Source organism: Pantherophis guttatus, chromosome 8, assembly GCF_059756535.1.
Source record: "Pantherophis guttatus breed Tessera chromosome 8, ASM5975653v1, whole genome shotgun sequence".
Lineage (NCBI taxonomy): Eukaryota > Metazoa > Chordata > Lepidosauria > Squamata > Colubridae > Pantherophis > Pantherophis guttatus.
In genome coordinates, this window is record NC_142070.1 from 20994770 (window position 1) to 21283127 (window position 288358).

The 288358-nt window shown below is 37.6% G+C and overlaps 1 protein-coding gene and 1 long non-coding RNA gene across 3 annotated transcripts; one reads left to right on the forward strand and one right to left on the reverse strand.

The window, feature by feature from the left end:
• Positions 1-13397: 13397 nt before the first annotated feature.
• PPP3CA (protein phosphatase 3 catalytic subunit alpha) lies at positions 13398-233089 on the reverse strand. 2 transcript variants are annotated; one of them, XM_060686940.2, is made up of 14 exons: positions 232059-232887; positions 143353-143553; positions 102983-103107; positions 86111-86222; positions 78095-78240; positions 73619-73758; positions 61896-61973; positions 56462-56556; positions 53010-53135; positions 47467-47541; positions 25711-25795; positions 23089-23186; positions 19825-19854; positions 13398-15182 (listed from the first exon to the last, which is right to left on the reverse strand). In XM_060686940.2, exons 1-14 carry the CDS (start codon positions 232114-232116, stop codon positions 14986-14988), a joined length of 1566 nt encoding a protein of 521 aa, XP_060542923.1. In that variant the 5' UTR covers positions 232117-232887; the 3' UTR covers positions 13398-14985. The 2 variants fall into 2 exon arrangements, with proteins under 2 accessions (XP_060542923.1, XP_060542925.1); XM_060686942.2 differs by lacking the exon at positions 19825-19854 and having other exon boundaries at positions 232059-233089.
• LOC148112562 (uncharacterized) lies at positions 191096-201646 on the forward strand. Its single transcript, XR_015729277.1, has 2 exons — positions 191096-198188; positions 200946-201646. It is a non-coding gene; the product is annotated as an uncharacterized LOC148112562 (long non-coding RNA).
• Positions 233090-288358: the final 55269 nt, after the last annotated feature.

Consider the following 288358-nt stretch of genomic DNA (forward strand, 5'->3'; position numbering starts at 1 on the left):
TATTAAGTCTACTAAGTCTCCTAAATCCCCCCTCCTACTTTCCCACACACGAGGTGGTGGCAGCATTGAAGCTTCCGGCCTAATATGGTTTCCAAGGCTGACACACAGTTGTTAAATTAGTAACATGGATGTTACGTGAATCTGGCTTCCTCATTGACTTTGCTGGTCAGAAAGTCACAGAAGGAGGTCCCATCACAATTGTGTCAGTTGCCAAGTTGAATTTTGATCATGTGATGCTGTATTGGGATGCTGTAACATTTAGAGAGGACTGTAAAGCAATGTAAAGCAGTATATAAGTCTAAGTACTATTGCTATTGCTATTTGTAAGTGTGAAAAATGGTCATAAGACACTTTTTTCAGTGCTGCTGTAACTTTGAATGGTCATTAAGAAAACTGTTGTAAATTGAGGACTACCTGTAAATGGATTAACTCCGATTTTAATGGCTTCTGGAAGTAGGTTAAAGCACAGCTATTCTGAAGGACCTTTTTAATTAGTTGAGGGAATGCTGCATGGATGTTTATACTGTTTTGGTTTACTTGCTTTTTTATTAATTTCTTATTTTGTGTTGTTATACCATGGTATATTTTATTATCATGTTTGAAAATTATTCCTTTATATAGCCTGTTTCCCCGAAAATAAGACATCACCTGATAATAAGCCCAATCAGACTTTTGAGCGCATGTGCTAAAATAAGCCTCCCCCCGAAAATAAGCCCTCCCCAAAAATATTTAAACGCAGAGCAAGAAATCAGGTAAGATGGCAAGAGGAGGCCACCCATCTTGTTCCACACGCCCCAAAATAATAAAACCTCCCCAAAAATAAGGCCAAGCACTTATTTCAGGGTTCAAAAAAATATAAGACAGGGTCTTATTTTCGGGGAAACACGGTATTACCAAGAGGTATATTGTACGTTTGTGCAAGTTTAGACATCAAATCAAACAAACAAATTCTCTTTGTTTGTTTGATTTGTTTGTTTTTTCTAAAAAAACCTCTTAGTCCCTTCAACATAAAGGATCGGTGATATATATGGTGTTAAGAGCATGTCTGTCATCCATACCATTGTTTGTATTTTTTCTACAACTGCTGCAAAAATATTGAAAATTGAAGCAATAGCACTTAGACTTATATACCACTTTACAGAGCTTTACATCCCTCTATAAGTGGTTTACAGAGTCAACATATTGCCCCCAACAATTTAGGTCCTCATTTTACCCACCTCAGAAGGGTGGAAGGCTGAGTCAATCTTGAGCCTCGTGAGATTTGTACTGCCAAATTGCAGTCAGCAGGCAGCAGAAGTAGCCTGCAGTATTGCACTCTAACCACTGTGCCATTGTGGCTCATCCTGGCTAGTTCTTCAGAAATAGAAATAGGAATAGGGCAAAATGATAAATGGCCTCTGAGCTTGTTCCAAATTTCTATCTCTATATTAGCTGTATTGATATCCCTAATATTTGATTCATGCTAGAAGCAAGATCTGCATTATTAGATATCCTGATTTGTCCTTTTTTAGACAAGCTACTTCTTATCAGTTGTAAATCCTTATCGAAATGGCCAAAGTAGTAAGTTATGTGAGACATATCATAGATCCACGGGCACTTTGTGGACTCTTTGTTGATCAGCTTAACCCAGCACATTTATTCATTGTTCACAGCCACTGCTACATTTTCAGAACATGGAAAGGGATTGAAAACTATATCCTGTACCAGCTTTTTCAATATCAAAGAAAAATTTCAAATGGTGTGATTGTCAATATTCTCTGCATTTGAGTAAGAGGATGGCTCAGGAAAGAAGCTTGGGGGCAAGGAAGTCCAATATTTAACCTCTTCAAGAAGTGATCATAGTGTCTGGAATGTGGAGTTCCTCCCAAGGGAAAAAAACCACGTGAATCCAACACTTGAAGAACACTTCCATCCTTTAGTCCGGTGTTTCTAAACCTCAGTCATTTTAAAATAGATAGACTTCAACTCCCAGAATGCCTCTGGCAGCATACTGGCTGAGGAATTCTGAGAGTTGAAATCCATATAAGTGGCTGAGGTTGAGGAACATTGCCTTAGACCATTTAGATTACTGCCTAAATGGCCAACATTTAGGCCTGCCTACATGGTCTAAAGCAAGGGTGTCAAACTTGATCATGTCACTCGCGACAGTTTTTGCTTTGCAGAGCCAGGATGGGCATGGCCTGCATGTGACACATCTGGCCCATAGGCACCCCTGCTTTAGACCAGGTAGGCTGTAATCTAAATGAGCAAGTGGTCTGGAAGCTACTTTTGTTATTCACAGAATCATGTTAATATTTACTGATCATTTATAAGTCAAGGTATAAATATTATTCAGTTTTCAGTAAATCCTATCCATATCCTGCCTTTGAGATAATGTCGAATGAAAATTCTTGACTTTAGATTATATTATTTTACCCTGATGTTTTGATTATATAACTTCACTCTGCAATCAGCAAATATTTGGGATAAGCTAGAATGCTAATTGCTAAGAAAGTATCTTTCCTGCTTTGTCCTTCTTGGCATTTATAAAAAACCTAACCCTAATCCAATAATAAGGCAGTATATAAAAAACAGTAAAAGCAGCTAATGTCATTTATTTTTAAGCAAGCAAGCAAGCAAACCCACAGAAATCTATGGATTGGTATAGAATATCATCCACATTAAAAAAAGAAATCTATGATTTTATCAAAGAGAAAAAGCTAGTCTCTCACCCCCAACAATAGCTTGTGCCACAGTTAGCATTCAAATACCCATTAAAAAAAAAACCTCACTTTTCCAAGACCAATAAAATAGGAGCTGATTGAACTTCATGTTCCACAGTGTTGAGAGCATCATCAACTCTCTCTCTCTCTCTCTCTCTCTCTCTCTCTCTCTCTCTCTCTCTCTTTGTCTACATGCTTTACTAAAATAATTTTTTTAATTTCAAATATAGAAATAAGTAATATATCTGTCTTCAAAAGCTCACACTTCTGCCCTGTATGCCCTTTTAACACTTGGCCACTCTAACCTGATGCTCTGCAGTCAGCTGCTTTTCCCTCAGATATGGTGCTGCTGTTTTGACAACAAAACCATATTGATTTTGGCATATTATATAGAGATTCTTGCCACAAACAGAGTCAGAAATGTTTGTTGATGACCTACTCTCATATTTACACCTGCATTTCTTACACTGTCTCTTCTTTTCCTTCTTCCCTGAAGATATTTGGCAGCATTTCAAAACACTGCTACCACATCCTCAAGGCAAATTTTCCTTCTCTCTTGTCCTGCCTCTTTATACTCGGATTTATGAAATGTAAAATGTTATGGATGGTTTATGGGGATACCAAACACATGTGCATTCTATTTTTCGGCTCTTTCATTGTCATTGCTTCATCACAAGGTATTGATGTGAGTAGACACAAAGTTTCAAGAAAATCTTGAATTTCTGCCTCAGAGTGAAATTGCCTCTACCTCCAGTAAAGAGCATGGAGGAGCTTCCATTGTCTACACCAGGGGTCAGCAACCCGCGGCTCTGGAGCCGCATGTGGCTCTTTCATCCCTCTGCTGTGGCTCCCTGTTGCTGGTTGGCTCCACAATTGATAGGGCTTTCTGTTAGGACAGGTAGAGGAAAAAGGACGCTGTTCTAGGAGGAGACTCTATGGTGGTGGAACCGGACTTCTGGTTGGCTTCAGAATTAAATGGGGGCTTCTGGTTAGAACGTTTGTGGCTCTTTGAATGTTTAAGGTTGCTGACCCCTGGTCTACACTCTATTATAAAAAAGTCAACTTTTTCAAAAACCTGTGTATCTGCAGTCCCGTGGTAAATAATAATAATAATAATCCAAGTCCTTATCTATTCCATAAAAAAGAATTTCAAAGAAACACACAAACTTTATGTAATGTGGGGTTTGCTTCTTACTGTGCCTTCTACTTTGAAAACACTCCTTGATCCCAAACTGGGTTTAAATTACCTGCAGGGCTCCAGGGGTGTAGAAATTACAACACATGGATTCAGTGGTGGGATGCTGCTGGTTTAACAACTGGTCTGTGATCACATGCTTTGCGCGTGCATGCAGTTTTACAAATACTAACCTTCTGGATTACCACTTGGAAGTAACATAGCTGGGTGCGGCAATCGGCTCTGCCGTGCCAATCAGCTGAGAAGATAAAGGTAAGTAAAGCGGAGGAGCAGGTTGGCAGGCCGACCTGATCATCGGAGCAAACCAGTTCGTTCCCAGCTGATTGTCGGAGCTACCGGTTTGCCCGAACTGGTCCGAACAGGTAGAATCCCACCCCTGCATGGATACTAAACCAATCTCGTCTGAGTTTACTGCATATGCTCAAAACTAGATCCTGACTCTAATGAGTCTGGCAGCTGTGTAGGTGTTAGTTTACTTTTCATTTTATTTAATGTCCAGAATAAACATATTTATTTATATTCCTGGCAAACACTAAGCAACTCTGGAAGAGAACTACATGAATCAGTGAAATCTTTCCCTTTTAAGTTTTTCTATTCATCGTTTTAGGCACCCCCATCATGCCTCTGGTTGATTTTCTTTTTCTCCTACTAGGCTTCTTAAAAATTCTAGCCTTTTCTTCGAGGAAGGAGTGGATTTCTTTGTTCATTTGGGTTGTCATTTTCTGCACTTTTTCCAGCTCTCTTGCATCCTTTTTTCAAGTGTGGTGACCAGAGGTTTAGACAAATTTTTCAGATGTGGATGCACCATAGTTTCATTTAGAGACATGCTTTACTGTCATTTTTATTTTCAGATCCTTCCCTAATGATTCTGCAAGCGGAATTTATCTTTTTCACAGTATGTTCTATAACATTGTTGGATCACTACTATTATTAAAATTTGTCACTGCAGGTTAATTACAGACAGTTCAGGTCCCTTCAATATCAATGTGAATTAGGATCTTTCCTCCACCCACTTCCCATACCCCTCAATGTGCATCACTTTATGCTTACTTGAATTGCATCCCTAATTTACTGGGCCATTCACCCATCTTAAATAAATCCTGGAATGAGCATGTATGGTTTTGTTGGAAGAAATATCCATCCTGTCCCGTGGACACCTTTCCTCTACATTATCTTGCAGGATCCCATTCTTTTAAGAGCTGACTCTTCCCCTCCTGGCACCCTACCCCAGCACTGCGATACCTAGTTTGGAGAAAAGGAAGGGGAAAAAGGAAGAGAAAAGAACATAATGTATCCAATCTCTATGTGGCTATTTGAAGCTCTCCATAACAATTCTGTGGGAAAAGTTTTTGTCCTATGATCTCAGACTGAACCAAGATTTAATATTTATAATGGGAGTAGAGTTTCTAATGGAGTCACTGGGAACTAAATCCCCCCATTTTCCATTTATTTATTTGTTTGTTTGTTTTATACGTCTTCCTATACCAGGGTCAGCAACCCGTGGCTCTGGAGCCACATGTGGCTCTTTCATCCCTCTGCTGCAGTTCCGTGTCACTGGTCAGCTCCACCACTGATAGGGATTTCTGTTAGGACAGGTAGAGGAAAAAGGACGCTGTGCTAGGAGGAGACTCTATGGTGGAGGAACCGGACTTCCGGTTGGCAGAGGAAAAAGGATGTTGTGCTAGGAGACTCTATGGTGGGGGAATCGGACTTCCGGTTGACAGAGGAAAAAGGATGCTGCGCTAGGAGACTCTATGGTGGGGGATTCGGACATCTGGTTGGCTCCAGAATTGAATGGGGGGCTTCTGGTTAGGATCTTTGTGGCTCTTTTAGTGTTTAAAGTTGCCGACCCCTGTCCTATACTTATCAATGTGATGTTCATATCTGGAATATAATTTGGAAAAACTTATTTTTTTTCACACTTGTTTTTTTAATAAAGCAAATGGACTTAAAGTCCAGAAATGCTATGAGGAAATGCAGTAACTTTCATGGAAACCATGTAGTATTAATGGTTTCTCCCCATCCCCAGAACCATTATACTCTATCATTTTAGAACTGAATGTGACAATTGCCCTTTGAAGGAATACATTTGTGCCAAATTTCAGTTAGGGTACATGATTTTTCTGCCCTTTCTTGGAACTAATTTCGGCAGGATACAGATGATCAAATGCATTCGAAATCAAAAGGAGAAAAGTATTGTCTTCCAGAATTTGCATCACAGGGTGGAAAAACGGGAGAATATCAAGTGCTAAAGCACTAGGTAAATGGTAGGTATTATTTTGACCTTTTTAACATCTGTGCTGAGAACAGTTCAATATCTAAAGGTTCACTTCTCTTCTAAACAGTTAATTTCAAAATGCAATTTTGGACAGGAACTGATACTTTTAGAAAGCTCTGGTGTCACTATGGCAACTGACTTTGCTTAAACATAACTGTGAATGGAAAGCATAGTCTCAATTAAATGAAGAAAAGAAAAATCTGAGGTAGCATCGCTATTCACAGATCACTGAACTTTGATATCTGTGTATGTATCAAGCTATCAAGCTATTTCTCATGGTTACCCATAAAATATTTTGCTCTGTGAGTCTGACATTTTTCCTCTAATCCATTAAAGCTAAAACACAGTCTATAAGGAATGTTGGGAGAAAACAAAAAAATTATGTGTGCCCTGGCTCTGACAAAAAAAAAAGCCTTAAATTAATGATCAATTTAACTTTCTTTTTTTTCCCAGTCAGGAATAGGCTTTCATTTTTTATTCTTTTTAGCCTCCAATGGATGTTGGATGTTTTACATTAAGGTAACATTTTGGAAGTTTGAGAGAAAGGAAGAACAAAATGGATGCTTTAAGATAATTTTACACATCTTAAATTTACCATAGTTTGTAAAATGAGAAGTGAGAGATTGCGTGACTAAAAAACCCCCAGAGTTTTCGTATGCAAATTTCAGTGACGTTTTTCTAAACATACGAAGGTTACTTGCTCCAGTTTTAGGCTGTTATTTTGTGTATTTTCTACAGTTTAACTTTTACATTTCTACTTCCTTCTAAAACAGGATTGTCAACAATTGTCAAACTCAATTTCACTGAGGGCCGCATGAGGGCTGTGGTTGACTCGGGGAGGGGGGGCAGGCAAGCGTGGCTGACTGGGTGGACTTGGCCAGCTTGATGCCATTCACTGAGCATGGCCAACTGGGTGGGCGTTGGCAGCTTGCCGCCATTCCCTAAACTGCTTGCATGTTTCCTCTTTGCATTGGGTAGACTGGGCCGAAGCCACGCTGGCCTGATGTTTCCTCTTCACATTGGGTAGACCAGGTGAAACAACGTGGGCCGGCCACTTACATTTTCCAGGCCGACCCCTCGGGCCAGATCCAACCACATTTTCCAGGCCAGCCTTGTGTTTGACACCCTGTTCTAAAACCTAAATCAATAGTACGTAATTTGTGAATAAGGACACCCTGTTCTCCAGGCAGAACAGAATTCTACATTTGCTCATGGATCATCTATAAAAGAGTGACTTTTATGTAGAAGGAACCAGCACATCTCAGGCAAAATTAAGAACACTCATAAAATTCATGAAGAATGCAACCACTTCTAAAACAGTCCAGTTTTGTTTTTCGAAACATCTTCATGCTGATTATTGTCCTAAAGAGTTAAAATAGACCCACAGAAGCAAATTATAATTTTATTTTTTACCTTTCTCAAATGTTGGATCTGCAGCACAAGAAATAAATTATATATTTATATGACAATAACCGACAATTTTATTTAAAGTTGTTTTTAAGTATTTCATTTGGGAAAATTTTAAGATATTATATTGGGGATGGAGACAAAAATCAAATTAAAATTGTTTTCTCCGAATTCTATGAAATCTAGGAGATTCTCTGGACTGGTTCAGATAAGCTAGTTGTCCCCACCTCTGATGGAGATAATAGTTAAAAATAGTTTATATTTGCACTGCTGAATTTGAAGCTATAGCAAATGTTTATTTTGTTGTGATTATATATTTAAAACCAGGAGTAACAGCTTGAGATATTTGTGCAGTTGGTCTGGCTCTGCTTTTTCAAACGAATCAGCTTTCTGCTCAAAATACCCCTCTGTGACCCAACACACTTCCCTATTCTGCTAATAGTTCCACCAAAATGAGAGATGGGGGAGGAGAGGAAGGCAGCCTTCACGCAATATACTAAGCCCAAAAGCTTCATTAATGAGTGCGTTTGCTGCCATTTTACCCTGATTTCATGGTACTTAAGGTTTACTTAACTCAGACACCTTACATTTATTAAGTGGTGGAAAACAGTATGCAACAAGATCAGATTCCCATTAACTAAGCTCTTTAACTCAGTGTATAGGAACTCAGTCATTGTGAACTTTGATCCAAGAAGTATCCATAAAGGCCTCTAAGATGGATTTCAGTAAGGACAATCCAAATCTTGATATATCTTTAATGACATCACCAACATTTGGTGGCTAAATGAGCTGGGTTCTAGAACTTGGCAAGCCTCCTGTATTAGTGGCTGATCAACAAATTCAAATAACTGTTTTTTAAGTCAATCATGATAATTATTTCTAGTTTCAACACACATCTAGATCCTTCCCCTAAGTCAACATGATAGGATTTTTTCCAGATTGCGGTAACATGGATATAAATAGATCAGCAAATAATGTTACCCATTCTGTGACCTCTTTATCGGAAGCACCTCCATTCCCATAATGCAATTGTGTTGTCAGGCTAGACTTTGGGACACAGGCTCAAAAGAGATTCAGCTATTAAACACAAAGTGGTTCATGGAGTGTGCTTTAGTTGGCTTTGGATAAGTAGAAGATACGGACCAGGCTCCTTTATCTGAATCAATGCTGAAGTATCATGCTAGTTTTAGAGGAGAAAATATTGAGAAGGACAGAAGGGAACCTAAATTCATTGAGCAAGAACAAAATATAAAGCTCATAAGTTGTCCTAGGTGGCCATATTCACATGGTATGCCAACCTGTAGTTAGTTAAACTGAAATTTACTGGGTTTGCTCCACATATCAAAGCAAATTAATTGCAGTGATTGGGCTTATACAATTTTCAGAGCCACAAACTAGCTAAGTTTAACCAAGAACATTGTGCCAACATAGTGTGTAAGTGTGTAACAAAACTATCTTTTAGCTCTCAACATTTCTGCCAGCTGCTTTAAAAAGCCCTCACTTACCACTAACTGCTGCAGAACAACTAAACCTGGAATCTTGAAATATAAAATCTTTTAAATATTATTATTTTAAAAATATAAAACCGCAGTGAAGATCCAAAAACATATATGAAAATTAAATAGCTGAGTGTATGGTATGGTGCATTGGTGATGCTGTGCCTTGAATTTTCTCAAGTGGTTTACAGATTGTGGTTTTCTGCGATCAGGGAAGGATGCCTACCGTTGTTCTCTTTCCATATGCTACAGATCTCTAGGGTGCCTCTTCTGCAGAATTCAAAGTGTGAAATATCAAGCAATGGCACACTCAGTACCTTATGGTGACAGATGCTTCTGTGCAGTAATCTGTCTGCATAATTTCATTATTCCCAAAAATACAGGAGGAGGAAGTGGGACATATTTGGGACAGAGTGACTGTAACGTGTGTGACCTTAGCATCTCACATTCAGTCATGATATTTTTCAGTGATAAGTTATTATTGAGAACTGGAAACAATAAAACAGAAATGAACTTGGTAAGTAGTACTTATTCCATCTTTACCAAGGATGAAGATTGGTAATACCTCAGAAGACAGACTCAGGAATTGAAAGGATCTTGATAGACTTATAAGGTTGGGAAAACTAGATCAAGATACTAGAGAGGCAAAAGCTGGAGTGGTGTTAATGAGAAGGATCTTGGCATTCTGGTAGACTGCAAATTAAGCATGGGCCAACAGTGTACTGCAGTTGCGAAAAAAACCAGTGCAATCTTGGATTGTATTAACAGACTTATAGTGTCAAGATCATGGGAAGTGATTGTTCTGCTTTATGCTGCACTAGTTAGACCACACATAGAATTGTGTCCAGTTTTGGTCATAACAATATAAAAAAGGCAGAAGAATTGGAGTGTGCAGAGAAGAAGAGTAAGGAAGATGGTAGTGGACTTGGAAGCTAGATCTTAATACAGAATGATTACAGAATGATTAAAAGAACTGGTATACTTAGCCTAAAGAAGAAAAGGCTAAATGGAGACATGGCACTTTTCAATACCTGAAGGGCCATTATAGGTAAGTGGGTGTGGATTGTTTTCTATAACATCTGAGGATAGGACAAGAATCAATAGGTAAACGTTTTACACAAAGAGATCTCTAACTCAAGATTAGAAGAGATTTCCTAGCTATGGGGACTTTTAACCAATTAAGCTAAAAGATGTGAATTATTCAGCCTGTGAGGTTACTGAAGGTTTTCAAGCAAACATTACACAGCTATTTGTCTAGGATGTTAGAGGTTGTGTGTACAGGCTTGGAACAGACTCGTCTAAAAAGAATCAGAGAGCCAATTTGGTTTAGCAGTAAAGGTACAAAGCTACAAATGAGGTGATTATAATCTCTAGTCCTGCACTAAGCAGTTAGTTGGGTGATTTTGGCCTGTCATATCCTAGAAAAAGGCAATAGCAAACCACTTCTGAAAACCTGCATAGACTTGTCCACAGCAGACGTGAAGGCATGTAGCCATTTAGTCAAAACAGGAACTAAGGAATAAATTTGATTCTGATTAGGTCTGAATTAATTTGTCCTAAATTTGAGAAGTTTGAAGGGATTAAAATACAGTTATCTACTCTCAAGAAAGGAAATATGCAAACTTCTTTTTTGTAATACAATTCAGTGGTTTCAGGACAGTGCACAGGTAGTTCCTGACTTATGACTGGTTGTTTATCAACTGTTTGACATTATGATGGGCCATATCCTGTTGTCATAAAATGTTGCCCCCCCCCATTACATGACTGCATTTCCAAGTACTTAGTAAATGGCTTGCCTTTACAATCAGTTGCAGTGTTTCATGGAAGTTAGTCCCTTCCAACTCTGTTAATCTGTTAAAAAATGCATCATACATATTGTGATTTGCAAACTTTTGCTGGTTTCCAGCATTTTATTACCAATTTGTTGGCAAAAAATACCAATTTGGAAGAATGGTTTGCACGCTGTGACATTTGCTCAATGACCATGCTAATTCACTAAATGATTGGCACAAAGTATGTCATAATATTGGGTCCGGTTATGTGACTTAAAACTGTAACAATTTATGACTGAAAATCCAGTGCCAATTGCAGTTGTAAATTGAGGATTACCTCATGTAATGTGTCAACTTAGACAATTGTGTCTTCTTATATGTACTCCAGGAGAACCTATCTCATTAAAGGTAAAGGTTCCCCTCGCACATATGTGCTAGTCGTTCCTGACTCTAGGAGGCAGTGTTCATCTCCGTTTCAAAGCTGAAGAGCCAGCGCTGTCCGAAGACGTATCCATGGTCATGTGGCCAGCATGACTAAATGCCAAAGGCACACGGAACGCTGTTACCTTCCCACCAAAGGTGGCCCCTATTTTTCTACTTGCATTTTTTACGTGCTTTCGAACTGCTAGGTTGGCAGAAGCTGGGACAAGTAACAGGAGCTCACCCCGTTACATGGCTCTAGGCAGTTCGAACCGCTGAACTGCTGACCTTTCTGATTGACAAGCTCAGTGTTTTAGCCACTGAGCCACCGCGTCCCTCATTATTATCTCATTATTTTTATTTATATTAAATTATCTCATTATTTTGTTTATATTAAAATAACGATTTGAGGGAAATTGGTCAACCCATTTTATGAAATCATCAGAGGTTTCATTCCTTTCAGGATTAGCAGGACTTGTGCTAGTTTTAGTGGGGTTAGAGTTAGGGTTAGATATAAAAAATGCTAGATGTAAAAAATTACAAATGCAAAAAAGGATTATGCTTTGTCTACTTTCATATAGTAATAATGAAAAGTATGATATTATTGGTTGCAGATGGCCTCTAATATGAAATTAAAAGTTGTACATAAGTATATCAAGACCAGAGCTGGAATCTTTGTGCATGAAAATTTTATATACAGTATTTATAAACTTGGTGACGTTCCAGTTCCATTTAAATAGAAAACAAAAAAGGTTTTATGTTCTTAGTGCCTAAAATGTAAGAAAATGAAAAACATGTTTAAATGCTAATATAACAAATATGTACTAAGCTGTAACAAATTAATCTATTAAGGCAATCAAGCAAAGGGCATCCATGTAGTTACTGAACACATTCATTGTGTAAATGGTTGCCAGTGTGGCATTAGGTTATGGGACTGGACTAGATTGCAGGTCTGCCTTAAACCTTGGATTTAGTGATTAATTTTGAGTCATTCACTTTTTTACAGCCCAATTGACGTCCCATGAAATCCACACTGAGCTTCTGGAGGAAATGAAGAGTATATGTGTCACAAATACAACAAAATAGGATGTGTCAGGAATGGGATAAGGACGAAGAAAATAATAATGGGTTCAACAAATGTCAACAAACAGAGCCTTGGTAGTACAGTGGTTTAATGCACCCTGTTATTAACACAGCTGCCTGCAATTTCTGCAGGTTCGATTCTTACCAGGCTCAAGGTTGACTCAGCCTTCCATCCTTTCTAAGGTAGGTTAAATGAGGACCCAGTTTGTGGGGGAAATAAGCTGACTTTGTATAAATATACAAAAGTATGAAGGCTATTACTTAACGCATTGTAAGCCGCCCTGAGTCTCCGGAGAAGGGCGGCATATAAATCAAATTAAAAAAAAAATGTCAGTATCCATGCATTATGGGATCCAAATATTTGAATTTCACTTCTTAGGATGGGCAAGATAGTTCACTGTCTGGCATTAGAACTTGGAAAGAAGAAAGCCAGTCTGGAAAGGCCAGTCTATTTTAAGAGGGAATGAAGGAACTTCTACAAGACATATTTTTCCTGTTACAAAGATGCACCTCACGTTTGTGAATTAATGAAAGGCATGCTGATAATTCTGAAAAGAATTTTGTTTGAAATGCCTGTTTTTCCACGGGTATGGTGGATTTTTTTTAGGTTTCTTGTCCTATTTATTTATTTCATTATACTGCTTTATTTATAAACATTAACAACGATGTCACTTGAATATGGATTATCAGGCAGATTATAAATTCAATAAACAAACAAACAGCAAATGTGGAAAGTAGAAGATCCCACATTCTGTTCCCTGAAATTTTAAAAGGCGTCTCTGTGAATCCAGATATGCAATTTCCTATTGTTAATAGACTATCCTTCTTCAACCAGGTCACTCTTGGTGTGCTGGACCTCCTATATGAAGACTTGTTAGTCAGTTTAAAAGACAACAAAGACAGTCCTTTGGGCAAAAGAGAGCTTGTGGACTAAGACAGGTAACACATAAACCAAGTAATAAAAGAGGTTTGCTCCCCTCACAAAGAAGCCCGAACGGAGTGTTAAATATGTACTATTACATATTGGAGATTTAACAAGAGATCTTCTAGGTTCATGCACATTTTTATTGAGTAGTAATATAAAATGCTTTTTTTTTCATTGTTACAAGTGCATGCTTTGATTGCCAACATTTCATAAGTCAAATTACAAAGGCAAGGCTGTAGGCTGTAGTGAATTACTTGGGCACTTATACAATTGATAAAAAATATCAGTGGACTGTTTTGTTGGTTTTTTCCTCCTCCTTTAAGACTGAACCAGTTGTAACCCGTAACTGATATATAAAGGGAAAAAAAGTGAAAAAAATCACACATTTTGTGGCACATGACAGAACGTAACAAAATGACTAACTCATCATGACGTTAACAGTTCTCATGCATTTAGTTTCACATGTAACTACAAACTTAGTTTAAATTTCACAAGGTTTGCTAAACATGCTAACCATCTATATGTGCACTGACAAGCTTATATTAAAAACTTTTAAGAATACTCTCCCCCTTAGATTTTTTCAAAGCTTTTTTGATTACAAAATTTCAAAGGCATTAGCATTTTCTTTTTAGAGAATATAAAGTACGCCAGTATACATACATTTCCAGTATAAGTCAGACCACTAAGCGCATTACAGTCCCATACAGGCCTATACAGCCAATTTTTTTTTCTTAAAAAACATGCATAGGCAGATTTTTTACAGAATATAGATGCTTTCACTGCACTTAATATGGTGTCTTGTTCACTATACTTAAAAATGCACCACTCATAAATATTTAAATTCAGCAAGCCACAACCAAGACTTGATTTACCAAAAGGAAAGAAAAAAAAAAGAAGAAGAAAATAATCCTAAATATAAACTGAAACTAGTAAAAGAAAAAAAAGGATATTGTTATTCCAGTTTTTTTTCCTTAAAAACATAAATGAAAAAGATTTCTCACTGCCAAATTAATTAAGGTAAATGTTATAATTAAAGAAGGGTATTCAAGCACACTAAAGAAACCTGAGGTAAGCATAATGTGTACAAAATTAAATTGTCTTTTTTTTTTTGGCATTTTTAACAAATTTGCAACATTCTCTTTTTCTTTTATATATTTTTTTTAAAGATTGCCTAATTTTTTTTTGTCTTGTTTTAGATAGCCGTCGTCTGACAAGAGTAGCAAAACATTATCAATAAATAGTCTCCTTATTTAGTTTGTACATCACTCTGTTAAAAATGGTTTGGATGTTGTCCATGTATAGTGCTGCAACTGTAAACGTACAATAGTTAGTAAGAAATCAGACAAAGTTGTCATGTCCAGTAACATAATAATAAAAGGCCTTTCAGTTAACATATCTAGAGGTTTCCAATGCAATAGGAAAACATGTTCATTCCCCTAACTTTGCAATATAGACCAACATTAGCTTTCGTTTATTTCTCTACAAGCATTTTAAAGGCATGTCCAAGGAGGTGTTCTACCTCCACCCCCACCCCACCAAAATAAAGTTTACTATCTCTTCTTAGATGATATTGTAAACTGAATCCAACATCTGGCCCCAGAGCAGGTAAGCTACTGTCAGAGGCAAGAAAATCCAACTGCTGTTGAGCAGCAGTCCCACGGTGCCCTGCTCAAAAACAAAAAAAATATCCCTGTAAGTCAGAATGGGTCACTGGATATTGCTGCTGTTACTGCCATTGCTGTCGGTGCCGTTCGTCTCTGAAGAGATTCCCTTGTTGATGGAATTCAGGTTGGCATCAGAAGGCATGGCATCCCTGCGCGGGGGCATCCTCTCATTGATCCGGTCCAAGCCTTTGGCTTCTTCGAAGCTTGTGATCTTATGCTGTGGCGAGAATCCTTTGATAGCTGAAGAGAAAAAAAAGGGGGTTGGGAAGAAAAGAACAACAACAAAACAAAACGGGAAAGAAAGTCAGTAGGGACGAAGGGTTGGGCTTTTCTGTCAGCTTACTGATCAATGAGTGAGAAATTCCTTCAAAGTGAAGAAAACAAAATGGCAACGCAATTAAAGCTTCTGGATGTAATTGGAAACAGGTAAAAGGTGAACAGCCAATGTCTCTTGAATGATTAATATGCTCCCAACAAAATCCAGTTCTGGCATTTTGTTCTGCAGTTTAGGCTAAATGAACAACTTTCAGGACAAGTAGAGTTCAGAGAGAGAGGGGGGGGGGGAAACCTAAAATTGATTTTCTTAAGATCTGGAAGCCAATTCTCACTAGAGTTTTCTTTAGGGTGGCGGTGGCAGGAATTGATGATCACAATTATTTCCTGTAGGAAATTTCATTTCTTTCCATAATGGTAGCTGGAATTATAGCAAGAGATCTGTTTGGTTCTAACATTGAGGAGATTAACTCAGTCTGATACCAACAATAAACTGTGAGTATGAATGGAGACACCAATTTGAAACGAGGATTTTAAGAATATTTTGAATGAAGCGATTGTTGTTTTTTTAAAAAAGTGGATTGCCCTTAATAGATTCTTGAAAGGTCCTCATGGTTTCATTTGTGATAGAATTTATGCTGATTTCATAGATTATTTTTATTTCTTTATAATAAAAGGATGAAATTTAGCAATTTTGCTATTCTTAGCAACTTTCAAAGGCTTTAAAACAAATATTAAGATCTCAAAGATGTTGAGACTCTAGAAAGAGTGCAGAGAAGAGCAACAAAGATGATTAGCGGACTGGAGGCTAAAACATATAAAAAACAGTTGCTGGAACTGATATGTCTAGTCTTATGAAAAGAAGGACTAGGGGTGACATGATAGCAGTGTTCCGATATCTCAGGAGTTGCCACAAAGAAGAGGGAGTCAAGCTATTCTCCAAAGCACCTGAGGGTGGAACAAGAAGCAATGGGTGGAACTAATCAAGGAGAGAAGCAACTTAGAACTAAGGAGAAATTTCCTGACAGAACAATTAATCAGTGGAACAAATTGCCTCCCGAAGTTGCAAATGCTCCAACACTGGAAGTTTTTAAGAAGAGATTAGATAATCATTTGTCTGAAGTGGTTTGTCTTCAAGGTCCTTCTAACTCTGTTATTCTATTCTATTCTATTCTATTCTATTCTATTCTATTCTATTCTATTCTATTCTATTCTATTCTATTCTATTCTATTCTATTCTATTCGAGTGGCTTTCCAAGGACTCTTCCAATCATTTTATAGTCTCACTCCTAAATGAGCAAGCTTGCTATGCTGCTCCCTACGGAAAATCCAGAGGGAAAATATAACAAATAGTTATATTTTCAATCACTATTAAGATAAAGGATCCAAACTACAAATAGCATCAATTCTTTTGCTCTTCTTGCAGGAATTATTCATACCTGCTATATTAGAGCTAAGATTTAAAAAATCTTAAGGCTTTTTAAAATTGGGGTTTATTAAAGATCCTGATTAATCTAGAAGAAAGCCTTTCATTCCCATCAATATTATTACGGAAGCCACATTTACCTGTTGTTCAAACATAATTTCTTTTTTTAAAAAAAATGAAAAGAAAGGGGTTGCTGAGTTGGTGGCATGCTATGCAACGGTTGAATTTTTTTATTGTGGTACACTGACTGCCCCATTGTTAAGGAACCTGCGTTGTATCCCTAAGATTCATCCCTGAGGGAAAACGTTTTACTGTATTGTATGGAAAACTTTCAGTGTCTTCAACGTAGCAGAACTGATTGTATGCTATTCAAAAACAATAAATTTCTGTCAATCCCAGACAATTAGAGTGGTTGTTCAATGTGCCATGGACTCTGAATATAATTGTTTTAGCATATTTGTCATTCTTAGCTTTGAAAGTGTAAGAACAGGAGAGAAGGTAACTGAATTTAAAAAAGTGAATGAATCTTCCATTTAGCACTGGCATTGAGTTCCACATTGCTCTCACTAGATACTGCTTACTTTCTGTTCTCTTCAAGGGCTCTATGCAAGCCACTTTTCTTAATATTTTCAAAATGAAAATGGGTTGAATTTTGGGCAACAATCCGTTAATACTGCTTAACTTTTCAATTGCTACTATTCTCCATGCTGTTTTTTATTTCAATAAAATTAAAATCATTTCAAAAATGTTTGGTTATGTTTATTTCTGTTCAGATTTTTTTAACATGCACAGAGTCCAGCTAGTCCAAACAAAAACACAGGGGAAAATTACTGGATGGATGTGAGCAAAAGAAAGAGTGTAAAGAAATCCATTTTTTGTTGATCTGTTGACTAATTAAATCTATTTTCTATCAGAGGGAAAGCAATTTCTTTTCTGAATTTTGGTTTGATTTTCAATTTTGTTGTCCCTGGTATTATTAAACTTGGGTAAAATTTTGTAGAACTGCTCTCATGCTGATGTTTTGCCCACCATGGCCATGGAAATGAGAACTGTAGAAAGATCTGGAAAATTGACACCTCTCTCCCACATTATGTGGCAATTGTTTTTTATTCATTGTCAGATGATATCCAGAACATTTTATGCCATCTGAAATGGCATTCAGTTTGTGAAAATCCCAACAAATTGCTGATGGATTAGATTTAAAGAACCAAGGGTGAAAAAGAAGTTATTAATTGTTTACTTCTACAAAATCTTGTCCAAGAGGCTTTAATAATTAAGTTGTTATACCTTTACTTGAACAAGAATTTGCAAGCAAAAATATATAGATAGAATTTGATTCTAGTTCTTTTAGGGAAGACTTCAGTTATGAAGTATAAACTGAACATATTTTTCGCATATGGAATATTTCACTACAGTACTGGATATCAATCCAATACATTTGAAGGTTGTATACTGGCTTCTTTTAGACAACACAGTCTTTTGTGGAAACTGTCAAAGGGCTAAAAATATCATGTTTTTCCTGGCATTCTCTTTTCCCACATATAACTCAAGTTTAAAATCTCACCCATTGCCCATCAAATTTCAGAAATGCTTCAGAGCTATGGGAAGGGTGAACAACGATTATTGAGAATATTTCCTTTAAATTTTCACCACACTGCTGCTACTTATGACCCATTCAGTTATGAACCAGGTGTATGAAGAATGGCAGTGAGGTAGAAGTGGTCTATTTCTGTGGAGCATGTATTGCTATTGGAAGTGTCCTGTGGCCTGGAGAGGCCACGGTGAAGCTCTACTGATAATCACATTCTCTATTTGATTTCCCAAAGGAGAAAACCATTATAAAATAGTGATGAAGTAAAACTTCCATTACACTACTAGCTAATAATAAATAGAAGTTTAATCTGAAGAAGATATATTTTCAGAATGGGAAGCATACTGTAAATTAATCTTTATGTCAAGAAGACATATTTATACATCATAGTGCTGAAGAATGTGTTCTGTTGCTGGTCAGACAATGATTATTAGCAGTTTACATTGAGAGTAATGCTAGAAACACAACACAGTCACACAAATCACAGGAAAAAAAAAAACAGCCAAACTGTCAACAAGAATGCACACTGCAGAGTAGAATTTGCCAACAGGAATAGAGAATTCCAATGTAAATAGCAGCTTACTCACTGCTATTTAGAAAGCAGTTGTATTTTCTCTTACTTATTTCTATGATTCTTTTTCCACCTCTGTAACAAAAACTTTCTTAAAAGCAAAAATAGATAGGAGAAGCCAAAATGGTACTATTACGTCTTGCCAGAAAGCTAATACTTTTTTTTTTCCTTAAGAAAAACTCACATTTTTATGTGGGCAAGAACAAAATACAACTGAATATGTTTGTTTTGTTTTGTTTTAAAGGGGAATTTTAGAGAGTCTTCTCATCTTGCAAAACAATTTGAAATATTAATTTTCTCTTGCACAGAACATATTTCATCATAAAAAATTGAAGATCTCTTAACTGCATTACTAACAGAATTTCATGGGTGTTGAAATGAAAGGTACGCTTAAGAGAGGCGGCTTAATGTTTTGCATTCAAACTGCTCTGACAATAATTCATTTGTGCCAGAAATCCTGTAAAATAATGCTGATGTTAAGGGTGGAATTACAGGAACTTCCCAAGGCTTGGGGAAAAAAAATGCTGTCTTACCATCCTCTCATTGTTTTCATGATTTTTTTTTTCCCTTTCCCCAAAGGGTATTTTAAAATGCGTTGAATTACAGAGAAGACCCATTAACTTTGCTATGGACTTCAATACAGGGGAAATTCCTTTCAATTTTACTTATGTACTCTCCGTTTTCGGAGCTAGCTAAAGAGAACACGAGGTACAGATTGGTCCCCTCAAAGAAACTGCTTGTTTGCCAAATAACTTTTAATTGGATTGCAAGTTTTCTTATCCTTTTGTGAGCATCTGAGGCTTCATGGACACATATCAGAACATTTTTGCAACTTTAAGAAACAACACCAACAACAAAAGAAACACTTTCCCCTTTAAAGCAAGTAAACTTAGGTTAATACTGAGCCACAATTGTTAGCTCAACACCCACACACTCTATACAAGCTACAGCAAAAAAAGAATACACCCAGCAGAGCCCTTATCTGTTGTAACCACAACAGAAAGGGATCTGGCCAATTTACCTTCATCAGCCTCAATAGCCTCAACAGTAGCTGAAGAGAAGAAAGGGGTAGCAAAATGAATGAGAAAAATGAGCAGAGGATTTAACTCTCAGAACAAGTCAGTGAATAGCAAAGGAGCTAGTACACTTAAAGGTTACTGTAAGTGCTGGATTTTGACACAGAAGACAACACAAAAGGCCACATACAGAAACAAACACAGGTATTGTAACTTGCAGGCAATAGATTTCTTGTTTATTTTTTGCAGGGGGTGAAGAAGCATGTGCTCTGGTATTTGAAAAATGACCACAGTGGTTAAATAGAATATAAATGGGAAGTCCCAATGATTCAGTCAATTTAGGACAAGAACAATTGCCGTATTGAATAGGGCAAGTTAAACAGAGGAGCGCCATATAGAGAAAACAAAACTTTAAGCAGGCAGAAGAAACCACCACCATTGCTGAAACAGCATTTCCTCTCAATTCCACTTCTTGGTAACCTTGAAAATGCCTTGGATTTCATCTCCCATTATTCTCAGTAAATCGGGAATTGTTGGAGTTGAATTCCAATGCATTCAAAGGGCATAAGGTTGTGGAAGGTTGGTTCTTAATAGCAGTTTTTTTTAAAAGGAATATGCTATTTGTGAACTTTGGTGAGCATCTTTCCCCCCATTTTCTGTTCATTCTCTATATACTTACACCAGTGTCCAACATTTTTGTTTAACATATTTCTTATTATTTTTGAACACACTGATTGGCTGAATGGCTGAAATTCTAACAAATGTTAGAATTCTTTGTTCTATATGTATCTATATGTAAATTTTTGAATGGAACTAAAATACTGGAAAACAGGCCGTTTCATAGTTGTTGGTAGTATAACACAGATTTAAAATTTGCCTTTTAAAACTGGGTTTAAGAATATACAAGTGGAAATTAAAAATACTCTTGTTAGCTTGAATTTCCTTGGACAGCCAGTTGGGTCTAACATACCATCAAGCCTGAGTCTGACCAAATCAGAATATTGTACTTTTGCAAATGAAATGTTTAAAATAGACATCTGTGATATCTCATTAAATGCCATGTTGCATCAAGGGTATGTTCCCCCATAGAATCTACAGCCTTTTGTTGTGGCAGGAGAATCAAATAATAAAAATAAATATGCATAATCAACATGAAAGAAAGAAAATAAAGAACAAAGATGAGCAACAAGATCTAAATTGCATGGAAATGTTGAAAATAATGACTACTAAGAATGAGCACATTTCACAGAATATATTGCCCATATTTTCTGTTAATTGCTCTTAACAGAAATTATGTGAATTTCAGTATATTTGATGGATGGTGCAAGATATTAACTAATGGGTGGGTATAGTAATGTTCTACTAGATTTAATACTGCAGTATTTGCCAGTGCATACTTTAATGAGACTTTTGAATGATGTGACAGAAGGAAATTTTACTTCTTTAACTAGGATTGCAGCATTTTTGGAAGAGCAAATTATCTGAAAGTCAAATATCCTCCAGGCACTACAAATTGCATCAGTGTATCAAAAGTATTCTGTCATACTGCAGCATTTACAAAGCAGAACATTACAATATGTGTAACACACAAGCTACCAAAAAGAGAGTTTACCACAGAATACCTGAATCTTCTAGATAAGAGAAAAAGAGACAAAAAGGGGAAAAGTACAGGGAAGAAACTCCAAGAAGAAATGGGAAAGTTAGAGGCTGAGACTGAGTTATTGGAAAGGCGAATGTCCATGTCTCATGGTTACTAAAAGTTGCATCATAATTACAGTAGGACACTCATGGGTGCATGAAATATATGTTAAAAACAAATAGCAAAATAACAAGTTATATACATTAATGAATTTGATTGTGGCTCCTTACTTCAAGAAGTTTATCCTACTAGCTATTCTCTATAACATAATTCATATAAAATATGTTTTGATACAGTCATGGGTAAAAATGCTTTCCTGCTGCATTTAGATCAAAATCATGGTCAATTAATGAATGCTTTCTCAAGTTCATTTCTGACTTCCCCATGTATGAATTTGTGATTTATTAATCACTAGATTTGCCATTAGATTTGTACCTATGAAGGAAACCTGAATTCCAATTCAAATGTGCAGATTTCCTTGAACAAAAAGGCATACTTTTGGGTGTGTGTGTGTGTGTGTGTAAGGAGAGGCAAGGCAGCATTGGAGCGGTTGCTGCATTTTGCTTTGGAAGGAGAAAAGGATGACATTTTCCTGAAAAATACTCAGATCTGTATTGCTGTATCAAACTTTCTTCCCCCAAACTATCAGTATTCCTGAAACTTTGTTCCCCAGTCTGCTCCTTTTGTTTATGAAACCACAATGGGTTCCACCATCATGTTAAACATGGGGCTAAAAGAAACCCGACCCTATTGGGATGCAGTTAAATGGAACTAGACAATGTGCTCACTACACCAGTCATATAGACTTTAGCATTGCTGCAGGAAAAGAAATATAGCAACAGCAGCAAGCGTAAGTAGAGTACTAGTGTTCTATGGTTGGCCTTGCTTGCATGCCCATTTTAACTTTCTCACAATACAGTGCTTATCATATATGCACTGCAAACACTGTCTAGCTGGGAAAGTAACAATGACAGCCAGACAAGCCAATAGGGACAGAAATTCCTATCAGCATCCCACCAGGTATCAGGTGTGTCAGGGACCCCAAGTGTGTGCTTGCTTCCCGGAAGGAAGGTTTTTCAGAATTATGCAAGTTATTAACAATACTACACTGACGTATTCATGTACAAGGGGAATATCTCTGCATTTATAAATTGGGCACTCAGACCCATTTTGTATTCTGCCTCTTAAATTGCTGCGGAGTTACATTCTTGCTGCTCAAACCATTATGGAGTAGACTAGGGAAAGGAGCTTGAACATTTGATCTTTATATTTGATCCCCAGTCATTTAGCTATACTATATTAGGCAGATGAATTTTAGGAAGCTAGCAGAGATATGAATTAGACATTCTTTCCCCCAAGATTGTTGAGCTCCTTCTACAAGAGATTCCTTCCTGGAGATTATCTATTTTTCTTCTAAATAATATCAAGTGGGATAAAATTGGTTTGAAAATTAGACTTGTTCTGTGTGTCTGTGTGCATGTGTGTGTGAAAAACCCAATTTTGTGAACTACATTCCAGATCTGTGGTCTTTCCCTCAATTTTTTTTTCTCTTCAAAAAACTATATTGTTATAATGGAAAGAGGATGAAAAATTTATGTCTATCACAGTATACATGTGCAAAAGCACTTACCGCTTTGTAGAGTTTGTTTCCCTCCAGAGAGCACCCCGCTGGGCAGCATTCCTGTTGGAGTCAACCCTTTCAGTGTCAGCACGCTCTCACTCTCTTCCCTAACAGGAACAGAATGAGATGTCAGCTGTGGCTAGCAACAGACACAATCAGAGGAAACAGGTTGTACAGCTGGGCACCCTTCTAACACTTGAAGAACACTTCTGTTCTTACACCTTTTTTTTTAATTGTGGCAAGCTGCTTTGGACGCCAGTCTTTTGAGTAAAAAAAGCAGGACCACATAGAGTAAGCAGAACAAAATCCCCACTAATACAGGCCCAGGAGTTATGACATATTGTATATCCCTGTACTGTCTAAGTGATTATAAATCTCAAGTCCATCTTGGTGAGTAGACAATTTCATCTAGATATGAAGAGAGTTTGGATAGTAAGACGTTTTTAAAAGAAAGAAGGTAAGGACACATGATTATTAACCACATAATGAACATACTGGTGAATGTTCATATCACACTTTTTTTCCCCATTCAATTGTGACCGATTTTCGGAGACTGCTTGGACAAGTCTCTTCTTGGCAAGGATTTTCAGAAGTGACTTACCATTGCTATGGCGGAGAAAAAGTGACTGGCCCCAAGATCACTCGGGTAGCTTCATGCCTAAAGTGGGACTAGAATTCATGGTCTCCCACAGTGGTGAAATCCAATTTTTGTTACTACCGGTTCTGTGGGCATGGCTTGGTGGGCGTGGCTTGGTGGGTGTGGCAGGGGAAGGATACTGCAAAATCTCCATTCCCACCCCACTCTGGGGCCAGCCAGAGGTGGTATTTGCTGGTTGTCCGAACTCCTCAAAATTTCTGCTACCGGTTCTCCAGAACCTGTCAAAACCTGCTGGATTTCATCCCTGGTCTCCCAGTTCATAGCCTAATGTCTTAACCACTACACCACACTGGCTCTATATAAATAATATACCACCATATTGTCTGCTGAAAGTTCAGGAATAATCTTTTGGGGTCAACATTCTGAGGACTGCTGAAACAAAGCAAAGATAGTGTCGGAGCCAAAAGGATAAAGGGGGAAACCACTCTTTTCTTGTATTTCCAACTCTCTTTTTTCTCTCTTCAAAATAGCTTCCAGGAAAAAGATTTCTAATGCTTACCAACTACCAGTGAGCTATACTGCACTGTTTAGAGCTTTTCTAATTTAAGGTAAAACTATAGGAAATTAGAGCAAGACCATACACAGCCATAGAAGTACAGACCCTCAACATACATGGGATGTTCACTCAGCTCTATTCACCACAACACTGGCAATATTTCAACAAGGCTATTGTACTCAATTCTGCAGTACAGCTTTTGGCCTCCCAAATCCCAGGAGGAAGGAGTGATCTGCGTCAGAATGGCCTCTAAACAAAAAGATGTTTGTGCACTTATGTGGGTGAGTATTTGCTTTTGTTTTTGGCTTCAGGCAGCAAAATGTCTTTGAGTAACTTCCGTGGTTCAATCTTCTGGATTGTTCTGAAGCTTGCAAAATACAAAAAATCTGAGATGGCAAACTATAGTTAGTCCTTAATTTACAAACACAATTGAGCCCAAAATTTATGTTGCTAAGTGAGACAGTTGCTGAATTTTGCCCCATTTTATTACACTTCTTGCTATAGTTGTTAAGTGAATCATGGTGGTTGTTAAATTAGGAACATGGTTGTTAAGTGAATCTGGCTTCCCCATTGATTTTGCTTGTCAGAAGGTCTCAAAAGGTGATCACATGACCCCAGGACACTGCAATCATCATAAATATGAGCCAATTGTATGAATTTTGATCACATGATTATGGTGAAAAACATTGTGAAAAATTAAATAAATATTCTAAAAAAACCAGTGTGAAAAACAGTCATAAGTCACTTTTTCATTTTGAAATGCCGTTATAATTTCAAACGGTCACTAGATGAATGGTGGCAAATCAAAGACTACCTGTATGTCTATTCAGAGATTGTATGACCTATCTGCATTGTAAAGGAACATACAACTGGCAGAAGGCAATTTCCTTTTTTAATGAAGTTGATCGGGTGAACCCTGAGGGAATGCATGAAAATGTCTTTTTCTGCTTTAGAGCCACAGTGGAGCAGTGGTTAGAACGCAGGTTGACTCTGCCCACTGCCAGGAGTTCAAACCTGACCGGCTCAAGGTTGACTCAGTCTTTCATCCTTCTGAGGTCGGTAAAATGAGGACCCAGATTGTTGGGGGCAATATGCTGATTCTGTAAACAGTTTAAAGAATGCTGCAAATCAAGGGTACACAACTCCTTGTCCGCAGCCAACTACCAGGCCATGGTCTATTTGGAATTGGGCCACATGAGTGGCTGGCCAGAGTGCACATGTGGCAGGCTGCTGGACACTTGCTTGCATGCATGATGGTCCACATGCATGCACGTGCCAGCCCGCCAGCCGTGCGGCCCCGTTCCCATCTCTCCTCCCTCCCCACCAGCCGGGTTGCCAAGCCACAAAGGTTGGGATTGGTGCTATAAAGCACTATAAAACTGTGTAATAAGTCTATTACTATTATTATTTTGCTAAGGAATGTTTCTCTGAAGGAACGAACAATAATTTCTGATGCTAAAATACACAGAAGCCATACCTCAGTACAGAGAACACTCGAGCCATTTTCCCTATCGCCCGGATCTTGTTCCGTATAACCTCTTTTCGAGCTGCAGCTGTGGCTCCTATAAGAAGAAAAGAAATAAAGAAATAAAAATTATTTTAAAATTATTTTAGAATAATACCTGAACTTCAAGAACCCATAATAGATACATTTCATCTTCCTCTTTCCCCATAATCCTATAATTTTATTTTAATATAGTTCATGTGTGCATAAATTACCTCAGCTATATGCTTTCTCTGTTTATTATAACCTGGATTTAGGCTTCGAATTATTTTTATTCTTTTACAAGACACAAATAATTGACTGCAATGGTTCTATGATATAAGCTCTCATTTTTAAATTTTAATTTAAAACTGTGCAAGTTAGAACACTTTAGAATAGAGTTATTATCTTTCCACTTGGGTTATATGCAGTTAAATTATATATTAAATAATACTTTAATATGTACAGTTCTATTGGTTCCCAGAATGCTTTCTCCTGCTTTTTGAAATATTTACCCTTTCCCTTTATCTGTATTTTAATAAAAATGTATGCTAAATTGCCACCAAGAAAGTATTATAGTCTACAATTTATACTGCAAACATTTGTGTCTGTATATATTTGAAGAACTGACATTAAGAGTTAATTTTAATAGAAGATAAATATTGGTAACCTACAAATTATTTTATATGAGACCTACTGCTTCTGTATGACACCTCTTTATATCTATTTCTAAGGTATCTTGTCAGGTGGCTTCTCAGGGAATGCTTGCATATCAATCATAAATATTTTGAAAAATATGTTCTCTACATCTAACTGGGAAGAAGCATAGAACCAGCTGCTTTGCACATTATATGAATGACATAATGTATAAGATATTTAGCTTACATTTTTAAAAAGAGATTGGATGAAATAATATAAGGCTTCCTGCCTGAGCAGGGAGGACATAATCATTTGATCAGGAACTGGTACATATATTACATTAGAATAATAGAAATACAAAGTTAGAAGGTCTTGGAGGTTCCAGTTCCTAATCAAATGATCAAATGATTCTGTCCTCCCTGAATTTTTATCAAAAATGCTCAGAAAAATAATGTTTATTTTTGTCGTGGGCCTTGGACCATACATGAAAATGAATCTATCTAAACGTTTGTACATAGAATTTGAACATAGTTCTCAATCAGCTGAAAATATATACATAACGAATTATTACAGAGCACTGGTTCAAGATCAGATTTTAATGACTGAAATAAAAGCATGAAAATGTTTGCCTTGGATATCTTTATGGCAAATGATCCATGTGAACAATAAGAAATTACACTGATAATGTTCAGTCAACTAACTACGAAACTACCTGTGCCTGATTAATTTTAAACAAGATTGCATTTAGAGATGATAAAAAAAAAGTATATGTAGCATAAAATAGTCTGTAATCTTTAAAATACATGTTTGAAACAAGGCTTATTATTGAAAGAAAATATCTTTTTTGTTTATGCTTGACATTTATACAAGTAACAAGATAACATAAAACAACACAAGAATGGATAGATTACTGATTTGTGGCATGCTCTGCAGTTATGTCGAGTAACCAATGACATTTATGGGGATGACAGGGTTCACAGTTAAGGAGCACTGCAATATCACAAAAGGAGCTTCCACATTTTTACATTATTGCAGTATTGCATTTACAGCTGAAAGGCATAATTCCACCCAGAGTTACTTTGAGGAAAGGTTGGCAGCAGTGGTGGGTTGCTCGCCCGGTTCGGTCCGATTCTTGCGAATCGGTAGTAAAAGCAGCAGGAGGCTCTGCCCACCTGCCTGGACGTCATCATGAATGATGTGCGCATGTGCAGAAGCGTGTGTGTGTGCGAAGCGCGTGTGCGCGCTCCAGTTGTGAACTGGTAGTAAAGGTAAGTAGAACTCACCCCTGGTAGGCAGCCTATAAATTTGATATATAAAATTACATAAATTTTCATAAGATGAGGAAATAGCCTGATTTGAGCACTGTTCTGAAGGTACCTGCTGCAACATCTTTGGGGATACACACACACACACACACACACACACACACACACACACACACAAACAGTGCTCAAATCAGGCTCTTTCCTAATTTTATGTGGTTGTTTAGGCAACTATGCTGATTTGGATATTATCACATCCTTATCTTTTTTGTATCATGCCAAGGGGGGGCGGGGTCATTATAAAAGGAGAAGAAATGGCAGCATTGCTTCAAGTACAAAACTCTTTTCTAGCCAACATAGAAATATGGTTCTTAAAAGTAGAAAAGTGATCTGTGAAAAAGTTCCTGGAATAATGGAAATGATAAAAAAAAAAAAAAACCAGAACATTACTGTCCAAATATAACGATATAGCTACATAAACTTAAGGATTTATGTCAGAAGTTAAAGAAGGAAGGAACTAGACTCAGACAAGGAAATTTTATTTGAAACTAGAATTGTACTTGAAGAACTGGAGAAGTAAGGAATAAAAGAATTCCCAGACTGATATTAAAAATTTTGTGAACTACAATATGAATGATATTGCATTTAGAACAAGGTGAGTTTTTCCCACTCCTTTCTTGAGTTCCCTTGGAAAGATTTATATGCTTCTCAATAAAAGAAATAGTATAAAGGCTTTATAAGCAAAATGAATATAGATATAATAATGTACTTTCTAAAAGTGTAATTGTATAAATCACAGATAAAGCAAAGCAATTTGTTATTTTTTATAGCCAATTTTAGTTTTTAAAGCCACAGTTAGAAATATTAAAATTCACAGAAATTTTTATTCAAGAAAAATATAAAAAATTATAAATTTGTATGACAATGTCAAAAGTGTAAGAAGACATGTTCACAAAGAATTCACAAGAGGCATAGAGAAAATAAGGGGATCCAATTAATTGTATACAAGAAGAAAATATTTATCTTTTTAAATGACAATATGACAAAAGAAATTATAATAAATAAAAAATATTAGATTAATTTTAGATAATAAATAATGCTGCAATTCACACACATTAAAATAATGAATAAAATAGTAACTTTTTCAGTGAATATTATACAGCGAGATAATATGGTAGGGATGTAATAGAAATAAATCATTAGTTTCTTTTTAAAAAAATGTTATGCACTACAATGTGTAGTATTTAAATGGACATGCATGTAATTCATGGAGTCAACCAACAGCCATCTTGAAATATTTCCGGCTCAAAAATTGTATACAAATTGCATACATTTGAGCAGGAGAGAGGGGAGGGGAGGGAGGGAGGGGAGAAGAGAGAGGGAGGAGAGGGAGGGGGAGGGCAGGAGGACGGGAGAGAGAAAGGGAATATAGTTGAAAAAGATAAGTAAAACATGCATATAGAATATTAAGGAAAGATGCTAAAACATGCAAAGTGCATACATCAAAGGAAATTATCCACCACAAATACCTGTGGGTTTATTTATTTTGTCCAGAAAATGTAAGACTAGCTTCTGAATTCAAGCTGATTTGACCAGGATTTAAATTGATCTGCATATCCTTAAAATATAGTATTTTTTTATTTTTAATGTTATCCTTTAGAAGGTAAAAATTCTTAGGGCAAATTTCTACAATGAACTAGCGATAGACAGGAATTACAAGTGCTTATTGTGGTAATAAACTGCTGAACAATTGTATATGTAAATAGTTAACAAAGTCCCAGCTTCACTGGAGAAAATTATCTCTGTTTTCAAATGCTTTATTAAGTGATATCATACAAAACAAAAGTACCTTAGATGGGAAGAAGTGAAACAATTATCACATAAGAAATAATTCCATATATGTTTAGTCATCCTGAATCAAGACTTAAAAATATGGTTCAAAATTCTTGATACACCTCTAAAATATACATTGTAAAAACTGTATGTTTTCTCTTAATCTCTTATAGTGAAGCACTTACCTTCTGCTCTTTAGAAATTTGATATGGACAGTAAATTTACCAAATAAATTAAAATATATATACAATGAGACAGATCTAGACATGAAAATTGAGATCAGAATTTGAAAATGTTTATAGAAGGCCTATTTAGGACTGTCATAATTAAACACACTTTTAGTAATTTCTTTAGCAGAAGAAATAAGAATAAATGAAGACTCAGAGAGAAAGGAATCTATATGAAGGTCATGTATTATATATGAATAAACCAGTGAAAATGTTTGGAAATTTTGTTAGATAATTTTGAGTAGTATCTAGACTTAAGTTAGGAAAAAGTTGGATTTAAGTTAATTCAAGTAACTGATGTCTATGGAGATTCTCAGTCATCCAGGTCATGGTTGTCCCAAAGGTGCTTTTTCACGAGGCAACTGGACTTATTTGAAGACGTTTCGCTTCTCATCTAAGAAGCTTCTTCAGCTCTGACTGGATTGTGGGGAATGAAAGGATTTATATACTCCATGCAGACAGCTGGACAGCTTCTTGGATGAGAAGCGAAACGTCTTCAAAGAAAAACCAGAAAGTCTAGTTGCCTCTTGAAAAGGATCAAGTAACTGGATGTTGCTTTATTAATATGGATTTTTTTCAGGAAAAAGAATGGCTTTGTATTCTTTGGTCTGACAAAAAAAAAATCAGCTTTAATTTTTTCCCTAGCTACATTTTATTATTTTGAATATTTTTATGTACTCATGACCACTAATTGAAAAAAAATATATCTTATACAGTGGGGGGGAAATGGAATTGCAGCCAAAGTTGTTAGTCATTAAATTCAATATGAATAGATAGAATCCCTGTAAAAAAATTATGGTTCGCTTTTGATGCATTTAAAATACTCTTTCACAAATGTAACTAGGCTATTATCAAATGCTATATTATTGAACAAGTATGTAATGCATGTGATAATATACACGAAACCTCCTTCTGCCACCAACAGCCTCCCACCGGCCAATACGCTCCCACAGAGAGGGGATCCTCAGGGTGCCGTCGGCCAAACAATTCGAATGGCGACACCCAGGGGGAGAGCCTTCTCTGTGGGGACACCAGCCCTCTGGAATGAGCTCCCACTAGAGGTTCGTATGATCCCTGACCTGCGTACCTTTCGCCGCGCCCTGAAGACTCTTTTATTCCAAAAGCCGGGCTGGCCTAATAGGAATTTTAAATTGGGTGTCTGTTAGCTTTTAATTTTGTGGGCCAAATTTATATATTTGTTTTTAAATTGTTTTTAAATTTTGTAAGTGTATATGTGTTTTAACATGGCTGTACACTGCCCTGAATCCTTTGGGAGAAGGGCGGTATAGAAGTGTAATAAAATCTAAATCTAAATTCAATAATAGAGTAGGACAGATTTATCTTTCTTTATATTTTTGCATAAAAAAATATCTCAGAATAAAGTATACTTTATATATAATATATAAATATATATATAAAGTATATATAATGTGTTTTGGGTTAGGATAAATAGTATTAGAACTAAGAATACAAATAATAAAAATAAATTGAGATTTCTAAGAAATCACAACCAAGTATTATTCCAGTTCTTTATAAATAAAACATTTGTTTGCTAAATAGCTCAGAAAACTTGGGTTATTTGCAACTATTTTCAAAATTCAAATTGATATTTTTTAGCTACCTTTACAAATGAATTGGTGAAATGAAGATGTTTACCAATTTATATTAAACAAAGGAATGATTAACAGAAATGAGATTTAATATTTAAAAGGCTGGTCTAAAACAATAAATGTAAACCAAAGTTTTAAAGACATAAATATATTTGGAAGAAGCTAAAACTGATTTTCAGGGTAGGATTGGAAAAACAAATTATAAATACAGTAAAATAATGTATGCAATTTTTTTAGTCAAAGAAAAGGACAATAGGCAAATTTTACACAGGAAAGTTGAAAGAAACTAGAAGATGCAGTTAAAAGAAAATTACAGATATCTCTGAAATATATATTATAGGAAAGAAAGACTAAAAAAGGATTATATAAAGGGAAAGAAGGAGGCCTGCTAGAATCTAATTTAGATCGAACATTTTAAATTGAAGATAACATTCACTTTTACATTATGATGACTGATAAAAGTAGGCAGCTTTTCTTGTGCAATATTTCATTTCAATAATTTCATTCTGCAATAAAATCTACAATGATTCCTTGCTGTGTTTTTTTAAACTCTACTTTCAGTAACCCCTAAGAATCACTTTAGTTTCTTAGCAATTTCTCAACAATAACAAAATCTCACTATATCGTTGTCCTACCACCACCTCTCTATGCAGTTTGGGACAAGAATTGATAAATGCTTTAAAAATTTGTTCTAGGCTCAGATAACACTGTAAATTGGATCTCATATCTCAGTGCTTCTTATACTGTGAGCAGACTAGAAGATAAACTTAAGATGGAGAAACATGGATTGGACTATTTATTTGGGATGGCGTGCAAATAGTAACTTTTCTATGTGCAGAAGTCTGAATTTGTGGGGAAAATGGTCATTCTTTACATGAATGGGACACATACATCACTAATGTCAGGATATCCTTAATTCAGGCCACTATGGTCTCAGCATCATCTTTCCTAATCTGCCCAGCCCCCTTTTTATAAATCCCATAAGAAAGAGAGAAATTAATGCCTACAAACTAATTTCCTGAGAAATTTATTTATAAAATTTATTGGCCGCCCATCTTACCATAAGGTAACTCTGGGTGGCTTACAATCATAAAAATATATCTATACTTGAACAATTAAAGTAAATAAATAAATAATTAAAATTAACATTAAAACCTGAGAGGGTGAGGGCGGAGTTGGGGTGGAGGTGGGATCTGTTGTTATTTGATAAACTACCTCCACTGTGCTGTTTTCCCACTGGCAGAGCCATATCTTTAGGCTGTTATGAAAGGATAGGCGGGTTGGGGCCAACCTCACATTGGGGGTTAGATGTTTCAGATGGAAGGAGCATGCCTCATGCTGCGGTTCCTCTCAGGCCAATTATTCTGGCTGGTGGTGTCCAAGAGGACGGCCTTCTCTGTTAGCACGAGTGGCACAGGCCAATATCAGTGGGGTGAGACGATCCCTCAAGTAACCTAGACTCATGCCATGAAGGGCTTTAAAGGTGGACAAAAGTCTTCTCCATTGGTAAATTCCCGAGACTCTTGACTATCCAGCTGGGTTTCACAGCCTACGTAGGAATTACAGGAAAGTAGAATATTTAATGTGTATATCTAGTCTTTTTATTAGGGACTGTTTGCAGAGATGGGAGGTTTGGGAGACTTAATGCAATGGGGAATTTTCAGCCAGTTGTTCTTTTCCTAGCTTTCTCTTCTCTAGAACAAAGGGAGCATGTAAATCTGTTGACCACATTGCCAAGGGAACTGTACTTTAAACACTTCTGAGTAACAGCAGTCTACTGGAAGCTCTTCTTCATCACAGAGGAGACTCATGGACAGCCTAAGAACTGGATGAAATTAAGCAAATAGTGATAGGAATAGTTGGGTTTTGATTTGATTCTTGTGCCAGAACTACTTCATTCTAGAAAATTTCAAACGTGGCCAATGACAAACAGATGTTAAATTAAAGGTATATTCTGGATCCTGACACCAAAATAGCTCCAGAAGGTCTATGTTGTACTGCTCAGTGAAAAGCTAGATTTCTACGCTAAGGAACTTCTGTAGCTAGTGCTGTGTTGTAGACTAGTGTAAATTTCAAAAAGGCAAAGTTTCCCTCCATCATGGCATTGCTTAAAGTATTGCAAGTGTATAAAATGTATTACAGAGTACAACAAAGCAGTATCCAGTACTTCAAATCTTCAATTGGCTTGTTAAAGCAATTGGCAAATTTGTGTGCGCACTAAAATTTAACACCAAATGATATATAGTGAACTGGTTTGTCAATATATTAATTGCTATTAAACAAGAGCTTATTAACATCATAGCAATTGTAAAGTTTTTAGGCTAAAAGTTCTTCCTCAATTATTCAAAAAATTCAGAAAAATGTGATGCAGTTAAAAACATTTATTCAAGTCGCGGTTCCCCTGGAAACTAATTTGAAATATCCGGGCGCAACCAACTTTTAGATCTCTTTAATTTTTCATAACTTTAACCAAGTTTCCATACCATTCATGGTGAAGCTTGATAATATCATGGCAGATGTAAAGACGTTTTCATTTCCTAATGACATAAGTTACTACGATAAACTCAGTCAGTAATTGTAATTTTGAGCAAATCATGCACAGAGTGTATAGTGGAAGACCACTTAATCAAGGAAGGTGAATCTTGCTCTAACATCCAACTGGTTAGGAAAAGGTGCTATGTGGGGGATTATTTGTATCAAAGCAGTAGATGGTAAAGATTCAGCAGCCCCCATGCGGCATTTTTTTCTTTGAAGTGCATTTTCACACACACGCACACACACAACCCGTTTTTAATTTGAATAAGGCAAATCAGTTTTAAGGATGCAAATATACCACAATCAACTTGACCTTTACAGAATTAGTCAATAGTGATCTACGCCGGCCTACTAGAGAATTGAGCAACCTATTCTTCTCTACTTGATGTGTAACAAAAAAATCCCATCAATTATGGACAATAGGGATGCTGTTTTGTTATTGTTTTATGATGTCTGGAGGGCTACACGATCCCCATACCTATTCTAAATAGTCATTTGATTATTATGAGTTTAGGAAAGCGCATATAATATAGAATACAATTTTGAGAATTTGGCAGGAAGATATGAAATTGAAAGTTTCTGAGAGTTAGCACTAGGAAAAGTTATACAACAGCAAATTAAATTTAAGCCTTTCTTGACTGTTTAATAATACCTTTCTTCTGTGCATAAATAGGATCTTCTTATGAAATTCCAGAGTGGGGGGGAAAAGAAAACAGATCAGTGAAGATAAGAGATTTTTTTTAAAAGAAAGGAGAACGAAGAGTGTAATACAAGACAACATCAATGGGAAAGTAATACTTAAGTAATTCTGAAAAATAGAAAAGAAACAAATTAGACAGGGAACACTGAAAAGGAATAGAAAAAAGAATTATGAGAAGAAAAAACACACTTCAGCACAGCTTTGTTAGTAAACTTTGCAATAAATTAAAATGCAGGAAGATAACCATAAGGCTGGTCCACTACTGGCCATGCTGCTTGGGTCATGCAATGATTCGTTTAGGAGATCAAGTATGACATGTTAACCACAGGAGTTCAAAGATATTGAGAAATATGTTTCTCAAGAGTTTTTTTGCCATGTATATCTCCCAAAGTAATTTATTATATAATGTTGGGCCAGGAGCGGAGAGCATAGATTCATTCATTCACATCTGCATCAAGCCATGGCTTAACACCAATCCCTGATCTTTCTCATAACATGATAGCTGAAGGGGAAGAAACAGCAGAAAGAGTCATGGAAAAAGAAACATGAACCTGTCTAATGCCCCTTAAATGAAAGACAAGAAATAAACACAATAATAAGATTTAAATCAAAATTTATTCATTTGGAATCAAGCAAACCAACTTCAAGGCAACTATTCTCAAATAAATATGTTTGAAGATCAGAGTCCAAAAACAATTTTAAAAATGCCACAGCATCTTAGAGACCTCTTTGTGTATTCCTTCAACTCATTTGATTAATTATTGAAGTAAAGTTTTTTTCCCCCTTTTAATAATGGACTTCATAATACTTTTTCCAGAAGACCTATTCAGCTGTTATATCCATAATGATTTGCATTTTTGTGCTGAACGACAGTGACTCTTCGGTTACTGAATAAAGTGGCCATCAACACTTTCTGACATCTGCATATTCAGCAAGATTCTGAAAATGAGCTGCAACATGTAGAATCCTGATCAAGTAATTCATTACCATCTAAACAAGCATAAATCATATGCATCCTACTCTGGCCAGACATTTCAGGTCATGGCTTTTCTCTATAATTAGGCTCAATGACCTAAGAGAATAAATCTAAACTCTTTGATAACCATTCCTGGATACTGGGTAAAGTCTTAAAGGTAGCAGGAAGGAGATTTAGTTCAAGTATTTTACTCAGTCAAAAAAACTCCTTGAATCTCTTCAATCAGTAATTAACTCTCAGGGTTGTTATGAGGATAAAATAGTAGAGATGAATACCATGTAAGCCTCCTTAAAATCCCTGGAGAAAAAGCAAGATAAATATACAGCATCGTTATGATAGTAGCTTTGAAATATAACTCACCATTGTCTTACATCTAACCTAGTTAGGCTCAGTAACAATAACAGTTGGTATATTCAACTCTGAATTTATACTTCAGAGTGCAATCTCATATCTATGGTTTGTTCCTTTCTACTTCAGATGATGTATTTGAATAAAAAATCCACTCAAATGAATATTAAAAATTGCAGGCTATGGCATTTTGAGATCCAATTCAGGATCTAGCTTTGGCTTCTGTTTATTAAAGCTGTAAGTTATAAAACACTATTTATGTGTTCTATATATATATAATAGATGATTGTCCATAGCCCCTTTTCTCGGTTCCTTCTTTGTCACAGATAAAGTACAATAAGAACAAAATTTGTTTGCAACTTTCAATTTACATTTCCCAATTTACATTTCTTCCTGATTTAACTCCTCTTGACTACATAATCAATGACTAATGACACCATTTTATTGTATAGTGCCATCAGTTATTTTGTTACACAACCTTGTGGTAATTTTCTTTAAATATTAATAAACACGCCAGTTAGTAATTTATTCAACTATTTTTCTCAAATGCAGTTTTCTCCTTTCCTGAAAGTAATGGTAGACATTCAGAGCTATCAATTGATGAAAGCTACATTATGACCATAACAAATGTCATGATATTACATGTGTCTGTTAAAGGGGTGAAGCTTTCATCTTTTGACTTTCACCCTGCAATGTTTCTTCATAAACTCACACATATCCCAAAATAATGTTCTACTTTTGTTTATGGTTACCAGTATCAATAAAAAATAGTGAAGTGGTATTTTTAACACTCAAGATATCAAAACCCTCCAACAGGAATAATCTCTCACTTTCCTTGCTATTATGACAGCGAAATAACTACATTTCTAGCAATGTCATCTGGTGGATATCTGTCACAATTAAAAATGTTACAGTTACATTTCAATGAAATTAATCTAAGGAACAAAAAATTAGGTCAGGTAATTAGCAAAATGTGCTTCAGCATTGCCGAAAGTGCAGAGAACAAATCAAGTTCTTTGCTATCAAGCTGTCTATCATGTAAGTGGGTAATTTTAATTAGTACTTAATTATTTCATTCATTTCCACCAAGTCAATATCCCTATTAATTAGAAAAGCAAGTAAAACTGAAAACACTATATAGCTAGTTTCAGATACCTTAGCAATTATGTGTGCTCTGTATTAATTCATAAACATTATATGCTGAAGAATAAATTAAATGGAATTAGAATCATTGTATGTATTTATGTGTGTGCGCACGCACATACATGTAAATGAAAATTCTAAAATAAATGCTTGCATTTAATAATATCTACAGTATTTACTTCTGGTCCCCAGTATTTAATTATTAACATCTAAATCAAATAAGAGATTTCTTCAAATATATGGCTCTTATTGCATGGTACGGAATAATGTTATTCCACCATTCAACTACATCACTCTTTGACATTACGTATTCTTAGGGCTAAGTCAAAAGCTATTTTCTTCTCATGCCAATTAACAGTTTGTGAAATTATTTCAATCAGTGCTGCATCTCTGCAAGTTTTATCTCTTTTTTATTTTCATGCTTTGTCTCACTTGTCTGTTTATCTGATCAGCTAGCCAAACTGTATGATTTTGCTCATAACATCGTGACCTCCAGTATGATGACATCACAAGTATCTATAAACCCAATAATGTGGGTGGCCAAGGTCAATTAGATAAAATAATAATAACAGCAAATGAGTCTGAAGATGATTAAAGCAGTAACTAGGAAAGCAACAAGATGAAAAACACAAGTTCTTCTTTGGCTTGGTTTCGTCAAAAACATATGAGATGGGGAACTCATCAAATTTGCAGATGACACCAAGCTGGCAGGAATAGCCAACACTCCAGAAGATAGGCTCAAGATACAAAAGGATCTTGACAGACTTGAACATTGGGCGCTATCTAACCAAATGAAATTCAACAGTGAAAAAAGCAAGGTTCTACATTTAGGGAAGAAAAACAAAATGCACGGTACCGTATATGTGGTACCTTGCTCAATAGTAGTAACTGTGAGAGGGATCTTGAAGTCCTAATGGATCACCATTTAGATATGAGCCAGCAGTGTGCAGCAGCTGCCAAAAAAGCCACACAGTTCTGGGCTGCATAAACAGAGGGATAGAATCAAGATCTCGTGAAGGGTTAATACCACTTTATAATGCCTTGGTAAGGCCACACTTGGAATATTGCATTCAGTTTTGGTCGCTACGATGTAAAAAAGATTTTGAGACTCTAGAAAGAGTGCAGAGAAGAGCAACAAAGATGATTAGGGGACTGGAGGCTAAAACATATGGAGAATGGTTGCAGGAACTGGGTATGTTTAATGAAAAGAAGGACTAGGGGAGACATGATAGCAGTGTTCCAATATCTCAGGGGTTGCCACAAAGAAGAGGGATAGTCAAACTATTCTTCAAAGCACCTGAGGGTGGAACAAGAAGCAATGGGTGGAAACTAATCAAGGAGAGAAGCAACTTAGAATTAAGGAGAAATTTCCTGACAGTTGGAACAATTAATAAGTGGAACAGCTTGCCTCCAGAAGTTGTGAATGCTCCAACACTGGAAATTTTTAAGAAGATGTTGGACAACCATTTGTCTGAAGTGGTGTAGGCTTTCCTGCCTAAGCAAGGGGTTGGACTAGAAGACTCCAAGGTCCCTTCCAACTCTGTTATTCTATTCTATTCTATTCTATTCTATTCTATTCTATTCTATTCTATTCTATTCTATTCTATTCTATTCTATTCTATTCTATTCTATTCTATTCTATTCTACTCTACTCTACTCTACTCTACTCTACTCTACTCTACTCTACTCATATTTAGCAAATCTGAACACAGGTAGTTCTTGACTTACAACCACAATTGAGCCAAACATTTCTGTTGTTTGTTTGTTTGGTTATTTATTTATTTAGTCACATTTCTCTGCCGCCCAACTCCCAAGGGACTCTGTTGTTAAGTGAGGTAAGTGAATTTTGTACCATTTATGACCTTTCTTGCCACTGTTATTAAGTCAACCACTGCAGTTGTTAAGTTAGTAACATGGTTGTTAAGTGAATTTCAGTTTCCTCATTGACCTTGATTGTCAGAAGGTTGCAAAAGGGATCACATGATCCTGGGGCACTGCAACTGTCTTAAATATGAGTCAGTTGCTAAGCATTTGATCATGTGACCACAGGGATATTGCAACAGTCATAAGTGGGGGAAACGTTCATAAATCACTTTTTTTCAGTGCTGTTGTAACTTTGAATGGTCACTAAACAAACTGTTGCAAGTTGAGGACTATTTGTACTTACAAGACCAATTCTTTTATCAAAAAACAGAATTAGGAGAAAAACAAATGACTTAATTTTTTGATTATAAATGACCACTTAAATTGAGACATTTGCCTTCCTTTGTAGTGGGATGACAAAAAAAAAGAGGATAAAGAAAAAAAACTAGTATTCAGGGAATTAAACTTTTTATTACAGATTTGGTTGAGAAACAGGATAATCAACATTATCTAACTAGACTGGTTAAAAAAGCAATTCTCAGCATTGTAATGAAATATAATTTACCGAAGTAAGACAAGACTGCCCCTTGGAATTTAGTTTAATTTATTTTGAACACTGTAATAGTTTTAAAATATCTTTTGCACTCAGGACTGCTGTGAGTGTGTTAGCCAAACAGTTGACAGTAGCACATTCCTTTCAATGTGTATTCCCCATTGTGTGCTGCTTCCTCTTTTGTACTTTCTTCCTCTCCAATCTCTCAGTCTGCAGGGAGGATAAGGGGGAGGAAAAATGGGCGAGGCACAGGACAGATTATCTAAAGAGATCACTTTTTAAAGCAATCTCTCCTATGCCTAGCCCATTTTTTTCCTATCCTCTCCCTGCTGAAAGATTGGAGAAGAAGGGATTATGAGAGAATAAGCAGGTACACAATGGGGAATATATATATCAGCTGTTTGCCTGGTGTGTTTGTGGCCAGCAACCTCAAACATGCTACACAAACAGCCAGTGCCAGCGCATCTTATTTTGCTTTTCTGTATTTCATAGGAAATACAGAATTTGCCATATAAACTATACAAAAAAGTCAGTACAAATATGCTATTCTCATTAGACTATCCAATACGGTGACCCCAACTATGGAGTTGCAGCAAAAAATCTGATTACACTGAACAATAAAGATTTTGCTTTCTGAACACTTTGGGAAGTACAGATTAGGTTGCTAATCACGAAAATAACCTGTAATTTAATCTATCACCTACCGTTTTATAGAAATCTGTTTTTGCAATTTCTTCTGCTATGTATATGTTTACTAATTATTCTTCCAATTTGAATAAATAACCATCCTTTCAAAAACTGTTATTTATTACTTTGGAATGTTTAATTTAAAAAACCTCAAGCAATACACTTTAAATCAAGAAAGCAATCTAAAATTGGTTTCTTGAATATTAGAGGAATAATAATTATTTCAAACTGCTGACTACTCTCTCTGAAAATGAGAGGCAGAGAAATAATAGCCATTTTTCATTAGGAAAGTACAATATTCAATAACAACTGAATCATTTTAGAAGACCTATCAAGCAGGAGATCATGAAACATCAAAAAGCTATTTTAGGCTAATATGAGGGACCATGAGTATTAAGCAGAAAGGAAACATAGCTGTGATTGTCATGTCACGGAGATTTATTTTATATTTTATAATACTTCCACATGTAATATTTGAAACCTTGTTATTCCCATGTGGAAATTACACATTGCTATTCAACATTTGCATGAAATGCAGGGGAGGATATTCAATAGTTCTGAGTAGGGTGTCACCAATATGCTGATGATACCCAGTTTATATCACCATCCCAGGTAAAACTGGAAAAGGTGTGGTAGTCCTGATCCAGTGCCTGAGTGGATAAATCTCTCAAAGATGAAATTGTCATACATAGGGGACTGACATGGCTTGATCTCATTCCCCTCCTAAGAACCAATTGCAACTATGGAGACTTTGGGTCCTACTTGAGCAGTCTCTGATCCATAGGTAGTAGGTAGCTCCTGCTCTGGCTGATTTACTACCTAGGGACCAAAAGTTTCTCATGATATAGACCACTAGAATTTAGACTACTGCAACGTACTATATATGTGATTTTCCTTGAACATGTGTTGGTGTAAAATGTAAGTGACTTGTCTACTTACCAACTGTTGCACTAGCCTACTGATAGGTTTGTGGGTCCAAGTGTTGATTTTGAAGCCCTAAATGGCCCAACACCAATATACTAATGGGACTATTTTTCCTGAATTCTCCATCCCTTGTGAAATGAAGTAAGTGAGCTATTAGAAGCCTGGCTTCTCGGAAGCAGCTCTATCTTAGAGATCACTATAGTCCATAAAATAGGGAACTTCCATTTTACTTATCTTTCACATGGTAATTAAAACCATTTTCTTCCATTGGTTCCATAGTGCACATGGTGGACTATGGTGGACAATTATAGTGACATGGCACATGTTTTGGTATCAATATGTTATTTAGTTTTTCCTCAGAATAGGGTGGTATATAAATATAAATGCAAATGTATGGATACAAATAAATACATTACTTGGCTTGCTGTAATTTTCTCTTTGAAGACTTATAGTTGAATAATCTACTGGAACAATATAATGGGAGCAGAGCAATGTAGACTGTTTTACCCATTAACCAGAAGCAACAGGAACTGCTTTTCAGATAGATTTCAGGAGCATGTCATTCACCAACATCCTTAACAAACTAGTATTTAAAAAAAAGCCCAAGACACTGCAACCAGGGGTGAAATCCAGCAGGTTTTACTGGAGAACCAGTAGTGGAAATTTTGAGTAGTTCGGAGAACCGGCAAATACCACCTCTGGCTGGCCCCAGAGTGGGGTTGGAATGGAGATTTTGCAGTATCGTTCCCCTGGAGTGGGGTGGGAATGGAGATTTTGCAGTATCCTTCCCCTGCCACACCCACCAAGCCACACCCACCAAACCACGCCCACAGAACCGGCAGTAAAAAAATTTGGATTTCACCACTGCCTGCAACTCTTTCCTACCCTTTTTTACCCACGACAAATAGCAGAAAACTATTTTTTTTTCTCAAGAGGACCCAAGGAAAGAAGAAAGAAGAAGCTTAATTTCATAACAGTATCTAAATATATCAATGTGAGTTGGTGGCAACCACAGATGGCTGTCAAAGTAAGGTCTCCCCAGGTCTATTTTTGCAATCTCTAGACAATCCAAAGTCTATGTTATTGGAATCTGATGACATGATTTTTTGCATGGGGAAAAGGTTTAAAGTTGGTATATTTATTCATTGCAAAGTCTAACAGATTTATTTATTTTTTCATTAAAAGAAATACATTTCCCACTCTTGCTTCTGATATGTTGCTTATTTCAATTTGCTCCACCCCTTGACCCTACTGTTCATACCATTTATATCATAGAGCAGAGGTCTTCAAACTTTGCAGCTTTAAGACTTGTGGACTTCAACTCCCAGAATTCTGGCTGGAGAATTCTGGGAGTTGAAATCCACAAGTCTTAAAGCTGCCAAGTTTGAAGACGTCTGTCATAGAGTTTGAAAACTGTGTTGGTTAAGGTACAAGTCCACCCCCCAAAAGAAAGCTATTACTCACACCTGAAGTAAGGCAAACCAAACCTTTGAGGATTTCTCTTTGCGATAATATGTAAATTGATAGGAAGAAGAAAATGATTGAATACTGTTTAAACTCTGTAATTCTATCTTCATTAAGGCTTCAATATTACATTTATTTTGAAGCAGAAATATTGTAACTGTATTTGTGGCTTTAACATAAGGTTTCCCATGTAAAGTATGAATTTATATATCCATTCTATTAGTCAAGGGACTGAAAAGCAATTGGAAGTGAAGCTGAGCACAAAATGTCTTAAATTCTGAATAGATACATACAGCCCTGTGTTCTTTTGCTCCTTTAACGTTAAAGGACATTTTATTGTAGCATAAGTTTTAAATGTGAAAAGAACTGACTGTATTAGAACCAGACACATCATAAAACTGATTTGCTGTTTTGGATGATGTAGTGTCTTGAAATTGTTTGACATTTTCTCCCCTTGGAATAAACATATCATGGTACTGTGGTCATGATATTATAATTATCATAATCATAAGTTTATTTGTCAAGCATATATAAGATAATAGGTAAAAGTATAAACATAATTTGAATACATGAAAAGAGTAAGTAAAAAGGAATATTAGGACAGGGACGGTAGGCATGCTGGTGCACTTATGCACGTCCCTTACAGACCTCTTAGGAATGGTTAAAGTTTTGGGGGTTTGGGGAAGAAACTACAGAGTCAGGTAGTGCATTCCAGGCATTGACCACTCTGTTACTGAAGTCATATTTTCTGCAATCGAGTTTGGAGCGGTTTACATTGAGTTTGTATCTATTATTTGCTGGTGTATTGTTGTGGTTGAAGCTGAAGTAGTCATTGATAGGAAGGACATTGTGGCAGATAATTTTATGTACTATGCTTAGATCAGACTGACGTCGGCGTAGTTCTAAATTGTCTAAGCTCAAAATTTGGAGTCTGGTGACATAAGGTATTTTATTGCGGGTAGAGGAATGGAGGACTCTTTTCGTAAAATATCATATATTTCTTGTATATATATATATTGTATGTAAATTACATACAAATACTGTATAACAGTTTAATAGTCACATGATGGCCACATTCATGAATTAACCTGAATCTCATATATGATAATACTGCTATATAGGTCTAGGAAGAAACTTTTCCTCTAAATTAAGCTAAATAAATAATCTATGCAGTCTGTGCCATACATTTTTATTGTACTGTACTGTAGTGAAATATTCCATATGTTTTTTGTTTTTTTTAAATTTGATTTATATGCCGCCCTTCTCCGGAGACTCAGGGCGGCTTACAATGTGCTCAGCAATAGCCTTCATCCTTTTGTATATTGTATACAAAGTCAGCTTATTGCCCCCACAAACCGGGTCCTCAATTTACCTACCTTAGAAAGGATGGAAGGCTGAGTCAACCTTGAGCCTGGCAAGATTCGAACCTGCAGTAATTGCAGGCAGCTGATCTTAATAACAGGGTGCTTTAAACCACTGTACTACCAAGTACATGTACTACCAAGTTCCATTTTCTTCTTCATGTATTGAGATTCGTTGGACTAACCATGTAGTTATAAAAAAATGTATCCTGGCCTGATTCACAGAATGTATTAAGCCATATCGTGGTTTGTTTCATAGAATCATGGAGACTTAAAGTACCATAGACGACATCTAATCCAACCACCTGTTCAGATCCATGAGAGAATCTCTGACACTAAGTTTTTGTTTAGTGAGGTTGTAAATTTAACCCACTGGTTCTGGTCCAGCCCTAACTCTAACTAACTCTACTCCCTCTTTGTATTACAATGGCCAGATAACTGAAGACTAGGATCTATCCTCAGCTAGACTTTCTATAGTCTAAACAAAAATATATTAATTTGTGCTCAGATATTTTAGTTTCCAGAGTCACTGTTGTATTGGTAGCCCTCTTGCAAACTTGTTCCAATCTGAACTCTCCCCTATGAACTGTGGTGGACATGGAGTCTGCATCTTGCTACTGGATTATATTTAAATTGTAGTCAGCAGGGATACCAAGAACTCTTTTACATGTTTTACGGTGAGATCAGGTATTCCTTATCATATGATTGTATTTTTTTTTTTCTTATACAGATGCAATATTTTCCAGATTAAATTCCATCCTATTCATTTCATCTCAATCATCAAGCTGTTATATTCTTGCACATATCTATCTCCTCTAAAATATTTATTACCCTCCCAGTGTTGGCTGATCTACAAACTTTGAAAATGTACCTTTAATCCCTTCATCCAAGTTATTTGTAACAAATGCTGAAAAGCATATGGCCAAAAACAGAGCTCCGCAGTACTCTATTTGATACTAACTCCAAGTTGAAGTCGAGTCATTCATGAACACTCTTTGGCTGCAATCATTTAGCCAATTGTGAAACTATTTTACAGCAATATTGTCTAGCCCATATTTTTAAAAGAATATCATGAAATCCTCTGCTGAAATCCTTAATGAGATCCAGGTACACCACAACTCTGATCTAATAATCTAGTAACCCTATTAAAGAAGGAGACAAGGTTAGCCTGACATTACTCATTTGGCTTCCATGCTGGCTCCTGTTAATTTTAGCCTGACCATCTAACAGCTTATTTGTGCAGACCTGAATAATTTGTCTAAGACTTTATCTAGTATGGACATCAAGCCTGCATACCTGCAGTTTCCTAGATCTACCTTTTCCCTTTTAAACATGGGGATAACATTTCTTCTTCACATTTCTGGGTTCTCACCAGTCCTCCAGGAGTTCTCAAAGAATACCAGTTTTGGAAACCACTGCTAGTCCTTTCAGAACTCTTAGATCTATGAAACCTTGGATTCTTGAATTCATTGAAATAGACTGCATTCCCTCTTACCATCTCCTTTGCTAGCCTAAGTGGCAGTAAGTCCTTTCCCCTCGTCACATAATTATGATCACCTATGGCTTCATCTCCCTTCCTAAAGAAGATATGGAAAATAGGAGTGAAGAAACTAAGCTTTCCCATCATTGCACATTATTCCATCATCACTTTCTTCTCCCTATGGATCATTAGTCTTTTGGCTTTCCTTTTATTTCTAATAAATCCAAATAAAGCTTTTTTGTTGTTTTGGGGATTTGCTGAAAGCTTCAGCTCATTCTGACCTGTAGCTTTTCTGACTCAGTTTCAGGAGACTATTTTCTATTCTTCTCTGTGTTCCATCTTTTTATTTTCATATGTGTCACCTTTTCTCTTCAACATTTTAAGAGAGTTCTTTATGTATCCATGCTAGCCTCTTTAATTTATCCTGTTTCTTCTGGAGATTGTTTTCATTGCATTTTCAGCATCTTTTCTGGATACTTTTCTGTTAAGCATTTGTAGACGCTACATATGACATATCTTCCCTCTGAATTCATGAAACATCACATTCTAATTTCAGTGTGCAGGTCTGACTTTATCAGGTACTCTCCTCCCCTGGATATTACATATTCAAGAATAACTTGACAATTTTTCTTTGAGGTACCAGTCACATTCAGTACTTCAACCAATCCCTCACTATTGACAAGGATAAAGTCCAGTGGATTAAGTTCTTCCACTTTCTGACAACTGATGTCAGCAAGAGAGGACAAGAATTTATAGGCCCTCTGACTCTTGGAAGAATTTGATTTTCAGAAGATAACTGGATGTTTGAAATCTCACATTATCAGTATCACATTAGTCTTTTTGAAAGACTAGTCATCTCATGCAGAAATACCTATCTGCTTTTTCTGTCTACTCAGGTAATCTATAATAAACTCCCACAATAATATATCTTTTATTTCTTTCTCCTTTTATTCTTATCCCAAAGAATATTATTAGGAATAATATTATGGAATTATTATTCCAAAATAATTTCCACACTCTGATTCCAGAACTATGCAAGAATTTCCCTTTATATATAGTGCTTCTGTCTTAGTATGGTACATGAAATAATATCAAATGTGAACCATATTTATTTAATCTATTATATAAACCACCCAACTGAGATGAATGAAACATGGTTTTTAAAAAAGCCATAGCTAATGAAATGTGTGAATCAGGTCACCGTGTATTTGTAGATGATGCTATTCTGTGCCCATAAGAGCATAAATGGAATTTTTTTTTCCAATTTCAAAGGTTCAAAGAGAACTATATTTCTAGCGCAACCTTCTCCAACCTAATACTCTCAAGATAGAATTATTTCTTTAGTTAATATTTCTAATATAAAAGCTTTAGAAAAATATAGTTTTTTTATTACATTTAATTTATCTCAGAGTTTTAGAAGTTCTTCAGATGATGGTAATCTTATATTGAGTATTTGAGAAAAATGAAGCTATACTGATCTACATGAAATAAACTCTCTCCTCTGTGATTCTTAGTTTAAAAGTTGCATTTTACATAAATGCCAAAATTCACACCATGTTTAATCAGAAATTTAGTACGGAATACAGAATTCCCAGTTAGCATAGACGTGAGCCATATTAGCTGGAAACTGGAAATTTTAAGCATCATACTCAAATAGTACTGGAAAGAGCAAAGACAGAGAAGGCTGGCCCACATCATTAGCCTGACCATGTAGATTCTGGAAAACCTAAGGGTTCTGAACATCAGACTCAACTTCTTGAATGATTCACCTTATGTTCTGTCCATGTTCCAAAATATCTGTACTAAGTTTTTAATTTCTCCACAGCATGAGCTTCTGTACTTAGAAATCTTGCAGTGCACAGCATAGTCACAGAAAACGTATTTTAGTATTAAGTGCCATTTTGATTTGAAAAGAAGCAAACGGAACATTTTATGTTCATTCTTTCTTTATACAAACCATGCATAAAAGCAAACACATTATCCAGCAAATATATTATTTGGGGAAGCATGGATGAAATGAAATCTAGACTCTTTCTTCTAAAAGTCACCCTATGACTTTCCTTAAGATTAATAAACATTTTCAAGCACAAACGTTAATCAAGGCAAACCACCTGAATAGAAGACACAAGATACAATGCTTCTTACCATCAAAACCATCTTCCTCTGTTCCAAGTTCATCATCTGAGCAAATGTTCAGCACATTGACCAGCATCTCTGTTACTGTTAAGAAAACCAAGTGGAAAGTGTGAGACAATTAAGGTATGATTAAAGTCACAGCATAAAGTTACCTCAAAAACAACCACACAGAGTTTTAAGCAAAAAATTGTAAGACAAAATAAATAAAGCAAAATTTGTATGAACATCCAGAGAACAAGGTTCAAATCCTTAGGCGATTAAGGAGGGATACAGTTCAATGCTCAACAGAAGGGTTACTGCAAAAATACAACTCCTGTTTTAATAAATCCACTTTCATTCCTTCTTTTTTGATGTCTGGCTTATAAATAGAGGGACGTTCATGTCTCCTTTTGTTTCTCTCCCAAAAATCTTGAGTTGTCAGATTAATTTGAAGCAATTTTTGTCAAGTTGTATTGTTTTCCAGTAAAGTTGTGCTATTCACGCCTCTCTTTTTCCTTCTCTCTCATGCACTAGGCATAAAGCTGAGGTAATTTAGCATTGCAAGTTATACAAAATAAAATATTTTAATGAAGTATCCATAAATATTTAAACAGGGAAAAAAGGCATTTCGGCCTACATGAACATGCTATGAAATTAGCAGACCCGAACTCTAGATGGCCATAAATGCAAGTTAATTGAATCCTTTAAGTGTTGTGTATCGACAATCTTTCACTCTCCAGGAAATTTTACTGGACAGATAGGTAAGCCTAAAAGGTATTTATCAAATTATTCCTATTTGGAATAATTGAAAGAGAAGCAAAAACAATTTCTTTAACACGTAAAAGAGGCGATACTTATTTTTCCATAGCAACAAACTTAATTTGCTACTAAATGTACTTTCGGTAGGGAATTCAGCCAGTTGCATGCTTTTCACAGTGGGTTAGTAGAATGTAACCATATTATTATAACCAGGTATTAGTCACCTTTCCATATCATATTTTTAGCTAGATTAAAGCTATACTAAGCTGCACAACTTAGAAACTGCATGTGCAATAAAGATCGTATTTTAGGACAAAGGTAAGTAAGAAATTGATAATTTTGTAATTAGAAGTTTTAATGTTTTTTAATTAATCTTTTTATTGATTAAAATCGGTTTTGCAATAGTTACAGTAAATTGAAAAGAAACAAACAAGTAAATAAGGGATTTTTTTCGGTGCACGGGTTAAATATTAAAAAAAGCGTAACTGGAAAATACTATGCAAGATAAAGTTTGGTAGATAAAGACCTTATTAATTTATAATTTTAAACCAATGAGTGATATTTTCATATGTGATAGATTTTTGTGTCAAGAATTAGATGTTTTCCAGAATACCAATCAAAACTAGACCTTGATATATCTAGGATTTTACTATTCATTACACAATTCTTTTAATAAGATAAGATTTGATGGAAATTTGATAACCTGTGCACAAGCAGATGTTATTAGGAAGGCCTTCTCTGTGAGGACACCTGTTATTTGGAATGAGCTCTCCCTGGAGATATGGAGGATCCCGGATTTATGCACCTTCCGCTGCGCCCTCAAGACCTTTTTATTCCAACAGGCTGGCCTGGCCTAACTTTCCCTTTTAAATGGCATATGAGAAATTTTAAATTTGTTTTAAATATGGGGATGTTTTTAAATTCATCTCGGGCCAAATTGTTTAATACATTTTTATACTGTTTTAAATTTTATAATGTGTTTTATCTTTTTGGCTGTTCACCACCCTGAGTCCTTCGGGAGTAGGGCGGTATATAAATCTAATAAAATAAAAATAAAATAAAAAATAAATAAAATAAGTACATTTTCAATGCAGTTGTAAATTCAAATAGTCACTAAACAACAATTAGTTGTAAATCAAGGACCACCTATATGTTAATAATATTCCAGTAATTCAAACAAACTAATTGAAATATAACAAAATGATAAAAGAGTGCAAATACAATAGTAGCTAAAATTGTGGAAACCTTTTGGGGAAAGTGTATTTTTGAGGTTTGATGACTAATAACACCACTTTTTGGGGGAGTTTCCAGATAATCATATTCCACTGCTGGAATGGCCTGTGAATAGCCCAGACTTTAACCCAATTGAAAATCTATGGAGCCAACTAAAGAAACTTGTTAGTCAGAAGGGACCCAGCAATAAAACCCAGTTAATAGAAGCAATCATTCAATCTTGGCTTCACATTATAACAGCTGCAGAACTAAAATACTTGGTTCACTCCACAGGAAGACGTTGTAAGGCCGTAATTTATGCTAAAGGTTACCCAGCTAAGTATTAACTGATGTGATAGTTTTTGTATATCTTGTTTTTTCTACGTGTTTCACTTTTTTTCTTTATATTGTAACTGCTATTCCAATAGCAAATTCTTCATAAAAGGTATTGCATTACATTCTTGATTAAATTATCTTTCCATTGATATACAGTATAATTTTATGGTATTATTCCAAAAAAAAAAGTGGTGTTATCAGCTAGTTTTAGAAAATACACTTTTCCCAAAAGCTTTCCACAATTTTGGCCACTACTGTATATTAAAGAAAGGTGATATTTGATATACAGAAATATACACGGGCTTGGAAGCATATAATGGAGCTGTTGTACCACATGCTGTTGTAGTTTGCCTGCAAACCTTCATCTCATTATCACACAATATCTTTACCACAACTTCTGGTATCTGAGAAAAACAGCCTATTCATAGTAGGAATTTAGCATACTCAAACCATGTTTAAATGCAACTATTTATGACCACTATAGATAGGGCACAAAACGATCTTCCTGGGAACTAAGTGATGTTATCAAATCTCTCAGTCAATATCCTTGAGGGCAAAGTGAAGACAAGCATATATAATAAAATTATTTGGGGATGTGAATTATTTTTGCATTTGTATTTTATCCTGCTGCTAAAATCAGGGTAAAATGTTGTAGTAGGAGAAAAGTGAAACATTAAATCTATTCTTTTAGACATCAAGGTAAAAGACAAATCTGCTCAATCTCACTGAAAGCTAACCCAGTAAAAAGTTATATATAATAAGGTTGCAGATCTACAAGGAAGTTGGAAACAGAAAAAAATGGGGAAATGAATTAAATTTGTTTTCTTAAGAGGGTAGATAACCTTCATAGCTCAGGAACTAACTGTTTTCTCATTCCTGGATCTCACCACAAACATATCTCATACAAACACACATGCTTCCAAATAAAACAAAGTGATATAGACCAGATTTTGATCTATAAAAGAAATGGACTATATAACTACAAATGATCCCAGTTTATTGGTTCTATTCAGTCAATTGCTGTTGACTGGAACTCTGCCTTTAGCCCAATTTTACACAGCCTCAAAGGATAAAATACAAATGTCAAATGACCAAAATAAAATGGACACTGCCCCCCTCTCTTTTTCCTTTACATAAGCCCACTTGGGAAAGGAAAAGCATCTCTTGATTTGCTTCCCAGTGTTTGATTTTTCTAGGCTGTAGTTGACTTGGATGGTTAGGCCTTTAATCTTTTCAGTCTTTTTGCCCTCCTGAAGTGAAATTCCCTTACATTTTACTTTTTTACTACAAAGGCCAATTTGCAAAACTTCCATTTATCTATTCTTGTGCCCACATACACCTGCCATATAATTGTTTCTCTATAGAAATCCAAGCTTCTGCTGGAAAATTATCTAGGTAGAGATATAGACTAATACCTTTACCACCCACCTCATCACAAGCATAGAAAAGCAACCTCATCTCACCTTTATCATTTGGCAACATCTGAAAAATTACTATGAAAAATTAAAACAGCAGAGAACATCTACAGTATAAGTGCCTGCCTAATTTCACCTACCTACTTCCTTGTTTCCAAAATATCCCTTTTAACTCACACCATCATAGTTTAATTAAGGCGCTCCTTAGCAAATTTATTGCACCTACTCTTAACATCGCTTCTTTTGTGAAGAAATTTCAGAAGGCCTTTTTTTTTTTTAGTTTAACTAAGAAGCTTACCAATCTTTCTTCACAAAAGAAGCTTTGTTATGTGTAGGTGAATCCTCCAAATGAATTGGAGGATAAAAATTCTCATAATTGGAATTGGATGTCAGCTGGGCAAATCCAGCTGAAATGACAGAGTTTTACTGGACAATAAACATTGACAACTCCTCCTCCTGCTGCTACTAGTAGTACTGTGGAGGTATCTGAGATCAATTTAAGCTTGTTGATCTTATAGATGTAGACAGAGTCTGCTGAAATAGAACTCATATGTATATAGGAATGAAGAATAATTTTAATAGATGTGATAACTATGTAACTATGTAGCAGTGACAGCATAGTTGCAGGTTAAATGCTACCACTGGTGTTTTCAAATACAGAAATAATATCTTTGGACACCACTAGCTGTCTTTTTTAGAGTCAAATTCCAATCAAAATCGTTCAAGAAACCATTACAATAAAAAGCAGCAATTATAATAATCATCTGAACATGCATATACTGTATACCAATAAGGCATAGCAGAAATTTTAAAAAGTCATAAAATATATAGTGTCAAAATATTAAATATTCTCAAAAATATGTTAACATCATGGCAAAAACTTTAAAAAGTGAAGTAATTTCATAAATACTGCCATGAAACAAATTGTTGTACCACTTTAAAAATATCCTGATACATATTACTGACATTTCTCATGATTTGTATCATCCAGCATACTGCATCTTAAAAATATCTTTAACAGAAATTCCCTTTTTTGTTAGATCCCAAGGTATTTCATGGTGCATGCTTGCATCACAGCATTCCCTCCCCAGCTTAAAGGCATTCACAATACTTGTAACATCTTTCCCCAGCCTTCAGGCATTCATGTGGCACCGTAACAATCTGATTTCAACCCACATATTCTCACTTGCACATCTCCCATCTCACTCTGTATTATTCATCTGCCCTCCAGCCTGACTGTGAACTACCTGGACCTGCCAACTTCCATCAAGTTTCCCTACCATGTTTCCCTGAAAATAAGACCGGGTCTTATATTAATTTTTGCTCCAAAAGATGCATTAGGGCTTATATTCTGGTTAGGTCTTATTTTTGGGGAATCACAATACTAAATGCATCCATCTGGCTGACAATCTTAACTAGGGTTTATTTTGGGGGTAGGGCTTATATTACAAGCATCCTGAAAAATCATGCTAGGACTTATTTTCTGGTTGGGTCTTATTTTCGGGAAAACAGGGTATTGACTTTACTTGTGGGAATCAAGCAGGAAATTACCAGTCACGGTTATTCTTGCTGAGTTTTGCTTAACAATGGCAATAGAGACTCCTATTGATAAGCAATGTGGTCACGTTGCACTTTACAAATACACAGCTAAGCAAAGGAAATTCCAATCCTAATTACATTGCTCACCACCATACTGCTCCTGGCTGTTATCATGCATGGTATATTGCCTTCCATCTAGTTTCCCCCTTATTCCTGACACATCTCTGAATATTCTGGGTGGTCAAATGGGCCAACCCCCTTTTCAGTAAAGAGTTCTTCCCTTTTTACTCACTGACCAAACAATTTACATACCTTTTTCTCCCACAAATGGCAAAGACCAAGTGAAAACGTCCATGAAATTTGGAAGCCAGTATGGATGAGGAGAACAATTAAACTGTCTGATATTCATAACGTTGTTTTCGTATTTCAATACTGCAGCTGCAAAAGGAAAAAAAATCATTTTAGCCATTTAATATTTTTAATATGATCAAATTACAGAAAAGTTTAGATGTACTAGTCCTTTGTTCATGCACTGTTGCAGTTAAATATTCTGTTTTACAGAAAATTCCAGGTACTGTAAGGAATGTGATTTCTATTTAATGTTACTTCTTTTGATACAGACTCAAAAGGAAGCTTTCAAGTAACCGAGTTTTGTGCTACCATTTGTATGATATACTGCACCATTACTTAGATTTGGAACTTCTTGTGAACAGTTTTATGTGGATTTATTTTAATCTTTATTCTTAATTATATATGTATTAAGAAAACAATAAGCGTAATAGAATTATGCTTATTATTTTTCTTTTATTAGAGATAGATATAGTACGTCTTTACTGTAGATACATTTTTGTATCTGGCCTTAAGACTGTAATAAATTTTATTTGAATTCTCAGGTATATTAGTTAGTATATTAGGTATATACCAACTATATATTAGGTATATTATCTATTTCTTATTTCAATTTTAAGGCCACCAAACTCCATAGCATCTTTTTCTGAAAAAATGAAAAGAAAACAAAAGGTAAAGGTAATAAAATACAGTTGAAAACCCAAACAACAACAAAAACAATTAAAGTTAAAGACGATGAAGTATTTGTAAACAAATTATTGTAGCTTCAAAGTTCCTGATAATGGTCTTAAATCTCCTCATTTTTTTATTAGTCTCTTACAAGAAATATTTTTTCAGCTCTTTTCTTAACGCTACTCCAAATCATGCATAAATTAGATTTGTTTTAGGTTAGGTGCAAAAGCTTGACAGGCTGTATTGCATCATGTTGTTTTAACTCCCCATTAATTATCTTGCAGTGAAATATTCTGCACTCCATATTTTCTGGAAAAGATACTTGAAATACACTTTGAAATACACTTTGTCTTTCAATTTTATCCATAAGCAATTTTGCAGAGGAGGGGTAGCTTGCTTTTTTTTCTTAAATAAAAAAGGAAGGAAGGAAGGAAGGAAATGTTTATATGCATGTTCCTAGTAAGCTGGTACATGGTGGACGATATGTGTAGCCCAGTTGTTCTCTGAGCAACAACATGTTCATTACCAAACTAGGCATCATCATCAGTTCTTTGACACAACTGTAAAGCTCTCACACATAAAAACCATTCCCTCCACCCCACCCCACCCCACCCCACCCGACCCCACCCCACCCGTTGCCACCACCGCTGCTGCTGCCAATCCATGGGGCTGGAAAGGTTTCCTATGTCTCAAATATATTGGGCTACTTTGAGAAATCATAAACAACCCAGAAGAAGGAATGAAAAATCAGTTTTGAAAACTGCATGGACAAATATTTGTAATCAGCATTCGCTGACTCAAAAATTAGGAAGATATTCTAAAATCTCAGGAAAAGTTCAGTTAATGACAAAGTTCCCACAATTTTAGAAAATAAGCGATTAAATGAATAATTCATCCGAGAATCTAAACACTACTAACGTACAACACATTAAAAATTTATACTGCTGATACTGCAGTCCAATACTAGCGACTTTAAAACAACAATTTAAACTGTGTTTCAAAAAAAAGCTTTCTTTCTTTTAAAAGCCGGGGGCAAAAAGGTATTGCAGTCATTATCCGAAAAAAGCAGAAAAGACGCACATTTAATAACCAATTACTGTGAAAATAACCAGTTATAGAGTTGATAACTGAAAGCATCTATAGAGGAGGAAAATAATTGAATTCAATATGTTCCTACAGTGTTCTTTTCCATTAAATCCATAATATTTAAGTACTGCCAATTTTCAAATATTATGCAAAAGATTATTAGGCTGTCTAATTAAGCTTTAGAGAAAAAAACGTTATCAATCCTTCCCAAATTTAATTCTAATCCAAACTACTAAAATGGATAATTGTATGATCTGATTGTTTCCAGTATTCTAGAGCAGAAGTAAAACTACAATCATAGCAGAAATTTTTCTCAGACCCTAGTATTGTTCACTTGCCCTTTTTAATACCGTACTAGTGATACAGTGGTATTTCAATTCCTTCTTTCTTTCAAATTTTCAGATAGAAAGAGAAGCTCAGGGGTAATAAATTTATATGAGAGGAATGCACATCAGCTGAGGTATTAACATCTTTTTGTACTAAGGTCTTGAGGCAGGCCATGTGCCGATTCCTGAGGCTCAGTCTGGCTTTCTTATCGGGGATGTGTTTGATCCTGTTAATCCTGATGAGGTAGACAGGATTGCAGTTGGTGTCGCGGAATGCAGAAACCGATGGATTCCATGGCCCCTCCTTTGGGGGTTTCCTCAGGGCTCAACAAGCTGACTACTCCTGTTTAAATATAAATCTGCTGACTGAGGTCATGGCATGGATAATACCCAGCTTTAAATCTCCCTTTCCCCCAACATGAACAAGCGATGGAGTGGAAGACATGTTTCTGAGTGCAAATGGGGATTCTGAATGGGGAAGAATAGGTTTTGTTTCAATCAGTGGTGAAATCCAAATATTTTTACCACCGGTTCTGTGGGCATGGCTTGGTGGGCATGGCTTGGTGAGTGTAGCAGGGGGAGGATACTGCAAAATCTCCATTCCCATCCCACTCCGGGAGAAGGATACTGCAAAATCTCCATTCCCTCCCCACTCCAGGGGAAGGATATTGCAAAATCTCCATTCCCACCCCACTCTGGGGCCAGCCAGAGGTGGTATTTGCTGGTTCTCCAAACTACTCAAAATTTCTGCTACCGGTTCTCCAGAACCTGTCAGAACCTGCTGGATTTCACCCCTGATCTCAATCCTAGCAAGACTACATAGGTGGCTCTGGGTTGTAGTGTTTCCTGCTCTAGTGATCTTCCATCTTTGATTCTGGATTGTACTACCCCAAACAAAACCAACGTACAATCTGAAATTATTAATGATTATAAACTGGTAGTTGATGCTCTAGTTCCAGTTACTAAGGTACCCAGATAAATAATTGGTCAAATGAAATATACTGAAGTTCAAGTTGAAATGTAAGGAAGGTTTGGATCATTCTGTTACTGTGTAGACTAAGATGTAGTTCAATCATATCTGGAGTAATTCCACTTCCCTTTTTCTTCCTTTAGCAAATTAATTCATGACCTATTAGTAAAATACATAACTCTATCCATACCTAAATAATGAAAACATCAGATGCAGTTAAGCAGGAAAAAAAACTTTTTCAATATTAATTAATACTTTGTTATTATAAATTATGTCAAACTGTTACTGATAACAAAGAAGGAGAAATAAAAGTAAAAGAGTGAGTTATAATGAAATGCATGCTGTGAGACAAATGCTCTTACCTTTGTTATTGTATACATCTAGATAGTTTGGTGCTGAAAAAATTGTAATTAGTGATGGGAAGCCTGTTGTCTGGCTTTTCCTGTACATACGATACCTACAACAAATTGCACAAGACACTTCATTAGCACCATTAAATAATCATTTAGTAATGTTATTTAGGCTAACCGTAATGTGTGCATGTCTGTTTCATGGATTTTGGTTAAATGTTTTTCGTCTTTCATGTGCATACTTCGTATGATGTTTGGATGGAAGTCAGTATATTATAATTTTAGTAAATCTGGGGATGTTTATATAGAAAGGGTCAAATTGACATACATATGGATAAACTAAAAGTACATTAGTCATTTTAAAAGGCATTTCAAGAAAATTCTGAAAACATGATGGAGAACACAAGATTAAAGCTTCTTTCTTCTCTGGAACTGGTATGATTTTACCCTGGCTATTAAAAAATAAATAGTAATTCAGTCAAGCTAAACGATAAATTATTTATTTAGTTTGTCTCTCAAAAGTTCAGACCAAAGCCAATTAAAATTTATAGATAAAACTGTTTACTGAAAAAAACCCTATATCTAAAAACCAAATAAAAGCAAGCAAATTATCTGCAGTGTAGGAGAATGAAGGTATGACTAACAGTAACAGAGTTGGAAGGGACCTTGGAGATTATCTAGTCCAACTCCCTGCACATGCAGGAGACCTATACTAGGGATTTGAACTGCCGACTTGCCGACCTTTCTGATCAACAAGTTCAGTGTCTTAGCCACTGAGCCACCTAGTCAGGCTCAGATACAGGCTGGATACAGTTTAACTCACTACATCCACCTGGGCACTTTAAACTACTTTCAGGCAGCATTTCAAATCTTGCAAAATAATTTGTGTTACCTTACTGCAGGAGATTATGAACAGACAGTTATCTGTTTTCTCCTTGGTCCACACTAAAATAATAACGTAGTCAGAACATATCAATCATTGCTTTTCAGGGGAAAAGCAATGATTGCATTCAGTCTTGAAGTCTCAGACTGAATACCGCTTTTAATGGGAAGAAGGAAGGCATCCTTAAAAATTGTTCACCCCTCCAAATAAAAAGGAACAATCGGTTGGATTCAAAGATTGTATAAACAGACCTAGGTATACACAACAATCTTCCCATTCCTTCTTTTTTTCTGGAGCACCAAGATTCTTTTGCTACAGGAGAAAACTCCTGGATAGATAAGGCTGTGATATATCTACATCTACAGTAGGAAGGATAAATGCCAGAAATAAAGTGGAATATTTTTCGCAATCAGGTTTAGGCCAATGCAGTCCTAGAATTTTTTAAGCTGGAGTATGAAAATCAATTTTAGATTCTCTTCTTTCTCTGACCATAAGGGAAATATGTAATGTTAAAAGTGAGTTATTTCATGGGCTATATATCTCAGTATAATTAGATTCATGCTATAATCAATCTCTAGACTGTTAGATGCACTTAACAGTGCCTTAGTTTACGTTGTTGATTATCTTGATTTTGTTTTATATTTGAGCTGACATTTTAAAAAGAAGAAAACAAGTTTACAATTACATTTGTTTTTGGAGGCACCGGTCTACCATAAAACTGCCTTTTACCACTGATCAGCTGTAGGGCGGCCCTTTGAAGCCCCGTGGCAAGAGTTTAAACAGTTTTTTTCCTTCTAGTTGATCAGCTGGGACTCAGGAGGCAGCAATAGATTGGAGGTGGGGCCAAATAAAAGGTAAGAATAACACGGGGGGTGGGGGGGCAGAACCAGTTCGGTGACGTCATATCGTCACCGCTACCGGCTCGGCGGAACCGGGCGGAACCCACCACTGATGTATAGGTATCTAAGATTCCTGGTGTGTAGCCTGGTGTCTATACATGTTCTTATGTACAGTACTTGTAACAATTGTTAAGATGCAAGGAGGCAAGGACAGATGCATCTCATATTGTCACAGCAAGTGTGATCATTTTGATATGCTTTTTTGTTTGTTTGTTTGTTTGCTGCAGAAGTTCATGAATGCTACCTCTCGGTTGGGAACAGCATGATTCCCAAAATTATGTACAGGGAAAACAACTGGAGGAGGCTATGTTTCCATGCTTACTCGCAAGCCAACTTTGTTGGCTCGCAATTTTGTTGACAAAATTTCTTGGGCTGATTCAGCAGGGCTACTCTTATCTTCCTACACGTATTTCCTTTTGACTTTTGAAAATATATATTTTAAAAAATAGTCTGAGAGATGGTTTCATGTCTTTCCAAGCAATTTTTTCAATAAAGTTTAATAAAGGAATGAGACTATGGATTTAACATGTTCAAGATCCTTTTAAAGAGATGCCTGCAAGTTTCTTTGGAATTTTCAAAGTCCTCCCTACCATCATGTCTGTTCCCATTTGCACAGAAGGTAGTAAAAGTGAAACTGGGCCATTGGACTGGCTGATAAGTTTAAAATGCCTTAGGTCAGAGTTCCCCAATGTTTTCAGCTAGGTGGACTGGTGTGGGGGAGAGGGGATGGTTGAGGCCAGTGGCACATGCAGCTTAATTTGCGTTGCACATGCAAGTGAGGATGTGTGTGTGCATGCACGGGTGCTCGCTGGCCGTTTCCATGGCTTGGTTGTAAACCCTTCACAATGCAAGTCACAGGTTGGTGATCCCTGCCTTAGGTCTTCCTTGTAATAAATGGTGGATTTCTGAACAAGACAAATCTATATTCTCACCCATAAATAGGTGTCTGCAATTTGGTATCTACAGGCACAATACTTTCTGTAACATCTCTAAATGGCATTACCCACTGACCTCCAAAGTATTTTTCTAGAAAACTAAAAATGATGGACTTCCATATTTTTCAAGCATCCTGTATCCTCACAAAAAACTTGAGCCTTTCTAATATCTTCTGGGTAGATTTTTTTTTTTTTAGCTTTCATGATATTGAATGAAACATATGTTGTCAGAAAGGTTATTGATCTTTGGTATAAAACTAATATTTCACTTTTACTGAATTCAGACTATTCTCAATAGAATTCTCTCTACAAAAGCTTTATTTTGCTATTCATAGGTGTGCCACTTTTATTCCTATCCAAAATAAAGCAATGTATTGTCATAGCTGTTACGGGTATGTCCTTTTTACATATGATAATGCAGTTTTTCATCTTGCAAACCAGAGAACCTTTCTGTAGAATAAATGTATGCTAACAGTCCCAAGAATCTTCCAACAAAAGTTGCAAATGGAAACACAATAAACAAGTAAGTAGTCCAATCCTAGGTTTACCTCAAACTGCTATTTTATTCCAATATAAATCTTTCCTGCATGAAATTCTCCCTTTCTGAAATCAGTAAGGGACCTCTTGTAAGGGACCTCTTATATGGCTGTCTTGAATATTGCTCCTGGTTATCTGCCTATGTACATACAAATATATCTACTAGGACAGACCCATACAAACTTGCAAAAGATTGGCGACTTTGGAACAGCTGCACTAAGACTTCCAGAGGACACGACTACTTTAATGCTTTGGAAACACAAGCACTTCATTCATGCAAATGTACTTTGTGAAACGCTACTTTGCAAAGCTGCACTCAAGTAGGCATTTCATCTTTATCAGTAGCATTGAGGTAAAGCTGGGAGTGAGTCAATTGAATATTTATCTCATAGAAAGCAATTAAGTCTGCTGAGAGAGAAGGAAAAAATACTTGAAAGCGCCTCTGACATAAACACATTGTAACTGAGACTGGGTAAGCCCAATTATACTTTTCAAGATTCTGTATATATTCTAAATTGGCATTAAGCTACCTTACTGAAATCTGTATCATTCTTGCTTCCTTGGTCTTGCCAGCTATGTGGGAGTTGGCAGGTAGGTACAATAAAAAAACAGAATACCCACTTTCTCTGTGTCTCTACTAAGCTAATAGAGCTATATAGCTCAAAAGATCCATCTGGCATTTCATTTTCTCAAACCCATTTATTTTGAAAGGTGTTTTAAAAAACATATATTGTTAAATAAGCATATAGTCCTGGCAGTTTTATGCCGTCTTGTAAGAAAAGCTGGGATACACATTAATTAAGTCACATGCTGTAACTTTGTTTCATCAAAGGAGAAGAAAGGGTTAAATGTGGAAGATCTTATGCAAAGGATGCATTTCTTCAATTTAGCTATTACTTTGTCAAACTGTACTTCCTTTCAGAGATGAAAAAAAGATATTTTTCTTTCAAACTGTTTATCTGTAGGTCTGGGAAATTAACAGCTGTAAAAAGCAATTATATTCTCTGCTGCTCCTTATCTACTGAACAAGGGAAAACTCTAATATTACATTATTATGCTTTTTGTGAGATTTTGAGTATAAGGCTATTTAAAACAGTTTGAACATCAGGACTCCATTTTGGATTCCTTGAAGTTAAGAAAGGGCACCTTTTATAGTATGTTTTGCTCAAAAATACCTAAATATCCACACTGAGAATGTAATTTCAAGACTGATGGACTTGATGGATTACAAAACTTTGAAAAAAGGCCTTTTCCCTGTTTATTAAAAAACAAAACAAAACAACAATGTTGGCATGTTGTTTAAATCAACGGTCCCCAACCTTTGTGAGTGGGTGGCACAGCAGGGATGAAGAAGGGAACTGGGAAACACAAGTGGTGGACTGCTACCACACATGCAGCCCTTGTGTGACTCGAGGACTGGCACGCAGCGTGCAGTTCAACTTGCGCAAGTGGTGGGACAGCACGCATGCTCATTACACTCAGGCAGCCCAGTTCCGAATAGGCCACAGCCCAGTAGAAGGCTGTTGGCCTGGGAGTTGGGGACTCCTGCTATAGATCTCCAAGAAATATCTCCAAAGGCAGAAGCCTACCCTGACATACTGTATTTTTCGGATTATAAAATGCACCAGTGTATAAGATGCACCAAGATTTCGAAGAGGTAAGTAAGAAAAAAAAAGTTTTTGCCCTCCCTGGCTCTCAGGAGCACTCTGCAGGCCTCCCAAACCTTCTGCGCCCCCCATTTTTTGCAAAAACGGGGGTGTTTTTGCCCCCGCCCAGCCCCCAGGAGCACCCTGCAGGCCTCCCAAACCCTCTGCGTGCACCGTTTTTTGCAAAACGGGTGAAAAAACGGGGCTGTGCAGAGGGTTTGGGAGGCTTGCAGAGTGCTCCTGGGGGCTGGGCGGGGGCAAAAATGCTGTTTTTGTGAAAATTGGGTGAAAAACGGGCCTGTTTTTTGCAAAAATGGAATGAACAGGGCGGGGCTTTGGGAGGCCAAAAATGGCTGTGTTCGGTGAATAAGACGCACCAACATTTCTACCCTTTTTTAGGGGGAAAAAGTGCATCTCATACTCTGAAAAATAGGGTATTTATCTTTATCCAATACTTGGAAGACAAAACAAAGCCCAATGGTACCAAAAAGAATATATATATAAACCATATAATTTTTAAAAAAGAGACAGAGAGTTACTACTCACCCAGCATCTTGGGCTTCATGAGCTCGGAGTATAGATAATAAGTTATTGTGCTGTAGGAAGTCACATACAGCAGGGTAACTGTTTAAGATTAAGAAGAAAGGTATTAATTCATTTAAAATTTAAATATTAGATTAAAATACACACACACACACAAATAAATCAGTCACTTCCTTCAAGAATATATAGATATAGTCAAAAGTATTTGTGCACCTCCTTTTTTTTATAGAGTCCAGTTTGCCATGAAAAAAACCTGAGTGACATAAATGCCTCCTACCATTCTTTGTTCCGTAGTCCATAAAGCAGACGCTTTGCTTTTGATGTCTTACTCTTGTAAAGTTCTATTATACAATTTTTGTAGTTTATTTGCCATTTATGTATAACTTTCATCCATTCATTCCATTTTTTTCCCTACCAAACACAGCTACTTCAATTTTTAAATCCACATTTGTCATCAGATCATGGCATCTATCTAACATTCACTGCAAATTATTTGGGCTCTCAGCCAACAGTGCAGTATCACCTACATCAAAATGCTTTCACATTCATGTTTCCAGCCAACAAAGCTCTATCATTGCAGCAAATGCTCTTTAAATATTTATGCATAAAAACATAATATTGTACTACGAAGTGGACACCACGTATATTACCTTACTCCCTTTTCATTGTTAAACTATTCATAAAACATTCTCACAAATGTTTTAGTTCCATCATATGCCTCTTTCAGCAGCTAACTTCGACTCCACATTTGGGTAAAACATTCCATACTCAAGGTGATTTGTTTTATAATATGCTAGCTCTAAATTAAACAACATAAATACACTTTCTTTCTCGTGTTTCTAATTTTCTTTGTGACCTGCCGACAATAAAAATCTTGTCTGCACAGACCTTCCCTTGAACAAAGTCAGCCTGCAATTCCAAGTTCATTCTTATCCTTTTTCTTCACTCTTCAAACCCTTTCAACCCAAATTCTGCTAAGCACCTAACCAGATACGATTAATAAGCTTATCTCCCTGGGATAGTTACAGTACTCATTTTTGTTAACTTATCCTTTGTACAGGGGATCAATAATGTCATTTTTCCAATCACTAGACACAACTGAAGTCTTCACACACGTTTAAACAAATTACACAGTCAGTCCATAAGCAAACCACATTTATATTTAACACTATTACACTATAAACACCTTATGCCTTTGCAACATTTTCATAGCATCCACGATTTGCTTTTCATTGTGGGGGGAGAGACACTATTTACTTGTTTATTGAATTTATGGGCTACGCAGTCTGTCATGACAAAGGATTACAGTACATTACCAAACTGAAAAGTCAGGGGGGGAAACTATTTAGAAAATCAAAATATCATCCAATTTAGCTCAGGGCCTTAAGAGCTCATTTAAATGGAGCCAGGGTAGGAGTAATACGAATCTCAGAATGATATTCTAATAAAATGTACCTTGCAGCATTCCCTGACTTCAGATCATTCTAAATCATTTAAGCACTTTTTAATTCCATTCATTCTGCTCCCTCTTCACCTACTTCCAAAAATACCTCATGGCTTGGCAACATTTTCATAGTATTCATAGTTTGCTTTTCATTGGGGTGGCGGTTTTCCTATCATTATTCCCATCAAAATTGCTTTCTCTGCTTCTTCTTAATGCTAACAAACTTATTACTTTTACTACTTTTGTTTTGCAACTATAATGGATTCTCTTGAAACCCATTATACACTATTTTTTTATTATTCCAATATTTTTTTGTATCAAACATTCTCTCATAACCATTTTTCTGCATCCATTGCCTCTTAAATTTCATCAGTCCACCAAGCATCCTTTTATATAGTTCCAATTATTATAATTCCTCATTCTACACTGTTGGTACTATACAAAATTAATATTTTTTCTTATTCATCTTGTTTCTTTGATCTATTCATATCACTTAGAAGAATAATCTCCCATCCCATCTCCCGCAATAATATACACTTTGCATTAATTCAGACTGTTGCACAAATTCTTTCCAAACTCGGTCCTGGTTCTTCTAATATCTCTAGTCCCTGGAATGTAATATGTAATCGTCCTTAATTTATAGAACCTTAATTTAATTTATTTTCAATCTAGATGACACTATATAATGCATATATCACTCTGCACTTTCATTCAGAATTAAACCTATATCTTACTTCCCTGCATGCATCCATCAATTCTATTTTCAGGCTACTTTCATTCACCTCTGTTACTCTTTCTTTTTTACATTTACAAAGAAAATTCTTTGTTTTTTCATTTCATTTGTTAATCTGTGTTCTTTATCACTCATTGGAATTACATTCCAATTATTAATCTTTCACTTGCCATGGTAATCACTAGATGGATCCACTGATACAGCCTTCTGCCAATCATTGTAGCTTCAGTTAGTCAAGGTTTTAACATAACAGTTTTAGTAAGCTAGACATAGCTAGACCATAGGAAAGTTACATTCCTATGATGAGACCCAGTTCAAATTCTGTGTACAATTGTGAAGTAATTTAGACTGAAATTGTGCCTCCCCCTATTGTGACACAAGTTATATTAATTAGAAGGGAGGGCTTATTGGGGACATTCACATACTGTTTACTTCCAATTTTGGGAGAACGTTAATAAGGGCTTTCATGAGGTTAGTTTAAGAACTTCTGGTTTTTTCACTATCCCACTTCAAAAAAAAAAACAGAAATAAATGGATGAAATATCAACATGATTACTTTTTACTTTTCTTTTAATGTGCAAAAAAATAAATAAATTGGTGAAATCCAAATTTTTTTACTACCGGTTCTCTGGACGTGGCTTGGTGGGCGTGGTGTGGCTTGGTGGGCATGGCAGGATAGGAAGGATACTGCAAAATTTCCATTCCCACCCCACTCCAGGGGAAGGATACTGCAAAATCCCCATTCCCTCCCCACTCCTGGGGGAAAGATATTGCAAAATCTCCTTCCCACCCCACTCTGGGGCCAGCCAGAGGTGGTATTTGCTGGTTCTCCGACCTACTCAAAATTTCCACTATTGGTTCTCCAGAACCTGTCAGAACCTGCTGGATTTCACCCCTGAAAAAGATGGCTAAGAATGGACAGATAAGGATTTAAGGATAAGAATGTTACCAAAGAAGGGTCTGCAATATATCCACAGCATGCAATACTTTCTTATTCTGTTTCACTACAGTGGGATAAATGCTTTTCATGAATCTACCCTTAACACAAGCATTATGCTGAAGTAACTATGGTAACTGTCTCCAGTTATATAACCAAGAAAGCTACAGGTGACATGAAATAGAGAGGAAGAATTTCTTTCTTTCTACTGAAAATGCATGATATTCAGTTTTGTAGCTCTGGGGGCTTATAAGGATAACATAAAAACAATGCTAAATGTGTAACACATACAAATGCAAACAGTAATCTGAAAATGCTAGTGAAATAAACTGTGTCTTAGAGACACTCCGGATTGTAATAAGAAAATGACCAAGAAAGGCCCCAGTAGAGAAAAAGCAGAATTTGCTCATGATGTGAATCATATCCATGAAGGAATTGCAAAAGTTGTCTTGTTAAAGACCAAAGAGAGCATTGTACTATACAAGAATAACAGAATAACAGAGTTGGAAGGGACCTTGGAGATTTTCTAGTCCAACCCCTTGCTCAAACAAGAAACCCTATACCATTTGTGACAAATGGCTGCCAATCTCTTCTTAAAAATTATTTTTGGATATACTTCTACAGATAATTGAAAAAGACTTCATTAATTTACTTCCACTATAAAGAGATGGTCTTTTGAACATTTTCAGATATTCAACATTATAAATCATGAGATATAAGGAGAAATGTTCTTTCTGAAGTCAAACCTTTTGTATGTTTCCTACTTATTATATTTTTTAAGATAAGGTTCTGAAACAATTAAAGCACTGTGACATATCAGGCAACACTTCCCAGAATTAAATCTGCTCATCTGAACTGGTCTTGAAGGGTTCTTATTTCCACAAAAGATATGCTTTTTTTCTGGACTTCTGGAGGAACAAGTGGAGCTGATGACAGCAGCAAAGAGGCAGCAATTGAACTTGCCTTTGAAACCACTCTGGACAAGGAGAGGTCTTGAGATCACCCAAAGTGTTCCTGGCATCTTGCTCCCCATGAGGAGATTGCAAGACAGTGATTTCTGGTGGGTTTAAAGCTCTGGGAGATGATGGAATCATCATATTGTTCAAACTGCAGTCAGTGCCTTTGAAAAGATATTAAGTTCACACACTTCTTTTTCTAATCACTTATGAAAATTGCTTGTTAACTGCTTTTCAGACATACAAATTTGTATCAACAAATTTGACAACCTAGGCAAGTTTCTCTTAATCCTTAGAAAAGAAAAGTGTTAACTACAAGTTTAAGAAATTAAAAAATATTATTTTAATACAAAGAGCAAAAGAATGATTTAAAACTTTGATTTTAGTGAGTTATAAATGGATTTACAGGTCCAGATAGATTGTGAAATTAATTGAGATTATGTCTAAAAGATACTGTAAAAGAGGAACATGTTTTACCTGACAAGATCAAGTTAAACATAGATAAATGTTTATAAATGACTGTGTAGAAGAGAAATTCAAACAAAGACTTCACACCACAGCCAAATGAAACCTTAGCATATTATCTGATTGCTGCTATGCTAAAAGTTGCAATACCACCACTTAGAATAATACAAAAATCTCAAAAATCCCCCCTTTCATATAGCATTTCGCAATAGCATTTAGGCTTATATACTGCCCCATGGTGCTTTATAGCACAATGTTGAAGCATTACTTGCATATTGCCACCAATAAGTTGGGTCCATTTTACCAACCTTGGAAGGATGGAAGACTTCGATCCCTGTCAGGAATGAACTCCAGGCTGTGGGCAGTTTGCCTGCAAATACTACACTTTACCAACTGTGGCACCAGGGTTCGTATTACCAAATCCTCTCATGTTTCGTGCAGAATTATCCATCACACATACTGTATACTGTATATGAAAGTACATGTGCTACATATTATATGTTGTTTGAACATATAATATTCTCTCCTAGACCAAATCAAGGAAAATAGAAATAGTAGCCTTAATGTGATTAAGGAACTTATTTTAATCCTGAACCAATCTTCCAATTTTTGATATAATTAAAAAGTTAAATAGGAACGTGAATATTTATTTGAATGTGTATTTTTTTTTATTTTTAAGAAAAACAAAAGCATTGTTGAAGATGAATGGAGTGCAAGATAGTTTAATGAACTGGAACTGCATTTGCCATCGGCACATTGAGGATTGGCAGGAGCTAGGCTTGAACTGCAGGAACTCCTGTCAAAAATCTTAGAAATATAGTTCTAAGGCAGCACACAATTGTCCCAGCTTGTTATGGAATCACAGAGTCTGAAAGAGGCATTTAGGACATTGGGTCTAGCCTCTGCTCAGAATAGGAATCCAAATTAAAGCATCCCCAACATTTGACTATCTTCCTCCTGTTTGAACAAAACCAAAAATGAGAGGATTGTCATTACTTCTCTTAGAAGCAGTGTAAAAACTGCTTCTACTGACAGGTTGCTTTGAATGTTCAGAAGAGTTCAGAAGCAATTGTCGCCTTATTCTTTAGAAGAGCTCAGCATGTACCTGCAGTTTTGAAGCTTTTTCTATCGAACTCGGTTAAAATCAGATGTCAATTAGAACAAATTTGAGAGCATTCAAACATGGCTTCCCAAGGAAGTTATTTCAGGTAGCGGACTGTGTGCCTAATGCGCTTCCATGTTTTGAAGGAAGGTTTATAACAACTGAAACAAGGAAATATGTGCACATAGATATTGGCTGAAAGCTAACTTTCAGCCCCAAAGCCTTGCACATATTATTCTTTCAGATAAATCCTATTCTTCTTGGAAACTCCAGATAAAAAAAAAGGTAAGTGTAAATTGGGGTTCTCCAATGAGATGCCTTTAAACAAAGAATTATTGACATAGAATTACAAACAGAATACACAAAGATGTCACTTAGAGCTTAATTGCAGATTTAATTTTAAACCAGCATAATATCTGATCCAATTTATAAATAAAAAAAACTTCAGAGGACATACACACATCCTCCACAAACGACTCCAGTCTTTCTTGATTTCAGCCAGCAAACTACTATCAGCATGTCCATTTTTTCAGCAATTTTATTTCCAATTTCTATTGCTTCTAGACCAGTGCTTTTTATAATATAGTATTATGCATGTTCTATACTGTCATGCATATGTATGTGAAAAGTAATATATATACCACTTTGGCACATTCCATTCCCAATTTTGAACCATGTAGTTCCCCCAAATGTTATTTTACTACTTTCTAAATTCTTTGTCAGGGTTCCAAGGATCATCCCCAACGAAATAAAGCTCTGGGGCCTGAGGTTCCTCAAAGTTCAAATTTATTAGAGATGTCATGTTGGCACATCTGGGAAAACCCGAATCTGAGAGTTTCCAGGTTTTCTCCACCCAGCTAACAGTTCACAGCCCTGCCCCACATCCACAAGTTCATCACATTGTCCAATCAACTCTTCACAGTCTACTGAATACAATCTTCCGGCAGTCTCCATCAGACGCAGGCAAAAGTCCTTGAATACGGAATGTTGTTATGACTAACTTTCTTCCGCTCCAACAATAACCCCCTCCCAACTTCCCCAGCTAAAATATGTGGCAGTTAAGAAGCAAAAAAGAAAACTGTCTTCCAAAACTGACATTCTTTACATGTGGATTGGTATACGGTTTTAAAGAGCTACCCATACTTTTGGTATGTTCTACATAGTTGAAAGCTTTTGTATAATCAATGAATCAAAATCAGATATTATTCTGGGACTTGCCTCTTCCATTAATCATCAGATGCTAGCAATGTGATCTTAGGCATCCTGCTTGTTTTGAATCCAGTTTATGTATCAATCAATTATTTTTCTCTATACTGTTGAAATATGGATTGGAAATTCTTCAGCATAATGTTAATAGCATGTGGGATAAATATAGCTATTCAGCAATTTGAACATTATTCAGCATCCTTTTTTTGGGGGGGGGAATATTGGACTTTAACTTGATCTTTTACAGTCCCTTGGCAGTGCTTTTCTTTTTTCTATCCCTGCTTGAAAATTGCACACAGTATTTTAACACCAATGGCTTTACTGTCGTTTAGGCTCATTTAGCTCTAGTTCAAATATCAAAATTTTATATATATCATCAAGTTTGTATTGTTGTTGTTGTTGTTGTTGTTGTTGTTGTTGTTATTATTATTATTATTATTATTATTATTATTATTATTATTATTATTATTATTTGCACAATACCAATAGCACTTAGACTTATATACTGCTTCACAGTGCTTTACAGCCCTCTCTAAGCAGCTTACAGTGTCAGCATATTGCCCCCAACAATCTGGGTCCTCATTTTATTGACTTGGGAAGGCTGAGTCAACCTTGAGCCGGTCAGACCCGAACTGCCAAACTCCGGCAGTCAGCAGAAGTAGCCTGCAATACTGCATTCTAACCACTGCGCCACCACTTTCCATATTGTTGTTTTTGTTGTTCTTATTATTGTTATTTATTAAATTAGAAACCGCTTGACTCCAAATTTAGTCTGGATATCACATACATATTTTCTGTTTCAGTAGATCTTTTGTCTTCTTTGAGTTTTCCTGTACCTGTACAAATGGTTTCTGTAATATTTTTTTTTTTAAATTCTTCTCCTGCCCATTGTATTATCATCATCAGTTATTTTCATTATTTGGAAAAAAACATCTTGCATTTTCTACGTCATCTCTATAACCTTCTGGCAAACTTTCCTCTGTTTTATTTTTTCTGCCTTTCTTCAGCTGCTTCCAGTGTGTCAGTAAATAGATAGTTTGCCTTCTTTTGCTGTTCAGAATATTTTTGTTTGCTTTGTCTTTAATGATGTCATAAATTTCAGGATATAGTTCCTCAGGAAGTCTAGGTAACAAATATAATACTTTAAAGCAATTATTTATTTTCTCAGCATAGCCATATAGATTGCTGCTAATCTTGGTTTGATCATCTATTTTAAGTTGTATATTTTCAAGGAGATAATGCAGACTAGTTTTGTTTCTTCTGACTGAATAGAGCTACTCCGTCTTTGTCTCCAGATTATATAATCAGTGTGACTTTGGGGGAATCAAACTAGTATGTCCATGTGTGGATATATCTTTTTGTTAGGTGACTGACTGATTTGAATGAGCTGTGGTGACACAGTGGTTAGAGTGCAGTACTGCAGGCTACTTCTGCTGACTACCAGCTGCCTGCAATTTGGCAGTTCAAATCTCACCAGGCTCAAGGTTGATTCAGCCTTCCATCCTTCTGAGGTCAGTAAAATGGGGACCCAGATTGTTGGGGGCAATACGCTGACTCTGTAAACCGCTTAGAGAGGATTCTAAAGCACTTTAAAGCAGTATATAAGTCTAAGTGCTATTGCTATTATTCCTCATGCTTATGCATAAGAATCTAGTCAATTAATAGTCAGCACTAAATTGGTGCTAGATAAGAATTAATGGGATTCAAGAGGGGCTGGACCTGGACTGCTTGTGGGAATGTAAGGACTAGGCTGATTTCTCTTTTGCTCCACCCCCAGGCTCTGTCTCTCCTTCTCCTATACTTGTAGATATATTTGCTATAAATACTAGATTTATAATGATCTTTATATAACAACTCTATCAACTCTATCTATGTTTCTTATTTCATATTAACTTTCATTTTATCATTGTGTTTATCTGGAATATGTTGGTTCTGAAGCCATCTCTCCATCTTGCAGGAGATTATACAAGTGAGGCAGAGGTGGGTTTCAGCAGGTTCTGACCAGTTCTGGAGAACCGGTAGTGGAAATTTTGAGTAGTTCGGAGAACCGGTAGTAAAAATTCTGACTGGCCACGCCCCCCATCTATTCTCTGCCTCCTGAGTTGATCGGGAGGAAATGGGGATTTTGTAGTAACTTTCCCCTGGCTTGGCGAGGGAATGGAGATTTTACAGTATTCTTCCCCTGGAGTGGGGTGGAATGGAGATTATACAGTATCCTTCCCCTGCCACACCCACCAAGCCATGCCCACCAAGCCATACCACACCCACCAAGCCATACCCACAGAACCGGTAGTAAAAAAATTTGAAATCCACCACTGAAGTGAGGGTGTGAAATTGGTTGGCCCCATGTAATTTATTTCTCCACTTATGTTCTGCCTACTTATATGTTTTTATCCATTATTGCTCTGATTCCATATGCATTAGGTAATAATTCCATTGTACAGGAGGTAGTAATGATGGGAAAGGAATCCAGTCATTAGGATTATCTTGGGGAGCCCTTCCTAAGCTAACCTATAAGCAGGTTGCCAAAATAATAAACTCTTGTATACTGGATATAGAATAACAAACTAGTTTCACTTCCTAATCTACTAAACATTTCTCTTAACAACTCAGCCCCTATGTGGAAACCAGCAAGCTCCCTGAACCGTACAACAATACCTAAATTTAGAAAGTTTCTCACTCTTCTGCTGTGATGCTCTACTTCTTTTCTTGAAAGAGAAATTCAGAAGACTCTCTTATAATAACCAATTATTTCTTTATGACTTGAATAGAGTGGAATCCCGAAGCCATGTTTCATTATACTGCCTATTCTCCATAGAAATTAAGAACAGGTACACTGTAACTGTGCCTCTTTTAATGGACTTTCCACAATGTACAAATCTTTTTTAATACTCAGCTATTGCTAGCTGATCTGTACAAACTTACATATCGGGCAGTGGCCAAATTCTGTTTTGCTACCTTTTAAAACCGAAAGCCAAATTCTGATCTACTGTATTAGGAAAAATATCTTGCTCCCGGAGAAAAATTCTAACCCCTTCCTTTTTTTCACTTTTCTTTTAGTTGACTTTTAAAAAAATCACAAAGAAAACATTTTCCCTTTTGTTTTTCTTTCTCTATTTTAGTATACGATGGTAAAAAGTGCCATTTTCATTATAAGATCCTTGAAGTTAGTTTGTTATGGAATTTCCTCATTTCTGATTCAATGTTTGAGTGAGATTTTTTTAGCACTTGTCTATCCATTGCATGTTGTGTGACTTGAAGATTTTTTTGCATCTGGTTTTGCAGGTTTCACCCTTCATATCCATAGAGCATTGCTGGAATGACCATAGTGCTGAAGGTGTTTCTTCTTGTCTTGAGGTTCCAATCTTTTCATACACTAAGGACAATTTTTTCCATTGTTTAGGATGCCATTTTAGTTGTCAACTTTGGCATTCCTATATTCTACTATTAGTGAGTCATCTTTTTCAGAGATCTGATTACAAGATGTTACAATCATTATTAGACCTGTGTAATCTATTGTTGCAGCACAGATTCGATCCCTATGGCTTATTTCAGATTCAAATGAGAACTTTCTATCATATCTCCCTCTCTCTTTTCTCTCTCTCTCTCTCTCTCCCCTTCCTTCCCCCTCTGTGTGTATCAAAACAGTGACTTTTGTTAATAATGATGTACATTCCATATTTTTTCTTATGATTTTCTTCTTTCAGCATAAGATCTGATGGTTCTCTGATGTGAATTGACCCACTCCATTTTATTTGACTTTGCTGATAAACCAGAATGTCAACGTTCAAAGACAATAATAATTATATTTTGGTTCATGGTTGCCTTATCAACAGCTACATGCTCTTTCAGCTTTAATCCGATCACTGCATGAGCAGAGATAGTAGCTGTATTTGTCTTCTGTCTTTCTCAATAGTTTACATTCTGAGCTAAAAGACAAATTCTAGTATCACATGGACATTCTCTTGTTTCTTAATGTCCATTTGTCTTTCTATATTCTCTCCAGTGCGATTATGTTTAGTCTAGGGTCTACGGTTTATGACTGGCCTATCATGCAGGATCTTTTGAGTGTGTAACCTTCCCAGCTGGCTTCTGACATAAATAAATAACTTTATTGTCATTGTACGTATATACGCAGTATACCCATACAACAAAATTCACTTAACGCCCAAAGACCAGGTCCAACACACGTAACAATCCCCAAACACATTCCCACCCACCACAATTCTCCACCCCTAAACCACCCAAACATTCACACAACAGACCAAGTGTAGTCAATGGAGGAAGCCAGATTTGCTTAAAAACTGCATGGTTCGCTTAATAACTGTGACAAAAAGATTGTAAAATAGAATGCAATTCACTTAGCAACTGTCTTGCTTAGCAATGGAAATTTTGGGCTCAATTGTGATTGTAAGTCAAGGACTACCTGTAATTGGCATCTGCAAGTCCCTACAACTCTGTTGGTTTTCAGCAGTTTTAGAGTAAAACTGAGGAAGCCTAAATTCAAACTAACCCAGAATGAAAGTTATACCGTAGAGAAATATCAATCTGTCTCCTTTTCTTTGTTCATTTATTCCTCTTGTTGCATTTTAAACATCTTTCCTTTTTCCCATTTTGCTTTGTGCTTTTCCAAGATTCACATTAAATTCTGCTATAATACAATTTGTTGTTTCATAATCCTTTTGGTTAAAATTTTCAAATGTGAGTCAATATCTTAAGATGAAATAAAATCTCATTTGATATGCATCTTCTTCACAGCCCCCTCAAAGTGAATTTTTAGCCAGAATGTTTTTATGGAGAAACCAAGATATACGTACATGCTCAAGGAATAATGATGGCTTACAAAACAGAAACTCATATATTAAAAAAGAAACCATTCTCACCTGTAGAAGTATGAACACCCTCTGACTGTGTTGTGAGTGAAATGTTCCTGAGTCTTCTCATTTCCAAAGTCCTCTAGTGGATCTGACCAGAGGATGTCACACATAGGTCCATATGCAGGTGGTTCTTTGAATCGATCTAACTGAGAAAAAGAGAACATAAAGAGAAAGGCTAAGGGCATGTCTGGATCAGAAGAACCAAACCAACTTTTGACTAGAATTATGTTAGCATTTGTGCTGCTATCTTGAATTTATACATCTCTATCTTAACAACAACTGAGCCTTAAAGCCACAAGAAAGTGGTTGTAATAATATAGCTGTACAATGTTGTAGTGATTCATGATGCTACAAATTTTATAACATTATAGAATAGAATAATAGAGTTGGAAGGTACCTTGAGGTCTTCTAGTCGAACCCCTGCTTAGGCAGGAAACCCTACACCACTTCAGACAAATGGTTATTCAACATCTTCTTAAAAACTTCCAGTGTTGGAGCATTCACAACTTCTGGAGGCAAGTTGTTCCATTGATTAATTGTTCTAACTGTCAAGAAATTTCTCCTTAATTCTAAGTTGTTTTTCTCCTTGATTAGTTTCCACCCATTGCTTCTTGTCCTACCCTTAGGTGCTTTGGAGAATAGCTTTGCTGCCTCTTCTCTGTGGCAGCCCCTGAGATATTGGAACACTGCTATCATGTCTCCCCTAGTCCTTCTTTTCATTACACTAGACATACCCAGTTCCTGCAACCATTCTCCATATGTTTTAACCTCCAGTCCCCTAATCATCTTTGTTGCTCTTCTCTGCACTCTTTCTAGAATCTCAACATATTTTTTACATCGTGGCGACCAAAACTGAATGCAATATTCCAAGTGTGGCCTTACCAAGGCATTATAAAGTGGTATTAACACTTCATTTGATCTCGATTCTATCCCTCTGTTTATGCAGCCTAGAACTGTGTTGGCTTTTTTGGCAGCTGCTGCACACTTCTGGCTCATATTTAAGTCCACTAGGACTCCAAGATCCCTCTGACAGTTACTACTATTGAGCAAGGTACCACATATACTGTACCTGTGCATTTTGTTTTTCTTGCCTAAATGTAGAACCTTAATTTTTTTACCACTGAATTTCATTTTGTTAGATAGTGCTCAATGTTCAAGTCTGTCAAGATCCTTCTGTATCTTAAGCCTATCTTCTGGAGTGTTGGCTATTCCTGCCAGCTTGGTGTCATCTGAAAATTTGATGACCTTGTTCAAGTCATTGATGAAAATGTTGAAGAGTACTGGGCCTAAAACAGAGCCTTGGGATACTCCACTGCATACATCCCTCCATGCAGATGCAGTTTCATTGACGACTACACATTGAGTGTGGTTGGTCAGCCAGTTACAATTCCATCTTATATAGAGAGAGTACCTCACTAAAATGTCATTGTTGATGAAGTTGACACAAATCTTTGGGTGCTTATATACTATAGTTTTTATATACTACAAATATTTTCTACATACAAATATTTTATACTACAAATATTTTCTACATACAAAATTTTGAAATGTTACATACAAAAAGAAATGTCAATGATATTCACACTGGATTAAATATTTAGAGATAATGCTTTCTTGACAAAAGGATAGGGAGGTCCTACTACAAGAACATCATGACAAACAAATGTATTAATTAGAGTGCTCCCTGCAACTGTTGACATATCAGCCTGTCAGTAAGTAGACAGCAGCACCTACACACAACACCATAATCACCTAGCCATATGCTGCTTCATCCCATTACAAATAACATATTTGGAAAAACCCTTGGGGAGCAACATGTCACATACAATGTAAATTTCTCCATGAATTAAAATCCTTTTAATTTCTATTCCCAGGACACTGTAATGAACAGACCAACATAACCAGAATTTCCCAAAACTCAAATGGATTCATGCATCTTAACCACTACTTTTACTTCAGTTTTTATGCTGTTATATTTTTAAACTCCTCTGAGCACTTTATACCAACCAGTAGAATTAAAACCAATAATCCATAAAATAGTAATTATTATAACATACCAGTAGCCTAATTCACCATCATTTGCAGCAGATAATTCGTTATCCAACTGCAAATGCTCTCCTAAAGACCCATCTTTTTCCAGTTCTTCCAAATACAAATAGGGAGGGACGGAGTGAATATCTGGAAAAAACTGCTCCATACCAAGGGGCCAACAATAAGATTTCTCTCTGACATTCCCTTGATGGTGGGACTCTCATTACACCTTTCCTTTCAAATCTCACTAGACAAGACAGCTGCAATCCAGAGAAGGTAGTTTAAGAATATAGGTTTGTGCCACCTCAGATTTTCACTGGGATGATCTTCCCCAACAGCTATACATAGCTTTTTAACAGCAGGGTGAAAAGGGCTAACATTATGCAGAGGATACAACTATTCTCCCCGTGACTGCCACTGGCCATTCAGACAGCAGTGATTCTCTATCCCTGCAGATGGTTGAGAAGACTTCATGGTAGATGAGACTGAAGTCTCCTGAGATATCCAGCAAGACCAGGAGCTCTGATTTCTCTATCCTGCTCCTATCAAAGGTTACATACAAGAGTAACCAATGTACTTTCTATCTCATCCAGGTCATATTTAAGGCTAAATTCTGATTGATACTTAAATCACTTTGACATAAAATGAAACAATTAATTTTATAAATAACTGATATCAATAAAATATTTCTAAACCAGAAACAGTTTTATTCAACCTGAAAAATAAGCTTAATACTAAAAAATAATAAATCAAAGAAGGCAGCCTCCCTACCATTTAAATTTTTTTATGAGTTAAACAATAGGAACAACACTATTGCAAATAATAATAATAATAATAATAATAATAATAATAATAATAATAATGTGCTGCAATTTATTTTAGGCAATTTATGTGATTTTTTTTTAAGGCCAGTTAAGACATAATCCTCAAAAAGGTGCTTCTCATTCTGAATTAATCTCTATCTAGAGCATATTGTGAAATTGTGAACTGTTTCACATAAAGTGACAGAGTGAAAGGTTGTGTTGGATGACAATATAGAATGCTGAAAAATCAACATTAAGCCAGGCCTCTCCATTTCGCAGCCATATTGACTGAGAAATTTGGACACTGCTTTGCAAATTCATCCAGGTGAATGTGGCATTTCTATTTCATAACTTATTTCCACATAGGCTTTCTATTCTTTCATTGATCAGGGGAAAGTATAGAGGAAATCAATTCCATCAACGGAATAACTCCCTAGGTACATATTAATAAAAAGCTCTTTAATTCTATTTAAACCAGAACAACAGTTAAAACACTGATGAGTTGCTATAAATAAAATCAGATCTGCTTGGCTTAAACAACATAATGAAGAAATATTTTGTATAAAGAGGGTATCCCCTTGCTGAATGAAATTATGAAATTATTCTAAGCTTCCTCTCTAATTTAAATCCTTTGCGACTGCTGAGGTTGAGGGTAGCTTTTATCTTTTATGCACTTTGCTTTTGGATCTGGGCTGACAGAGGAGATAAAGTTGACCCATCCAAATCAAGTAATGGGGAAACTTTAAGTTACACATCTTCAATTACATATTTCATCCCCAGCTTTTAGACTACTGGTGTGATGGAACAGCATGACTTTAATACTCCAAATTCCATCGTAAAAATGGAAGAGTTTTCAAAAGAATAAATAATCGCTAAAAGACAAAAAGGCCGTTGTCTGTAACTCCTAAAATGATTTGTAATAAATCTTGAAACCAGTTAAAATGTAGTATGAAGTGTACTCTTATTAAGTATACTTTATTGATTCCTTGCCACAATCTACCATTTAGGCTGTGATAATATAATTACTTAGAGGGGGAAAACTGAACTTTTAATGCAGAATCTAAAATTACATGGCATCCCTTTTAGTAATCTATGTCAACTGGATATGCTAAATTAATAGGTCAGTGATGAGTAACCTTTTTGCAATCAGGTGCCAAAAGCGGGGGAGTATGGGAGGGTCGCATGCAAGCGTGCCCACACCCATAATTTAATGTGCCCCACCCCGTGCCTGCACGCACGACCTCCCCATGCTCCCCCCACTTTTGGCATGTGATGGCACGGTGGGCCCAGTAGGCCTGTTTTTTGCCCTCCCCAGGCTCCAGAGGCTTTCTTGGAGCGTGGGGAGGGCAAAAACAGCCTCCCCCCCGGAGGCCCTCCAGAGGCTGGAAACGGCGCGTTTCCCGACTTCCAGTGGGCCCGGAAGGCCAGAAAATTAGCTGGTCGGCAGACACATGTAAGCTAGAGCTGAGCTAGGACAATGCTCGGGTGCCCACAGATATGACTCCGTGGGCCACCTGTGGCACACGTGCCATAGGTTTGCCATCACGGTAATAGGTTGTTGGAACCCTCTTTAGCAATAAACATTTTTACCCTGATCCAGAATAGGCATCCAAGATGTATACAAGGAGTACTTGCTCTCCAAACTTACTTTTCTGATGTCATCTAATGTATTGATCTCAGGAGACAGGCCACCATGCACACATAGAAACTGTTGGTTCATCAGAGCAGCCAAGGGAAGGCAGTCGAAGGCATCCATGCAGGCATCATACACACGTTCTGAATACTTTATTTTACCTTTTGTAATGATAAAAGGAATAAAAAAATGGAAATAAAGAAATGAAAATAGAAAGTTGGCCAAGAATGCTGGTTGTTGCTATCTACAGATATCAGCTAGTATTAGCATTTAGTATTAGTCAGTCTTATGACAATGACTGTCTATATCAGGGGTCTCCAAACTTGGCAACTCTAAGACTTGTGGACTTCAACTCCCAGAATTCCTCTGTTGCAATATTTTCAGGATCAGACTCAATAAAGATAATAGAAGTTAAAGCTTTAAATATATTTCTTTTTAATTATGATAGGCATTCTATATTCACTGAATATTCGAGGTAGAAGCAACGAGAAAGGTGAGGGTGGCTCCTTATATATACAAGGGGTGGAGCTAGGAATGGGAGTGGTAAGTTATGAATACATTAAAGTCCAAAGAATAAGTTAACCTCTGATGTTCCATATATACATTATTTACACATTGGAGAATAAGGCATTTACATCTGACAAATCCCCCTCTAAATGCCGGTTCGTTACACAACACCAATTACATTCTGATTCAGGACAATATAATACATATAATTTAGAAGTTAAATATTTGTGTTGTTTAGAAGGTAAGGGTTTTGTTAATATGTCAGCTAATTGTTCAGAAGTATCGCAATGTATTGCTTTAATGAATCCGTCTTGAGACAGTTGTCTCACATGCTTAAACTTTATATCAATATGCCTGGACCTTTGTCCAATTGCATCGGATCTGGATATTTCAATGGCCGCTTTATTGTCTTCATGCATAATAAATGGTAAGGTGGGTTTCTTCCAAACATCAGTGATCAGATCATTGAACCATACAAGGTTATTTGCAGCTTTGGACAAACAAACATATTCCGCTTCTGTAGTAGAAGTGGCCACTAGTTCTTGTTTACCAGTATACCAGTAAACTGGACAATCATTCAATAGAAAAACATAACCGGAAGTACTCTTTCTGCATGTTGTATCACCAGCCCAATCTGCATCAGCATAACAAGTAATTTTTGGTTCTCTGTCATTATTGGGTTCCAACATTAAACAAAAATCTAATGTACCCTTCAGATATCTTAGAATTCTTTTGACAGCTTCCCAATGATACAAGGTTGGTTTACTAACATATCTTGACAATAGATTGAGAGGTAATGCAATATCTGGCCTAGTCCAATTAGATATATAAAGGAGTGAACCTATAACTGATCTGTAAAATGTGTTGTCTTTAAACTCAGGGGAAGATTCATCAGTGTTTCTAAGAAAATCAGTTTGCATAGGGGTGTCACAGGTTTTAGCATTATTTAAGTTACATTTGTTTAGGAGTTCGATGATTTTATCTTTCTGTGTAAGTTTGAATCCCCTTTTAGTTTTGTTAATTTGCACACCAAGGTATTTATTCACTTTACCCAGAGATTTCAGTGAGAAGTGTTCATTTAACTTATTTACAAAGATTTCCCTGCTCTCTTTATGCTTTCCAATGTATAAAATATCGTCCACGTAAATTAATACAAATTCAATATGATCATTACTCTTTTTTACAAAGAAACAGTTATCAGCAGTGGTGGCGTTGAAATCCATGGTCTTAAGTACTTTTACCAAGCAATCGTACCATCTTTTGCCGGATTGCTTTAATCCGTACAGACTCTTATTTAATAACCAAATTTCGTTCTTATTAGTGTATTGACTGTGTGGTGCTCTTACATATATTTCCTTATCTAATTTTGCATGTAAGTATGCGGTCTGTATGTCATATTGGAATACGTCCAGATTGAGTGCAGATGCTACTACAAGGGCTGTTTTGACACTCTCTGTTCTCACTGTGGGTGAATATGTATCAGTATAGTCTTCTGGATATTTTTGTGCATAGCCTTGTGCAACTAGTCTAGCCTTGTATAAGGTATTGCCTCCTTCTAAGTTCTTAATTTTATAAATCCACCTGGTACCTATAATGGTTTTATCCTTAGGTGCGATCGCAGGTGTGAATACATTTAATCCTTGTAAACTTTCCATCTCTTTTTCCATAGCTAGTTCCCATTTTTCTCTTTCTTCATGTGGAAGTTTCAATACTTCTTCATATGTATTAGGTGTTATTTGTTCTCCATTCATATGCATTATGTAATCTTTGTATTTATTTGGTATTTGGTTTCTATTGTTTCTAATAGTTCTTTCAGGCTTGCTATGGTTATCATGCAAATATCTAGCTTCCTTTTTTGTTAATGTGTCTGTCTTTATTTTATGCTGACTATTAGTCCAAGTTTTGGTTTTGTTCTTACTTTTGTTAATATTTTGATTTTCTGTTGTTCCTTCCTCACAAGATATCGTATCTTTACATTTATTAGGAAATATTTCATTAAGGTGCAATTTTGACCAATTGGCCTGTTCATGGAACACAGCTGTTCTGGATACTATAAATTTGTTATTACTATCAATAAATCTGTACCCTTTGGTTCCAGTTTCGTATCCCATGAATCTTAATCTCCTGGATACGTTTTCTCCCTTTCTCCTCAATTGTTTAGGTATGTGTACGTCTGCAGTGACTCCAAATATGTGCATGTGTGATAATTTGGGTTTTCTATTGTACATCACCTCATATGGTGTCTTATTCACAATACTTGACCAGGTTCTATTTTGAGTGTAATTCGAATAATGTAATGCCTCTGACCAAAATTGTTTGCCTAAACCAGCATCCTCTAATGTGCACCTAATCATGGTTTGTAGTGTGGAATTTTTCCTCTCTGCAACTCCATTTTGAAATGCAGAAAAAGGATTGGACGTGAAATGTAACATTCCTCTATCCTTTAACCATTGAGAGAATTCTTTAGACATGAACTCACATCCCCTATCTGTCATAATTTGCTTTATTCTGATATTATGTTGTGTTTCTATACGTTTGTAGAATTCCTTAAATTTCTGAAATGTTTCATCCTTGTGCTTTAATGTGTAAACAAAACCATATCGGCTGTAGTCATCCACTATTGTTAAGAAGTAACGTTTTCTATAGGTAATTGAGGGACTTAATGGACCAACTAAGTCCATATGTACCAAATCAAAAATATTGTTAGTTGATCTGTTAGATTTTTTTGGTCTGGGACTGGTTTTTAGTTTGGTGGACTTACATACTGAGCATTCCAAATAATTTTCACAATTTTTTATTTTGACACCTTCTGCGTGTTCAGTCATTTTTTGTACTACAGGAAAGCTTGCATGTCCTAACTTCCTGTGTAAGATGTGAGCACACTCATCATGAATTGGTTTACCTATTTTTGGTTTCTTTTCCTTGTATGTGTTTTTGTGATCATGAGTTATTCTACACTCATCATTGTCACTGTTACTGACATTTTCATCATCTGCTTCAATACAATCTTCCATATTTGAATCAATGTTATGTAAACATCTTTCTTTAGTTATCAGATAGGGTAGACCTCCTTTTATCATTACAGTACCTACATTTGTTTTGTTCTTTTCTATAGTTGCTTTCCCCTTTGAGAAAACTATATTGATATCAGATTCTCTGCTTAATTTTATGGCACTTAGTATGTTGTGAGGTATTTCTGGGATTAATAATACCCCCTCTATTTTCCCTAGACCAGGCAAGGTCACATTTCCTTTGCCTAGTACTTGAACCTTTTCTTGATTAGCTACCTTTATCACAAACTTATCTTCTATAAATGAAGATAATATACTTTTGTTGTTGGTGGTGTGATTTGTTGCACCAGAGTCAATAAGCCAATTGTTATTCTCATCCTGCTGTGTTCTGGTGCTGTCTTGTTTATTTAGCCCATTCAGTGACCCAGATTTCCTCTCTTTTGAATTTTCTCTACCCCCTCTACCTTCTTTGTAATTTGGTGGGCTTCTATATTTGTGTCTATCTGTGGGAGATTGTCTGTAATTATATTTGCTCCTATATTCTGGTCTATGTCTCTCTCTTGAGACTTTGGGGCAGTCTCTTCTACTATGTTCCCTGGATCCACAATTGTAGCATCTAAAGGCCTCATTATGTTTATCTTGAAAGACTACTTTCCTAAAAGGTTTGTGGTCTGTTTGGTTACTGGATCGATTTTTTCTTGAATTGTCTTCTGCTATCAATTTGTTAGATAGACTTTCTATGGATAAATATCCCAAATTAATGGTATCTAAGTGTGACATAAAGCTATCCCATGATGGATCAAGTGAATTGATAATAACACTTTTCATTGTTTGATCTGAAATCACTTCCCCCCTCAATTGTAGCTCAGCTCTTATTTTGTTTAGATTTATCAAATGCTCACTTATAGAAACCCCTGGTTTTACTCTAGAGGAAAAGAAATCCTTAGACATTCTTGTGGTTGTAGCTACGCTATCGCTGTGAAATAGATTAAACATGCATTGAATTATTTCTGATACAGTTAGGTTTGGTTTGATGCTATGATACATTGCAGGAGACACGCTAGATATTATTATGAAAAATGCTCTATGATGTAAACAATCTATTTTTAAAGTCCAAGGTCTTCTTGGAGGGCTAGTTATAAAGAATAGTAAATTTTCTTTCATGAAAATAACCTGAAGCTGTTGATACCACTCTTGTAAATTAATGCCATCAATTCTAAGTTTTGGGAAGTCACTGGGTAAGTTACCTACATTATTCTGTCCATTACTTACAACCTGGGGCAGTCCGTGATCTCTCAAGTGCAGGAAATTACAGAACGGCATTGGGATGCTTGCAATGAGTCTGCGCGGTTCTCTGGCCAGTTCAAGTCCTTCTGGGTCGTCTACGTAGTTTCGCACATGCGCGTTGTTCATTTCTTCTTTGGTGGCGTCGTGGAAGGTTCTCTCCCTTTCAGCTCTCTCGATCCGCTCCTCCTCAGATGAGTCGGTCTCTGGCTCGGTTTTTGGGGTTCTGGTGGTGGTGACGGTTCTTTTCTTCTTTTTGTGTGCGTTGGTATTCGATTTTGTCTGTGGTGTAGGGCGAAATCGGCATGGCTCTCTGGGCTCGGGCGTCGTCGCTTTCGAAGTCAGGATGGGAGCGTGCAGGTCTTGAGTCGCCGGTTTGATTTCTTGCTTCTTCGTAGATGTCTTGGTAATTTTCAGTCTTGGCCCAAAAGCAGCAAAAAGCGTTTTCATTGCTGATTTTACTTGAGATTTTGTTAAATCGTCTTCACTTTCTGATTTTGGATCATCTGAAGAGTTTGAGACTTCTTTCTCACTTTCTTCGTCTGATAGTGTTTTTCGCGCCAGAAATTTTGAACTGAGCGTTTTGATTGGCTCTGCTCCATTCTCTTTTGAAGTTCGTTGAAACCAAGATGGCTGCCATTCAAAATTTCGCGCGGGATCACATCTTTTCTTTTTAACAACTATTTTCTCAGTAGTCATCTCACTTACGATTTTTTGATCTTTGGGTTTTTCTTTAATGACGTTTTTCTCTCTCGCTGCTCCGCTGTTCTTCAGCATCTCCTGGAGGTCCGCGATGAGACTTTCATCATTCTTTTGGCTTTTTAGTATCTTTAATATCTCTGACCTGAGTTCGTTATTTTCTATTTCGATTTCTTTCTGGTCATTATTTTCACTCATTAGTTCTTCTTCTTCAGTGGTGTATTCTTCGGATTCTCTCGAAATCGCGTTGGTGGATTCGTTGATCATCTCTTGATCAGTTTCTATTTCTTTGCTGTAGGCCCTGGTGTTGGGCCTATCTTTCTTGGACATTTTTAATTATTTATTGAGTCAATTAACCATCCTCTGCTACCAGCTTGTTGCAATATTTTCAGGATCAGACTCAATAAAGATAATAGAAGTTAAAGCTTTAAATATATTTCTTTTTAATTATGATAGGCATTCTATATTCACTGAATATTCGAGGTAGAAGCAACGAGAAAGGTGAGGGTGGCTCCTTATATATACAAGGGGTGGAGCTAGGAATGGGAGTGGTAAGTTATGAATACATTAAAGTCCAAAGAATAAGTTAACCTCTGATGTTCCATATATACATTATTTACACATTGGAGAATAAGGCATTTACATCTGACATCCTCAGCCAGCTTTGCTGGGAATTGAAGTCCACAAGTCTTAAAGTTGCCAAGTTTAGAGACCCCTGTTCTAAATAAATAAAATAATTGAAAGCTTTTCTGTACAGGTAGTCCTCAACTTACAACCACGATTGAGGCCAACATTTCTGTTAGTAAGTGAAACAGTAGTTAAGTGAGTTTTGCCCCGTTTTATGACCTTTCTTGCCATAGTTGTTAAGTTAGTAACACCTCTTCAAGCGAATTTTGACTTTGTTTATCAATAGGTTGCAAAAGGTGATCACGTGACCTTGGGACACTGCAATTTTCATAAATATCAGTCAGTTGCCAAGCATCTGAATTTTGATCACATGCCTATGGGCATGCTGCAATGGTGCAAGTGTGAAAAATGGTCATAAGTCATTTTTTTTCAGATGTATCTATGAAAAGTCACTAAATGAAGTGTTGTAATTTGAGGACTATCTGTATATGCAAAAATTTCATCTCAGTGTATATGAATTTAATGTCTTTCTTGATGTCCTTCGGGTATCATATGGAATATGTTTTGTTCATGTGAAACATTTGTAGTTCATTTTGGTGACTTAATTGGGATAAGTTCTTTGACTTGGGTTGAACATGATTTGTAGCTCAATTATAGATTTTATTCATTTTATATTTAGCTATGGTGCATTTTCTGCTTGCCAATTAGTTAACTTTAATAAATTTTCAGCTTTTTAATAAATTTTGTTGAGTTACTTTGAGTGTCACTTTGCAAAAGCACAATAAATTAAATTTAAAATTATGTAGTAATAACAATTAATTTCATACACTATAAATAAGTCTTTAAAATGTGTTAAAAGCTCCCACTAAAGGCTATTAATATTTTTTTAGTCAATGCAAACGTTTCTTTCCAAAAACTAAATTTCTTTCCATATTCCATTAAACATTTTCCACCCTATTTAAGGATAGGTCAGTTTCCAAAATCTCCCCTTCTGCATTTCCTTAATTATCTACACAATCATAGCTATAAATAAGTTAGAACATAAAATTAATCTGAAATGCTAACTTATAAATATGCATAGTAAAGAAACAATAAATTATGACACAGGCAAGTAAATTAATAGACCTTTCATTATCTGCTCATAAACTAAATACCACTGTACACATTTCCATAGGTCATAGCTCGCCTAAACTGACCACACCAGATTTTGATGCAACTATCAAATGAGAAAGCAATGAGAAGCAAATAGGAATAAAGGAAGTAGAAAACAGTAAGGATTAGAGTGGGAAACCAACTCTTTAATGTTCTTTACTTCAATTTTGGAAAGAACTATAATTTATGGCTAAGGTCAAATGCACCCTTTCAACATTTACTAATTTCTCTGACTGCAGTCCCATGATCTTTTATTTGAGATCAATGAAACTGAAATATTACTGCTGTCCCATCTGTAATAATTTTTTTTTTACTGCAGATGTATGCAAGCTTAATTTCAGTTTTAGGCTATTTTATGGATGAATTTTGATAATGGTGGAAATAAGAACAATTTGCTTTCAGAAGCTCCATCCCTGTTTGCACTCCACCACTGTATAACATAAAAGGATACATTTCTGAAACTTTGAGAACATGGAAAACCAGGAATTCATATTGTGCCAGAGGAATATGGAACATTAATTCAGTCAAAGTAAACTCACAGAATCTTGATACCATTTCAAGAAGTATAATCACATTTGAAGATCAAGGAATGAATGTTTTTAGATGGCAACTATCCATGAGCATTTTTGAAAAATCTAAATGCATGTTTTAAAAATGGTATTTAGTTTACTTGTTTTATTCCTGAATGAGATTTTTAACACTCTCTCAAAAAGGAACAGAATCAAAAGAAGACATTCTGAGTCATACTTACATTCTTGTTTAAATGTGAAATACTCTGTTAAATGTCTACATTCATGATTCCCACGCAGTAAAAACAGTGTTTTGGGATAAAGGATTTTCAAGGCCCACAAATAAAGCACACACTGCAAAGGGAAAAAAGGTAGAAAGGTGATCAAGAATGAACATTCAAATTTGCTTTATACAGCATGCATATCAAATATTAAATTAATCATGCCTGGTCACATACAGAGGCTTTTCTAGGCTTTTAGATACTACACACTTGTTATATTTGCTTCAGCGAAGTCCAATACCTCATGAATTTTTAATACATTTACTAGTGATAGACAAGCCATAATTTTTTTCAGAAATGTTGTTTTCATACTAGGAAAAATGATTAAACTTGGTAATGCTATATACATACACAAAGATCAATTCAGTTGGCAGGGATGACATTCATCGAGAAGAAGGGAAGAAATACTCTTCCTCACAAGAGTTGCTTTCTTTGTTTAATGAAACAGACAAACAAACAAACCTTAATATTTTCTACTTTCATGAATAACAGCCAAGTTATCTTTGTCATTAGCTTGCATTGCCTCCTAGGCTGCTGAGAATTTGACCAATGACTCCTTTGATCTAACTGCTTTGATAAGCTTATAGGATTGCCGTACACTAAATAAATAAGAAAATAGTTAATAGGAAAAGTAAGAGTTACTTTGGGAATTTCCTGTTTGTTTCAGCTTATTGATATTAGAGAGGACCTGGATTTTCAGTTTTCTTAAAGATTTACAGCTAGTTCACTTTCAGAGGGATAAACAGAATGGGTTTCTGTGTTTGGGTAGGCTGGGTCATATCTCCTATGGAAATCTTACAATATTAAACGGAGCTTAAACAAATAGCAAAGCTTAATGAAAGACAAGGGCACATTTCAATTAAAAAGAAAAAAAGTGACACTCTTGAAATAATTTTCTTGTAAACAACTCTAAAACAAATATGTTATTATTTATTTAGCTACTTTAGAAGGTGGACAAATGCCTCCCATAAGCTAATAGATGATGCTTGTTAACACTTCTTTCAACAGCTTTGTCAAGTTTAGAGGTATCTCAACAAATAATGAAAATATCCAGAAATGCAATATTTTACACATTTTTACAAATACAAAAATGCGAAAGTTTGGAATTTTGTAAAGCAACTTTCTTAATTTTGAAGAAGGGAGAACATAATTTTAAAGCAGTACTAACTGCTACGCAAAGCTAATAATTGTTATGCAAAATACCTGATGTAAGTTCAGAGGCAAGTTCAGGTTCTAACATACTGATAGGAATGGGACGTTACAACACTAACCCCCAATTGTGGCATATGTAGATATAGAAAAGTAGTCTTAAAACCATTGCTCCAAAAGAATAATGGCTTGGAAAAACTGATACTAAGCCAGAAGACAAAATCACTTTAAAAAATTCACATAAGAATCAAAATTATATTGAAAAGCAAACAAGCTAAATATTATTAGACAGCCATAATTCCATTCAAGTCAAGTTATACAAAACGTGCTTAATTTAGTGCTACAAACTGATAAGTGGTAGAAATTGCTGTATAATCCAAAGAATTTCCTAAGAAGTCTTCTGAAGTATTAATAATCATAAAATAAAAGATGCTACTTACACATGGTTATTTCTGTATCTAATACTTCCTATTTAGCTCTATATATATTTTACTTACATCAGAGATAAGAGGCTGTATGCAAGTTGTGCAACAAGATACTTCTAGAGCAGGGGTGTCAAACTGACGACCTGAAGGCCGGATGCGTCACGCGCAAGCCACGCCCACCCCAGCTCTGCAAAGGGGAAAAACGTCACAATACATCACATGACGGGAATGTGACCCCCCACGAGTTTGATACCTATGTTCTAGAGGGAAAAAAAAACCCAAGACCACATAAATACAAGGTGCTAATGGCTATGGATACTGCTTTGGAGGGGAGAAGAGAAATGGAAAACCTGAAGAAAAGGGGAAATTAAATGCAATGGAGGACTATGGAAGAGGATAGTCTGGCAAATAAGAATCATTTTTCAGACTGAAATGAGTGGTGTATAAATTTAATCAATAAGTAACTTTTTTTTTAAAAAAAGGCATATATAAAAGGAAGACACTATTTAGGTAAAGGTAAAGGTTCCCCTTGCACATATGTGCTAGTCGTTCCTGACTCTAGGAGGCGGTGCTCATCTCCATTTCAAAGCCGAAGAGCCAGCGCTGTCCGAAGACGTCTCCGTGGTCATGTGGCTGGCATGACTAAATGCCAAAGATGCACGGAACGCTGTTACTTTCCCACCAAAGGTGGTCCCTATTTTTCTACTTGCATTTTTTTTTTACGTGCTTTCGAACTGCTAGGTTGGCAGAGACACTATTTAGCATCTCCATTTTCGCAGGTCTATCTATTAGCAAAATAGAATGAGGCATTGATAAACCAACTTCTCCCAATTTAGTTGAATCCTATTGATTTAGTTATTAAATGTAAACACTATCAGATCTTGCAAGTCTTGCTAGTTATAATCCCTGAACTAATCAACTAACATTACCAATAAAATCCAATACATGAAGTCCGGATTCTTACTTTCCATACGTTATTCTGTCACTGAGATATATCCACTATGGGTGTCTATATGAACCCATTACTCTTCCATGTAAACATGCTACTAAGGTAGCACCATATGGTATTAACAACACTGCCATTTTCCAGAATGGATCAGAACCATCAAATGAACACAGAGACCAAGCTGTCTTGTGCCATCCAGTTTGATATTTGATCTATACTTCACTTAGATGGACTATTATCTTCTCACAACCCAAACTTTAATTTAGCAATGGAAAATTGTACCTCAGCCCCATCTGGAAGATCACGGGCTAGCAGAAGGTCTTTGTTTAAAACAGATGCTAAGCTGAAGATCCTTAGGAATCAATCTTTTAAAATATATTTCTTTTATTTTTAACAGCAGAATGCGAAGCTTCATAATGAAACATCTAAAGTCTGTCAACACGCTATCATGACTGTTCTACATAGGTCAGAGCGGTCTTTCATTGTCTGCTTTCAGACAGAATAATATGGGTGGAAGATGTGAATGAAACTCAAATCTGGAAGTTTTCATTATTTGAAGACATATAGATGTACTGTGAGCGCATAACAAAAAAGATTATTCTTTAACGATGGGCAACTGGAATTTACAATCACGGATTGAGGGAATGTATTAGCTTTCCCGTCTAAACCTCTTTTATAAGTTTATATAATAAATAAAAAGGTTTATATATAATAAAAAAACTGATTATATTATTCTATGGATCAAGATTTAATTTGTCTTTTTTATGTTTGTCTTTTTTTTTTATCACTTTTTGTTAATTAGTTTAGTCAAACTAAAGCAAAATAAAAAAAAAAGGAAAAACCCAACTCCAACCTCAAGAATCCCTTCTCTTCCACAAAAGAAAATCCAACAGCCATAACTTTAAACTCAGAGGGAAAATAGCCTGGGGAGGTGTTAAAGGTATTTTAAAATGATGGTCATACACATAAACTGGGTTATGGCACTCCAAGATGAAGGATTATGGTTCTTCTCATTTCTTTTGATCTGCAGACACCAGTTGCTATATGATAAATTACGAGCTTTTTGTCATGGAAATCTGTCCCTTTCGTCCTTCTTATTTACAAGACTGCACACAATGCACTAAACAATCCAACAGATATCAGGAAAGTTATAGGTCATTTTTCAAAAAGGCAGATTTTTTTTTTTTCCTCTGGCTCACAGGAACTTGAGGGACAATACTTTGCTGTTTTCCTAGTGGAAGGCAAGAGGGATAACAGGGTCATTCACCATCTACCCAACAAAATAGCCATGCCCAGGTGAAGACTTAGAATTATTTCCTTGTCAACCTCCCTCTCTCCCTTTAACCCCCTTCATTGCGATAAGTTCCTGTAAAGGTGACATTTCCAGGAGTACCTCTGGCTACATGACAGGAAATTGAACTAATGGAGGAGCCCCTTTCTTCAAGATAGATAGATAGATAGATAGATAGATAGATAGATAGATAGATAGATAGTAGATAGGTGGGTGGATGGATGATATAGATGGATGGTTGATAGATAGATAGAAAGAGAGATAGAGAGATAGGTAGTAGGTAGGTAGGTAGGTAGGTGGATGGATGGATGATATAGATGGATGGATGGATGGTTGATAGATAGATATATAATAGGTAGGTAGGTAGGTAGGTAGGTGGATGGATGGATGATATGGATGGATGGTTGATAGATAGATAGATAGATAGATAGATAGATAGATAGATAGATAGATAGTAGGTAGGTGGGTGGATGGATGATATAGATGGATGGTTGATAGATAGATAGAAAGAGAGATAGAGAGATAGGTGGTAGGTAGGTAGGTGGATGGATGATATCGATGGATGGATGGATGGTTGATAGATAGATAGATAGATAGATAGATAGATAGATAGATAGATATAGATAAATAGATAGAGATAGAGAGATAGGTAGGTAGGTAGGTAAGTAGGTGGATGGATGGATGATATAGATGGATGGATGGATGGTTGAGAGAGAGAGAGAGAGAGAGAGAGAGAGAGAGAGAGAGATAGATAGGTAGGTAGATAGATAGATAGATAGATAGATATAGATAAATAGATAGATAGAGATAGAGAGATAGAGAGATAGAGAGATAGGTAGGTAGGTAGGTAAGTAGGTGGATGGATGGATGATATAGATGGATGGATGGATGGTTGAGAGAGAGAGAGAGAGAGAGAGAGAGAGAGAGAGAGAGAGAGAGAGAGAGAGAGAGATAGGTGGGTGAATGGATGGATAGATGATATAGATGGATGGATGGTTTCCAGGGCACCCCATGGGCCAGTTCTAAGTAGTCCGCGGGCCGGATATGGCCTTGAGTTTGACACCACTGTCCTATTGCATTTCAACTCACTGTCTTTTAGTACCATGGCATTCTGGATTTGTTTTTCAAACCCAATTATATTTCGTGTCCCAGTCAGATTTCATATACTGGATATGATATTAAGATATGGGCTATCCTAAGCCAATCCTATAGTGTGAAAATAGAAACTGCAGGGAAATCCTTTTTTTTTTTAATCTTTTTATGCCGTTTTTTTTCTCTTCTCCTTTTGATAAAAGTTCTTTCCATAAGTCACTCTCCCTGATTCCTAGGCCCATTCACTTCTCATTAAGGCACTGAATCATTTCCTAACATTCTCTAGTGTAAGTTCTCTTTCTTTGTAGTGAATGGCAGCCTAAAATAGTGAAAGACTTTCATCTCGTTGTCTTTCTATTTTGAAAGATTTTTTTTTTTCTATTTCCTTTTGCCGACAACTAATTGAGTGGCCCGAAGCAAGGCTGCATCACTTCTTTGTATTCTAGCTTATATATGTAATAAACTATAAATCATAACATTGATTTACCGCAAATGAATGTCGTGGGGCTTAATTTAAAAATTGTGTCTTCTTTTAGGCTATAGAAAGTGCGTGGTTTTTTCATATAATGATCACATGATTACTAAACGTTTAACAAATATAGAATGTAAAATGTATGTGTAAATTGCAATCTGAAATTCAATGATATTACAGTATAATAAGAATTACCAAGCTTTTGGTATTTCATCTAAGATCACGACTCAAGTCAATGACAGCATTGAGATACTACCCATTCCTTAAGTTTCAACAATACGCTCTTTACTACTACACTGATTCTAGGTGGGAATTATGGGAACTCAAAGCCAGAAGGCTACTCTGAACAATACTAGGTATTATAAAACTGAGAAAATTAAGCTGTTTCTCTCTTTGACAAAGCATAGTCTAATTTTAAAAAATTGAAATAATCTCCTAATAGCATTTTCTAATTGTTCATCAATCCTAAAAGGAGAAGTTCTGTTTTCAATTGAATATTAAACTTCAAAATCCACTGTATCACATTGATTATCACTGTATCATGTATTAAAATATATGATACATGTATTTTAATCAATTTTTAACGTTTTTCACATCCACCAAGCATGATTAAATGCCCTTACAATTTGTTCACATTTCCAACATACATTCTAGATAATTTCTCTAACATTGTGCACCAATGATACATTATTTTATAAAAAATCTCTTTAAAATTGCAACATAATGAAAATTTCAACTCTTTTAAAATTGTATTTTCCCAGATACATCTGCATATTATAATCAAAAATAATTAGCTGACTTGTAACCCATTCTTCCTGTTTCAAGCGTCAACAAAAGTCCATACATTTTAGCAATTATATATTCATCATCAATGCACAACATTACCTCAATTTCTGTCTTACTTTGTTCCGTACCAGAAGTCTTTTTATCCATTTTGAATCTTTCTGATAACTGTAAATGGCAAAACCATTGACAACCATTCTTCTGCTATTAGTTGCTCTCTCTATCGATTAATTTTATATTCCTTTTAAAGATTTTCCAATAATTCTTGGTATGTTAACTATTTGTTTTTGCTTGCCGTATCTCTTCTATGCATTGTAATCCACAGAAATGTTTTCAGGCATACCCTGGTTTTGTATCTATTTTACACTCTCAATATGGCATATCTAATAAAATGATATTTAAAATACATATTAATTTTAACTTTATCATAACATATATCTATGCCATCTGAGCTTCAGGTCATGGTCATCTAACTCTAAAAGACCAAGAATGGGTTTCTCTGCTCAAACATAAAACTGTAAAATACAATTTCAAATCCAGTAAACCCAATCTTCTTTCCTTTGCTTCTTGTAGCACATTATATTTAACTTGAGGGTTTTTCCCCCTTGCTGTATCTTTTGCCATTGTTTGAATTGTACATCACTTATCAAAATAGGTATTGTCGGAAACAGAAACATCATTCTAAGAAAAACATTAATTTTCACCACAGAAGTTCTCCCTGACAGTGACAATTTTAATTTGTCCCATCTTAATGTGTCTTTCTTAATTTTATTCCAGTAACAGTTATTTTGAAATAACATACAATTCACATTTGTCATTTTACTTTTTTCAATCTTAAATTCAGTTTTCTCCATAAGTTTTATTTAATCTTCTAATTTCACATTTTTCTTAGCATCTTCATTTTTTTAAACTTAACACTTGTTAGCAATTTTCCCATTAATGTTTCTACTCCTTCTACCAGTTCTACCAAAACTAATATTGGGTCATCCACAAATTCTTTTTTAAAGCTTAACTCCCACAATTTTCCTATCTTGTCTTATGTCTCTATTCAATAAAGGTAGTCCTCAACTTACAACCATTCATTTAGTGACCGTTTAAAGTTACAACGGCACCGAAAAAAGTTACTTAAGACTGTTTTTCACACTTATGACCATTGCAACATCCTCATGATCAGAGGATCAAAAATCAGACACTTGAAAACTGACTCATATTTATGACGGTTGCAGTGTCCCAGGGTCATGTGATCTCAACTGCGATCTTCTGTCAAGCAACGTCAATGGAAAATCCAGATTCACTTAACAACTATGTTACTAAATTAAGATCTGCAGTGATTCACTTAACAACTGTGGGAGAAAGGTCATAAAACAGGACAAAACTCACTTAACAAATATCCCACTTAGCAACAGAAATTTTGGGCTAAATTATGGTCATAATTCGAGTACTACCTGTACCTCAAGAACTAAAACAAACAAAGGTGGAAACCACAGATATGCTTATTTGGAGCCTTTTTGAATCTCACAAAGTTTTTGTTAGTTCTCCATTAACAATTACAGTATTTGTTTTTCTATGACATATAAGTTAATTTTACCCACTTAATAAAAGTTAAAATGTTCCAAAACTCTAAACAAGAAAATCCAATTCAAATTGTCAAAGGAGAGAAAATCCCTTTAGAGGGAGAAGTAATTAAGAAAATATTGGAATGTGCAGAAATGAATAGATTAACATTGGTAATTAAAGAAAAGAAAGAATTGGACTATTTTAAAGTATGGGGGCAATTATATCAATGGTTAGAGAAGATATATATATAAAAATTTAGATAACTGATGAATTAATATAAACATAAGAAATTTGGGAAGAACGACCTAAATGAAAATATAAAGGTATGATAGAAATATAATATGAAAATGATGGAGGAGGGAGTAGAAGACACAAAATATGTAGTCAGATGGAGCACTGAATGATTAAGGATGTATTGTTTGTTTGTATGTTTGTTTGTTTGTTTAAAAAAAATAAAAAAATTTTTTAAAAAAATTGTCAAAGGACTTCTCTGCATACAGAATTACTGGCTGCGTTGTTCCAAATACAGTACTGTTTTCTCTTATGTAATATTCTAATTGATGGTTTCTTAAGTTAATTACATTTGTATTATCAATACTTAACCTAATATTAAAATGCTGCTGCAAAATTTGATCTCCAACATCTTTTTTCCTGACAAAGTGCACAGGGACATCCCTTGGAACATTTCTTAATTTTGGAAATCATGTATTAATCCTGTAAACCTTATCAGTCTCTGGCTCAATATCATTTTCCTTCCAATACAGAAAATTAGACAGAGATTTAAGAATCTTTTTTTCTGACATGCATGTTTTTATGGAATTGTTCTGAATCTTAAACAAAAATCTTTTTCTCTCACCATTTTGCCCAAACCTTACTACATCTCTCTTTATAAACTATTTTACATAATTTACACTTTGTCACTAATTTGTTTTAGATCTTCACACAATGGTCCTATAGTTTCTTCAACTATTTCTTCCATATCCTTTTTCTATTCCTACAAATCTTTCTTCCATTTACTTTTTGAAAGCACCCAAACTATTGGCAACTGTTGCAGTCATCTTCTTGCCAAGTTCCTCAAACATTTTTGCAGTAAATCTAATGAAATGTCATTATGCATAAATTGTTCTGCTGAACCTCATTCCTTCTAATTTTGCATCTTTTCTTGTGGTTGCCATTATGATAAAGTGAAAGTATGTTTATAACTAGGGTGAAAATTAAAAGCATACTTCTCTTTTTTCAGTTTTGCTTTTCTCGGTCTTTAACACTTTACACTCAATTAGCTCTCTATAGTTAGAGTCACACAGTCTGGCTCATAATACATTTATTTTCTTGCTTTGTAACTATCTATTTTTTTAATAATAAACAATCAGCATTCTCACAAAGCTCTGGTCTTTTGTCTAATTAACTTTACTATTTTCAAAGACACTTTTGCCAGAAAAAAAAAATGTATACTTCTATTTTCTAAAATTACATCTGTTTAAAACTTTCTTGAATCACAAACTTATTAACCTTTTTGCTTCTAAATTTAAATCTTTTAAGGAAGCATTTTCTATCTCTTCTTAATTTTAAAAAGAAGATAACATGCTGACTTTGTTCCTTATTTTGTTGTTCAGAATCTCTCCATTAAGTTGTAAATTGATTACCGGTATGTCCTAAACGAGTTTAAGAAAGTAATGTTTTTGCTAGCCTTATCCAGTGGTGGGTTCTGTGGGTGTGGGTGTGGCTTGGTGGGTGTGGCATGGTTTGGTGGGTTTGGAAGGCGTGGCAGGGGAAGGATACTGTAAAATCTCAATTTCCTCCTGATCAGCTGGGACTTGGGAGGAAGAGAATTGATGGGGGCAGGGCCAGTCAGAATTTTTACTACCGGTTCTCCAGAACTGGTCAGAACCTGCTGAAACCCACCTCTGGCCATATCTGTAAAGCCTACATTGAGAACTTTGGTGTTCTGATATTCCCTTGGTTCCCAAGCTGTTCAAATCATTGTGGTGAATTGAGCAGCTCAATTCTCAACTCAATTCTTGTCATGTCCTCACAAGGAGCAGCCATACAGAGATAGGTGATTGATTCACCTTGATTGATTCTTCTTGCAGAGAGCTTTTTCTCAGAACCTGTCTCCTGGTTACTGATTTCACTATGGCATTGTCCCTGCTCACAGGGACATCTAACCCACCATAGGTCCTCATCCAGAAGCCTTGTAGACAACCCATTCCAAATATGTGTCTTTTGTCAGATCATAAATTCAGGGATTGAATAAATGTAAGGATTTTCTCTCTCTCTCTTTTTATCATATTACATGATATACTATATGTTAACCATATGCATTCAGAACATACAACATACTTATAGGAAAAGGAAACTGCAGTGGCATCCTTATGTGATTAAGCAGCTTGAGAGGATACAGCAGCAATCTTAAGCCAAGCTGGTTGGGAATTTAAATGTTTAAGCATTGCAATCTCATTTTTTCTGCACTGCCTCAAGTTGGTGTTACATTATCACTGGTAACATCTGCCTGTTTTATTTTACTCTCAAAGATCGTATTAACACATGTTTCTTTTGCCATATGTTGAATATTCTTCGACTTGTTTATGACATCGAGAAGCTCATTCATCAACTTTAGGATTGATCACTAAATTAATAATTCATTAAGATGATGATACGTAAAAAGAAAAATTCTCATATTTGAAATGCTTTTCACCCTAAGAGATTCAGTACTAAATAACCACCTAGCCTTTTAAATAATATTTACTAGATTTACTGAATGCACGGTTTTTATATTGTCAGTTTCATGAAGACCTGATTTTAAATGGCAGCAAATACCTGTCAGTTAAATAAGTAAATAATGTAATCTCCTATGGCTCACTCTTTAATTTAATGAGTAGGTACTTGGCCACTTCACAGCATTCTTGTTCTAAACAGTATATAAAGAATTTGAATACTGTTTTTTATTGAAAATTGACCAAAGGCTTTGTGTATGAAATAATGTTGTCCTAAATGTGTATTTCTACTTTAATAGTCAGATCAAGTGTTTAAATATGAAAATTAGAACATCTATAAAATCCATTGAGTATTAGCTCATTAGCTCAATAGCAAATGCCAAATGCCAGGCAGTTGCTAATCCTAAATATGTGGTATTGTTCAGACAATTATCAGATTGCTACTTAAAGCAGACTTTAGATACACTGCACAAACCTCTCTGTACTCCATTCATAGAACAACTATTTTCAGATGATTGCATTCAGAATTATTTTATGTTTCTTTTCATAATTGGAGGATTCACTTGTATCTGAATTCCTGTCCAATTTCAAAACTATTCCAATTCTGCACTATTGAACCAGCAGCAAATGTATCCCTTACGCTAACTATACACATAACTATACACATGCATTAGAACAACTTTGGAAACTGCACAGGTCGCAATTCTGTGTCTTGTCTTCAAATCCCAGAATACTGAGTCACAATACCCAGCATTTTAATTTAGAGTATACGTCAAGGCACAAATTAAGCAGAATGCTGTGCTGTGACATTCCTCTTTGATTTTAGCATATTGCAAAATATTCAGATAATGGAAGGGGAATCTTGATTGCAGCCACAAATGTATTTTGCTTGCAGAAGATATGCTATATTTGCCAATCTCTATATACAAATCATATTTGTTGCTTGACCCTTTAGCAAAATATGTCTCTATATAAAATTCAAAAGACTTCTCCAAGTGACATTTATCTGAAGGTCAGCTCTAACGAACATGCTTGAATTATAACACTTCTAGTATATAGGCGCTATAGTGGAAAAATGCATGAGAACACTATTACTTCCAATTGGCACAGTCAGTTTTGAGCATTTGGATGACTGGAGAAAAGCTAAATCGTGCAAATTTATGGACTTAAAAGATCCTGCAGGTCTGGCTTCCATTCTAGCTGCATTCTCAGCTACAAATCATTTGCCTATTTGAGACTCCTATTTAGACGATTAAAAGGGAAGACTAAGGTATATTTTTAAGGAACGAAGAAAGTACGCTTTTAGATTTCTGCAGAAAAGAAGAATTTGAATAAAAGAAGCCAAGAGTAATCTATTGATAATTCCTGGAATGCTTTTCTTAAACAATCATTACTGCTTTTCATTTTTGCAAAGAAGAGAAATGCAACTGTTTAAAGACCAACCTATATCAATAAAGGAGAACATTTGTAGATCAGAGTTGAAATGATGGATCCTTGGTGGTCTCTGAGCTTCCTTGTTTTCTTGCAGATGTTTCATTACCTTAACTCAGTTAGCACTAATCAGCTAGCATTGATGAGGTTACATAGTTAGGGTAAGGAAACGTTTGGAAATAAAGAAGCAAGCTCAGAGAGCACCAAAGACTCCTCCTCAACCTGTATATTCAAAATCAGGTTAAAAGAGGCTAGAATTCAAAAGAGACTAGAATGGCAGATTGTACCTGCAGTATAATCAAACCTGGAAGAACTGATATAATCCTCAGTACGATAAGTAACACATAAAAACTAGTATGCAGTTTCACGCCATCATTGGTCATCAGAGAGCTATCCCCTCCCTTTCAAGGGGACATTAACATTATTTTTAAATGTTTTAAAATAACAGTATTTTGGGATAGGGTCCAGAAAACAGAAAAAAGACAACATTTGGGGAAGAAATAGTGAACTGAAGACTGCTCTGATAAATATGCATGGTATCCTAGTCCATTTTAAAGGGTTGACACATGGTTATAAGTTAGCTGCCTGATCATGAATCATTAGATGATCTTTTCCAGAGACCATATGTAGATAAAGATTGATAACACTGTTAAATTTAATTCACAATTTCTTTTTTCTTCTTCTGATGTAGAGATATCAGTAACCAAATCAGAGTAGGTACTGCTGGTTATGTCACTGAAGAACCTGCAAACTCCTAATCCAGAGATCTTCAAACTTGGCAGCTTTAAGACTTGTGGACTTCAACTCCCAGAATTGGCTGAATAATTTCTGGGAATTGAAGTCCACAAGTCTTAAAGCTGCCAAGTTTGAAGACCTCTGTCCTAATCTGTCTTCCAGAAATGATGCAGGAACTTTCTTGAGGTCCAACCTAGCAAGATAGATAAGGCACAATGTTTACAGAATCCTCAACTCTACTGATCAAAGTGGTCAAAGGACTATGAAGAAATGCCCATGTCTATGGATATCTGGACAAGGGTATATAGATGCCTGTGTACCTGGGGTGAAATCCAGCAGGTTCTAACAGGTTCTGGAGAACCGGTAGCAGAAATTTTGAGCAGTTCGGAGAACCGGCAAATAGCACCTCTGGCTGGCCCCAGAGTGGGGTGGGAATGGAGATTTTGCAGTATCCTTCTCCCAGGAGGGGTGGGAATGGAGATTTTGCAGTATCCTTCCCCCAGGAGGGGAGGGAATGGAGATTTTGCAATATCCTTCCCCTGCCATGCCCACCAAGCCATGCCCACAGAACCGGTACGGAAAGATTTTGGATTTCACCCCTGCTGTGTACTACTGCTAGAAGCCCTTGAGTAAAGAAGTTAATGCTATACAAGCAGGAAGGACAATATAGATATAATGGACACAATAGGAAGCTGATGAAAAGGAGAGAACTTCTAATATAATTTATGTCATTTCTGGACATAAATTATATTAGAAGAGTCAGGAAGCGCTGACTAGGAATTGTACTGCCATACATGTCAGGGAAGTTAAAATATCAAAGAAACAAGAAATCAGAAGTTTTAATAGTAACTCCTACACCAAAACTGATATTGTGATGCATCTAACACCACTTTTGTGTAAACTGCATTGATTGCCAGTGTGTTTCTAGGTGCAATTCAAAATGAAATAAGATCTAGCAGAATGGGCATTGAGAAACCTGTCAGCCAGAGTTGGCTGGTCAGGAATAGAAAATGGGTTTTTTCCTCAGAGGCCCATGATCAATGAAACATCTTCCCTTTGGAGATTAGAATGGCCCCCCAACCCCTGTTATTTTTCATAAGGTCCTAAAAACCTGGCTATGTTCCCAAACCTGGGGTGCTGAATGTGTTAAAGGCCCCATTTCCTGGCTGTATTGCTAACTGGCCAAATATTTCAGCTACTATGTATATTTATTTAGGATGTTTCTACCCTGTTTTCCCCAAAATAAGACATCTCCTGATAATAAGCCCAATCGGGCTTTTGAGCACATGGCAATAAGGCCAAACTCTTATTTCAGGGTTCAAAAAAATATAACACAGGGTCTTATTTTTGGGGAAACACGGTATTATTTTTATTATTTTAAAATATTTTAGTATTTTTATTGTAATTTTATTGTAATTGTAAGCCTCCCGGGGTCATTGACTGAGATGGGCAGTTAGAGAAATTGAATGAATGAATGAATGAATGAATGAATGAATGAATGAATATGAATACTTCATGCTAGTTGCAGTTGTAACTAGTACCTATAATGTCCTCCATGAAGTTATATTATAGCCCTTTAAAATAATTCAAGTTAATTGTCTATAAAATATTCCATTCTGGAACCATGCATTCTTCATGGTTCATTTGTCTTGAATGAATGATCCTGTGTTCTAGAATGAAGAAAAAGAGAGAAGTCTTTTCATCAATTTTTTTTCTAGTAATGTTGTCTATTTAGTCTAAAACATGTCTATTTTTGTCTCCGATTATTTGAGCATGAAGGATTCCTATAATAATTTATTTTAAAAAAAGGTTGTCATGGGGTTGCTTGTAACAATGTTCATCTGATAATTTAAAGCACTTTAAGAAGATTCAAATAGGTCTTCTATTAGAGATACCCGTTCTCTTGCGGTGTTAGTACTGCAACACAGAAAAGTGTACCTGGCACCCTCATTTTATTCCTCTTAATTTTTATACTAAACTGAAGATTTAATTACTAGGCTAAACTGAAATGTTACCTAACACTCTCCCTTCAAAGGAAGAACTATTTTTTTTAAAAAAAGAAAAAAAAGTAATCATACTTATAAAGTAAATGGTAAATTAAAGAAGAATGAACATAGCCTAGTCCTAACATATTTCTGGGATGGAAAAGGAAAAGGACAAATTTACCATTTAAAAAAATCTAGATATTTTATTGAACTTTGCAGTATGTATGTATACAGACACACACACACATTATATGCACCCACACACATAGTATATATAAAAGTTTGAAATGCTTCATTTTCCTTTGCAATGCATTATTATATTTCTGCCTCCCACTTTGTATAATTTCCAATTCTTGTTCCTAAAAATACAAAGGTTTTCTTCATGCACTGTTGTCTCTATTTGAAACAATTTGCAGGCAGCAGGCAATTCCACCCACCACAAAAAAGACAGATTCAGAGAACTTAAAAGTTGATGGTCCAAGCCTTTAAAACCTGTTTGACTTTACAATAGATGCTGTCTTTTCTTTAATATCTGGAATATTAAAAACATAGAATGGCCTTAAGGAGCCATTTTAACCTACACAAAGTGTAACTTAACATGGCCAGGAAGAATACATATTGCCCTTTTATTCCCCTTAACTGTATTTTATATAGAAGGAATATAATTAAATGCAAAATAACTGTTAGTCATCACAATTATCTGATGTTACTGCAGGGGAAAAAAAAAGGAAGATTGCTTTTAGACTTGGCCAAATTACAAAGAAGTTTAAAATCATTTTAAAACTATCAGCAAGGTGAACATGAATGATTTAAACTCAGAAGGACTTAGTCTGAAGAAACAGGGAGAAATAGTTTTGCAGGGCGATGTGAGAACTTTTTAGAATCCACAATGATGTCTTTAAAAAAAGAAATGCTTTGCAGGGAAGGCAAGGAAAGGAAAGGAAAGGGGAGTGAGTCATTTAGATTACACATAGTCCTCAATTTATAACCAGTGGTGGGATTTAGCCAGTTCGCACCACTTCGGGAGAACCAGTTGTTAACTTTCTGAGCAGTTTGATGAACTGGTTGTTGGAAGAAATCATTAGGGCAGAGGACCGGTTGTTAAATTATTTGAATTCCACCACTTCTTATAACGAGCTGCTTAGTGACAATTCGAAGTTTCGGTGAACCTCCCCAGATCTACTCATGACTTGCTTTTGAAGTTCCAACAACTGCTCCCCTAGTTACCTTGATGGCATTTATGGCAGTTAGCAACCATCACATATTTATGGTCATTTGCAATGTCCATAAATGACCACATGACCACAAATTATGACCTTTTTTGCTGCAAACCAATGTTTACTTCCAGTTTAAAGAAAAAAATCACCCAATGGATAAAATGGGCTCACTTAAGGACCACTCCATTCACATAACAAGTGCCACAAAAAAATTTATAAAATCCTATGTGGTCACTTAACAACAAGTTGTGAGTTGAGGTCTACCTATAAAATTTTGACATTTTTGAATATGCAGTATCATTTGGTTTTAATGACTAATTTTTCAATCGAATAGGCTAACATTACAGATTAGTTCTCAGTACAGCTAAGCAAAATAATTGGGACCAGAATTTCCATTGCTAAGTGATGCAGTCATAAAGTTTGAGGTTATGTAATGTCAGGTGTAATGTCAAATGATTGCACGCTTAGAATTGGCAATCCTGGCACTCTCTGTGGCCACTGTTAAACGAAGATGGCGGGTCGTTACGTAAGTCCAGACAGCTTGCAAAGAAGCCAGCAGGCAGATATGGGACTGCTGCCAGGTGGGGAGAATGTCCTGGTGGTGTGTAAGACACTTGGATGGGCGTAACTGCTGCTATGTGAGTAATTTACCAGAACTACTTGCAACCTTCTTTGAATACTATAGTATAGGACTATAGTGGGCTATAGGCCTATAGTGGACTATCTATCTCAAGGATTATCTGTAATGATTTCAGGACTTAACAAAATAAATTCAACCTGACTGAATTTAATAAATATAAAATATTAACTATTTTTAAAAAGTGTAATACTTAACCTAGAAAAGACCAAATATGCTTACAGTAAATCAACGTGATGCTTTCTACTGATCAATTCTATACACCATGTTTGCCAAAGTGCCAAATATTTTGTGGCAGCATGAAAATATACTTTTAGAATTATAATATACTGAAAGAAAAAGAGAAACCAACATGCATTGCAAATTAATTTCATATCTAAAGAAGGAAACAACACTTACTTCAATACTGAAGTATCCTCTGTCAACATAGTCCCCTAGAAAAAGGTATCGTGTGTTGGCAGGAGAACCTCCCACTTCAAACAGCTTCATCAAGTCAAAGAATTGTCCATGGATATCCCCACAAACTGAAAGAAAATGATGGAAATAATAATTAATAATCTTATACATTATAGAACTGTATTTATTTTCTAGATAATAATGTTCTGACCTAGGCTTCCTGAGTCAGTAAAACGCACGAGTAGTTCCAAAAACCTGTTTTATTCACAGATGAGTTCCAAATAGTTGTAAAGAGTCTTTCGGGATAATCACCCACCTTTATCTCCCTTGACACGCTGCCAAAAACTTAATTGGCAAAGCCACAAGGAGTCCAGAATCAAACAGAACTTCAGACTGCACAGAATTGACAATGTTGCTTCCTGCAAAGGCCTACATGCCTTTGTTCCTCTTTTAAGTCTTATGGGAGAGGCCAATAATCTCCAAGCCCTACTCCCGAGTCGTCCCTTTTGTCTTAACTGTTCTTGCCTTCTGGCAGCTCTGTGCGTGCGTTCCTCTGCCTTGCTGAGGTCTGACTCTGGAGGCTCCGGAGGCAGCACGTACCTCCCAGATGGCCCTTTCTCTGCCTCCAATGCAGAGTCCTCATCTGAGCCTTCTCCAGACTCCAGGACTGGCCCATCTTCCTCCTCAGCCTCCTCACTGTCTGACTCTGCTGCCAGCTCCACAGGCTGCTGGTGGACCACAACAAATAAGTGAAACATAACTTATATCTAAAACGTAGGATCTGGACTATTTTTTTCTAACATATTACATCACTGACTTGCCACCAGGATGGGCAACTATGGCAAAGTTCATAAAGGTGCCATAGTTACCCACTCCTGATCTACATTTCCAGTTTGCTATCCCAAGATTCTTTAGCTGCTATGAAACATGGAATAAGAGAAGAACTATGGAACTGTACATCTACAGCTCTATATGCATAGTTGGCTCAGGCATAACTTAGGTGAAGCATATTGACTGCCTCAAGTTACACATGTTATGAACTGGTAGCAATGTCTTGTAGAGATAGCCATAATGCCATGCAACCCTCAGCTTTCCTGATGTTAGACTATATTGATCCGTAAACTGGCATCCATGGTGTAAGATTCTTCAACACTGGTGATGTGATAGTAAGAGTCAACTGTCAGTTCAGTCAGCCTTTGAACACGACATGGGAAGGAACGCTATCCTGTTCTTTGCCTCAGTAACAAAATGCTGCAGGCAGTCCTATATTAAGAGACCATTGGATATGTTTCAAGGATTACAATTGTATTTAAAATGCAAGTTTATTCAGTCTCTCTAAGAATTTTTGATCAAGGAGATTTTGTAGCATGTCTTCTAGCAACCAAAACAATAGTGGACTAAAAGGAGAAAATAAGGTTAGATGTATGCCATGAGAAATAGTGTATCAACTCTATTAAAAAAGTTGCTTGGTTAAATATTAGGAAGCTTCATTGAACTACTTTGGTCCATCAATCATTTGAAGTCATTTTCCACTTTACAATTATACTAGAAGAAACTGTCAGGAATTAAAACGGCAGTAGTAGAATTTTGAGAAATTAAAGCCAGATATTCTTCAATAGCAGAATTCTATGAACTTCTTTATTTAATTATTAGATGTAGGATTACATTAGCTATAATAATATAACACCATTTATATCTTTAATAATCTTAATTAAGTCTTGAATCTTAATATTGTAGATTCAAATGACCCAACATACCAGCTTCTGTTCGCATGATATAACCAAGTTTGGTTTGAAGCTAAATTAGAAATTATTTGAATTGTATATATATCACCTTTAATAATGAAAGAAAATAAGACTAATAATGCAACAGCTATCAATATGCACATCTGCAATTATACGTAAACAGATTCCTTTGCACTTTCCACTATGTGATATAATTTGAGGCACAGTCTTACCCAAATAAAATTATACTGATATCTCAAGATGTTTGGCCATTTTAAATTTAATATGTTCAATAATTATTGTATATGCAATAATATAAAATAAGCTGGTTTATTAAAACATCTACATTTAGTTTACATTAGCACAAGTCATAAAGCATTCAGGAAAAATACTGAAGATAAACAGTATTTTCCTGTATATAATTCTTTAATTATATCAAAATAGTTTCATGAACTATTTTGTTTTTTAATAACTTTATTAAATTTCAAAAGAAGATAAAATACAAAACAACAACAACAACAACAACAACAAAAGGGCAAAGGAAAAAGTTAAAATATGAAAAAGGGAGGGGTAGAAGGTTAAACAAATATATATATATATATATAAAAGAAAGAATTCCAACTCAGTACAGGTAATCAGGTAATCTTTTAATCTAAGTAAAGCATAACATAAACAAATTTAATAATTACTCAATCATTAATTCAAAAATACTTATCATTATAAAACAAAATTGTAAAATTAATCCCTAATTTAAAAACAAACCTAAGCAAAATCTTATTAATTTGTTTTTTTCTATACATTATATCTACCTCACTAATATAATCCTTTAAAAAATCCTATACAGAATTTAATTCATTTTATTCACCCATCATAAGACAAAATTCTTAATCACCACTGCACATCCATCTTTATATTCTTATATAAATCTCATTAAAACAGTTCACCATAAAATAATAAAACCCAAATATTAGTTCACTATTAAAAAAATTAACTGTAAAATAACCATCCTTAATATGTAAATCTCTACTAAAATCTATTTACTCATCTAAACTCTCTTATCAAATATATACCATTGAGAAATATATTCTCTTATCAAATATATACCCTTAACAAATATTCATAATGAAATACACTCTTGAGCTACATAAGTAAGTGAAAGAATGCAAGAGTATTAGTTTTTTCTTTTAAGAAGGGTAAGTTCGGGGACTTCCGGTTTCCCTGTCTTCGGCGACGGCGGCGCCCTTTGAAGCTCCGCCAGCCCCGCCGCCCGTAGAGCCGCTCCGAGACGAGGAAGCGGCTCGAAAACCTCTAAATCCGTAGGATTGGAGAAGGAGAGATCGCAGGGCACAGGTCGAGCCCCTGTAACCCCCCAGGGAAGCTTCTGGGGAGAGAACAGGCGTGGCTCCCTCCCAACCTGCTGAAACTCCGGGCGACGTGGGACGATTCTGCCTTTGCAGAACAAGCCGGCTGCAGGAAACTTAAAGCGAAAGAACCAGCTTTAAAACTATCTGAATCCTGAATCTTGGAAACGCAAGTATCAGCGCTTTGTTGACTTTTCAACCTGAGAAAATGCGAATGAGTGAAAGTGCTTAGAAAAAACATGGCGTTTAGTCTCAGAGTTAACGAGCCAGCGAGTGTGGATTGGTGAAGTTATTTTGCTTTGTTACAAAGTTTCCAAGTTGCTACAAAGTTGCTTTGCTTGTTATAAGAGAAACAATTGGAAAATTTCTCACTTTCAAAATTAGACTTTGCTTTACTTCAACCTTTATTTGATCAAATCTGGGGGACTTTTTTAGAAGTCTTTGTGCAGGAGGGAAAGGAAAAGGAACTTCCCTCTTTAGAAAAACTAGATCACGTGGCAGGATGGCTTCAAAGAAGCAGGAAGGGAAGGCAACAGGGGGGGATCCCCCACACATAAACATGAAACGCAACTTCCCCCTGCTCAGCAGTTACAGACCCAGAAAAAAGAATTTGATATGGGAGATTTAAAAGAATTTATTTCTAAAACTTTGGATGATAAATTTCAAAAATCTCAACAGGAGATAGATGATAAACTTCAAAAATCACATCAGGGGATAGATGACAAACTTCAAAAATCACACCAGGAATTTATGCAGGAAATTAATGAAGTTAAAGATATGGTGAAACAGAATCAAAACAAGGTGACCAAAAAAATATCAGAAGTGGCATCTGGCCTGGCAGAATTTATTGGGAAAGTTGATTTTAAAGTTGAAGAATTTAAATCAGAAGTTAATGTTAAGATGAAAGACAATGATTATAAAATTGCTGATGTTGACAATAAAATGCAGAGAGTTGAAGACGAGATTGTCATGATACAATTCAGGGCAATGGAGTTTGCTATACGGATTCGAGGAATTCGAGAGGAGGAAAGACAGGATTTGAGACAAGTCTGTTCTGAGGCCCTGGCTAAGATTTTACAAGTTAATCCAGATGTGGTTTTTCACAAAATAGACAAAATTTACAGAGTGAACTCTTGGGTGGCCAGACAAAGACAATTACCTAGAGATGTAGTCATATATTTTACAGATAGAGAAATAAGAAATGATATCCTGCAAAAATCCTTTTACACTTCCGTACAAGTGGGGGGCTCACGAATTGGAATTTATAAAGAATTACCTCCTAAAATGCTGAAAGCTAGAAAAGAATATGGTTTTCTCGTTAAGGAATTGCAAAATTTACAGATACCTTTCCGGTGGGACGCACCAGTTGGCATAATTTTCAGATACAAGGGACAAAGATACCGTTTGAATACCGTGGAGAAGGCACAGCACTTCTACACTACTATTCTCAAGGAAAGAACACCATCCCCACGTACATCTACAGTTTTGGAGATTAAAGAGAGTGAAGAGAAGCAACCTCAACGAGAACTGCAAGAACAGTCTAAGCAGGAATTAGAAGAAGTGCAAGGTGCAGAAGGAGGTTTTCTGGATGAGCCCTTGCTGGAATCTTCTCCAATCTTGGACCCGGCTCGGATGATTGAAGTTAAGGATCAACGTATAACTCGAGCTCAAGCTAAGTTACTTAAACAAAAGCAACAACAACAACAGGAAAGACAAGACAAGGAGGCAGATAAGAGTATTGCACAAGAGATTGGAGCTATGGGAGGAGCGAGATCGAAGCTTTCGGATGATCTTCAATTATTTTGCTCTTTGCTCCAGAAAGAGGCTGATGATGCTTAAGTGTTTATCCTGGAATGTTAATGGGTTGAATTCAGCACAGAAAAGGAAGAAATTATTTACATATTTGAAACAATTTAATAATGATATAATTTGTTTACAAGAAACGCATATCACAACGCAAGATCAAAAATATTTGATAAACTCCAAACTAGGAACACATTTTATATCTTCAACTTTGCAAAAAAAAGAATGGTGTGGTAATTTATGTAAATAAAAAGTTAACAGTTAAAGTTATAGAAACAGATGAAGATGGTAGGTTTGTAGCAATTGAATTGTCTACCGCAAATGGCCAAATTCTTCTGATGGGGATTTATGCTCCCAATCAACAACAGGACTATTTCTATAAGATGTTACATACTAAAATATTGCAATGGGATTACAGATCTATTTTAATTATGGGAGACTGGAATGGAGTAATTGATTCTAAATTAGATAAAAAGAGTTTGGCAAAGTCTAGAATCAGATTACCACAGACCTTTTTTGATATGAAAGAAGATATGGAACTAAAAGATGTTTGGAGAATACATAATTCAAAAGAATTGGACTATACTTTTTTTTCTGACAGACACAGATCCTTCTCTAGGATTGATTTTATTTTGTTGACAGATGATTTACTTGTTAAGACAAAAAGAACAAAGATTTTTCCAAGAACTTTGACTGACCATAGCCCAGTATGGATAGAAATTGAGATGGACAAGGTTGAGAGACGTTCTTGGAGATTAAATGAGAATTTGTTTAGATATGAAAAAAATATAACAGAACTTAAAAAGCATTTGAAAGAATTTTTTGAAATAAATTTGAATAAAGGTACCCCAATTGAAATTGTGTGGGATGCAAGTAAAGCTTATATGAGAGGGGTACTTATCTACATGAACTCTAAACATAAACTGTTCCGACAAAAGAAAAGATCTGAACTGGAAATAGAAATAAAGAATAAAGAACAGTTACTTATCAAAAATCCAACAGATGAAAGAATATGTAGTGCTATAAAACTTCTGAAAGACCAATTTCAAATGCTTATGGCGGAACAAGTTGCAACAAATCTACAATATGCGAAGCATAACACATTTTGTAACGCTAATAAACCGGGCAAATGGCTGGCTTACACATTGAGGAAAAAACAAAGTATACGGACTATTGATAGTATTGATATTGGAGGGAAAGAAATCTTTCAACAAAAATTAATTAAAGAAGCTTTTGTGGACTATTATACTAAATTATATGCTAAAGAGGAGGTGCAGAATGGACTTATAGAAAAATATTTAAACGATAAAAGAGTTACAAAAATTACTGATCAACAAAAGAAATGAAAGAATGAATTATCCTATAACAGAGGAGGAGATAATAGTAGCAATTAAACAGTTAAAAACAGCCAAAGCTCCTGGCACGGATGGCTTGACTGCAGTGTATTATAAAACTTTGCAAGCTGAAATGGTGGAACAACTTAGAGATTTATTTTGCAATATTCAGCAAGTGGGTAAAATACCCCCATCATGGACAACAGCTTACATATCTTTGATACCAAAAGAACAAATCGGTCCTAAAAAACCAGAGAACTATAGACCAATATCTCTTTTGAATACAGATTATAAAATTTTTGCGAAAGTACTAGCCAACAGGTTGATGCCAGTAATTCAGAAGGTGATTCATGATGATCAAGCGGGATTTATCGAGGGCAGATATATGAAGGACAATGTAAGGCAAGTAATAGATTTATTGGAATATCTTGAGAAGAATAAACAGATCCCTGCAGTGCTGGTCTTCTTGGATGCAGAGAAGGCCTTTGACAGAGTGGATTGGAATTTTCTATTAAAGACTTTGAAAAAGATGGACTTTGGGGATCAATTTATACAGGCGATTTCGGCAATTTATCAAGAGCAAAAGGCACAGATCATTATTAATGGAAGTCTGACAACAGAGTTTAAAATTGAAAAAGGAACAAGACAGGGATGTCCGCTGTCCCCACTTTTATTTATTTTAACACTAGAAGTCTTGCTAAATACAATACGGGACTCTAATATCTTGAGAGGTATAAAGATTAGGCAAGAGGATTACAGAATAAAGGCATTTGCAGATGATCTGGTTGTTACCCTATCACAACCAATGGAATCAATAATCTTGATGAAGGACATTATACAAGACTATGGTAAAGTTTCAGGTTTTAGATTGAATCCAAAAAAGACTAAAATGATAGCTAAAAACATGACACAAGATCGTAAACATGAGCTTGAAAGGAGGGCAGGTTTTGAGACTGTACCTAAGGTAAAATATCTAGGAGTTCAGGTTGCAGAATCAAATATGAAATTGTTTCAAAATAACTATGAGGTGTTGTGGCGAGAGGTGCAGAAAGATATGGAGACTTGGAAAAAACTGCAGCTGTCTCTACTTGGAAGAATAGCAGCAGTTAAGATGAACATTTTGCCAAGATTTCTTTTTTTGTTTCAAATGATTCCGGTGCTTAAAAGTGATAAACAATTGAAAGTTTGGCAATCTGGAGTGAATAAGTTTGTCTGGAACGAGAAGAAGCCGAGAGTGAAATTGAAAATTATGCAAGATGTTCCAGAAAGAGGAGGTCTTAAACTTCCAAACCTACAGCTATATTATGATGCAGCAGCTTTAACTTTAACAAGTGATTGGTTTGGAAGGAAAAAGACTGGAATATTGAATGCAGAAAGTTTTGATCTTGAATTTGGATGGCATGCTTATTTTACGACGACAAAGTAGATAAAGTATTTAAAAGCCATATACTTAGAGATTCTTTGATGAGAGTTTGGAAGAAGCACCGACTCAAATGGGATTATAAAATACCGCTATGGTTGGATCTTGGTCATACTTTGTGGTATACAAATATAATGTCACTCGGGGGGTTTTTATATAAAGAGGTTCTTTTTACAGATGCGGGCAGATGGCAGCTGAAGACATTGCAGACACTGTTGGACGAAGGGATTAATTTAACTTGGCTACAATATAATCAATTACAATTGAGATGGAAAGAGGACCAAAAAACTGGTATTATGTTGCATGAGGAAGAATTGGTTAGACATATAAGAGAGAAAGGTCCAATGCATATCAAAAGGCTTTATAATGTTTTGCTAGAAAGAGATTCAGAAACCGAATTAGTTAAAGACTGTATGATTAAGTGGGCACAGAATTTTGAAGAACCAGTGATGCTGGAAACATGGGAAAAAATTTGGGTTCAGAATGTTAAATTTACATAGTCGCAGAATCTGAGGGAAAATTTCTACAAAATGTTTTATAGATGGCATTTAGATCCCAAAAAGTTGTCATGTATGTACCCTAATGTTCAGCCAAAATGTTGGAGATGTGAATGTTTGGATGCTACGTATTATCATGTTTGGTGGACCTGTAGGAAAGTTAAGGCTTTTTGGATAAAAATTTGGTGGGTCATGCAGAATGTTTTGAAGAAAAAAATTCAATTTTCTCCACAACTGTTTTTATTGGGTATAGTTAAGGGTTTTACATTGGGTGAAACAAAATTGATATTGTATATGATAACAGCAGCAAGATTGCTGATAGGTAAATACTGGAAGAATGAAGCTTTGCCCACTATCGAGGAATGGACTTTGAAGATGGCCAGTTTTGCAGAGATGGCGAAGATTTCAGCATATTTAAAAGATTGTTCACAAGAGACTTATGAATGGGAATGGAAAAAGTGGATAGAATATGTTCAGAACAAATATCAAACTAGAAAGTATCAAATAGCTTTTATTTGAAAATAATGTATTGGAAATTTTTTTAATGTAATGAGGTAAAGAGAAAAATTATACAGGGGAGGGAGGGGTTCAAGTTTATATATAAGTGTTATATTAGGGTTCTTTATGAGTATGAGTATATTATAGGGAAGTCTGGGGGGAGGGGAGGGTTAGGGAGGGTTAGGGAGGTTGGGAAGTTTGGGGGGGTAGGGGAGAAAAGGGGTGAAAATGTAATTGTAAAACTTTTGCAATAAAAAAAAAAAAGAAGGGTAAGTTCATTTTCACGGAACACTGAATTCCAGAATGAAACAGTATTACAGAATTTATCACATACTCAAAAAAGTAAAGAAATATGGAAGCTCGATTTGATAATCACACTATGGCACTGTATCAACATCTTGTGTATAATATTGGTGAATATTAAACTTACACTCTTGTGTTTTAAAACTATGAATTTTTAATAAACAAGATTTCTACCTGTGCTTTCTGCTGATGAAACTCGGTTCTTATGCTACATTTTTACATTATTAGTCTTGCGCATGGACATTTCAATCCTCACCATTCCCATATTTTCATAGCTTATTTGTGAACATGGAGAAATCTTTACTTGGACAACTATTCCTGCACCCAAACAAATAATAAATTCTCATCAGACTTATTTACTAAAACCATGTGCTACCCAGGGGTGGTTCTACTTACCTTTACTACCGGTTCGCAACAAGATTGAGTGAGTGTGCGAGCAAAGCGAGCGTGAGCACCTTGTTTCTGCGCATGCGCAGATTGCTTCTGATGACATCAGGGTCAGTGGGCGAAGCCTCCCGCCAGTTTTACTACTGGTTCTATAGAACCGGTCCAAACCTGGGGCAAATCACCACTGGTGCTACCCCCATGATAAAGAAGGTCAATGTATGACTCAGAACAAGAGAAGCCATATTTATATAGCTGAAATTATGGTGTAGCAGAAGTGCTGTTAATACAATAGCATTAAAATTTATCATATCATACATATACCGTGGTCATATTTTATTTGAGTATTTTTTCACAGCATGGTGCCATATTATCTTGACCTATTTTCCAAGAGAAAACTGCAAAAACACCTCCCTCGTCTTTGCCTTAATTGCTGCGATACCCTTGCTTGACAAATAGAAGAACTCAATGTACCAACCCAAGAAAAACTCTATTGCTATAGTCTTTATTCACACACCAGAAAAGGCATGCTCCCTTCAGTAAGAATAGCTTATTTAGGTTCTTTTCTTTCTCTGTCTAGGAAACTAGTTTAAAGCATTCTCAAATATAGATATTTTCATGTCAACTATGTTCACATTCTATGCCCGTGATGGTGAACCTAGGGCACGCATACCAGAAGTGGTATGTAGAGCCATCTCTCTGGACACGCCAGCACCGTCCATTGCTCTTCTGGGTTCTGGTACACAGCTGCTCTTTGCGCCTGTGGCAGAAACTGGAAGAGCAGTTCACTGGTGCACATGTGCGTTCCGGGAAGCTGAGCTTCCAGTTTCTGGTGCACATGGCACTCCCGCGCATGCACGCTGGGGAACTGCTCTTACTGTTTCCAGCACTCCCCTGCGGACGCGCTCCCGTTTTGCCACTCGGTGCCGAAAAGGTTCACCAACACTGTCCTATGCTATAACAGTATTTCTCGACTTACAGTCATTCATCTACCACAGTGTTTCTCAACCTTGGAAGCTTGAAGATGGGTGGACTTCAACTCCCAGAATCCCCGTAGTCCACCCATCTTCAAGCTACCACGATTGAGAAACACTGATCTAGCAAGTATTCAAAGTTACAACAACACTGAAGAAAGTGACTTATGACTGATTCTCACACTTATGTTCTTCACAGCATTCCTACAATAATGTGCTCAAAATTTGGGCACTTGGCAACCAGACTGAATTTATGACAATTGCACTGTCCTGGGGTCTTGTGATCATTGTTTGCAACCTTCCCAGCTGTCTTCTGATAAGCAAAGTTAATGGCGGAAGTCAGGTTTGCTTAACTACTGTGTGATTCACTTAAGAACTGCAATGATTCACTTAACACCATGGCAAAAAGGGTAGTTAAATTGAGCATGGCTCACTTCAGGAGTGAAATGCTCCTGGTTTAGACCAGATCCCCTGATCCGGTAGCGATGGCAGCGGGTGGTTCAGAGAACCGGTAGCAAAAATCCCTGCACCCTCCCCTTTGCCCAGCTGAGCTGTGCAATCATCAGAGGATTTTTATTTTATTTTTAAAAGCATTTTTTCATCAACCTCTTCGGCCGAAAAAATACTTTTAAAAGTAGAAACAAAGCCTCTGCCGCTCAGGCAAGTCAGCTGGGATCGGCAGAGGCTTTTTTAAAAAAAGAAAAGCCTCTGCTGATCAGGTAAGTCAGCTGGGATCGTCAGAGGCTTTAAAAAAAAAAGAAAAGCCTCTGCTGATCATGCAAGTCAGCTGGGATCATCAGAGGCTTTTGAAAGCATTTTTTTACAACCTCTTCAGCCGAAGAGGTTGTCAAAAAAAATGGTTTTAAAAGTTAAAAAAAAAAAAGTTGGCCACGCCCACTCAGTCATATTACACCCGCAAGCCACGCCCACAGAACTGGTAGTAACACATTTTACATTTCACCACTGGCTCATTTAATATCTGTCTTGTTTAGCAACAGAAATTCTGGTCCCAATTGTAATTGTATGTCAAGCATACAATTTAATGTTACCTATAACATTAAAATCCACATCCATATTATTTTCTGTTCCAATATTTATCTTTAATTACTCATTTCTAAATTTTGGTATCCAACATTTTGGATAAATATAATCAATGGATGGAATCGACTCATGTGTTTGTTTCTGTTAATGAAAAGAAGTTAAGCTCAGGGATTTCTTTTACAGAATCCCACAGCTGAAGGTACAAAGGAGTGAGAATTATTTATACAAGCCAGTTATAGCAGATGGAATATGTTACTCAAATCTTTATTTATTGCAACAATTTAAAAAATGTTTAAAATGGTATGCTTTCCAATATTTATAGAAATATTTATAAACATCATGCTTCTTAAGATAGAAGGGAACAAGTATGTACTTCTGGTTTAAGTTTAAGTAATAATGGACATATACCAATAAGTACTCTAACATATTAAGAAATATATCAGCAGAAAAGTAGCTTGTATACATATAAAGCTTTGGAGGAACAATCTAAGTAAGAAAGTACCCCAAAACCTAGTGGAAGATTGTCCTTTGCTCTGAATAATTTTCTAGTGCAGGATTTCTTTTTATTTAAAAAATAATTTTACAGTGTTGCTATGGAATTTTAGAAATACTGTGCCCCTGTTTCAATCCATATTTTCCTAGGGTAGCTTACAACATAAATATCACATGTAAAAATAAACATTTAAATACACCATAATACAAACATAAAAACAGTTGGGATAACATCAGAAGTGGAATTTTCAAGTTGATCTTGGAAGTCAAGCAAAATGTCTGAGATTTTGGTGCCAAGAAATGAAAGTTGAGCTGGCAGCTTTTGGGATCCGAAAAGATGTTTCATAAGGAGCACATTTGCTGCACCTTTCAGTATTTCTTAAAGAAGCCAGTTTCTTTCAGGGCTTGTATACAGAAGTAGCCATGGTAACCATTTCTGCTGTATCCTTAATGCAATATATGAGTTTCTTAGTGCATCTTACTAGGATACCATGTTTGACAGCACTGAAAGATGTTGTAGGTGTTCTAGGAAAATCAGTGGGCTTATATTCTAATATATTCTATATTCTTATGTTCTAGGAAAATCAGTGGGTTTATATTCCCCATGATCCTCTCAGCAAAGACCAATAAGTGACCAACAAGATTTAAACAAAATCTGATTGAAATGGATGAAGAAAAATTGACTGTCTAGATCCGGTCAAACACTTCTTATGAAAGCATCTTGCCATGGGACTTCTATTCTTCAATTCTTCAATGTGATAAATTTTTCAGGAGTGCTTTCACTGTGGCTTCTCTAATTAAACTGGAAGTACTATTTTTTGAAAATAGGAATTAATATCCTCCTGCAATGACTGAACATCTCCTCCCTACACCATGCAATTAATCACAAGACAAGCTAAAATATATTGTCTCTTTCTCTCCCTTTCTGTCCAAGTTTTGGGAAAAACTCCAAATGTACAAAACTTGAATGGCAGGACACACATTAACCTAAGGAAATATTTTTTAAAAAAATCAAAAGAAATTATTCCTTTTCCACACTGGTTAAATATTAGCTGTGAATGGTTCCACAAAGGAATAATGTCGAAAATGTGTTGGACATCCTTAACCAGAGAACATTGCTTGATGACATCTACTGTGACAGCAGAATTTTAACTGTACTTTTGTTTCAACTGAAACTGACATTTTTTCTTTTGGGACTAATGGAAAGGCAACTAGAAAAAAATAATGGAACTATGTATGCACACACACACACACACACACACACACACACACAAACTGCAATGAGGCTAAAAAGTGGAAAGGCTCAATGCTACTCTGGCAGGTCCGCAGGGGAGGGCCTTCTCTGTGGCTGCCCCGGCTCTCTGGAATCAGCTACCTCCTGAGGCCAGGACTGCTCCCACCCTACTGGTCTTCCGGAAAATGGTGAAAACCTGGCTTTTCCGGCAGGCTTGGGGCCATTGATCTCACCACTGTGATCTTGTGAGGTCTGGCCATGAGCGGTGTGTATGGGTTTTTAACGTTTCTTATTGTATATTGTTCATACTGTCTTTGTTGTAAGCTGCCCAGAGTCCTTGGAGAGATACGAATAATAAATAAATAAATGAATGAATACTCTCAGTGGAGGAAGGACTGGTGAAGATGATGGAATTTGCAGAGCTGGCTAAATTAACTTATTCTAAAGAAAAAAAACCAATATCTATATTAATGGTTGATTGGAAACCCTTTTAGACTTTTTGCATGAAACAGGAAAAGATTTGTGGTTCTGATAATTAGAAAAAAACCTAGATAACAGAAAAAAATGAGCTCTTTTTTGTAATCATAAAGTAACAGATAATATTGTAAATGTACTTATATTTTCTGCAGAAAAAATCAGAAACTTTTTTCTATTACTTTTCATTCTTTCTGCACATTTAATCTTTTATTCTTTCTTTTGTTTCTTTCGCTCTTTATTAGTTTGTACTGGTTTTTATGATTTTGTTATAAAACTTTTAATAAAATTTATATATTTTTATATAAAAAGATAACTCTCGGCAGAACCTTCATTTCCACAGCACAGCATAAATATGAGGCTCCAGAGGCAACGAAGTAAAGCATTACTGTTGTCTACACACCATAGGTAGAAAAAAGGAAGATGAGCTTGAATTTAAGACAAACAAAGGAAGAATCCAATGGAAAAACATAATAAACACAGACCCAAATTCTATACAATGTCCACATCCTTCTCTGGTCACCCTAGGATTCTCAACTCCAACTGAAGATCACCCCATCCCAATGGTATGGATTGTTTACTTGTTTACATTTGAACACATATATATTTATGTATATATCTCTATTTATGCATGTTATGTGATACTTGTGTATCTTCCAAAAGCCACACTCTTAAAAAGATCAAGAGAAGAAAACCCAGTATGTAAAGATCCCATCTCTCCCAATTTCCTGAGACCCTAATCTTTAAAATAACTTTCAGTAAAGGTAAAGTTTTCTCTTGCACATATGTGCTAGTTGTTCCCGAATCTAGGGGGCGGTATTCATCTCTGTTTCAAAGCTGAAGAGCCAGTGCTGTCCGAAAATGTCTCTATGGTCATGTGGCCGGCATGACTAAACGCCAAAGGCACACGGAATGCTGTTACCTTCCCACCAAAGGTGGTCACAATTTTTCTACTTGCATTTTTTACGTGCTTTCGAACTGCTAGGCTGGCAGAAGCTGGGACAAGTAACGGGAGTTCACCCCATTATGCGGTACTTGGGATTCAAACAGCTGAACTGCCGACCTTTCGATCGACAAACTCAGCATCTTAGCCACCGAGTGACCACGTCCCTGAACTTTCAGTAGCAATACCTGAATCCACTAGTATCCACTTCCATTTGCTTTCAACTGCGTTTTTTCCCCTAACCAATAAATAGCAGGACTGCCAGTTCGTAAGAAATTATTTGGGGAAAAACTTTATCTTCCAATTGACTTCAGCTAGCAGCTGAGACAATTGTATTTCTTCTACAGAAAAGTTCAATCTCACAAAGCTTATTTGGAGCTATCCATGGTTCTGGTTTCAACAAGCTCTTGAAATGAGAGCTTCTCCATTAACTTTCAGCAGACCTGGCCTACTTAATTTGATTGCATTTTACCTATCTGACTCAATTTCACCAGTCTAGATTATTCTATGCAAACTGGGTTTTCCTGTTTTGATCAATCTCTGTCAGGTATCAGTAGCTTCTTTTTGAGCTGAAAATAATCAACAAACTTCAAGTAAATCTAAAATGTATTCTACAGGTTTTTTTTTTTTTCCTTTTAACAACCCTGTAATATTTTTTTATTGTGGTGGAGAATGTGTTCTACGGTAGTTGCCATAAAATCAAAGTCACTATCCACTTATCGATTCTAATAAATAAAATTATTGTAAAGCTTCATTAAAATAGGATCTAATAATATCTAACAATTGCATATTAAATTTATTTCTATTTTTCTAAAAAAAAAAAGTCAAAGCAATTTTCAGTTATTATATTACAAATGTCCACATTATGCAATTGACTGAAATAAAACCATTAAGTCCACTTTATTACCTAGCCTCTCATTTAATGTAATAAAAGTATTATATGGTACAACATTTTAATGACATTAAATATATTTTGAGGAAAAATATTGTATAGTGGGTAAGTATCTGACTATATTACAGTATATCTATTCATGTTTTGATTCCTCAATGGCTGCAAATGGATAGAATATTATTTATTGACTTTTGAGATGAAAGCTTGCTTTGATCTCTACAGATATTTATTAAAGGTTTTAATCTGAAAATTGAAAAAGATCCCAAGGGCCTTTTAAAAAGAACTCTTTGTTTAGCTTACAGGGAATTCTGTTTTGCGTATTGAGCTGCAGATTCCACTATCCTTGAACCTCTAAAATAACACAAAAACAAGTATACCATACAGTTTACTTGAAGCGTGGCATTCATAAACAGCCAAAGTAAGTTCTTTTAATGAACACTCAGTAATTTACATAAAACTTGCAGATTGTAGATAGCCCAAACCCTTTTCTGTCTTGAATGCCAGCTTAAAGGTCTGTTGTTGGAACTGACAAAATAAATTTTATATAAAAAATCTTTAATAGTCCTATTTTACATGTTTCTGTGATTTATTTTTTTAAAAAGGTAAAAATTCACCAGCTAAGTGGATATAGCTGTTCTATACAGAATCAGACCAGAAACTGAACAGACGGACCAGCTGAATGATTATTAAAAGCCACAGGGAGAACATTAATTTATTTTGAATATGTGCTTCAGCAGCCATCTATTCACGCATATGCATGAAAATTTGGAAATGCTTGCTTGACTTGATTTATATATGATGTAAGATTGAGTGAATTGGTGCAGGATACAACACTGATAAGAGATTTGTATGTAGAGCAGACAACTATTGCCCGGAATGGATTTTGGGATGGAAATAGGATTGGAAGATAAGAAAAGTTATGAAAGAAACTAAAGGGAAAATAGAATGACTGCAGAAAGAGAAAATATAAACACTTGTGTTAAAAATATAAAATAGTTTAATTTCTGAAAGAGTGGGAAATTGATGGATAGAAGGAAAATGTAGAACTTGTTTGAAACAGGGCAAAAATAATTACGTTGCAAAGTGTCATAGAAATGCCTGATATATGATGTAAATGTAGTGAAGGAAATTATACATGAAGGAAAATTGTTCATAAAGAGATGGACTGCTGTAACAAGGAAGCACGAGAAAAAGATATAATCCATACATAAAAATTAACATAATCACAGAAAACACAGTCAAAGAGAGCAAGGCACAGTTAAAACCATGAGACCCAGGAAAAGCCAGAGCTATTCTAAGGAAACACAAAATGTTTATCGGAAGTGGATGAAAAAAGTTAAACAAGGCTTCCAACCAAGATAATTGATTTTTTTTCTTTAAGTGACAACGTGATATGGGGAATGAAGGGAGGGAATGATTGAAGGGAATATTTCTCACATTCATAAATTTTCAGTAATTTGCCAAAGAACAAAATTCTGGCCTGAAACCAGTACATAAAACTGCTCTGCACTTCCAAATGTCACTTATTACTCTGGTTCTTATCAGAATCATGCTAAACAGTTGTCTCACGTGCACTTGACAGTAATCCCATTCCCTGTGTATTTTTGTATCACTCCTGCTATCCTTTTCTTTATATTAAGGAACAGAAGCCAAGCATGCCAAGGATGTTGGTTCACAGTCCCAACATGAGAGAAAGTCTGAAGCTACTCGTCTTGCTTGTGGAGCAAGGAAAGAAACTTCTCCAAGCCAAGCGGTCCTTTGTTTCACCAATGATGGCTAACCTTTTTGCCATTGTGTGCCAGGAAGGGGGGCGGGCGGAAAGGTCGTGTGCACACATGCCCACGCCCATAATTCTATGTGCCCCACCCCACACATGCAACACCCGGTCCCAGCACATGATGGCCTGGTAAGCCCGTTTTTCTCTCTCACCAGGCTCCAGAGCCTTTCTAAGAGTCTGGGAAGGGTGAAAATGGCCTCCCCCCCGGGAGGCTCTCCGGAGGCCAAAAATGGCCCGTTTGCCAACTTCTGGTGGGACTGGAAGGGCCGTTTTCTGCTATCTGCAGGCTCCAGAGCCTTTCTAGGAGTCTGGGAAGGATGAAAACAGCCTCCCCACCCCCCGGAGGTCCCCCAGAGGCCAGAAACAGCCATTTTTTGTTGTCCCCGCTTCCAGAGTATTTCTAGGAGTCTGGGGAGAGTGAAAACAGCCTTCCCAACCCCTCCAGAGGGCTTCCAGACTGGAAGTTGGCAAATGGGCTGTTTTTGGCCTCTGGAGGGCCTCCAGAGGGGTGGGGAAGGCCATTTTCACCCTCCCCAGAGTCCTAGAAAGGCTCTGGAGGCTGGGGACAGCAAAAAATGGGCCTTCCCCACCACCCCCAGAGGGCCTCCAGAGGCAGGAAACAGCCTGTTTCCCTACTTCTGGTGGGCCCAGAAGGCCCGAAAATCAGCTGGCCGGTGAGCATATGCACGTCGGAGCTGAGCTCACATGCCCACTGATATGGCTACACATGCCACTTGTGGCACACATGCCATAGGTTCGCCATCCCGGGCTTAGACATAACTCTTTACTGCCACATCACTTTTTAATGGCAATTTTAATATCTGTCACTGAACACTGGGATGTTTGTATACTGTTTTCTGTTTGTTCACTAGTTGTTGTTCCTATATCCTCCTCCTCTCTTACCTAACTTCTGCTCTCTTAGATGCAGAGGAAGGAAGCAGCTTCTCTGCATCTCCTCCAAGGGCCTGTCATATGAACATTTATTTATGTATTTTAACGTCCATATGACAAACCAGTACGTGATGAACATAGAGGATATTTCAAATGACCCACTATGTTTTTTTTTTTTTAATTTGATTTATTTGCCGCCCTTCTCCGGAGACTCAGGGTGGCTTACAATGCGTTAAGCAATAGCCTTCATTCTTTTGTATGTTTTATACAAAGTCAGCTTATTGCCCCCACAAACTGGGTCCTCATTTCACCTACCTTAGAAAGGATGGAAGGCTGAGTCAACCTTGAGCCTTGGAGAGATTCGAACCAGCAGAAATTGCAGGCAGCTGTGTTAATTACAGGGTGCACTAAACCCCTGTACTATTAAGGCTCTTATGTTCATCTCTTTTTATGTGAATATACTCATATAGTCCTTTCACTGGGCATTTTATCTTTATGGGTATGTATGAAGAATGAAGAATATCTCTAAACATATTCTAGAAATTCTTTCCTCAGATCAACTATAAATACAGCTTAAGACAGCTGTTTTCTACTCAAAGACATAAATGTGGTTTAATAAATTGGAACCTATAGAAGACAAAGGATCTATTTAGAATAGTACAATCCATTTCAGTATCTGCTCTAATCAGTTGTAAACAGGGAACACATCTTCATAATCAGTTTATGACATCTCTAAGTTGTTTTCCAAGTCTTAAAAGTGAACACAATCCACATTTTAGGGAGAGTTAATTGCTTGGTAATGAGGTACTCACTCTTGCTGTTCCTTTATTTAGCAGTACTGGAATTATAAAAAAACTCCACATATAGAACAGATGGACATTACCCAACTGTTGATATTACTATCCGGCAACAAACTTGATAATCATAAATTATGATTTGACCTCCAAAATGTTTACTCTGTGCTCAAAGGGTTGGGTTAATTCACTGATCTAACTTTTCCCAAAACCTTCAAGGCATATTAGTCTAAAAATTTCAGCATTTCGCAGTCAACAATGTTGTTGGCATATGAGATTGCAATTCTAGGTGGCATAATTAAATTTAGCTGGTCAATATTTGGTTCAGTAAAGTCTCTAAACTTAATTGGCAATCTATATGACAGTTACATTGGGGAATCCAAAAAATGGCAATAGACTAATTATCTGCTATATGCAAACTTTTTTTTAAATATAAAAAAGAATCATATTGTGATTTGTTCGCAAGTAGCATAGTATTAATATTACTATGACCACAAAGTATACTATTTTATTTACAAATCAAGTTTATACTGAATACAATTTATAGTATGGGATTTGAAGAATTTGCCTAGAATTTGTGTAACAATAATGAGTAAGACAAAGGACCATAAGAGGTGTGTTCAGAGTTCTCACATTCATGAAAATGTTTTAATAGTGTAGAGATGAGAACAGAGCATGGGTAAAAGACCAAGTATAGGCAAAATGCAGTTAAAAATCAAGGAAATGTATGTCAGATGCTGATTCTGCTGAAAATAACCAAAGAAATTTGGATCAAGAAATGCAAGCATTATATAAAACGTTTGACCCTCCTATATGGTAACATCATCATCAGTGTTCTCTCCTGCAATTCTGACTTAGTTACACTAATAATACAGCAATATATATCAGCTGAACCTCCTGGTCATTGTGTCTTAGAACTGGATCCTAATTCTGATTTAAGAATTTAACGATCTATATTCTGTCCTCGATAATCATTTAAGCCCACAAATTAAAAAGGGTATAAATCATATTACAAATACATCTGTCTAGCTAATCTATCTGAAGATATATCTTTCTCAAATAGTGAACAAACAGAGGATTTGAAGTTTTGTTTGCTGGCTAGCAGCAGTGTTTTGTTCAATTAACTGAACAGTTATTAAACTAAAAGGCTAGCAAGGGACAGTATGTTTCTGTATCTTCCTTCATAATGTAATCTGGTATCCTTTCACTGAGTGAAAGGATGCACAGTGCACATATAGCAAGACCTTCTTGGAAATGCTATATAAGATATAATTTTATATGTTCTCTTCTATGACAGGAGAACCATAAACAGACAGCTGGAGAAAGAAGCCTTTTGATGTTGCTGGTCTATCCAATTTATAGAATTGTTTATAATCTCCATTTCTGTGATGGAATACAGTAGGCAGTATTCCTAGGAAGGGAGTGGGTGTTTTTCAAAGGAATAAGAGACAGCTCAATTCAGATAGTTTGTTTGAGATAAAGAGGGTGAAGACAGGCCTCCCTAATAGTTCGCAGAATATATGGTAGATGCAGAAAGTACAGTGTTTTAGTTTGAAAAGATTCTGCCAGTGGGGGGTGGAACAATGAAGGACTCACACTTGTAAGCATCACCACATGTCTTTCTCAGTTTTGGGACTTGACAATTTCCCCAGTGCATTGCCCTCTAGATCAGTGGTGGGTTGCTCCCGGTTCGGACTGGTTCGGCCGAGCCGGTAGCGGTGATGATGTGAAGTCACCGAAACGGTGCTCTTTGTTTGGGAGCTGGGCCCTCCCGCTCGTCCCCGTGTTATTCCTACCTTTATTTCTTCTTTTTTTAGTCCAGCTGATAGGCGCGGCAGAGTGGATTGCCGTACCTCAGCTGGGCAAAAGCCTAACGCGCTTGTGCAGAGCGGCGATCGTGCACAAAGCACGTGCATGAAAAGAACTGTTGGTAATGACAGTTGGAACCCACCACTGCTCTAGATATATAGATAAAATGACCTGGGCATTAGAGCAGCTAGTCCAACATTTTCAATCTTCTAAAACAGACTCATTTGGTAAGGAATGGAATTATCATGTAAGTACATGATGTAAATTGAGGAGAAACTGTGAGTTATGTCCAAACATTGAAATCAATGGGAGTTAATAGTAACCCATAAGACTATGTATGCATAATCTAAATCTATTTGATGTTGTGTGTGTATGTGTGTGCGTGTGTTTATGAAACAAGGTTGACCGATGACATCAGCAGGTATTACAGGCCCAACTGGCAAAAGAGAGGACATATTGGTTGGAAACATGCAAAAGAGGCCTCATCTTACAGTGGATAGAAAATGGCTAGAATGATATATTATGAAGAGCCTTGGTGGCGCAGCAGACTAAAGTGCTGTTTTTGTTTTGTTTTTTTGTAAATATTTTTTATTATTTTTCAAACATAAACATAAAATATAACTTTCAAGAGCAAAAACTCGATCCGGTCATAGATGGTTACCACGCTTACATTTCTTTGACAGGCTCCATTCACAATTTCCCATTGCATAGCAGACTAAAGCGCTGTTAAGTAACACCAGCTGCCTGCAATTACTGCAAGTTCAAATCTCACCAGGCTCAAGGTTGACTCAGCCTTCCATCCTTTCGAGGTAGGTAAAATGAGGAGCCAGATTGTGGGGGCAATAAGCTTTTTTTGTATATATATAAAAAAGAACACCACTTGGGGGGGCCGAAAGCCCTACTAAGCAGGTATATATAAAAGTATGAATGCATTGTAAGCCGCCCTGAGTCTCTGGAGAAGGGCAGCATATAAATCGAACCAATAAATAAATAAATAAATAAATGGCTAGAATGATATATTAATCTGGACTATCACAACATAGTTTAAGAAAATGTTCTTAAAATATTGATAACTGATCAATGATATTTCAGGCTTTCTCCGGGAATTAAAGAAAGATTATTACATTAAAGACATTATCATATCCAATCTTCTCCACGATAACCCTATGAGGCAGGTTACTACCCAAAATTGTCCAGCGAGGTTCAGTGATTCAGGATGTATTTTAAACTGAATCTCTGTCATGGTCCAATAGTCATAAACATAATGACTAAAATCCTGCATATTAAAATAGAGAAACCCAACTGTATCTTTCTCACACTTTATAGAATCACATAGTTGGAAAGGTCTACTTTAGCTATTGAGTTTAATTCCCTACTCAGCACCAAAATCCAAATTAAAAATCCATCATTCTGTGTTTTAATTATATTTAAATCTAGCAATTGTGAAGATTGTTCCAAAACGATCATGTGTCTTTCCTATATGTCCACGGTTGATTAGGAGGTATGTTTCAGATGAGTGTTTTGCTGAAATAACCAATCACTTTCAGCTTTAATTTCTTTACTGACCATGCGACATCCGCTTTTAGGGCATATTGACACTTGTGTCTTCTACTTGCACTTTGTTCCTAATCCACTATGTGCCATACAACCAAACGCATAATAAAAATATCCCCATGCTTAACAGTTGACAAGATGCTCTTTTTTTCCAAATAGTTCACCTTTTCAATCCAAATGCATCCTATATGGTTTTTATAAAATATATCTGGATTAAATAAATATATTTGCAACTTTACAAAGTTAGAACAGAATAACAGAGTTGGAAGAGGCCTTGGAAATCTTCTAGTCCAACCCCCTGCTCAGGCAGGAAACCCTACACCACTTCAGACAAATGGTTGTCCAATTGCTACTTAAAAACTTCCAGTCTTGTAGCATTCACAACTTCTGGAGGCAAGTCGTTCCACTGATTAACCATTCTAACTGTCAGGAAATTTCTTCTCAGTTCTAGGTTGCTTCTCTCCTTGATTAGCTTCCATCCATTGTTTCTTGTCTTATCTTCAGGTGCTTTGGAGAATAGCTTGACTCCCTTTTCTTTCTGGCAACTCCTGAGATATTGGAGATATCTTACTTATTATTTTGTTTGGTTGTTTCATCGGTGCAAAACCCTCTCTTCAAAAATGTTTCTGGCTTATGCAGATTTATACCTACAATAGCTTTTTGTGATCAGTCTGAAGAAAAGATTTCTTCTGACAAATCTCCCATGCAAATCAGTTGGCTAATCAGTTGGGTAACTGTGGATCTGAGGACAACTGCTCACTTTTTCAGCAGGTCACAGTGAGCTCTGGTTTCTGTTCTGCATATCTAACCAGTATGAGCAGTTCTAGCAAGATTTTTCTTTGTCTTGCCATTACATCAACGACCCTATGTTACTTCCATTTCTTAGCAATGTATCACGCAGTGCAAATTGACAGCTGGTAGCAGTTTAATTTTTTTATAGCTTTCCCTGTAATGTAATGTCTTCATTTTCAAATGCCCAGACAGCTGTTTAGAAGACCCAACTGTTGCTGAAAGAAGACAGAACAACAATCACAGTCTGACAGGTTAAAAAGGGTCAGTTATTTGTGAAACTGTCTTCTCCTGTGGGTCAATTGACTTTTGCGAGCTTATTAACAAATTTACCAGACATTTAAAAAAAAAAAAGGCAACAGTACTAAATCAAATGCATGTCCAAGCTTCTGCATCTTTCATATTCCTTTTTTTTCTTATTATTCCGGATATAACTTCATCAAAAGTTTGCGGTCAGATCTGTGGAAATTTGTTTTTAACTTGGTGTCATTGTGAGGACGTGCCAGTTTCAAGGATTCAATGAAACATACAATTCAATACAACTGAAGCAGGGGTTCCTAGACATTTGCATGTCACTATGTTTTACAAATGAAATTTGGATGTTACCACTGAATGAATACAAGCTATATTCCTATAGTCCAGTGTTCCTCGATTCTGGCAGCTTGAAGATGTGTGGACTTCAACTCCCAGAATTCCCCATCCAGCCATGCTGGCTGGGGAATTCTAGGAGTTGAAGTCTATACATCTTCGAACTGCCAAGGTTGAGAAAAGTTGCTGTAATCTTTCAGCTTCATAGTTCTGTAAATAATTCTGTACCAGCAGAGACAAACAGTGATAATTAGATTTAATAACTAGTTTCTCATTTTTAACTCCCTTCAGCAACATATTGTACTTGGCTAAGTTATTCTTCTGATTAATAACATGCTGTGTGGGGCTTTTCTTGATGTCTGAAGCTTTGCACTTTTTACTTTTATTACAAAGGCTTTTTAGGGCCAAATTCTCCCCAAAAGTATTCCCTATCCCAGATAGAAACTGTGCTACTTAATAAAGAACATATGGAACACTCTTAGAAGAATGAGGCAAAAAATATGAATTATCTCCTGTACATAGTAATTAATATGGTCACTTTTTACACTTAAAAATAATCAATTTATAACCAATCTACTTGTGCATCTATGTAGATTTCTATAACGAGAAGGAAATCAAACATAGATTTTTGCCATCCAAGAAGCCAATCAAACTGAAAAAAGAGATTAAGGAGCAAGGAAATAAAGAGGCAGTGGCAATATTAGTATATTTCATGAAAACATCAAATATCATGCAATTTTTTAAAAAGAAGCCACATATTATGGACACGTGTTTCTCAATGAATGCATGATATTGTCTAATGGCTTTGGTTCAATTTCCCTGCCCAATACAGGCAACATCCTATGCATATTGTAATTAAACCGTAATGAACAAGATTTTCCAGAAATGGTAGGTACAGAGAAGTTGTATGTTTTAATGTGGATCTACTTTTTTTTAAAGGTACTACCCTTTCACCTTCAACTTTATTTGAGTCCCTCAGTATTTTACAAATGGAAAGGCAAGTTATACATTGGTAGCTGTTTAAAGCAATTCACGTTTTTTCCAAAAATGCAGATAGTCCTCAACTTATGACCACAATTGAGCCCAAAATTTCTGTTGCTAAGCAAGGCAGTTGTTAAGTGCATTATGCCCCATTGTATGACCTTTTTTGTCACAGTTGTTAAGTGAATCACTGAAGGTTTTAAGTGAGTCATATTAAACAAATCTGACTTCCCCGACTGACTTTATTTATCAGAAGCTAGATGGGAAGGTTAGGTTAAGTTAGATCACATGACCCTGGAACAATGCAACTGTCATAAGTACATGCCAGTTGCCAAGTGTCTGAATTTTGATCATGTGACCAGGGGTGAAAACCAGCAGGTTCTGACAGGTTCTGGAGAACCGGTAGTAAAAAAAATTGGATTTCACCACTGCGTGTGACCCATGTGGATGCTGCAACTGTTGTAAATGTGAAAATATCATAAATCGCTTTTTTCAATGCTATTGTAACTTCAAACGGCCACTAAATGAATAGTTGTAAGTCGCTGACTAGTTTTACTATTAGTCTGAAACCTGAGGCAAAGGATTTCCATTTTACCATAAAATTACTAAATGAGTAAAGTAAATCTAGTGCAGAACTTTTTGTTTCATCTAGCAGAGGTGGGGAAGGATGCCCCCTTTATGACTTATGGACTCCCAGAATTCCTGAGCCAGCATAGAATTTAAAGCCTACATGTTATAAAAGGGCCATCATTCCCCACCCTGATCTAATTCCTCGAGCATCCCACTATTAGATTTTTTTTTCCTTTAGAAAACTGGAGGAATATCTTTTTTCGCCTTCATTAAAAGCTGCATCACAGTTTGTACAGAGGCCTTCCTTAGCACACTTCTCAGTTTATTTGTCTGCCCTACTGAATGCATGCCTCACTTCTGTTAATTCCCCGAATCACTTAACACAAACACTGGAATGGCGCAGCCTATGTGATACAAGATACCTGCTCACCCACCCTACAAGCCCAAAATAAAGGCACAAATCCAAACAAAGCAGCTTGGCCAGCTGTTCCCCTAGCAGTGTAAATTCCGGCTTGCCATATTAAACAAAATTTGTTGACTGAGCAACACACATTGATCTAGGAAGCTGGAGGATCAGCTCACCTTATGCAATGGAAAAGCTGAATACTGCTCTTCTGACATCACCAAGTATGACCCGGATGTTATCAACAAGAATCCTTCCCAGGTAGACCAGAGAGGAAACACGACCAGAAGATTTATTTCATTCTAAGACTATATTTACTGAAACTAAAGCGTGTGCGCGATGCGAACCAGTGGTAAAACTGATTAGAACCCACCGCTGGTACTTGGGTATTTATTTGTTCATTAGTTTAATACACCACTTTTCTTCTGCAAGCTCAAGACAGTTTACAAAGCACCTCAAAAGCACACCATTTTTATGCATAATTCTATGAGGAACTTATAATAACTTTAAGAGGACTGGCCCCAGAGTCAGCCAATGTGTTTCTAAAATTAAGGATGGACTTGAATCTGGATACTCCCAGTCATTGTTTAGCAGACCTTTTTGCCTTTCATGTTGTTCGGTTCTTACATTATGTGCCAAGGATTGTCTTTTTATTGATTTGGCTATGCATTAGGAGCCTTTCTGGGTAGAAATGTTTTAAATACATTTAATAAGCAAATGGGTTTGCAACAGCTGCACCTTTATGGGAACTTGAGCTATATCAGATTGTGTAAAAAAAAAAAAAGTTTAAGCTAATTATAAAACCCTTCAATTTAAATATCTGACAAGAGTTTTTGAAGCTTCTGAAATCCATAAACAAACAAAACTATGTGATGAAAACACAGGAGAAAAGGCTGTAGCAGAACCAAACACAGAGAAATGTCATTGTACTCTTGTCTCTGGCACTGCCTATACTACACTGACAACAGCCCCTCCCTCCATTTCTCTCAAAGGGGGGGATTAAAAGATTATCCTGCTAAATAATTTCCTACTATATGGGAAAATTACAAAGAAGAACTTAAACAATACTATTTTACACATCTAAAGAAAAAAAAATCCCATTTTCCCTGTTGCTGTTCTTCCTCTATTTTTACGTGTCACTTATTAACTCTACATAATGTTTCGCTAATCTAGGAAAACACTATGAAACCTCAGCTCAAAATTCCAGTAGCCAAATAAATAAGGGGAAGAAATGCAAATATACCAATAGCCCACAATGTCTCTTGTTCCGCAAATTTATATTTCCTACAGAGAATTGTGGCATTAGGAGCTGTGATGACACAGTGGTCAGAATGCAGAATTGCAGGCTAATTCAGTTCACTGCCAGCAGTTCGATCCTCACCGGCTCAAGGTTGACTCAGCCTTCCAGGTTGGTAAAATGAACACCCAGATTGTTGGGGGCAATATGCTGACTCTGTAAACCACTTAGAGAGTGCTTAAAGATTATGAAGCGGTATATAAGTCTAAGTGCTATTGCTATTGGGTGTGGCAACTTTAATACATTACCCCCAAAAAAACAACTATTACGATTTTTTAAAGAGAAAAAAGCCAGAAGGGCAGTACGAAAGGGGAATAAATCTGCATACTATAATATGATTTACAGTATTTACAGTTTAATTTTACACCTCCCAGATGTTTGCAACTATAATTCACATGAAATATAGTCAGCATGGGCAATAATCAGAGAGTACGGAGACAACACACCAACACACCTGGAAGATGCAAAACTTTTTATGCAACCTTTAGACAAATTCTGTAAGAAATTTTGCTATCTGAGGTTTATTTACCCAGTCATGTTTCATTATCTTTACTCCTTGTCCTTGACCCAGTTATCTCCCCCATTCACATATTTGTAACTGAAAATTTCAGAGGACTGGGATGACATTTGCTTGTGGCTCTATGAAAATAAAGCCTAATTGTGAGAACTGTAGCTGGTTTCTATATTGTGTTTCAAGAATAATTAAAATACTTTTTGTTACATAATTAGGTAATACATTGACTATTAATAAAGATATCTTTCCTTTCTTCTGACATAATCATTCTTTCCATAGATGTTTGCCAGCTGATGACTCAAAACAGGTAGCATTTCACCTTGGAGACAATCATAGCTGTTTAGATATTTCCAAGTTTATCCAACTAATTTTCCAGTGTGCTGGAAGTTGGTGGGATAAATAAGCTATTTTCCAGGCTACATGAGGTTGGAGATAGTTAGATGCTCCCTTTATTATCTACTAAACAAATAATTCCCTCAACACTGTCAAACTAGTTACTAAGTCTGCATTACTATTAATTTCTCATCGTTCCTATCATCCATCTCCTCCCACTTATGACTGTAACCTTGTTGCTGGTATCCTTAAGATTTATATTGACTGTTTCCCTATGACTATAATTAAGTGTTGTACTTTATGATTCTTGACGAATGTATCTTTTCTTTTATGTACACTGAGAGCATATGCACCAAGACAAATTCCTTGTGTGTCCAATTACACTTGGCCAATAAAGAATTCTATTCTATCTATTCTATTATCAGCAGTTTACAGTAGCCAATTCTTTCTTATGCATTACTATGGAAAATGGATTGAAATATAACATTCTCCAAACCTTGATATTCTTTTCTTGCAGCCCCAAGTCACTAAAATGGTTGCTGGCATTTGTAATGCCCAGTCACATTTGTTCCAATTGGCCCAATTTAAGTTATTTTTTCCTCTTAAATATTGTTTGTGAAAATAAATCATCTAAATCAATAAGCTCCTTGTTGATCAATTGTAGAAATAGTAAGAGAGAAAAAAGATTAGAAACCTCTTTAGATATTAAATTGATTTTACTTTCTCACCCATTTGGCCCCTAAAACGAACAGAACAAACAAGTGTACAAAAAAAAAAAAAGGCAATGTAATTAGTAACAAAAATTACAATTCTGATGGGTTCTCCTTCATCATGTGTCATCCATAAATTACATCAATTCCTATTTTTTTTTCTTCTCTGTTACAATGGTGTTTATCTAAGGACTGCTATTGACTTTTCTTCCTGTTTCTCATGGAAATGATTTTATATCAGAGCAAACTGTGGAAGATTGAATTTCCTGTTGCAACTCTACATGGTTCTATGATCATAATAAAGATTTTATTTTATTCTTAGCTACAGCTTATATGTGTTAAATGTTCAGTGAAAGCAATGCATGTAAATAGTGAGCTACTCTGTACATTCTGAGGTTTGGAATAAGCATTGTTCATTGGTTCAACATTTCTATTAATAGAAATAATATAACATTATTTATTAATAGAAATAAAATAACAAGGTTCAAATCTGCATATTTGAGTGCTTGTCTAGGATTTATCTTTTTAGCCAATATTTCAAAGGTAAATATATTTGCATTACATTATGTATTATTATTTATCTCTTTTATTCATTAAACATGAAACTCAGTCAACTAAACATTTAAAAATGTGTCACAAATACCATTGCCTGGTGCTAATGGTTGATACGGGTTGCTGCCGGCGTTCTAGGTATCAACCAAGTATCTTCTTGATGTTCCAAGTAGTGCAGTTTGTTGCAGTTCCACTGGTGTTATTGTAGGAAGCTGCAAGTTCTTGATGTGTTTTGTAAAATTCTTGGACATGGTACCAAGTGCCCCGATGACAATGGGTATCACTGTTACATGTTTCATTCATAGCCGTGTAGTTTCAATGGCGAGGTCGCAATATTGCATCATTTTTTCCAGTTCTTTTGCTTCGACTTTGACATCTCCTGGTACCGCGATGTAAATAAATTGTACGTTTCGACAATTGTGATATCTGGCATGTTGTGTTCCAAATGACGATCCGTCTGTATTCAAAAGTCCCACAAGATCTTCCCCTTCTCATTTTCTATAACTTTTTCCACTTTATGTTCCCATGACTTTTTGGATACAGGAAAGTTGTATTTTTTACACAATGACCAGTGGATTAATTTAGCAACTCGGTCGTGTCTAGCTTTGTAATCAGTTTGTGCGATTTTGCTGCATTCACATATTAAATGTGAAACAGTTTCGACTTTGCTCTTGCAAAATCAGCAGTTTGGATTGTCGGTGGATTTTTGTATCTTTTCTTTCATGCATTAGTTTGTAGTGCTTGTTCTTGAGCAATTTCTATTATTATTATTATTGTTATTATTACTACTACTACTACTACTACTACTACTACTACTACTACTACGTGAAATCGCATTTGCCAGTTTGTTACCTGGTTTTGGCCTTCATTTGCATTGAGTTTTTCTCAAGAACCAAAGGTATTGTAATGTAGTGCCTTAGCATATCCAAGCACCAGGGCCCTTTTTAATTGGCAAATGGAAATTTTGTCAATTCATATTAATGTGCATAGTTTTACAAACAAATTCTCTAAGACTGCAGAGTTAAAAGGGAATTGATTAATGCATTTCAGTGTATGAAGTTTTGCAATTTTCTTCCCCTAAAAGCATCTATATAACTGAAGGGAATCACTGGAGGAATCTCAGTAGTGAACCTGTGACATTTGAGCGATTGTTTTTTTCTTGAACATTGAAGCTAGGTATCCTAGTTTCTTCCTCCTCTTCTTCCTCCATCATCATCATCATCATCATCATATATTTACACTTGTCAACAAACATGTTTTCATGAGATGATACCTCCACAATTCAATATTACCTTCCATGTGTATGTTTCCTCTATCACTCTGTTATCACTATGTTTTTGGAAAAATGTACAAAATTACATTTTGTTTTTATCCAAAACAACATTTTTTTCTATTAGCCAGTTTAGTCTTTTGGTTACGGCTCCAGGATAGAAAGCTACGAGACCATGAGTTCCAATCCTCCCCTAGCCATGAAAACCAGCTGTGTGACCTTGGGCCAGTTACTCTCATCTCACCTCACAGAGTAACAGTAACTGTTGGGGAGGGGGGGGGAAAGGAGACAAAGATGCATTAGATACGTTCATCATGTCAAGTTATTTGTAAAAATAATAAAGCTGGGATACAAATAAATAAATGAAAATAAACTATATAATTATTAAACAATACAAACCAGACCCTCTCTAGTATTTAAACAGTCAGAGTAGATAGCAGTGTCTTTAGATATGTTAAAAACAGTGAAGGACCGGCCCACTGTGCTTCTGCCAGCGAAAATGGGCTCCCAAGCTTCGTTTTCACTGGCAGAGGGTTGCAGGATGCCATGGCCACCGAAAACAAAGCTCAGGAGCCTGTTTTCATTGGCAGAGCACTTGGGCCACCACAGGTGTCCCCCGACAGGAGTGATATGGAGCTAGCCACACCTGGCCATGCCCATCCCGGCCCCCCGAGGTCAAACACAATCCTGATGCGGCCCTCACTGAAATAGAGTTTGACACCTCTGACTTAGCTGATTTCAAACAAACAAACAAGCTGCAACAGAGGGCAGACCAGGAAATCTCAGAAGTGTAAACTAATCTGAAATGAAAGCAGGAACAATCCACTTCCAACAAAACAATATCAGCGTGTTCACAAATTTTAAAGGATACAGAAGAATTATTTGTATGATTTACTTCCTTCCTTGCCTTGAACAAAACCCATTTTTAAAAGAGGAGAAAAACAGCTGTTGCCAAATGTGCTAAATTATACATCTAAAAATAGGAACACTATATACGTATTTCTCAGATGTTTAGGAATCATTATTTTGGATTTGTAATGATTACTACAAAAATCAAAGCAGCAATTTTCATAGATGATTAATAGAGATTTTCCTATTATGCTCCTTTAAAGTCATTTTTAATACTCTCCCCAACTTTTGTTCTGTGTGGCTTTCAAACCATGTGAAATGCAAGCCTAAAGTGACATCTCATCATAAAAATGTTGTAGTTCATGTCCTGTTTGCAAATGTCTCAAGGCACTGAATGTGGCATTACATTGCAACTTTAGCATGTTGCTGCTTTATCCTTCCAACAGACTGGAAGAAAAGTGGGACGAAGTAATACACAGTGGAGAAACATGAGGAAGGGAAAGGAGCTTAACTATCAGCAGCTTCTCAAATGATATCTGGTAGTGCCAGGAAAAAATACAACAGTATTTGAACAGGACTACAAAAAGAAAGTGTTGCGATGGCTCAGTGGCTAAAACACTGAGCTTGTCGATCAAAAGGTCGGCAGTTCAGCGGTTCGAATCCCTAGTGCTGCGTAACGAGGTGAGCGCCCGTTACTTGTCCCAGCTTCTGCCAGCTCAAAAGCACATAAAAAATGCAACTAGAAAAATAGGGACCACCTTTGGTGGGAAGGTAACAGAATTCCGTGCGCGTTTAGTCATGCCGGCCACATGACCACAGAGACTTCAGCCAATGACACACGTATTTTTCAAAAAAATAGTGCTTGCTCACTTACAGAATGCACCGTTTTCTATCTGAATGAAGAATGTTTTGTCTATCTTAGAAGGAACCTCTTTTTTCCCCATCTGATTTACTTTTGAAATATGAGAATTGCCTTGAATTAGCACAAGAAGTAAAACATGAAACTAACAAATACGATAAGACAATCCTGTCTAATCTTCTCTTTTGAAGCATGAAGGGATCATCTTAAATTTGGAGTTACCTTGCTGAATATCCCTTATCCAAATTATCTGTAAATCAGTTGGACAGCTTGGAAGCAAAAATGAAGCTTTCTGGTATGCCACTCAGCATCTCCTTTCAGAATAAAAATTGGACCATTTCAAGAAAAACAATTTAAGGCACCATCTGGAATGAATATTCTCCTCTTCTACTAGTATATGAGCATCGTTAAACCATCTAAAACAAAAAGGCTTTTCTAATGTTATGGAAAGATGGAAGAGAATTTCTCAAAGATGACCTTAATAATTGGGTGTTTTCATAGGGGACACAACAGAAGCTATGTTGATTGCAAAATTTACTGTAATTTAAATTCCAGTGCTTTCAATTCTGGTTTTATATGCATTTGTTCTTAAGGCTTGGTCTTGTGCTGCCAGAATTAAGCCCTCCATCTTTTTCTTCAACCAGCCTAGGATCAGCTAACTCTGTTTATGGTATTAAAATTATTGTCACAGGATGTAAGCTGTTCCAAGTAAATCTGCCTTTTTGCAATTGACTGAAGGTGATTTTTTTTTAAATTATTTTTTTAAATTTGATTTATATGCCGCCCTTCTCCGGAGACTCAGGGCGGCTTACAATGCATTAAGCAATAGCCTTCATACTTTTGTATATTTATACAAAGTCAGCTTATTGCCCCCACAAACTGGGTCCTCATTTAACCTACCTTAGAAAGGATGGAAGGCTGAGTCAACCTTGAGCCTGGTAAGAATCGAACCTGCACAGGCAGCTGTGTTAATAACAGGGTGCTTTAAACCACTGTACTACCAAGGCTCCTATATCCTTTATCAATTTTGATGGTGTTCAAATCCTGCTAGTTGTTTGGGGATTATTATTTTCTAGTTGCTAGTTTTAATTTGTTGGTGAAGCCCAGCTCATTGGCTTAATTATTCATTTTTCCTATAAAGTCTCATTTTCATATTTTTCTTCCGGCTCACAGTAGGACTCAAACAGCTGCTAACAAAAAAAAAATAAAAAATCAGAAAGGCAAATTCCAAATTCTCAACCAGAAAGTCATCTGCTTCAATAGAATCCCTGCACAGGCCCAAAAATTACCTGTAAAAATACTAATTTCCTCAAACACTAGTTTAGAATAAAACAATGGAAGCCACTCACTAATCATGATAGAACAAAAAATAAAAGCACATATATACAGAGCCACATAAAGAATAAACCAATTCTTGGTTGAGCTATACATTCTATATATCAAACTGGAAGCTTACATATATTCTGAACACTGTCAAAAAACCTAATCAATATTACTTTCCTGTATCTAGGACTTATGGATACTATTTCATTTTGAGATTTAAGTCAGGAATTATATATCATGTTAGGAAAAAAACCTGAAAACATTAAGAAATAGCGTTTTTTCCTGAAAAATGGATCAGGAAATTTCAAATATTTTTAAAAGCAGTCTTCTTTTGCACTCCCTTTTTAAAAAATCCTACCTATTCAGTGAATTGTATTTTGGATCTTTGCTGAATATAAATTAAAGTACAATTAAAACAAACTGTTGGGTAAGGTACGGCAACATCTAAACAGTTTTCTGGTGAGGAGGTAGTGAAACCTCCCAAAATCAGAACTTGCAGAAAACTGAAGAATCTCAGCTATCTGTTGTGAGGGAGTCAGAGATCAATGCATCTAGAGAATAAGCAGCTGGAGAGGAACAGCTGTTACGATCTAAGCATCCCCTGGATTAAGGAATGATAGCTAGTAAAACTCACGGAATTAAGGCACAATGAATGGTTAATGGGCACAGGTCTGCTTTGGAGGAACGATGAAGCAGAATAGGGGAAGGGTCAAACCCTGAAAATACAGTATAAGTGAATTTACTGCTTTTATCAATATTGTTTGTACCTGTTCTTTATCTACCAGTCCTTTATCATGTGAACTGGTACCAATTCCTTAGACCATCCTATCATTGCCCCACTACCGGAAGAACTCTGTGGATCTCAGTAATAAAGAATTATGCATTTGTAAGCTTTCATTTCATTAGTCTTTTGTATTTGTTGCTACATGCTGGCCACATGATGATGAAAGCATTTTCAGACAATGCTGGCTCCTTCAGCTGGGAAACAGGGATGAGCGCACACACCCCTAGAGTCGGACATGACTGGACAGGGGGAACCTTTACCTTACTTACTTTTTTATCTAGAGACAAAAATGTGTCATTTTCATGAAGAAAGAAAAGGATACTACTGGCCAAATCTATAATAAGCTTCCACTTCCAATATGACAATCGCTATATCATACTGATACTTTGATCTGTTACTCTGGGAGTCAGGTTACTTTGACACTATATATTTATGCCTGTAAAAAAGAAAAAAGTATATATATATATTTAAAAAAATAAAAAGTGTAAAGCTAATTTGGTATTGTGGTTAGACTAGAAACTGGGAGACCCAGAATTCTAGTCGCATCTCAGGCGAAAAAGGGTGACTTTGGGTCAGTGTAGGGCAAGACAGTTTCTACTTCTTCATAGAGATCTTAAATATACTAAGAGCTGAGGGTGAGAGACTGAGCACTGTGGCACCCCAATACTCAAGGGCCCCGGGACTTGGCCTTTCCTTCCTCACAAAAGCTGACTGAAACCAGTAACTCAGGAAGGAGCTGAATCACTGCCAAAGAATGGTTCCAACTTTTGCAGATGGTTGATGCTTTCAAAGGCTACAAAAGATTCAACAAGATCAATAATCTTTCTCTCACACTCTATTTAAACATTGTTGTTAGCCAGTATAGTTTCCATCCCATACGTAAGGCATTTGATAAAGTAGACTATAACCCACTACTAGATAAAGTAGAAAAATGTGGGTTAGACAGCATCATCACCAGATGGATTTGTAACTGCCTGACCAACCACACTCAACGTGTAGTCCTCAATGGAACTGCAACTACATGGAGGGAAGTATGCATGGAGTACCCCAAGGCTCTTTTTTAGGCCCAGTACTCTTCAACATCTTCATCAATGACTTGGATGAGGAGATAGATGGGGAACTCATCAAATTTGCAGATGACACCAAGCTGCCAGGAATAGCCAACACTCCAGAAGATAGGCTTAAGATACAGAAGGATCTTGACAGATTTGAACACTGGGTGCTATTTAACAAAATGAAATTCAATGGTGAAAAAAGTAAGTTTCTACATTTAGGCAAGAAAAACAAAATGCACAGGTACAGTATATGTGGTACCTTGCTCAATAGTAGTAACTGTCAGAGGGATCTTGGAATCCTAGTAGACAACCATTTAAATATGAGCCAGAAGTGTGCATCAGCTGCCAAAAAAGCCAACATAGTTCTAGGCTGCATAAAAAGAGGGATAGAATCAAGATCACGTGAAGTGTTAATACCACTTTATAATGCCTTGGCAAGGCCACACTTGGAATACTACATTCAGTTTTGGTCGCCACAATGTAAAAAAGATGTTGAGACTCTAGAAAGAGTGCAGAGAAGAGCAACAAAGGTGCTGGAGCCTAAAACATATGAACATATGAAGAAAGATTGCAGGAACTGGGTATGTCTAGTTTAATGAAAAGAAGGACTAGGGGAGACATGATAGCAGTGTTCCAATATCTCAGGGGCTGCCACAAAGAAGAGGGAGTCAAGCTATTCTCCAAAGCACCTGAGGGCAGGACAAGAAGCAATGGGTGAAAACTAATTAAGGAGAGAAGCAACTTAGAACTAAGGAGAAATTTCCTGACAGTTAGACCAATTAATCAGTGGAACAACTTGCCTCCAGAAGTTGTGAATGCTCCAACACTGGACATTTTTAAGATGTTGGATAACCATTTGTCTGAAGTGGTGTAGGGTTTCTTGCCTAAGCAGAGGGTTGAACTAGAAGACCTCCAAGGTCCCTTCCAACTCTGTTATTCTGTTCTGTTCCGTTCTGTTCTGTTCAAACCTTATCATTAGTGAATATGTTTTCAGAGTTCAACATCTCAGCAATTTTCTCTTAAAAGGAAAAGTTGGAGACTGATTCCAGGATTATTTATTAAAAAGGGGTGCACAAACATACAGGTAGTCCTTGACTTATGACTGTAATGGAGCCTCCCCATTACGTTGCATAGTGTGAAGCATGTCACAGAATGATCCTCAACACCGCTCTCGCCAATACTATCATTAGACAAACATGGATGTTGTCAAGTGGAACACGAAGTGCCTAGGGGTGCGGGAGGTCTTTGAAGGCCTAGCACAGGGCAGGCCTTGGGAGGCCTATTCTAAGTCTCCCATCCTTGAGACAGCCAGTGCTGTTCCCTGTCCCTTGGGGTTTCCCTAGGCCTCAGTATGCTCCCAAGCTCCCTTCTCAGACAAAAGAGGCCTGTAGGAATCCTGAATGGCAGTGGGGGAGCCTTAGAAGGACACTGGGTATCCAGGTGAGAGGCAGGCTCTCTTTAGCTCCCTTGTGTGACTAAATGGCCAGCTTGGGAGTAGGCCGAGACCTGGGGGTTCCAGCAGGATGGGTCAGATAGGCAGGTGGGGAGTGTTCAGGTCAGGTGAACAATGGGAGGGGCACTGCAACTTCGAAACTGGGTCTTAAGTGTCTTTTGGGGGGGTCAGGGTCTGTCATAATTTTGGTCAATAAATGACTGGTCATAAGTCAAGGACTTTCACTATTTCCCTACCATGATAAAACATTTGCAATGTTTTAGCATCTCTTCATCTCCCTTGCAGCAGAAAGAAAGAAACCAGGTGGGAAAGAGTTCAAGCCTCCACTAAGGACTCGGTTCATTTCCTTATCTACTTTCCTACAGTAACAGACCATCATCAAAGGCTTTCTGAATACAAGCCAGGATGGGATGAACCAGGGGTGGGTTCTACTTACCTTTACTACCAGTTCACAACTGGAGCGCGTTAATCGTCCATTATGACGTCCAGGCAGGTGGGCGGAGCCTCCCGCTGCTTTTACTACCGGTTCGCAAGAACCGGACAGAACCGGGAGCAACCCACCACTGGGATGAACGGAGTCTTATATCTTTGTTGTAAACCATCCAGAGCTTTCCACAGGATGCGGCTATATTAAATTCAATAGATTACATGTAGTCCTTGCTTACTGATGATTTGTTCAGCGACTGTTTGAAATTATAGCAGCATTGGAAAGGGAGAATTACAACTGGCCCTCAAAGTTTTGGCTGTCACAGCACATCCACAGTCATGTGCTTGCAATCTGGGTACTTTGCAACTGGTTTACAATGGTTGCAGAGTCTGGCGGTCATGTAGTTGCCCTTTGCAATCTTCCCTGCTGACCTCCAACAAAGTCAATTGGGAAGCTGGCAGGGAAAGGCACAAGTTGCTCTGGTACATCAATTGTATGTTCCCAGCAGCCACCTCAAGTTCTGCCACATTTACACAACACCTTGCACACCATTCGCACAACTTTCACTGCCTAGCAGCAGCCAGCCCCAACACCTTGCCAGATTCTCGAACATCTTCCCCTATCCCATACAATCACCCCGGGCCCAATTGCACCTCTTGGGCCACTTGCATAATATCCTCCCTTGCTTGGGCACACACACTTGCCTTACTTCCCTGCCCACCTGTTTACCAGCTGCCCTGGCCTCACTTAAGGATCTGTGATCCTCACTTAACAACAACAACGGGGTGTATTGGGTTGCCATTGCTAAGTGATGCAGTCATGTGACATTGTGTTGTACAACCTTATCATGTAGTGATGGAAATCATCAGTAAACAAGGACTACTTGTATGTTGAAAGTTGGACCATAAGAAAGGCTGAGCGCCAAAGAATTGAGGCCTTTGAACTATGGTGCTGGAGAAGACTCCTGCGAGTCCCTTGGACTGCAAGGCGATCAAACTGGTCAGTCCTAGAGGAGATCAACCCTGACTGACTGCTCTTTAGAAGGCCAGATCCTGAAGATGAAACTCAAAATACTTTGGCCACCTAATGAGAAGGAAGGACTCACTGGAGAAGAGCCTAATGCTGGGAAAGATTGAGGGCAAAAGAAGAAGGGGACGACAGAGAATGAGGTGGCTGGATGGAGTCATTGAAGTAGTAGGTGGGAGCTTAAATGGACTCTGGAGGATGGTAGAGGACAGGAAAGCCTGGAGGAACATTGTCCATGGGGTCGTGATGGGTCAGACATGACTTTGCAACTAACAGCAACAACTTGTATGTTATATTACATTTAATTCTGTAGGAAGCTTGCATATGAATTTGCATATGAACATGGTAGAAGCTGTGTATAATATCCAACGGTCTGTAGGGATTATAGCTGCATTCTAGGCTGCCCAGCTGATCTTGCTCACCTCCAGGGATATAATTGTAAACAAAGGGGTTGGTTGAATCCCCTTGGTTCAGCATGTCTAAAGAGACTGGGAGGCTCTTGTTGATGGTTAACTAAGTCTTCCTGGGACAGTCGGGTATTATTAATGTAAGATTCACTCCCCAAGCCTACACCAGTGGCAACATATTGGGATTATTGAAAATGGTAGGGAGGAGGCATATGACAGCCAAGGTTCATGAATTCTAGAGCAATACAAAGCCAGCATTGGGGATACAGTACATAGGAAGCAATGGAGAGAGCCTGCAGACTTTCTACTACAACAATTGGATGGAAGACACCCATTAAGTTTCCCCTTGACTAAAATGGGAAAAGATGAGATGTCAATGTTTCAAATAAATCACTTCATTAAATCCTAATTAATTATAGGTCACCATGCTATTCCTTTTCCCCCAGCATTTCATATCAAAAGAACAGCTTCAATAAGTCTTACATTATTAGATAAATAGAGTAAGCATCGCTTTATCAGGCAAGATTCATTTATGAGCTCATGCTGAAAAAAAAAAAATCCCTGACTTAAAATGTACAGGATCCTAATTAATCAATGCAAATATACTAGCATTCCTTCACCTCTCAATTTACTGTAGAGCAAAGATCTTTCTGCACACAACGAAGACCTTTCTGTTCCACTCAAAATTAGTTAAAAAGCACTAACATAAAATGGAGAATAAATTGCATAGAAGGCTATAATTCTGCATGTAGCAGACTCGTCCGTGGCTGTCCAACACTATGGTGGCACTCAACCTAAATCTGGTTAGGAAAATTTCTGATTTTAGGGACAGCAATTTTAGACCCTACCCTTGGATGGAAAAGAAGCCTTTTGGTTGCAACTCTTCCCATTTCCATACACATATGTAATCCAGTCCGCTTTATTTCTTAATGATCACATAGGTAGACCTTCTTCAGGTTCATCTGTCAATCCAGTAGTCCTTTGAGCTTTTCTATCTCAAATTTCATCAAGCATTTAATAACTTCAACAGTATGTCTTAGGGTTATCATGTGAAGTATCAATACTGCTTTATAAATCCTTAGTAATGGAATACTGCATCAAGTTTTGGTCACTACATTACAAAAAAGATGTTGAGACTTTGGGATTTTTCAAAGAAGAGCAACTAAGATGATTAAAGGCCTGGAGACAAAAACATCTTGAAGAATGGTTGCAGGAACTGGATATGGCTAGTCTAGAGAAAAGAAAGAGTAGGGGGTGACATGATACTGTAGCAGTATTCCAGTATTTGAGAGGCTGCCAACTTATTTTCCAAAGCACCAGAGGGCAGGACAAGAAATCCCCATTCCCTCCCCACTCCTGGGGGAAGGATATTGCAAAATCTCCACTCCCACCCCACTCTGGGGCCCGCCAGAGGTAGAATTTGCCGGTTCTCCCAACTACTCAAAATTTCTGCTATCGGTTCTCCAGAACCTGTCAGAACCTACTGGATTTCATCCCTAGGGCAGAGGTCTCCAACCTTGGCAACTCACAGAGCCTGGGAGTTGAAGTCCACAAGTCTTAAAGATGCCAAGGTTGGAGACCCCTGGTATAGGGTCTCCTGCTTGAGGAGGGGACCTCCAAAGTCCAGTCCAGCTCTATTCTGATTAAAGATTAAAGCAAAAGCCTCTGTTCTCATCTCTGCCCTTTAGACCCTGCCCCCAAAATCAAGAGTAAGGATCCTACCTACCCTTTCTGATCATTTCACAGTGTGACAGGAATGTCTACTATAGCATGACCGACAATCAGAATGCTGAGGTGCAGATCCCAACCCCTCAAAGACTGCTTACCTCTACCATAAGGTATGAAACGTTCTGCTGCAGTTTGTACAATATAACATGTAGTGAAGCAACATTTTGGTAATGGCTTATAATGCCCTAAACCAAACATTTTATAATTATGATAGAGGAGATTTCCTGTTACCCCTTCAATGTTTATTTGTACTTACCAGTAACTGGGGCATCTATATCCAGCAAATTTTTTTCCTGGCGCAGAATCGAAGCACCCTCTGTTATTATTCTCAAAGCAACACTTTCTTCCAGCCTTCCTTCCTTCATAAGGTGTGCCTTTAGGATATCCACTCGGGGTTTTCCATCATTGTCAAACACTTCCTTCGCTGTGAGCCGATGGCTTGGAGGAAATGGGACAGCTGCAAGAACAAAGATAATGGATTCAATGCACCAAGAAAACCCCTTGGTCTCAATAAAAAGCAATGTTTTATCTCCATTACTGATCAGTGCTTTGGCTTCCAAAAAGGCTTTGTACTTACTAGATTGCAATGCAGCAAAGTATTTCCTGATGCTGTTAGCAAGCTTCTTAGAACTATGTTGCTATTTCTAGCAATTATTTGTAGCTAGCTAATTTCCTCATCCTAAAAAAAAATCAAGCATTATAGCTCTTCACTGGGTTTTTTTTTTTTTTTGGATTTTTTAAATGATGAACATTTCATCTGAATATTGTTTATGAAAGAGGAGGAGGAAGAGGAGGAGGAGGAGGAGGAGGAGGAGGAGGAGGAGGAGGAGGAGGAGGAGGAGGAGGAGGAGAAGAGAAAGCAGTAAATACAGTATACATAACCAAGAAAACACTTGTAAAGCTATTCTGAATTCTCCATTACAGGCAGTCCTCACTTAACGACTTGTTCTAGAACCGATTGAAATTGCGACGGTGCCGAACAAATATGTATGCCTGATCCTTGAAGTTATAGGAATTTCAATCCCCCGCAGTCACATGGTCAAAATGCAGATGCTGACAGCCTGTCCTCATCTATCAATGAAGGATGTACTTCAACTTCCCTCACATGGCTATCTTCATCCCGCCTCACCCCATTTCTGCCATTTTAACTGCTTTGCACTCAGGTGTCCCAGCTGCGTCCACTGCCCTGCTCTTCTGCACCCCTGCTGTCTCCAACTGACCTTTGCCATCTTCTTCCTCCCATAGCTGATGAGGCAAGCCTAGTTTGGCCCTTCATGAGGCAGTTGTTGGCCAATGAGGCCTTCGCCACATGCAATTTGGGAAGGCCTCATGTAGCCAGCAGCTCCCTCCCAAAGAGCCAGAGCAGGCTTGCCTGATCAATAGCAGGAGGAAGAAAACACAGAAGGTCAATAGGGGGCAGCAACGGTGCAAGACAGAGGATAGGGCAGTGGAGTGCAGGGTGGAAGGAGTGCAGGCCGAGTACAGGAGAGTAGAGGGGAACCCACACTGAGGGGGACACAGGGCAGAGATGGAGATAGACAAGCGGAGGTGGGGAGTTGAAGTTGAAGCGCAGGAGATTGGCCATGTGATGCGACACCCAGAAAAATACGCCATACTTCATTTAATCCTCAAGGGAAAGATTGAAGGCAAATGAGGTCCAGGCAGAAGAAAAACATCATGGCTTCAAAATCTAAGGGGCTGGTTTGAATACTCTAAAACTCAGCAGGACCTTTTTGTGCAGCTGTTGATACAAATAGGATTGCCAACATGATCGCCAACGTCCGATGACAGATATGCCAGGAGGAGGAGGAGGAGGAGGAGGAGGAGGAGGAGGAGGAGGAGGAGGAGGAGGAGGAGGAGGAGGAGGAGGAGGAAGAAAAAGAAGAAGTAGTAGTAGTATAGTCAGGAGAAGTGTGAGATCCTGGATTAATGACAGTATGGTCAATAATAGATACAGTCATATGGCGTTTCACTGAACAACCTAACTGCTTAGCAGTAGAAATTCTGGTCCCAATTAGAATTTTCAAAGGAAAACTACCAGTGCTGTTCTTTCCATAAGCCAATAAGACTTACAACAGGATGTTTCCCCCTGCAGGTGTTATTGGATACACCCTGTCAATCATACAGAGCTACTTTCAAAACGGCACTGATGCATTACAAGTAGGTAAAAACAAACAATCAATCAATCAGTCAATCAAACAAACAAGAAACCAAAACCCGAACCAAAACTAAAACGCTCTACAACTTTGGGAAAGCAGCCTTTTCTCTTCCTTTGCATTCGGGATCAAGCGAAACAAAACATTCTGTGAAATAAAGCTGCAGCCTTTTGGCTTTTGGGCCGCTTAATCCTAGATAATCACAAATGGAAAACATAACAAAACCACAAGCCATGCTTCATCAGCTGATTAAACTGGGTGACTAAAACAGCAACCAACCTTAAAGCATTTACCTTTCAGCATCATTTTTAGGGAAAACTAAAAAGTGAACAGACTTCTGGAGCTGAAGGAGATCTGAGATCCCACCCATGTCAATATCTCCTTAAAGAAGCTGCAGCTTTTTAGAATAATCACCAATTGTCACAAAAAGAAATTTGAGGTTAAAGAGTCACCAGCAGTATACTCATATCTACTCCAAAAAAGCCTTGTTGCCCTCAACTGAAAAATGCATGTTGTTGGGTGCAGTCTGAAGCTGTCAAAGATTTTTTAAAAATAATCTCTTTGTCTGATATTTTGACAAATTAGTCAATTGGTTACAGCAGGGGTGTCAAACTCACGTCGTCACAGCAACGTCATGTGACATATCGGGACTGTTTCCCCCTTCGCTAAACTGGGTGTCGGCATGGCCAGCACATGATGCATCAGGTCCGCTGGCCGGAAGAAGATGAAAATGTCAGGAGCAAAGAACTTGCTCTGAATTTTCATTTTTTTTATATATAATTAGAACATTTATAATATTTTGAGTTTTGTTACAATAAAATTGAAATGTCACATTCTAAACTCAAAAATAAAAATGACTTTTTTATCTTGTACACATTCCTACTATGGATATATGAACGCGCCCTCTGATATTTCAGATGACGCTTAAAAAGGTTTAAGGTACTGTCACGTAGTAGAGATAAGCTTTACAAACCTCATCTAATACTACATATTTTTTACTTTCTTGCCCCCAGATTAAAGAGGGAGGATCTGGTCAGTTTCAAGGATCAACAGGAAGGTTATCCCAGCTTAACCCCTTTTCCCAAACTGCTAAATTGGAGTGGTATTAGAAACTATCTTGCCAGCTGCAGGGTAATTAATTATATTGATTCAAACAGCTGCTGCTTCTGTGGATACTTCAGATTAGAGAAAAATGAATGAAAATGTCTGAGAAGGACTGAGAATTAGTACATCAATAATTTACACAAACCTATATAATTTATTCATCTCACAGTATACTGCAATTTCTTAATCAAGGAGTACCTGAATTTGTAAATATTAAAGTATATCTTCCCAATCTTGGTCCCATTGAAGGCTGAACACTCATTACCTAAACTATAGATGGAGTGATGGGAATTGTACTCCAAGAAAATCTGGTTCTAAAGGTATGGAAAAGACTTCTGAAGGAGGTATTTCATATGCTGTTTTCCTCTTCATTCACAACAATGAGGAATTTAAACTACAAATACCAAAGAACTTTAAAACATTCTCTCCAGATGATGCTGATCTCATATGATATTATTCTTGGATGTGGACCTGCCCCCAACAGTTCTGTTTTTGGACATATTACATCTCCAATAACATGATTTGCTTCTTGGAGGAAGACTTAACTTCCAAAAATTGCTGGACCATTCCCAGAATGACCAGATCAGAAAGATCTAGAGAAGAAATGGAACATTTCAGGAGTGTTCTGGAACACTGTATCTCATGGAATAGTATGATCTTTATTACTACCTAATGAATGGCTTTTGATTCAGTTTCATCCTTCCCATACATGACATGATCTTAAAAATATTATATGAAACAGCTACTAAAATCACCAGATGGGCTCATGAAAAAAATTGTGCAAGAAAGGTATTTCATAAGTTTATTCATAAAAATATATGCACATTGAAATATCCAAGTAAAAGGGGGAAAGTTTAATAATCAGTCTGGTGTCTTCAGTAGGCTGAGCAGTTGCCCTCACTCATTCTTTCTTATTCAAGGGGGTCTTGTAATTAAACTACTGTATTTTTCAGGGTATAAAACGCTTCTGGATTATAAAACGCACCTACTTTTTTTGGGGAGGAAAACAAAGTTATACGCTAGTGCGTGGATATGGGAAATAATATGAAATTTTATCAGTTCACAACTGGGCCGCACGTGCTCGCTTCACTCACACGCGTGCTCTTCTGCACAGGCACTTTGATGATGTCGGGGTCGGTCGGCGGAGCCTCCCGCTGGTTTTACTACCGGTTCTATAGAACCAGTGCGAACCGGGGGCAACCCACCACTGGTTTAATCTAAGCAATATTTAGGAGTGAAAGGAGGACACAATTCTGGTAGAGAATGGAACTGGGCTGTCAACAATTTAGGAAACTCGAAAGCAAAAAAAGCTTCTTCTTTTTTCCCCCAGGCAAAAGGTCACTCTTGTAAATCTTGGCTTGCTTCATAATTTTCTACTAATAAGTTTTCTAAAAACTATTGACAAAGAAGTACAATTGTTCAATGCAACCGAAATGGTTCATCTTTTGGTTTAGTGCTGACGGTGCCAGCAATATCAATGTTCTCAGCATAGCTTTGGGAATGAAGTTCTTAATTAACCAGTCACTGCAGTGCCAGCAGAGGGGAACCCAGCACCAATCTTGGCTCCTGTGCTATTGTATTCTCCAACTTCCTGACATTTTACCAATTATAGTCTAGCTTCTATTAAGCTCCCACTACAAAGAAGGGCAATCCTTTTCTTTTCATGAATATATATACAAATGATTCAGAAGTATATAGTCAAATCCGATTATTCAACTACATAGTGCAGTGCTAAATACTGCATTTCATTACTGTCTACCAGGATGGATTTGATTTAAATCGAGTTGATTTAAATCACAATTTAAATCATGATTTAAATCACTAGTAAAAAGGCTTGATTTAAATCAACTCGATTTAAATCATAATTTTTAAAGAGCAACTGTCATCTCTGCTACTCCTTTGACCCACTGTTGACTCACCGATAGTCCCAGTGTTGCAGAATATACAGCCTCATGCTACATAATTAAGCTCCATTTCATGCTGAATAAACTAAATTATTTATGTATCTTAAATAGAAAACTATCTTAAGATAGATTTTTACCCCAAAAGTTTTTTATTAAAATAAATTCGATAAAAATCAAAAAAATCTGATTTAAATCAAAAAAAATCCGATTTAAATAAAAAAAACTGATTTTTTTGATTTTTTTAAAAAAATCATTGATTTTTATCCACCCTGCTGTCTACTCTGGCCATTTTAAATATGCCAGCGGGGGTTAAGAGTGTTATCATTCCACAACATCTAGAGGGCACAAATTAGGGAAAGCAGGATTAGTCAAACTATATTGACACAAGACAAAGAAAGCTTTGGTCTCTTTCATCCTCGTTCTCATCATGTCCTTTCCTTCGCCTGCTCAGATTCTATAATATTTTGCAATAATTAAGAAATTAGTATGAGTTGCAAGCATATGCACCCCAGTGGTGGGTTTCAACATTTTTTACTACCGGTTCTGTGGGCGTGGCTTGGTGGGCATGGCATGGCTTGGTGGGCGTGGCTTGGTGGCCATGGCAGGGGAAGCATACTGTAAAATCTCCATTCCCACCCCACTCCAGGGGAAGAATACTGCAAAATCTCCATTCCCTTCCCACTCCAGGGGAAGGTTACTGCAAAATCCCCGTTTCCTCCCGATCAGTTGGGACTCCGGAGGCAGAGAATAGATGGGAGCGGGGCCAGTCAGAGGTATTTACCGGTTCTCCAAACTACTCAAAATTTCCGCTACCGGTTCTCAAGAACTGGTCAGAACCTGCTGAAACCCACCTCTGATGCACCCCCACCCACCTTCCCAAACATAATGTTGGAAGAAATGGCAACACCCCAGGGGTGAAATTCAGTTACCTTCCCTACCAGTTCGCAAATGTGCATGCGCCGTCATCTGCGCCTGCGCAAAGGCTTCCGCGCATGCACAGAGGCTTAAAATGGTCACAAAAAAGCAAAGTCATGACGTCCGTGCAGATGGGCGGAGCCTCCCGCAGCCGCCACTACCGGTTTGCCTGACCTGGATAGAACCAGCTGAATTTCACCCCTGCAACACCCCCATAAACTATTTAACACCAGTTTAGGGCACTTCAAAGACAATTTTGATATAGCCTGACCACAATTAAAAATCATTCTAAAAAACCAAGCACAAATAAGTCACGTAACTGGAGCTGGGCTAAAAAAACATCAGTATCAAAGTCTGAAATCCATATTGCTCATGAGAACTTTGTCCTTTTAATCCTTTTCTTGATTTGATTTACAAAATAGGAAAACTGCAACTGCTTTTCCTATTATTTTACCTATATTCTTTTTTTTGTTTGTTTGTTTGAAGTCAACTATAAGTCAACTATAAATTGTGTTGGTTTTGTTTAAGTAAAGGAATAATTATATTTAATTCTCATTCAATTGTAGAACTGGAGAGAAGAACTGAATTTTTTTTACAATTCTTCAAGCTGAAGAATTCTAAAAAGCAATCTTTTGAGTTCAGTATGTTTGAGTCCTTAAAAAAAACTAAAAATGTTTCATGAACTGAATATATAATAGAAATGACTAAATATTCAGACTTTGGCTATGTAATACACATTTTGCAGCTGCAATTAATTAGCTCAAAGTAAAGAAGAAAGTAAACCAAGGTTGACCATCTTACCCATTTGCATGATGGTAATACTATTTTGTACATATGCACAGGATATTTAACTGCTTTTTAATTCGTTTTAATGGTGGAAGGGTGTGTTTGTTGTGTTTTAACTATATACAATGGCCAGAGTCACATGCAAGTGAAATGGGTGGCCAAAAATTTCCATAGAGGAATAGAAATCTATTTAAACAGAAATGATTACAACGGGTCTCTATTAAGGATGCAATTCATACCATCACCAAGAGAGGGCACTAAGGATTCTTATTAAATGCAGAGCCATAGCCCACTCTTTTGGCCATAGCTTCTCTTCTAAGTGAAAACTCTTAAAATGTACAATTTCTTGACCTTTTCTTAATTACAGCAATCTTTTCTTAATTACAGAGGGAAAAAGCATCTCAAAGATATTACTTGTTGCTACTGTTTTCATAGGCTAGATTCCAGTTTATAAAATGCATGTAGTCTCCATCATTAACAGGCATTCACTCTCTTACATGCGCAAATCAAGAGGAAAAATCAGATGCAAATGACAATGAAATGAAAATGTTTAATCCTCAATAAAAGAAAAATAAGTAAGGAGACCCTTTGGAGTTGATAAGTCAGCTGAATTCTGTTATTTGTTCATTTACCTGTTTAGCCATTTATGTTATTCAGAAGAAATGTGATGCAAACTAAAAGAGTTTTTATTAAAGCACTGTCATAATTCATTACTAGAATCCTGGGTTACCTCTGAGCTAAACAGAAGGGGATCTAGGAGGCAAGGAAAGAAAAACAATTTTTTTAAAGAGGAATTTAAAAAACCAAGGCTATTTACGGTTATCAATTAAATGGTTCTATTATCTCAAATGACATATCTAAATTTACATTCAAAAGTGCTCTAATTTGTCTAAACACCATGTCCCAATTTTTTTGGGCACTATCACAATCCCACCACATGTGTTTATATGTTCCAACCTCTTTCTTGCACCTCCAACATATATTTGAATATTTACCATCTATTTGATTTAGTTTACGTGGTGTTAAGTACCACCTCCATATCACTTTATATCCATTTTCCTTAATTCTAACTTATATACTCTTCTATTGGTTGATCGTTTTTGAATGGCATTCCAGTATGTCCTTTTTGTTGTTATAGTGTGAATTCCCCCTCCCGTTCCCACGTCTACCAAAGTCATTTGGAGATAGGCAATGCCTAAATCAAATACATTATATTTGCAAGACAAATAAAATGTTTTGCTTCCCAAAAACATCTGGTTGGGAAATCTTCTGCAATGAATGTGTAAATGTGAAAACACACTATTGAGTTAAATAAACTGTTGGTCTGATTCAGAATGTATTTTCCTAATGTTCTCACATAACAAGGAAAAATTGTGACATAATCTTTTTTTTGAAAGTGAATTGATAAGGTCTAGAATATTGATGAACAGATAGCTATAGTTTGTTACACCCATGGTCATGCATTTAAGATAGGTGACTGGACAAATTTAAGAAATAACTTTTATAACAAATAAAGAATGCCTCATGCATCACTTTCTACTAAAATAAATTCCTGGATGATACTGAGTAAACTACATAGGTAAGTAATTGAAAGCAAAGGGTTTATATAACACTATATATTATAAATATTTATCATAACATACATACTACAAAATTATATGCTCTTATCTGTATCCCCCTTAATTTTTGTAAGTCATCTGTGTAGATTAGTTCTTAGAAGTGATTAGAATTTGTCTGAAAATTTACGAATTTCTAAACTTCTAATGGCAAACATTTCAGTTACCCACAATTGATACTACACTTTGCAAAAAATAAAGACTTTGATTTCTTTCTTTATATTGTCATTTACTGCTTTCTACACATGTAAGGAACACCTTATATTTTTATGTAACTTTTGCAAGGGACGGTCACAACAACGAAATTCTAATTTAAAAAGTTTGATAACTGGCTCAGAAAAAATAAGCTGAAGTATTATTTTTTTTATTTCTGTTCTTCATGCAATTCAAGTCATTTTTACTGTTTATTTATATAAGAAAATTTATATGACCTCCCAACTCACTCCCTGTGATTATTATACATTGGCTACACAGTATTCAACCCATTTTTCTGAGCTGAAAAAATGGTTGAATCAAAAATTAATCCAAAGGAATGGGTTGAATAATACATTAATCCACCAAAATGTTTTGTAACACAAAATAAACAAACCAAAACTGTTCTCACCAATAGAAGCACTTGCATGAATATTAAACAAAAAAAGTTAAGATGGCACAATGTAGTTACAGACCCTGTCTTAAATTCTCCCTCTCCAAACTAAAGCTAACCAAGTTTAATGTGTCATGTTAATGAGTCTAGAAATGTATAACTTATTGGAAATGGTATAGGGCAGTGGTGGCTAACCTTTTTTCCATCGCATACCAAAAGCGGGGGGAACGCGGGAGGGTCATGCATGCATGTGCCCACACTCATAATTCTATGCGCCCTGCCTCCCCGCACATGCACGTGTGACCCCCCCCCACGCTCCCCCTGCTTTTGGCACGCGATGGCCCAGTTGGCCCAGTAGGCCCGTTTTTCGTCCTCCCCAGGCTCCAGAGGCTTTCTAGGAGCCTGGGGAGGGCAAAAACAGCCTTCCCCCCCCAAAGGCCCTCCGGAGGCCGGAAACAGACCATTTGCCAACTTCCGATGGGACAAGAAGGCCCGAAAATCAGCTGGCCAGCGCATGCATGTGTGCCAGAGCTGAGCTCGCGTGCCCACCAATATGGCTCCACATGCCACCTGTGGCACGCATGCCATAGGTTTGCCATCATGGGTATAGGGTTTCCTGCTTGAGCAGGGGGTTGGACTAAAAGTCTCCAAGGTCTCTTCAAGCTCTGTTATTCTGATTAAGCATGCCTTAGGATCCCACTGTATTTAATATTTGTATCTTAACAGCATGGAATATTATTATTTTTGGACATATTATGCAAAGACCTAAGTATCTCAAAAAGGCTCTAAAGTTGGCAAAGGTGGAAGGAAGTAGGAATAGGAATAGGACCGGCAGCAAGATGGATGGACTCAATTAAAGTGCCGAGGCAGATCTTTTAAACAGGCTAGGGATAGATCATCATGGAGAATCTATCTATATAGCCACTAGATATCGAAAACAATTTGCTGGCATATAATTAATCAATCAATAATAAATATATATTTCATCCCACCTTTAAGAACCACTATGTATCTTTGCTAGAGGATAATACAGTACTCTCCATATACTGGTCTCAAAACCAATGTTATTTTTTTTAAAAAAAAAAAATGAGCATGTTTATTAGTTCCATAAATCTTTTTATTAGTTTATGACTAACCATTAGTACTCAAAAGCAACTAGCCAACAAAGTTTCATAATGTTTTATGGATCATATAAAAGCAACTAATACACGTATTTATCATAGTCACTTTATTTAAGCATAGTCACTGAAGATTTAAAGGTAGCTCTTGTATGTATACAAGAGCTACCCTTAAATCTTCAGTGACTATGCTTAAATTTTCAAAAGTTACCCTAGATACCATAAGCCCCACCTCTTTAAACAGGGTTTGCTAGTACCCTAGATGTAGCAAGTACTGAAAATTCAGTTTATAAGTTCATAAGGCATTATGAAACTTTGTTGGCTATTATGAACTCCAGATGTTCCATCTCACTTAAGAACTCAAAAGTATGCTAAATACAACGAAGACACTGGATTCAACCCCAGTATCTCAATATCTTCAACATGCTTCAACAATATATGTCCGATCAGAGCAAAATAATGCATACAGGTAGTCCTTGACTTGTGACAATTGAACCCAAAATTTCTGTTGCTAAGCAAAACAAATTTGCAAAGTTTGAATTTTGCTCCATTTTATGGTCTTTGCCACAGTTGTTAAGTGAATAACTGCAGTTGTTACATTAGTAACACGGTTGTTTAGTGAATCTAGCTTTATCTATTGACTTTGCTTGCGGAAAGTCGCAAAAGGTAATCACGAGACTCTGGGACGCTGCAACCTTCATAAATATAAGTCAGTTGCCGAGTGTCTGAATTTTTATCACGTGACTATGGGGATGATGCAATGGTTGTAAGTATGAAAAACCACTGATAAATCTCTTTTTTCAGTGCCACTGTAACTTCACTGTAACTTCAAACGGTTCACTAAATAAACTGTTAAATCTCTTTTTTTCAGTGCCACTGTAACTTCAAACAGTTCACTAAATAAACTGTTGTAAGTCGAGGACTACATGCACTTGAAAGATAAAGTACATGTAGTCTTGTAGATAAAGAGCAAAGTAGAGGTTTTTGTTTTGCTTGTGCTAAGGAAGAAAACTGTTATATCACACATACCTAAGAACTGTTAAATTATTGCTCTAAAAATGTATAATTATCCTGACTTTCTGAGGATCTTGTTTATGCTTATTAATGAACTTAGTGATTTTGTATTAGGTCACAATCTCACTAGTGTCTTTCAGAGTTTGCATAGCAACCCTCAACCATTCTCCTCATTAATATTATTTGAACCTAACAATATTCATCTAGGGCAGGGGTGTCAAACTCACAACAACACGTTGTCATCACATGACGTATCACAACTTTTTTCCTCCTTCACTAAAGTGGGGGTGTGCGTGGCCAGTGAGTGACGCATCCGGCGGGTCGCGAGTTTGACACCCCTGATCTAGGGGAATTTTTTTTTAGTTTTACAGTACTTACTATATTACATAACACTTAGCTCGTTCTATAGTGTTTTCTTTTTCCATGGATTCTCACAGTTGTATGGTCTTTTTGTAGGAAAAGAAAAAAAATCCCGATCATTTTCCAAGAACGAGATTTTGTCCTTGATTAGGAAAACCTTCTCACTACTTAGAAAAGCTCCCGACATCTTCACTGCCAATCACCACAAACTATAATCATACAATGAGTGAGAAGATATTTGCTCATAATTCTTGACTAAGGTCTTCACACTCCAGCTAAGGAATTTCTTCAAAGTTACATTTTTAGTCAAAAGAAACCTCCAAGGCAATTCTTTTTTTTTTTATTAAACTGAATGAGAACTAATATATTACCCTATGTCTTCCAGAAACATTTGCGTACATGTGTGTATGTTTTACCAGCTTTAATAATAAAAATGAAAGATGAAGGGATATTTGCAGGCAACTGAAATGAAGGAATAGCTATTTTAGACCTACTTTGCCAAGTTGTTTGTTACCGGTGACGTACGGTACATCTAAAAAGTGAGTCATTACAATTCATGGTTGCTATGAAAATGGCAGTCACAGCCCTTTAATAAAGAAGAACTGTCAAACCAAGTACTACAATAAATAACTATCTGAGGAATTATTACACCCTTTCCAAACCTGATGCCCTACAGATGATTGATTTAGCCGAGTTTGATGGAAATACGGGTTCAGCAAACCAAAGGCATACAGTGGGATTGATTGATTGATTGATTGATAGATAGATACACACATACATACATACATACATACTTACATACATACACAGACCACTTATTTTTTTGCTATTTTACTATAAACCCAAACTCCTTTACCTGGCATTTTTAAATGAGAGTTCAAAATGAGAATTTTTTTCAAACAGTTTCTCATGCAAACAAGAATCAAAATATATTATCTTTTTCCATTAGCAACCAAATACGAATTATATTTACAGGTTTTGTATACTAACCGTGTCCTGTTGTCCTCCAGATACAATTAAACAATTCCCAAAATTCACTAGCAGGGAAGACTGAAGAAAATTTATTCCTAACAGTATTTATATCGCATAACTATTTCAAGATGCTGAATGAACATCAAAACAAATTGCACTATATCACCTAGGAATACTAAAGCAAGAGCTAATTCAGGAGGATAACGGAATTATGACAGAAAAAAAGTGGTGCCATTGGAAGATTTATTATTTTATGGTCAGATTAAGCTGAGCAGGTAGTGTGTATGGTGAGGTAGAATGATCCATTTCAGTCCAGAGATACTTCCTGGATCAAAGACCGATATGTCAGAAAACTTCCTTCAACTAGCTTCTCAACATGGAATAACATATATAACACATGCAATGCTATACAATACTAACAATGAAAGAACTGTGTGCACAGGGTGGATTTGATTTAAATCAAGTCAATTTAAATCACGATTTCAATCATGAGTTCAATCACTAGTAAAAAGGCTTGATTTAAATCAACTCGATTTAAATCGTAATTTTTAAAGAGCAACTGTCACCTGTCCCACAGTAGCTCCTCCTCTGACCTGCTATTGACACACTGACAGTCCCAATATTGCAGAATATACAGCCTGATGCTACATAACTAAGCTCCATTTCATGCTGAATAAACTAATGTATCTTAAATAGAAAACTATCTTTAGATAGATTTTCACTCCAAAAGCATTTTATTGAAATAAATTTGATAAAAATTAAAAAAAAATCATTTAAATTTAAAAATTCTGATTTTTTAGATTTATTTTTTAAAAAATCATTGATTTTTATCCACCCTGGCTGTGCATATGCAAGTTGTCATTTGTACCAACTTCCAGTTTGTCAAGAATTTGTTTTTAAAAAAGTTTTTAGAGGTAGGGTTTAACATGAATCAAGTTCAACATAATCCTTGTTACTACAGTAAATGCAAAATATAGTATAGTATTGTGCCTGCAAAAGTTGACTGCAAATTCCACCATTAGTGAAGATAAAGTAAGACTAATTTGAAAGACATTTTAAAAACAGTAAATTATTCCTTCCCTTCCCCCTATGGAGATCTATATATTTTAATTATATCTTTAATATTATACATTTCTACATTCCTGTTATATACAGGAATTTTTATTCCTCTCCATACATTTGTTATATAGATATATATCTTTTATACTTCTAATCTTCTCTCCTTATCATTATTGTTCTATATTTCTAGTCTCGAACTACACCCACCTCAGAACTACAGGTAGACCACAATTGAGCCCAAAATTTTTGTTGCCAAGTGAAACTTTTGTTAAGTGAATTTTGCCCCATTTTACGACCTCTCATGCCACAGTTGTTAAGTACAATCACTGCAGTTGTTAATTTAGTAACACCGTTGTGAAGTGAATCTGGCTTTCCCATGGACTTTGTCAGAAGGTAACAAAAGGTGATCACATGACCCCAGGACACTGCAACTGTCATAAATATGAGTCAGTTGCCAAGCGTCTGAATTTTGATCACGTGACTATGGGGATACTGCAATGGTCATTAAGTGTGAAAAATGGTCGTAAGTCACTTTTTTCAGTGCCATTGTAATTTTGAACAGTCACTAAATGAGCTGATGTATATCAAGGCCTACCTGTATGAAGTAAAAGTTTCATCAGAGTTTATGTAAGGTACATACATGGAATGTATCTAGCATAAGAATTCAAGATAATAACTACCTGCTCTTAGCGAATGCATCCTTCCTTATATCCTGCCCGTGTTTCTAAAGGAAACTTGCCAACTTTATAAGAGTCTAAAAAAAGATCCATATAGTCCAGAATTCTGTGTCACATACAGACCAGCTGACTGAATTTGGGAATTTCACAAATCTGGACAAGAAGTGAAATGGTCCTTCCACTGTTTTTTCCTACAATTTTGGATTTGGCTTTTTTGTGCTATCCTGCATCAATTTACACTTGTTTACGGTATCTGTATTTTAAAGACTTTTCACATGGTTTAGAGAGTTCTTTTTGTAGCTCTTCACAATACTTTTTTCATTTTTTTATTTTGGCACTTTGATGTCTGCTATCAACAGCAAACTTGGCTACTTATTCCCAAATAATTTACATGCAAGCTAAAGACGCATTGGTCCCATCCAGTGGTGGGTTTCTACCGCTTTGCCCCAGTTCGGGCGAGCCAGTACCAGCGATAGTGAGCTGAGAGAAAACCGGTTCACTCCGACCGTCAACTGGGCCCTCCTGCCCGCCCCTGCGCTATACTTACCTATATACGTTCATTTTTAGCCCAGCTGATAGGCACTGCAGAGCAGATTGCTGCACTTCAGCTGTTCTGAAATGCATTGCGCTTGCAAGGGCAAAGCGCGTGTGTGAAGCGAACCAGTTGTAATACCGGTTGAAACCCACCACTGGTCCCATCATAAATCCCTGGGGAAAATCCTCTTTATACCCCTCACTAGTATGAGAGTTTCCCATTTGTTCTATTTTGTTTCTTAACGATCTGCAAGGCCAAAAAAGGCACTTAAGCTCTTGTCTTCTTCTATTGGTTGAATCTGCTAGAGAGACTTTGGCATGGAGCTTGGTTAAACACCTATTAAAACTCCAAGTATGTAATACTTCTTGGTCATCATTGTTTACATGCCTGCTGATATTACAAAAACTCTTAAGGTTAATGAAAAGATTTACCTTTGCAGAAGTTACACTGGTTCCTTTTCTGCAAGGTTTAAGATACACAGTATTGAATGTATTCTCTCTAACAATCATTTCAGTTCTTAAACTAACTGGCCTCCAGTCCTTTTTACTGACTCTTGATCATTTAAACAGTTTTTAAAAAATTGATGCAAAATAATAAAATTCCAAGAGCCTCTATTTATGTCAATTAAATCTAATACTTTAATTTGGCAAAAAGTGCAAGTAATTAGATATTTTGTAAATACCATCATTTTCATATTTTGTAAGAAACATATTCCAAGTGCATTTATTTTATCAATGATTTAATTTATTATACCATTGACAATTGAAACTTTCTGATATTTTACAATGCCTAATAAAATCAATTAATCAAATAATTAATACCAGGGGTATTAAAAATTAAAAGCAACTGAAATTAACAATTAAACATGGATTTCAAGAAGTATACTTTGAGTCATTCTAAAAAGCAATAAAGAAATTAGGTCTATCAGTCAGGAGGTGCAGAATTCCAAGGAATTGGAACAGCAGGAAAAACATTTGTGTGACCGTGAATAGGTCTATAAAGCTTAAAGGTAGACCTTGTATATTGAACAAGTGACTTGGACTGATGACTCAAGTTGTTAAGCAAAGCCATCATTCAGTGAAAATCACATAATCATGTCTGTGCTTAAGATTTTACTTCAACTTTCCTGTTTTACACTGTCAGAAGGATAAAAACCCAAACAGCAAGATGAGTCCAAATGGCAGGAAACATTTTGGGAATTCAACTCACAAGGAAGTCAGATAAAAAGAAAAATGTTATAGCTCCTTTGTCAATTTTTTCATCCTTTGGGATTGCTCACCCTGTTGCTGGGATAACTCACAGGTAGAGAATTAATATTTGTATTTACATTCATTGGAGAGAAAGGGATTTACAAGAGAGTAAGCAGGCATACAATACAGAATATACAACAAAAGGAATGTACTAGCACCAGCTGTTGCCTACCCCACTTGCCCTGAGCAGTTTAGGAGGTAAACAAAAGTCCAGTGTGAAATTGATTAAGGTTTGGTCAGTTTCAGGAAGCAGCACAGGCCAATGGCAGGGTTCTAATCACCTAATTAAGATCAAAGAGTTGAGCCAGTTAACTTGCAGTTATAGTATTTGGAGAAGTGCTGCACTGCGTGGAAAAGCAGCCTATTGTTTAAGTAGCCTGGCCTAACTCTCCTCTTTTAAATTTTTAATTCGTTTGATTTTATAAACTGGGTGTTTTAATCTGTGTTTCGGCCAAAATATTTAATAATTTTAAGGGACTTTTAATATTTGTATTATCTGTATTTTATCTTGGCTGTTCACCGCCCTGTGTCCTTCGGGAGTAGGGCGGTATAGAAATTTGATTAATAAATAAATAAATAAGTATTGTCTCTGTTATGGAATGAGGGAAAAAGGAAAAAAAACAGTTCAAACACAGGACAATGCATATTAATTGCCATGGCAAACATGTGACTGGGAGAGATAGAGGCACTACAAAGGTTGTAAATATAGGCATTGGTTGTGGAGTTGCTTTGTCATTATCATTGTAACTATGAAAGGGTTCCAACAAGGATTACCTGAATAGACAAATAGACATCCTGAAATAAATCAATATCCAGTGTCCAATCTTATAGAAAGTGATGCCTTTTTGTATAATTTGGGCCCAAGTGGAATAAGGCTTAAAGGCAACACAAGGCACATTTTACATTCTTCCCTGTCAAAAAGGAGCCAGATGGGCAAAGCTTTTAGTACAGGTGCACTGTGGTCTTTTTCAGGCCTTCTGGAACTTAGCCTTCCTTCTGCATCTGGTAAAAAGGGAATTTTTGGAGTAGATACAAAAGCAGTTAAACCATATACCAATTTTAAGATAGTGATTCAGCAGCTCTATTAACCAAAGCGCATAAAAAGCACTCTTTTTCCTCAATCTGGGAAAACATATACCCCCAAAGAAGAAAAGAGCAAGTCTTTGAGGAATTGTAGTTCAACTGGATTATTCACGTATTCCCTGGCCCACTCTGCCGTTCTGCAAAACTACTGTCTGCTAAAAGGAGCTATTTAAGATTTGAGAATAAAGTCTCCGTGCTTTAAGAAAGCGTTTTTATACTGAAATCCTCCATGTTTAAATGGTTCACATTTTTTAGAAATATGACAGCAATATTCCTAAGGAAAGGAAAGGAAAGGAAAGGAAAGGAAAGGAAAGGAAAGGAAAGGAAAGGAAAGGAAAGGAAAGGAAAGGAAAGGAATTGAATTGAATTCTTTATTGGCCAAGTGTGATTGGACAAACAAGGAATTTGTTTTTGGTGCATATGCTCTCAGTGTACATAAAAAGACAAGATACACTCATCAAGAATCACAAGGCACAGCACCCAGTGACAGTCATTCGGTACATTAAGCAATCAAATCATACTAGGAAACAATCAATATCAATATAAATTGCAAGGATACAAGCAACAAAGTTAAAAGCAAGGAAGGAAGGAAGGAAGGAAGGAAGGAAGGAAGGAAGGAAGGAAGGGATCCCACAAAGCAATACATTTTAGATTCAACAACATTAAACATATTGCGTCTGAGGAAAAAAATTACTGCAAGCATTATGAAATGTCCCCCAAAACAATATCCCTTAACTACGTTGAGGCTTAGCTCTTTTGAAGCTTGCCGAAAGCTGGTGTTTTTCTTTTGGTTGAGCATAGCCCTAGTGATTTGACATTCAAACCATGTTACAATCATTACCTGTAGCTTAATACAAGTGTTCTATGCACATTTGCTTTGTATCTAAAAGGAAACTATTTCCTGGCTCCTGGTGTTTCAGGCACCATGGTGGCTTCATTTAAAAAGCTAAATGTTTGACATTTTACAGCTCAGAAAAGGTTTGGAGAAATGTAAGCTAATTACACAGGTCCAACTGTACCTAGTTAAACTCCCACTGAGCGTTCCAGGAGTGTGTGGGCAGTCCTTTGTAGGTAGGAGTAAAGTTGTTGCTGAATTCACCATAGCACAGTGTGAGCTCCCCAACCTTTTTATAAGCTGTTCAGCTATTTTATTTGAATATCACAATCAGCAAAGAGGAAATGAATTGGAAGACAACAATATAATTGTTCCAGTTCCAGATTACAAAAGAACATGCAACTCTAGCTCTTTACACTAACTTTACAAAACAGCCAACTGTCACTTTTGAGTTATGTTTGATAGCAATATGCCCAATGTTCTTAATCTTTCGTTTTTGTGCTCATCTACTTGCCAAATCAGGACAACCAAGAGCTATTCAGAATTACTCTGCTGATTAAATGACATTAGCTTGCTCTTTCTTTCCATATAAAGTGATATCTCTTTAGCACTTAGATCTTTTGCTATTACCGTATTTTTCAGAGTATAAGACGCACCTTAGTTTTTGGGGAGGAAAATAAGAAAAAAGCTGATTGGTGGGTGGATCGGCCTCCCGGAATACCCCCAATCAGCTATTCCCAGAGGTGAATCTTAGCAACAGGTTCGTTGGTTGTGAGCTCTGTGCCTTGTTTTTTTTTTTTTTTCCTGCCTCTGAAACTTCTGAAACAGAGCTTCAGAAAAAAAGCCTCTGAAGGCTTTTGGGGGGCTTCTTCTCTGAAGCTTCATTTCTGATGCTTTTTTCAGCTTCTGAAACCTCCATTTGAGAAGCTGGGCGGGGCTACAGTCAGAGTATAAGACGCACCCAGATTTTCACCCTCTTTTTGGGGGGAAAAAGGTGTGTCTTATACTCCAAAAAATACGGTATATGTTTATTATTCAATACTCATGTCGTCACTACAGATGTTATGAGTTCTAATGTACTTGGTGATTTCTATAAACTTCCCATTCTACTTGAACTTCTAAAATGTGTATGTGTACAAGTAAACTGATGTGATGAAACACCTCCCAGCTGGTTAGAGGGGGTGGAAGAAACTATTTCACTTTTTATAACACAGCTGGCCATGTATACAATAGCAGTCATTCTGTATTTTCTGAAGCTCTATTGAGGCTCTATTGAGGCTACCATTTTTAAAAAGCTCCACTCCACTACAAGTTATCAAATTCCAGATTCTTGCTCCAGATGGATGGATTAGACAGATGGAAAAAACTCTCAAAACGTATCACCTACCTTATCATTCTGCCTCTAATATGGAAGCTATTGACAATCATGAAAAATGTTCAGCGTCATTCTTCAGCAGATTAACCTGTATTCTACATATTGCACAAAATAAACTGATTCTTCTTTTTGCAAATAACAAATACATTGGAAAATAGACACATGAAATTATTTGAGTTTGAGAGCTAGCAATTTCCCAAACAAAAAACTTTAAAAATTTCAATGTACATAATGACTGTTATAAACATATTCCACATAAAATACACATAGCCTTTGCTTAGTTCATTACTTAAGCTATGTTTCTACGCTATAAAACATTTGCGTCTGATTTATGGTTTCTTTCAGAGTAGTGAGCATATTATTTTCCTAACTCTGCTTATTCTGGATGAGGAAGGGAAAATGGTAATGTCTCCTGCAACAATGATAGTATCTTATAAATTAATCGTACAGGACTGTTACAAACTCATACAGGACTGTTACAAAGTCTAATCAATTAATGTATTAAGAAATTACTGCAAAGAAATTTATTCAGCTACAGTGGTTACACAACATTACCTGTGATAAATGCCACCCACCTTAATTTTCTCTATGTGTGAAAGCAGGTACAGCCACTTCACCTCTATCCCACGTAAAAACAGCTGGGAGCTGCTTCTGAACTAGCTGTATGTGCCTTGTAAACAATGCAGCCACATTAACTCCCATGCCTTGCAAAGTACCTCTTGAATGCTTTGCATAGTCCTCACTCTCTTTAACTTAACTTTCCCCCATTGTCTTGGAACGGCAGGAGTTGATGAGAAGCAAATTGAGGAAGATTACACCAGCTTCTCACTGCTTAAGTCCTTCTAAATAAACCTATTTTCAAATATAAACATTCTTTACAGGTAACAGATTTGAAAAGTGAAAATTGAAAAAATGACCTTGACTAACGGAACTTTTTTTTTCTTATTAAAGTTGCTTCTGTTACAATTATTATATTCTGAAAAATTAATTTTAATTAATGCATAGGCCACTCAGTAAGAAACGGCAGCTATCATAATATTGAATGTGTACCACCAACAAAAAACTTGATATTATCTTCCCTTTATTTCTAGGCAGATTTTTATTATGTTATTATAAAATAATATTTTATTATTATTAAAAATAATCTTATTTCTGAATTTTATCACCAAACTTATATAAACCAAATGCAACACTATGCAGGTAGTCCTCGACTTACAATTCATTTAGTGATGGCATTGAAAAAAGTGACTTATGTCCGTTTTTCTGAGTTACAACCTTTGTAGCATTTCCACAATCATGGGATCAAAATTCACATACTTGTTAACTGGTTCATATTTATGGCCACTGCTGTGTCCAAGGGTCATGGGATCACTTTTTGAAACCTTCTGACAAGCAAAGTCAATGGGATAGCCAGATTCACCTAACAACCAGGTTAGTAACTTACCAACTGTGGTGATTCACTTAGCAACTGTGGCAAGAAAGGTTGTAAAATGGTGCAAAACTCATTTAACAAATGTCTCACTTAACAACAGAAATTTGGGGCTCAACTGTGGTTGTAAGTCAAGGACTACCTGTATCAGAGCCGAGGTGGCGCAGTGGTTAGGGTGCAGTACTGCAGCAAGGTTCAGCAGATCAGCGGATCAAATCTCACTGGCTCAAGGTTGACTCAGCCTTCCATCCTTCCGAAGTGGGTAAAATGAGGACCCAGATTGTTGGGGGCAATATGCTATTTAGTATACTGTCTTTGGTGTAAGCTGCCCAGAGTCTTCAGAGAATGGGCGGCATAGAAATATGAATAATAAAATAAAAATAAAAATCTGTACTAATATGGATGTGTTTATACAGATAGTCCCTAACTCACAACTGTAATTGGGAATGGAAATCCGGTTGTAAGTCATTACTGTCACAAGCTGAGGTACCCACCTGACTAGAAGTAAATTTTTCACAGCAACTATTTAAGCAAATGCCACAGTCTTTAAAAGCAAACCCTGCTTTCATCTGAATGAGGTTTTTTTTGCTGCAAACTGGGAAAAAGCACGAAGAATCGTGGTCACAAGACTGCAAAACACTATGGAGGGAGAAGGGAGCGTGACCATTTACAGGCCACAAAGACCATCCATTCTATAGTCTATAACATCCAACGGTCATACAATGACTACTCATAAATTGTGAACTACCTGTACCTAACCCCAAAGGAGTTTTACTAAAGTTCTTTTCTCATTTGTCGACTGAGATAGAATAATGCCTTTAGCTATCATTGAAACAGTTTGTAGCTTCTCTTATTAAACTGCTGGCTTTCCATCTTCGGTGTGTCCTCTTTCAACTTGTTTGTTGTCGGTTTGCAAAAACCTACACCTATTCTTCCTTTATTCAGGCCGTCACTATACTGCATTCTATCCTGAAGCTTTCCCATTGCAAACTCTTCCTGTCTGTTCTCCCACTCATCCCCACACTTGGGGGTTACCAGCATTCGCCTTTTGCAATTAGAAGCCAAGTGTGATCCAGTGCTCCTCAGGCTGCCTTAAAATCATGGGGGGGGGCAGGGAATAAACATCCAAGGAAAGGAAGAGCTCATGTTGGCCACAGCAAGACGCTTTCCTCCTACAATTTTATCAAAGGAACCTTGCAGAGTCTTGCAATTGGGACAGCATGCAAATACAAATAAATTCCAAGAACACGTACACACTCTACCAACCTTTGATCCACAATCCCACCTCAAACATCAGTGAACTTTGCATAAAGAAATTTGCTCTTCTATTTTCCTGCCAGCCTCTGAGTCTAGCTCTTTTGACTATCAAGGATTTTATCAAAAATAAATAAATAAAATAAAACATATTTAGACCTGTGTATTAGTAGACTGTCACCTACAGCATATATATATATATATATATATATATACAAATATATATATATATACAAATATATATATATATATATATATATATATACAAATATATATATATATATATATATATATATATATATATATATATATATATATACAAATATATATATATACAAATATATATATATATATATATATTTCATATATATATATATATGAGAGAGATACTCTTAAAAACATAAAGCAAGGAGAAATGCCCTGGGATTCCTCTGTCTAACAAGAAGGTTCGAAATAAAGAATTATGTAAATCAGTACTGACTGCTGTGATTTTTACTCCTCTGTAAATATGCATAGGTATATGCATATGTAGGTTTAATACCAAGCTACACAATAACAATGGATCTTAAAAGATAGCATCAGTAATATAAAAGTAGTGATCAGCATAAGAAGAAACTATGATTAAGGCTGATTTATAATTTGATTACTGATAAGGGATGAGATATGAGAAATATTTTTATGGAAATGTTAATTAAATTACTGAATTTGAGGAGCTGTTCCATATATCTTATCTTTTTTTTTTCTAGCTCTTTGCACTTCTTCACTTTTTATATTTTTCTTAGTTTTGTATTAGTATCTTTGCATTTGTAAACACTAATAAAATTATTTATCAAAGAAAGTGAACAAAAGAAACAAAAAAGTGATTTCTCTAAATTATGATTTATTTGAACAGGTTACCAGCATCAACAGGAAAAATCTTCTTGAACAGGTCCAAGGAAGAAATAGATTGTAAAACATGGCAAACTGTCCACCTTCAAGAAATAAAAATGATGGGAAAGTAAATGATATAGATTTTAAAAAATCGAATATTATGTAAGAAGAACTAATCCAAGCCACGTGAAAAGGACCAGCTATAACAGTTATAGTTATATGATTCAATAATATACCTGATGGATTTCTTTTAGTAAAAGCTGAAATTATAAAAATAAATACTTTTATGTACTCAGATAAGCAAATTGTTCTTCACTGATATTTACCTACTATAGAGAAATCTATAAATCTTGGAAGACATCTAGACATATATGGAGAATCTAGGGCTTTGGATTTTTAAGGTAGTGCAGGGGACAACAGGCTATGATTGATTTGTTCATTCATCAAACATCTGCCACAATCAATTTGACTCTTATAGAAAGCAAAAATTAACACATCCAGAGTGTCAGGCCTGGAAGCCATCTTTTGTATTAGGCCTTCAGACCTGCCATGTTTACTACTGTGGGAAACTGGGAGGGGAGATTGTATGGAGCAGGGGTGATGTATAGTCATAACAACATTCCTTTCTCAAAAAGTCAAGGCCATCTGGCCCTGCACCTGGAAGGATGGACCTGGGAGGCATTTCCAGTTGGGACGATGTTTGATTGGACCATGTGATGGACTTGTGGGTGTGGGCAGGGACTTGAACTCTTCCTTGGGTGGGAAAACCTGGAAACTTTCAGATTCGGGTTTTCCCAGGTGTGCCAATATGTCATCTCTAATAAAATGTAACTTTGAGGAAACTCAAGCCTCGGAGGTTTATTTCGTTGGGAGCATTACTTGGAATCCTAGCACCAATCCAGATTAAATTATCACACAATGTTTTTTAAAAAAAGAATATAAAGATAACAGGAAAGTATAGAAAAGGACAAGAAAGCAAGATGGCAGCAAATATAAACTTAAGAAAAAGGCTCCAAACTAATCCAGTTAATAACACCATACTTATGCTCTTTCAAGTATAAGTTGGTTTCTAATTAACTACCAATTAAATTAATTGACAAGATGGTAATGAGGGGGGAAAAAGAATAAAGGAGCAGAGCTTTAGTTAAAACAATTTGGGTTAACTGAGAGGTACTTGATCATAGACCATTATATAGAACAGCATGCTCTCTTCTCCCTCCCCAACTTTAAGTAAATTGCACTATAAAACACAGGATGTATATTGTATAAAAACAGAAAAAATGTTCTCCTTCTCTCCAAGGAGTGGGAGAGAAAATCATGTAAAATAACATCTGTATTTCTGTGCTCTGGAAGCTTCAGGGAAGATGGGACTGCATGTAACTTCTATAATACGGACTTATTTTGGAATGGCATCAAGGAGAGAGAAAGGCTGTTCTCCATCTGCTTTGTTCCAAAGCATCTTGCGCTTCAACCTCTTGTATCTCTAAAAATGTGAATTGGTAAGTACCGTATTTTTCTGTGTATAAGCCCCCCCATGAATAAGACGCCCCCATGTTTAATGTAGTTCCTTGTAGTAAGCACACATCACTTTCACGCTAATAAGATGGTTCAGAAGCCATCTTGTTAGAGTGAGTAATACAACAAGAACAGGAAATGCATCACAGGAATGATAGAGATGAAACCTAGAGTGGCAATGTGATACAGGAAACAACTACAATAGAGAGGAATGATAGAACTGCATATAAGATAGAGGCTCATCCGGCATGTGCGGTCTTCTCCTTGGCCTCCTGTGTATAAAACGTGCATCAATTATCATATTTTAAAGAAAAAGTAGTGTCTTATACATGGAAAAAGACAGTAGTTTCTCCTTAGATGTTCTAATAGGTTAGACCAGGGATGGGCAACTGTGGCCCTTTTACAACCTGTGGACTTCAACTCCCAGAATTCCTGAGACAGCCAAGCTGGCTCAGGAATTCTGGGAGTTGAAGTTCACAGATCATAAAGGGGCCATATTTGCCCACCCCTGGGTTAGACCAATGATGTTTGGAGCAGATAAATCCTATTGGTGCCAATCCATAGAGGCTTAAAGAATAAACAATGTTTTTAAATCAAAACCAGCACTTTAAATCAGGGGTCTCCAAACCTTGGCAACTTTAAGCCTGGAAGACTTTGACTCCTAGAATTCTGAGAGTCGAAGTCCTCCAGGCTTAAAGTTCCCAAGATTGGAGACCCCTGTTTTAAATTATAACTAATCAGTAAACAGTACAAGACCTGCAGAATTGCAGTGTATAACTGATGCAAATACATTTGTCACCATCCTTTTAAGGTGAAAAATTGATATATTTCTTCTATTCTCAAAAGAAGACATGCAAGATTAGAAGATGTGGAGGGACTTGGCCCATAGAATTGCCAAGAGTCTGACACAACTGAATAGATAACATTATCAGCATTTCTTCCATGTTCTTTTAAACAACAAAAGAGAAAAGGTTCAGATGCCCCTTTCCTGGTTCAGATACAAGTAATAATTAAATATTCACTCATTTCAAATGAAATTAAAGAATCCACATGATCTTCCAAAATATAGGAACAAGGATAAAAGAACACAGATTATTTTTTTTTAAAAAAAGGTTCTAACAGAGGCGAAGTAAGCCTAATGATAAGAATTCGTATTGCAATCGTAAGAGGTTTAAATAACATATACTTGAGATTTTTGTGTCATATGTTTATACTACAAATTGACATATCTGACAGAATAATGTTGCATTCTCGTAAGTGCCACTTTCATAGTATAATTTACTTACAGCTGCATACCCAGAACCTGTTTTATAAAGTGGTTTAAATTTAAGAACATCTCAGTTAATCCGAACTAATTGTTTAACTAAGGCTCTGCTGGGGTTTTTTTTGTTTTGTTTTGTTTTGTTTTTGCACAACACAACTCAATTAATTTTACTGTTATTTAATTAGCTAATTAGAAACCAACTTGTATCTCAAATAACTGCAAGAAAGTCCTGTATTCTGACTGCAAGACTCAGCTGTTAAAACAGCTGCTAAATCTATCAATTCTTAGATTAGTTTACACAGCAAGCAGTGCAACATAACCTATAATCTCCCAAGTTTACTGCTTCAGAAGTTTGCTGCTCTGCTTTCCTATGTTCAGCTCCAATGACTGAAATTCTTTTGCTTGCTCTTGTTTCAAATGCAATCTTCAATCCTTTTTGCAAATGTGGTTTGGGGACCACCAGCAATGCAGAAGCAGCAGTTCCCCAATGTGCCTATCCTAGGAACAGTGTGGACGTGAAGAGTCAAGCTTGAAAAAGTTAAATATTTCTTTTAAACATTTATTTATTTTATTATTTTTAATTTTTTTAAATAAAATTTATTGGCTACCTTTCTTTACCACCACAATTCTGGACAGTTTACAATCATAAAAAATAAACACACCCACACACACATACACACACATACATTATAAACCTAAATTAATACCAGCAAATGCTACCATCCAGTTACAGATTGGGGGGGCAGGGGAGGGGGCAGTGGGATCTGCTGTTAATTGATCAGCCACATCCACTGTGATGTTTCCCGATTGGTGCACCAAGTTAACTGGCAAAGCCAGATCTTTAGACTCTTACGAAAAGTCAGAAGGGTTGGGCCCAACCTCACACCAGGGGCTAAGATGCTCCAGAGGCCAGGAGCAACAGCAGAGAAGGCCCTCTTCCTGGACCCCGCTAATAATTAGGGCAATAGGGCCAGTAGCATGCATGGGTGGAACAGGCCAATCCCACTGGGATGAGCTGGGAAGGGCTTTAAAGGTGATGCTAACACCTTGAATTTGCATCAAGAAGCATCTGGCAGCCAATGCAGCTTGTGTAGCTGTGGTGTTACATAGGCAATATATAGACTAAATAGTCAGGTGAAATTCATATTGAGATTTTGAAGATCTTATTTAGGGACTCTACTACCATATAATTTTGGCTTAATTTTCACATGACACATCAAGTCATGACTGACTGAATCATGGTTTACTTAATTGCTCTGTTGCTTCCAACTCACATGACAAACTGAACCATATGCTAGCAATACAGGTGGAGTTTGTTAAAATGTGATTCATGGTATCAGTGTATGGTTCAAAGAGTTTCTCTTAGTGACTCTTATCTAAAAGACTGATCTTATATAGATCTTATCTATATAGACTGATTTTCCTACCCTGTGCAAACAGAGTTCCTTAATTTATTCAATAGCTATGTTCAGTTCTATCTTTATTAGAAGGAAGTTGGAATAAGGATTTTTTCCACTCAGTCAGTTGGAACTTTTCTCGAGACTCTACACACATTTGAGTATTAGACTTTGGTCAACACAAAGTCCCTTTAATTCCATGATATACATAAAATCACTGGGGTTCTACAAGCCATCTAGACTTACACTGAAATAAACCATGGTATATTTAAACATGAACTGATTGACTAAGCCACAACTACCCGGGATCATACAACACATTAAGCCAAAACCAAATAAACCACATAATATCAACAACAACAAAAATCCCAACACCCAATGCCTGAACTTAGTCCCAAAGAGTTTTGGACTATCTGTCTTTGGCATATGTAATTCTTTTTTTTTAAATACATCAGGACTTTCAGAAAAGTGTTAGCCTTGTTTATGAACCCTGACTAGTTTACCACTGTTGAAGAAAAATAAGTAACTCTTGTTATCAGAGTTGAACTTTCCAGTTCTTCAGTTTTTTGAAAAGAATCATAGAAGGATGTTTACAACATTGAAGCAAAGTATAAACATGTACGTACTCTAACTAAACTGTAATTGTTTCAGAAAAGAGTCAGGGAAAAGATCTCTATAGCTTTACAAGATCATCTTTCCATATTCTAAGAAATCCACCAAAATGTGTTAGTGTACAACTGAAAAGCTAAAAGTGTGTGTGTGTGTAAACGAATTTACCTGCTATAATGTTATTTTCAATATATTACCTAAAAGTTATTTCTCTGATAATAGGATTTTTACTTCTCAATCTCTCTACACTGCCCTTCATTTTTATAAACAAGTATTTGCTAATCGCAGGTTTAAATCAAAATGGAAATTTTGAAATCAACATGGAAATCAATAGTTCATAAACTTTTTGTACTCGTACATCCCTTTAGTATACTCTAATGCACAAACCTCCCCTAAAAAATCAAAACACCAAAATGAATGCAAATGAGCAATAAAAACTATACAATGAAACTATGGGAAAGGTCCATTCATTGTAACAATGTACAATGAAAAGTTTTTCATTGTCACAATCTCTCCACTCCTCAAGAGAGGTACAACTCATAGTTTTCGAAACCATGAACTAAATATCAAGACATAAAATCATTTATCATAGATTGATGCTCATCAACCAGAGTGGATGACTTAAAAAATATATTTCTTTCAAGCATATACAAGTTCTTGTCTAAGAGTTTCAAACTGGATAGTTATGTCTCTAAAGTAACAGGTGTCATTTTCAATTCTAATCTCACTACCATCCAAGCTTGCTATATTTAATGAAAAAAGGTCATTATTTTTGCTGACTTTTAGATCATTCAAGCAAATCAGAAATAGCATCAATTTAGAGGATGCTGAAAGATGAAACCGGACTCAAATAAATAAGTTTTATTGTACTTGATTATAAAAGATTGCTCGGCACAATGCAGAATTGGGATTGGTCAAGGTCCGATGGAAATTGTCTGGGAATTACATATATTGTATCATGAACAACACAAAACAAAACTGAGATATAATTTCAATACAATTTTCTCTACATCCGAAACTAACTTTTACAGAGATTACTTGGTGGCCTTGAAGAATCTTGATATATAAGTAAAATTATTAACGGAGATCTGGGACATTCCCTAATGACTGATAGCAGAATTAAAGCACCATGAGAAAAGAGGTTCGAACTACCCTGATTTTTTTCCCTTCTTTAACAATATTAGTAATCTTTATCACATTTATCAAACTTAGGTGATCCTCATAATATTATTTAAACAGCAGGAAAAAAAATGCCTAACATCTATAAACCTCTAATCTTTCTATCTATTATTTTTGTTTATTAAAATGTATGTTCTAATATCTAATTTTATTCCTGCTTCTATCAGTTTGCAACAAACTCCCTTAATGTTTAAAAGGCAATTTTTTCTATCCATCATCTCTTCTCCTCTTTAGTGTTTCAATTTTTATCCATTTTTTTACTCGCCACCCACACTCCTCGTATTTATCTCTATCTTTATCTCTATCTTCTTGTTCAGCCTAAGCATTTCTCCCAGTACAAACTTATGCTGGCAATTCTCCCAAATTCTTGCCCATGTCTCAATCTCCTTATCAAAGATGTCTTCCTGTCTATCCAACTGTTGATTTATCTAACCCTGTTTTTTTTAAAATCAACATGAGATTAATAACCTTAGAGGATATAAAATATACATCATACCAATTCTTGTGTAATTTTAATACATAGCCCAAATGCCAACATATGCATTATGTCAGGATATCAAGTGAGGCAAAAAATGTGCCAAATTTGATAGTCTTCAATAGGACTGATTTAGATTTAATCCTGGGTCTGCGAATTATTTGAGTTGCGGAAGAACTCTCTCTCTCCCTCTCCCTCCCTCCCTCTGTGTGTGTGTGTACTGGTATATAGGGTGAGCTATGAACACTTTTCAAAGTAGCCATATATCAACTCTTATTTATTTACTCACTCATTAATTTGTCCAATTTGCATAGCCAGTCATCTCACATATGTGACTCTGCAAGGCACCTTCATTTCTGTTCTTGCATGTGGCAAAGCCCTTTTTTCAACTGCACATTCTATTGCACATTCCCTGCCCTAATCAGCCTGGGAAGCAAAAAGCATGCCACTCTGCAATGATGGGTATGCCCAATTATGTCTTTGTTATATGCCACACATGCACTTAATTAACTGAATGACATTAATGATTATATTGGTAGCAACAAAACCTATTGCCTTAGTACCACCTGGCCCAGATTTTAACTTCCTTGGGGACCTTGGCAAGTCAATAAACTACACATTACAAGAAAATGAATGGGTATCGCCTCTGTTTTTTCTTGGCCTACTTTAATTCACACGCTATCGGGAGCAGGATTAAAAAAAACCAGGAGGCAGCAAGCTGAGAATCACAAATATGGATGGATATGCTGGAAATTAAACCAATATTTTTAAAAGACTCTGAGCTTTCTCTTTTTCGTCTACATTAGAATTGTTTTAATCTCATTCGCTTTTGTCCTACTTAGGAAGAGCCTCATAAATTTTGATAAGTTCTTATTAAAAAAAAAAAAAAAACCCTGAGCCAACAAAATTCTCGCCCAATGCTAGCAATAGCATGATCTGCAGATGAACGTTTTTGGCACACTGTTGTATATGTGATGTGTGCTAGTGTCCTCATTCTTATGCTTCTCGTCCTGAAACCTCACTGCCATTTCTTGTACAAACAACACTTAACAGCGCAGCAAATTTCAGAAGTGCTTTCTAAAACTACCACTTCAACTTATAGCAAATCAACAGCAGAGTATCTTACATAATTCGTGGGCGGGTGAGTGGGCGAATTGGGTAATTGGTGGGTAGGAGACATACAGCAATAGTTATCTGTTAGAAGAGAGACCCTTTCCAGGAAGGCAGGATTATACTGCATGTGTAGTAACGCTTTCCTCTACAGGGTGAGTGTGGCTGAGCTGCAATATTAGCATTTGTCACATTTTTCAAGTAGATTTAGTTGCTTTTTCTTCCAGTAAAAAGCACACTGTAGAGAAAGATGAGTTCATGGCAAACCTACACATACACATAAAATGCACAGAGGTCTACGAATACTAATTACAGTACCAAGAAATCTAAGCAGATTTAAATGTGGGACTGATAAAATCCAGGCAGAAGAAAGGGTCCATATCTTTTGGCACTTTGAAAATTCATCCATGCAGCAAAAATAGGATTATTGCAGCATTTGAACTGGATGTTGGACAACACCCCAAATATTTATAGTCACTTACAGTAAATTAAGGACCATATGCTCATGTCTTTCTAATATATACTGCTCAAAAAAATAAAGGGAACACAAGTAGAAGACATCCGAGATCTGAATGAATGAAATAGCCTTATTAAATACTTTGTTCGTTACATACAGTAGTTTTGTGTTCCCTTTAATTGTTTGAGCAGTGTATAAACTACTGTATGTAACGAACAAAGTATTTAATAAGGCTATTTCATTCATTCAGATCTCGGATGTCTTCTGCTTGTGTTCCTTTTATTTTTTTGAGGTGTGTGTGTGTGTGTGTGTGTGTGTGTGATCTTTTCCATCAGTTGAACTGGCATGAACGAAGATTAAATTTTAGCATGCTAAAAAAGTAAAGTGTATTAAAGAGGACTTGTTCATATATAGACAAAACCATGATACTGGCCACAATCTGTACACAAGCCTCCATATGTGGTATTAAAAAACTGTCCTTGGTATCTAAAGCAAGAATTGTGATTTAAAATCATTTAAGTAATTTAATCTCAAAAGCCATTTTGAGGCTGGTGCCCGTATGAAAAAAACCAGCACTATCCATCTGTCTGTCTATCTATCTATTTATTTATCTATCTAAAAACCAGCACTTTATTTTGTTTTTGTATTATTCATGTTGCGTTTTATTGTTATATTGTGAGATACCTAGAGTCATTTTGCATTAGGAGGCATCTAAATTAATAAATTAAAATTGAACTTAATTTTATTTCCATGAGATAGAAACATATTATAAATGGATCACTCCATTTTTACTTCTCCCCTTTTTTATTTATTTAGTAACATTGGTTTCCAATGATTAAGAAATATAGATTAAACTGCATAAACTACAGATACATAAATTATTATTAGTTCAATTTATATGCCACCTTTCTCCGGAGAAATCAATCCACCTTAAACTAAATCATGTGCTCCTTGAACACATTTTATTGATTAAGCTACTGGTGCCTGGATTCACACAACATGCTAAGGCAAAAATTAAAAAAAAAAACATGCAGTATGACACAATGTGTGTATTTAGCTCCATAGAGTTTTGAAGTAATAATTACTTTTAAAGAACTATCCATTATTTCAAAAATTATTTCATCTGTGAATCTTGACTACCTTATCATAGAAAGAAAAAATGAGAAAATTCTCTTATCAGAAACTAACCAGTTTTCCATTGTTTCACTAAGAAAATTAAGGAACTGGTGTTTACATTAACCGATTAATGGTCTTCATACTAACACTTAACATTTCTTAACCTAACAATTAGATATCGAGCTTTAAAAGAATATGTCATAGAATGGACTGCACGAAAGCAAGCAGTGACAAAAATAGTTTTGCACCATATTTAGTAACTTACAAAGATAGATAGTGAGGAGGAGGAGGAAGAGGAGGAGGAGGAGGAGGATCTTTGGCAGTTCTGAAAAGACTTTCAAGCAATCTCAGAGGCAATGTTATACTGGGCTTTAAATGAAAACACTTGCAACACAAGAGGAGCATTGAGCAAAACAGGCATTTCCTTTAGTATAAATACTTAATTTTAAGCATGTTTCCATTCCCAGTCTGAATAATATTGAACAGACACGATTTCAGCTTTAAGTGGGACTGAGTTAATTGTTTATATTTTTTGCCACAAAACAAGTAACCAAGTACAGCTGGCACCTCCTGTTTACTAAGCAACCAAGAGCCACCAAGCACCTGCAAAATACTGCACTCTTAACTCCAAAGGGACTCTTTAAATAAGAATTGTCTCTGACAGCCTTTTTTTTTTTAAATCCCCAATCATACCATCTAATAAATAAAAGCAAAGCTACATACAAAATATTTTGGGATGTGGAAGAACATCAAAGTAAGCCACTAAGCTCTTGGGAGTTTGCTCTGCCTTAAGATAAGTATGCTATAATTATTTTTTCAAAACCAGGAAAATTGTTCTTGACATTTGATATGTGCGTGCATGTTGGTGTGAAAATGTGCCTGTTTGTTTAAGAGCTCAACAAAAGGTGAAGAAAGATGCAGGTACATTAAGTCTGCTTGTCAGGAACAATCCTGGATCAAGTTATATCCCTACTTACAGGAATTGCTTATAAACAGGGTTCTAATATGCTGAATGAATGTTTATTTCCTATTCATATCATTTTTTATAATCACCAGTTACTAAAAGGCCTATTTTTATTGTTTCTACTTTTTGGTATTGTCTTCACAATTGAAAAGTACAATGGAATTCTTAAAATGACAACTGCTCCGTCTATAGAAAATAAGGGAAGTGACCTTGACCAAAATACACAAAAATTGTTACGTAGGCAAAAGGGGATGAAGCATTCTTTAAACCCTGGGAAATGAGATAATGTTCAAAAGTGGCTCAGGTTGACACCTCCCTGCTCATTGGGATATGAAAATGGGGGAAACTACAGCACAAATTATAATAGTATAGCCAAAATTCTAATTCTGTAGCCAATCTCCATAAAAGTAGTTTTAATAAAAGGTCACCCTGGCCACATTCTTGCTAATTCATTCAACACAGAAGCATCTGGAAGCAAGGAATAGTTTTCTTGAAGAAACATGTCATTCACCAACGAGTTCACAAATCATGTGTAAATACGCACAGGAATATTCATTGCTTTTCCTCCTTAGATCTTTATATCTCTAACACTGTTTTTACAACTGGAATGTATCATCCAGCCCAGTCCCATATATCTTCATGTGAGTCTTCTCAAGAAGCAGATATGGGATTTTAAAAAAAAACCCAAAACTTATCACTTTAACATAATCTTTTTCAGCCTTGAATTCTAGGGCATCTCTCCTGTCTATTTATCTGCTGCAGTTTTTCATGCTTCAAGTTGTCTCACTTCAACTTCGAAGGCTAAAATACTTCTCCAGTCAAATAGTATCTTCTGCTCTTTCCAAATTAGGCTTCTCAGAATTCAAGCATGTGTTTCTTCACCTTGAGTCAACTTTTAATAGGCAAAGGAAACATGACATTTGTGATTCCTTGGGAAGAAAGTACTGATGAAATTCAATACTTATAGAATTTTCTCCTATAAGTACTGAAGGTTTTTTTTTTTTTAAAGTAAGATTGATTCTTTAGACCCGGAGTGTCAAACTCGATTTCATTGAGGGCCGCATCAGGTTTGTGTTCAACCTCAGGGGGCCAGGGTGGGCATGGCCAGCTCGACCTCACTCGCATAGGGGGGTACCTGTGGTGGTCCGAGCACTCTGTCAGCAAAAACGGGCTCCCAATCTCCATTTTGGGCTGTGACGGCCTCGTGCAACCCTCTACCAGCGAAAATGGAGCTTGCAAGAACTGCCCACAGGAGCTGGCAGATGCACGGCAGGCTGGTCCTTCGTTGTTTCCAGGGTGGCCCCACGGGCCAGATCTAAGCACCCCGCAGGCCAAATCCAGCCCCCAGTCCTTCAGTTTGACACCTATGCTTTAGACATTGTTAGAGCTGCTGAGCTTCTTAACTTACACATCACAACAAGCATAATGTTGAAATATGAGTCCTTGGTGTTCACTGATATTAGTTACTTTTCTGCAGATGTTTCATTGCCAGCCAGGTAACCAACATTACCAGTGCCTAGAAGAGTCAAGATTGCTGGTTGTTTATAAGCTACTATATATAAACAGGCAACAAATTCCACTCTCCTTCTACCACACTAATAATGCTTGTAACAAAACGTCTGCAGTAAAAAAGCTAAGCTCAGAAAATACCAAGAACCCTATTGCAATAGCTATATTGTTCCACTTGCATTAACATTGTGATTTTCATTGTTTTATTCTAATTGGTTTTATTCTAATTGGACACATTGGATAGAAGATTCATTACATAAAATGAATCCAAGGTGCTAAGATTTCTTATACTTCTAGTTATCAGATCACTATATGAAATTGATTGTATTTCACTACCTTTTTTAAAAAATAGATAAACCAATGTCTTTCAGTCTATGCTTGGTTTAAAAAGCAATAACAAGATATGTGGGAAAAGGGTGAATCTAATTTCTTTTCATTTGGCATCTCTAAGTGATAAAAAGCATGAGTCAGAGAACTCTTCAAAAGCAAATTGCAGAATAACCAAAAGATGCTATCAAAGGACAAATTACAAGAATATAAAACAACCAACCTAAAATAGATCACTCCTGAAAGTATGCAATATCGAAAACCATTCAGTTAAAAGTCAGTAAGCCAAAATGTATATTCAGCATCCCCAATAAAGGACACAGTATTATTCGGATTAATAGGTTAGCAGAATTTTAGTTTGTATAACATCACTTAGTGTCTGGCCAATTACAAGGGGCAAAAACAATTAGGTGTCTGCCTAGCAATGTAAAAATGCACACTAGGCAAAGCTCAGTGTAACAAGAAAAGTCATATTGATTTTAGGACAGCCAGCCATCTCTCTGCTTCGCAATTTAAAGAATCATGTACATGTCAAACAAAACATACATGAAGCAATAGATATGTGCAGGCATCATGATTCACATTTGCAAAGAATAAAACCTCTTTGAGTCAAGCTGAATTCTAACGAATTCATTTATTCATAGATTACTAAAAGTTAACTAGATGTTGCTACTTGCTTATTAGCCACAAATGAGGTACATAGATAATGTTGTTTATAGATTAATGGGAAGAGCAAGGATATTTAAAGCTAGGTCTGCATCAAACAATTCTCTTTCATACCTTATTATACTGGGGAAAGCAGAAATAATTGCCTTTTATATACTCTAGGAAACAAGTGTCTACTTTCAATTTCAGTGACACGTGACATAGAGAGCTTCCTAAAATGCTAAAAAGAAAAAAGAAATGACATGAATAAGAACTGAAAGGAAGACATCTTAGCATAGAAGAATGCAGGGATTGCATTAGAAAAGTTTAGAATTAGCTGAGATTTACATAAGCCACCCCAAGCATCAAGAAAAAAAAATCAATTTAGGGACACTAGAAATTAAAGAAAATGCAATGAGTTTATAAGTCTGTTGCACGGAGAGAGGAGTGAATTGTTAGCAGGTGATTGCAAGAAGGAAAAAAATAGCTTACTGTAACATATATTTTACATCTGTCTTCCATTAGAAGGCAAACAAAAACATGCCAGGCTAACTTTACCTTTTTTTTTTTTTTACTGATTTACTACGTAGTCTTTGACTTACAACCACAACTGGGATCAGAATTTCTAACTGCCAAGCACCAAGTGCACTTTTAACAGTAGAAGTAGAAATGCTTTTTTTATTGACTTAATAGTAGAAGGAGGAATGCTTGAACATAATTCATTCAGCAAAACATGTTAGTGTCTTACTATAATCAGCTTAATAAAATAATACATAATACAACTGGATTCATGTCAGAAATATCACAATTAAAATAAGGCATACTATATAGCATAAAACGTAAAATATAAAATACTTTATATTAAAAGATTAAAGATTAAAACATGTACAATTAAACAGATCTTGTCCACTAGCAACATTAATGGCGTTCTATCACCCTGTGATGAGGCCCTCAAGTATACACTGTTCGGGACACAAAGGACACGTGTGTATATGTATCACTGTCTCCATGTCACCACAACTGCGAAGGGAAGAAATCACTGGATAGCCCCATTTGTTCAGGGTGCCTTTGGATCTTGTTGTAACTGTGTAGTCTATTCAACGATTTCCATACTTCCCAGCTTTCACCAGATCCAGGTGCCAGATCATCCATGGTTCCCATCCCATGTTGGTTCTTTGTAGCTTTTCACAGGTCCATTCTGCTTTCAAATTCTTCAACGTCAACTGTCGGCCTAAGAAAGCTTTTCCTGGATTTTAATATTTGATGAACTGGCTCAACTTAGAGAGGGTTGTCCAAATATTAATATTGACCGTCTCTCAGTTGCTGCTTCTCTGTGAACAGCAAGCAGGGCGATGCCTGCTAGAAGCTAGATGGTAGCTCTTATGTAGAGGGGTTGGCTTAAAGCATCCTCTAATAATTCTGTTAATTTCATTTAGCCCAACTTCTACTTTCCCAGCATGTACTGATTTATATCAGACTAGGCAAGCATATTTGCCTGTTGCTGTTGTTAATTGCAAAGTCGTGTCCAACCCATCATGACCCCATAGACAATGTTCCTCCTGGCCTTCCTGTCCTCTACCATCCTCTGGAGTCCATTTAAGCTCACATCTACTGCTTCAGTGACTCCATCCAGCCACCTCATTCTCTGTCGTCCCATTCCTCTTTTACCCTCAGTCTTTCCTAGCATTAAGCTCTTCTCCAGTGAGTCCTTCCTTCTGATTAGGTGGCCAAAGTATTTGAGTTTCATCTTCAGGATCTGGCCTTCTAAAGAGCAGTCAGGGTTGATCATCTCTAGGACTGCCTTGATCGCCTTGCAGTCCAAGGGGCTCACAGGACTCTTCTCCAGCACCATAGTTCAAAGGCCTCAATTCTCTGGCGCTCAGCCTTTCTTATGGTCCAACTTTCACAGCCATACATTGCAACTGGGAAAACCATAGCCTTGACTATACACACTTTTGTTGGCAGGGTGATGTCTCTGCTTTTTAGAATGCTGTCTAGATTTGCCATAGCTTTCCTCCCCAGGAGCAAGCATCTTTTAATTTCTTGGCTGCAGTCCCCATCTGCAGAGATCTTGGAGCCCAGGAAAATAAAATCTGTCACTACCTCCATTTCTTCCCCATCTATTTGCCAGGAATTGAGAGGGCCAGATGCCATGATCTTAGTTTTCTTAACGTTGTGTTTATTTTATTTATTATTGTTTATTTATTGGTTCGATTTATATGCCACCCTTTTCCGGAGACTCAGGGCGGCTTACAATGCGTTAAGCAATAGCCTTCATACTTTTGTATATTTATTCAAAGTCAGCTTATTGCCCCCACAAACTGGGTCCTCATTTTACCTACCTTAGAAAGGATGGAAGGCTGAGTCAACCTTGAGCCTGGTGAGATTCGAACTTACAGTAATTGCAGACAGCTGGTGTTAATCACAATGCTTTTAGTCTGCTGAGCCACCAGGCCCTTCCAGTTCTAGACATTATTGTTTAAAAAGAAGGTTGAAAAACAAACAAGTTTTTAGTCTATCAAGAAGACAAAAACTAATAATGTCCAAATGGGGCCCAAGTAGCCTTTTTCCTTCCCTGGTGTCATGTGACGCGTTAGTGTTACAAGGTCTCAGGTGTGAAGGGAGGCAGGTGTGTTAAATTTGGTGTTATCGCTCTCACTCTCTCATACTGGTCATGGAGGAGTGGAAGAGGACTGTGAAGCTCTGGTGAACTCTCAAGAGGGTTAAGGCGGTGCTGGAAAATAATAGTGGCCACACAAAATATTGACACTTTGGGCTCCAATTGGACAGTATCACTTAGGGGTGTACTCACTTTTGTTGCCAGCACTTTAGACATTAATGGCTGTGTGTTGCATTATTTTGAGGGAACAGCACATTTACACTGTTATACAAGCTGTACACTCACTACTTTACATTGTAGTCAAGTGTCATTTCTTCAGTGTTGTCACATGAAAAGGTCTACTTAAATATTTACAAAATGTGAGGTGGTGTACTCACTTCTGTGACATACTGTAGAAGAGACAATGGTCTTGTTCACTCTTTCACCAGACTGCTGAACCAGAACCAATGGAAGAACTTTCTTGACATTGCAAGAAAGTAAATTGAGAGTTGAAAGTGAGAAGAATTTTCTGATGATTAAAAACTGTCAATGGTAGAGTAAATTTCCTCATGAAGTGGTTGTTTCCCACCACTGAAAATCTTTACAGGGAGACTGGGTAGTCATTTTTTGGAATATTTTAACAGAGCCTGCACCAAGCAGATGCTAACATAGAATGTCAGAATCTAGAATCAGAGTTAAAAGAGCCTAAGATATTACCTAGGCCAGTAATGGTTAACCTTTTCCGGACCGGGTGCCCAAAGCCTGCATGTGCCTGAACCGCCAAAATGCATGTGCCCCCCCGCAATTCGTGCGCAGGTTCCCTACACGAGCCCTGCCCTCTGTGCGGCAGAGACCCGAGGACCAGCTGGCTGGCAAGAGGTACGTGTGCACTTGTGTAGCAGAGCTGAACTGACGGCTCGCGTACCATCAGAGAGGGCACTGCGTGCCACCTCTGGCACACGTGCCATAGATTCACCATCACAGACCTAGGTCCTATATATCTATGGTTCCATTTTACTATGATTCTATGGATTATCTCCAGAAAACATGCTAATGTGTTGTATAAATTCTGGCATAACAAAATTTAGGGGATACATGTTTTTACTATCAATATAGTAATTCAAAAGCTAATTTAAACCAAAATTTCATTATGTTTTTAAAAAGCAAAACCTTTGATAATAGTTAATATTAACAAAATGGAAGTCATAAAGATTATGTAAAATGTATGTGTAACTCAAATGCTTAAAATATTCAGCATAAGAAAGCATGCCAAGAGAATACAGACAACAAATGATTTGTTAATACTTGAGTATTTTTTCTCATGATGAGACTTTGAGATGATAAGGCAGAGCCTTGGTGGCGCAGCAGACTAAAGCACTGTTAAGTAACACCAGCTGCCTGCAATTACTGCAAGTTCAAATCTCACCAGGCTCAAGGTTGACTCAGCCTTCCATCCTTTTGAGGTGGGTAAAATGAGGACCCGGTTTGCGGAGGCAATAAGCTGACTTTGTATAAAAAAAGAACACTGCTTCGGGGGCAATAAGCTGACTTTGTATAAAAAAAGAACACTGCTTCGGGGGGTGCCAAAAGCCCTACTAAGCAGGTATATACAAAAGTATGAAGGCTATTGCTTAATGCATTGTAAGTCGCCCTGAGTCTCCGGAAAAGGGCGGCATATAATAAACCAATAAACCAATAAATAACCAATAAATAAATAAATTTTGATTTGCCAGATTTGATTCTTTTTTTAATAGAATGAGATACTAAATGTTCAAAATATTAGGAAGTTTTATAAAGCCAGTGCTATAGGAACATCAGAGGAAAATAAATGCAGATGACTTAATTCTGAACCCAAGAACATGTCTAAAATCCCAGCTCCAAGACATGATTTTACAGTTAATTTAGAAATGTGAAGGGTGGAAATCCCAGCTGGACAAAGTTTTTCATTTAGTTTATAGAAAACCCAAACAGTTGTCAAAACAGCAGGCATTCTGCAAAAGGACTGTAGATATGTAGCAGCTGTCTGACAAGGATCATCCTGGTTCTGTTAAAGAAATTTACAGTACCCTTAAGCAAAACTTAAGGAGAAATTAAATTAAAAAGAAACATGATCTCCCAAATAAGTTGACTCATTTTAACACAGATATGTAATTCTTGTATATAATTGTAACTGGTGAAAATGATGCTTAGTTACTTTTCCAATGTTGATAACTATTCAGTTGTAATATAACCCTCATTATTCCATACAATAAAAGAAAGAGAAGTAATCTGGTGGTGTGGATCTGATACCAGGCTAGTAAAGGGAGATCATTAGTTCTATGTCTGGCAAAAGCTAGCTGGGTGACCTTGGGCCAGATTCAGGGGTGAAATGCTACCGGTTTCAACCAGTTCAGGTGAACCAGTAGTGATAAAAGCTATCGGTTCGTCTGAACTGGTATTTCTGATGATCAACTGTACCGTTGCTAGAAAGTAGGAAATCCTGCTTTCTAGCTAATCTAAATTGCACGGCACAGCTGTTCCCCCCACCCCTCTCTGTTCTACTTACCTTGTTAAGCCTCCTTTTTCCGTGCGAAGCGTGCGTTTGGCACACACTGTGCATGCATGAAGCCTGCATTTGGTGGGCAATGTGCATGCAGCATGCTTTTGGTGTGCCCTTTGCATGCACGCGTGCGCACACAGTGTGCTTTTGGCACACACCGCATATGCGTGGGCAGTGAACCGGTGGCAATCCACGGAGGATTTCACCACTGGCCAAATTGTCTCTCAGCAAGAAAGCAATGGCAAACCACTTCCCAAATATTCCCAAGAAAACTGCATGGATTTGTCTTGCTTACTCAAAGATGAAAGAAGGAAGGAAGGAAGGAAGGAACAAAGGGAGGGAGGGAGGGAGGGAGGGAGGGAGGGAGGGAGGGAGGGAGGATCCCACAAAGCAATACATTCTGGATTAAAGGACATTAAACATGTTTGAGGGGAAAAATACTGCAAGCAATATGGTCATCTCTGGTATACATGGGAACACTTAGGAGTTCTCCTGGTAATACTATCCAGTTATCTGGAAATAAGACTGTGGGGTTATAAGTGCTCTCTGACCTTGGTTGTTTTCTTGTAGATGTTTCATTACCCAACTAAATAACATCAATGCATCAATGTTACCTAGTTGGGTAATGAAACAACCAAGTTCAGAGAGTACCAAGGACCCCATAGTAAAAATGTCTGAAAATAAATCTAATAGTATTTTAGGTGGCTTGAAATGGTTAATGAATGGTTCGATATTGAGCAGGGACCAAGGCAGCTATCTGTGAGTCCCTCTTAACCAGTTTAAGCATTATTACATAAATGTAATATATGGAAAGCTTTGGATTTACCTTAGAGGTGTGTTGCTTGGGGACATAAATATGCATGTCGTTTTCTACGTTGGCTGAAAATCGTACTGATTTATAGCAAGCATTAAAATGACTATATTTGGAACAAAGTATATAGAACTGGAAATAAATGTATCAAAAATCAAGATAACCATGTTTGACAGGGAAATTGGAGTGAAGAATTGAAGTTTATACATAAGTGAGAAAAAATAGAGCAAGTAGATAAATTTGTGCATCTTAATAGAATGTTTACTAACAATGGAAAAATGGATGAAGAAATATATATTGGTAAAAAGGCATTCCCTGTGACAAGGAATGAATCTTTATCAAAAGAATCAACGATAGTGGTGTACAAGAGCATGTTTCAATGAACTTTGTAATATAGCTGGTTAGAGCAGGAGAAATTGAATGCCGTGAGAATGTGATACTTAAATATATGTTGGTTAAAGAAAAGAAAAAGGTCATGAATGAAAGGGTACTGAATGAGTGTGTATTGAATACAAACATGAGTCACCAGTACAAACTATGTTGAGGTTTGTGATAAAGAGAATAAATGAGGCTTCATTAACTAAACAAATATATGAATGAAGAGTGTATAGGTCAAGAGGAAGAGAAGCTGAGAAAGACATGTTTGGATGCAGCTGATGTAATATTTCTGAATGAGAATTAAAAACAAAAAAAAACAATTCATGAAATGGTAGAAGAGATTGGGTAGAGAGGTAGAATGAACAGCTTGGTGTGAACTAGATAAATGAATATTTCGTTCTATTTTATCTTATGCCTTAGCAAGGCAACATATAATACTATGATTTAAAATCAGTTTTGGATATCAATATATGGACAGTAAGGTATTTTGGTGTATTATTACTTTATAATTCCAAGTATTAGTATATTTATGCAGTTTAACATTTGTAACTTATGTTGATATTGACAAAATATGTTTATTAATTCTCACTATGCAAAGTAGCTTATTGTATGTACATGTTAGCTACCAGAACTGTAAGTCTTATGTTTGGAAGTTTTTTAAAACTGTTCCTCAGAAAAATTTTAAGTAAATATGTTCCAAATCCTATATATTAAGAAATTGAAATAATAAACTCAAGACAGAAACAATATTTTGAAAGTGCAAACCTTTGCCTTTAAAAAAAAAATCAGGATGCCAGGAGATCTCCTAACTTCTCTTCTCTTTTTATTTTGAAATAAAATCTTCCACCCTATTTTCAAATTCTTAGTCTGACATTTTAGTCATTGTTTTGATAGAAATAAAAAAAACCATTGATATACATTTCATCGCTACCCATTTTACTTATCATAATTCTCTCAGGTGTGCACAACAGGTTTCATTTTAGAAAACTAGATCCTTTGCCCTATAATTCCTGTCAACTTACAGTGGCTAAGAAAAATTGACATTGTGACCCTAACAACACCATTGAAAAACTGAGAGATTATGAATTCACTGTGATTATTACACATACAACTAAGCATAATGAGTCTTCATTGATTATGCCACTTCAGTCCACTAAGCATGCATTGCCTTCTTGAAATTCCAATTTATTGGATGAGTTTTAAAGACCAGTTTAATACTGAAAAGACCTTTGATTTGTCTTTCTCACCATATCACACACATCTTAGCACGCAGAAGCCATTTATAAAACTGAGAAGAGCTTTATAAGTCATTTCTGGTATTGGATGGTGAGGGGAAGATATTTGTCAAAGAAAAGATGACCAAGTCCCTGCTAACTCTGCTCATTATTTGTCTGGTCATGGTAGTAACATGGAAACTATTTTGTTTTTCCAAAGATAGCAATGTTTTTTTTAAAAAACACACAGCACGAAACACAGTTGGTCAAAATGCCATTTTATGTTCTACAGATTCAAAAGGGTTGGGACATAAATATTAAAATATTTGTTATTGGCTGCTCCAATCTAGAAACTCACATTCCAACAATGGAATCTTTGATATTGGTATGATGCTGTTCTGATTTGCAATGTGCTATATTACAACGATGCAGAATCCAAAGTTTAAAGGATTTTTTAAGAGTTCCCTTCAGAATGCCAACTTCATTGTCCATATTGTGATGGGATTAAATAGAGAGAGGAAGGGAAAAAACACAAAAGGCTTTCAAGTGCATAGGCATCATCAAAGATGATGATACAAGCAAAACAATGAGAGATTGTGTGTGTTGCCTGTGTAGCAACTTTCATGCAAAGCTGTGTAATTGAACCCCATGGGGAAAACACCACCTGGACTAATAAGGATATCCATAACAAAATGCAAGGCAGTTACACTGATTATACCATTGACACTGATCACGATGATTACATAACTAAACATAGTGAAAGCAAGTCACAAAATCTGGACACAACCAGAGGAAAAGAAAAAATCCAATAATCAACAGAAAACAATTCTAAGATATACATCAGGGTCCCTAAGCATGTTTATGCATATGCAGCCTGCCCAGGTACCTAACCCAACTTCTCTCAATTATTTTAGGATGGAAGACTATATAGGGGCCATAACCTGCCACATTTATAAATCAACTTCATTAAAACATGTATAAAAGCCCACTTCTATTTAAGAAGGCACTTTTTTGTTGAAAAACTGCATATAGAGCCTATATTTAAAAGACTGAGCATGGGCATACAAATGCTGAAAGTTTAGAATATCAGCGAAGGTTGGATTTTAAGTCACCAAAAATATCCTTACTCTCACACCAGGTTGACCCACCCATCCAAAATATAGTTTATCTCTACTCACCAGTAATAAGTTATTCTACTAAATGCCATACTCAGGACTTGACACTTGGTAGAGAGTTTAGGATTTAAAATCTGACTTAAGAAAACAGAGCCTTGGTAGTACAGTGGTCTAAAGCACCCTGTTATTAAGACCAGCTGCCTGCAATTACTGCAGTTTCGAATCTCGCCAGGCTCAAGGTTGACTCAGCCTTCCATCCTTTCTAAGGTAGGTAAATTGAGGACCCAGTTGTGGGGGCAATAAGCTGACTTTGTATAAATATACAAAAGGATGAAGGCTATTGCTTAGCGCATTGTAAGTCGCCCTGAGTCTCCGGAGAAGGGCGGCATATAAATCAAAATTTTTTTTTTAAAAAAGATGCATATCTACCACATAAATTTGAATATTTACATGGTTTACACAAACTTAGAATTATATCAATACCAGTGGTTTCTCAAAGAGGCAGAAGCTTGAAAATTGTAAATACTACAATATATATATATATATAACTTTCCTTTGCAAATTATTATTTCATAGGGGTTTTTTGCTTGCCTCAGCAGTTAGAAACACCTGGCTGACCTTGTTGGGTCTTTGAGACTGAAGTTGGGTTGAGCCAAGTTTGTACCTGGCTGGCAGACCACCAAGAATTTCAGGACTATAAGTTAAAATGAAAAGTCAAGAAGCATCCTGAAAACAGAAATAGCAAACACTATTGTTAAATTCATAAACATGTCAGGAGTTGAGCTTGACTCAAAGGAAATTGTACTGACTGATACGTTTCAGCTTCATGAGATATGAAAACACTGATATAAAAAAGGAAATTTACCCTTGAATGGAGACTATTCTTAGTGACCAAAGAGTCCTTGTTGTTTTCTTGTGTACAAGGTTTACCACGGTCATTTTCTGGGATAGTTATTTTAAATCCCAGTTTAGTCTGGACTCTCAGAACTTTTTCATTTCCAGGGTGGCTGTTTTTATGGCACTCAAATATTTCTATCTACCAGAGAGGAGATCAGCAGAGCACAAGATTTTCAGAAGTACAAAAATAAATCTATTTATGGGATGGGATGGGATGGGATGGGATGGGGGCAAACAGAAAGCCTGAAAAAGCCCAACAAGAAGAAAAAGCAACAGTGGCCAGGAAATGGAATTAACACAGGGGAGGTATGGCAGAACAGGGCAGGCAAGAATGCCAACTTGCAAGCTTTTGTGGCAAAGGTTTAAACCAAATACCTTCCTCCAGTTGAGCCAAAAAGTAGAGTTTCCAGCTTGCATTGCACTTAGTTCTTATAAAACTAAGCTTTATGGTACAAACTAAGCTGAGCATGTTACAGACCCAGCTGAGTGTGTGTCCAACAAACCATGGTTAAAGAAATAATGGCATAGCTGGTATAAACCCAGCTACTAAGAAGCAGACATTCAGGCATAGCTGGGTGCTATGATCTTCTGTGATAAAATATGGATATATTTCTATGACTGTGCTTGATTTACAACGGGTCACTTAGTGACCATTCGAAGTTACAATGGACCACCAAAAAGGAACTTATCCCAGTTCTGACGTTCTGATGGGGCCCCTCCTCCATGATTATTTGACTGCATTTTGAGTGCTTGGCACGCAGTCTACATTTACGACTGTTTGCAGCATCCTGCAGTGACATGACCATGATTTATGATATTTTCTCCAAGACCCAGCATTTACTTCAGGTTTTCAGCAAAAAAAGGCCTATAGTAAAAAATGCTTAAATAATGGTGGTATTTACTTAACAGCCACCACAAAAAAAAAAACCATAAAAACATGTCCAGTCATGTGATTACTGCTTTACAATTATCATGACTTTTGACAACAATGGGCAGGCTCTATTATGGTCATAAATCGAGTATCACCTCTACACTGTTTTTGTTTCACATTTCCCTGAGCACATTTCATTCTTCTGCATACACACAAATACACATTATTTCTTTTCAAGACTATACAGACCCTTTACAGCTTTATTTCATTAGTCATTGAAATGAGTCATCTGCAGAGCCCTTTCCTGGCTAATGAAGAATATTCAGGGTTTTTATTCATATTTAAATATTTTATTTCCCAAGGATCTAAGATTTTTTTAATCCCCTGATGTTGGAAACTGCAGAGGAATTGCATATTAACATCAATATTTTACACCAAGAAAGTTTAAAACAGCATCGTCAATCCGTTATTTCTTTCTTTATTGTATCAAACGTATCACCTTTTATAGTAGGTAAAATACAAAGTTTTCTTCCAACTTCATTTATTTATAATAGAATCATTTGTTAATTTTTTAAAAATCGGGCCTCAGAAATCTTAATTTCTTTTGTGCAGCAATACACAACCATATAGACAATATTTAATAGAAATGTTCCACAACTTTCATTGTTCTTATTTTATCCCACATTGAGTTTGCTTATTTTCTTTTGAAACTGTACAGCAAGCATACACAGGTATTACAGGGCTGAGAACCACACTTGGTTGTTAACTGGCATGCCAGGGGCCACCAGCTAAAAATTAAAGAAATCCAAAGCCAAGGGGATGCGATGGCTCAGTAGTTGAAGATGCTGAGCTTGACAGCTGGAGATCTGACAGCCTGGGTTTGAGACGTGATCTCCACGTAATGGGGTGAACTCCTGTTACTGGCTCCAGCTTCTGTCCACCTAGCAGTTCAAAAGCATGCAAATGTGAGTAAATTAATAGATACCACTTCAGTGGGAAGGTAACAGTGTGCCTTTGGCATATAGCCATGGTGGCCACACACCATTGTCTTCGGATAATTTTCATTCCCTCAGCTAAGAAATGGTGATGAACACTGTGCCCTAGAGTCAGACACGACTCACTGGGAAAACTTCACCTTTTACCAAAGTAAAGTAGAAGGAAAGAGGTGGACATTTTTTTAAAGAAAAAAAGCTGTTTTAATTTAAATTAACTGTAGTTCAATTTAAAACAGTTATTTATATTTATTATTTAATATATTTAGTTATCTTCCCTTATGGGGAAGGCGAAAAACGGGCCTACCGAAAGTCCGGAAACGAGCTATTTCCAGCCTCCGGAGGGTCTCTGGAGGGCCAGGGGAGGTCATTTTTGCTCTCCTGGAAGCTGCAGGAAAGCCTCCATAGTTTGTGGAGGGTGAAAAACAGGCCTACCGGAGGTCTGGAAATGGGCCATTTCCGGGATCCAGAGGCTTCAGAGAGGCCTGCTAGGCCCAAAATGGGGCGCGGGGTGGTGGGTTGGGAGCTCGAGGGGGTCACACACACCTATGCAGGGGGGCACGGCAGCACAGGGGGATTGCATGAGCATGCGCAGGGGGGCAGGGCATGCATGGGGGGCATTGCATTATGGGCGTGAGCACACACGCTTTTGGCACCCAAGGAAAAAAGGTTACCCAATATGGGAGGGAGCATACTGCTTTCCTTTCCCTTTCAGCTCCAATCCAGGAGCCCTCAAGCAGTCGCATTCATGACAAACCATTTTATATCAAATTTATATTTTGCTGATAAAGAAATAAAGGGAGACTAGTATAGATCTATTTCAAGCTATTTAGCTCTCATCAGCTAGCCATACCTTACCATTCGAACTTGGGCTGCCTGCATATTAGGCAGTTGTATTAACCTCTGAGTCACAAGTTCTCCTCCCTTTATCACCTTGAGCCAGGGGAGAGATTAAGTGTTTTTCTATCAATAGAAAAACACTTAATCTCTCCCAAACCAGAAGGGCTATAGTAAAGAAAACAAAGAGGAGAAGAAATTGGAATTTCTCCCAAGGGAAGGAAATACCTAGTGAGCAGACAAGAAGTTAAGAAAATAGGGATGCAGTATAAAGAGGTTGGAAAGTATTTCATCTAGGAATTCAATGGAATATGAAAAAATGTGTAAATATTCAAATTAAGCACAACCTGACGTTGTGATGTTTATCCAGGACTACACTGAGAGTTGCTAAAATGAACAAGAAACAATTTGTGAAAGCATAAAAATTTGTAGTATTTAAATCCCATATATTTTTAAATGTAGCATATAAATCCCTTGATAGAACGAGAACGTAACACAGAAGTATATCCCCATTTTTATATTTTAAAAATTTGAGAAAAATGTGGGTTTTGAGATAAAGACAACATTTTCTGTAGCAGTTATAATGATATAAACTCTTTGAGAACGTAATCCAGATACAGGAACAATAAGTGGTATCAGTATAAAATGATTTTTCCCCAATTATTATTTATTAAGAGAAGTAATTAAAGTCAATGAGAAACAAGACAGAAAATGAATAACCAGGAGGAAAAGTTAGGCAAATTTGCCCCCCAAAAGGCTATAAAGCTGCCCTTCTTGAATGCCCTTAGTGTCCATTGTGTATTTTGTAATCCAAACAGTTAATGAAAGTTTAAAATCCAGACAGATGCCTGGCATATTCCATTTATGTTCTGCAAATTTGCCGTGCAGCTGGGCTCATAATCCTCTTCTCCTGTTATTTACAATGTCAAGATAAACAGCTTAGTTTAAAATATATTTGTTTTGATAAAGTGAAGCAATTTCCCATTACAATGCTGTGAAGATGTGATGCACTAGAGAGGCGTTATTTGGCTCTGCTCTAAAAGCGAATCATATTTAATTGTGAGTATGTCTCAATCCAATTTCAACTTCATTTAACTTCCAAACTTCTACTTGAATAGCATTATATCTGGCTAGCTTCACATGAAATAAGCAAAATAGTGTTAGATAAACCTTTAAAAGACATTTAGGGGCATTGTTCATTATCATTCCACTTTTTACCCACATTTTCTAAATAACAGAAAATATGGCATATAAGATCATTTATCTAGAAGCCCTACACACGTGAATACAGTAATGTTTTTATGGACATCTAAAGATAAGGACAAATAAGGTACTTGAGCAATATGTCATAAACTAATATACGACAAGGTTAAGTGGAATGCTTATATGCATATTCAGCAAATTTTAAATGTTATATTTTAAATGTTACATTTTATATATTCAGATGAGTCCTATTTTTTAAAATTCCCTTCACATGTTACTCTAATATTAGATGCAAAGGTAAAATTAACATGTTTCCTTTAAATACAAACCTATTCTCTAGAAAGCTAACAATGGCTAACCAGGATGAAAAAACAATAGGGGCACTATAGATAAAATATCATTGTGATTAGAAAGAGTATAGAAAATGTGTGTGAATCCAATATGTATCTCTGATTCTCTGCCTGTACTGTGCTAATACAGGTAGCCCTCAAGTTATAACCACAACTGAGTCCAAAATTTCCATTGCTAAGCCAAATAGTTGTTAAGTGAGTTTTGTCCCATTTTATGATCTTTCTTGCCACAGTTGTTAAGCAAATCGTGTGGTTGTTAATGTGAATCTGGTTTCTTCCATTTACTTTGCTTGTCGGAAGCTGGCCGGGAAGATCATAAATCGTGATCCCATGACCCCAGGACAACCGTCATGCCACTTGCCAAGCTTTCAAATTTTGATCATGTGACTGTGGGGTTGCTGCAACCGTTGTAAGTGTAGAAAATAATCATAAGTCACTTTTTCCCATGCCATTGTAACTTAAAATAAAATAAATGGTGGTAAGACAAGGACTACCTGTACATCACAGATTTTGCTTCCTGTACAGAGGAACTATTCAGTCTGTCATCTGCACCTCTATAACTGTCTGGTTTGGGTCTGCAACCCAACAAGACAGACACAGACTTCAACAGATAATTAGAACTGCAGAAAAAACAATTACTACCAACCTGCCTTCCATTGAGTACCTGTATACTTACTGCACGAGTCAAAAAGAGGCTGTGAAAATATCTACAGACCCTTCACAACCTGGACATAAATTCTTTCAACTTCTACCCTCAAAATGACATATAGGGCACTTTACACCAGAACAACTAGACACAAGAACAGTTTTTTCCCAAATACCATCACTCTGCTAACCAACTAATTCCCACAACACTGTTAAACTATTTACTAAGACTGTATTACTATTCTTCTTCTCATCCTTTCTATTACCTATCTCCTCCCACTTATAACTATAACCATGTTGCTTGTATTTTTACTATTTATATTGTTCTGTTGTTTCCTAGTATGATTTGATTGCTTATTAGTATCCTATGACTGTCACTAAGTGTTGTATCTTATGATTCTTGATGTATTTTTTCTTCTTTCTTCTTTTTCTTTTTTCCTTTTACGTAGAGAGCATATGCACCAAAGACAAATTCCTTGTGTGTCCAATCACACTTGGCCAATAAAGAATTCTATTCTATTCTATTCTATTCTATTCTATTCTATTCTATTCTATTCTATTCTATTCTATTCTATTCCTATTCCTATTCCTATTCCTATTCCTATTCCTATTCCTATTCCTATTCCTATTCCATTCCATTCCATTCCATTCCATTCTAGCAATTTTGCTAGAATTAAGGATATCCATTCTGGAGACAGGACAGGGCTCTGAAAACCCATGTATGCCACCTTCCTTTATCCTAAAGATGCCTTTTCAAGAGGCAACTGAACTTCATGATTTTTCTTTGAAGATGTTTTGCTTCTCATCCAAGAAGCTTCTTCAGCTCTGACTGGATGGTGGGGAAAGAGCTGTTTGGATGAGAAGTGAAATGTCTTCAAAGAAAAACCAGAAAGTCCAGTTGCCTCTTGAAAAAGCACATTTGGGCCAACCGTGACCCGTATGACTGAGAATCTCCATAGACATTCACCTTCCTTCATGCTTCATCGTGGAAAGGCGTTTGAAAACATTGGTAAACCCTCTTTAGAAGATGGCAAGTGATGCTATTCTTACAGAGTAATGGGAATTATTGTTAAGAGGTCACTATCAATACGGTATCAATTGTTACACTTTTATGTCTTGTGGTTTTCATAGTTTGTATTTTTTTTTACTGCTACTGTGACCCACCCAGAATTGTGTTTTAAGATTGGCAGCCATGCAAAATTAGAGAGAGAGAGAGAGAGAGAGAGAGAGACGGAGAGAGCAACACTGAGTAAACGTAATACACTTCTCCATTTCGGAGAGCTTTTCTGGCTCTCTTCTGAGCTGAAATTGGGCACTGATGATTAACCTTTAAAACTAAGTTAGAGTAAATGTTTGGCTTTTCAATTCCCATCAGCCCCAGATGGCAACAAGTGTCTGTAAGAACTGTCTTCCAAACACCTGAAGATCACCAGGCTGCTTGAAGATTATTAATAAAATTAAAGAAATAGCATCAGGCTGCCCTCTTCCATCATACACTGGCTAAGGTTATCGAAGGTTAGGGAAGTAAAGGATGAAAGTGAAAGCAGCAGTAAGCCTGCTGTTGTTTCATTAATGCACAAAGTACTAGTACATGCAGTTCTTCTACTTAACAGGAATGCGTAATTGTATGTATGTATAATGGAGGCTAGGGAAGAAAACCCATTTAGTTCCTCAAAGCCCTGGTGATCTTTCTATGCCCTGCTGTGTTAAATGTTTTAAAGCATTCTAAATGTATTATGACTTATTCATGCGATAAAGCAAAAAGTGGAGAGAGAAAAAGAAACGTACAGTGGAACTCCAAAAGATTGTAATTGCCAGAACCATTTCTGAATGAGAGAGTGAACATGCATGAGGACCGGTGGCCTGGGGCTCCTTTTTTTTTGTCAAACTTAAAGCTTCAGAATGAGAGCACTAGATGAAAACAGCTGGCTAGTGTTACAGAAGTATACAGATTCCATTACACCAGAAAAATACAGTGCATCATTCAAATTGCCAAAAACATGCATAAGCAAAAAAGCTACACCATCATCTTCTTTTAATGACCCCATAATCCCTTGCAGGGTGGAATCAGGGCAACTGAATGGAGATGAGTGTTTACTGGCCGGATGCCGTTCCTGTTGCTAATGCGGAGTTTTATTCAGCAGATATATTCTCAGTATACCCAGAGAGAGAGAGAGAGATCTGCCTCTACCTAGGATCGAACTCACAGCCTCCTGATTGTGAGACAAGAGCTCCACCTCTAGGTCACCGCACCACTCATAAGCAAAAGCTACGTAACTATGCCATAATGTGCTTGATCGTTGTTTTTCTATTGTCCCACTTGTACTCATTTTTGCTGACTTTCTTAGTTCTTAGTCACATACTTTCTTAGTTCTTAGTCACATACTCTACCCGCACTTATGATGACAAGAAGCTCTCATTCGGGAGTATAGTAAGATCCTATTAAATTCCTCTCTACCCATACATGGATTCCTGATCTCTTAAGATGCCGATTAAGGTCAAGAAATCCACCAATCTTGACAGCGCCTAAGTTGATGGCCGATCATCAGAACACCACACAAAAGTGGATGGAAGCGTGGAATAGCTATTCCCCCCAAGATGTCTCCGAGCATATCAGTCCTAGTAGTATACCTCCAGGATTTAGCCTACCCCGACACATATGGGTGACATATAATAGAATTAGAACAACTCATGGGGTGTGTGCTGACTCCCTGTATAAATGGGGAAAGACACCTTCAGCACAATGTGATTGCGGGGCCCCTCGACAGACTATCCAGCATATAGTGAGGGAATGCCCTAACAGAAGGTATCCAGGAGATTCTAGGGACTTCCTCTGCATAACAACGGCAGCTACTGACTGGATCTCCAAACTCGACATTAAACTTTGAAATGTTATTTCTGTTTTCCTTTTAGGTTTTCTTACTGTTTTTTTATTGTTTTAATTGTTTTTAACCTGTAAAAATGAAGTGTTTTAATACTGTGTGTGACCAACCATACGCTAAATAAATAAATCCAGATTCTGTGTGATAAAAAAAAAGTGTGCATCAACCTTCCTCAATAACCAGGATAGGGAATTCTGAAAAAAAGACTTATTCATCAGGTTACTCAGAGTGGGTAAGGCTGAAACACCCAGGGGGTCCAAAGCCTACCTGAATAAAGCAAATCCTAGCTTTCCTGGCCCCAAAATATCTGCAAAGGACAGATAGTCCTTGACTTACGACCTGACAATTGCAGCCGTAAGTCATGATGCTCATAAAGTGGGTTATCATGCAACTGACCCAATTCTAAACATTTTTTTTTTTTTTGCAGTAATCATTAAGTGAATGCTGCAATTCATTAAGCAAACCCATTTTTTTTCTATGGGAGATTTTTCTTTGCCAGAAACTGTAAGTCAAAGCTAGTTTTTGGCAAAAACATAAATAGTGGTCACATGATTGCAGAGTGCTGCAAACAGTTGTAAATGCTGTCAGTTGCTGATCGCCCAAAATGGTATCATGCAGGGGTGAAATCTAAAATTTTTCCCTACCGGTTCTGTGGGCGTGGCTTGGTGGGGGGGGTGTCCTGTAACTGAGTGGGTGTGGCCAACTCGATGTCACTCACAGCCACGCCCACTCAGTCACAAGACCCCCTTCCACCAAGCCACACCCACAGAACTTTTAAGATTTCTTTCTCCCACGGCTCCGCCCACCTGCCCCATTCCCCGGACTCCTACTGTTCACCTTTTTCCCGCAGCTGGCTGTCAGGGAAGGCAAGTGCCCGAAAGGTACCGGAGTCGCTCACTCTCCTTCTTGAATGAGCCGCTCTGGTCCATGCGCCGGAGCGCAAGCACACACCCAACCTGCCGCTGAATTAAATAAACGATGTGTGCTTGCGCAGCCAGCGCGTGGACCAGAGCGGCTCATCAAGAAGGAGAGTGAGCGACTCCGGTACCTTTCGGGCACTTGCCTTCCCTGACAGCCAGCTGCGGGAGAAAGGTGATCAGTAGGAGTCCGGGAATGGTGCATTTCCCGAGTCCGGGGAATGGGGTGGGTGGGCGGGTGGGCAGAGCCTCCAGCGCCATTGCTACTGGTTCTCCGAACCACCGGCCATCATCGCTACCTACTCGCCCGAGCTGGTCCAAACTGGGAGCATTTCACCCCTGGTATCATGTGACTGGCAGCCATCATAACTGGGTCGTAACTACCTTTTGGGTGGTCCATTGTTACTTCAAACGGTGATAAATCAAGAACTACCTGTATCTTTTTCATGCCATCCCAAATGGCATGCCCTATTACTGAAATCGCAAACCTTCAAAAGAAAAGCCACTATGTCTCTTCTTAACCATACACTAGAAATTTTGAAAACTGTCTCTCCCCGAGATTAAAACCCAAGCAAAAGGAGAACTGCTAACAATTAAATCACAAAATGAAGCCATTAATAAAAGTCACTTAGAAGATCAGGACATTATTAGAGTTATCAGGACGCCCGTTTGAAAGATTTTTTTTTTTTTAATTTAATCGCTCTTATCCTTGCTTTTAAAATAATCCTTGAAACAGAATCAGGGCCACAAGAATAATGTGCCTCATTTGTGAGCTGACAGCTCTAAAATGTCTTTAGTGTTCGTTGCTATCCATTAAGCACCTTTTAAATGATCCCAACCACATAAATAAAAAGTTCTTCCTGGGTATTAGATGATGTACCCTTTTTCCTGAGCCATCTTCTCCCATTACTGACCTGAAGACAGTAAAAGCAGGAGGGGGCATATAGGCACCCGTGTGTCCTTATGAACTTTGCTCTTCCCCTTCATTAAAAGCTGCTGAAATACTGCCAAGATTCCCCTTCGACTTGGGAGATGGCCAGTTATACTAAAGGCACAGAAGACGTAATGGCAAACTGCTTTGCAGGGAGAGACCCTGAAAAAGAACACAGTAGCCATGCATATCACACTAGTTAAAGGTGCCCAGGGCACATAGCACCTTTTAACAAGGTTTTTAGTAAATAGGTCACTGTCACCTGTGACAGGGTTCAAGCTACTCACTGGAGGAACATGCTATCTGTGGCATCTCAGTATCATTTTTCAGCAGCTGAGACTGGAATCTTCCATGCTTTCTACACCACCACCCCGGTATATTTTTCAACTAAGGGCTTCATTTCTTTTTCAGGATCTGGGTGTAGCTGAGGACATGGCATAGAAAAGGTTGGTTTTACAAATATGGCTTTAAAAACAAACAAACAAAAAATGGTTTCCCACTTTATTTTTCAGTCCCGTGACTTCTGAATTTGTCGATGTAATGCTTTCTTTCTTTTTTTCAATTAAACAAAATTAAAATAGCCTTAGTAGTACAGTGGTCTAAGGCATCCTGTTATTAAGCTGGTTATTAAAACCAGCTGCCTGCAATTACTGCAGGTTCGAATCTCGCCAAGGCTCAAGGTTGACTCAGCCTTCCATCCTTTCTAAGGTAGGTAAATTGAGGACCCAGTTGTGGGGGCAATAAGCTGACTTTGTATAAATATACAAAAGGATGAAGGCTATTGCTGAGCACATTGTGAGCCGCCCTGAGTCTCCGGAGAAGGGCAGCATATAAATCAAATTAAAAAAAAAAAAAGGCTGGATTGTCGAAACAGAATCTTGAATATTGCTTAAGTGCTTGCCTGTAATCTCAATGAGAAGGTGTCCAATATCAATATTCCCACCAGAACCACCGCAATCGTACATTTACAGATCATCAAACTACTTTATAAAAATGCTGTTTTCTCAATTCGACTATCGTTTTTGTGAATAATTAATTAAACTAAAAAGAAAATCCTCTGCACTTTTTCTAACAGTAGTGAGAATTCAGCAACCTAAGTCAGCAAAAGCAGTAAAAAATATTGTTTGGCCATTGGTACTTACTGAACAATTGTATACGGAGCTAATGTTCTTATGTATTATTTACTGAAGATATTTTCAGGCTGCTGCCTTTGAGAACTATCTCAAAGCTGTTTGCAAAATACAAAGCACAAAGTAATAAAAACTGTAATTTACAAATGAGGGAGGAGAAAAACAAAAGCTAAGGATCCATTTATCTAAACAGTTCTATAGAAAAGGACTAGATAAAAAAATGTAGATCTTCAAAAACCATCTAATCACCACTAAAAGATATAAATTCTTCACAAAGGTTTGGTGCCACTCTGCAATTCTTGGTTGGGTAGTCCTTGACTTATGACCACAATTGGAATCATAACTTCCATTCCTAAGCAAGGAAATTTTAAGTGATTCACACCCAATTTTATGACATTTTTGCAACAGTTCTTGAGCAAATTAGATGACTCCCCCATTGATTTTCTTGTCAGAAGTTTGTTGTGAAGCTTGCAAATGGTGATCACATAATCCAGGATGCCGTGACCATTATATAATATACAAATAATAAAGGTGTATAATATATATAATATAAATAATGTGCATTGTGTACATTATAAATTAATGTCTAAATATAGCAGTGTTTTTAAGGATAGTCATGTTTTTGCCATTCACTTCAGTGAGGAAACTAAAAAGCTGTATATGGAAAAATAAAACTAATATATGAGCTTCATCTCTTAACAATCTTCCTTGTGCTATTTCTCTCTAGAAACCAAAAGATCAGGGCACTCAGGACCTTTTATGATTAGGTGCACTTCACTTTTTTTTTTTTTTTTTAAGAAATGGACAGCCTGAACTTTTAATGGCTTGCAAATAGAATGTATTTCTGTCAAATAAGGAAAAGGAGTAGAAACATCTGGCAATAAAATCAACCTGTTTTTGAACCAGCAGCCAAATGGGGTAATGACAGTCTGAGAAGACTTGTTGTTCACTAGGTGATATCACCTTCAGGAATCCCCAGGGCTCTGCCAGCAAAGCCTCTTTGCTTAAGTAGGGGCACAAGCTAAAAATAGGCATCTCAGAAAAAGTTAAGGAACTTTTGGATGGGGAAGAAGAGCAGGGAGGGTGAGAGGGATAGATTGGAGATAGGAAACTGAATCTTGCTTATTTCAACTGCACCAGTCTACTCTGCAAAAACACAAAGTAGTATGCAGAACAGACAAAATATGTACTAGTGACAGGTTAACCCTGGTCTGAAGTGAATGGTACTTATTGCTGATATTTTTATAAAGAATGAAAAATTGGCCCTTTGCTCCATTTTTAGTCAACTGACAAAAATGGAAATGAAAAGACTCTTTAATTTTGAATGGCCACAAGGACACACCGGCTGTTTTCCACTTCTGAATAGCTTCATTCACCTACAGTGTGATGAACAAAGAACCTATGATCCTCAACAGGGTATGAACTACAATCTGGACCAAGTGCTCTTTTTCTCATTCAAAACAACATGGAAGCAAAAAAAATAATAATAATAATCTGAATCTGCCTAATATATTAATACTTGTACTTTTAACATTGTGGAAAGCAGCAAACAAGAACCAATTTATAAATATGGAACAGAAGGGTAAAAACTGGTGTTATTTTTTGGTTACCTACATCAGTTTGAGCTCTTGATTTAACAGATTAATAATGTTCATTAAATCAGAGGGCCTGCTAGATGGCAAGTGGAATTTTTGAGCACCAAAAACATACACGAAAAAATTATTTTGCCGTTAACCCTGAAAATCTATTTTGAAAAGAAATGGCACTGTTTTTCTGATTGCATCCATTATTGCCTGAAAATTGGCACAACTTGGATGCAGGACATTTTGTCTTAAATCTGATTTAAAAAGTCTGATAAATTAAGATCCATTAAATATAGGGTTTACTATATTTTCAAAGATGAACATCCAAGAAGCGTTCTCGCTTTAATTTAAAACGCTATTATGCAGATTTTATTTTTTTCAGACTATCGCAGATTGTTGGTTTACTTCACATATTTGTCACAACTTGCATGAAAAAAGAGTTAAGCAGTGTTTATAATGCTTTATGAGTCTGTATATTATATTTCCCTAGATTTGCACCAAATATTTGTATTCACCTGCTCTTCAAACTGAAGTTTCTTCCCCCTCCAGCATTCCCTGGCGGCAGCGAACAGCGGCATTGGTGACAGGCTGTGGCAAACACCGCCGCCGTACCAACCCCCCTCGCCTTCACCACAATATTCGCTCTATTAGATGCACATGCATTTCCACCCACTTTTTTGAGGGGAAAGTGCATCTTATAGTGTGAAAAATACAGTAATGAAATAGAAAATGGGAAGAACTGGACTTCAACTGGAATGGACCACTGATATAATAATTGAGACAGTTTCTGGGTGAAGGAAACTTCGTGTCGAACCGTCTATCTGCTGTTGCTAATGGAACTCGACAATGACTGCTGGAAGCGACATGTGTATGTGTGATCGGAAGGGGATGGGTGCGCGTCACGGTGTTGGTGATGGGTTTTGGGGCGTGGATAGGGCTCTGCTTGCACGGTGACAGGTGGAGCGGGATCACATGGGGTGATGGCTGTGGGACCGACAGGGTTAACAAATCCGGGCTGACGTCAGCACGGGACGCCGCTGAAAGCCAGAAAGGTGGAAATGGATGCTGGCTTCTCAGCGCGCTATTTAAACAGCGCTAAACGCCGATGCGGGAACTCTGACTTGATTGCTGTTAGCATATCGGTAGCAAGCTGTTGCTGTTCGCTGCAAATAAACCATCTGCGAACCACCACCCAAGTGTGTTTCTTTGTGGAATTGCTCTGGCAGCCAGCGTTGGTACTGGATTCTTCATTCTTGCTTCATTACCACACAAGTCTGCAAATAGTTGGAAGGTTGAGTACAGGTGAACCAAGGAATTTGAGGATACAGCAATTGTCCTGCTGGCCTCCCACAATGGACTCCTGAAATTTGGATAATTCTTTTCATAGCCATCTCCACAACTATACTAACGTCTCTCAGAACACACTCATTTGTTTTTCTCTAATGAATGGTATTCTTCCTTTGATATCACCTTGGTTGGCATCATTGAAATGTCAATCATACCCAATCTTAATTATGCAAGTTACTTCTGACTTTCACAAAGCTTGAAAGTCATACGTCAACTGTGAGTTTGAAAGGGATAGTCTTCGCACACGTACACACACACACCAGTTACAAAGAATCCAAACTTATGTAGACACAAACCAGATTATCTCAACACACATAACTTCATACTACTTTGTATCTGGCACAGAGTTTTGTATACTTCAATTTTTATGGGATCCTTCTGCAACTCTTCACTGTCTGCTTTGGATGAAACAATCTTGGATAATTGTGTATCATCTGCTAAATGTCACTGAAAGCCAATCTCAATTTTTCTTTGGCAACCTCTGATTTGGAGATAATATGTAAAGACAATAAGATGCTTAAAAGTTAGTTCATTCTCATCCAAAAGCATGCTGCTGCTATTTTATTTTTCATTAATCAGAATTTTCATAAGATACAGAATTAAAGAACTATTTGTTTTTAAATGAGCTAATTATATTGATGTCAATGTCTTAAACAGAGACATGATTCTCTCCTTTGGAAAATGTATGCCAAGGTCTTTTATTTATATGCACTATAATTATATAACCTTTAATAACTGAGTATTTCCTTTGATAATTCAGGAACTAAAGTTAAACTTACAATCCTCTCATAAGTATTCAGTAGTTCATCCATTGCAATCAAAAAGATGTATTATCTTTCAATTGCATTTAGGAATCTAACCTAAGTTTGGGGAAATTTGACTATACAGATGCAAAGATAATTTGCATCTACTCATCCTGTAACTTAAAGTATACATTTATATCATAGCTTTGCAATGTTTTCTAGCATTATTATATACACCTTCCTGTTATAAAGATTGAAGGCAGTTTAGAAATGCTTTGTTCTTTAAAAATGTTTCATATTTTCAAAATTTAAATAAAATTAATTAAATTAGGACAGTAATTTGAGTTATTTTGCTACACAATAGATGCTAATAGATTTACTATACCGATTAGCCAAATTAGTTGTCCAGAGGTGAGCAGGCAAATCTGAGGAAGAGCCAGATCAGACGCAAACTAACATATATTGCAATCCAACCGGGCCTTTAAAACCAAATGGTATCCTATTGATCTGCAGTTAATTGCCTACAAAACAGCACATTATCTGAGAGCAGCAGAGATCAAATTAGCAGCTCTTTCCTTGTCATTTCCTTCCAACAGCATGTTGGACCTGTGATGGTGAATCTATGGCACACATGCCACTTGCCCTCTCTGTGGGCACGCAAGCCGTCGCCCCAGTTCAGCTCCGCTGCACATGCCTCCCACTGGCCAGCTGGTCGTTCATTGTCTGCTGCGCATGCATGGGGGAGGGGCATGCACGCCTACATTGCATTTTGGGGTTTCACACGCACTTTGGGCACTTGGTCCAGAAAAGGTTAGCCATCAATGTACTAGACAATCTCTACAAGATTACTGAAGCAATTCTCAAGGACAGCAGGCAACACAGATTTCAGTTTGTGCCAGGTAAAATATTTGGCAATTATTTTTTCTATGCAGAAACAATTAAGCTGCTACTCTCTTTTCTTAGGTAATTATTTCCAATTTTGCAGCATGGATAGCTTTCTTTTCCCAATAGTTACATGTAGAATCCCGCACTGCTGTTAACATGATGCACATTTACTATGTTCTGTTGTTTCCTCTGACACAGTAAGTTGTAAGTAGAATGGTTTTGGATTTGTGCTGCATGCTCTTTCAGAAAATCTTTTATGGCAATGCATGTGACTAAATCAGCAATATTATATAGTGGAACATCCTGCTATTTCTGTTTCCCCCCCTCCCCCAATCCTTATTTATTCATTTCATATCATGCCCTAGCAAACATTTTCCTGCTTGCCCATTTCACTTCCTTTCCATTATCTAATGTAATCAGGCAACCATTAAACAAAATATACCAGGAAGCCTGTTATTTTTTTCCCTGTCTCTTTGCATACTTATGCCTGATGATGATTATATGGTATGAAATTTTGCATTATCTTTTGATCATTGTTTTGATTCAGAGAAAGCAAGAATAGCCCTGCTGGGACCAACATAAAAAACTGGGGTCCCCAACTTCTGAGAAAAGTCTGTTCACAAAACTGCTTCCACCAGATATATAAAATAATTGCAAAACATTGATTTGCCAGATTGCTAGCTGTCACTTGTCTTATCTTCCAATAAATCTTTCATTCACTGTCTTTATTTCTGCACTGCCACAATCAAAAGAAGGCTACTGGTGGCTTATATAGGACAGCTGCAGATTAAATAATAGCTGCAATAACAACAGAAAATTAAAAGCCTAACAATATAATGTACACATAAAATATATAAAAATAAAGGTGGAAGCAGTCACATCAGGGGGTGAGCTCCCTTAAACAATTTCTGGGGAAAAAAACCAAGAGCAAACCAAATTGTCCTTTACAGAGAAGCTGTAACCTTCTATAATTACAAAATCTCCCATCTCAACTTTCACAGCCTACAGGACCAGGCAAGGGTAGAGATCACATCTCTTCCATGGATTGGGGTGACATGAACTTTGATCACTCTGAGTTGTTAGATGAGTTCTGCCAGTGGCTTCTTATAGATCAGTGATGGCAAACCGTTTAGAGACTGAGTGCTGAAACTGCAAATCGCGCACATGTGGGATATTTGTGGAATGCAGCAGTATTCTCGGAAAAAATGATTTTGCTGGAATCTGGCACTTTGTTTTGCATCTTGCCAGTTTCAAAGTGAGATGGGACAGGAGCTATCTTTGAGCGAGGAAAATATTTGGAGGAACACTGGACTGTCTATTTATTATATTGGGACCCAGGTACAAAGCTATGCTGCAACTGAAATTCAAAATTAGCATTCCTGAACCAGTAAATGAAAAACAAGTAAACAAAGTTAATATTTAGAAATCTTGCAGATGTGAAATGGGAACAACTCACAACCCAAGTACTTTTCACTGGACATCTGCGCAATTATGAAACCTGTGCTTTTCAAAAAAGGATTTCAAGTCTTTATTTCCTGCTTGAAACATTTTTAAAGTGAGACAAAAAGCCTGTTTCACTTTTGGGCAAGATGATTTGCAAATGTTATTTAAAATATTTTGAGGTGAAATATTTTGCCCACCTTGTAAAAATTGGGTATTAGCATTATCAATCAAAGCATAGTGGGATACCTCTTCTCAGTTTATATTCTGGAGGGGGAAGGGACCTGTGGAGACAGGGGTTTAAGAAGATCTACCCTAAATTACCCTATACACACTGTTCTAGAATCCAGTCACAATATACCCCTATCAATGAGTATCTTCTCGCACTATTAATAATAAAAATGAAAAACACATAACCCCTAAAGTCTACAAGTTCGAAGACCTCTTGGTGGCCAATGAAGCAGTCCAATGAAAAAACTGAACAAATAAAATCTAAAACACTATTGTACATCTAATCCACAATATTTACAGTGTTCCTCATGCCAAACAGAATACCATCCTCCCTTTCCATTCAGTTTTGTTTATTCATTTCTTTTCTTCTTTTCTTCTCATCCTTTTCCTCTTCCTCCTTCCCACTTCCCTTGGAGGTTGGTGTTTTATTCTGTATGCTGCAAACCGGGAGTTTAGAATAAAGAAGAAATCTCGTGTAACTAAAAAAATAAATAAAATGCAGATTTGAAGGGCTGGATGAAAATTGTATGATTTTTTTTCTAAATTCCATTGTAAATATAGTGTATTACACAAACTAAGCCAAGATTGTTTACGTAAATATTTGTCTTTATGTACTGCATTAGGACAAAAGAAGCAAATCCCAAGATGGTATTTACAAACTATTGAAGGCTTACATTTTTACCTTGTTATTCTACTATCCCTTCATCACATATACGCAGACAGAATTATTTTGCATTGCAAAATTGTCACATGAACCAAGTTGAAACATTAGTATAGAAAACTTTTGTTTGGGCAAGCAGGGTTAAAATTTAAAAATATTTTTAAAACAGGAAACACATGTTAGTTTTCTTCCTCTTCCAAATCTCTTATCTGTTTCTCACTTGATCTGGGTGGCAAGATTAAGATGCACAGAGCCTACATGAATTTACCCTTCAACAAACTTGAGACTCCTCGCCCCCCCACCATCTTCTCTTTTAAAATAACCCATATCTCAACAACTCTGTTCCTTAGGAATAAGGTGTACCAGAGTATTCCTCTATGTCATATGAGTGTCTCTCATGTATATTAGAGAACACTATTTCCATGATCATGTGGCCAACATGACTATACACTGAGGTGCACGAAATGCTTTTACCTTCTCAACAAAATGATATCTATTTATCTACTTGCATTTGCATGCTTTCAAACCGCTAGGTGGGCAGAAGCTGGGGCAAGTAAAGGGAGCTCACCCTGCTATGTGGTGCTCGAGTCTCAAAGGTGGCTGTTGACTTTCCAGCCAACAAGCCTAGCATCTTAACCGCTGAGCCATCGCATCCCTTAGGTTATAATGCACTAACTTTAATGTCTCAGCATGTTTGTGTGAGTCTAGTAAACTGTGGCTTATTCAGCTAACTGTAACTAAAGTACAGTTCAAAGATAAAGCAGTCCAGCACAATTTGCATAGTGTACAAAATATTGCCCCTACAAGGTAGCCCACATTAATGAATTAATGCCTTGTAGGTCATTGGTGCTTTTAATGTAACAGATGGAGGAACAGAATCTTCTAAGCCCAAATGTGCTTTTTCCTTCTTCTCTTTATTTTTGTATTAACTAGGAAGGAGCTTGCTTGAGATGTTTTTTCACGTCATTTTTGTTGGCCTGGGCTCAGGTTCCTCTTGTCTGACTGCCTTCTTCGGTAGCTCTTTCTCCTGTCTCTCATGGCCATTTTCTCTGCCCTTCACAAATAACAAATAATTATTTACATAAGTGCATCAAGAGCACCTATTATCTGCCCATATAATAAACAATACTACTCTTGTGTCTGCATGTATTTAAGAACATGAAACAAAAAACATAAGTTGAAATCTAACAGTAAATTTAGGTGACAACATATGGTAATATATATTTATATTACACTTTAATAATGCCACCTGGCATTATTTATCAACAGCCAATTAATGTTCAGCTCACTTCATACATATTTGCATTATTTCTTCAAACACCCTATTATAGTTAGTAAATTTTAAGCTCTCCATACTTAATAATTGTTGTTTGCTGAGGATGACTTGATTTCATGCCAAGAACCTCTTACCGCTCCTTTCTATGTGCAATATCCAATATTGTATTTTTAAAAAGTTATTCTGTGTTTTTCGATCAGTTTCATGTAATTTAATAGAGAAGATACAGCTCCACCCACCCCCAAGAGAAAAAAAATCAAGTCAAATCATTGTCTAATAACTGGCAATTTCCAGATTCTGCCTTCATACTCTTCCATTGAATCATAGGAAAACTCTCTTGAGGTGACTTATCTCATGATGGGTTCAGGAGGAGAGGATACCCTGGAAGATTTCAGATGACCATGTATAAAAAACACTCTCTGTAGCAATGATATAGGCTCAAATGCACAATAAAAGACTTCCTAAAATTATCCCAAAACAAAATAGGAAAACAAAAGCTTTTTTGTTTAACATCTTGAAACTATCTATTAACACTCACTAACAGGATAATTGACTGAAAACCATACATTTCATCTGATTAAACTCTTTCACACACTGGTAAGATGTGTCTCAGTCGTAATTAAATTATAGGAAATTCTAAATTGGCATCTACATATAAATATTAATACATCAATATCGTGCCAGTGAAGCATTTTGTTCCCTTTTTGTTGATGTTTTTTGAGTGGTGTTTAAGCACTCATCCTAGTCAACTTCATCCCTGAATGCAGATTTGAACCAGGTCTTTCAAGGCATGATCTGGCATTTGCCTCAAATCTTGTCTATGGATATTGATGGTCTAAAGCAGGGGTATCGAACTTGATTTCATTGAGGGTTGTGTTTCACCTTGGGGGGCCAGGGTGGGTATGGCCAGCTCAACAGCACTTGTGTCAGGAGCACCTGTGGTGGCCCAAGTGCTCTGCCAGTGAAAATGGATTCCCGAGCTCCGTTTTCACCTGCGACAGCCTCCTGCAACCCCCTGCCAGCGAAAACAGAGTTTGGAAGGGCTGCCCATGGCCCTCCAAAGCTTGTTTTTGCTGACAAGAAGCACCACAGGCCAGTCCTTCACTATTTCCAGGGCAGCCCCGTGGGCCAGATCTAAGTACCCCATGGATCAGATCCAGCCCCTGGGCTTGAGTTTGATACCCTGGTCTAGAGAAATCCACTGCAGCCTCCCCACATTTAGAAGCCAGAATCTCTTACTGTTTCAGCTACACTTCCCTGCCATGCATTGTCAGTTGGCAAAAGCCACCCCAGTCCATGCCTCCCTCACATGAACAACAGCCAAATTTATTTATTTATTATTTATTTATTTATTTATTTATTTATTTATTTATTTATTTATTTATTTATTGGTTTGATTTATATGCCGCCCTTTTCCGGAGACTCAGGACGACTTACAATGCGTTAAGCAATAGTCTTCATACTTTTGTATATACCTGCTTAGTAGGGCTTTCGGGGGCCCCAAGCGGTGTTCTTTTTTATACAAAGTCAGCTTGCCCCACAAACCGGGTCCTCATTTTACCTACCTCAAAAGGATGGAAGGCTGAGTCAACCTTGAGCCTGGTGAGATTTGAACTTGCAGTAATTTCAGGCAGCTGGTGTTACTTAACAGCACTTTAGTCTGCTGCACCACCAAGGCTCTATAATGGCATGCCATTTGGTTATCAAAATCTACTGGGCTGGATGGTTCCAGTGTATCTTTAAGGCAAGATACCTTAAATATTAATTGTTAAGGAGCAACAATGAAAGAGATAATGTTGTCATGACGGTACAGTGGTTAGAATGTGTACTGCAAGCTAACTCTATTCACTGCCAGCAGTTCGATCCTGACCGGCTCAAGGTTGACTCAGCCTTCCATCCTTCCGAGGTCGGTAAAATGAAGCCCTATATTGTTGGGCGGGGGATTATGCTGGTTCTGTAAACCACTTAGAGATGGCTATAAAGCACTATGAAGTGGTATCTAATATGGATAACCCTATTATTATAAACATTGCTGGAGAAGAGGGACTGTTGGCCTGATTTAATAATCTCTTTTATCTTTGCAAGTCCATTTAGCAATCCTAGTCTTGGACTCTCACAGCTGCCTCCCATTTCCCACTGAAAATCCAATTTCTTGGCAACCTACTTGGAAAACCTCTCTCTCATTTGGAAATAGGGCCATAAAAATTAGTAGTAAACAAATGAGAAACATGCTGGATATATGAGTTTAAGGACTAGTTATACAGTATATTAAAGTATACATCAGGAACACTTTGGAATACCTCCACTTAGTTTTTAATGGCATCTTTTCATCTCTTTAAATGCCCTACTTTATAAGAAAGATTGGTTCTGCATGAACAAAAAAATACAGACATAGATGGCTCTGAAGATCTGAACTTCTATTGAAAAAAAAAGAAAATAAAGGAAATGTTGGAAACTTATTAGAATGTGCTATTATATCTATTAAGCCTTCCATAGCTTTCCATTTAGAAGGAAAATGACTGGCCTTTGTTGAAGGAAGAATATTTGATTTATTTAAATAAATACAGTTTGCTTTAGTTTCCAAGGCTACCCTATGATTAGTTTTACCTATTTTTTTCTGCATGTGCCCGTACTTGCTTAGGGTCTCTAACCTACAGACAAAATCAGAGGTTTTGAACCCTAAAAAGATTGTCCACTGCTGTTCTAACCCAAGCCCATGACCCCCTTTCAAGTGGTGGGAGGGGGGTGGGCTTCTGGAGATCCTTCCACCTGCATGCAAGATTTTATTAGCATTAACTGCTGAAATTGCCAGCATGACATCCTAATATCCTTAGTATAAGTTTAAAATAGGTTGAGCACAATTAAGCATTAAAAAAAACTTCCAATTCGCTTAAAATAATGCTGTGGATTGTAATAGTACCCACTCAAGAAGTACTTGACATATCCTGAATCTGAAACATACTACAAACTGTTAGCAACTCCCATGAAATAAATGCCCTCCATCCTCTTTCTCACATCTGCATTCTTGAAGCAGGAGTCAAACAAAACTGGATTGCAGTTTGGACTGATATTTCATGCTTATACTGTACAAAGGTTTTTAGAAAATAGGCAGTTTAAGAACTCACGTTCACAAAAGAAAGGACTGCACTTTTCATCAGCTTCTCAAATAAATATCCATGCTGTAGAATTTATATTATATATAAACTAAAGTCTATACATCCTGGTAGCATTATTGTACATTGTTATAGAGTACCCATAAAAGTTTCACAGTGTTTCCATAAACTAAATATCTCAGAATGAGAAAGGTCACTCCAAGAATAGATTTTTTAACTACAGTATGTAGCTTTTATCTTAGTTCTAGCTTCCATGAATAAGTTTAATAGTTTAATAGATTCTTTAATGTATCTTAAAGAACAATTTCACTATGGGCTAATCAAATAGAAAAGACTGTCATATGGTTAAAAACATGCTCTTTAGAAACATCAATGTGTCTCTGTGTTCTCCCCAAAGGGTTAATGTAAATAAGGAGACACTAATTTAGCAATAGAAAATGAATTAAATTATTTCCTCAGGATTTAAAAATAAGTGTCTCATGAATTAATTCATTCCAGATGGATGCTGGGAATTCGGTAACAAAATAATGAAGTTTGCATGCTTTAAACTAATTGTCAGGGGAATACATCTTTGACATTCTCCAGACAGCTGTTTATTGTTGGGTTGGCATATCAAACCCTGTTGCACAAGCCATATTAATGGTTGAAAATCAGGTCATTATTGGGAAGAATTTAAGTATTCTCCCTTCTGCTTTTTGTCTCTTGCTTAAAAACAGTATACTGTATATAACCTCTCGACATTATCTAATATCATACTGAAATATGCCTTTATAAACTTTATTGAAGTTTGTTCCAGAATGAGGAGTTCAAGATTTCAAAGCAAAATGTTCTTGCTACTTCAAATGCAGACTTATTCTAAAATCATTCCAAGATGATTAGAAAAGAACATGCAACATTTATGTTCAAACTTCAAACCAAATCACCTCTAGATGCAAAATCTGGGGATTTGGTTTTGTTTCACATACAGAGAAAGTCTTGCAGCACCTTAATATTTTTTTATTATTATTATTATTTTTGGTGGCCTATATTTATCCAAGGGAATTCACTCTCGGGAACAAGTTTACTATTTTAAATGCTCTGGGTACTTCAAAATTCTTTGATGGTTTTACTAAACAGAGAAATGCTATAAATATTCCTGGAGATGAGTAATTTAAAAAAAATTATTAAAAGTTTCTACCGTTTTGGATATCAGAAAAACATGTTTCTTTTTCTTCCTTACTGAATAAGCTTATATTAACTTATCTAAAGATGATGGTGTTAACAAAAAAAAAAAGCACACATTTCAAATTTATCTTTCAATATTGATATGAAAAATATCCTATAAATATATACGCATGTCATATATAAAAATTCTCTTAATAAAAAGGAACGACAATAAAAAGAAAACATTGCTTGGAAATTTGGAGCATGGCTACAAGAACTAAAAAAATTGGTCAGAAACAAAAATAAAGAAATTAATTTAAAAAAAGTTAGCTAATAGAAAATAGCAGTAATCCAATAATCCAAATCAGATTGATCAAATGTAGATTTATAATTCTGATGTTATGCAATAATTTTACTTGGAATGATTTTTAAAAAATCACTCTTCTTTCATCTCCAAAGGTTTCAGCCATGATAAAAATATCCTCATTGTTAACAGTTGTACAGGCTTAGTTCTAGCTGATCAGAATGAAAAAGTAGGCTGGGCTTCCCAACTCACAAAAAGAGCAACAAATATCACCTACATGTTGCCCACATGTACTGTTAAAGGTTGCTGTGAATATTCACACAGTGTATCATACTGTCCACAAAGTATTCTTCCTTGCAACCAAATAAAAGTGCTATCCACCAGTTCCTGGGCCAGCAGAAAACTACGTCAGCATCTTCCAAATGGCAAATTTACTGGCCCTGTTGCTGGCTCTGTTCTGTCACACCAAGTACAGCAGATTATCCCATCTTTAATTATTAATGGCAGACTAAGTTGAGGATAGGGATCCGAGGATTCTCCAACTTTGTGTCCCCTCTCACCAAGCATCTCCTGCTTGGGGGTGGGGGGTGGGAGAGAAATTACCAATCATTCTTTAAAATTTAGGATGGTGAAGCATGCTATAGGATTACCATGTTTCCCCGAAAATAAGACCTGGTCTTATATTAATTTTTGCTCCAAAGGACATGGCTTAGGACCGGGGTATATACGAGACCTCCTTCTGCCACCAACAGCCTCCTACCGGCCAATACGCTCCCACAGAGAGGGGCTCCTCAGGGTGCCATCGGCCAAACAATGTCGACTGGCGACACCCAGGGGGAGAGCCTTCTCTGTGGGGGCACCAGCTCTCTGGAATGAGCTCCCCCTAGAGCTTCGTCTTAGCCCCTATCTGCATACCTTTCGCCGCGCCCTGAAGACCCTTCTGTTCCAGCAAGCCGGACTGGCCTAATAGGAATTTTATAAGGGGTGTAGGTGTGTTTTAATTTTTGAGCCAAATTCTATATATTTGATTTTAATTGGTTTTAAGTTTTGTAAATCTATGTTTTAATATGACTGTACACCGCCCTGAGTCCTTTGGGAGAAGGGCAGTATAGAAGTCTAATTATAAATAAATAAATAAATAAATAAATAAATAAATAAATAAATAAATAAATAAATAAATAAATATTAGGGTTTATTTTCTGGTTAGGTCTTATTTTTTGGGAAATACGGTACTAAATGCATCCATCTGGCTGACAATCTTAACTGGGGCTTATTTTGGGAGTAGGGCTTATATTTCGAGCATCCTGAAAAATCATGCTAGGATTTTTTTTCCGATTGGGTCCTATTTTTGGGAAAACAGGGTAGATGGATACTTCGAACGGTAGAATTACATCTACTGTCAACTCGCCCAACAAACAAGTGGAAAGAAATAAAGGACAGTAATTATACTGCTTTTCTGGGAGACTTACAATAAAAATAATAAAGACGGTGAAACATTATGGCCACATTTTGGTAGAAGCAGTTGAAAAGTGTAGATGTGCCCAAATGGATTATTTTGAAAGAGTGATAAAACAGATCTAGAACACATGTCTCTGCTGAAGCCCTATATCTGGTTTCTTCTTCATATGGCAAATGGCATATGGCAAAGCAGCCTTGGATGGTAGTGCCAAATAACCAGAGTAAAGAGAATGGGCTGCAGGAACCTAAAGTGGCAAGCCTGTGTTGGTGGATCCATGGCAAAAACTGCATGGGAGAATAAAAACTACATGAAACTGGATCATCTGAGGATTAAATTGTTTCAGGTTCAGAGTGGGATTAAGGGAAAGGCAGCGTCATGAGAACCTAACAGGAAAAAAAAAACAGCAGAAGAGGAAATGTTCCAAAGGTAGTTTCTGATACTTTATGGGCTACTGGTACAGATATGTCAAGCTCTGGGCAATGGAAAACACGATTCTCACAAAGATCTCTATAATCAGATTCACTGAAAGAGAAAAAAGATTGGTTACAGAAAACTCAGTTACTACATATGTTCAATTTTAGAACCCAATTTGTCTGTAAGTTACTGGGGACAACCTTTCTTAAACACCCCTGGAAGGACAGGAAAGTTAGTTCTCTCTTTCTCTGAAAAAGAAAGAATAAGCAGATCTTCAGAATATGATTTGTTTTCCGAACTACCTATCTGCCTTATAAGGTACAACAGACTAAGAAACAGACACTACATAGACCGACAGCTACTTTTAATTCAACTGTTATTGTAATAGAATCCTACAAGTCTGAATGTGCTTCATTCCTCTCTCTTTTATCTTCATGTAATGTGGGGAGCAGGATCCTGAGACATTTTCATAAACTACTTTCTTCGTCTGGGTTCAACCATCGTTTATCTGACTGTTGCCTTGATAACACAGCTTCCCCCTGTCCTCTGAGACCCTCCTCTATAGCCATTGCACCACGTTCTCATTTCCCAGTTTCTGAAAATGTGGTAACAGGTCATTTATTCAGATGAAATTTAGGCTATGAAGAGAATTGTACTGTATTTGTAAATCCCTAGTTACTAGATTATACAACAAGTATGTGTCTACAGTCATTTACTCTAACCAAAGTTGGCTTTTACAGAGATTAGTGAAAGCCAATGAAATTATATATAATTAATCTGAAGTGAACACAAGAGCAATTCATTTTTCTTCTCTGATTCTCTAATGAAAATGTTATTCTAATCCCTACAAAGCAACATTGTTTACTTGAGAGACTGCTACACCTGAGGTTCACAACCTTAGGGAAATCACAGTGCAAGTGCTGGGGTTTTCTACTCCCCAATGTGTGCATTTTCTTCAGGGAGAGATTAACTTTTACCTGTCCCTTTTGCATTTCAAATGAAAACAACAGAGAGTATCTTTTCGAACTTCAAGCAAGTAACTTGATCAAAAAAACAAGTAAGACTATAAAGATAGTCATGCTGTTGCTTCAAATTATACTTAAAAAGACATAAGAACCAGGACACAATTGTATGGGAGGGAGATTTTCATTTTAAAATTGCAAATCATAACTGTCTTCCCAAACTAGTACTCTTCATAAACTGCAAAGCCCATCCTAAAAAGCTTAGCAAAGAAATTCCCAGTAGCAAAATCAGAAACACCAAACAAGCTTTCCTGAAAGACCACATTATTAGTTTTCCTCCCAAATATACAACTCTAGGAGAACACTGAAGTGTTTTAATGCAAATTGCACAACTGTTTATCAATTGCTGTCTTTCTCTTGGATACGTTTCAAAACCCCAAAGCAATTGCAGATATGTATCGGCTCCAAACTGTTTTGTGAGACAGTATTAACATTTGTCAAATGGTTTTGTTCTTATTTTTTATCTTGCCTTTTCTGCAAGATCAAGATAGGGCTACGTATTTTCATTTTCTATTGTATATTTGTGAATATACTGAAAACTGCTATGCAATTGTAATCCAGGGATAAGCGATTGGCCCAAGACTGGCTCATGTAAGGACAGGATTTCCAGCCACTGGTTATAGTTCAGTATTCCACCCGTTAGGGAAGGGTTTCTTACAGTCCTGTTTCAATATTTCGTTTTTTGGGCCAATTATTTAATTGTATTTTAATGGTTTTTTTAACATTTGTATTATATGTATTTTATTTGGCTGTTCACTGCCCTGAGTCCTTCGGGAGTAGGGCGGTATACAAATTCAATAAATAATAATAATAATAACAATATGCCTTCAAATATAGTTAGCAAATGGGTACAAAGCATTGCCTGTGTGAGGTTATATTCTGGATGTCATAAAAGCCTGATCTTTCACAATCAAGTAAACCAAACTACATTGGTTTTCAATGTACAGTGTAGTTTATTAGGTGCAGTTTTAAAACATTTACCGTCAAATAAAAGGAGTGATCAATTGATATACTTGAAAAGTTCACTGATTAACATACTTATCCTGCAGTAGATTGCTTGTAGATTGTAAAAGCTGGAAAAAAAGATTCCCCCTTCTGTTATACATCTACCCTGGCAGTAAAACATTAGTGAACTGCAGGAAAATTTAAATGCCCCAATTATAAGAATGTACATTGTAATATTGGGAGAAATTTATTATCCCTAGAGTCCAAATATAACCAAAAAGTTAAAAGAAGGCAAGAGTTATTATAAAACGAAGAAAAACCAGCATGAGCAGAATTCTTGGAGAATTCATGAGAAATCTTTACCCAGACCCGGAAAACTAAACAAAAAAGATAGTTCTGAGAAAAGGAAATGAATCTCTGTAGTATTATAATGCTGACTATACACTAAGAAGCTATTTGTATTTAGTATTGTGGCATTCTGTTACTACCCACCTCTATCCATCTATTCCACAGGTGCTGGTTGCATCTAAACAAATATTGGGAACATAAAGAGAATGTCTATGGAGGGTTTCAAATCATCCAGGTCATGGTTGTCCCAAAAGTGCTTTTTTCTAAAGGCAACTGGACTTTCTTGGTTACCATTGCCATTTTCTTGGTTATGTTATTCACCTTTGGAACACCATGAAGAGAATTACCCCATTTTTATTATTACCAGAATATCCAGGAATAAACATAATCTCTGTACAACCTTTATATATAGGAAATGGAAATATGTAAAATGTGGGTCAATAGGTGTTCCTTTTAAGCTTACTTATTATTATAAGCTTACCTGGGAGCAGGAATCTGCTTTTTGTAACTTTAAAATAATGGCTCTCCTTAGCCAATTTTACAATGATTTCCAAAGCTGACACTTTATTTGTTGATTTATGGCTGTTGCTTATTTGTTGATTTACGGCTGCTCCAATTATGGCTCCCTGCATGGGCTTCACCACATCTGACCTCAGATGCAGAATACTTAAGGGAATAGCATATCAAGGAAAGGGTCTTCCAGGATCAGCATGCTATCATCTTCTGGCAAATGTTGATAGTTTTAGATTAAAGCTCCCTTCAGTAGTTATTAGTGATTGAACTGAATGCAGCAAGCCAGAGTACAAATTTCAATTTTATTTATTAAATCTGCTTACTAACCAATTGCCAGAGATTCTGGGCAGTTATCTGGAAGGTGTCCAGTTGGGGAAATTTCTTCTAACTTCTAACTATATTAAGTAGGGAATTCCTTTCAGCTGTAGACCTCTAGGGGAAAAAACCCACCAACCTTATTCTTATGACATAAGACTAAGGACTATGTTGTGGCTTGCAGGATAAGTAACAGCTGTTCTGTTTTTTTCAATCTCTAGGCTGGAAACAGAAATAGATGGCCCACCATCTGGTTTTATGACAAGATATTGCATGGATGATGGACTATATTCAGCTACAAGGGTCACAAGTTATAAAGGGCTACACTAAAGTAATGGGCTGATGAAATGATTTGATATACCTCACAAACATGACATCAGCAAATATCCCAGTAAAATCTTTATTGTTTGCAGAGGACTATCATGTTATGACAATGCCATCCTCAACTGAGAAAATTAGAGATACAGAATTCCAACATCATAAGTGTCTAAAGATCTAAATGCAATCTGAAGGTAGATACGATAATTTTTCAAAATGACCTTGCAGGAAACTGTTAGTAGGATTTAAATGGATTTTTAGTTCTGTGGAAAACTGCCTGCAAAAAAATCAAGCAGGACCGTGCTCAACCAGCTGTGAAGCATAGCAATCCTATTGATACTCGTTATTCTAGGCCACCAATTCCACAATCTGGGAGAATACAAGATTTATCTACAGTTTATATAGCTACATAATTTTGAGGAATAAAAATCAATCTGTGATATTTAAGATGCGTACAAGAAGGATGTCAGAAAGATAATTTAAATAGAACAAAGGTTGGGCAAGCCAAAGATGAAATAATTAGAAAAGAGAGGAAGATTTCCTACCCTTTTGGACAGTACATAAAAGGACTGCAGTTACACAGAACAAAATACAGAACCTGAATTTTGCCTTCTGGTTTTCATGGCTTGTTTGTATCGCAAAACAGTTTACAGGACCATATCAAGCTACAATTGGCATTTCACTCTCATAACTCACATAAACGAAGTTATAAATCAGCAATATAATTTCTGTTACTGTCTTCTGGCATCTTAACCTCAGGGTTTTGCATAAACAAGTTAACTTGGACTCAGAGTTGGCAGCCTTGTAAAAATCCTTAGCAAAATAATAAGATAGCCCATGTTGACTTCCAAACAGCAGAGTTGCTATGCCAACAGCAGCATGCCTTGCTTATATGTAGGTATTGCAGAGGCCTTTCCAAGGTTACCCTGGTCACACAAGTCTACTTTTTAAAAAGTGGCTCGAATGGGATACCATTTAAATGACCCAGGCATATAGGTCATGATCACAGAATTGTCATCCTCCAGAAGGGAGGGATTCTCAGTTACAGCAGTTATGCCCTTATATGGCCCTTTCGAAGCTTATCCTACAACATGAATGGACAACCTGTTGGACACTGAGGACTGCACTTGCTGAGGGACACAGTGAGCAAAGCAACACAATAGAATACAGAGGGATGTAGAATGAGCAAAAATTTCTGCTTGTAAAAGGACTGGTAGCTTTCTTTGCATTTTATGAACCTACACAGAATTTTTCATAGGATTCTTACCTTAAAATGTCATAAAACCATTCTATTTTTTGGTCAACCTTAGCACTAAATGTTTTGTGTTAATTAAAGGAAACTCTGGGGGCAATAGAAAGGGAATTTGAGTATCCAGAAGTTTTTCTGCACTCAGACTTGCATAGATAAGGCAGAATGTCAGAGTATGCAACTAAATATGTTGCTTCAATGCTATCAATTTCAGGAGGAAGATATGGAACACGAACCACAAGCTCTTTGAATAAGCAAGATTAACAATCATAATATTTATTTTTGCTCCTGTGTACATAGTTTTTGTCATATGGATGATTCAGAGAACTCAGTGTTTCTCAAGAACATAACAGGGATCTGTGAAAACTACTGTAGAAGACTACCTTCTATCTAGACCATTTTCTATCTCTGAAGTTTCATCTCTTTATGAAGAAATCTGTAATTCTTTTTAATGAGTTATGTGGACTGAAAATTTTTGAAAACCAACTATAGACCACAAATAGAGTTTTGTGTGAATGGAAGATGTTTTTACCTCATGAACTCAATGTATTCTGATCATTGTTTGCCACCTAATGCATGTCACTCCAATGGTGCATGAAAATAAAGAAACAAAATTATAGCAAACTAACTGGCCTGATGTTCCACCATTAATATACCTACAGGCAATTCATATATGTATGTATGTATGTATGTATGTATGTATGTATGTATGTATATGTGTATGTATGTATGTACTTTACATTTTACAGATATATATATTACAAATTAAAATACCTGAAACATACAAAAAATATAAACCAGTATCTATGAGTAATCTAGAATACCATCGTGACTTGCCAAAGGGAACAAAAATGCTTTTCAAACATGAACCTAAACTGAAATAAGATTATCAAATTTAAAAGAACTGATCGTCGGTTCTTTTGTTTGAAGTTCTGTTGTTATTTGCATTTTCTATTCATTGCTGGAAGCGGTCTTGAAAAATTTATTTAGAGAAAAACCTAAAACCAACTTACAAATTAGAAATGAAGCAAAAACAATGCTGACGTTAAACAAAAATAAATGACAGGTGGGAGGTAAATTGTAACAAAACATTTCTGAAGAAGTAATTGAAATAGTTATTAGACAAAATGTAAATATATGTAAACAAAGGCAGTACAATGTTCAGGTGTGCCTTCTTCACCCAGAAATATATTAAAATCATGTGTTAATTAAGGATATCAAAGGACAGTTGCATGCAAGGTTTTTAAGGCTTCAAATCAAGCATCCACTATGTTGACCCCAATAATGCAGTACAACCACTCAATATTTCTCAGTAAATATATTTTATTTATTTGTAGCCTGCCTTTTTACTTTTACAAATAACTCATAGCAGCAAATATATCCAACAGTTGTTCCTACTATTTTCTCCATGACAACAATCCTATCAAGTGAGTTGGACTGAAAGAGAGTGACGGGCCCAAAGCCACGCTATTTCTTCCAATGAACTTGAAAAACCAAAAACTCTGCACGGAGATGTAGAAAACGTTAATCTATAGCCGCACTTTTATTCTACTATTGCTACTTCTTCATTTATACTTCCTCTTTTATGACTTCAGGGAGATTTATTCTACTACGCTTGGGAGAAAGTAGAAGAGAATGTATCAGCTAGTCCAGTGGTAGGCAAACTTGGCTCTTTCACACCCTGTGGACTTCAACTCCCAGAATTCCTAAGACAGCCAAACTGTCTTAGGAATTCTGGGAGTTGAAGTCCACAGGGTGTGAAAGAGCCAAGTTTGCCTACCACTGAGCTAGTCCAATGCTTCAAGACTATGGACAACTTGTTTCTTGCATATAATGATTTAGATCCCAGCCATTACTAATAAAACACAAGAAAAAGTAATGCAAATATCATACATTATGTCCCAATGATAACTTAGCCTTAATTAAATATTCTGTTTGTAAAAGCTAGAGCATATCATTTTTATTCTTCCCTCTTATTGGATTTTTAAATCCCGATCTACTTCTTTTTTGCAACAGGCCTTCTGTTTTCCACACAAAACTGCCTCTTTTTCAAATATGCCAGCAACAATTTAGAATCACAGAATGACAGAGTTGGAAGGGATCTTGGAGGTCTTCTAGTCCAACCCCTGCTCCAACATTTCAGACAAATGGTTGTCCAATCTCTTCTTTGAAAAGTTGAGCGTTGGAGGATTCACAACTTCTGGAGGCAAATTGTTCCACTGATTAATGGTTCTAACCATCGGTAAATTTCTACTTAGTTTTAAGTTACTTCTCTCCTTGATTAGTTTCCGTCACTTCTTGCTCTGCCTTCAAGTAGGAGCCTGGTGGTGCAGTGGACTAAACTACTGTTAAAAGTAGTATTTAGCTGCCAGCTGCCTGCAATTACTGTGAGTTCAATTCTCACCAGGCTCAAGGTTGACTCAGCCTTCCATCCTTCCGAGGTAGGTTTGTGGGGGCAATAAGCTGACTTTGTATAAAATAGAACACCACTTGGGGGGGCCAAAAGCCCTACTAAGCAGGTATATACAAAAGTATAAGGCTATTGCTTAAAAGCATTGTAAGCCGCCCTAAGTCTCCGGAGAAAGGTGGCATATAAATCAAACTAATAAATAAATAATAAATAAAGTGCTTTGGAGAATAGGTTGACCCCCTCTTCTTTTGGCAACCCCTTAGATATTGAAACACTGCTATCATGTCAACCCGTGTCATTCTTTTCATTAAACTCAACATACACACTCCAATTGGTGGCCAAACTCATGCCCCATCAAACACCACTCAATGTAGAACATACGTTATGAGTAGACGGAGGAATAAGAGTCAGAAAATATTCTGCAAATATGCTAATACAAAGTAGCTATCAGAATCCCCTTGACATAGACAAGCAGCAGCAGCATAATAGTAGAAATAATTAATTTTTTTTTTTTTTGGAAAAAAAATCATTAAAATAGTATTACAGATCGAACATCATTAAAAAATTCTCTGTTAACAAACAAGGAATCCTTTGTTTTCTAACTAAATAATTTAAAAATTCTTTAGCAATAGCACAACAATTAAGTATCTAGTTAGGCTGCATAATTAAACAAAAATTATGCAGTAATTCAGCAATATGTTAGGTCCTTTCATTTACTATTCATCCAAATCAGGAAAACCCTCTGTGAGGGAGATGGGTGGTTCTTAAATATGATAAATAAATAAATAAATAACCTGGGATGAGGTATCGTCAGTACGTTGTGGATACCCCAATTATATATCTCCACCCCTGTGGAATTAAGTAATGCTGTGGAAGTCATATCCAATGTCAACAGCTAAACTCTGACTGAGCGGCTTGGGTTTTGGGGACTGCCAGTTCCAGGCCTATGTTTATTTTTCAGAAATCCCTCAAGACCTGGCTATGGCATCAGGCCTGGGGCCTTCAGGGAACTGATGAGATCTTGAAGTGGCTCCCTTGTTGATCTAATTTCGTGTGTGTGTGTGTGAGAGAGAGAGAGAGAGTGTGTGTGTGTGTGTGTGTGTGTTACTTTTTAAAAGTGACTGTTTTTCATATTTTTTTTTAATTTGATTTATATGCCGCCCTTCTCCGGAGACTCAGGGCGGCTTACAGTGCTTTAAGCAATAGCCTTCATACTTTTGTATATTTTATACAAAGTCAGCTTATTGCCCCCACAAACTAGGTCCTCATTTTACCTATCTTAGAAAGGATGGAAGGCTGAGTCAACCTTGAGCCTGGCAAGATTCAAACTTACTTTAATTGCAGACAGCTGGTGTTAAATTACAGTGCCTTTGTCTGCAGAGCTATCCAGGCTCTTCTTTATCATTTGATAGTTTTTGCTATATACCAGGCTGACTGCTTGTGAGATGAGCGGCCATATAAATTAGTAATAAATGAAACAATTACACCAGCAAGCTCTAACATTAGGACTCCAGCTGAAAGAAAACTCTATCGATGCTAATGATTTAAAAATTACTTTTACATGGAAAGAAGCCTCTCCATTTTTGAAGGATGCTCCAAATACAAGTTTTGTTTAGCTGCAGCATTAAATGACAATATTTTATTACAGAAAAGCAGATGCAAAAGGCATTCCTGTTGCTGAAAATTCTGAGAGTTGAAATCCCTCAGCTGCTGAAGGTTCATCCTTGAAGATATGACCTCATTAAATGATTATACAGACATTATAAACTCTGAAATGAACATCTTGTATTTTAGGTTTAATTAAAGCTCCCAGGCCTGAATAGAGCAAACTTTTCAAGCTGCAGCCCTCTGAATATTCTACACTATAATCCTCAGTACCCACTGCCTCAACAAGAAATCCCACCTATCTAGGAAATCTGGATTAATATCCATTATCAAACCAGGAAAGCAAGTCATAAACCAAGCCAGTGATTTCCATCACTTTCAGAAGTCGACAACTAAAAAAACATAATGCACACAGAGTTTTCACATTGTTCTTCTTTACAATAGGTTCGGATACTGTCCATCAAAAAAAAATTAAGTAACACTGGATCCTTTTCACTATTTCAAAGTCAAATGAATGCAGAAGATGAGATAGTTAAAATCCATACTTAAAGCTATTTCTTGTTCAGAGACTTAAGAAAACATGAAACGTAGTTTGACAGTATTGGTGAAAAGAATAGAGACCTCTAGAGTGGCTTATATAAGACAGATATAACAGCTGTATCCTCAAACTGCTATTCAGATAGTGCCTTGCTCAGGACAAAGTGCAAAATGAAACACAATGATGACAACTTATTCTATCCTCTGGATCCAAGTTATGTTATATAAGTATGTCTCTTTTATGTGGTTTAGCAATAGCACTCAGACAGGCTACAGATGCATATTTAATGCTAAAAACTAAGCCTGATCAACTTCTAGCTACTTGTAAATTCTAGGTTCAGGAAGGACGAAAAAATGTCTTCCTCAGCTGATTTTTAAGACTGGGTTGGAAATTCTAGAGATGAAGATCATGGCAAATTCATGGTACCATATAATCAAAATGATATAGGAAATTATAATACAGGTAGTTCTCGACTTACAATGGTTCATTTAGTGATGGTTCAAAGTTACAACGGCACTGAAAAATGTGACTTATGACCATTTTTCATAATTACAACCTTTTCAGCTTCCCCGTGATTGTGCCATCGAAGTTCAGATTGCTTGGCAACTGGCTCATACTTATGACCGTTGCCGTGTCATAAGTATGTGATCATACTTATGACACGAAGTCATGTGATACCCTCTTGCGACCTTCTGACCAACATCATCAATGGGGAAGCCAGATTCACTTAACAAACGGTTACTAACTTATCCACTGCTGTGATTCACTTAACAACAATGGCAAGAAAGGTTGTAAAATGGAGCAAAACTCACCTAACAACAGAAATGTTGGGCTCAATTGTGGTTTTAAGTTGAGGACTACTTGTACCCTTGGTTTTTGCCTCAAGTTGTCTTTTATGCATTTATGCATTCTGTGGAAATGTTTAGATGGCACTCACACTCAATTCCTATTCGTAGTTAGAGCCTCTATATCATTTTGTGAAGCATTTTGTGAAATGAAGTTCAATTTAATGAAAATCCTTTCAAAAAATGGAAGTCTTGGAAGTCTCTGATACAGCAAAAACCAAAGACACATCTTTAAATCATAGCTCATTTAACCACATAAAATACCGTGCCTGTGAAGGTCTGCCTTGAAGTGGCATCCACTTTTTTTTTTTAGCTGTGGCTTCCTCCATTTGTCTTTATGAGGCTTCTCGAAGGATGCAAAAGAATAAATATAAGTAGTCCTCGACTTATGGCCGCAATTGAGCCCAACATTTCTTTTGCTAAGGGAGACAGTTGTTAAAATGAATTTTGCCCCAATTTACAACCTCTCTTGCCACCGTTGTTAAATGAATCTGGCTTCCCCATTGACTCTGCTTGTCAGAAGGTCACAAAAGGTGATCACATGACCCCAGGACACTGCATCCTACCATCATAATATGAACCAGTTGCCATCTGAATTTTGATCACGTGACCATGGGGATGCCCCAACCATCGTAAACGTGAAAAAATGATCGTCTTTTTTTTCTCCAGTGCAGTTGTAACTTCAAATGGTCACTAAATGAACTGTTGTTAAGTCAACCATTACATTATTTGTAAGAAAAATCGACCTCAGCTTTAAAGTTTATTTAAACATATTATAAAGCCCTACATGGTTTAGGCCCGGGGTATTTGGCGAACCATCCGCGGCCAGCAACAGCTCCCCATCGCCCGGTGCGTTCCCACAGAGAGTGTCTCCCTGGGGTGCCGTCGGCCAATGTCGGCTGGCAACCCCTAGGGAGCGGGCCTTCTCTGTGGGCACACCTACCTTGTGGAATCAGCTCTTCCTGGGGCTCCGGGTGGCCCCCAACCTTCGCTCTTTCCGCTGTGGCCTTAAAACATGGCTATTTCGCCTGGCCAGCTTGGACTGAAGGGGTTTTAGAGGCGTTTTATAAGGGATTTTAATGGTTTTTATAGTTTTATAGTTTTATTGGGTATTTTTAAAAGGAAGGATTGGACTGTATGTGTTTTATTGTTGTGAGCCGCCCTGAGTCCTTTTGGAGATAGGGTGGCATATAAGTCCAAATAATAAATAATAAATAAATAAATATTTGTACAATTCAGGCTAAAATAAAGATAAAAAGACTATTAAAAGTGCATTCCCAGCCTAATACTTAACTTTTAGTGAGTGATCAAAATGTTTCTTAATGGATGGACAGGCACAAAAGTCAGGAACCTGCAATTCTCATTATTTTTAATTAACTCTGCTAAAGCAGCGGTCACCAACCGGTGGTCTGTAGACCACTGGTGGTCCGTAAGAAAATTTTGGTGGTCCGTAGAAAAATTATTTGCATTTTTTATATTGCACTAAATACTACTTATCTTTTTGAAAAATTCATATTGGTGGTCCGCAGGATTTAAAATTATGAATGCAGTGGTCTCTGAGATCCAAAAGGTTGGCACCCCCTGTGCTAAAGGATACTTTGACAGTATCCAGTATTGCTGAATTATTGAATTACTTTAATTTGGTACAATTAACCAAATGTACATTTTGCTCACAATAAGAGAACAATTAAATAATATAGAAGTGGAAAGGGTTCAGAAGAGGACTGCCCAAAAGCTGCCCCAAAAGTCCTTAAGTGGGAATTATGTACAGGCCGGCTTCCCAGACTCTCCATGCAGCTAAGGACCTTATAAAGTAACAGAGAATGTCTTTACATGCGATAACTATTTTCTTTTTGCACACATCATGCAATAAAGGAAGTGGGCAAAGCTACATGTATGATGTTGGTGCCTAGAAATATCTCTTCGAACAGCAAAAAAAAAAGAGAGGAGAAACCAAGTACCTTCCTGCAAAACTTTGCCATTATGAACAGGTCAGCTGCTATTATAACCTCACCGAAGAGTTATGGCCTTTCCTACAATTCTAGTACCGATGATTCTGTACTAATTGGAAGCATAAAAAATAGAGAACAGGGCAGAACAAAGTGAACTATGTGGAAAGGCCTGCACAGAGGTATCTGCAAGTTTTTTTTTTCCTTCCCTCCAAATACTTCTTTAAAAATTTCTTACACAGAAAATAGCAGTACTTGGCAGTGGGAGTCATGGTTCATCAGGGAACCAAAGGCAAAGAACCAGGAGGCGAGAGATAAGGAAAAGTATCCCATTATTCCACAAGTAATAATGTGGAATACTTTTTGAAAATATCCCTCATTAAGAAAAGAGGGTATGTATGTTCCAGCCATAGTTATGAAACAGTTTGTCCAATCTTGAAGCAATCACCCCCAAATGATGGTAGGAATAAATCTGCAAAAATCATATAATTATCTCACTTCCATTATCTTGTGGAATCCAGAGACTTTCCCAGATTGTCCAATAATCCTCTAATTATAATGTTTATTTAGGTAATATATTGATTCTTGGTAAGAGACAACCAGGAAAACAGTAAAACAGTATGTATGCGGCTTCTGTATTGTTCCTATTGCTGTTCTGATACCGGTAGGTCCAAATCCAACTTCTCAAAAACAGTATATTCATCTCCAACTCAGGATAGTAATTAGTTCAAAACTAATACAATTAGTTTTCCCTTCTTAGTTAGTCATGAGTCAGTGCCTTCCAGATTTAAGACTATCTGACTGATTTCAAACTGATAATTAAAACTCTTCCCATTTAATGCAAAAGGATTTCAATATGTTTAATTTGGCTCAATTACATTATTAATTAAGCTCTCTCTTCTTTTAACCAGCATTTCTTCTTCTTGCCCAATCAGTAACACAATGGCTGTGGTCACACACCATGCTAAAGCAAAAGCTATCATACCCTACATCATTTGCAGTTGTTTTAACTGAAGTTTTAGAATTACTACAGTATCTATATGCTATTAAAACTCTCACGTCTGCAACTGTTCACTGGGTAAAATAGTGTATCATAGGGCAATAATTTTGAACCGACACATCTCAAATGGGCTAACTTACAGAATGCATTCAAAATCTGGGACCCATGACTTCCATGGGATTGAAATTTGGTAAATTTGTGGTTGCTTCAGTGCTGATGTGTTGCTGCATTGCCAACGGAAGGATAGTAGACTGGTTCACACTGTAGCTCTCTGGAAGCCAAGCAGACTAATCCCACCACCACCTGCCAGATGTTAGCACAGTCAAGCCAGCAGGAAATTCCTTCCACTCTCTCTGCTTTTTTGCCCTTAGTCTTTCTGTTTCTGTTTTAGGAAAGAAAATATCTCTGAAACAATGACCCAACAGTCATGGGTAATAGTCAACCTATTTCGGCAGCTGCCATTTGGGGTCTACAGAAATTGCCAATTATAATTGAGTGTAGTCCTACAATTCCAGATTTGGTTCTGTAAAGCTGAGATGGTGCTTACCCTGACTTTAGGTAATATAATAAGCCTAAGACTTCATTCAAAGAATCAGATATGTAAGGAGTAAGATAAGAGTCCATACTAATTAAACAGATTTTTGATTTAGCTTCATCTCAGAATACACCAAAGGTTAGTCTAGATTAAAAAAAAAATGAAATTAGTATTCCTTAAAAAATCACCAGGTATTTCACAAGAAAATATATGATAATTTCATGATAAATTGTTATCTGTCATTGCCAGAAACAACACTGTTATTTCTTTCAGAACCACAAAATGGTTTGGAGTCCTACTGTATTTCAGAGCCTAAATGGTAAATGAAAAAACTTTGAAAAGACTTAACAGTACGAGTGGGACTGCCATCCTCCCTGTAGCATTTACGCATTAAAGTACTCCATAGTACAATACAGAAGGAGCTTCTTGAGATAAATGCAAGTGGAAAAAAATAATACAAAACATTTTCAGATCTATAATTTCATTCAAAATGAGTACAACTACTTAAAAGATAGCATTACTGTAGGAAGCTTGGCGATTTGAACCAAATGTTTAACCACTGTATTACTTTGTATTCTTATTGTGATACAAAATGTCTTCACACAGTGTTTCTAGATCAAAGCTAACAAATGTTCTCTTAGCCATCCACACTCCAGATTTAATACTGCAATGAGCCATGGCATGTTTAAACATAGTTTGCAGAATAAACTGCAGCTGGCTGCATTCACACAATGCACAAAGCCATAAACTATGGTGAACAAACTACATCTGGTTTAATTCACTGTACATGCTAAACCCAAACTACAGATTAGCATAATACAGAAAGCTGATCAAAGATTAAGCTGCCACTTCTAACCTACCACGCAAGGAAATTTCTCTTGCTACATAAAGGATTTATGCATCTACTCAGAAGGTTCATAAAGATGAATAATAAGCTAGTAACAGACCTTTTTAATATGTAATAAACTGATTATGTGCTACAATAAAGTCATATGAAGTGAACTTTTTTTTTTTTGTCCCATTCAAGCCAGGTTGATGGGCCACATATTTCAGAAGAATACTGCAAGTTAAATTATGGTGCTAAAGATGCTAAGTTCTTCTCCTCCTCTTCTTCTTCTTTGATAGAGGGGAAAGCTTGCTTCTATCCTCATTATTCTGAAAGTACTTTTTGTAATTATCCAGGTTTATAGAAAAAACACAGCATGCCACTTTGACAAGCATGATCACAAGCAAATTACATTTCTTTTACTCCTGGGGAAAGCAACAGAGACTTTATTAGCATGCAAAAGCCGGTATTAAACATAACCAACATGTCCTTGTTTGCTGTAGGATCCCAATATTTTGTACCATGCACAAAATCTCTTGATTCGGTCTAATTATTTCATAGAGGTTTGGTTTCAGCTAGTTAAGTCATAAATATATACCTTATTTGGACAACTTTGCTCCAAATGTCCCATGTTTTTGAATTAAATCAACCTTCATCTTGTACTTATATATGCATAGGTAGGTATTAATATTCGGGACGGGGGGGGGGGCAGGGGGGAAGACAGTCCCCAGAGAATGCCAGGATTGTCAAAAATTGGGTCTTTTCATCTTTTTACTTTGTATCCCATAGCATTTTGCCATAGGGAACATTGGAGAACAACAGCAAAGTGTCATTTAATGCACTGCTTCAATCTTATTGTGGCAGACAGTGTGAGAGTTAATTTGAAGAAGATAAAGGCAGAAAAGTATTAAGGATATTTATGTTTTCTTTAAAAATGTATATTAGAGGACAAGAGTTATTTGAGCAGACACTTAACAAATTATGGACTCATTGTATCCTCCACAGAAAAAAAAATGCTTGCAAAATCTGCATAAGTTCCTGTTAATGTTGGATGAATAAACTGTAGTTACCTTTTAAACAGGCTTTATAAACTGAGAAACAATATATCAAAATCGCCTTTTCAATGACAAGTTCATTTGGTCTAAATGAGAAAATAAGCATGAAAATTCTGGCAAGTTAATTATTTCACTTTGAATCTAATCCTAGACTAAGAATGCCTTAGTGATTTAACAGTGTTTTTTGCCCCCAGATAGGTGTGTATTAGAATTTCTCCTTAGTATTTCAATGTTGCTGCTTTAGTGAACAGAAAGGGATGTCCACAAACAGAGCACATTTAGGCATAGCTAATCAATGCAATTTAAAAAAAAATCTGCCAGGGAATGCCTATCGAATTTCCTCCTAAAACTGCAGGGAATCTTCCGCAACACTTAAGATAGCTCTCCTTTTTCAAACCCCAGGGTTTCTAGATTTTGATAAGATGAAAGGATGTAACGTTCATACAATGCTCTGATTCAGACCTTTGAAAATGGAAGACTTAGTTGATATTAAAGATCAGAAAGCAGGCAGCTAAAGCTCAATGGATTTGCTCAGTTTAAATACAGGTTCTGATACTATCTCATGAATGTTTATTCAGCCCACTTCACTGAGCTTAAGGGAACTTTGTTTCCCCCTAAATAAGTAGGCTTTGATTAAAACAAAAAACAAAAACTAGAGCTTTAAAAGACAAATACTTTTTCTTTGGAATGCTGGCATAATCATATATTAGGATTAAGATGCAGAAGAACCAATAATGTTATATCAATATTCACACCAGCTCAGATAGATGCCATTATTATTCTTGAGGTTTGCAAATTCCATTGATTCTAACCCTTTTGAGGAAAATGGGAGCAAATACATTCTAAGAAAACTTCAGCCCTTGCACATTAAGCCACAGCATGCTTAACCCATCACAACAATGGGTTTGCCTAACCTTATATTACAAACCAGTGTTTACAAGATAGGGTAGGTGGATTAATTCAAGAAACCAAACCTTTCTTCTTCACCCTGCTCACCATTCAGATGTTAAAACTTTTCTCAGTCATGGTTACTGAAGAATGCTGACCTAGAGTTCATATCTGGAAGATGTTCAGATTGGGAAGCTATACTAAGCGAAACAAATCACTGTTTTCACCACGCAGGCATATTCCCTACCTGACCAAAAGCAATCAAGGAATGTTGATATTTGTTTCACTGTGGAATAGACAACCCACTTGCTACAATTCCTAAATTCTCACTTGGGGGGAAAAATAAATGTAAAATCAGATAACAAAGCTAGAATCCTAGGCATACTGAAGATAAAATGTCCCTTGAGTCCCTTAAACTCCTGGTGACTGCCCGGACACATCCACTTAAATTTTCTGACATGAACATAATTTACCATTACCTACTTCTAGTGTTCATTTTTTTCCTCTTCTTTCCTTCTGTTTTGATTTCCTAGTCTAACAAACTAGATTACTGCCACGGAATCTTCTGGTAGTCTCCCATCCTACCCTACCGAAATAAGCTAAAGTTGGGGAGGTGCCTTAGAGAATTTAAAAGTCCACCCAATCAATTCTGGGAGCTGTATACATTATGTATTTAGGGTACGGAAAAGAAGAATGCAAAATAAAAAATTATGCGGGAAGCACTGTATCTCTTTCTAATCTGTTTCTTTCGCTGGAGGACCAGAACATTTCTGTTTATCTCTTAAACTGCAATAGTCTAGTCGGAGATTCATGGATGAAAAATGCAGATTTTTCATCCGGAACAGGATGGATCTAGCCAGTGATAAAATGGTACCACTCTATGATTTCTTTTGTTGCTACTGCAGCATAAGCTTGCCTGTTACCATATCAGCATTTCCTGGTTGGGGTGGGGGGGGTGGAGAAGCTAAAAAGGAAGGAAGGAGGAAAGGGAGGGAGGGGAGTTGTATTTGCACAGGTGAATTCTTGCACCTCTGCACAATCACACAATGGGCCAAAAAGGGCAGGCAACGGAGGGGAACTAGCTGCCCTCCCTCATGTTCCCTTCTTCCTCCCACTCCAGGCACCTTCCCTCCATGACTTTACAGTCACTACCTCCAGGTTGTCATACATATCAAGCAACACGTTAATGGTAGGGAAGTGGGGGGGGGAGAGAGAGAAGCAAATATGTTGGAAGAAGAGATCCGGCTGTCAAATCCTAGCTGCATACACGCACGCACACACATAAACACACACAGAGGCCTATTTGCACAGGCAGCGAACCCAAATAGACTTCTAGAAGTGCTCCGCGTTCAAGAGAGCGACCCACCCCAAAAGTGGGCGGGGAGAAGATGGAAATGCCCCCGAGGAACTGGGAGGGGGCGATGAATAGGGAGGGAGTTTTGGTGCGAATTCCCTCCTCCTCCTCCTCCTCCTCCTCCGGATCTTCCAGGCGCAAAGAAAGCAACGGAGGGTTTTCCTTCCCCCGCCCACCCCCCCCCGCTCCTCCGCCCGCCCGGCAGGCACATCCAGCGCAACCATGCCGAGGCTGGGAAATTGCTGCAACGCGAGAAAAGCATAGGCGGTGTGTGTGTGTGTGTGTACGTGTGTTTCAAGACCACAACCCCAGAGGGGGAGGGAGGCGTTCCAGAAGCTGCACTCCCCCCCCCCGCGCGATCTCTTGCCGATCGAGCCCCAGCAACGTCCCTTTAGGTGTTCCCTCTGCACCTAAAGCCTTTCTCCGCCTACGTCGGTAGTGTAGCGCGCCCCATCTATTGGTCATTCCCCCCCTTCTTTTTCTTCTTCCTCCTCCTCCCCCCCCCAACAGAGTCCTAACCAGTCACCCACTTCCTATTTCGAACCAGACCTCCTCCTTTCTTCTTTTCTCCCTCGCTCTCTCTCCCCTCCCCGCCTCCATACGCCTTACTCATTTTGCAACCGCAGCCACAGTAAATAAACACACCGCCCGGGCTATGCCAGCCTCCCTTACACACACACACACACACAAACACACACACACTTCCTCCCCCGCCGCCTCCCCGCTCTCCCCCCCCCCCAGTTATAGCGCAAAGGAGGAAAGGGAGATCGGGAACGAGCCTGCCCGTCTAGCAGGCGGCCACAGACGGATCTGGCCCTCCCCGCACACCCCGGCTCCTTCCTGAGGCCGGCTGGGCGTCCGCGGGCTCTTACCTTTCACCACCCTGTCCGTCGTGGATATCTTCGGATCTAGCGCCTTGTGTTCAGACATTTCCAGCGACCTGAGAGAGGAGGAGGAGGAGGAGGAGAAGAGGAAGGTGGCGGAAGGCTCGCTTCTCTCTCTCTCTCTCTCTCTCTCTTCTCCTTTCACCAGACACAAAGCTTGCGAAGGCGACGGCGGCTGCAGCAGCAAACCACGGCCAAGCGATCGGCGTCTCTCGCCCCGACTTCAGGACCAGGTTCAACTTTCACGCCTTTGCCGCCGCTGCTGCTCTTGCCGCGTCCAACCTTGCCTTCTTCTCCTTGGCTCTCGGCTTTCTCCTGCTTTCGCTGCCGCCGCCGCCACCACCGCTCCTCCTCCGGGTTTTTTTTTTTTTTTTTCCCTCCTTGCCCCCTCGAGATGTCAATCACGCCTCTCTCTCCCTCTCTCGTATTAGAAATGTGGGCCGAGGAGAGTAATTGCAATCAAGGGAAGGCAGAGCGGAAGGTTATTAAACAGGCTGCAAGAACGGGAGGGAAAAACGCATCAGTCCAACAGCAGCCTAGAGGAGACGAGCTGCCGCTGCCGCCACTGTACAAGCTCCGGGCTGCGCCCTGCCCTCCTCCTCCTCCTCCTCCTCCTCCTCGCCGTCGCCGCCGCCTCCTCCTCTTCGGCGTCGTCTCCCTCTTTCGCTGCCGCCCCCCCTTTCGCAGGGTCTCTCCTTTCACTCACGCAACCCCAGCCACTAGAGCGCCGCTCAGTCCAAGGCGCACCCTATCCTCGCCTGCCTCAGCTTTCCTCTCGCGCCGCCCGCCTGCCTTGCCAAAAGCGCTAGCTCCGCCACGATTGGCCGGAACCCGACTTGCCAATCACTGTCAAAAAAAAAGCTCCGCCCCTTCGGGCGCCTCTGCCCTTCTTCCCAGGTGTTCGCTGCCACCAGGCGTAGCAGTGCCGCTCCGTCCACCTTTTGGAACGGGAGGGAGGGGAGAGGAGAGGAGGGCTCCTGCCGGCGGGAGAAGCGAGACCCAACCGCCCCGCCAATGGCAAGGGAGGTGGGAGGGCGGCTGGTACCAGCAGGAGGCGGGGAGGGGGTGGCATCTTCCAAGGAGGGTTTGGTTGAGCGGCAGCCGAGAGAGCGAGGCGCCCTTTTTGCGCTACGCCTCCGGCAAAGGGGACGAGGTGGGGGGGGGGGACACACAAAAAACCGCAAGGAGGCTTGTTGCAAGCGGCAACTCGCAGTTGTTGCGGCTCCCGAGAGAGGCGGGAGCGAGAGGTGGCCGGGTCCACCTTTGGCGCCTCATATTTCTCCCCCCGCCCCAACTCGGGCAGCTTCAAGGCCGCTGCAGTCGCGGAGAGAAAGCTTGTACAGCACTGTGTAGAATGTGCGTATCATTAGCGAGGGGGGCGGTCTCGAGTCACCTGTCAGTCACCGTTCACCGCTTTTGCTTCAGAAAGACTGGGGGGGGGGGGACAGGAGAGGAAGCACCGGGGTGAGAATCGCGCCTGCGTGTCCTTTGTAGCCGTTCCAGACACGTCTCTCCACGCGGTGTTGCGGCCAACCTGAGCGAAGGAAAGAAAAGAGGCTGGAGGACAGCGTTGGCAGGCTTCCCTCGGGGCCTGGAGGACTTCCTGCATCTCGCGCTCGGCCGCCAGCGCCGCCTTTTGCCTTTACTTCTTCGGGAAAAGGCGGGCAAGAGCCGCTTTAGCTCTTGAGGATGAAAGACGGGGCTGCTGCTGCTGCTGTTGTTTCTTTCCCTCCCCCCCTCCTTTCTTCTTTCTCCTCCCCCGGCTCTTTTGTAATAATAATTGCAAAGCTTGATCGATGGCTGTTCTGTCAGGAGAGCTTCCCCTTCTTGCAAGCGTCAAACAACCACGTGCTCGCAGTGACGCCAACAATGTCTTTTAAAATCTGGAATTTTAGACTCGGCGCGCACGCACGGCTTGTGTGAATTGAGAAGGAGGCTCCCTTTGAACCCCAGCGTATGTTCCAGCCGGTTTGTTTTAGAAACCGCGCTTTGGAGGGAAAAGCGCGAAGTTTTATCAACACGTGAAGCACACCTTGAACGTGGCCCTCGTCCCCGAAGCGGCTTCTCCCCACTTCTGAATTTGGGAAGTGCATTTCCCACGCTTGACTCAGCGGAAAGCTAGCCTGACAAAAGTGAAATTTGTTTTCCCCCCCGTTGCACTTCCTATTCTGCCTCTTTATTTCCCCTGTTCTGACCATTGCCAGTCTCCTGCCTTCTCGCCCAGGTAATGGCTGATAAAGCTAACAGATTTTGCACTGATGGAAGTGCTTCTAAGATGGCATCAAAATAAAGCAACATTGGTAAAGGAGACCCGGTTTATGTAGTGGTTAAGGCATCAGGCTAGAGACTTTGAGGTTGTTGTTTTTTGTTTTTTTGCTTTAATTTATATGCCGCCCTTCTCCGGAGACTCAGGATGGCTTACAATGCGTTAAGCAATAGCCTTCATACTTTTGTTTATTTATACAAAGTCAGCTTATTGCCCCCACAATCTAGGTCCTCATTTCACCTATCTTTGAAAGGATGGAAGGCTGAGTCAACCTTGAGCCTGGTGAGATTTGAACTTGCAGTAATTGCAAGCAGCAGATGTTAATAATAGTGCTTTAGTTCACTGTACTACAGGCTCCTCTAATCCCGTCTTGGGCACAAAGCCAATTGGGTGACCTTGGGCCAGTTAATCCAGGAAGGAGTTAAGGCCAAGCCTCTTCTGAAAACCCTTGCCAAGAAAACTGCAGGGACTTGTCCAGGTTAGGCTGAGTCAACCTTGAGCCTGATGAGAGTCGAACTGTCAGATTGCAGGCAGTCCGTCAGCAGAAATAGCCTGCGGTACTTGCATTCTAACCATTGTGCCACCACAGCTATACATTGCAAACACAGAAATTCCTGATATAAGATTTTTTATTAGAGATGTAGCCAAGTGTTTTAAAATCGCATCCACCCACAAAGAATGAATTATTGCAGCCATGGATTTCATAATCTTTGATTCTGGTATAAAAATGGTACAATAGTCTTCATCGTGCATCCCTTTGATTTCAGAGGGGTTTTATATGGTTCCATCAGAATCCATTGTCAAGTCATGGACTTTTATCAGACTTTTTTTTAAAAAAAAAAAAAACCCTCCCCTCTTTCTTTATAAGTAATTCAAGGTGTGAACATACCGAATGCTCCTTCCTCCTCCTGTTTTACCCACAATATCAATCCTGTGAGGTGGGTTGGGCTAAGAGACAATAACTGGCCCAAAGTCACTGAGCTGCTTTTCGTGCTTAAGGCAGGACTCGAACTAACAGTCTCTCCTGATTTCTAGGCAGCACCTTAATCATTAGGCAAAACTGGCTCTCGGATCACATATTCATAATGGAAGGAATATAAAATATGTATGATTTTGAGTGCCACTGCTATTTAAATGTTATGGGAAAATATATTATCTGGAGCAGTGGTGAAATCCAAATTTTCTTACTACCAGTTCTGTGGACGTGGCTTGGTTGGCGTGGCAGGAGAAGGATACTGCAAAATCCCCATTCCCGCCCCACTCCTGGGGCCAGCCAGAAGTGGTATTTGCCAGTTCTCCGAACTGCTCAAAATTTCCGCTACCGATTCTCCAGAATCGGTCAGAACCTGCTGGATTTCACCCCTGATCCCCTTATTTCTCAGGATTCTTACATGGAATTCACTTGGCACAAAGCACATAATGAATCTGCCTTCACCAATAAATAATCATGGCTGCAATGGTTTGTGCTATCATCTTTTCACAAAACATGAATACAAGCAAAGTTTGCTTGATTTCATATAAGGAAAAATCAGACAGCCATTGCAGAATCAAATATCACATGTTTCCATGGACTAAATCAGCAAAATCATAATGAAGAACAACTGTAATAAAATGCATTCTAAAAAAAGTTTAGATGATTTCATTATGGGTTCTCTTTTACACAGTATGTATTATGTTAGTTTTGTTAGTTTATTTTGTGCCTTGGAGTCAAGATTGAATCCTGAGGTCTTTCTGAATAGTTCCTGCAGTTTTGGGGAAAAGATTTTCAGAAATAGTTTATTATTGCCTTCTACCTAGTGATGAGAATGAATAATTGGCCCAAGGTCACCCATCTGGCTTCATGCCTAAGATTGGACTGGTACTCATAGTCTCCTAGTTTCTAGCTTGGTGCCTTAAGCATTATACCAAACTAGACTTTGTATATCGTATTTATGATCACTTAAATAATTAAAGACTGTATTTCATAGCTCCTTCATAATGCAAAATTTGCAGTACCAAATACCAGAAAGCAAAAGTAAAAAATCGCAGTGCAAATCACGGTTCCAGGTCATGCTTCAATGTGGATTTTCTGGATTTCTTCAGGGTATTCCTCTAAAACTAACTTCCAAACACATATCTGAGCTCATAAATTGCTCACTTTTGAATGATTGACCTTCAGTTTAAAGACATTACCATGACCCAAAAACAAGGAACTGAGTTTTTTTTTAATCCTATGGATTTTTATAGGTCATTCTCCCATCTCTCACATTCATCAGTTTGTACAGCACATCTGTACTGATGGATTATTAATAATGAAATATGTAGTTTTTAGTTTTTAGATCCATGTCACAAACCAGAACATATTCCTAGATTTGTGTAGATGCTTTCTTCCCAGTAGCTACAAAATGCTCTTAAATTTATTAGATCTGACCACTATTTTCTTAGGAAATGCTATGTATTTTGTGTGAGCTGCATTGTTATGAACATTTATTTATTCATTCATTCAATTTGTATAGCTAGCCATCTCATGTGTTTCTAGACAAGTCATAATAGTTAAAATACCAACAATAACATAAATAAAGATAAAAATAAAAGCATACAAAACTAGTTTAAAATCTGTATTCAAATCACATAATGAACCAGTGTGAGAAACCGTTCACATTATGAATGTTGAACAGATTCTACCCCCCAATCAGATCCCAAAATCTGGTGGTAAAATCATGTCTTCAGCACTTTCTGAAAGGCCAGCAAAGTCAGATCTCTGGGGCAGGGGTGAAATCCAGCAGGTTCTAATAGGTTCTGGAGAACCGGTAGTGGAAATTTTGATTAGTTCAGAAAACATGTGGTGGAAATTTTGAGTAGTTCGGAGAACCGGCAAATGCCACCTCTGGCTGGTCCCAGAGTAGGGTGGGAATGGAGATTTTGCAGTATCCTTCCCCTGGAGTGGGATGGGAATGTAGATTTTGCAATATCCTTCCCCTGCCACACTCACCAAGCCACGCCCACAGAACCGGTAGGGAAAAATTTTGGATTTCACCCCTGCTCTGGGGTTAAGATAATCCATAGTGTGTGTGCTACAACAGAAATAGCTATCTTTTTGTAACCCTTCAGGTGGCACTCCCTAATAGATTGGAATCAAAGTATGCCTTTCCTGACATACCTAATTGGATATATGTAAGTAGAGAGAAGGTTTCTCAGATAATCTGATCCTAGGGCATGTAAGGCTTTATAAGTCATTAGCAGCACCTTGAAGTGAACTCAGAAGCATACTGAAAACCAGTATATGCTAATCGAAGAGCACACAAAATTGCCCATACTGCTGCATTTTGGACCAGCTTCACCTTCCAGGGTGCTCCTTAAGGGCTGCCACATATAGAGCAAATTGCAATAATCCATTTGGGAAGTGACTCAGCATAAGTGAATGATACTAGAGCCTCCTGGTCTAAAAACAGGCACAACTGGGGTACAACATGAGGTTGTGAAAAGACCCTTCTGGCGGTGACTGCCATCTGCTCTTTGAATAGGAATTGTGAGTTGAGGGTGATCTCCAGATTGTGCACAAAGTCTGTCTGGGGCAGTGCCATGTTATCCAGAACAAGAGGTGGTAAGTCTCTGGAATGAGACGTTCCCAAAATCCAAATTCATTCAGGTTTTCTGAAGTCCATTGTTCCAGATTCCAGCAGTTTCCAGGCGATGAGACCGGCATCAACAACATCATTTAATTTTCCAGAGACAGAAATGTAAAGCTGAACATCATTAGCATATGATGGAAGTCGCTATGTAACAAAAATATCAAATAATAGTATTGTAACAAAAGAAACAAAAAACAATGGTTACTTTGCTAAACCATTATTTACCATATTTTTCGGAGTATAAGACACTCCGGAGTATAAAACGCACATTAGTTTTTGGAGAGGAAAACGAGAGAAAAAATAATTCTGCCTCCCAGCATCCATTGGTATTCATCTGGCTAGTGTCCTTGCAGCAAACATCAAACAACCTGGTAAGCTTCAGCACATTATTGCAGCCTGATTTAGCACAAAATGCTGATTGGCAGATGGATTGGCCTCCCAGAATAGTGACAATCAGCTGTTCCAGGCTGTGGGGATCACCACAGTACATCGCCAGAGATCGCCGCCTCCGTGTCCGAACATCACATTTTGGTCTCCGCACATCACATTTTTGGCCTCTGCATGCCCCGTTTTTGGCCTCTGCATGTTGCATTTTTGGCCAGTTCCAGGCAGTAGGCGCTGAAAACATGACGCACAGAGAATGCACGGAGGCGGCGATCCCTGCAGCCTGGAATGGGTCTAAAACGGAGCGTGCGAAGGCCAAAAACACAACGCACAGAGGCCAAAAATGGCCGAAGGATGGGGGCCAGTGGGTTGGCAGGGCTTCGGCAACATTCGGTGTAAAAGATACACCGCAATTTTCACCCACTTTTTTGAGGGGGAAAGTGTGTCTTATACTCCGAAAAGTACAGTCATTTTTCCATAAATTTTTCCATTTTCATTTTCATTTTTCATTTTAAGGGTTTTTCTTTAAAGTTCCTACAACACAGTGCTGGAGAATTACAGCTGATGTTATTTATTAATGCAAAATATGAAATTAAAATATCTGTTGATCTTTTAATGTAGACCGAATATACTAACAGCCTTTGAAACACTTAAATTATTGGAGCATACAAAAACAGTGGAGCTTAAACTACAACTCCAATACATAAACAACTGAACAGTTTTATTAAGATAATGAAAAATTACAATAATTTAGGAATAAAAAGTTGAAATATCATTAGTTTGTAATCTTGAGCTCTGAAGTACAAAATAATTATTTCTAAATGGTCTATTGCTTCTGATATATTTGTTAAACCAGAAGAAATTTTGGATTTTGGAGACTCCAGCTGATTCAGAATGCAGCCGTACGGGTTGTTACGGGAACCCCCTTGCATGAGCTGCACTGGTTACCAGTGGTTCTCCGGGTCCGGTTCAAGGTGCTGATTCTCAGCTATAAGGCCCTACATGACTTAGATCCAGGATATTTGCAGGACCTTCTCCTGCCTGCCTCTCACCGTCCTGTTCACTCACATAGGGCTGCTCTCCTCAGGGTTCTGACGGCGAGCCAATGTTGTCTGGCGGTGCCCAGGGGTAGGGCATTCTCTGTGGGTGCTCCCATTCTCTGGAATGAGTTGCCTACTGAGCTCCGGACGGCTCCTGATCTCCGCTCCTTCCATCGAGACCTGAAGACTTGGCTGTTCAAGCAAATAGGCTGACTCTGATTCTGGGTTTTATTATTTATTATTTATTATTTATTAGTTAATTTGGTTTAAAATGGGATTTTGTTGTACATGTTTTTAACTTGTGTTTGCCGCCCTGAGTCCTTCTGGAGAAGGGCAGCATATAAATACATGAAAATTAATTAATTAATTAATTAATTAATTAATTAATTAATTAATTCTGACACTATGGAGTTAAATTGGGCAAATGCTGTATTTGTTCCCAATATGAAAGTGCAAAACCGTAAGTCAGAACTTATTTGAATGTTATTTCTTTATTCTGTACATAGCAACTCCATTGCTGTGTAATGTTGGTTATAGCAAGACATCACACACCTGCAAAGAGTCATATCTTTCAGATAGGTGGCCATATAAATTGAATAAGTAAATAAAGTTTTCCAAAATGATGCTAATCATTTCAATTATAATGCTAATTTTGGAAAGATCAAGATATACTTCGAAAATATTTAAGGCTGTTATACTGTTCTTGAAAGGTAAATTACAGTTCCTTCAAGTTGGCAGAATCTTGGCAGAAAGTGGAATAAAATACTGCTTTCTTTTCTTTTTAATTGAAGAACTGTATCAGGCACTAATAGATTAAGCTGGTTCCATGGTGTTCAGGCAAGTTAATGAAAATAATGGATTAACTACAATTATTTCTGAAAGCTCATGTGTAACTCTGAAAAAAATCTTTTTCTCCAGTAGAATTAGCTCTCAATATAAGGAAGAAATTCACAGTTTGCCTTTTCTGAAAAAGGAATTTTCCTGCCAAACTTCCAGGATTTATTTTACTATTATAGATGTATAAGAAATCTTACAAAATAAGAAATAAGCAAACAAATAAAAATCCTAAACAGAATTATTGTGTGGAAAAGTTAATTTCAGGAAGACCTGATTTCGAGCATTGGATTCATTATATATAACTGGCTATATCCAATTTGATAATGGCTCCATTTAGATGTCATGTTTAAAAAAAAAAGTGCAGTTCAGAGTCAAATCTTTTCACCACTGTGGCATCAAAATCTCTGGCTCCATGATTGCATGATGGCTCATTGCATGCCAATGGATGTAAACTCTAATATATGATGATTTTGATATGATTTCATTTAGATAAAGACTGAATTCAGGAGGATCCATGATTCGGACCCATGTTTTGCCCCTATAGTGGCAGCACTTCCATAATTTTAATAATTCAGTTGGATGTAATTTGTAACATGACAGCGCAAATAGTTATGCCTATGACTGATGGTGATTTTATAGATGTGGATCTATAAAAAATATGTGAATGCAATAAAATCTCTGCCATGGAAGTTTTTCAACATGTAAATGATCAGATTGTGATTGTTACATAATGCATCCAAGGTTAGCTAAACCTTGATTTATTCTATGTCAAGGATTGCTATGAAAAACCAGCAAATCACAGAGGAAATGTGATTTGAACCAATAACTGGGAACTCAGCCCAGAAAGCCAGGAAAGCAGGTATGAATCAATGGATTAGTCAAGTGTGCCTCCTGTTCCATTTGAACGCTTTTAATTTCAGATTTGAATGGAGTTTTTTTTATGTTGAGCAAATTTTAGGAAATTTACAAGACCTGTATATTGCCCTGGTCAGAAAGAGGGGTGAGAAGGTATCTAGAGACCCTTCACATCCTGGACATAACTCCTTCTCTCAGGATGGTGCTATACTGCATCATTAAAACTGCCCAGAATATCATCAGGCTCCAGCTACCAGCCCTGGACGACATCTTCAAATCTCACTGTTTGAGAGTTGCATAACATTCTCAGAGACTCTTCTTATCCTTAATCTTTTTGGACTGTTGCCTTCTGGCAGAAGATACAGAACAATTAAAACTCAGACCAGACATTTTCTGAATAGTTTTTATTCCAGAGCTATAATTGCACTCAACAATGAACTAAAGGGCCACCATCAGTGAGCAGTTGGACAGCATTACTTGGTCTGTTGTGTGGATGTTTGGGTGGTTTAGGGGTGGGGAATTTGTGGTGGGTGGGGGTATGTTTGGGGATTGTTATGTGTGTTGCACCTGGTCTTTGGGTGTTAAGTGAATTTTGTTGTATGGGTATATTGTGTATGCACATACAATAACAATAAAGTTATTATTATTATGCCAAAACACAGGGACAGTTTTTTCCCTCACACCTTCAATCTGCTGAACACAGTGCTGTCTAATGTCTATGTGTATTTTCTTATACAATATGGATGTAGTGTTATTATTCTTACTCCACTATCTTCATAGTATTATTAGGATGATGATTGTCATTATCTGGTTGCTTTGCATGTACACTGAGAGCTTCTGCAAATTCCTTGTGTTTCTAATTTCATATGGCCAAATTCAATTCAAATTCCCCAATCTGCAGTTTCCCATTGCAAAAGGCAAAGCTGTTCTAAGAATGAAGAATAATACTTTTTACAGATCAAGAAACTGTTGCAAGAGGAAAAGATGCTTCAGCATTATAAATCTATCTGAAACTATACACATTTATACTTAGACATTTAAAAGCTAAGCATTGAAAATAAGTGGATGTGAGCAAATGTCGATTTTAGTTTGCTTGCATGGTTGCATTTGTTTCAATGTAGTCATTCCCTGTGAATAAAGAACTGTGAATACTGGTACAATTCTATAACAAAATAAAATAAAAAGAATTCAGCATTACTAAGCGGTAGCAAAAAGGAATAGGTCTTAGCTATAGAAAGAGTGGCTAAGACAGCCAACCTCATTAAATACCCCATATATTTTTCCAGATTTATAATTATTGATTTCTCATTTTCTGCTTAAAGAAAATTAAGACAAAAATTAAATAAAAACTAAGAAAAATAATAAAGAGCCGGTTTGGTGTACTGGTTAAGATTAAAAACCAGAAGACTGTGAATTGTAGTCCCGCCCTAGGCATGGAGCCAGCTGGATGACCTTGGGCTACTCACTTTCTCTTAGCCGTAGGAAATGGCAAACAACTTCTGAAAAACCTTGCCAAGAAAACAGGGACTTATAAAGGCAATGTCCAACTGGACACGATTGAACAGATGGGGGGGAAATCTACTATTTTAAAAGCTGTTTTATACATTATGTTATAAATTTTGATATTTTTGGGATTATATCTCCCATAATACTACTGCCAAGGCTGTAGGCACAATGTTTCTTATCCTTGACATTTTTGAACTGAAAGAAACTTAACCCATAAATATTGTGAAGACAGTTACTTACATGCAAACATGTTTGCTCTAGCAGTTACCACAAGTGATAATTATAATTATAATAATATTTGCAACGGAGGAGAGTATCTGTAGCTCAGGATTGAACACATATACTAGCGTTGATGAAATTACCTGGTCAACAGACAACCAAACTCAAGAGAGCACCGAGTGTTTTTATTTGTTGATACTTTTATCTATTCTTAAAGAATTAAAATATACACAGTGGTGAGATTTAGTGGTGGGTTCCTCCCGGTTCCGCCGAGCCGGTAGCGGAGATGATATGATGTCACTGAACTGGTTCTGCCCCCCTGCCCCCTGCCCCCCCGCGTTATTCTTACCTTTTATTTGGCCCCAACCCCAATCTATTGCTGCCTCCTGAGTCCCAGCTGATCAGCTAGAAGGAAAAAAACTGTTTAAACTCTTGTCGCGGGGCTTCAAAGGGCCGTCCTACAGCTGATCAGTGTTAAAAGGCAGTGTGGTGGTAGATCGGTGCCTCCAAAAACAAATGAGTAGACCGGTACAGTTCTGCAAGCAGTTAAAAGCCTGGTAGACCAGTACCTCTGCTAAATCCTAAAGAATTGTCACATGACCATCAAGCCATGCTCATAAAATAAGCCACGCCCAGAGAACCGGTAGTAAAAAAATTTAGAACCCATCCCTGGTGGGATTCAAGTAATTTAACAACCGGTTCTCTGCCCTGATTTTTCCCAACGATCAGTTTGCCAAACTGCTCAGAAAGTTAACAACCGGTTCTCCCGAAGTTGTGCGAACTGGCTGAATCCCACCACTGAATATACTGTACCATTTTGCCACAAAAATGTGCAATCAGTCAGCCAGTAAACGCTCAGCTCCATCCAGTCGCCCCGACCGACTCTACCCTGAATTAAGGGATCACCGGATCATAAAAAGGGAGTTTTAAAGGATTAGAAAGTAGACATTTTAACTTCACAGTTTTTGTTTGTAGGTGTAGGGAGGGAAGTTTATAAAGAGGATCAGAGAGATGCAGGAAATTACACACCTTTTAGCTTAATGTTGGTTCTTGGTAACATGTGAAAACGTATTTTTTAAAATAAATAAATAAACAAACAAACATGGAGGAGAATAAGCTTTGGTGAAATGGAACCAGCAGGGTTCCTGCAAAAGTAAATCTTTACTGGCTAACCTTTTAGACTTTTTTTATTATTATTTTTGAAGCTGTTAACAAACATGAACTGGACCTTGAAAAGCCTTTAGCAAAATTTCTGACAAAAATCTTCCACACAAACTGACAGATGAGAGGAGGTGTTGGTCATGGATCGGGAAGTGGTTAAAGAACAAAGAACAGAAAAATAAGAATAAATGGGCAATGTTCATTTCAAAGTTGGTTTTTGAGAGCAATATTTTTCAATTTGCTTATGAACTATCTGGGGATTAAGCAGTCAGGTTTGCATCTGAGAGCCAGACTGGCAGATAGTTCATTGATCATTATATAATGTTTGCTACTGACATTAAACCAGGGGTGAAATCCAGCAGGTTCTGACAGATTCTGGACAACCGGTAGCAGAAATTTTAAGTAGTTCAGAGAACCGGCAAATACCACCTCTGGCTGGTCCCAGAGTGGCCCCACCGTCATCTATTCTCTGCCTCCTGAGTCCCAGCTGATCGGGAGGAAATGGGGATTTTGCAGTATCCTTCCCTTGGAGTGGGGTGGGAATGGAGATTTTGCAGTATCCTTCTCCTGCCGCTCCCACCAAGCCACACCACGCCCACCAAGCCACACCCACAGAACCGGTAGTAAAAAAATTTGGATTTCACCACTGCAAATATGTATTCATCTAATCCTAGTCTATGGGCCTTAAAATAACAAATTTCAGTGAAACCATTGCAAGTGATGCATGTTGATACAAAAGATTTCAGCCTGCACATCTATTGTGCACTGGTATGACTTGAACCCACCACTGACTGATTGGAAAAGGGAACTTGGCGGATAGCTCAGTGATATCAATATCTTCCCCCCAAAAAAATATTTCTGGAGTGATTGGTTGTTATACTTGCTTTGCATATATAATCACTGCAGAATTTATTTACCGTACTGTACTATTTGTTCATTATATATCTGCCAACTGAGAATGACAAATCATGTTTCTAATCAAAGTGGACTTTAGACCATAGTTCCATAATAAATTTACTTTTAGGTTCACAAAATTCTATATTATATATGCAGAGGTTCTTACGCTTACATGTATACATACCCTGGTAGAGTCCTTATCTAGATTTTAGGCTTTCTTCTTCTTTTCCTTTTTTTGTTTTAAAGAAAGAATAAAAGATCTAGTTATATCTTTAGTATACCAGGATTTTCAGAACTCACATTTTCAGGACCCAACAAGACCTGGAGCCATATCATTGCCAAATAATTCTATATAAGCAGAACTAAGCCCGGTAAAAATGATTTGCATATTTTCCCCTTCTCAGACCAAGAATTTAGGCGAGGAACCAACAATCTGATAAATTAAGTTCATACAACTCCATGGCTAGCCTACCAGACCCACACTATGGTTTCATGTGATCATGAATATAAACCAGATTAGAACTTGTATTTCTGCTGCATTCTACTCAATGGTGAAATCCAAATTTTTTTACTACTGGTTCTATGGGCGAGGCTTGGTGGGCGTGGCTTGGTGGTCATGGCAGGGGAAAGATACTGCAAAATCTCCATTCCCACCCCACTCCAGGGGGAAGGATATTGCAAAATCTCCATTCCCAGCCCACTCTGGGGCCAGCCAGAGGTGGTATTTGCCAGTTCTCCGAACTACTCAAAATTTCCGCTACCGGTTCTCCAGAATCTGTCAGAACCTGCTGGATTTCACCCTTGATTCTACTCCATCATAATAGAGAACACAAACACTAGACATGATTGAGTTCATTTTGATTTGCTGATTATTTCAAGGGCATGATGGTATTAAGTCATATCTCCATATTTCCTGAACAACTCTTATTAATTTGAAAATATAATATCTCTTGTTAAATTAGTTTTCTTTCTGGCCAGATCCCAACCAGTGACTTTTGGCATATTTTAGTATCATCCAACCATTTTCAAAACAATTTAAAGCCTGTGCTTTTATTTATTTATTTGTTTAAATTTGTACATCGCTCAACTTTCAGGAGAGCCAAAGGATGTCTGGATGACTAGAAAATGTTACAAACCACCAGGAGGGATTTTGCCTCTCTTGAGAATAAGAGATGAAAAAGTAGTACGCCTTTGATGTGGAAGGAAAAACAGCTGTATCTGTCAGAAGAGTGTATATACTCTTAGAAAAAGGGTGGTGTACAAATGCACTGCTAAAGCTATGTACTGTAGTTGTGTAGTTTTCTCAACGAAGACTCCCGAACCGGGAGCATTTCACCCCTGATTTTAATCAAGTGACTATGGGGATGCTGCAATGGTTGTGTGAAAAACGATCATAAATCACTTTTTCAGTGCCATTGTAACTTCAAATGGTCATTAAGTGAACTTTTATAAATCGAAGACTACCTGTATTGCGCCTATAGGAGGAGCTGTAAATAGTCTGGATCTCAATTTCAGCCGCATTTTAAAATGAATCTTCTGGATTCTGTCTACTGGTTTAAGACTTTTCTTCTTTCCCTTTCTCCAGCCACTATAGTGGAAGGCAACTGATTTGAAATATTAGAAGCTGCAACTAGTAGTAGTTATAGATGGAAAAGTGCAAAGATGGTATTAGACCTTCAGCTGCTTTTATGCACAGTGTGGTGACGGCAGTACAGCAGCTTAAATGCTTCTTTTAGTGTGTTTATTTTATTTTATTTTTTTTAACAGGACACCCTCATACAGCTTTTCACAGGGGCTAGCAATTTATTTCCTTTTTTGTGTTAAAAAGCTGAATGAAGCAGGGCATTTTTCAATTCCTCAGGAACTGCAACAAAAGGGCAGGACGCTAATGGAGCCTTTCCCCTCCCCGCCCCCACCTTTCTACTGGTCAACTGGACGGAGCAAAGATTGGCCAGTGATTTTCTCAGCATGTTCCCTGCATTTTAAGGCAGCATCCAAGAAGGCAATTGCTGGTCATTTTCAAACTGCTTTGGAGGATTTGGTAAGTAAAAGCGATGGCATGAAAGGGCCCATTGTTTCCAAAAAAGAAGTTCACATAAACTTTTTTAAAAAGGAAGCTAGGAGCTTTTCCTATCCTCATAATCTTAAAAGTGGCAAGACATGTAAAAGGTAGGGAATGAAGGGAAAAGATCTGTTCGTACAAAGGAAAGAAGCAGTAAGCTGGAATTTTTTTTTTTTTTTTTGTATTTTAGATGCAATCTTTCCTATTGTTTGCCTTCTACTGGTGATTAGGTTTTGCAGATGGCAGAAACAGCTCTTTGGATGTGGTTGGTCATTTCTTGCTGTGATGTTCTTCCCAAGAGCATGGATGCAGCATCCCAGTGCGTTAGTATCCAAGACAAATGTATTCAAAGTGTTCTGGCTTTCAGATCTATACCTTGGGGATAACAGTAAATGAGGGCTGTGTGTTCTGTTGGCAGAGAGAAAAATAAGATTTTTTTTTCTTACTATTTGCAATGTGTGGTCCTCAGCTACTAATTAATCCTTAAAAAAAAAAAAAGTAGAACAGCAGCAGTAGGATTACAAAAGCAGGTTTTTTTTAACGGGGCATTCCAGAGATGTCTTCAGATATTACAGACTTCTTCAATTCCCAGTGAGCCTGGAAGATTGGCTTTAGATGCATATATGCATAGGTGTAGGGACGCGGTGGCTCAGTGGCTAAGATGCTGCGCTTGTCGATCGAAAGGTTGGCAGCTCAGTGGTTCGAATACCTAGTGCCGTGTAATGAGGTGAGCTCCCGTTACTTGTCCCAGCTTCTGCCAATCTAGCAGTTCGAAAGCATATAAAAAATGCAAGTAGAAAAATAGGGACCACCTTTGGTGGGAAGGTAACAGCGTTCCGTGCAACTTTGGCGTTTAGTCATGCCGGCCACATGACCATGGAGACATCTTCGGACAGCGCTGGCTTCTCGGCTTTGAAACAGAGATGAGCACTGCCCCCTATATTCGGGAACAACTAACATATATGTGTGAGGGGAACCTTTACCATAGGTGCATGTATATATACAGTATACACATCAAATCCCATCTCAAAGTTTAAGGTTACAAAGATAAGGTTTCAGAAATATATGTGCAAATATATGTTTAATGTTTCAATTGATTTTTTTTTTCAATTATTTATTATTTCCACATGCAACTGCCCCTTAAATTGTTCCTTGGATCTAACTTTCTTCCCATTAATCTACATTTCTGTCCTTTGGTGGCCCTCCATGATTAGTGTTTTCTGGCTTGGAAACCAGAAAACCTGAGGTGTTTCACCAAGTCTATTAGAGAAGCAGGAGATAATTTTTCTCTTTTAAGATCTTTCTGAGTTTGCATAGAAATTCTATGATCCTGGAAGTCATATTATCAACCCACAATGAACTCAATGGTTTTCATTCAAAAGATCAAGGTAACCCTGATATTAAGTGACAAAGAATCATCAGTACTTATATCTTCCTGGGGGGGGGCGAGTGCTTTCTACTGATAGTCATGAAATTCTGCAGAATTTTTGGGATATGTTTCCCCTTGGCAAGAAATCTTGCCTCATGTTCTGGATTTCAAGTGCCGGTTGGTTTAGCATTTTGTTCAAAGGTAAAAAAAACCCTGTGGTTTCATCATTTTGAAGAATCCCTTTACTGTATACGGTAACTTTTGTATATGATCTGATTTCTTTTGCATATGACCTGGAAAATACACACTTCTGGCCTGATTCCTACATAAAATACAGTTGTTACAGATGCTTACAATTGTTCCTACATACACAGTAGACCAGGGAAGAAAGCTGGGATGAAATTTGATAATAACTCATCTAAGATTAAATTGAGTTATTTCCAATTGCTAAAAATTAACTGCATTAGCTCTTTTCTTAAAAACAACAACCCAATAGAATTACCCAGTGGCATCTGCAGCAAACTACTCCACCAAAATGATAGGTCACAATGGACTACGCCATCACATAAATGCCACCATTATATATTAGCATCCTAACATCAGATCTAAGTACATAAATTGATCAGATGACATCAGCAAATGTATAATTTGCTGCTTGTTATTTCTTCCTGAGTGTGTCCATGCTATTTGATGTGGGATGGGGGGGGGACTTCAACTGATTTGGGTGGATTCTTCCACACTGCAATGCTTTCACTTCCAAATTCTTTAAAAGCAGTCTTCACTTCTACAACATTGCCTTTCTGAGAAAAAGAAGCAAAAATAATTGCCCAGCACTGATGCATCACAGCTGCTGCAGAAAAGAAAATCTTCCTAAAGGAAGGGAGTTTACAAAAAAAAAATTCCATCCACTGCCATCCTTACTTCACATTGCATTTATTTATCTGACCATCTGCAAAGATCTTTAGCAGTTTCTAGGAAGGTGGAACTGAATAATCATCAAGCAGCACTGTGAAATAGCGACTAGACTGAAGAAGCAGGGAAGCATGGTGGGATAGAGCTTTTCTGCCAATGGAGACATTCCTCAGATCTACAATATCTCATCCTTCAACCAAGTATGTTTCCAGAGATTTCAAGTAGACCCCCTATGAGCTGGAAATAAATTAGCATCATTGTGTTAGGATAATGAATTTAGTAGCTGGAACAGAAAAGTGCACAATAGGCCAGAACACACAGTTGTACTTGATTAGTTAAGAGAGTGCTGACTCATGCGTGAAGCAATCTACGCTACAATTGGTTGTTGTAAGTATAAAGGGGGAGTTTCCCTTTCCCCCCTCCTTTTTTTCTGTGTGTTCTTTATACTGTTTGGGATTTACCTCATGATGTTACTGTGTTCCTGACTACCTTATGTTTTTCTGGATGATGACAAAGACTGCTGTAAATTTGAATATTAAACATATTTATATAAAAGACTACAAGTTTCTGTGAACGTTTCTGACATCTGACGTTCTGTCAACGTTCATCTGGACGGCTGCTGTGCAATTCAGTGACACATTTTTCCCCCCAAGTTTTTTATTTTATAACATATAAAAATTCCATTTTCAATTAAACAGTGTGTTGTCTGGGTACAAATAGTTTTAGGAAATAGTAATCAAAATATTTACATCAGTGTTCATTACAGAATAGAATAGAATAGAATAGAATAGAATAGAATAGAATAGAATAGAATAGAATAGAATAGAATAGAATAGAATAGAATAGAATAGAATAGAATTCTTTATTGGCCAAGTGTGATTGGACACACAAGTAATTTGTCTTTGGTGCATATGCTCTCAATGTACATAAAAAGACAAGATACATTCATCAAGAATCATAAGATACAACACTTATTGATAGTCATAGGCAACTAATAAGCAATCAAATCATACTAGGAAACTAACACAACAATATAAATCGTAAAAATACAAGCGACATGGTTATAGTCATGAGTGGGAGGTGATAGGTAATCATAAGATACAGCACTTAGTGATAGTCATAGGTTACTAATAAGCAATCAAATCATTATTATTGATTATAATAATATTAATAATGATGATGGTGATGTTTACTTAACCATTTTAACATACCTTCCTTAAATCATTGATCCTTTCCTTATCTTTCCCTGTTTCTAACTCCTGTTTTTTTCAGCTAACCATTGATAAAATAAGTCCTGGGTCAAAAAGTATTCAGTTTCTTTCTTTTCCTTAATTGTCAGTGTTAGCCTATCCATTTCTGTACATTCTAATATTTTAATGACACATTGTTAAATGGGAAGGATGCTAAGGGATTCTGTGTTTCAAGATTCCCTGTGAGTGTTACCCGGTTTACAATACAGAAGTGCAACATGGAACCAGAAGGATTGGCTAAAGAAAGATTGTTGCGCTCCAGAGACGCATGCTAAGAACATGGAACAGCATGACCCAGATAGATTAACAAAGCTCTGTGAGATAGGATTCCTTTCCATGCAACTCTTGTAAATGAGCGTTATGCTCCATCAGGCGCACAGTCAGTTCTTGCATTATATATTATCTTTGCCTTGCACGTTTGTGACAGCTCTGAAAGTTTTGAGTTTTACTGCCCAAACAAACTTTTGTTGTTTTTATAATGTCTCTCTTATATAGCAAGTTCAGTTAACTGACTTGCTAGCTAGTTTTATCCTTGCCTTGTTGCTGCCGTATATAGTCCCGTTTACTTCTACAGACCAGCAATTATTTTTCTAACAGACTGCTTCTGTTAGTGCATTACCTAACAAGGCACAACGAAATAAGAGTTTTAAGCTTCCTAATGTTTTGAGTAATAACGATTTGGGCTGTGTGTAGGAGTTTTGTGTGTTAATGTTTGTTTTGTTTCTTTTGAATATTGAGTCAGTAGGGGAAAGCTGGGTGGATGCCAATGAATCACTTGTGAAATAATCATGTTCACGATAGCTAAATAAGTGTAATATGGAAGGTAGTATCTGCTGAGTTCAGTCAAAATGCCAGCTGTAGTTTGCTAATCATGTTTTTTTTTAGTGTATTCACAAAACACACTGAGCTCGATTCTCAGTATCCATAATCAACACATTCTAGAGCAGAAATGTCAAACTTGATTTCATTGAGGGCCGCATCAGAGTTGTGTTTGACCTTGGGAGGGCGAGGTGGGAGTGGCCAGGATGGGCATGGCCAGCTTGACATGACTCATGTCAGGGGGGCTTGTGGTGGCCCGAGTGCTCTGCCAGCGAAAACAGGCTCCTGAGTTCTATTTTCAGCTGTGATGGCTTCCTGCAACCCTCTGCCAGTAAAATGGAGCTCCGTCTTCGCTGGCAGAGGCACCGCAGGCCGGTCCTTCACTGTTTCCAGGGTAGCCCCATGGGCCAGATCTAAGCAGCCTTCAGGCCAGATCCAGCCCATGGGCCTTTAGTCTGACACCCCTGTTCTAGGATACGCTATGCTGGCAAACCACATTGCTGAATTCAAAGAAAAGGAGGATTGTTTTCTCTTTAGTTAATTAATCAAGCCTTGATAAACTGATTTGTGTTTAACAACAAACCATAACCAATAGATTCATACATCACACAAAGCTCAAACCAACCCGGTCATTACATGCAAATCAGATGTATGTAAAGACAAAAGACTACCTTACAAGGATGAGTTAATTCAAGAAAGAATTGCCAATTATGGGAAATTGAAAGTAATGCTGTATGACATGTTTATTTTGCATATTGAATTATACATACCTAAGAATCCATTTTGAATATCTGCTAAAATAAAATAGTATGGCCTTCAGGATATGTCTGTGCATGGGTATTCATAATCAAGTAATACTATGTAGTTAGCAAAGTAGTGTGCCAGTTTTATGATCACCCAAGATTTGAAAAGTTAACCTTATTTAAATTATAAGAGTTATTAATGAATTGCTGTATATATTCTAATAAATGACTTCTCCTCCTCCCCACACCACCCCAGGCAGACTTTTCATAGTACCTTGTAATGGAAAATAAATGCTGGAACAGCCAGATCTCAATCTGTTCCCATAAAAGTCAAATATTTACAAAGCAACACGCTGAACCTTGAAGGTTATTGTCAAGTCTAAAAGGTTTTAATGAATATAATTGATTTGAAACATGCCTATTATAATGTTCTTTGTCAGACTCAACTATCTTTTGAATATGTTCTAGTAAAAGAAGTTTTGATACCAGGTACACAGATTGGAGACGAGCTGTCCCTCCCTTGACGGAGCCTTTTTCCCAAAGCCATACTCAAAAAGGTAATGGAATCCATGCCCCGACTTCATACACTGTCTTCTTGTGCCTTGGAATGCTGGCCGAGTCACATTTACAAAGGCAAATATCATGCTCCTTAGATTGATGGTTCAGTACAAAAAAGTTCCACTCTTCTATGCACATGCTAACCATTTCTCCATATAAATACAAATGATGTCTAATAATATGAATTGTGCCACTGATAAAGTGTGTAAAACATCTAAACACTGTGATAGAATGCAACAGTAAAAGAAAAAATAAAACTTCGTGATACAAGCTTTCTCATATTTTTTTATTTTTTTATTTTTATTTTTATTATTATTATTATTATTATTATTATTATTATTATTATTATTATTATTATTTCAATTTATATACCGCCCTTCTCCTATTGGACTCAGGGCAGTGCACAGCCAAGGATAAAAAACATACCAATACAAAATTTAAAATCAATTAAAAGAATTATACAGCTTTGGCCCACAATTTAAAACAATCCAATTAAAACCCAATTTACACTTAAAAAGCTAAAAAGCTAAAAAGAGCTAAAAAGAGGGGATGGGGTTCACGCCAGCCCTGCTTGATGGAAAAGAAAAGTTTTTAGGGCACAGCGAAAGGCCCGGAGATCTGGTATCCTTCGTATCTCCGGGGGCAAATCGTTCCAGAGGGCAGGTGCTGCCACAGAGAAGGCCTTCCCCCTGGGGGTCGCCAGCAAACATTGCCTGGCTGATGGCACCCTGAGGCATCCCCCTCTGTGAGAGCGTACTGGTCAGTGGGAGGCTATCGGCGGCAGAAGGCGGTCTCGCAAATACCCGGGTCCGATGCCATGGAGTGCTTTAAAGGTGGTGACCAACACCTTGAAGTGCACCTCTTGATTTTTCATCAAGAGGAGCAGATTTTGTAATGCGACTGCTTGAGGGCCCCTGGATTAGAGCTGAAAGGCGAAAGGGATGCAGTATGCTCCCTCCCACATGCTGGGGTAGACCAGGTGTCTCGATAGAAAAACACTTAATCTCTCCCCTGGCTCAAGCTGATGAAGGGAGAAGAATTTGTGACTCAGAGGTTAATATAAGTGCCTAACATGCAGGCAGCCCAAGTTCGAATCCAAGTAAGGGTATGGCTAGCTGATGAGAGCTAAATAGCTTGAAATAGATCTATACTAGTCTCCCTTTATTTCTTAATCAGTGAAATATAAATTTGGTATAAAATGTTTTGTTGTAATTGTGACTGCTTGAGGGCTCCTGGATTGGAGCTGAAAGGCGAAAGGGATGAAGTATGCTCCCTCCCACATGCTGGGGTAGACCAGGTGTCTCGATAGAAAAACGCTTTTATATATACCCACACACATACATATAATACACATACATATATATATATGTATATATATATATATATAATATATTCCCAAACCTGCTCCTCTTGATGAAATATATTCTCGGCCGGGGCTCGACATATATATATATATCTGTGTATGTGAATGTGTGTGTATATATGTGTGTGTGTGTCAGTAGTGGGTTGCAAAACCCGTTGCTACCAGTTTGCTCGTGTGCTCATGTGTGCTCACTCGCGCGCAATGCTTCTGTGCATGTGCAGAAGCTTTTGCACATGCACAGAAGCATCCGGCACAGGTGGGCGGAGCCTCCCACCGCTGATCCGGGTAGAACCGGTAGCAACCCATCACTGGTATGTATGTGTGTTTTATATATGTATCTCTCTCTGTGTGTATGTATATCTATATGTTTTTTTTTCCCTAAAGGCAACTGAACTTGAAACTTGAAACACCTTGAAGTCATTTTGCTTCTCTTCCAGAAGCTTCTTCAGTTCTGACTAAATCCTTCTATTCTCCATCATTCAGTCAGAACTGAAGAAGCTTCTTGGATAAGAAGCAAAAGGTGTTCAGGGGGGGGAGTCCAGTTTCCTTTTGAAAAAAAAAGCACCTTTGCTTCTACAATGTTTTTACGTATTTATGTTTTTAAATATACGATTTATAGGCTGCAGTTTCAGTGCTATTATGTTGCCAGTTGCTGGTATAATATAATTAGTTAATTAAATATGAAATACAAATATTTTATATACAAACAAGAATTTTCTCTTAAGCAAGTGGTTAAGAGAAAATTCTTGTTTTTGTAAAAATATTTGTACTTTGTATTTAATTAACTAATTATAACTGCAACTTTCAAGGCTTCTTGTCCCTAGGCTTCTGTGTGGTTGCATGCCTGTGTGTGTGTAAGCCTTTGTAGTAAAAGTTTGGAGATCTCAGACTTTTTCTCCCAGGAATATTTTGGGTCAATTCAACTTGGTCTATGTTTGCTTTGGTCTATGGCTTAATAGTTTTTCTTGCGACTATCTATCTTTTAGTAAATACATCACTTGGAAATATCTTTTAGGATGAACCATTAAAAAATATATACCTTATGCTTCTCAGGTCATACAGGAACGTTTTCCCCAACAGAGATCTGATGACAGACACTCCAAGTTGCAATAAGTCAAACATGACACAAGTTCTTCACTGCTGTTTCTTTTCTTTAATGTGTATATGTATATGTATATGTATATGTATATGTATATGTATATGTATATGTATATGTATATGTATATGTATATGTATATGTATATGTATATGTACAGGGTGGCTCAGTGGCTAAGACGGTCGGCAGTTCAGCGGTTCGAATCCCTAGTGCCACGTAATGGGGTGAGCGCCTGTCCCAGCTTCTGCCAATGTAGCAGTTTGAAATCATGTAAAAAATGCAAGTAGAAAAATAGGGACCACACTTTGGTGGTAAGGTAACAGCGTTCCGTGCGCCTTTGGAGTTTAGTCATGCCGGCCACATGACCACAGAGACATCTTTGGACAATGCTGGCTCTTCGGCTTTGAAATGGAGAAGAGCATCACCCCCTAGAGTCAGGAATGACTAGCACATATGTGCAAGGGGAACCTTTACCTTATATGTATATATATGTATATGTGTATCTATGTGTATGTATGTATGTATGTATGTATGTATGTATGTATGTATGTATATGTATATGCATTAAATATATATACTGTATATATACTGTGGGATTTGTACTCTAGTTAGCAATTCCTTGCTTTATGTAGTAATTTTTTAAAAAAGTTTAAAAATACAAAGATAAATATAACAAAAAATGCAGACAGAAAAAAGGGGGAAAGGAAACAATATAAAGAAAAATATAGATAAAGAAATGACTTCCCCATTCATTAAGACATGAACAAACAAATTTAGAAGCTTATCACCTTCTCTAAGATTTCAACCAAAAATCTCTTTATCTCATATTTCCTCTAGCCATATATATTCTCTTCTTCTTACTCAGAACATCTTACTTCCTGTGACAATATGTTTAACATCATCAAGCATCAACATCTTCCTATCCCAGGTCCATGGGAAGGACATGATAGGTGGATAAAAATGTCAAATTCAGTCTGAACATCTGGCTGACTGTGTGATGAATCATAATAATTATTATTAACATTATATTATATGTTACTAACTGAATTAGTTTGTTACTAACTAAATTATATCCTTAGGTATGCACATGCCTAGATATTTAATGAATTTGGTGTACATACAGAATTAACATTCCTTAATGATTCATCCACCGGCATCAATTTCATTTTAGACCAATTAACTGCTATTTTACTTAAAGTATTTATCATTTGCTAACATTGGAATACTAGTGTGGAATTTAGAAATGAAAAAGGTCATTTGCAAATAAAATCAATTTGTATTCAACTCAATTAGATACAAGTCCACAAATATTCCTAGACCCGTGATGGCGAACCTATGGCACAGGTGCCACAGGTGGCACACAGAGCCATATCAGTGGGCACACGAGCATTGCCGTAGCTCAGCTCCAGCATGCATGCGTGCGCTGGCCAGCAGATTTTTGGGCCTTCCGGTCCTGTCAGAAGTTGGAAAATGAGCTGTTTCCTGCCTCAAGAGGGCCTCCGGGGTGGGTGGGGAAGGCCGTTTTTGCCCTCCCCAGCCTCCTAGAAAGCCTCTGGAGCCTGGGGAGGGTGAAAAATGGGCCTACCAGGCCCACCATGCCATTGCGTGTTAAAAGCGGGGGGGAAGTGTGCGCACATGCATGGGGCACATTAAATTATGGGTGTGGGCACGCACGTGGGCAACTTCTCCACGCTACCCCCGCTTTTGGCACGTGACGGCAAAAAGGTTACCCATCACTGTCCTAGACTGTCTGGTAGCATAAACCAAAGGTTCCATTTAGATATTAAAAAACAGGCTGAAAATGGACATCTTTGTTCCTCTAAATAATGGAAAAGTAGCAGAGAACATTACGTTAACCTTTACTCTCTATATAAACAATTCATATCTTGATCCATTTTATGAATTCCAAAGGAAGTCCTAAGCTCTTTAGTTCAGCCAACATGTACTTTTTATATATTTTGTCAAAGGTTTTTCCAGCATCTATTGATAACATTACAAATTGATCTTTTTTCAAGTGGTCTATTAAGTGTACAATTAACCTAATTTGTCTGCTGTTTGCCTAATTTTTTACAAAACTGCTTGATCATCCTTAATAACAAATGATACTACTTGCTGTAATCTATTTGGTAACACGACTGTTCAGACCTTTGTAGCAACATTAATCAGAGATTGGACGATAATTAGCACAATGTATGATTGGACAATAATTAGTGCAAGGTCTTACCTGCTCTGGTATAATAATAATAGGAACTGATTAAATGCCGCTGATAAAATTCCCTTATCAAATATCTCATCATTCAATTGACAAAGTTTTGGTACCAAAAGATCTATAAATATTTCATATGGCTCTATAGAGAATCCATTCAATATTGGTGTTTTACCACTTGCTATTTTTAAATCTCTTCCTCAGGTAATTTTAGGTAGAAAGACCTCTATATCTTCTCTGATATATTCTTTGGTTTGCTATATAATTCTGAATATAATTCAGGTCTTCCCCGTTTTGTACATTTCATCTCTTTCTGGGGTGATATTCATTTACCTTTGCTACCGGTTTGCAAATGCGAGCATGCACATCTCCGTGCATGCGCAGGGCCTTCCGTGCATGCATAGAGTGTCAAAAACGGGACATGATGACGTCCAGGCAAGTGGGCGGAGCTTCCTGCAGCCGCCGCTACTGGTTTGCCTGAACCGGATAGAACCGGTTGAATACCACCACTGATCTCTTTCCCCTCTAATAATTGGAATCATTGCTGTATCTTTCTTTTGTTTTAAGTGATTAGTGATTTCCCTGTTCTCTCAAGAGTCTCTGTTATAACCACATTAGATGAATTACCGTATGTCTGGTGCAATATTATAGTATTTAGTTCACATTTCTTTTTTGTGTTTTTTTGTACAAAGTAATAGATGGGCATGTAATCATCTGTGCCCATAACCTTTCAGTTCATCTTTCAAATTATTTTTCTTTTATTTTTAATCTTACTTTTGCATGATGCATGAGCAATAATTTGATTTTGATGTAGGTTTTATATGCTTCCCATTCAAAAATGTGAGCACTTGATATTTCTGAACTCCAGTCACACTGTTGTAAGATCTCTACCCACATTTGTTGTTCAAATTCTTTATTATCCAATAAGGAAACATTGAAATAACAATTTATCAATATCTTGACCAGTTTCAGAAGTGAACATTTCAAAGTTATTGCACTATGGTCTGATACATAAGAATTATCATATTGTATTACATTCTAGAATTTGGTGATATAAAGTCATTGATGTTAAAAATGTATATTCTATTTTGGTTGCATATATCAAATGCTAGAGGTCTATTAAATTCTTCCCTATAATTATTTCTCCCACTAATGATTGGTGTCATGCTGGTGAATTTCTATCAAGCTCAGGATCCAGTATTTCATTAAAATCTTCTCATATTACCACTTTGTCATAAATACACTCATTCAGGTATCAAAAACATGCTTAAAATGTAATAGTATCTAAATTTGGTCCACAAACATTAACCAAAGCTATTTCAGTCCTTGATATTTTAGCACATACAATTAAATAAGAAATAAGAGCCTTGGTGGCACAGCAGACTAAAGTGCTGTTAAATAGCACCAGCTGCCTGCAATTGCTGCAAGTTCAACTCTCACCAGGCTCAAGGTTGACTCAGCCTTCCATCCTTTCGAAGTAGGTAAAATGAGGACCCAGACTGTGGGGGCAATAAGCTGACTTTGTATAAAAAAGAACACTGCTTGGGGGGGAGGGGGCAAAAGCCCTACTAAGCAGGTATATACAAAAGTATAAAGGTTATTGCTTAACGCACTGTAAACCACCCTGAGTCTCCGGAGAAGGGCAGCATATAAATCAAACCAATAAAATAAGGTCAATAATAATAATCTGTTTTACATCAATTGAACATTGCTTCTGAACCAAAATGGCCAAGCCTTTTGCTTTTGTCAAAGTATCTGTGAAGTTAAACCTGTCCACCCAATCCAATTATACCAATTAACCGAACATCCTGCTATTTTAGTAAAAGTATTTGTCATTTACTAACTTTGGAATACTAGTGCGAGATTTAGAAATAAGCTGAAGAAGGTCATTAATAAAGATTTATCCTGTTTCATATGAGCCTCTTGTAGATAAGCAATGTCTGCCATTAACAATTTTAAAGGTTACATTTTGTTTCTTAGATTCTCATAACCCTTTCACATTAATTCATCCATACACAAAGATGCTTGTACATACTATTAATTTTTCCTGAAGTCTTGCTGTCACATAAGTGACAGTTCTCAATTTCAGTTTCCCCAAAAAAGCAGCATATGTCCAACAACACCAATCTTCAGGATTTTTTCAGAACTCTTCAGACTGAGGAAACAATGCCGCTCTAGAATAATATTTAACCCTCCATTACCTGACTCCTTTTGACCACTTTGGTATTAAGGTAAAGTATACTGTTATGTTTCTTCCAAAACTATAGCTTGTGGCACTCATTTTTCCTACTCAAAAATGCACCTTGCCTCCTCTGTACACCATGCCTCCAATTTCTATTTCATGCATTCTAGTTACGTATTTCTTTTCTGTAGGTTGCTACTGCCAAATATTTAGCATTGGGAAGCTTCTATTATATTTCTGATTTTGAAAAATCTGTGAAATTATTGAAGACTGCTAGAACATGTTGCTTGCGTTCCCAAACTTTGTTTATTTCCCTTAAGATCATTCCATCTGTTGTACTCAGCTGCTCAGTAAATTTTTCCGTATTTTACAGTTTTAACTTTGGCAAGGATTATTTTTTCCCCCTCTGCCTTTCCAGCCTTAAAGCAATGGCTACAGTTCCAACAGCATTTGGTTCAAATGGAAAAGTAAGATCCAGTTATCAACTGTTTTAGTGAAGCTTAGTCTCCTTTCTTTGTGCATTGTATTTCTGTAATGGAATTAACGTTGCTTCTTGGCTTCCTGTTTCGAAATCAAGAAGTCCAAGATTAAAATGTTCCTTAAGTCTTGTTTAGCACTAAGTGCTGAACATAGCTAAGTGGTATTCTTAGTTAGGGCTCATTGAATGAGCCTCATTCCCTTGGATCTATCAAGAGATATAAAAGTAATCTGAATGTGATTGTTGAGAAGTGTGTATAATAAAAGAAGAGATAACTCAAGCATGAATGAATGCTGAGTGAATATGGATTGAATACAAAAGTAGGTGGCTATATGAAAGACTTACTTTGAAATAGTTTAATCATATAGAGAGAATGGGTGAGGGTGGAACACAAAACAAATTTGTGAGAGAAGAGTGGACAATTTGAGAGGAGGAGGAAGAAGGCCAAAAGACCAGAGGAACAAAACATCCATTTAACAATTTATATAACCCTCACGCGGAGAGTCCACACCTGAATCCTAGCAAAGGACTGGCAGGAAGAGTCAGATCTTTAAGGTACATTTAATAAAAGCAAAGTCAGCGCTGTTCAAATCCATTGGGAGGATGCTATTCCAGAAGGCAGGTGCTATGATAGGGAAGGTCTCCATTCCATTTCCATTCCATTTCCCCTTAAATAGTGAGGACCTGAGCATGCCAGTTTTGTATGAACTTACTAAATGTAGCAGAAACAATGGACCAATAGAAGAGAATATTTGTAGCTCAGAGTTGAACTGTGGGGTCCTTGCTGCTCTCTGAGATTGTTGGTTTCCTTGCAGATGCTTCATTACCAAACTAGGTAACATCATCAATCAAAAAAAGCACCATGCTAAGAAAGCACCAAGAACCCCATGGAAACAGTGGGAGAAAGACAACTTCTCAAATAATTATGTCCTACGTCATCTAGGGCTTTGTAAGTACTTAGAAGCCTATTGCAATCCAAGTAACTTAAAAAGCAAATGTGTTACTTAGATACCAAAGCATGCTTCCAAGAACGTGTTGTCACCCCATTTTGGTCCCCCTGAAGCTTCCTAGTGGTTTTCAAGAGGAGTTCCATCTTGAGAGCATTGCAGTACTATAATGCACATACAAGGTGACCAGGGGATGAGTGACTTCTAAGGGCCTCCCAATCCAGGAATGAGCCCATATTTGGTACATAGGACTAATCTGTGGAAGGGCCTTCTTGGATACAGCTACCATCTGTTCTGTGAGCAGGAGCTGAAAATCCCCCCAAAATCCCCACATTGCACCCCAACCCTATCTGGAGAAGTGTGAATTTCCTTAAAATTAAAGATGGAGATTACCATTACCTGGATAGTCTTATGTATCAGGAGTCACTTGCTGTTGGATTGTGGTGGGGAAGGCAGGAAGAGGCAGGTTACTTCTTGCTTTTCTCATCTTCCTTGTCTCCCCGTCCTCCTCCTATGCATTGTTAGTTGCTTCCCTTTAGTCATTGCAAGGCTCATTTTGTGACATTTTGATGTCTCAATGTTACTATCAGTTAATTAGGCTTTTTGTTATTGCTGTTCTTGCCTTTGTTTGTGTTCTTGTTGTCTTTTTTTCTGTACAAATATATCTTCGTTCATTTATAATCAATATCAAAAAGGGAATCCAGCATTTATTTATTTTATCGTCATTTTTGAATGAGTGTTCTGGACTTAGAATTGAGCTTTCCGTTTAAGAATTGGTAAGGGTCCCAAGATGTGATCTGTGAAGAAATACACTGCAGATTCCTTCTGCTACATTTGTTTAGTGGTACAGTTTTAACTTCAGTTATTATGAAGGCTAGAAGGGAGAACTACTGGGTGTAACTGATATTTAAAGAGAGACAAAAGAAGTGTTGAGACAAGTGGGAATTGAATAAGAGAAACAGGATCTACAAGTATGATTAGCCTGCTTGCTTAGCTGGTTTGACTTCTCTGAGGAAAAAACTGCCAGGTGATCTGGCAAGAGTTCTGGGGTAGTTTTGCCTGGTTAACCCATCTCAAAGGGAATGAATCATCAAATTGCAACTGTGGTTTGATTGTGCAAACGTGCTTTGTTTCCTTTGACATTCCATTTTTCTTTCTTGAAAAGGATTATTCTCCCCAAAGAATGAATGGAAAGTTGATTAAGGAAAACGGATGTGGAAGCTGTTTGGAACAGAGTGATAAGAATTATGTAACAGCATCCTAAAGGTTCTGCTAATGGCAATAATCAAAAGGATGCCATGGGAATAAATTATTTTGGAAACAGATGATGAGAACTAAACAAGGAACTCAAAGAGTATGTGAAATTAAAAAAAAACCCTCATAAAACATGAAATTATGAAGCATTCTGAAGAGAGAAAATGTTGGAAGGAGCATTTTAGATATTGTTATGAGAATAATAGTCATATGCAAAGAGTAGAAATTGAAGCAAATTTTATACATATTAATGTCCATGGGAAAAATTGAATATTAACACAATATTGAAAAATAGTAACTCTGTAACTGTGGAAATATTAAAGTATAAATTTAGTTTGTTACAGAGTAGCTGGGCAACTTGTTTAATCTGCGCATAAGACTGCATTTGTGTTTGATGACTAGAAATCATCAGGAGTGATTCTTAAGGGTGTTTTTGAAAGTGTTGGACAGAATGAATCAAAGAATGCAGGAAAGGACAATATATAAAACCTATTTTACATAAATGCAGAATGAATGCAGTTTTATCCTGAGTTCTTCAGCAGGTCATCAAGAAATGAATGAATGTGAAAAGAAAATTTATTATACATTTATTCCTTTAGAGAAAGCATCTCATAAAAATGAATAAGCTTGAATTATAGAATATTTTGTTTGAATGTGAGCTGAAATTTTATACTTGCTAAATAGTATTAGAGCATAATATGATGAAAGAAAATATGCATGAAAATAAGTGGAAGGTTTAGCAAGTGATTCAGTCCTGAATAGGGAGTAAGACAAAGAAGTTCATGGCCCTTGATTGCATAAAAGTATAAGGAGTATTGGTGGTGAAGTTAGAGACTGGTTGACTGGAAATGATAATATACATGTACTTTTGCTATATTGTTGGCAAAGAACCTGAATGAATTGGACTGAATGTCAGATAGATTGTATAATCCAACACGGAGTATGGATTTGCAAACTAATGTATCAAAATGCAAGATTATTTTTGACAGAGAAAATGGAGTAGATAATTGCAAGTTACATATAAGTGGCAAAAAATAACCCCTGGAACATCTAGATGAACTTGGCAGAATGTTTGCTAAAGATGGGAAGATGAATGAAGGGATTTTAAAATCTGTGAATATTAAAGGAAAGATAGGAGATACCATCTATGGACCATTCAAAAGACATGCCCAAAGGTCAAACAGAAGGAAACCACAGCCCAGATGATACACCAGTTCCTCTTTACCTTCCAACTATTCTCTAACACCCAGATAAGCAGGAGTATAAAAAGAAACTGATAACAATGTGACAGCCCCATAGAGAACACACCCAAAAGCATAGTCATCCAATTATATACAAAACTGGGTACAACAGGCGATTATATATTGCACTTCATTTCTCCAACAGCACAACACTGAAGATGATATCCTTGGTAGTTAACAAAATGTCTGCAAATGAAAACTAATCTAAGAGAACCTCCACAAACCAATATGTCAATCCTTGGCTATTTATATTCCCTATCATGATAATCCAGGGGTGAAATCCAGCAGGTTCTGACAGGTTCTGGAGAACCGGTAGCGGAAATTTTGAGCAGTTTGGAGAACCGGCAAATACCACCTCTGGCTGGCCCGAGTGGAGTGGGAATGGAGATTTTGCAATATCCTTTACCCAGGAGTGGGGAGGGAATGGGGATTTTGCAGTATCCTTCCCCTGCCACACCCACCAAGCCATGTCCACAGAACCGGTAGTAAAAAAATTTGGATTTCACCACTGTGATAATCCCCATCTGTTCTTTAAACTGACATTATTCAGTGGAGAATTTCTTTCCTTTAGAGGTGATGATAATTAAACTATTATGCTTGTTAAAATATCAGAAATTCAGATCTTTCTGATGGCTGGAATCCTCTTACGGATTTTTTGTTTAAAAATAAAAAAATGAACTTGTGATTTATAGTTTGACAATTACATAGGATAGGTTATAGTACGAAGAGTAGCATGTCACTTTAAAGAGAGTGGTTAAAATACATTTATGACAACTGTTGTGAAGAATTTCAAAAGTTATTTATCTCTTTTTTGTTTTCTATTTTTTCAACTTTTTTCTTTTCTTGTACTTTGTATTTTTCTTTCATTTTTTTCTTTTTTCTTCCTTACTTTTTGCTAGTTTGTATTAGTTTGTATCTTCTTGTTTAAAAGTTTTAATAAAAAATTATATGGAAAAATGAAATTGACATCTTTTTAAAAAGATCCTTACGGTTTCTTTGGTAATAAAAGCAGAATAATTGTATAAAGTTAGTAAATGGGCATATAAGTATAGTCATTAATTGGAATATCAATTATGTTTGTTGTAAAATTATGATTAATGCAGAATCATGTCTTTCCTAATGCAAAATTATTCAGTTCTAATTATTATCATTTTAATAACTTACACGATATTTCTTTGCATATATATGAACCTTAATCAAGTTAAGTCACTAGATAGAAATGTACAGTATGCCCATTATTTTCTTTTACCTGGGAAACTAACATTAAACTTTATTCTTTCATTAGAGATATAATTATCCAATTTCTCCTTCTAGCTGATTGCAACTTTTTAAATGAAATTCTGGTAGCTTTCTACATTGACTACTCTTGATGCTTCCATTCTACCCTTAAAGCAGGAAATCCTTAAATGTCATGTCAGTTGTGTTGATTCAAGATGATCTGGCTTTTTGGCCAACAAACACACCATTTTTCCTTATCACATTAAACTTTTCTGAAATGTCTTCATATCACATTATGTAGTATAGCAAAGTGTTGACTAACCTCTTGACACTTGCTTTAGTTTTGTCAAGTTCTGTTTGCAAATTTAAATGAGCTTGAGATAAATAGCTGTCAACGCTTACTTATTACACGCAAAACACCCCAACACAAGCATTTGGTTATATACAGTACATGGAAAGTACTACAGTCTTATCACCATACTATTTCGTTCTTTCATCGTTTCCTGGTTAGTTAACAAATATCACTATAGATATTGTTACTAGATTGCCAGAAGAGAACAGCTGGGGAATGATAACACCCCCTCCCCCATTTGTTTTATGGCCTTGGCCTAATAAAGTAAACTAAATGGAATAATTAAAGAGTTCATTTTCATACTGTACTTTTTCCCTATCTTAAAAGGTAAAACACTTTCTATACATCTAACAAACAGATTATGAGTCAAGAGAAACAAATGATAACACATTATGGTATTCTATGGGAAAAAAAAGTGTATTTATAGGATAGAAGCACAGAGTATGTTCAATTATATCCTAAGCCAAAATTAATATCAACTATGGGTAAGCCACTTACTCATGTTAGATAACAAGTCCAAACTGAAACAGTAATGGTTTGCTGATTAACTGTTATACAACTGTTATTTTGACCATCTATTCCAACCACCTTTATGATGACTGGATGTCACCCCTATTTGATGGATCAAGCCAGACAATACTCTCCACAGGAAGGCTAACTTAACTTATCTCAACTCAACTCAGCTCAAGTTTATTGCTGCTATTAACCAGCATTAACCAAGTTAAAGCTACATTTATTGAGATTGGCTATCTTCCAAGTCTAATTATGCTCTACCTCCTTCTCCTTCTTATAGTTCAGTAAACTTAGAATGTGTCTGCCCGAGTCACTTCTGAATGTTATCTAACTGTTCTGAATTAAATAATGCTTCAGATCCTTTTGTCTAGGCCAGAGGTGGGCAATTGTGGCTCTTTTACAACTTGTGGACTTCAACTCCCAGAATTCCTGAGACAGCTTGGCTGTCTAGGCTATGGGTGTCAAACTCAGGGTGTCACATTGCCATCATGTGATGTATTATGCCATCATGTTGCCATTATGTGATGTATCGTGACATTTTCCCCCTTTGCTGAGCTGTGGTAGGCGTGGCCTGCGCATGATGCATCCAGACCGTAGGTTGCCAGTTTGACAATGACTCCTTCATATCTCCAGCATGGTCCATACTAGTGTATCAATACTTCTTTTCCTTTAAACAGATAATAACAATAATAGTAATATAATGTTTGGGGGCCCAAATGTTTCAAAGGTACAATAGACAGTTTAAAGGAATGCTGAAACTTCCATTTGGTATATTGAATATATGGATTTTATACACTGGATTACCTTTATCCAATAGACTGATTTTCATCTATATTGGGATGCTTATCCTCTTTAAGAGGAAGCAATCTTAAAGCCTCTAGCGCCATGATGGCAAACCTATGGCATGCGTGCCACAGATGGCATGCATAGTATCAGTGGGCACACCAGCTCAGCTCTGGCACACAGCTGATTTTCGGGGCCCACCAGAAGTAGGGAAACAGATTGTTTCCTGCCTCCGGTGGGCCTGGGGGGGGGGAGGCCTGTTTTTCTTTCTCACCTGGCTCCTCTCTATACTTCTGGTTGGAAAGGAAGTGACTTTTTTTGCTGTCCCAGCCTCCAGAGACTCCTAGAGAGCTCTAGAGGCTGGGGACAGCAAAAAATATAACTTCCTGTCCAACTGGAAGTTCGGAAATGGGCCATTTCGGGCCTCTGGAGGGCCTCTGAGGTGGGTGGGGAAGGCTGTTTTTGCCCTCCCCAGATGCATAGAGAGGATCTGGAGCCAGGTGAGACAGAAAAATGGGCCTACCGGGCCATTGCGTGCCAGCAGCTGGGGGGAGGGGGTCATGGGCGCATGCGTGGGGTGCATAGAATTATGGGTGTGGGCACGCGTGTGCGCAAACCTCTCCCGCCCCCCCTCCTGGCACACGATGGCAAAAAGGTTAGCCATCACTGCTCTGAGACCTAAACCAATTGAAATCATGAAACTCTCTAGTATAAACATATATAGACAAAATAAAAGAATGCTTTTATACTGTCTACATTTACTTATACCCTGGCAGAAGAGGATAAGGGAACATATTGCCTGTTTGCCAATATCATAGAAATGGGAAGCTAGCATTCAGAAAAAAAAATGATAACATAATATGTGATGCAAATTAGGGTTCAGTTAAAGGTACTATACTGGAACTAATGATTATCCATGCTAATACAATCATCATAAATTTTTAGTAAATGAATAATCTCTTAACTTTTATACTGTAAAAAAGCAACTAAGCTCTATGGCATTTAAAGGTTAACAAATGCATTGCAACATGATCTTTTATACAGTATGACAGTATGCTTCATGAGATGGACAATTACAGCTTTTTGAAATATGCAAGTTAATATACAGTATTTGAATGGAGATCCAAGAAAGTCTTCACTGATCACATCTTTTCCATTTTATTCTCTCCACATTAACTAAGAATATCTGATAGAAAATAGTAAATAACCTCAATTGAGGATTACAATTAGTAAGAGAATTCAAGTCCACTGAACTTTATCACAATCTCCATAAAATCTCATTTCTTTGTGGTGCTATAGAGCAGGGGTCTCCAAGCTTGGCAACTTTAAGCCTGGCAGACTTCAGCTCCCAGAATTCCCCAGGCAGCAAAGGAAAGCAAAGCAAAGCTGTCTGGGGAATTCTGGGAGTTGAAGTCTGCCAGGCTTCAATTCTGGGAGCTGAAGTTGCCAAGATTGGAGACCTTGGCAACTTGGGAGTTGAAGTTGCCAAGGTTGGAGACCCCTGCTGTAGAACACATGGCTGTAGCCAGAGGTGGGTTTCAGCAGGTTCTTACCAGTTCTGGAGAACCAGCATTGGAAATTTTGAGTAGTTCGGAGAACTGGTAGTAAAAATTCTGACTGGCCCCGCCCCCATCTATTCTCTGCTTCCCAAGTCCTACCTCAGTGATGGCTAACCTTTTTGCCATCGTGTGCCAGGAGAGGGGGGCGGGGGAGGGTCACGCGCACACGTGCCCATGCGCATGCGCACGCAACCCCACCCACCCCCACTCCTGGCACATGATGGCCTGGTAGGCCCATTTTTCTTTCTTACCTGGTTCCAGAGCCTCTCTATGCATCTGGGAAGGGAGAAAACAGCCTTTCCCACTCTCTTGGAGGCCCTACGGAGGCTGAAAGGGCCCATTTCCTGACCCCCGGTGGGACAGGAAGTGACATTTTTTGCTGTCCCCAGCCTCCAGAACCTCTCTAGGAGTCTCTAGGAGCCTCTCTAGGAGTCTCTGCAGGCTGGGGACAGGAAAAAAGTCACTTCCTGTCCCACTGGGAGTCGGGAAATGGGCCCTTTCAGTCTCCGTAGGGCCTCCAAGGGAGTGGGAAAGACTGTTTTCACTCTTCCCAGATGCATAGAGAGGATCTGGAGCCAGATAAGAAAGAAAAATGGGCCTTCCCCACCCAGGCCCTCCAGAGGCAGGAAACAGACTGTTTCCCTACTTCTGGTGGGCCCAGAAGGCCCGAAAATCAGCTGGCCGGCGCACACATGCACCCCAGAGCTGAGCTGGCATTCCCACTAATATGGCTCCACGTGCCACCTGTGGCACGCGTGCCATAGATTCGCCATCACGGTCCTAGCTGATCAGGAGGAAATGGGGATTTTGCAGTATCCTTCCCCTGGACTGGAGAGGGAATGAAGATTTTACAGTATCCTTCCCCTGCCAGGCCCACCATGCCATGCCCACCAAGCCATGCCACGCCCACCAAGCCACTCCCACAGAACTGGTAGTAAAAAATTTTGAAACACACCACTGGCTGTAGCAGCACTCCAGGTATATAATAAGAATTTTTGACCAAGAGTTTTAAAAAGTTCAGTGTTATTCTCTTTGGAATTTATCCTCAAGCAAGAGCGCACTATTGTTCTAATGAAGAATTGTGGGCAATTTAAAATGTTGCCAGCAAAACACACCCAGAAGATAAGAAATGACTCCAGTATCCTTTAGGATGCTATGAAAATCTCATTCATATGGTGAAAAAAAATATGATACTGCTTGAATAGCTCTTGCTAGGTTTCAATGATATTTATTTTTTTCCCACATGAAAAGCAGCCTACAAATATTGGCTCAGAGGCCGGAGACATAGAGTACTGTAGGTTAAGCCTAGGACACATAAGAGGCGGCAGCTTGCTTCCTTCTGCTTGTTTCAGCAACTGGCAGGCCATTGTTAGACTGAAAGTACACTTGATTTATTTACTGGAAAATGAACTGAAGTATTACATTCCTAAACAAGCTAACTATCTCAGTTTTCTGGAAATGGAGAAATCTGTTAAAAGCATAAAATATAATATAATAAAAAAACAACAACAAGATTGTGCAGATAAAAAGAAGAGCAATCATTAACATTTACTCTCTTTTGGGAGGGCATGTGTAAGCTGAAAACATTGTCATTGGAGAAACCCTAAAATGGGCCTGTTTGGGAAGGTCATTCAATGATTAGGGTTCTCTTTCTTGTACCGTATGTCAATGCCCTTGCCTCACTGGTCTAGAGGCAGCTGGAGAAGGATCTTACCTATACTACTGGTTCGCGACAGGAGTGCGCACCACACTCACTTTGCTTCTGCGCAGATCGCCAAATACGATATCAGGACGGCTGGGAGGAACCTCCTGCTGCTTTTACTACCGGTTCTCAAGAACCGGACAGAACCGGGATCAATCCACCACTGATCTCAGATGAACATTACAGTCATAAAACACAATGTTACAAGACTGCACCCTTAACCACAATTGTTCCGGCAATCCCCCAGTACTACTATTAAATATCACAAACCACATATCACAATTATCACAAATAATTAAGAGAGGACTTCATGTGGCCACCATTTCCAACCATTTCCAACCTTCGAGACTGTCTTCTGCCACCAGTAGCCTCCCACCGGCCGGTCCTCTCTCACAGAGAGGGTCTCCTCAGGGTGCCATCGGCCAAATTATGTCGGCTGGCAACACCCAGGGGGAGGGCCTTCTCTGTGGGAGCCCCTGCCCTTTGGAATGAGATGCCCCCAGAAATTCGTAAAATCTCTGATCTCTGTGTATTTCGCTGTGCCCTCAAAACCTTGTTGTTCCGCCAGGCTGGGCTATGAAGGTAAAGATTTTAATTGGGTTTTTAAAAATGGGATTTTAAATTTGGGGTTTTAAATTGAGCCTATCACTTAATAATTTTAATTATTTTTAAATTTTGTCTGTCTTTGTGCTTTTAATCAGGCTGTACACCGCCCTGAGTCCTTCGGGAGAAGGGCGGTATAGAAATAAAATTAATAATAAATAAATAAATAAAATTTCCAACATCCTGCCATCTTCTCCGTTGACTTTGCTTGTGGCAGGGATGTCAAACTGGCAGCCTGTGGGCCGGATGTGTCACGCACAGGCCACTCCCACCCCAGCTCCATAAAGAGAAAAAAAACGTTGCAATATGTTGCGGCAACATGACGTGGCGAGTTTGACACCCATAGGTTATGGGAAGTTAGCAGGGATTGTTGGAAATCTTGATCACATGATCATGGGATGCTGTGATGGCTGGAACTCTGAGGAGCAGTCATAAGACCTCCTTGTTCAGCACCATTGCAAGTTCAAATGATCACTGAATGAATGGATGGAAGCCACGGACTCAATAAGGATTTGCAAAACAGGGGTGTCAAAGTCAAGGACCATGGACTGGATCCGGCCCACAGGATGCTTAGATTTGTCCCATGGGACCGCTTGGGAAACAGTGAAGGACTGGCCCGTAGTGCCTCTGCCAGCAAAAATGGAACTCGGGAGGGCTGTTTTCAGCTGTGACGGCCTCCTACAGCCCTTTGATTTATTTATTTAACAAATTTATATAACTGCCATCTACCAAAAAAAAATTCTAACTATATCAATAATATTCAATAACTTTTATGAGTTCTCATTTGAATCAAATCACTCTTCTGAGCTATACACAGGCGTAATAAATGACATCACCCTCATTGTACCTTTATATGAAAAAGTAACTAAATAAAATTCAAAATCTCTGCAACTATCTAAAATCCATGATATGAGTAAGGTGTTTCAGATTATTAAATATAATTGCATCCTTCAAATAAGCTATTGGATATTTCCTTTTGTGCCATGACATTTTTTTTATACTGAGTTTTTTTTTTTATTACAGGAAAAACTTTATTAAAAAATAGCCATTTCTGAAATATCTAATTTCAAAACTGTTGTACAAAAATAAATGCCACTTGCATTCAATTTCTTCGTGGATGTTTCAAATGTAACTTTTGATTGTCATGCCCTGCACTATTGTATCAGCTGCAGGTACAATCTCTTATGTGAAACTTGGGAATATGATTCAGAACTGAAAACTCAAACTCAGAAGTTCTTAATGTTCTTAGGTTTAAGAAGCAAACATTTGCCTGATGTTTGCTGGGGATGGGTAGAACATGTGCACTAGCAGTCTTAAAATAAAAAGGAAATACTATTTAGGTTCAAGTACCACAATTGACTATGTTCACATCTTATGAACCTGAGCAGGGGTGGGTTCTACTTACCTTTACTATTGTTCGCAACAGGATTGCGCATGCGCAGATCGCCGATGACATCCAGGGTGGTGGGCAGGGCCTCCCACCAGTTTTACTACTGGTTCTTGCAAACCAGCCCGAATCAGGGGCAACCCACCACTGAACCTGAGGCTAGAAATATTTGGGTACCTACACTGCTTTGCTTCCCAAATTAAATTACTAGGTGCGAAGACTCTTTCTGAGAGTCATTGAGGCCACTTGGAGGTTCATCAGTGCCCTCAGGATATCCTGAATAGTGCAAATAGCATTCAGAAAGAGTACTAACAACCAGATGACTTCAAGGAATATAAATCCTTTCATTCTCCACCATTCAGTCAGAGCTGAATAAGCTTTGAGAAGCAAAACGTCTTCAAGCAAAAACAAAGAAAGCCCAGTTGCCTTTTAGAAAAGCATCTTTGGGTGCTGCTACAGTGGCTTGCTGTATGGCGGCTTGCTATGCTAAGGCTCTAGCTTTCCACAGTGTGCATGTCTACATTCTCCTGCTATGTTTTCAAGGGTGCAAGACAGGGGTGGGTTCCATTTACCTTTACTACCAATTCACAACAGGGCCGTGCACGCTTACTTGCTTGGCTCATGTGTGTGCTCTTTTGCACATGTGCAGAAGCGTTCTGATGACATCAGGGTCGGTGGGTGAGCCTCCTGCCTGTTTTACTACCAGTTCAACAGAACCGGTGCAAATCGGGGGCAACCCACCACTGGTGTAAGATAATATATCAAAGAAGTAGAAATGGAAAACATTCCTAGGAGATATTTTCCCAGAAGTTTGTTTCTGAATGGATTTTAATGGAGAGTCTAACTTGGGATGTAAACTATAAATCACTGTGAAATATCTGGAAAGCATCTGATGAATAATTAACATCAACATTTTCAGAGAATTACTTTGAAGAGCCTTTTATTGAAGCAAGGTAAAATTGGTTTTTTAAGAAGAGGATAGGAGTCATTGTCTTAGGCTGCATACTGTTTCCCTGGCACCCTTAAATATATTGTTGCCCTAAGCAACTGCTCGGGTTGTCTGTGAAGCCAGGCCTGCCAAATTCTGTTCCTTGGGTGCTGATACATGAATGTCACAATGACACTCCGTGGGGAAGATATCTGTGATGTGTAGGTGGTATTTTACCAGGAGATTGATTAAAAATATGGCTATATGGTATGCAGTGGCAAGCTTATCAACAACTGTTTTCAACAGCTCAGTCACAAAGTGGCATGCAAACTATGTAGAAGGTGTCCAGAGAAAAGGCAATTCAAACATTTTGCATTGACCTCAATTGCTTCTTTTGTAACAATGCCAGTTAAATAACAACATGTTTTGAAACCTGAACTATGGAAGAGAACTGGCGGAGAGAGAGCTTGTGTATCACTCTGGGTGACGTCTTAAAAAAATAGATTATTTATGACTAAGTAAGAATTCCAAAATATTATGTTTTTCAACAATACACAATACATGATTTTCACAATACAGTACTATCCAAGCTGTTAAGGACATCCAATGTATGTCATGAAATTCTGTGCCTAAATTCATATTCCAAAATATTATGATTGTTTGGATTTACAATTGTGCAGAGCCATGTTTTTAAATTACATTTTTTTAAAAAATAAGCCACTATGGCTTGGTTCACATAACTTGGTGATAATTTGGGGTTGGCAAAGCACAGAATATCTGGGTTTATTCCACAGGTCATGCTAGTACCAAACAAACCACACTTACTGTCATGGGTTAATCCAGGCAGTATCTCCATCTTTTAGTATATTTTACCACACAATCGTATATTAATAATCCTGTGTATGTCTAGATGCTCAGATCAAGAGAACTGGGATAGGTAGAAACATATTCTCAGTGATTACCTTGTTCCCCATGCTATGATATATAAAATGCTAACAAGAAGTGGAACCTATAGCTTATTATTTAAAGCAGTGACAGTATGTTTCTTATTGTGACAATCAATGTCCGTACCAATAGAAAGCTTAGCATTCATTGGAAACTCCTTATGGATCTAACCATGACAATGAGAAGTGAAAATGTGGAGGTAAGCAAGTAGGCGTAGAGAATGTATTCCTTATCAAGTGAAGACTTTCTGCAGCAATTGCATCACCTGCTTCCTGAGTATTAAAGGAAAGCTGCCCTTAGATGATTTGTTGAGTAGACTAACATGTTGATCTTTATGGATGAGCATCTGAAGGGCATTGGGTATATGATGATGCAGCTTTTCAAATTTCTAGCATAATTGATTGAAGTTTAGTGCCCTGAGATATGTCAGGGAGATGGGGAAGAGCAGGGAATAGAGGATGATGTATAAATAAATACAGTGGTAGTAACTGTCATGAGAAGATACAATAGGAATAGAGCTGGAAGAGAGCTTGGAGGTCTTCTGGTCCAACCCCTTGCTCAAGCTGGAGATCCTATATCATTTCAGACAAGTGGCTGTTCAATCTTTTCTTAAAAAGCTCCAGTGATGAAGCATCCACAACTTCTGAAGGTAAGCTGTTCCACTAGTTAAATGTTTTCACTGTTAGAAAGTTCCTCCTTAATTCCAAGTTGCCCTTCTTGATTAATTTCCATCCATTGTTTCTTACTGTGTAAACAAACATTGTTATGGTGGGTGTGAGATTTAAACCAAGGGCCTGAGGGAAGATATGTCAGTTGTGTAAACAATCAATAACCACTCAATTTCAAGGCCATGAAGCACCCAGCTAAAATTCTTTGAAATGTAGCAGGAGAAAAAGAAAGAAAAATAAATACAAAGAAATGACTTTTGATTTTTTTTTACAATATAACTTTCATTTTTCCTAACGTCTACTATTTTTTCTAATCATCAGTCAATACATCATAATTTTATTTTATTTTCTGTTTCATATAAAAAAATCCAGAAGGGACTTCCAATCAACATTCAAATTAATCAATGTCATTTCTCTAATTAAAGCTGTCAGCTTGCCATTTTGGGCAGCTCCATCAAGTTCACCATCCATTCTTCCATTTTAAGCAAAGTCAATATCTTTCCCTATTATGCATATAAAAGTCTCAGTGCTGTAAATATATAAAAGCAATGTTCCAAGAGTTATTCTTCCATTTACTTGCCCATCAATCCCAAAAGAATATCTCTAGTTTCAATTGCATATGAATCTTTAAGATATTCTGAATTAATGTATGTATTTGAATCAACTTTTTTAGTTTTTTTACATGTCCATTAAACATGATAAAAAAGTATCTTCCTGTTGTTCACAGCATACATTTGAAGTATCTTTATACACCTGAGACAACTTTCCAGTGATAAATACCAACAATATTTCATTTTATAAAAATTCTCTTTAAGATTTTAATAGCAATAGCACTTAGATTTATATACCGCTTCATAGCCCTCTCTAAGCAGTTTACAGAGTCAGCACATTTTCCCCCAACAATCTGGACCCTCATTTTATCAACCTCAGAAGGATGGAAAGCTGAATCAACCTTGAGCCTGGTGAGATTCGAACTGCCACATTGTAGGCAGCCGGCAGTCAACAGAAGTAGCTTGCAGTACTGCATTCTAACCACTACGCCACCATGGCTCTTTAAAGCAGGGGTCTCCAACCTTGGCAACTTTAAGACTTGTGGACTGCAACTCCCAGAATTCCTCACCCAGCTTTGCTTTGCTGGCTGAGGAATTCTGGGAGTTGAAATCCACAAGTCTTAAAATTCTTAAAGTCTTAAAGTGTAAATTTCATTTTTTTTCTATCACAGTTTCTCTCATTGTTCCATTTGTATATTCTATATGGATCGAAGCAATCTGATAATATGCAAATCACCCTGGAAAAGAAATCTAGCAGGAAGAAAATGCATCAACTTTGAACTGCCTAAAATGTTAGAGGCAATTTGCATTCTTGATCTGGCAGAGGGCAATTAACTATTTTATGATGCTTCATCCTCACATGCAGTAAAGATTCTTATCCTAACATGTTTGTGTCTGAAAACGTCTAGCTGAGTTCCAGCCTAGCAGCTTGGCCAACTAGGCCATGCTAAATAGCACGTTTGCAAATTTCTGCCAAGGTTTTATAATAAGAGAATGCAACAAAGAAAAGAAGCCAAAATGACAGCAAAAAATAAAAATAAAAATGCACCATCAACCCAAAGGTCTTGATTTTTAATGCCAGATCAGTGGTTGGTAAAACATGTATTGTTTGGACTTTATCTTCAAAGAAAGTGAGGAGCTGCCATGCAATAGAGGGAGGAGAAAGGAGGGAGATATTGTCAGCTCTATCTGCCTGGTTATTCTGTGATGATGTTGTGGCCATCCTGCATGGATTGTTGCTGATCCCGACGACAAGGAGGCTGGTATGGTGCTGCGCCAGCAGCCTGTGCAGCCGGCACTCGAGTCGGACAGTGAGGAGGTTGAAGAAGATGTGGTGCCCGAGGCAGGGATCCAGTCAGGGCCTTCAGAACTTCCAGAGACTCCTTTAAGTACAGAGGATGAAGAGGAGGAGCCTCTTCTCAATGCACGGGCATGCAGAACTGCCAAAAGGCAGGAGTGGTTCCTCAAGAGCAGGTCTCCTTGAGAGTAAGGCTTGGGGCTAATTGGCCACTCCCTTAGCCTATTTAAGAAAGGACAAAGCTTGCAACAAGCTGCAGAAAACAACTTTAGTTAGCTAATCATCGTGTTTGGGATTTCTCTGCAACCTAGTTTCTGGGCTTTCTGCCAACTTCAGTAAGATTCTGACTATCTTATCTGTGGAATTCTGGCAGGCTGTTAAGAACACTTATTAACAGCCGGCATTTGCTAAAACTGCGTTATTTGAGTAAACTAAGCTTTGTTCAGAGTTTGTGTGTGCTGTGTTCTTTGGGATCCGTAGCTGGGGCAGAACAGATGGAAGAAGATAGGCTTGAAGGATGAGGAGGTGGTGTAGGTGCAGTTTAAAACATGTTCACCTCACTGACTAGAAGCTCCTGCCTATATTTCAATCTTAAGAATATTGAGTGCTTCTCCATAGCTTTTTGATGGCCGTTGGCCAAGTTTTTTGATGATCTCTGGTGGGAGCATGGTGGAGTTATTGCATTCATCTTCACTCTATTTGAACTCTCAGCAGCCTTCAATATCCTCAACCAGGGTATCCTTCTGTAGGCAGTTTCAGAAGTTGAAAGGGAGAGGCATTGTGTTGTCCTCCCTCTGTGGCCATTTTCAGTCAGTATTGATAGGAAGCGAGAGGTCTGGCCTTCATCCCCTGCCTAGTGGGGAGTCCAGGGTGGGTTTTACATACTTTTACCACCAGTTCGCCCTTCATGCACACCAGTGGTGGGTTTCAAAATTTTTTACTACCGGCTCTGTGGGTGTGGCTTGGTGGGCATGGCATGGCATGGCTTGATGGGCATGGCAGGGGAAGAATACTGTAAAATTCCCATTTCCTGGAAGGAACTTGGGAGGCAGAGAATAGATGGGGGCGGGGCCAGTCAGAATTTTTACTACCAGTTCTCCAAACTACTCAAAATTTCCGCTACCGGTTCTCCAGAACTGGTCAGAACCTGTTGAAACCCACCTCTGGTGCACACACTCACTTTGCGTGCACGCACGCTGTCTGTGCATGCTCCCAGCCTTCTGTTCATGTGCTTTGCTCACTTGTGCGTATCTGGTGCATGCGCCTGGCCTCGAAAACGTGTCTAAATAGCATGACTTGGAGCCGGGGTGGGCCCACTTGTGATCACTGCTACCGGTTTGCCTGAACCGGTGCAAAGCGGTTGAATACTACCACTTGGGGAATCCCACAGCATTCAGTACATTTTCCACTTCTGTTTAATATCTACATGAAGCCTCTAGGCTCCCATCATCCATTACCACACACTGAGTTATCAATATGCTGAAGTTACCAAACTGTATATCTCAGTTCATGGGGATTTAAGTGATGCTGTGACCTTCCACTTGCTGTGTCTGGAGGTTGTTAAGGGTGGCATGAGGAGCAATCGGCTAAAGTTGAACCCTGGCAAGATGGAATGGCTCTGGGTTTGGGGTTCTTTTTTCCATGGAGAATTGCATCTATGGTCTTGGATGGGGCACTGCCCCAGATGGACCAAATCAGTGGTGGGTTACTCCTGGTTCGGCCCAGTTCAGCTGAGCCAGTAGCGGTAACGATATGACGTTACCGAACCAGTTCTCTTTGTTCGGGAGCTGGGTCCTCCCACCCACCCCCCTGTGTTATTCTTACCTTTTATTTATACCCCCAATCTATTCGCTGCCTCCCGAGTCCCAGCTGATCGGCTAGAAGGAAAAAAACTGTTTAAACTCTTGCTGCAGGGCTTCAAAGGGCCGCCCTACAGCTGATCAGTGTTAAAAGGCAGTGGTAGACCAGAGCGCTCCAAAAACAAATGGGTAGACCAGAACACTTCAAGAACAAATGGGTAGACCGGTATAGCTCTGCAAGCAGTTAAAAGCCTGGTAGACCAGTACATCTGCTAAATCCTAAAGAATTGTCACATGACCATCAAACCACACCCACAAAATAAGCCATGCCCACAGAACCAGTAGTAAAAAATTTTAGAACCCAAAATCCCCTGGACCAAATGCCTAACCTGAGGGTTCTGCTGGATTCACAACTCCCACTATGGTGGGAGCTATGGAGAAGGGCTTTTATGCAACTCCAGGTTCTGCATCAGTTACTTTCTTTCCTGGACCAACAAGCCTTGTTCACAATCACCCATACCCTAATCATCTCCTGTCTTAACTACACAATGGAGTAGTACATGGAACTGCCTTTGAAAAGTATCAGGAAGCTTCCATTTGTTCAAAATGCAGTGGTCTGCATGGTTTTATGCAAGTATAGATTTATACACATGTCACCTCTCTTGCGGGAGCTGCATTGGTTGCCAATTTGCTTTGGGGCCCAATTCAAGATGCTGGTCGTCACCTTAAAAGCCCTACATGGCTCGTGGCCAGGTTATTTCAAGAAGCGTCTTTTCCTAATTACATTCACATGACCTACCGGATGGAGGAGGCAACGTTAGAGGCCCTCTCTCTTAAAGAGGTCCATCTAGTGGGACCAAGGTGGCTCCCTCCCTGTGAAACATCATCTCTTTAGAGATACAATTGAACTCCATCTTGATACTCTTTCAAAAGTCCCTGAAGACATGGTTTTACAACTGACCCGGGGAGTCCAGGGTGATATGGAGCCCATCAAGTAGTATGTTTGCTTTTTCATTTTTCATTTTCATTTCATTTTATTAGATTTCTATACCGCCCTACTCCCGAAGGACTCAGGGCGGTGCACAGCCAAACAATAAAAACACATACAATACAAAATTTAAAAAATAGAATAAAATCAAATTAAATAATTTTGGCGCCGACAAATTTAAAACCCCAAACTTTTAAAACCAATTTAAAATTGAATATATAAAATACTAAAAGATATTTAAAATTTTAAAAATCTTTTATAAAAGAGGGGGAAAATTAGGCCAGGCCGGCCTGGTGAAATAGTAAGGTCTTTAAGGCGCGGCGGAAGGTGCGCAGATCCGGGATCCTCCGTATCTCTGGGGGGAGCTTGTTCCAGATAGTAGGTGCCCCCACAGAGAAGGTTCTCCCCCTGGGGGCCGCCAGTCGGCATTGTTTGGCTGACGGCACCCGGAGGAGCCCCTCTCTATGGGAGCATACTGGCCGGTGGGAGGCTATTGGTGGTAGTAGGCGGTCCCGCAAGTACCCGGGTCCTAAGCCATGGAGCGCTTTAAAGGTGGTAACCAGAACCTTGAAGCGCACCCGGAAGACCACCGGGAGCCAGTGCAGCTCGCACAGGAGGGGTGTTACATGGGAATGCCATGTCGCTCCCATTACCACCCGCACGGCCGCACTCTGCGCCAGTTGGAGCCTCCGGGTGCTCCTCAAGGGGAGCCCCATGTAGAGAGCGTTGCAATAGTCCAGGCGGGAGCTGACAAGGGCATGAGTGACCGTGCGTAACGAGTCCCGATCCAGAAAGGGACGCAACTGGCGAATCAGGCGAACCTGATGAAAAATCCTCCCGGTCACGGCCGTCAAGTGCTCTTCTAAAGACAGCCGTGAATCCAGGAGGACGCCCAAGTTGCGAGCCCTCTCCGTGGGGGCCAATGATTCGCCCCCAATAGTCAGTGATGGCATCAACTGACTATATCGGGACGTCGGAAACCACAGCCACTCGGTCTTGGATGGGTTGAGCCTGAGCCTGTTCCTCCCCATCCAGATCCGTACGGCCTCCAGGCACCGGGACATCACTTCAAGGGCATCGTTGGGGTGATCCGGGGTGGAGATGTCCAGCTGGGTGTCGTCAGCGTACTGATGGTACTCCACCCCGAAACCACAGATGATCTCACCCAGCGGCTTCACATAAATGTTGAAGAGGAGAGGCGAGAGGACCGACCCTTGCGGCACCCCACATGAGGGGCCTCGGGGTCGACCTCTGTCCCCCTGTCAACACAGACTGCGACCGGTCAGAGAGAAAGGAGGAGAACCACCGCAACACAGTGCCTCCCACCCCCAACTCTTCCAACCAGTACAGCATGATACCATGGTCGATGGTATCAAAAGCCGCTGAGAGATCTAAGAGGACCAGGACAGAGGAGCACCCCCTGTCCCGAGCCCTCCAGAGATCATCAACCAACGTGACCAATGCCGTTTCCATGCTGTACCCGGGCCTGAAGCCCAACTGGAACGGATCCAGATACGTCGTTTCATCCAGGTGCTGGGGGAGCTGTTGCGCGACCACACTCTAAACAACCTTCGCAACAAAGCGAAGGTTGGAGACCGGACAATAATTTACCAACATTGCCGGGTCCAGGGAAGGCTTCTTGAGGAGAGGCCTCACCACCGCCTCTTTCAAGGCGGCGGGAAAGTCACCCTCACTCAGCGAAGCGTTTATAATCCCCTGGAGCCAGCCTCGTGTCACTTCCCGGGAAGCCAGTACTAACCAGGAAGGACACGGGTCCAATAAACAAGTGGTCGCGTTCAGTCTACCCAGAATCGTGTCCACGTCCTCAGGGGTCACAGGATCAAACTCATCCCAGATAACATTCTCAAGACCTGCCCCTGTCTCTCCCCCTGAGACTACCCAGTCGGAGTCCAAATCTTCCCGAATCTGAGTGATTTTGTCATACAGCTACTGAACAAAATCATCAGCTCTACCCTCCAAAGGGTCCTCCCGCGCTTCCTGGTGGAGCAGGGAGTGGGTCACCCTAAAGAGGGTGGCCGGGCGATTATCTGATGACGCAATAAGAGCAGCAAAATAACTACATTTCGCTGCTTTTATCGCCACTAAGTAATTCCTAATGTGGGATCTTACTAGTGTCCGGTCAGATTCAGAAAGACTGGCCCTCCAACTACTCTCTAGGCGTCTTTTCTGGCGCTTCAACTCCCTCAGCTCCTCGGTAAACCAAGGAGCCAATTGAGATCGGCGCCGGGTCAGAGGCCGCAAAGGCACGACCCGATCCAGAGCACCAGCAGCCGCCCTATCCCAGGTGGCCACCAGGACTCCAGTCGAGGCGTGTGCCAGAACCTCAGGAAATGGCCCAAGCTCCGTCTGGAATCTGTCAGGTTCCATCAGGCGCCTGGGGCGGAACCATCTTACCGGCTCCGCCTGCGGTGGGGTGCAGCGGTTTGAAAGTCGAGACGAAGGAGAGAGTGATCTGACCATGACAAGGGTTCAGTAACTATATCCCCTATATCAAGATCCCTCAACCACTGTCCAGAGACAAAAACCAGATCCAGCGTGTTTCCCCCTGTGTGGGTAGGGCCATGAATTAACTGGGTCAGGTCCATAGCTGTCATGGAAGCCATGAACTCCCGAGCCATCTCTGACATCTCACCCACGGACGGCAGGTTGAAATCAACCAATGACGTTGAGTAGTTCGGGCAGGGCTGTTGCCACGTGGCAGGGAGCCAGGTACGTGATCAACAAACCCATCTGAACCCAATGACCCCATTTCACAAAAAGGGATTCACAGCCGGCCGTCTGAGGAACAGTGGCGTCCCTCGGTCTCAGACCTTCTTTAATGATAACCGCTACCCCCCCGCCCCTCCCCTGTGACCTCGGCTGATGGAATGCTTGGAAACCTGGCGGGCACATTTCAACGAGGGGAACCCCCCCCTCCTGGCCCAACCAGGTCTCCGTAATACCTGCCAGGTCCGCACCCCCCTCCTGAACAAGATCACAGATGAGGGGGGCTTTATTTACTACGGACCTGGCATTGCACAGCATCAGCCGAAGGCCTGGGTCCTGAGGGTCTATGCAACCTGAGGAGCGAGTAGAGCCTTGGGGGCCGGAGCACGCCACCGCTCGTAGACAGCGAGTGCGCACTCCCCTAACACGATATGGCCCCCTGCTCCCGCCATATCTACCCCTCCCACCTACAGTACTGATGTTCAAAAAACTATCCAGACAAGCTCTAACCCCCCCCCCTCGATCCCGGGTCCCCCATCCCCCACGCCATGCTTCACTGCCAGACCCGACCCTCCCCCTTGTGAGTTATCCCCCATACCCACAGCCCGAATTCCAATCTGACCCTCCCCCTCCCTAGGACCCCTTAAAAATTTGACTAGAAATTTTGTTAGAAAACCCCTCAATCCCCTCGTTTTCACATGCCACCTCTCTGGGTCCCAAAACCCTTCCTTGAGGTGGGCCCTCGATAGTGAGGAGGGCCACATCTGCGAGAAGGGGGAATCTCGCAGCGCAAGAAGATCTGCAGTCGTTTTTGTTGCCGGGAGTGGAGATTTACTGGATTTTGTATTTGGGATTTTACTTCTGTAAGCCTCCTAGAGTCATGGTAAGTGAGTTGGGCAGCCCTATAAATTTTTTTTAGCAAAAACAAAATATATAAACAAAATATATTTGGGCGAAGTGAGGATCACCATCTACTTACCTGGCCCTTTCCCTTCCTACTTGATTATTCCCATTGACTTGCAGGCCCTGAGAAGGCAGGGCTTTGCAATCATTATCTACAGTTCACTTTTGTTATACCTGTTCATGCAGTTAGTTATTTGGAGCTACCCTTGAAAAATATATAGAAATTACAGTTGATGCAAAACGTGGCAGCAAAGCCACTAACAGGTTTAAGGTACAGTGCAATCCTAGATGTTACAGAAAACTGATAATTGTAGTGTGTGAAATATTTAATGCCATTGGGAATTTTTTCTTCATAAAGATGAGTCAGAATTCTCTGCTTATAATTGAAATTTTATTTGAAGTTCTCTTAGCTATAAAACAGCTTTGTCCATTATCTATGCATGAACTCTGCACATCTTTACAGAGGCTATTATATCATCACTTAAGGATTCCTTATCCAGGCTAAGCTTACTCTGCTCTTTGAAACTTCTTACAGGATTATAATGTGATTTCTTCTTTGCCCTGCACTTAATTCACTGAAAGTCAACAAATAGTTTCCAGTTAGGAAAGTGAAAATATCAGTGTCTTGATCAGATGAGCCTTGAGTCTTATTAGAAAACATTTGACAAATGGTAACATGATCCAAAGTACCACTGTATAATTGGAGCAAAGAGGAATGTGGTTTTTTAAAAAAAATAAAACTTAATTCAGATGCCAATATGGAAGTCTACAGAGCATCAATATGTTTGATGAGATACAAGAGTTGCATTAGCTGATGATTCGATATCATACTTTGGCATCAAACATCCATTTAAATAGAATCCAGAGCGTTATAGGTACTGTAGGGAAGTTAATTATTATTCTTCTGTCACATTTCTGACAGCTTAATTTGTAAGAATGATTAATTTTCTTAGCATAGCATTACTTTCTTCACATCATTTTTGTAACCTGTTTTTGTAAGCTGTTTCACATATTCTGATAGCTCTGTTTAGCACTTCAGCATTTAATTGATTTCTTGATAGATGAATACATTTTAAAATGCACATTTGTCCAAATAATTGGTCATCTTCTAGAAATATTTGATACAGATCAGAGAAATTCTGCAGATGACAAGCAACAAAAGAACATCTCTCTAATTTCACTTAGAATGGGATGCTCCTTCTAAAGAGAAGGTTTCTGTGATCCATTATTAGAGGAACAAAGACAAACATTTCAGAGGAAAAATAGAAATATACAAACATTAGAGTTCTTAATTTATAAAATGTGTAACAAATCAAGTATTTTTAACTCTATCAAAGTATTATATTCTCCATCTGAAAGGTTTCAAGCATTTTGATCCTTGACCTGTTTGCTCTAATCTACCCACTCATTAGACTAAAAATATACTTATTCCTAAGTATGCACATATACAGATAAATTAGTTTATGCATATTTGTGTTCCTTTTATAGTTATGAGTTAAGTGGCAATCCTAACTAAGGCTGAAACTTTAAGATATGTATCTGCCCTTCTAAATGTGTATTTCTACATCCATGCATCTACAGTATGTATAAATCAGAAATTTAAGAATCTCAAAACATGGTCTAAAACACCCTTCTCTTCCCATTCAGTGAGTCTAACAGGAAACCTATGCTACAGGAGACTTCCACAGAGAAAGTGATGGGTAGCAGATCGATTTATTTATTTAAAGCCCTTACCCTCTAAATGATGGAATGTGAATATTTTCAGGCTTCAGTTGTCTGTTGGGCAAGACTGATTTCATGCGTTTGAGTCATCAGACTTATTTAGGTGTTCGACCCAGCTGAAATTAAATTCATTCAAATGGCCTCTTGAAGACAGGTTTCGTGTGAAAGCTTACAGGAAAGAAGTCAAGTGGGGTGGAAATGGGCACTTGGGAATAAGCTATCTGTTAGCATCAAGATGAAATAATGCTAAAGCAAAATTCAAGACTTGACTCCAGACTTGATATTACTTTAAAGCAGGGGTGTCAAACACAAGACCCGTGGGCCACATCCGGCCTGCAGGGTGCTTAAATTTAGCCCGCTGGGCCGGCCTGGAAATAACAAAGGACTGGTCCGTGATGCCTCTGGCAGCCAAACATGCCCCACCCGTGCCCCATTTTGGCTGGCAGGATGCTGTAAGAGGCGTCTGTCCAATCTTCTTCTCTCCCCCCCCCCCACAGCCTGGCCCATGGAGGACAACTACAATACTGATCCAGCCCTCAAAGAAATCCAGTTTGACACTCCTGCTCTAAAGCTAAAGGTGAAAAATCAATAATCAAGATGCATTATTGCAATATACAGCATTCCCAAAGCATTGCAGAAATGATTGGCTCAAGGTTACCCAACTGCCTTTGTGCATCATGTAGGACTTGAACTCATAGTGTCTTAGTTTCTAGCCTTATGCTACAAGACCCATGGTGGTGCAGTGGTTAGAATGCAGCATTGCAGGCTAATTCAGCTAATTCTGCTGACTAGCGACTATTAGCCGTTCGACAGTTCGAGTCTTACTGGCTCAAGGTTGACTAAGCCTTCCATCCTTCCAAGGTCAGTAAAATGAAGATTCAGATTGTTGGGGGGCAATATGCTGATTCTGTAAACCGCTTAGAGAGGTCTGAAAAGCACTGTGAAGAGGTATATGAGTCTAAGCCCTATTGCTAAGTGCTATGCCTTATAACAAACTGGCTCTCTTTAAGGGACATACGATAATACTGTAACATCATTTCATTCATAATTTACAATAGTATTTAAGAACTGCTAAACAATATTTTATCCCAATGGACCTTTTCAGTGATCCAAAGTAACAATCGACAATGTATTCCAAGATCTTTTCAGGGAAGGGTTTTCAAACTGTGATACCTTGGAGCAACCTGCAGCAACCTATCAACACAATAGTTTTAAATTGGGGTATTTAAATTTATTGGGGTTTTAAATTTGAGCCACTTATTTAATTATTTTAAATTTTATATCATTGTTTTATCTGTGTTTTTAAATAGGCTGTACACCGCCCTGAGTCCTTCGGGAGAAGGGCGGTATAGAAATAAAATTATTATTATTATTATTATTATTATTATTATTATTATTATTATTATTATTAGGATTACAATTTAAAGAGAAAAAGAATCCTGATCGATCTAGGACAAGCAAAATACGAGTTCTATCAAAATACCCTTCAGCATTGTTATAACAGCTTGCCTTGCCAATGGGAGAGAAGAAAGTTTTTAGAGATAGCTAGCATGTATAAACCATCCGCCAGTTAGCTGACAACAATTATTTATTGTTTAGTCTTCATTATTTAGTTTCATTCATAAGATAAATAACGCAAGTTCATTCTTTTAAATAAATGCATTTCATTAAATAGGAGAACCCTGTTTTAGGGAGCCGATTACCCATAACTGAAATATATGGGTAGCAGATATGAATGTTGGTGAGAAGTATAAAGAGAACAGTATGTTTACCAAACACAGTGTCTGGTTTTTAAAATTAGTCAGAGACAATTTAAATCAGAATTATTTATAATAAAGCAATCCCTAGATGACTTTATAATGAAGTACTATATTCTACACTACATTTCTAGTTCCCAAATGAAAACTGAAGAAATTTATAGCTGATCCAATTACTAATATGTCATGTGATATTAGATATTTGGCCCCCTATAGGTATTGATTAGAAAAACATTCCATACAATGGCATACAATGGATTGTATGCCATTACCATTTTCCTTTTATATTTATTTTTCTTGCATTCATTCCTTACCATGTTGATTATTAACTCCCCAGAAAACCAGACTATTTTAAGAAGATTTTATATGTAAGACATATTTCATTTTTGAAAGGGGACAAATGGCTTTAAAAAAGAGCCATATGCTAAAACAATTTGAATTACAAGAATGAAATCCTTGATTCCATATTGTTGTCATCAGATAAAAGTTGAACAGCTCTGTTTCATTAAAATCTAGCTCGGTGATGCACTTAGTTATACAAATATGCAATAGAAATGATGATGATGGTGTGTTTTTCAGGAATTGGCCTAATATGTTGCATGAACCTAGCTATTACTATTAGTAAACTAAGGTTTATTCTTTTCGGAATTCAGCCAATTGTACCTTATTTAATAGCTTACTGCAGGGGTGTCAAACCCGCATCATCACGGAGGCGTCACATGATGTATCAGAACTTTTTTCCCCTTCGCTAAACCAGGCGTGGACGTGGCCATCTGGCCCACTGGCCCCAAGTTTGACAGCCCTGGCTGACAGCCATAAGTAAGTTCGGCCATTTTAAAAACACCTTGATTCTCAAGGGGAGTGACAGATAGTTGATTGTTCTGGCTATTTGCAAAATACAATGATTTCATCTTCCGAATGTAAAATGTATATCATTAGAATACATCTATAGAAAACTGTACCATTCCTAGTTCAATCTAATAAGGAAACTAGATGGAATAAATATGTTGCTTAAAATGAGTATCTGAACAAAACTGGTGCATCAGTGGTCAGTTTTGTATTATGCCTTACACTTTTCACTCAGATTTTAAAATGTCGAGGCCTTGATTTCTTAGTTCATTGCATAGGTCAGTAGTTTTGATTGGATGCTTCCAGTGTGACTAACAACTTGATATAGTTTCTAGTTCATTATTTCTCCCCTTTTGCAACTTCTGTAGAGTCTGAATTAAATTTGGTTTCTTATTATTCCTTACTTCAGGGCTCTGAACTTGATTTTCCAAATCTAATGCATGTTTCAGTTTTAAGAGTAACAATAAATATCTTGTTTTACTACCATAGGAAGATTGTTAAAACTTGGAATGTGAGCTAAACATATTTTCAGAAGTACACATATCCCAGTATTTATATTCAGTCAGGTGTGTGAACATTAATACCATTAAGAAATTCCATGATCTGATTTTCCTGCAATAAAACTTATTTTAATTAAACACTTGGCTCCCTTTCTTTAAAATATTTTATGACTAGGAGAGCTAGTTTGGGAAGCCAACGTTTTCTTATTATTCAGCTATGTGCCTTCTGGGGAAAAAAAAGAAAAAAGGAAGGGGTAGAACATTATTTTAACAGCAATGAAATAAAGCTAAATCACTATGAATTGCAGTTTTTTCCTTTAATACTAATTAAGCCATTTTCTTCAAGTGTTTCCATTCCATCATACTTGCAGATCAATAAAAAAATATATTACAGAGTTATTGGATATTATTCATTCCCATTTAATTGGTAATCCTTTCTCTCATTCTCATATTTGGCAAGTTTAAGGGAGCTCAAGGCTCTGTTGAGATAAATACAGTACAATGCTAGAAGTGCATGTGATATATGAAAGTTGCTCTTCAAGGAGTTAAAACTGTCCTGTTATGAGTTAAATACTAAAGGTGGAAAATAATAATACATTGCTAAAATCTGTCCTAATTACCTCCCAAAATACTATTTTGCTACTTTAGAGCTTTTAAAACATTTCCTTACCATTTATTTTCGCATTTTCAGCTTACTGTTAATTGCTTCAAAAAGAGTACAGCCTACTTTTAGTGTAGATATAACATACCCAGTTTGATCTAGTGGCTAAGACACAGGCTAGAAAATGGAAGACTGTGAGTTCTAGTCTCAATTTAGGCATGAAAGCTGACCTAGTGAGTTTGGGCAGCCACTCCCTTTCACCCCAACACACCTTACAGGATTTTGTTGTTGTGGGAAAAATAGGAGGAAGGTATATTGGATATATTCACTGCCATGAGTTATTTATAAAAATAATAAAAGTAGGATATTTCAGGATATTTGTAGTATATTTCATCCATCTTCCCATCAAGTTAAAGTTGCCACTATTTTGCTTCCTGATCCTAAACAATTTTGCTTCCTGACCCTAAAAAATTCCCAGGAGAGGAATTTCTCCATAACTTTCTCCCCCCATAACCAGAAGTGGGTTTCAGCAGGTTCTGACCAGTTCTGGAGAACCGGTAGTGGAAATTTTGAGTAGTTCGGAGAACCAGTAGTAAAAATTCTGACTGGCCCCGGCCCCATCTATTCTCTGCCTCCCAAGTCCCAACTGATTGGGAGGAAATGGGGATTTTGCAGTAACC

Coding starts and splice junctions, on each gene's coding strand:
- PPP3CA (XM_060686940.2), bottom strand. CDS start 232,116: ATGTCTGAACACAAGGCGCTAGATCCGAAGATATCCACGACGGACAGG. Junction 86,223..102,982: donor GAGGATACTTCAGTATTGAA/GTAAGTGTTGTT, acceptor TTCCCTTTGCAG/TGTGTGCTTTATTTGTGGGC. Junction 47,542..53,009: donor GCCATTTGTGGGAGAAAAAG/GTATGTAAATTG, acceptor TTTTCTTAACAG/TAACAGAGATGCTGGTCAAT.